The sequence below is a fragment of the Drosophila gunungcola genome, assembly GCF_025200985.1.
Source record: "Drosophila gunungcola strain Sukarami chromosome 3L unlocalized genomic scaffold, Dgunungcola_SK_2 000003F, whole genome shotgun sequence".
NCBI classification, from domain to species: Eukaryota; Metazoa; Arthropoda; class Insecta; order Diptera; family Drosophilidae; genus Drosophila; species Drosophila gunungcola.
In genome coordinates, this window is record NW_026453179.1 from 935,618 (window position 1) to 1,198,750 (window position 263,133).

Sequence of the window (263,133 nt, forward strand, 5' to 3'; positions counted from 1 at the left end):
TTCTTTGGGACTATCAAGTTATTAAGTTTATGTAATTGTTGTTCCATACCGAGCATTTGATTTGGAATGGCTTATGGCAGCTTACAGAGGCGTTATCTTCGGATAACTTGTCCCCAGGGCGTCTCGGCTGTCAAGTTTGCAGCTCCGATTTCTGTTTTTGTTTCTGCTTCCGCTTCCGACTCGGTTTCAAGTTTCCAGTTTAAAGTTTCAAGTTCAATGCGAGTGCCAAGTGTGGGTTCTAATCAGGCTCAGATGTGCAGTGCACTGCAAAATCAAGTGTCAATGTGTTGACTCTTTGTTATTTGTAATCCAGACGGCGTACTGCTGAAAATAGAGAGATGCGAGTGATGAACAGCAGTCATTTCTATTACGTATTCCTATTCGTATTCGTATTCTCCATCCTAGTCCCAGTCAGCAATTTGCTCACATTCCTTTGGCCTTTGTCGATGCGATGCGCCTTGTCGGCAGTTGATTAATGATGACAAAAGTGGGAGCCCCGTGAAAAGCAGAGCGGAACGGAGAAACTGGGCAAAAGCTTAATCAACAGATGCGACAGATGGGAAAAATGGGCAACGGATGGTGGGGGACGGTGTCGTCCCATGTCAACCCCAATTCCGGGCCTCACCTCATCAGCGTTTGTCGTTGTTTCGCAGCAGGAAAAATAGGCGCGGCGCTCGGTTACTTTGATGTGCCTCACGTAACCGAACCGCCTTGGCCACGCCCCCGTTACCACAGCTTGTTCCGGCCGTAAACATGAAAATACCGGAGAAACAAGCTTTAAATTGGAGGCGACATCGTAACCCACTTCAAGGGACAACGAAAACGAACGCTGGCTAATAAAAATTGGACCAGGCAATGGTCATTGTTTTTGAATCGATTACCGGAAAAGGGTTGACCATAAATCTTGGCTAGAGAAAGCCATGAATCATTTGGGTCGGCTGTAAAGGCCTCTTCGCTTGGCATAAATGTCAAAAAATTTGATAGAAATGCCTATCAATTTGAGCGAAAAAGCCAACGTTCGAAAATATCTCTTTCACATTTCGCGTATTTAATTTCGCTTTATGGCATTTTATGGGGGCATAAGTCAAAAGCGGCCATAAAGTAGCGTCTTGCCAGGCATGCGCTTGTATTACGCATACGCCGTGTTGAACACGCAATAAAAATACCAATTGCAGTGTGTACGCCCCACGCTTACGCCCACGCTCACGCCCATGTGCAGAAGGGGGATTCCCGTCGGCCATTGTTTCGTAATGTGGCTGCATGTAAAATTTATTGTTGATTTTATTTTCACCGTCGTCCTTTTTACACAACACATTTTCCGCTTCCTTTTTGTGCATTTTTATGGGCATAAATTTACAAGCAGCCACCGGGTTGGAATCGCTTGGGATGGGTTTGGTTTCGTTCTGGTCCGGTTTGAGGACGTTGGGTACTTGGGAGCTCGAAGGCAGTCGCCACTCTTGGCCAACCCCAGGTGCGTTATTGTGTCAGCCTTGACCGACAGTCGAAAGTCGACGGTCGAGAGGCGGGCAATCCGTAGCAGGCATAAATTCTACTGCAAAGCCACCAGCTGGCTCGGGACAGTTCCAAGTTGAAAAGTTAAATATACACAAGGCGTTTGTCAGAGCACTTGGAAAAATACAAATTAAAACTAAAGTTGTTATTGTGCTGCGGAAATGTTGAACAAATTGCTTGAAACGTGAAATGTACAATGATTGAAATGTACAACATTCTATCAAAATTTTAAAGATGCCTTTTATGCTTATTAAATTTTATATTTTAGAAATCTGTAAATTTTAAAATTTTCAGACTTTTATCTTTAAACGTTTATTTTCTCATTTAAACATTTTTTTTTTAATTTCTCACACGTTTTATATAAATAAAATCATGCAGTCTATTTTAATTAATTTTAACTATAATTTTTAACTTATTTAAGGAAATGTTCAATTATGTTAAATAAAAACAATGTTTTGGTAGCAGCTTATTTATTTATTGATTAAACAAAATAGTCCTTTTATATTCTTTTATTTTTATTTTTATTTGTTTATGTTTATTTCGAAATTTTGTTTGCCTAAATAGACTTTAAACCATATTTTTGCTAGCAATATATGTAGACTTTCAATATATTTTTTTTGGAATAATATTAACCTATTTTACAAAAGAAAATTTTAGATCAAACTATTTTGTTAGATTTTTTTTTGGGATATAATGATTACTTGATGCTTTCAATAAAAATGATTCGACTTTAAAAGAAGAATTACCAAGGTTTTGTTGTAGACTTTGAATTCCATAGATCTTTTTTTTAGGCTTGTATCAACCTGTTTTTTCTATAAAACAAAGTATATTTATCCAGTAAAAATATTGTTTTATTTAACTTGTTTACTTCATCTCTTTTCTAAAAATGTTGACTTTAAAATCTATGGGCCATATTTATAGAAAGTTGTTGTTTTTTCACAGTGCTTGTGCTTGATTACATGTATTTGTGCTTGGCTAATCCGACGAGTAAGGACCTCAAGATGCTTGTCTTTTGGCAGCAACTCCGACTCGACTTCGTTGCCGACTTGGCCCAGGGATTGGGTTTGGGCATGGTATAGGGCTTGCGTGCAGGACACCCATTAGACGAGGACAGCGGCAACGAGGACATCATGGCGGAGAGCTGCGATTCCCGGGCACGTGGCAACGAGTGTGCTCCATATCCTTGCCTGCCTTGAAACGAGCGTGAAAGTATTTTCAGCATTTTTGGCGTAACGCTGAAACGGCCAATTAATATTCCCCAACTCCCAAATGGTCCCCTTTTCTTCAATTTTTTTTACTTTGCTGGGAGGCCTATTGATTTTTTGTTACCTTTGCAAACTTGTTGAGGCGCACGGTCGTTTGGCATGTTTGAGTGGGAGGCGGCAAGGTGGGCGTGTGCCCAACAATTAAGCAATTTTCCTTGTGGGCGGCAAAATGGCAAGGTGTCTTTGGCGTTGGCTTTCGCTGTGTGTGTATGCGCGTTGTCCGACTGCAATTGATATCGCCCCATTGCATTCGGTTTCGTGTAATTGCAATGCATAATTCCGGCTTGGCGGTTCAGCGGTTTGTGAAGCGTTATAATGCGCTTATGTCCTGCCATGTAAAGGAAATCGGAGGCAGCCAACTAACATAATTAGGCAGATAGTGCTTTCGCGCAAATCAATTGCAATCAGTCGCCGGGCCATCTGCTTTGTCCACTGATTAATCGAAAAGATAAACATCTGCAAAGATGTTGTTAATTCGTCTTTATAAATGGTTATGGCCTGAAATTAAATTTCACATTTGTTAGTGGATAAATATAGAGTTGCTATAATTGAATGTACGCAAAAAATCAATAAAGAAATAACTGATTGCCATTTAATATGTTTATAAAATCCGCAATTCTTAAAAAACGGATTTATTTTAGAGTCTTTAATTTTGAAATTCATGGTAGATATTTTTGTATATTAAGTGAGACCTGCAATTCTCAAGCATCCAGACATCATAAGTGTCCAGGATAAAATCTAAGCCACTTGTTGAGTGCTTTTGGCCCTTGGCGACCATTAAGGCTCTGAAAGCCAGAAAGGCAGACCTACACACCCCTGTTGTAACCCAGTGTTGTCACAAAGTGTTCGCACAATTATTTTAAATGACTCGACACAAAAATTAAAAATGCAATTATTGCATAATGAAAGCGTGTGCCAACAAAGTCGAGTTTGGCCAGCAGCAGGATTCGGGCAAGTGGCCAAAACGGATGAGGCACGCCTCCGAAACTTGTGTGCATAATTCGGTCAACGCTCGACAACTAACGCCCGGCGGGAAGTCGAATCTATGGGTGGATAAAAGGTACGTAGGGATCCGAAGGAACAAACAACAGAAAAAGGTCTCAGAGAGCGGTTGGCTATGGGCGCGAACAAAGAGAGCAAATCCAAAGCGGCTTAAATGTGTGCTAAGTGCCGTTGAGCTTATAATGGAACACCGCACACACACACACTCGCAGTCGTCAATTTACACCTGCACCCCCGTATACACACTCTTACACACGCAAAAACAAACATCAGGATAAATAATTCTGATTAAGGTGTTTAAAATTACACCACACAACATTTTACAAACACTGAGTACTAAAAATTATATACAATACATTATTTAAAATGGAGCCAAAAATTATTTCGCTGTAGATTATACAATAGCTAAACGATTTTTTGCATAAGCATTAGCATCAAACTTATATATTTTTGATATATACAAGTTAATGAGTTTAGAACTTTGTTTTTCCCGGTGTACGTATATACAAACAGAAAGTTCGGGACGGGGATTGAGGGAAACGCTGTGGAGCGCAGTTCCCGCACAGCAGCCACACCCACTTCCGGTGTTTGTCCAGGTAAAGCTGGGGGCCAAAACGCAAACCGCAAAAACCGCCAACACATAAAGCACCAATACAGCAACAAACACACCCACACCAACACACACACAAACACACACACACACACCCACAAACAGACACTAGAAGCCCGAACAAAGCATTTAACTAGGCGCAGCCTCAACCGCAAAGAACCGCCTCGTTTTTTACGATTTATTTGCCGAACAGAATTTCCGTTGTCATCTCCTTGATTGATGGCCCCGAGGCCCCAAGAATGCTCGCCTGTCAGTCCTCCTATTCATTTGAGTGTGTTATTAAACTCATGCTTAATTAACGCAATTATTTCGGCCATTTGTTTGGCAGCAGCGAATTGTGTTTCGATTTAAGCCACCCACATTTGGCTGAAGTATACTTGGCTCGCCCTCCCATCACATCGCACAATTACTTGTCACATCAAAGTGATTTTCGACGCGGTTGCTTTTTTAATTTACTGCAAAAAAAACTTTAAAGTTTCAGTTTGTAATTTTTGAATACATTTTCTTTACACGCATAAGGTTAAACTATACATACAGAAATGTAACTATCACATATTTAATACATTTATGGTATTGTGATAGGCTTATATATTTATTTACTAGCTAAACTGGAATAAGCCTATTACAATTGAATAGTTATCTTTTTAAGGGCTGTACTTGTTCCGTGCTGTAATCTTTTTCCAACCAATAGCCCCATTTCCCCCGTGGCCATCAATGTCGACGTTCTTGATCACAAAAATTGAATTGAATATACAATTGAATTTTTGAAAAATGGCTGCACAGGCAGCCCAGCAGCAGCCATTGCATAGTTCCGCCACAGACAGCTTCAAGGGAGGGAAAGCTTCCGGCATAGAAAAGTCTCTCTCCCAGGGGTTGGGAAATGGGGAAAACTGCAACCTGCAGCCTGAGCTATGACAGTCGTCTAAGGTCACGCCGGCAACAGCTGTCGGTGATGGGTGGCCAAGTGAGCGCGGACAGTTTCCATGCATGGCAAATGACAGGCGATGTCGAGGTGTTCAAGGATTTGCCTCGACTCAAGTGCAATGATGCGGCAATAACAGTTGGCCAAGGATATGCCAGCGATCCGGGCTGAGAGGCTGCAAGTGCCTGGCAATTGATTGTAAATAGGAAAATGATTACACCGAAAATTGGGTTGTCCATGGCTGCAAATGATGCGTTGTACACTTAAGCCCCGGATAACATATTTCCACCTGAATCAAGGGACATTCCCATTACATTTCATAATTTTTGGTGTTCAAAAGAGAGTTAGCCAGAGCATTTGATAGAACTAAGATTCATATTGTTTGTTTTAGTACATGTAATTGCTTTTTTAATAGCAAAAAAAAAAATAAAAATCATTTTACTAAAAAGATAAATGATTTGTTCAATAATAAAATGAAATATAAATTCATAGAAAATACTGTTTAAGAGTAAATGTACACTTTCATTTAAAGAAACTTTATCTTTTACAAATAAAAGTTTTATTATAAGTCTTACTATCAAACAGAAATTGAATTAACAATTGTTATGCAAGCAATGCTAACAAGAAAAACACTGTTTTCTGTCCAAGTAGGTTTCTTTGAATGCCATTTTGGATTAAAAGAAGTGCTTGGACAAGGGAAAATCTACTGTGTCCTCACTGCCCGTCTAAATATTTAGACAATCAAACAAGATTTGCGGCAGGCAAGCTATTTATTTTGTGGTTAAGAAGCTTGCTTTCCAATCGATCCGAATGGACCCATTGCAATGGGCTGTTTCCTTTGCGGTGTTGGCCAATGCTGCAGTCATGGGAATTTCGTTTACGTTTCAGTTGCTGCCCGATTTTGCGGTACCGGTGGTTTTGATGGTTCCGGAGGGGGCACAAAATGCCCCAAATGCAAAGTCAAAGGCGGAATTCAAAAGCCAAAGCCAAGGGGATTTTTCATTAAACGCGCAAATGAGGTCAAAGGGTAAAAGCGTTTGAGATGTTCCTTGGAAGTTCTATTAATTAGACATTGCCCTTTAGCTTTGTAGTCTATCGAATAATTACAGCTCAAATTGGTATTGCATTTTTCAGGTGGAAAGTAAAAAACTAATAGCTACAAATTTGCTTGAAAAAGGACTTATTTATTATGTACTTTAAACTATAAACAAGTTAAAAGTTTAAAGTTTTTATTTTTAAATAGGTATATAAATAATAATATTAACAGAAAAGCGTTTCTTTCAATATTTAAATTAAGATTTTGTGACATTTTAACCAAAATAAAATATTTTTGTGCGCCGTTTTATTTTTTTTTTTTTTACACAAAAAATGTTAATGCTTTTATTGTTGTTCTATTTTTGTATTGGATTGTGGCAAATTTAAAATACATTACTGCTTAACTGAATGGTTTCGGGAAAACGATTTTAAATGTTATTGTAATTTTCGAGAAATAAATCAATTTTTATTGGAGACGAAGTGCAGTGCTGCCTCAACCCCAGCTTAATTTGCATAATCGAAAATGAGATCTGGGCTTGAGGGCCTTTAAAAACTTTTAATTGAAACACGCTTCGAGTCACGTACAAGGCGCCAACGACACTGTTAATTATAAATTTCGCTGGTTGTGTGCTTGTGTGGGTTTTTATTGCGCTGCATCGGCAATTAACAGACAAATATAACAACAAATAACTGCCAGTCAGGTTTGCAGATGCAGCGATTTTTATGTCCAACGCCGCTCGTTGAATTATTGGCGGTTGTTCATGCCGCAGCTGCCGGCATTAATCCAACACGCTCTCTTCCAGGACACACCCGTGGCACATCTAACCGATGCGCCTCGTAAAGCACAGCCCCCACAATTTCCAACAATACGCCATCCGGAGGCCCTATCCCGATACCATCGTCATCAGCCCTGGCCAATGGGCATTTTTGCAGTGATTTGCGTGCATCGGCATGTCCTGCGAGGATTTCGACCTCTCTGGCTGCGGGGCTTTTCTCGTTGGTTCGTTTTTATACGCCGAATATCGGAGAGTTTCTAAGGTATCTCTGTTGGTTGTTTCAATTGTGATGAAATAGGTCAACGTTTGATCAATACTGCAACTGCAATATATATTTTATTCAAATTTGTGTAATTATTTTGTGGTGCAAAAATAATTTTTTTTTTCTCAAACTTGGGTATTTTGTTTTTTTTAATATATTGTTTTTTGGGGCTTTTAAATTGAAAACATTGAGTTTAACATCCGAGAATAGTAATGATTTAAAAAATACACATTTTTATGAGTTACAAAATTACTGGGTAAAGCATCGTCGATCAGGTTGTCAGTATTGTTTTCAGGTATTTTTTAGTTTCACATCCCCGTCTGGCATTCAATTGAACCGAAACACGGATGGTCACTGGGGTAAACCGATGCGAGGTTGAGGGGTCGTGGGGGCACACATACGCACTCTCTGATTGCATCAAGTTGAAATAATGTAATTAGTTTTTGTGCAGCGGTGAAAACCAGGATGCAATTCGGTGGAGTAGGGATTGGGGTTTTGTTGGAGGCGTGGCAACGATCGGACATGTTTGCCTGTTCGATGTTTTGGGGCCTTGTTAGCAGTTTGCTTTGTGGAAGAGAGTTGCCAAAAAGGTGGCTTTGGGACTGTTTGTTTCGATTGGAAAGTGGTAATGATAAGTGCTTTGATTAGACCGCTAGTAATTTTGACACTTTTCAAATGGTGGCAACTATTTACATTTAGATAATTGGAGTACCACGACTTTATTTGAAAGTTTTAAAAACTGAGAGCTAAAAAATATGATCCGAATACAGGCTTAAGTTGACAAGGCTAAAGGGAAATTTTGTAACAATTTTTTTTGCTTATTTAGAAATGTACCCTGTACAGATAAAACAAACGAAAAAAAAAAAAGGTTTCCCATTTTGAACCATAATTACTATTTTCCTTCCATTTTTTGTTGGTACAAATTGTTATGTAAAATAAAAAGTTTCAAATTGTTTTTAATAGTTCTGCTATCACCCATTGTTCAAATTTTTTATATATTGCCACATTTCGTACTCATTTCGAGAAGTTCAAGATTTTTTTTGTCAAATTTTAAGCTCATTTATTCTCAAGTCTTACCATTATTTATCAACGTTTACCATATCCTAGCGCTCAATTAAACAGGCTAATTTCTTTCCATTTTAATTATGCCATTACTCATAATCCAACAGCCGGTGGACTTACTTAGCTCTCCTTGAATCGCTGGATTTCTCTTTTATTCCGCTTCATTTCCCTACTTTTGGCAGTCAGCTGTGCTCCATTTGCGGCCTACATATTTAAGTATCTTTTATATCAAGCTGCCAGCAAAAAGTATTTTTTGGCCGCATTCCATTGCGAGAATCAGAAAGCAGACCGGGCCAATTTAGTGGCGCCCATTACGCGCCATATCGAATGGCCAATTGTGCCCAAAAAATTATCGCACCATGGCATGCCATCGCCGCTCGACCGTCTGCCATTCGCTAGCCTGTCAAATAATTAATTAGAAAATAATTGCACGTAATAATTCATGGGCCCATCGGGCCGTTCAAATTGAGATAGATAGATAGGGAGAAGAAAGCGAATAGCCCATGGGCAGCCCGCCACAGATTTCGTCCTGCGATTGCCTGCCCTGTAGAGTGGGAGATGGCTTATTCCAACTGTTACTGCTGTTAATTTCGTATGCATTCGATTGGGTGCGCTGCGTGTGCTCCACACTCCCGAAACTGTCATGTCGCATACATCTAAAATTAATCATTGGCATGCAGCATAATTTATTATGTCACACAGCGGCCACATTGGCCACAAACCCAAAACTGCCAGCAGGACAAAATCAAACCAGAGGCGAAGAGGCGTTTACTTCCTGCGGTTGTCGGTTTGACATGGCACATTTAAAAACAGAGCCATGTCTATGTTTCTCTGTACCCAACAGCACTGGAAAGCATTATAGAAGCAACTCTTCCTATTAATCATCTATTTATAAATCGGTTTTATATGGAAAAAACCAAAAAAAACATTCTGACCATATCCTCAAGGTTTTGCTACATTTAGTTTACTAACTAAAAGACGCAAAAAATAAATAACTTTAAGACCATAGCTTAACTCACTTGAATGCTAAAATCGGTTTCTTGACTTTATTTGACTTGGCAGTGAAAAAGGCTAGTATTTAATAACATTTATATAATATAAAAAAAATAAAATTATTTTTAATTTCTATTCTTTCTTCCACCACTGTACCTATATGCTAGTGTGTTCCACCTCAGAAATGTCATGTTGGATGTCGGATGCCGGACTCTTCAATCAAATGCGAAAATTTGTATAATTACAGGCTGGCGAGCTCAAGTGGTGGAGCCATTTGATTTAATCACGTTAATAGCGTTTGCATGTCGCGGTGTTCTATATATATGTATAGTCGATGTATGTGTGTGGGACTTAGAGGTGTTAAATGTTTGCGGTTGCATTGTAATAAACTTGCATGCAAATGACCGCCCATCAACTTTAATTACGCCACGAGTGCCAAAGAGTTATGGAGTAATGAAGAAAAAGTGCCGGGCTCTAACGGAAGGCAAATTGATGATTGATGAAATTTTGTACGTGTACGTGTGCGTGTCAGCCAGGCTGAAATGTCTAAAGAGGGTTTTTCATAGAGGTGTGAGACGTCAAAAGGGTTTCCGGTAGATGGTGGATAAGAGGCCATAAGTTTTTGCTACCTCTATGATTGATTGTGTGCTGCTAAATGCTCCCTTACAAACTCTACCTCGTGCATCAAAAAAGGAGACACGAATCCGTAATTTATGGAGGTCTGTCAACAATGTTTGCCCTCCCACCCCCACTTAAATGAAAACACAATTGTTTGGATTATTTTGCATTTTTTAAAGTTATTTTTATTGCATTTCTCGCTCTTTCCCTCTGGCGTTCTTTTCAAATGTATTTTGTCTGAATCTCAAATGTTTCCACCTTCTTGCTATTTTATTTGCCATTCACAAACAATATTACAATTTTCCATGGATTTGTTTCATGTTTCACTTTTGTTTTCTATGTTTGTTTACAATTTGTCACAACCTTACAAATTGAAAATTGATATAAACCAATACGTTTCGGAATTTGTGTATGTTTGTTATTAAAATTTCACATTCAATAGCTTCCGGTATGTATTATGTCAAGAAACTTAAAATTGAGCTCGGTTTTATATTAACCTAACTTGTGTTTGCTGTTGGTTGGGCTTTGTTCTGCGATTGTTGCTAATATAATACTTGTTTATCGTCACTGCGGTTCTGTTATCAATTTTGTTTTGTAAGGTAGCGCCTGAGAGCGCTCGGCTTGGCCTTTTGTTTTTGGCAGCCTTGCCCGTTCCTATACACAATGCTAAATTTAAAAAATATTTTACCATTACCATCTAAATGTTTTAAAATCAAAATAGGCTTCTTGCATATTCCGTTTCGGTTTTTCGGGAGGAGGAAAACTGAATGCTATTTTCAATGTTTTATGTTTTAATTCATTATTTTATTTCAATTTGTGTTTTGCATTTGCTCATAAAAACAAATGGTACAACTTACAATTTGGCACATCATTAAAGATTAGAGTTTCCATATAATATATATTTATATACTTTATATTTATACTTTATATGACGCCTAGGCATCTGATCTATGTGAAAGTAAACAAAAGCTGGCGCTGGCTTATGGTTAAACTACACAGATTACAGTTTTTGGGGGTTCACAAAATGGATCGGGTTAAATGAAGATATTATCATATACATCATATATCGTATGTTATAATATAGCTGCAGTGTTTGATTGAGTTGCGTTTGCATTTATAATTTACTTGTAGGTTGACTTTCCTCAACGCATTGCTTAAGACAAAAATTGTGTTTTTCTTAGTTTTGTTTTTTGTTTGTTTTTAAAAGTTTGCGGTGGAAGTTGAGTTCATAATTTAAATGTATATACCGTACCGTAATATATTTAAGTTTGCTTTATAACTAGATGGTTTATCTCTTGCTTTTGCTCATCAAACCCAAAATTTCTGTGTGTTTTCTCTGGTGTGTGATCGGGGTGGGCCAAAAAGTATGCTAGGCTTTTTGGCAAACTATTTTTGCGCTAGTTGAAAAATTCATTAAATTTAATTACGTCTTTATTTTATAATTCAGTTGAAAGCTACGATTAATTTGGCAATTGTTGGGTTCGATTTGTTTTTCTTTATTGTTTTCCCTTTAGTTCGTAATCATTTACTTATCCTTTTGTGTCTGTCGTCAGCATATAAACTCTAATACCTAACTAAAAATCATTTAAAATATAAACTTTGGCTTTAAAAATGTCAACGTAAAAATAGTATATCAATGCATGATCATGAGAGAGAATCAAACAAGAAGTACCCTTTAATGAGGGTAACAATGTGAGTATGCCATAAATTGCTTCAATTTCCCAGGATCCTGGCCTGTGCGTGTGTTCTTTGTGTGTGCGTTGAGAGGAATAAGGAAAAATACCATATGTCAGCGTAAATATGTACAATCTGAGACAGTTGCTAAGTGATTAGATAAAAAAAAAACGTCAAAGTTGAAGCTCTTTGGAGTTGATGAATTTTTCATTCTTCTCTTCATCCCTTTTTTCAAGTAATTGGTAGTAGGTTTTTAAGGAAATTCGAAGAACACCTAAAGAATTGCACGATTACACACACACAATATTTAGTAGCTTGTTTTTGTTTAGCATAGTATGGTTGATAAACAACTAGTATAAATTTGATGACAGTAGCTGCCTAAGAATCAATATAGAGAACGACTTCCTTTTGTTTGGATGTTTTCCATTGAGCATTTAATCGTTAACATTTGAAAAATACACAACGTTAAAAGATTCTTTGTTTCATTTTTGTTTTGTGTGTGCATTAGATTCGAGTGTGTATAAAATAAATTCTTAGTTTGCTTAGGGAAGTTTCGCTTCGGTCTAGACCGAAAATGAACAACACCGAAACGACGTTTCTTTTTTTCCATTTTTGTTTGTTTTGTTTCTTTACACAACACACAAGGAAAGTGCTACGGAGTAAGAGCTAAAAATTGTAATTTTTAATGCTTATTATTCGATTTCCACATCATTCATCAATGGCTTTTTGTCACTGGAAGCTTGACTTTTTAAAACTAATGTTTTTTTTTTTAATTTTTTCGTTTTTTTTTTGTCGCTTTGCTGCTATGGCGGCATTTAAAGTAAATATTATTGTATATTCCAAGGATATGTCTACGTGTTGATCTTTTGCATTTACCTATGCGCTACAATTTTTTTGAGCAATTCGAATTGAGTCGTGAGTTTAGTGTGAGTGGTTTTAGCTTCCAAAATATAACATAATTAGGAACAACCAAGCAATGTATTAAAATTAAATTCGTTGACAATACAGTACAATACAGAAATGAGTATTCTTTGGGTAGTCAAATTAGAGATATCAATCTAAAGTATATACGAATAAATATTTTTGTTTGTGCTTTAGCGGTTTGCAAATAATATACAATTTGATTTGTTAAAGTGGCTGCATTGTTGCTTTCCCTTACTACATCCTACAACGCTAATGTTTTAGAATAATTTGTAAATCATAAAGACTAACTTAGTTCAACGAAGTTATTAAAATCAACAACCGAAGGTTTATATATATATATTTTTTTTGATGATGTTTCAGCATGAAAAGTACCTAAAAACATTGCTCTTTTTCCTGGTTTGCTTTGATATACAAATACAATGCCTATATAATAACTATATATCATGTCGGTTATATATATATATATATATATATATATAAGTATACATATATATATATATAAATTCTGATCTTCCGCACAAAGTTTCAGCTCTTGTTCTGGTAAAAATCTACGCATGAAGCACATTTTTCTTTTCTTTCTCTGCAAAACTATTTTGCACATTGAATTTATGTTTAAATATTTTTTTTTACTTTTTTTTTGGTTTACTTATATAAACTCCATAGAACTGCATTTAGCGGCGTATATTTTTCTTTTTTGGTGTAGCTTTTTGCTTTTACTGGACGACATTGATTTGTTTATGTTCTTTTTGTTTCTTTGTTGCTTAGCTTTGATTTTAAACTCTCCAAGGACTTTGAGCGTCTGTTGTTGGTGTTGCCGTGTCTGCTGCCGGGTGTGAGTATCCTGCATCTATCGGTTTAGTTGTAACTTCTACTTACTGCACGTAGGGAGGAGTATTTACGTCTAAGTTACTTATTTGCTTTGCTTTGTTCATCTATTGAGCATTTTCATCGAGAGTAGTTCAAGTGCATTATTTGGCTGACTGGCGTAGATTGTTCTTAATATGGCGTGAAACGATTGAATCCACCGCGATACATGGTAGCCTGTTAAAAAATGGAATGAAAAATAAAGAAATTTAAGAGGTTTAGTGAAATAGAATACAAAAATCGTTAGGCATTAGTCAGGGACATTTATGTTACATATTATTATAAATAGTTTACAAAAATTTATAAAAACTTACCCCGTATCCAGGAACTGGTCCAATGCCATGTCCTAGATAAGGATCTGCATATTCGCGCGCATATCTATAAAAATTTGTGTGACGTGTGTTCAGCTTATTAGTAATACTCATTGGCGATTTTCTCTTATTGTTAATGATATGGAATGGTTTATTGATGATTTCAGTCGGATATAGCCTAATTAAATGTTAATTTTAATTAAGCACCAGTTACTTCCTTGTTATGGTTTTTATTTTTTTTAATAAAAGTTATTAAGTTTTGATAGGGTCTTGCAAAAGTCTTCAATTGACAGTTGTAGCTCTTCAGTTTTCGGTGTTAGATTTCTAAACTTTACCCAATTACACACATTTAATGTCAAATTATACAAAAAGAAGAGGTAAAATTAAATTATTAGTCAAATTTCAAATAAAAAGGGAAAATAAATCCAAATATTAATATGATATTATAAATATTAAATACTGGAAAAAATATAAACAAAGTAAGGTGGTAAATTCTAAAGATTAGCTTTTAGATAAACCAATTTTACTTAATATATTAATAAACATAAAATTTGTAATGATAATAAGAAATAATACGAAAAATACAATACATAATTTCAAAATCATAAGCTTAACATTTAGTTATAGGATACATTTTTTAATAACATACATATACTGCTGTTATTTACGTAAAATCTAAAGAAGATATAAAGTTTTTAAAAAGGAGTACAAGGAAAATAAGGAGTTGCTTACATTTATATAAAATTAATGTATAAATGAGAAGATAATAACTAAATTTTAAAGTATTTAAATGTTTTAAATTGTCAATATTAAATTCATTAAATTAAAGAACAATTAAAAATATTAATGGTTAAATGCCTAGGCTTAAGGAAAAAAAAAGTTCCAACTGAAGTCGTCGTAAGGTAAATGGGACTTTTATGATTAAATTGTAAATGCTGGGTTTTGGTTGTGCTGACCAAGCGTTGCACTTCGAAAAAAAAAGGAATAAGGGAACACATTTCTTTAAACAAAATTGTAAACTTAAGATTTAAATTGATAAATTGTGACTTTGAATTACTGGCCATGTGTGCCGTTATTAAGTTCTTGATAAATTTTATATTTTATTTTCCCTGATTTTAATATTGTTTTCAAAGTGTGTGCTTAGGTAACCTCTTCTGCTGATGAGATCGGGGATATATAACTTACCCAGCTACGGTGGCGTAGCCGGCGAGTGCCGGCTGAGCGGCTGCTGCGGCAGCGGCCCCATAGGCGGCCCGAGCGGCTACCGCCGTGTAGGTGGTGGCCGCCGTGGCGTACGCCTGCTGCTGGGCCTGAGACAGCGGTGTCTTTAACAGCGGAGCAGTGGCCTGGAATAATGGTAAGCAAATGGGGCGTTAAACTGGGGCAACATGAGGGTGGCGACTCGAGGAACAGACGCAGTTACAGTTCGGGGGTTGGGATTTATTTTTGTACATTTTTTTTTTTTATATTTTTTTATAACTGTGGGGCGACAACGGCAAACGACAAGACTAGCGGAGGAGACGGTGAGAGCAAGTGTGGTGAGAAATTAGGAACCCAAACCGGTGGAGGCCAAAAGTATACACACATAATAATATAAGTATTGTAACCAAAAACCAAAAACGGGTGCAAACAAGTGGGTGGAGTAGTGTGGTTAAAAGTATTCTATATATACACTTAAAGTTCTAAGCCAGGTGATCGGTACCTTTTTGAATCGAGCTACGGAGAACCCAAGATGCCAGGCTATAAAACCGAAAAGCGTGGCACGAACCAGTAAATAACTTATTGTATCGAATTACTTGCTAGGGTTAACTTAAGACTTAAGGCATAGACATACAGTTTAAATGGTGCATACAAAGAGGCATTGAGCAAAACGCAAAAATGAGACAACAATCAAACGTAAGGTCGGGGTATCTAGGTGCATTGGGTATGGACTAGAACTAGATATGATTATTTTTACCAAAACATTCTGTGGAACCGGAATGCGGTTGATCGTATGTGGGTTACTGTTTAGCGTAGTCACAGTGCGGCGCTGTAATTTATGGTTTTTGTTTTTCAATCAGTTTTATATTTTTTTTTCAATTGTGTTGTTGTTGTTGTTGTTTAGTTGTAGTATGTTGTAACAGTCGTGAAAGATAACCAAAGAAGAATTTGTAGTAGTTACAAAATGTTTACAGCATTGAATAGTAATATTTATTGTATAAATAGTTTGTAGTTGTTATTATTTAGCGAAAGCAAAATTGTGAAACAAATTAAGAAAACTAGCAGAAGTACTTAAAATGTATATAGTTTAAAGTAGTCAAAGAGAGCGTATGCTTTGTAAAGCCACCTGTGATCACTAATTGAATTTTTGTTTAAAAAGAAAACCAAACAAAGGATGCAATTATATGGTAGAGGGCTTATACACAAGTGTTCTGTTATTCAGACATTGAGTTAAGTAAGCTTAGCTAAGCTTAAGTCAAGTAAATAAAGTGATTTACGACCAGTTACCAAGTTCGATCTCAACTGAAACGTGTTACACAGCAAGAAATCAGGACGCGTCGTTAGTTCAGGATGGACGTGGATAATGCAAAAGAAAACTTAAAGGAAGCGACTTAAAACAATATACGTATGAGTAGTAGATAAAAATGTTTCTTCCAAAAACCAAGTCAAATGTTTCAAAACTCAAACGGTGTCTTTCACAAGCTACCATAAAAATATACAAATTAAAACAGAATTGTTCTTAATTTTTTTGGTGGTTGTGGTTAGGATATTAGTTTGAAAAAGTTTTATTACATTTAATATGGCGGCTGGCTGAGCGGCTGGAACTTCAGTGACCGGTTTGGCTGCCTGTAAGATTTATATAATATTTTCATGTATTTTCGTGGCAAGTTAGGGGATCGATTAAGCTCTAACCTAGGCTTTATACTTATTCCTAAAGACGTAGAGTACACTTAAAACTATATATATAAACTAATATTTGGTTGTACGAAACTCACCTGGAAGCGTAGATTCGGATCAGCGGATGCAGCGGCTGCTAAGAAGGGATCATAGTATACACTGCGTTGGGAGCAAGATGGATAAGAGAAGACCATATATTAATAAAGTAGTCAAGGTAGGATCGTGTCTGGGTAGGTGAGTTAAATGAGAGGCAACCAGCCAGAGGAATATATAAAATACACCTCTGATTTCCTGCCTCTCACCCAATTTATGGCACTTAAAAGCAAAATTCAAAAATTTTCTTTTGGTTCATTTTTTTAACGCACTTGTGTGGTCTTTGATTTGGGCGCTATGAAAAACCAGACGGGATAAAGTTTCCTTGTTATTCAACAAAACAAAAAAGAACGAAATGCAAAATATTTCTCGCTGGCCAATAAAACTTTATCCACATCCGGTTTCTGTATTTTTTTTTTTTTTTTGGTTTGGTTTTTATTAAATGTTGTTGTTGTTTTTTGGTACCGGATGCTGTTTTTGTGGGTAAACGGCTGTAACTTAAGGGGCAACTGAAAAACAAAAGTTGGCACCTATAGTTGAACACCCCACCTACCTAGCTAATAGCCTGTGCTAAACTGACCTGATCTGACCTGATTCCCCACTTGATGACGAACTGATTGGAGGAAATGTTTGAGACAGAGGAAACGAAACAAAGGGAAAATTAAAAGGTTAAGACATTGTCGTTTATATAGAGTACTAGAGTACAAAGATAGCCAACCAACCAACCACATACATGGGTCATTCCATTCCCCAACACTACGAAAATTGTCTTGCTTGCTTCAATTTTGCATTTAATCTTTAGACAAAACAGACACTCATGCACCTAGTTAATTAGTTATGCTTTTTTTTTTTTGTTTTTGCTTCTTTGATTTGGCATGTCTTCAAGTGTGTGTTTATAGTATACAATATTTAATGGAGCATTCAGTCGTACGCTATGTTGTGAGATTGGATATATGGGTGAGTGTGTGTATAGAGAGCAGCCACAAAAAAATAAGTTAATCAAAGGTCTATGTAAAATATATAAATATATATAATGTCGGGGCAGAACATGCACGCAAGGCGCTGGCAGATAGCGACGCAGTCGCATTTAAACACTTTCAATTCAAATTCAAACTGAAATTCATCATACGCCTAGTGGTACACAATATACAACCGAGTAGGTCCCTTAACCAAAATAACGATAATTAGGTAGTCATACGATGCCAAAAACACACTTCTGTCGGTCAGAGTATGAGCAAGTATATGCGTGTGTGTTTAAATATATATTTATATTGAGTTTTAGATAGTTTACGTGGATGTGTGTGTTAGCGTGCGTTGCTGATTTTGCAATTTTGTATTCAGTTTGCGTTCGGTTCGTTATACTCTTCTATTGCTGGATTTATACAAAATAAGTCAAAGTCTAGGTTTCATTATATGCGATATTAAAACTTTACACACACAAGATAGCTAAAAAACATTTGTCACCAACAAGATAGAGACGTATAAGTATTAAAGTAACACAGAGAGATATGGAAAGAAAAACAATCTTTAAGCTATAAACAATTTAAGCTTTGGGTTAAAATCATGAAGGATGAGAGCGCTTTTTTGTGTGATTGCATTTAAGACAACCACAAAAACCAATTATGAGGTTGAGGAAGTAGTTTTACAAATAATGATTATAACTACATTTATACGCCAGCAATAATTTAACTTTATTGTAAGAAAATTTTAAAATTTGTTTAAAAAATTGCTTTGATTTGATAAAAAAAATCTTACCAATCTGTTATTAAAATCGAAAAAAATAATTTTAAATAAATATGTTTTTCAAAGATGTTAAGCTCTTTTAATTTTTCATTAGTCATTCAAGAATGAATAAATTTTAATATAATTTTTGTGAAGTAAGTTTTTGAAGACATTTGCTTTTTAATAAGTCATTCAATAAATATTTATTAACATTCTTTGAAAAGTATTTCATTATGGTTGTAATTATTTACTGTAGTTTGTTTTTTAAGTTTGGCTAATGAATGAATGACAACAAATTAAGGAAATGTGAACCGTATTGAATTTTGATTATAAAATTAAGAAGAAGCGTGCGTATAAACGTAGTATTTAACTATGAAACAGGTTATTGTAAATTGGGGTGCGCTATAACTACATTCGCAGCGGAACCAACAAAAGTACAAAGTTACAACTACAACGGACTAGCTACGGCGGGATCGCGGGTGTGACGGAGTGAAGTCCACGGCGGACTCTACTTACGGCGCGAATCCATGCAAAGCGGCCGCATTGTTGGCCGCATTGGCCGACGCGGCCATGGAAGCAGCAGCCGCAGCAGCAGCGGCCGATTGCGACGATTGTGTGGCGCCCGACGCCGCCGACAGGCGGGCGGCATAGGCGGCGTTTAGGGCAGCGTTCGGATTGCCGCTCGGGTTCTGGGCCAGGGCATTGGCCAGCGATTGCTGCAGTGCGGCGGCACTGTTAGCGGCCGACGGCACAGCGACCGCCTGGAGTTGCGCCAACTGGGGGCCAAGGGCGTGGGCGTGGGCGTGGGCATGGGCGGCATGCATGTGCGGATGCGAAGCGACAGCTGCGGCGGCTACGGCGGCATGTTGCTGTTGCTGCTGCTGTTGATGTTGCTGCTGCTGTTGTTGATGTTGCTGCTGCTGCTGCTGTTGCACCGCCTGTTGTTGTTGCTGCTGCTGTTGGTGCTGCTGCTGGGCGGCGGCCACAACTTGTTGCTGCTGCTGCTGGACAACAGCCTGCTGCTGCTGCTGTTGCGCGGCTGCTGCAGTGGCCACGGCGGCGGCGGCCAGTTGGCGTTGCTGCTGTTGTTGGGCGGCGGCGGCGGAAGCCGCCAGCAGCGCCGGATGATGATGCGGGTGATGGGGATGATGGTAGGGGGCGGCGCCGACCACGCCCATTTGTCCGCGCTGGATGGCCACTCCACGCATTGCGGCGGCAACGGCGGCTGCAGGAATCACCGAACCGATACGGAAATTCGTATATTTTTTGGGGATTTATATGAAGTTTTTTTTTTTTTTTTTTTGCAACCATTTGACACAACATTTTTGACCAGTGTATTTTGTTTATGTATTTATTTTTTATTATTATTTTTTTTTTTTTGATTTGGTTTTATGTGTGTGTTTTGTGTGCAAAAAGTAGAAAAAGGAAAAGAAAAGAACATAAAACGCATGCGGTTAGTTTTCTCTCTTGATATATAAGTAAATATTTATATATAGTATATAAAGTATATGGCAAATCTAGGCATTATGTATTAACGACTTTTGTTTTGGTATATATTCATAGCGCTGAGATGATGTTGATATATACATATAACAATACATAAGACATACGTGTAGCTCATACATATGTAAATGGGATTTATATCGGAACATACTTAAACATTAGAACACTGAATTACCAAGAAATGCTACGCAGTAGTTGCATTTTATATTGCATAATTGTATATATATAGAGATATTATCATCAACAATACGAAAAAACATTGGACCGATTTTTAGTACAGCAGTATATAGCATATGTACATACATCCATATGTGGACGTATGCGGCAAGACCTTTTTATTTCAACAACTCATTGCATTTAGCTGTGTATGTTTGTGAGGGAGTTAAAAGCAGTTAAGATAATAAAACACATTTAATTTATGTTTAATCCTTGCACCTTTCAAACACATTTAAAACTAGCAAGAACATTTATCAAGTGCTAAGTGGAATGATAGATCAAGTAGGCCGATTTAGAGAGGATAGAATTCATTTTTAAGAATTCAAATCTATTCCTAGGTTTTGGAAAGAAAAGGGTTTATTTGCATGCAGACAGAGTAAAAAATTAAGACAGGTAGATTTGAAAAAAAAATACAGACTGGTGATACAAATAACGATTTTTCAGAATATTTTTTAAGCCCGTTTTTATTTATATTTTTGGTCTTAATAATTCATTTTAAAAAACAGAATATGTGTCTGCAAGTGTTTTACAGTTTAAGCTTCAATTAATTTGCATTTAATTTGTGAACGGACCACATAAACCGCAGTTTTAATATTGTACTTTAAATAAATCCACGAGGTTTTTCACTCAATTTATTATAATGGTAAGCCTCATAATTAACAATTTCGCCAGAAAAGCCAAACGATAACCAGAAAGCCTGCTCATTATGATCGGCCACAGGTATGCCTAGCAATTTGTCATTTTTCGTGGAAATCAGAGCACCAATCATAATTGATATGTATGAAATTGTTTTGGGGCTACGAATGGGAGTGTGTGTGCACTCCGTTTGGCAACATTGCGCCACAAATTGAAAATTTGTTTGACCGACATGCAATTAAAAATTCGATTTGCAAATTATTGGACTAAAGCTTAGTCGTCTGTGTGTGGCAAAGAATTTCAGAGAAAATATTCAGCCAATATGAGATAAAATTTGTTTGCCAAAATTCTCTGCTAATTTCCGTGGCTATACAAATTAAATGTTTTGGTAACAAAATAATCAAAGAAATAAAATAACTTTCTGGAGTGGTTTAGGTGTCATGCGAAAATCAATTTTTAATATTCCATACGCTTTTTGCTTTTGGGGGTTTATTTGGAAAACTGAATGCATGTTCTTTTAAATTGTTCAAAGCCAAGTTAAATAGACAAACACAAAAAATTTGGAAATCGTGCAAATTCCAAGAGTTAAACCCATAACAAACAAGAAATAAAGGCGGGATAGTTGGATAGAGAACAAAAAGAGTACGAGAAGTATGGTTGCTAGAAAATGATGCTCTAAGAGAAAGGCCTTACGAAAAATGCTTGCTGCGGCAAAATGTTCGCTACCGATAAACATTACGATATTTTCGATTGTTACGATATAGAATTTAGACTATGGTTAAAGCTAAGACCTTGCCATTCTTAACAGCTAGTTACGGTTACAGTTTCAGGTGGTTGCCACTAGTTTTATTTATTTGAAATATATACTGCTTCGATCGAGTGTGTGTTGGTGTGAGTGTGTGTGCCTAGACGTTGGAACAATGCAATCTCAAGGACGCCAAAAATGTATGCAATATTTATGGAATATATCGATAGTCAAATAGTCATACCCAAATGCGTAAACCAAAGTAACAAGACAACAAACATTTATACTGTATTATGGTACAAAGATTCTCATAGCTAAAGAGTTGGTGATCTTGGTTCTGGTTCTAGTTGTTGTTGCAGTGTTTGATTAATACTTTTATCGGTTAATCGATTACTACGCTTAAAAGCACGCATCTATTGGCTTTTCATTTTCAGCACAAATTGGGATTGCGATTTAAATTATTAATAGGCTTAAAAAATGAACGAAACAATTGTAATGTATTTCGTAAAATTTGTAGAAATAGTTTTGAAAACAATTTTTTAGAAGTGATGTAATTAGAATTAGAGTTTGTATTGACCGATTCTTGAGCATCAGAGCTAAAAAAAAAGATTGTGTTTAAAAGTTTTAAAAATTTTATTTTAAGGATCTGTATTTTCCGAAACTTTAAGAAACAAGTTTGTAAAGTTATACAATTCACTTGAGCTTTTGAATGGCTTCTATGTTCAGAATTGTTTTAAGCGTTATTTATAAACATTGATGTTGTGCAAATTGGTCGCCTATAAACGTAGTAATCCATTTTAGTCTTATGCTTTTTGAATTCTGCTTTTAGGCGCACTTTTTCACCAAGGATCCCGTATCGAGAATCCTTTTTGGTACACTTTTGATCGTCGTACCTCCGCCGTGGCGCTGCTGCTGTGGGCGCTGCTGCTTGGACAGCGGTGTGCGGTGGGCGTGGCGCGAGCATTATGGGCGTGGCCGCCGCTGCAGCCGCTGCATGGGCGGCGGCGGCTGCTGCGGATGCGGGCGATGCCGCCGGACCGGTCGCGACCGCTGACGGCGCTTGCGCCATCTGCATGGAGACGGGCAGCTGAAGGTGGGTGAGGGTGGGGGCTCCGGCGCCAACGGGGGCGCCCAGGAACGGCCAAGCGGCAACCGGCAGGCGATAACCTTGGATTTGGCATACAGGTTTGAAATAAGTTGGGTTTTTTTTTCCTTTTTTCAATATGTTTTTGCTTTGCTGGTCACCATTAAAATGAACTTAGAATGCAAGTGTTATTGGTGTGTGCGTGGGGGATTTCTGTTTTTTTGTTTTTTTTTTTTTTGTTTTAATATAGTATATATACATATTCGAGGGATGCATGATGAGGTTGCTGTTGTTGTTGTTGCTTTTTGGCTTAGTACTAGTGCTAAGTTAGACTTTTGGTTGGATCTTGGCGCGCGACGAGAGTTACCAGTTACAGTTTACGAGTACGAGTACGAGTATAAATAGTTTACGCTAAGGAGCATTTCAGACATGTTCAGACCAAAGGAATACCAGACCAAACGTAAAACGTGTAATAACGATAATGTAAATCAGGACAACAAAGAAATACACAATAATCAAAGTCAAAAGTCATAATCATAATGGAAACGCACATACAACGGAACTGGTTAAGAAAAGGATATGTAGATAAAATAGTTGGCATATAAATTGATATATAAAGTATATATAGTAGGTAGTATGCATAAGACAACACAGCCGCAATATGCTAAACTCATAACCATCAGTATAATGATCTCAGTCATTGCCATCAGCATTATTCGTCATTATTGATTATTAATATAAAATCAGGACTAGAAAGAAAGTGGCGGACGGGCCGGCTTTAAAAACGGGATTTTCGAGCGGGTGTTAATGTGGCTTTTTATTATGATTTCAAATTCAATTTCGTTTGTTTTGGTAATTTTGGCTTGCTTGGTATTTTTTCACTTTGATTGAACTTTGGTTATATGCAGACAAAAAAGAATAAATGATAAAACAACAAAAAAAAAATTGTTTTACAAACGGGTATCAAATAAGTTGCAGCAATATATTCATATATAAATTGTATGCATAGTTTATATAGATTAACGCAATTTCCGTCGGGACCTACCAAAAATTAAATCATATTATATATCTCTATTAAAGGAAAGAAAATGTTCGTAAAAATATATATACTTTGTCCAAACATATTTGCAGATTGCAAAAAAAATTAAACTGAGAATAACGAACAAATGCAATCGCTATAATGGTTTCATTTTGGTGAACTCTGGACATTGTTATCCTCCCGGCGATGACCTACACATGGGTTTATATTGCGATGGCCATAAATTAATATTAATATTTGCGCCCTGCCTAAATATTTGTTTTTGCTTTTGGTTTTTCGGCTTAAGAGCTAAAAAATTCGTTGATAAAACTCTTATAAATACATGTAGTTTTATATGAATGTTTACAGAAACGAAAACTGGTCAATTATTGTACATTTATGATAACTTATTGCTTCTCTGTATGGGCGTGGTGTTAAATTGTGTGTATTATTATTTGAGAATTTACAACAAAAGTACGGCAGGCAATAAATACGTAATAATAGCAATAAAACATTTAAGAAAAAAATATGGACAAAACGCTTACCTTCGGGCCATTGTACACAGACTGTGTCCGTTAAAGGATTTATATGTTTTTGCAAATATATTTGTTTTTTTGTTTATCGTTGGCATGGAAAAGGTAAAAGAAAATATTTTCATTAGTTTCTCATTTAAATAGAGTTTTTGATTGCGTTTTTTTTTTTTTGGGTTGCCTACAATAAATATTGGTGGATACATGTCTTAGGCACATTAAAAACAGGCAGATCTATAACAGATACTAGATTGATTTCGTTTGTTAGTGCTTATGGTTATTGCTTAAATACTGTAGAGCTCTAATTGATTTGTGGCATTGTGTTTTCATTGTTTGCTGGTGCATGCAGCATCCTTGTGTTTTCTCTCATTTTGTATGGCGTATTTGCATACATATGTGAAGTCAAAAATTGGTTTCCAAATAGAGAAAAGTGTAAGGGCAAATGGTATTTCGTTGAATGGAAAATAGCTTGAGTTTAAAAGAAAAGGGTAGTTGAAACATTCCGTATTTCTCATTAATACTAATATTAATAGAAAAGAGAAATGTACAACTAATTTCACTAATTTTGTTTACAGACAATTTTTTTTGTCTCTGTACAATTGAACTTTGCATTCATTGCAAATGCAAAAGAAATGCTTAACAAAACGACAAATAAGCAAGCAATGATTGCTTCCTTCCAGCGATCAAATGGTTACACAATGAGCTTCTGTCTCTTTGTGCTATGGAAATTCACAGGAGTCTTCAATTGCCTTGGAAAATGGCAAAATAAATACCCAGAAATACCATCGAAAAATGCAGTAAGAGACATGTCAGGCAGACAGAAAGACACTAGCGTTAAAAAAAGGGAACAGAGCAAGGGGGCAGGGCGCATTAAGTTTAACATGTCAAAGGATCAACGCAAAACGAAAGAAAAAAAAAAACACACACACACCAAGAAAGTTAAAATGGCAGGAAGATGAGAAAGAAGATTTCAGAGGGGGAAATTGTGCGGGAAAATCAACCTATACGGAGTAAATTTTCTTCCAAATGCACAAAGTAAGCGTGTGGGGTGCACATTTGCATAAGACATAACAAAACAGAGGGCTTGGATAAAACGTTCTTGTGCCCCTCCGCCGCCTTCAGGATAACCAGAAAACTTTACATTTTTGCTATATTTATGTCTGTGGTGTCTGTGTGTGTGTTTGAGCGACTTGTTTTGCCATCAGGGGTAAGGCCACCACATGTTTGCAACTTTGTGGTTTATTTGCAATTATCCCGACTGCCGCTTGACTGACTGACTGACTGACTGGCTGACTGAGTGACTTCTCTGAAGCCTTGACTGCCGCCTAACGAGCAGGACAACGACGTGAGGCTTCCTCCGGTTGGGTAATAATGCAGCAGGCGATTTGCCATGCAAAAGATGCCAGTTCGAAACGTGATAAAGTGACTGCAAGGACCTGGAGAAACTAGAGCTCTGCGATGACCTTTCGATGCTTTCTTCTGTCTGCACTTAGGCAAAATGTTTGTAATATAGATGCCTTTTATATCTGATTTTTGAACAAATGATTGTATTTCTAAAGTATTTTCCTTAAAAAAAACAAAGTTATATAGGTACGTCTTTTTCTATCACTAAATTTATTTTGGTTTTTTAACAAAGTGTAGGTTCTATTGACTCCCTTTTGTACAGCAAATTGTGTCTTTTTTGTAGTGTACAACATACTGAGATGGACTGTGACAGCCGGTAAACTTCTTGGCTCCAACAGCATTTAGTGCAACGCAAATGAAGCGCATTAGGTGCACGTGCGCCGTTCCAAAGGCTGCAGGGAAGCTGCCGGGAAAAACGGCAAACATGCTCTTCTGCTCTCGGTCATATTGTCCTTTTTGTGTCCGAGTCTTAGTTTTGTTGGCAATACAAAAGCATTTTGCATCAGCAGAAGGATAACCGACCACCAGGGAACAGGAGCAGTAGCTGCAGCTGCAGACGGAGATGGAGTTGGGAGTTGGGAGTTGGAGCTGCAGCAAAGCTGCCAACGTCCTGAGCCGCTTTACCAAAAGGCTCCTCTGTTTCCCAACCTATCCTTTTCAATCTCATGCCTTGGGTTCGGTTCGGTTGGGTTTGGTTTGGTTTGGTTTGCTTTGCTCGGTTTGTAAGCGGCTTATCGTATTGAGCGTACCCAAAGTATAGATTTTGTGCTGTGAATACTTTTTAATGCCAAACAGAGAGAGAAGACGATTTAATCAGCAGTATTATTTATTATACATTGCATGGAAAAACTTTTCTCGGTTTCAACTTCTTTTGCTCTTCTCACATTACTTTTATAGTTCTTTCTTCAAAGGAGAAAAACAACCTCAAATGGAACTGCGCTACAAGAAATAACTAAGAATTTCTAGCTGAATGAACTGAAAAATGGACATTTTTGATTCTTGTATTTGCAACAAGATCAAGTCAGATAAGAGGAGGAAAATAGCTTAGCAATCATACAGAATAAATATGAATCAAGGTACTTAAAAGAAGTTAAGTTTTAGAAATGTTTTGAGAAAGGAAAGGTATTAAACTGAGTAGGAAAAGAAGACCGTTATTGACACCAAGGAAAATGCATTATCGACAACAATAAATACATCAATGGATTAAACATTATTGTATTGTCACCTTAGTTAAAATAGTCTAGACTTCTATATTCTATTAATTTAAAAACCCATTTTACTAAAGGTGCTCTAGAAATCTTATGTAATCCAAAACATTGCAAGTATTTAGGGTAATTGAATTTAGATCTCTTTATAGTAAACGCCACAGTATAAGTCGGTATAATTTTAAGAAAAGTTTTAGAAACCAAAAAAAATTATTCAAAATTACCCCATAATTTATTTCTTGAGCTTTTTAACATGCTGGGAACAGAATTAATCTTTATTTAAGATTTAAGCTTATTTAACTTCTGGAGTATATCGTTTAAAGCAAAGGTTTCAATTTTGATTTCATTCAGCCAATAAGGGGAGGGCGAGTACAATACACAGTTAGCAACAGTTAACGTGCAACATGCTAAGGCATCTCTGAGGATCTCTCAATAAAATCCAACGAACATTTAGCAGGGCGGATGGGATCGGAAGCTGCAAGCAGCGAGCATTCGTGTCATAATTTGGTTTACTTTTTTCTGGCAGGCACACAATTTACAAAAACTAAAAGATTACGAAATACGTTTATTATTTCATTTTGGTTTTTGTTTTATTGAGTGAAGGATTTTGGAGCTTTTTTTTTTTGTGGATTTGGCTCACCTAGAGCTGGGGCCGGCATACCACCATCTTTGGTCAGTACAACTGTGTGGGGTGTTTGAGAGAAAACAAAATGAAAATCATATAAATAACGCTGGTCAATCATAATCATCATCATCATCAATATCATAGTCAAAGGCACACGCATTAAACATAACTTAATCGAAACCACAAATACGCATTAACTTGATGTATTTTAAGTATTATTTGGGTGTGTCATGAATATGCGTTTAGTTAGGCAGCCACAAAACCCCAAGAAATTAAATTACAAAAATATACAAAAGGCAAGGTGGGCTGGTATATTGAAAATCGCTTCCCGCGAGTTAGTGGGCATTTTGAGTTAACAACTTTTTTGTTTTTTTTTTTTTTATTGCTTCAAGCCGGGTAACATGTTCTAGCGTGTGCTGCCAACGAAAAAGGCAGAACTTAAAAAATTTGTAACATTTTCATTAGGAAACACACATTCGCTGGCAACTCAATTTCTCAGTTTCAGTTAGTTTCAGTTTTTGGCCACGAAAGAAGTTGATGTGAAAAGTTCTAAAAACAAACAAACAAAACAACAACAAAGAACCAAAAACGAAAACTTGAGGAATGTTAAGAAACTAAACAATAGCAGCAAAAACAATGCACACTTAAATTGGGCAGACTTTTATTGCTATTTTCGTAGCTTCTGCTGCTGCTGTTGCATTTCATCGTAATTGCATTTCTTAGCCGAGCATTTGAACTTGTTTCATTATGTGGCTTAAACTTAGCTGTCATGTATGTGGGTATGTGTGTGAGATTATATGTGGGTGTAGTGTGTGTTAGGGTCACTTACCGTTGGGTACTGTTGTCACTTTTTTGGTTTGTACACGTGCAGTGGCGTTATTCACCTTCACAATTGGTTATTTTTATTTTATTTTTGATAGATCAGCGAGCGTGGTTGTTGTAGTTGTTGTTGTTGGTTTGGTGATGAGTTTTTTAAAGTTTTTTTTATATCATATACACACATATGAGCAGAGTATATATATTTATAAAGATCGCATGTATAGAGAATGTAGAAATAAATTATGTGTTAGTTAACAATTTACGAAAATCTTTGCAAATAGTGTTTAAAGTGTTTGTGGAAGTGTGTATGTTGAAAGGGTGTCTTAACTATTTGCAACAGCATTGTTTGTATTATTTTTATCATACAAGAAAATTTTTGTATTAAAAAAAAACTTTTTTCAGGGTTTTTTTTTTAATAAAAAAACGAAAACAAATATATTTTGAAGGTAGCTGTCCCAAAATATGAACTTAAATTAAAAAAATACAAACATCGTTAAAGCTTTCACAAAAAAAAAGACTAAATTTTCAGCCCGTTATCATTGGAAAGTTATCATATCAAAAGCTGAACTTTATTTAAATTGCAATTGTTTCGATTAAAAAAAAATGTAGAAAATTAATTTTGAAGGCTTTCAGCGAGCCGGCGGACACTCGTTTCCGTTTCCGGTTAAGCCATGCATATATATATGTATATATATATATATATATATAGCGGCCATTTGTGGACACAGGACTTAATTAGACTCGCGCGATTTCCGTTGCCATTTGGCAGGGAAATAACATTGCATTTCAGCCTTTTATGCGGCTCAGTTAATTTGTTTAACCAACCATCGGACGGGCGAACTTTTCCGTACTTTGCGCATTTTCAGCATATTTTAAATGCCAATTATTTGCGGCTTGGCCGACAGTGAGCATTAATCAGAAAGGAAGGCGAAAGGAAGAATGTGTAATTAATTTTTAATGAAAGGCAAATAAGAATCAATCACTGTACGCTAGTCCTTGGATTAAATGAAAACAAAAAAAGGGGTATGGAGTATTTTTAAAGCCATATCATTCTGACACGCAAGGATTAAAAGTTGAAAAGCAATTTCTTTTCGCTACTCCTGTGAGACGATTGCATATAGTTTAAAATAGTTTGTGTGTGAAATTAGTTGGGTGTGTGTGTGTGTGTGTTTGGTGTGTGTTGGTTGGTAAGTTGTATATGACATGGCATGCACCCACCTCGATTTTGCGTCCCTCAACCACGGTGCCGTGTAGACGTTCGCGTGCTCGTTCTGCATCGTTGCTGTTAGCGAATGTTACAAAACCGAATCCCTGCCATTCGCAATCAAACATGCAATTAAAGAAACATATAGAGTATATAGATTACGATTTTCAAAAATAACTAAAAAATAACGATTTGGTACAACAAAGTCATCTTCTTCGGGTTTCGTTGAAGTCGTATATTTTTTATTATTATTGTATATATATTAAAATAGATAAAGCTAAAGCTACAAATACATCAACAAGGCGGCCAAGGACATGCGTTCGGACAGGGGCCATTGGCACATCTCCTTTTTTACTCCTGGGTTTGTTTTAAGTGGGGTTTTTGGGTTGGGATTTTGGGTTTCATGTTTTTTGGGTTTTGGGTGGCGACTGCGACATGCACGTGCCCTACTTTGCACTACTCCTTGCTCCGCCTCCTCCCTTTTACCTGCCCACTAAACTCAAACCCTCGCTGTCCCATAAAAAAAAAAAAAATAAAACAAAAATTTTCAAGCATCTCAAGGTGTTGGGGCTTCGGTCCTGAATTATGCACAATTCCTGGTGCTATGGTAACTATGCAATTATTTTCACCAGGCTCCAGACCGTCCATAATAATGCCGTAAAAAGGACAGCTCAACAAGGTTGCCCTGGCGACGGACAAAGACATCTCATCTGGGAATACTTGAAGTGCATAATTTAAATGAATTGTGCGACAATTAGATGCAAAATGTCCTGCACAATTGGCGGCAGAGCGAGACAGCGACACTAGCGGAACAGAGAGGGCGCGAGAGAGCGAGCAGGCAGGTGGTATATTTGCAGAGGGAGACGGTGGTAAGCCCTACAAGAATTGAAAGTTTGGCGAAACTTACCTTGCTGCCGCGTTCGTTGAAGATGATTTCGACATCCAGAATGGTGCCAAATTGCTGGGGGACATAGAATAATAATAAATATTAATTTTTTGAAAGGTTTGAAGGGCTTAACTTTAGAAATAGTAAATTTATAAAAGAGTATTTCACTTGGGAAATCTAACTATACTATTATTATTGGTACTAAAAAGTTCTGTTTGCTTTATTGATTCGTAAAATTTTATAAAGAGCCATAGTTGAAAATATCATTTTTGACTACATTTTGTGAAGACAAATTCTGCAATTATACAATTTTAAGTAACATCGAAGCTTGTTAAAATTTAATAAATTGAATTCATTTCTTATATGATTGTTTTCTTAGCGGAAGACTTATTAAATATTTTAACAAACGGAAATAGAAGGGCTGCTGAATTAATTCATTTTAAATCTCATTTTTGTACTCACCCCAAACATGGCCCTTAGATCGGGATCCCGGAAGCGGAACGGTATGTTGGAGACGTGCAGCCGCTTTGGCTGGCTCTTGGCATCGAGGGAGGCGACCACCGACGGCACCGACTGGGCCGGGACTAGAGCGCTGCTGAGACTAGTGGCCACATTGGCCGTGGGCGACATGATGCCGCTGGCCGCTGCGGCTGCTGCATTCAGGTGGGCGATCACCTGCGAGGTGCTGGCCGGGACCACGGCACAGCCTGCTCCACCATTGGCAATGCTATCCAATCCGGTGGTGGGCAAAAGTCCAACGCCACTGCTGCTGGTTGCCGCCAATGTGCCGGATGCTATCGAGCTGCCCGTCACTGAAGTGCCCGCCGATTGCATCGATGTGGGACTGCTGCACAGGAGCGGTTGTTGCAGTTGCTGCTGTTGTTGTTGTTGCTGCTGTTGTTGTTGCTGCTGCTGCTGCTGCTGTTGTTGTTGGAGGGCGGGCGGCGTCTGCAGGAGCGGTTCGCCGCTGGCCACCGGCGAAGTGTCCCCGGACATGCTACCTTCGTTGGCACTGCCGTTGAGGGTCAGTCCGCATCCGCCTGCCTGCGATGCTGTTACGCTGGACGGGGAGTTGCTGAGCGGTGAACTGGGCGTGCCACCGCCTCCACCGCCGCCGCCTCCACCACCACCAGTACTGCCACCTCCAGAATTGGGCATGGCGGAGCTCTGTTGTGATTCTGCTGCCTCATTGGCGATCAATACTGTGGACTGCAAAAGAAAAACAAAAAAAGAAAATGCAAAAATTAGTACGAAGTTTATAAAATATAAATTCTATATTAAAGAAAATATAAATAGATTTTAAAAAGTGTCCTATTTAAAGTAGAAGCATATTTAATAATTTATTGTATTAAATTAAACAAAAATTCCAAAAATCTTTAGGAGTACTTTTATTTAAATACCTATTTTCCCTCGATGAATATTTATAAAACAAAGGCTAACAAATATAAATAACCTTTTACTTATAGTTTCCCAAAAAACGTTGTACATACTTGGATAAAAGATAATTTGTATTGTAGTTTTAGCTTTATTAACTATACTAATTTTTATTCCAAAACTTGATAAACTTTGATTAAGTCCTCTTAAAGAATAAGGAAACTTAAATGTTTTAAAAAAAATTTTTTAAATCATTTAATAAAATAACATGTGCAAATAACTTTTTCTATTTTGGCTTTAGATTTTAATTCAAAACTTCGTAGCTTATTTTGTTTACTTATCCTCCACAATACATTTGCAATCGAAAAGAACAAACTTGCATAAGCAAAATTCCTCGAAAAGTGAGAATAAAATTTTCCAATCTCATTTAGTGGAAATGTGATTTTTGTAAAACTTTCGAAAGCACTCCTAGAAGCTGTTTGCCGTTGCTGTTTGCAATTGGTATTTTTTGCAGTTGAATTTTTAGCGCTGCCTGGCAAATCGAATGCGAACAAGTGCCGCAATAAATAAACAATTGAAATGAAAATACAATTTTCAAGTGGTTTACATCCCGGGAGAGGGTGGAAAAGCAGGCCACACGCATATGTGTGTATGGGTTTGACCCAATAAAAAAAAAACAGCTTCCACACACACAGACAATTGGGACAGACAGGCAGACAGGAGAACAGGAGCTGGAAGCCCCATACACGTACGTACATATTTTGTGGCACAAACTTGTGTTGACTTATGCAATAAAACTGTCGCGCAAACTGTTGCAATATACCCAATCCACCACAGCGCAGAGCAGAAATCCCCCAACGAGCCCGCGGAAATGTTTGCATTTTGTATTTCTGCATTATTAAAACTGAAAATGCACTGCCATCGAAGGGTATTGTTTGTTATTTCAACCAACACCCCCGACTGCCGCTTCTCGCCCGCTTTGGAATAATATGAAAAATTCTCGATTTACGTAGGACCCGACAAAATTCGATGACAATGCAATAAAAACCAGAATGAGCCGTAGGCAAAAAAAAAAAAAATGTTACAGAATGAAAGATTGCGTTCGCCCCATAATGTAGGCAATAGAAATAACGCTTAACTTAATTTGCTGCGCATTGTTGACACATAAATCTAAACAAATTTTTGGTCCGCCCTGACAATACACATTTTTCCTCGCTTTGAATTTTTTCTCTTGTTTTTTTTTTTTTTTTTGGTTCGGTTCTCGGTTTGCATGTTTACCGAACATTTCGGGCCCAAAGTGAAATGGCGTGAAAAAATTTGGCCCCATAAATGGCCAACAGGCGGAGGTGGAGGGTTTATTGTTTTGGGTATCGGGTTACACGTAAATGACATTTAACGCTTTTTAGTTTATCGAAATGCTTTTGTGCGGCACGCGACATGGCTGAAAAAAGGTCGCCACTGGCACTGTTTTGATTCGGCATTAAAAGAATTTCTGCATAAATTTGAAAACTTTTCGCCCCGGCAAAAGGCAAGAAATTTGCACTAAATTGTTTCGATTTAAATATTTTACTGGGGTAAATTTCTTGAACTTTGAATACTTTCTGTGACCTTACTTGCGAACTTAAGATCGAATCAGATTGCTTTCAAAGCTGTATCTTAATTAATCATAATCTTAATTAATTGCCTTGAATTTAAAATAAATAAAAATAACCAAAAAGTGCTAGAAAGACGAAAATAACCTTAAATAAAGAATAATTTCAGTCAGAGAAGCACCAAATTATTTTGTAATAAAAAGTAAATCCTATAAGCACGTTTTGTGGTTACAATAATACCCCCACAGCTGGAATTTAATTCCCTTCACTCAATTAATTATAAAAATACTTGGCCAGCATCTGCTCTTGCAAGGCATAAAGAACAAAGTTTGCCTGATGATGGCAATGCATACAAAAATGTAGTTACAAAAGAGTTCAAGTTGAGGCAAAAAAGCAGCTTTACCCTGGCCAGTCGGTTGGTCGCCTAATGAAGATGAGCATGGTAAGCAAATAGGAGAACGAAATGGGAAAAGAAAACATGGTAAGACCAAGAATCTGGCACGTAAATTTCAATTGTCCGCCCGGTTCTTCTCTATATTTGTTTTCTTTTTCTATATGCATATATATATTTTTTTCTCCTCTGTTTATTTTATTATAATTTTTTGTTGGTGGCTGACTCACTACGCTGAGCACATTTTGTGGGGGCAGCGATGATTGCAGATGCTGCTGGTGTTCTGGTGGCTGCTGCACTTGGTCCATGGCATGTCCATTTGTCAGTGGAAGCGGAATGGGACCTGGGACTCTTGGTTCTGCGAGGCTGGTTCCATTGTACTCGTACTCGTACTCGTACTGTGTCTGTGTTTGTGTTGACAGATTTGTCTGTGATAAATTTTCAGATAACAACAAGGATTTGCGTTTTAGTTGCTGTTGCAGCCTGCGCTTATCAGTGTGTGTGTGTGTGTGTGTTTGTGAAGGACTTGGATTCAGAGATAGAGTGTGGATGTAGGCTAAAAAACCAGATATGCAGACAGGCAGGCGACCAACACCAACAAATATCTTAAATGGGTAGCTTAATTTTTTACTCTCCACCATTTTAGAGCTGCTTAATTGCTTGGAACATGCCTTGAATATATAAATGTTACAATAACCACATAGAGTTATATATATAAGAATATTTAATCATGATAATATGCAGAGTGGGTAACAAACTTAATGCTTGCCTACGATCATCCATTCCTAAACCAGTTAAATTTTCTATTTAATCTATTTTTCTATCTAATCAATTAAGATATAAAAAATAATATTTTTTTAAGCCATTGAAAGTTTTATAAATAAATATATATACAATTCTATTAAAAAGGGTTTTATTTTTGTCTCTTTCTTCTTTTGCCAAATAGTCCAAATATATTTATATAAAGCCATTAAATAACTTACAGAAAAACACTTTTGATTTTTATTGATATATACTTTATATACTTTACAGTTTCCTTTTTCTGCTCCATTTATGATTTATTTGCTAAGTTCTGACAGCCATTTCAGTTGTTGTTTTTTTTGGCCAATTAATATCGACAAATATATTGGTGAATAAAATTTTCAGAGTAATTGAAAGTGTAACCAAGTGAAAACAAATACATGTGTGAAGACCCGAATTTTGCACATTCAAGTGTCTTAAGCCATGGATACAATAAATAAATATGCTGTGGATTTTTCACCTCATTTACTTTAACTAACAACAAACTTCTGCTGTGAATAAATAAGCATATTAAATTCTCAAACCACGTTCAAGCATAAAATTAAATGGCATTTACGATGCGTTTTGCCGCAGCCCAAGCAAATAACCGTTTTAAAACCAGTGCACCTATTGAAAGTGTGGGATATTTATTGTTCACGTGGCGTATGCGCATTGTCTGCATAGAAGACCACTTAATTAACTGCGAGTAATGTGCAACATGAAACTAGTCAAAAAGAACAAAAGAAAAAACTATTAAAATTAGTTAAATATTGGCTAATTTATTACACCTGCAAGGTACGAACTCAAAGTGCATAAGTGCATAGTTAGACAATATTTTAAAACTACACCTGATGCTCTCATCTGTTAAATTATTCAAAAGCATGAATCAATTTTCAAAAGCAAATACTTCTTGGTCAATAGCCAAACAAGAACTTGTATTTATTCAACTGGATAGATCAAAATTTGCCGATTGCTCAGCTACTAACTTTCTCTGCTGAAAACATTTTTGTTTTTATTTCTTCTAAGTTGGTAAAAAATTTATTTATTTTGTTTGTGGGATGCAGCCGACTTTGGGGATATTCTAGAAAACCGCTTGAAACTTTTTGCGTTTGTGTGTGCTACAGTCAATTTTTAATTAGAAGCGTAGAAACAATAAACTACAAAGCATACAGAAACTCAGCTCCAGGGTCAAATGAGAAACGAGAGCGACCAGCTACAAAAAGTATGCTACATAAAACGCCCATCGCAAATAAATACAGGTTAGTAAATGTGTTTGTGTGTGTGTTTGTGGATGCCAAAGTGCGTGAGTGTTGCTTACTGTTGGCACTTTTCACTGCTGCAATTAAAAATGCAAAAGCAAAGCGCTCATACCAGCAACAAATCCAGACTAAACAAGTCCAGGTGCAACAGCGATAACAAGCATGGCCTCTATTTTTATGCCCTAGCTTACACAAAAAGCAAAAATTAGCTTAAAAAAAAAAAGAAATAAAAACATTTATAAATATACGTTGACAGCCAGAAAAACGTCTTTTATTATTGTAATAAACCAATTTATTTAACGTATGGTAAAAGGTATTACTTTAAAAATATGTTCGGTTACAAATTTATCTTTAATTTTTCAAACCCAACAACATTTAATTCAAGTTTTTCCTTTTTTTTAATTTTAATTAAATGGCTAAAAAAAACTTTTTGTTTGAAGACAAGACAACTAAAGTAAACATAAATAGTACAAAAACACACCGTTACCAATCCAAACTATAACTAGATACATTTATTTGATTAATGTATTTCAAGTAAGTAATATTTAAAAAATTAAAAAAAATTATTTAAATTATTTGTCCGTTCAAAGTATGTATGTATTTTTTCTTAAGTGTAGCGTTGCTATCTTTTCAATTTCTGTATGTGTGCTGGCATCTGTGTATATTGAGTGTGCGTAACCAAATCAAAGCGGAGCTAAAACCAAAGCAGACCAAACCAAACCAAACCGAAGCGAACCCAAAAGCCAAAAACCAAACACAGCTACAAATGCATATCAAACACACACACAAACACAAACAGAGTGAGATCAAGCGAATGGGTGGGTGTGTGTTTGAAAAGGGGGGTGAGTAGTGGGAGGAAATGGAAATGTGGTGGGGAAAAGGAAAGGTCAAACAATTAGCCAGGCAAACAAACTCACCTTCTGTTGCATGAACATCGAAACATGTACGTCGGAAACACTGGTGGCCACCACCGCCGAATTGGCCGCCGCTGCACCACCGCCCCCACAGCCAGTTGAATATTCTGTGGTCAATCCTCCGGCGGATCCTGGCGTTCCTGCCGCTCCAGCTGTGTTGTTGTTGTTGACAGCTCCTGCGGTCTCGCCTCCGCCTCCGCATCCGCCCGATTTTATTTGGGCCACTGGCTCAACAGCCTGTTTGGCCGCGGCCGCTGCCACCGCCATTGACAGACTTTCGGCAGCGGTGGGTGGTCCGCCGGCAACCTGTTGTTGTTGCTGTTGTTGTTGGGCCTGCTGCTGCTGCTGTTGTTGTTGCTGCTGCTGCTGCTGCTGTTGGGCGGCGGCCGCTGCTGCAACAGCCGCCGCTGCCGGATTCGGTGCGGCGGCATAGCCGCCCGGAGCGCCCGGGAAAGGCGCCACGCCCGCCTGCACCATGTGCTGCATTTCCAGAAACGAAAACGGAAAGAAAGAGAGAGAGAACGGGGGAAAAGAAGCATAGAGAGAGAGAGAGAGAGAGATGGGTTTATGGATTAGTAATGGTCGTAAAAGTGTAAGTATTCCCCATTGTACACTCAAAAAAAAAAAAAAAAAACAAATTCAACCTAAGATCCTTTTAAAAAAAAATGCACACAAATATTTAGATGTTCGAAATCACTTATACTTATATAAGGATCTAAAAAATATCATTCGGTATATTTTGCAATTATTTTGACACATTTTAAATGAAGTTTACTTGATTGTGTCCATATTTAATATTCAAAATATTACTCAGCTAGACTATAATTATATTTTTTGTTGAAGATTGTTTAGCTTTTTTCTGTTGAAATCCAGTTTATAACTCTTAGAATATATAACTTCAGTAGTAAAATTCAAAAATAAGTTCGTTTTCCGGAAAACAAGAAGATCAGGCTTTAGCTTTACCTTAATTTGAGAAATTACGTTTATTATAAGTTTAATATCTCCAAAATTTAGCACCCCTTTTTTAGTGCCGCACTATGAACAATATTTTCGAGTGCACATTTAAAATGAACATTATGAGTATTAGTTTTAGCCCGGAGACACTTTTCATACTACTTGGGCTTCCTATTTCCCTCTTGCTCCACGCCGACGCATTTCCCTATTTGTGTGTGTGTCTGTCTGGTTGCGCCGTAAAACTGCAAAATTAAATCCAGGTAGTTTATTTTGCAGGTGGTGGGTAACCCCATCGGGAGCTGGTCCAGAGCTTTCCGTATTAAGCTCTTGGTTAGACAAAGGACACACACAGACGGACGGACAGGTTGGAAGTGGGCCAGGATTTCGTTGGGTTTTTTTTGGGGGGGGATAACAAAAAGCGCTTTAAATTGTCAGTTTTATTTGTATAAATTTTTGCCATTATTTGGCTTGTCTCGCCCGGATTTTCAACCCAACCTCTGTCAGCAGCTATGAAATATGCAAAATTTGCAGCTTATTGTTGCTTCTTGGCTAAATTCATATACACATATAGGAGCAACAACAACAACAAAAGTGGTAAGGCAAAAGGAAACTTTTGTGGGTATATTTTTGCGGGTGCTAAAACGGCAAGAACGGGGCTTATCGTGTTGAGTGGCATTTTAATATGTTTTTAGCCAAGAACATTTAGGTGCCTCTGCCCCATATGCTTACATGAAATGGTTATTAATTTTGCAATTTAATGAAAATGTCAAAAAAACGTAGGTATTTGGATGATTTGAATGCTATATGCTGCAAAATATTTTTGTTTTTCAATTAAGAAACGTTTTGTGTTCGACATGACATTTGGTTGCGAAAACAGCTTAAATAATATGTTTGTGTTGTGGTTTAGCTCGTTTAATTAGTGCATTTTAAAAATACCAAAAACGATTTTAAATGCCTAGACGTTGAACTATTTCATCCGATGGACACAGTTCATCTATCTTGGCAAGCAGGCCATAAAGCAGCTATTTCAACGTGCCGCAAACACGTATACATCAGTGCCTCTATGGGTATCTGTTTAGTTTATTTTATTTATATTTTTGTTTGGCACAGGCCATCATATTGCAGTCGTAATATTTGTGTGTGTTCTGTTTTGGCTTCTCAGCGATTTGCGCTCTGAAAAATTAGCTTGTTAATTAAATGCAAGCCACATATGACAAGTCGTCGAGGTGCAAGTATCTCTGCCCTGGCATTTCCCCCATCTTGTGACATAATCCGCAGTGCAAATTGGTGCTCATGTTGCTCATCCGCCACGTTGGCCAACCTATGATATATGCGTACTCTCATACATACAAACATACATACATACATACCCCATATATTTATATAAGGGTACAACTAAACAGCGCGTGCAAAAAAAAAACTTGTCATGTTGAATTTACATAAAATTTGTATGAAAATTCATTCCGTTGTGCCAATGAAAATGTTTTCCCTTCACTTTTCCCCTGCTTTTCCGACAGCTGCTGACGTAGGGAATGTGCTGACTTGCACTTGAGAACCACCATATTCTTCTCTTAATGAGTCTGCGTGTGTGTGTGTGTGTGTGTGTCTGGATTGCTTTCTGCGTCTGGCTGAAGTTTTTCCTTTCAAAAAGTCGTCCCCTTTAAACAACTCTCCAATAAGTTTCATAATTTTCTGTCAACCATTTCGAAGGCGGGGTCACAGCACTTGAAGCAAATACTTCGCTGCATTCGCAAATATTTCTCATTTAATTGCTCTTGAACAGAGGACTGAACCAGGACCAAAGAATATTCTTTTATAAATTTTTGTTTTTCGAGGCCATATTTACATGGCAAATATTTCGTTCGGCACTGCGGCCCTGGCAATTTGCATTTGTAGTTACTCTGCAGGAAAAAAAAAAACAGGCAACAAAAATTGTCGGCAGCTGGCACTGTTTTATTGACTGGGGCCAGCGCCAACTGCCATCGCTTTTTGTTTACATTTCGCTACTGTTGTTTTTGGAGAATTTTCAACAAAACACTTTACGTTTCCATTTTGCAACAAACTCGCTTGCTGCGCTTTCAAGTGGCCGCTTTCAAGCGTTCTGTCTACCAGCGATTTTTCGGCAGTTCAATGCAGAAAAAATATAAGAGCAATTTTCCATTCTCATTAAATATATTGCGTTTTGACAGCACACGCTGCGTATGCGTTACGCTTAAGTGTGTCACACATTCCACGGCTGGTGATTGATGGGCGCCGCAAAAAAAAAATTTTAAATATACCTACAAAAACATAAATAATGAACGAAAAAATGCGTTCAAATTTTGTGGGGGAAGCCTGAAAAAATCACGCTGGGAAATGCATTTTAAAAACGAAACAAACTGGAGATGTGAGTGAAATATAATTACAAGCATAACAACTTTATCTTTTAAAAAATGAATTGCAATGCGGTGTTTTTGGATAAAAAGGGAAAATTGCAAAATTCTTATTGGTTTTTTTGTAAGAAAACATTTTTTTTTTATCCAATGCCAGCAATTTAATAATTATTGTTATTACATGCGGAAAATTTATTTTAATTTTTTACTTTTAAAGCACAAAAAAATGTTTGGATACAAAAACCAAAGTCACTTTGGTCTTTAATGCAGAAAACGCAATTTTTCAAATTAACACAAAATATTCACATATATTCTCGTTGTTGTTGAATAATGTTATCTTAAATTGAACCAAAATATTTGGACAGAAATTAAACAAACCCGAAAGGCTGCCACACTTGTCAGAAGTCAAACCAAATTATATATAAATTATGTGTGCGTTGTCAGTCGCATTACATCAACGGAATATTAATAAACCGTGACGTGAATGGCGAGTGAAATTTTTTCGTGTGCTTTGACTGCGTACTTTCCTTCAACCAAAAGTCTTTTGGCCAAGTCTGTCCGTTTCAATTAGCATTACCATTACCCATAACGTATTCCTATGCCGATTCCCAAGTTTGAACCTGACACAGTCAGAAGGCATTTGACCAATTGCTCAATCGCTGACGCAATTCAGCGACCGAAGCGCCAATTTTGGTCTTCGATGCAATGGCAAATTTGGGGCGACGCTTGTTAAAAATGCCGAGCCAACTCGGTTGCTTGGCTCATGCCGAGAATGCCAATTAAAAAAAAAAAAAAACTGCTAACACGATAAAAAAAAAAACGATGCCAATTGAAACTGAAAATTTGCCTAACACGCGCCAACCGATTGTTCGATTTAAAGTTGGGTCTCTCTCTCTGGTTTTATTTGACTTGTACCGATTTTTGGCGATTGCTCAATGGGCGGATAGCTGGCAAGTGGGTCGATGCAGGTCACGTCTGCCGGCCAGTTTGCATTTGGAAAGTATTATATCGATGTCAGGGAAATATGTCACTGCCTATTTTGGAGAGATCTGATCCGGTCAAGTTTTTCGACCTGGTCGAAGGTCACATCTCCATATTTGCCACGGAAAGCAATGCAGAACGTGCCAAATCAATTTACATGGCAATTGCAATCGACAGAGCCAGCCAAGGACATTAAACTAGATACCCAGTCCTTTTGCAAATTAGGACACTACACAGATACACCAGAGCGAAAGAGATTTTCTGCCTCTGACAGTTTACAGTTTTTGCCAACAGGAAATTACAGCGAAAGCGTGTTGAAGTGTAAGAGGAAGCTCAGGTGTGAAATGGGTGTGGTGTGTGTGTGTGTTTGTGTGCTGTGACATGTAATATGACTGCAGAAATTGCTATGGTTCTGAAATTGCAGAATGCGGGTGTCAACAACGAGCTACAAGATATATAAATACTATGAGTGTGTGTGTGTGTGTGTGTGTGCATGTTCGTGTGTTTCGCAAATCAACAAAACGGAAATTTATTTCAAAATACACAAAATACCATGTTCGCCACTCTGCATCCTTTTAATAAGACAAACACAACATCATCGAATCGCAACGACAGAGGGGGGTTGTAGGGTGGAAAATTAATGAAAAGCGCGTCACACTTCTCGTTACGTAATGAGCACTGTAATGCAATAAGCTCGTCGTCGCTGCTTGTCTATAATTAAGGCTCAGCTCCGAGCATGGAAACACGTTGCTAGTCAAGGATAAAATTACCATTTGAAATAACCATTATTTAAACATTTTCCTTTGCTAATTTTTGCATGCCCCATAACTACAGTTATTCATTCACTCAGCCGGATCAATTTTCACAGCTCTTTTATAGTTGTAACATATTTTAAATATTCGGTTTTGCTCTGAATTAAGAACCCTCTGCTTTTTGAAACGACAGCTTTTGACAGCTTTCAAAGTGCAATTTAATTAGCAAATTGCTGTATTAAAATAGTCACTAGTCGCTAGCTTTTAACAATAGCCTTTAAAAGAAATTTCCTAAAATTGCTTGGCCATTTTTGTCCATTAACCTTAAAGTTACGAAACGCTGGGGTAAGCCAACTTTATGAATGAAATTACGGCCTCGGCAAGCCAGAGCAGCGGGCAATAACTGACCAGGTTAGCAGTGGAAAACTGCCACTGCAAAACTGTAAACCTAAAACGTCAAATGCAGGTGCCTACAGCACAGCAATATCCACAACAACGGCAAAACGTTTGGCAACGGGAAACGGCAAAAAACCCAAACAGTACAAAAACAAAAAAAAAAAAAACAAAAACCAAGAAGAATAGATGGCCCTAGGCAAGCTTGGGTAAGCCATAAAACCGGTTGGTTGAAAAATCGGGATATAGAAGGGGAGATCAAGGGGACGACCTGCCTGCGCATCTGCAAAAACCAAAAGCGAAACTTGAAATGCAGCCCAGCATTTAAATGCGGTTTCTGTTACCTCGTGCAGACATTTTATTTTCTTTTTTTTTTTACTATAAAAAAAAGATTGTTTTTGCTGCTTTCTTAGGTGCCACTTTAGTGTGTCACTGGGATGCCCACATAGCAGTTTCCATAGTAGTTAATGGCCCAACCTGAAGAAGCTAAAGATGCATCACGGCAGTGAGTCGATGTTGGGTGATGATGATGATGCAGCGCTGAGGACTGGTTTGCCATTTAAATGGAATTTATGCTGCCTTACCCAACGTCGAAGCTCCAACTCCGAGTCTGTCATCAATTGCCTTGCAGCTTTGCCAAATGAAGCATGAAGCGAGTGAATGGGAAAAAGTGGCTCACACCCACACATACACTGAAAAAGAGTGCCATGAAATAGTGTCTACCGTAGCGGTAATAACATTTTACAACAAGGCATAAACCTATGCCGTTAATTTCTAAATCTAACACAAGTGGGATTTCGAGTTTACGCTGCATTTTCAGTCCATATATTATAAAGCGGATCACTATATTAAATTCCTTTGAGTGTATTTTGTCAGCCCTCTTTCAGCCCCCTTTAAATTGCGAAGGCGATCAACTAAACCTTAATGCCAATGGAAACGTGAGAATGTCGCCGCCTCCAAGTTGAAGATGCACTTTTGGTTCGCTTCTTATTCGGAGATTTTTATCGCTAAATTTCGTTGGGGTTTTCCTTTTGTCGCACTTAGCTTGAGGGGGCCAATGAAAAACTACGAGAAAAACTTACAAAACGTGAGCGGAAAATTAAATAATTGAAAAGCTACTGTGTGAGTGAGGGGGAAAGTGTGCGAAAGGTCGATAGATAAATGCATTGTGATTATTCACTGGCTTAGCAAATGAAAACGAAATTGGCCATTGACCACTCGCTGTCTACCATCGTACGTACATGTAGGTACTAAATCAGCACCGAAACTCTCTGCAGTAGCACTAAAATCAATAAAAATAAATGAAGACAAATACCCAAAGCACACAAAGAGTCGAACAAAAAATATAAAACATAAAACAAAAAGCGAAGAGATCTTCACGTTCCTCAACTTGTCAATAAACAAGGCAAAATGTGAGTGAAAAAACTCGCACAAATACCAGATAAATTTTTATTTAAGAGCAAATGTTTGGCTATGCAAACGGCGTGCCACCAACAGACAGAAAGACTTGAATTATGGCAACCGAACGATGCGTTGACAAGACCAAAGGAAATAAAAAACCAAAAATAAAGAGCAGCGAGAGGAAAAAAACTAAAGAAATTAAAGGCCCTGTCAATTGGCGCAACATCAAAAACATCACAGGAAAAAAAGAGAGATAAACTTTACTTTTATTTCGTCTAAGCATATATTTTGATGTGGCTTCTGTCATGGGCTAACAAGCATCATGAAAGCGTGTCCAAAGGGCTACAGCAGCGAATCGCATTTGAAATGATGCGAAACCCATGCTAAATACGTGGACCACTCAGAAGTATGGTAACTCAGCATATTTGATGTTCGACTGCACTTCCCAGGTTTTCTCTTTTAATTGGATTTGCGATTATCGAGTGGCCAGATTCCTTTTGGCATCGATAACGAAATGATGAAGTACAAAACTGAAAAAGCCAATTGAACCGAAAGCGCAATCAACCCGGAAATATCGCATTACAGTGACACATCCACTCCAAGGTTCATATATATTTTAGGGATTGCACTGAGGGAACGAGCAACGCAAGATCTATTTCATTTGGGAGTTCTAGTACACATAATGTAAAATTATTTTTATTTTTTCACCACGGTTTAGTGAAATGTTTTATATTTAACAGTTGATATTACACAATTTTCATTTAGTTTTATAAGGTTATTTTACTTTTATTAGTTTACAAATTTTGTACAAATGTATGTATTGTTTAGCTAATTTATTCACAGCCCGTACATATTAATTAAATGTTGCTTGGATTTTCCCAAACCCCCAGGAAATAAAATGACTTTTACATAATTGATATTGATAAGCTTTTTTCTCTGTGTGCGCAAAAGTCGAATTCACTTGTCTCTTTAGAATTACCCACCAAAAAGCTTGACGGCAATTGAACAGCATTTTAGCTGCGATTTCGCAAAAAAATAAACGACTCTCTTGATTGCAACGATTGCAGCGAAATCGAGACGCTGTCCGTTGTTGTTGCCGTTGATTGATTTGCGCTTAGACATTAAATGCAATCAAAGTAACAATATTTGTCCTCTAGCCACGCCATCCGACCCACGCCCAGCGAAGTAAACAATACATCAGGCAAGACTCCACCATCCAATCAATGTGGTACACCTCCTCAATTGAAACCTTTAAGGCCCTTTAGCTTTTTTAAGACGGCCGCCGAACAAAAACACGCAAAGCCCCAAGACGCTTATTAAATTGCCTCACAAAACAAGGCCCAAACAAACAAAACGATACAAAACAAAGCTCAACAGAACGGTACAGAATGTAGGCAAATAAACAAGCAGTCGAAGCGGAAGGAACTAACGGCTGAAAAACAAAAGCTTACTTCCGGCCACCCATTGCTCCCAACCCCTCCAACCTTTAAGTTTATGAAATATAAATGAGCTTTGTGAGCATTCAAACAGCAAGAAATCCAAAATTACACGCAATTTATGGATGTAGCAGGTGCAGGAAGTGGGCGTGGCCCGGTAACCATTAAGTTGGCTTTAAAGAGCACGCGACAAAATGACGCTACACATGGGAAAATAAATTGCATGTCACAGATTTTGATTTAATTTATTTACCTATCCTAAGGCTACAATCAAATCGTATAAAATTACTGTTACCAACAAATCGCGTAGTCATTATTCTCTTTTAATTTTGTTAACATTTTACCATATAAACATATTTTTTTATTTATTCAAACGAAATAAATAAAATAAATATTATAATAATGAAATTAATCGAATCATACGCATATATATTTAAAAAACATGACAGTCGTTTTAATCCAAATCCATTCTTTCTATTAAAGAAATTAAATATTTCCTAGATTTCAAAGCTACTTATGTATACATTTCTACTTAGGAATGAACTTGAACTTTTTTTAATTACAAAATTGATAACAATTCTATGATGAGTTTTTTTTTTAATCTAAAACATATGTTTTCAGTGTAATTAAAGGGTAATGGATGTGGGTGTTGTACGGCAATTACCGTTAAGCGGATTATAGCTTACACTCTCTGCATGCCTTTTACTCAGAAATAAGCTAGAACCGAATGCGCATTCATTCTTATGGTACGTTTTCATTTTCATTCCCATTCTCAGCCGGGCGTTATTGTTATGACCCACTGGCATTGCCACCTGTCTCGCTCTGCGCATTTTCACGCTTGTAAATCAATTAATTTTACAGCTAACATTGTTGTTGTTGTTGGACTGGCCACTGGTCACTTGGCTACTGAACTACCTACTACAGCTACTTTCACAGCTACTACCAATACCACCACCTGCTGGTTGGTCATTTAGCCTAAGCGCCGGCTAAGCTCAAAATGCTCGACTGGCCAAGGATTGTGAAGCCCCTGCAATGCCCAACTCAAAACCCAAAGTGTGTGTTGTGTTCTCGTGTGTGGGAACTTTTGTTTCCCCTTTTGTTGTTTCAAAAGCAAATTGTTGGCCGTAAATGTTGATTGTTGTAGTTGTTGGCGTTGGCCGGATTTTCTGATTTGCTTGAGCGGCGACCGTTGAAATGTAATTAATACATGGCCCACAACTTGGTCCCACACATTCGGGGTCAATTGTGTGTAAAGGAGCCTCCGCAATGCGGTGGCGGACAGGTGATTAGTATGGCTATATAGGCAAGCAAGGGTTAAGATCCCTGGGGGGATATTAGTTGGGAATTTAGGTAAAGAAAGGTTTTTGATTTCTGCTTATGGCTTAAGAGAAGCTAGTTCTAAGCATGGTCATAAAAATTAAATATAAATGAAATTTGTTTTTAATTTGCTTAATGTTTTATTCCTAACATATATTATAAATATTCTTTTTAATTAATTTATTTTCTTGCTGCCAATAAATATTTATTATAACTAGGCAGGCTCTTGACTCTGTGTATATTATTTTCGGTGAAACAAAATTTATTAGATTTCTCAAAATCTGTTTGTAAATACCAAGGTTTTTTTTTGTCCACCCGTAAACTTTGCCAAATTCAAGGTAAATTTGTAATTTGATTAGCTAATTAGTTTTCCAAAAGTTGACACACCGCAAAGTTTTTTATTGAAATGTCGGAAAAATGCTTGGAAGTCTCACCACATGGTACATTAACTTTCTGCAAAGCAAACAATAGTCAGGAAATCATAATAAGGAATGTGTCCAAAGTGTCGGTGACCTATAAGGTAATAAATATTATGAATTTGACAGACTTATTTGATTCAATTATTCCACCAGGTGCAAAGCACAGTGTACGGGAAGTTTTCTGTGCGACCCCGCTGGGGAGTCCTTGATCCCAACGACCACTCACATGTGCTGATAACCATGTGCAAGGATGCGGAGCTCTCGAAAAAGGGCCGCGACAAGATAGTGGTCGTCTGCATGGCGGCGCCCATCAATGCCGTGGACTTCGACATGACCTCCTCCTTCTGGCGCCGCAATATCTGTTACGATCCGAATATCGAGAAGCACCAGTTAACCTGCCATCAAATGGATGGGGCAGGCGAGGGCGGCAATAAGGACCCGGAGAAGGACGATCTAAGGACTCGCAGGGGAATGTTCTCCTCACTTTCCAGTGTTCGTACGCCGAGCAAGTACTGGCGGTAGTTTTCGTTTGGGCATTTTATCCCTGCTCCTGGAGTGTCAATTATCCCGCCCAACTGTTTTGCCCTTATGGCTGCAATGACTAAGTAATTGGTTAGCAGCCCTACCTCGCCTTAACGTGAGCCCCTATGGGCCAACATTGTTGATGATGAGCCTTCATTAAAAACTCAGAGTGTGTCTATCTGGTTGTATATGTGAATGTGTGTGAGTTTGTTGGTTGGGTATCGAGTGGCTCGAAGGATGCTCAAGCATCCTGGTTACATGAAGTGTGTAGGAGGCAAACCCTACACTACAAGCCGATAAAAAGGCGTAAATTGCTTGCATTTTAGCCGTGGGTTGGCTCCCTTCACTGGCAATTAAGCAAACGTTAACGAAGGCTTTTGAACCTCTGATACTCTCATCGATTGACATTCTAGTATGGGGCAACCAGGTTGCCCGGCAATTAACCAACCAATTTTGTAATTCGAAGCGTTAAGCAATTAAAGGGTCACGTAATGCAAAGTGACAAGGGAAACCACACAAGTTTGTTTTTTGACTCTCTTAATGTGGCCCAAAAATCGCTTAACAGGTTGGTTTTTACAGGGGTTTATTTATTGGAAAAAAAACTTAATTTAAATGTATTAATATATGACTTTAGGTAAATAAAGTTTAAGATTCTTTTATAACCTACATGTTTCTATTATGTTCAATTAAAAAATGTAATAATTTTAAGACGCATAGAACTGGTTTTAAAAAAAAACTTTTAAAAGTTATTTAATTTATCAAAGCACACCTTAAATTGAAGTTGCACAAATCAGGCTAGCGTTGTGTATTTTCCTCAGGGTTTATGGGCTAAAAGAGTGCTTTTGGAAAGGAAACGAGAGCAAACGAGATAAAGACATTTGGAAATGCTCCGCAAAAGGCCTGGCCAACAGCATAAAAGGCACTCAGCCAGTAAATTAGGTTCATGTCTCAACTATAGTTTTGACCCAAGTCCAAGGGGCCAAAACAAACATTTCGATGATGATGATTATGTGGACTTGGGTTTTGCAGGGGCGTTGCCAAAAACTGGGCACTTGTTCTGCTCGAGCTGTGTTGCTGTGCTTTGGGGTGGCCAACAGCCCTGAACAATGAAGTAAATCATAGCCATGAAATATGTGCCAAGCGAGGAGACGACTACACCTGGCTGTGGTAATAATAATGAAAATACAAAATAGCCCAACAGGGCGGGCGAATATTCATCGCTGGCTTGATGCTTCACCTTGTGCAATTGCAGTTTGTTTGCCCGAATTTACGAGCCGGCACAAAAAGCAAACGTGACCACCAGAAAAACATACAAATATTTTCCCTTTGGCCAAATAAAAAAACACAAAGGAAAGCACAAAAAAAATAAATAAATATAAAAATGTAATAAAATTGCAGCTCATGCGAGCGATAAAACGCAACTTTTCTCCCTTAACGGTTAAATCTCAGTCGTAAACTATACAATGACTTGGCACTGCTTAACCCTTTGGTGACCCTCTGGCGCCTTCCCCAGTTTTTCCTGCTTTCTGCATGATTTAATGCGTAATTTTCAGGAGTTTGCAAAATTTTTCGTATAATTTATCATTTTTAGAGTGGGGAATAAGTGGGAGGAAGCGAACTTTGCACTGGGATTTCTCAATTTTTTGTTTGGCCACAACGACACCTGCCTGAGGCAGTTCCACCTTTCCCCCCGTGGACCATTACAAATGGCTTTGGTAGCTAAAATTTGTGACCACAGCCCATTGACATTTGAGATTTAGTGGAGAGTGGACAGGCCATCGACCATCGCCCATCGCAGCCTTAATTAAAATTTCTCCATTGAAATGCGGCTGGAGAATAATAAGCTGCCGGTACAGCCTCCGTTGATAAATGTGCTGGGGATTTTACAGGACTTTCAGAGGTCTTGCGCACAGGCAGACTGCATATTATGGAAATTGTTTTTAGTTAAAGTGAAGGAGCTAAAATTTATTTGCTTGAAAACAGCTCCAGAGTGGGAAGTAAATTTTAGTGAAAATTACATAAAACTTTTTGGATTAGAACTAGCAGTAAGTTTTTTTTTTATTGCAAAAAACTCCTATTGAACTTTTGTTATGATAAAACGTGTAGTTTAGACAGCGATTTGGGTTACGGTCTAACTAAATAAATGAAGCATAAAGTTTCAGGCAAAAACTTTAGAGGAGATATATCAAATAAAAGAAATAGGAGAATAAAACAAAAACTGAACTAAAAGTGCAGTTTATTATTTTGTTCTCAACTAAGTATTATACCGTCCTATTTGGTTTAAATTCTGTACTCATCTAAAAAATGCTTCTTTTAATTATAAAATTAGCAAACTATGCATGCTTCGTCTGATCCAATCTAATTGGAAAGCAATATCCATCATCAGCATCCATTTACCCCACAGCAAACTATCTTCTCGAAAGCAATTAAAAATGTAATGCATATCCTGGCCTTTGAATTACATTTTCCCATCCCGGTCCAAACGAATTCTTGGTCTCTAACTTTTGCCTTGTGGCTTTTGATACCCTAATCCTCCACATACATTATGCGATGGCAAATATTTTGCCCATTTTTAATAAGAGAGCACTTGCAAAATATGCAGAAAGATATCGAGAAGGGTCGATATGGAGTAGATTTAAATTACCCAACAAATATTTGCATACGGGAAGAACTTGGACTCTGCTCTCCTTTAACCCTTTTGTAATCGAAGCCAATTCAGCATTGATTTATTAGATGCACATGAAATCGCACTCAACGAAATTATTAAATGTTGTTCTTTTAAAATTATTTTTTTTTCTTTTGAGCAAAACGATGTAAGAAATCGAAGTTTTCATTTTCATTACGAGAAAAAAAATTTCCTATTTTATTGAACGAAAAACCGACGTGTTTTAAGAATGATTGTTATTATGTTAGGTAATGGTGAATTTTATAAAACCCGTAACGTTTAGTAGAACTCATACAAACATATGTGAATAATCAAAGTTTTTTATTGAAAAGTTAAAAGCTAGCACTCATAAATCTAGACTTGCAATCTTAACTCGCATTATCAAGTTCCATTGTATACAGACTCCAATTAGTGGAAGTTAGCTTGTTTCGCTGCACTTGGATTAGATTGATTCGCAGGTGCAGACCTCCACAGTACAGTCTCCCCTCGACATCTTGCAATTTGTCGTCTCATCTGGCAGTGTTTCTTTGGCTCTGGGTTTTCCATTCCATTTACCCCCTACCCATAACTCATACACTTTGAAATGCAACACATGGCGAGTGCAGAGATTTTCCCTTTTGCCCGTGTTTTTCTCTTCTTGATTTTCTGTTCCGTTTTTCTTTTCGGTTCTTTGGCCCTCAGAGTTCCTCCACTTTGCTACAATATCCTTTCTGCTGTCTATTTTTATCCCCGAGCACCGAGTTTCTCTGAGTTCTCTGGGGTTCGTTCGCATTATCACCCAAGAGTTGGGGAATTCCAAGTGCCGAGCACCGAGAGAGCTGTGGATTTGTCGTAATTGTGTATGGAGTGTTCTCGTCCATTGCAGCTCCGGCTACCTCTGTAACAAATTTTCCTCAGCCTCTTTGTCCCTATTCCCTGTTTTATATCTGTTTATTATTTTTTTTTGTTCTGCCTTTCCGCCGCTCTTGAAGCAGAAAACCCCATGCTGCGTTTTTGACTGTGTACACTACACAGAGAGAAACAAAATTTTTTAGGAGGAAATTCAGAGCAACTCAAATCTAAATTAGTTGTTAGTTGAATTAACGTTTTTGGGTCAATAGAAAAATAAAAGAAATTTCTTTCTTATTTTTATAATATTCATATCTGAATCTGATGTCTCTTAAATATTTTGTATTGGCCTTTACTTTTATACAAAGTTCTGGAGAAACTAAGACTTTTGTTAACTATTTTAAAATCAACGTGTCATGCAAGTGATCATGAACGGACCTTAAAAATAAATATCAGTGTAATTATCTCAACCCCACAACCTTATGTTGAAACAGAAGCACAAACAACATCCTATTGCAGATCCCTTGGCAGCCTGAAGTCGGAGGCAAAAGGCATCTAAAATTAGACTCCAGACGATGTCGATATGACAGCAGTTTGCTCATTAAGCGACCAATGGCAATGGTATTGTACATGCGGTACATTATTTTAATTTGAAAAATTAAGGCGTAGTAAGTAAGTCAGTCAAGATTTTCAGTCTATACCTTTCTACCAGCTATTTCCGCATAAAATGCTTACTGAATTACAAAAAAAAAAAGAAGGCAAGGCAAGACTAATGGCATAGCGAAAAAGTTGAACGCACTACCACGATTTGTAGCACAGCTGTAAATCACTATTATTAAAATGTATTTAAGCCAGTCCATTACAAAGGCTCAATTTTTTTTTTACGTGTTTCCCAATATTTTCTGATGTTGGACATACCTGAAAGAAAAAAAAAAAAATTCTAATTAGATTTAAACACACAAATATTTGTTTAATATTTACCCAGCACAAGCTGAATAATTAATCTAACGCGCGGTAACATTTCATATAGCTATAGTCATATTTATATAATATTTTGATAGGGAATTAAATTACTATAGTTTAATATTAGCAAATATTTTCCATAAAATTTATTTTTAAAATAAGCACAAGCCTGAAGATCAAATAAAATAAAACATTACGCCCCAGAACATTCACATAAATCCGCTTATTTTCACATGAATTGAGTTCAAAAAGTCAAAAGCAAATATAATATTCACAACAAAAACATCTGCACTTTAGCGCAGATTTGTTGCGTGACAAAAATACAAAGCGAAAAAAATAAAAATTAAAAAAAACGAAGAGAATAAATTATATACAAATATATTGAAATATATATGTGGATTTTCCAATTTAAATGTGAGTACATTGTTTGGAATTCCCGTGCCGAAAACAGATTCTGCCGGGTTGTGTTTTTGGCATTGTCTGCAGTCTATAAACCCGAAAAACGAAAATGTATTTGAAATGTGTAAACAAATGGGGGTTATGGAAAATGTTTCAATTACAAAATTAAAAATAACGAAAAACAAAAACAGAGAGAGAAGCATTTCCACCAACGACACTCTGCGCATCCCGTGCCCATTTTAGTTCTCACTCATCTCGCAACGAATGAGAGTTCTGGGGGCTGAGCTCTCGGGTCTGGCCATTTAATCAGTTTAAATTGACACTGGGGGTCAAATTCATTAAGATAGAATTCCTTTTTGTTTTTGTTAAGCTGCTGGGCGTTGGCTCCATGCGACAACGAGGCAACGACAACGTCAAAACGTCGACGAAGAGACGACGGTGGAATTTTTAAAATCATAAATTTTCAACAAAATACGTAGATAGGCGGGGGGCACACTGCAGGCACTTTCCATTAGCATTCCGTTCCCCGCGGCAACTACGCAACACCTACACTTAAACCATGTAATTATTGCTTTCCCGGAAATCGCCTGAAGCGACTGAAAAAGTAAAGAACTTGTAAAAATCGTAAGAATTAAATTCGAGGCGAAATGTTTATAGATAACTTTAAAAATAGCAGCGAAATAACAACCGGAGTTGGGGGAAGCGCCTTTTGCAGGATATGCGTGACTGGCATTGAAATTAAACAAAATATTTTAGCGCTCAGTGTCAAACGAGGCGAGAGACAGTATTAAATGGGTGGAGATTGTGGAGGTGTTGTGCCGTATATGTATATACTGTCGACTTGGCAACCTACGGAAGAGGCTTCTACTCGAGCGAAAAAAAAATACAAATACATAAATAAACGTAATGGCTTTTTACAACAATAACAACAGTGATAAATCTTGCTTAATTGAGAGTTAGGCGTTCAAATTACCCCTTGAAACAAGCTAGCTCAAAATTTTGACGTGTTTTATTCTTTAGGTATTTTAAGATACTTTTTTTGAAGTCTAATTTTTTTTTCATGAGAATAACATACAGAAAAAAACCCATGAGAATAAATAAAGTAAATGCAGGATAATAAATAGCAAACCTTAAAATTTATAATTTACTGAGTTTATGATACTTTAAATATTTTCATTTTATAATAGATAACCTGTAAAATCAAGTTGGAATAAATAGTATTGTAAGATATATGTTTTATAATATTATTATTAACTACAAGCTTAGATTTTATATAGCCAATTATTTGATACGTTACAGGGTATTTCCGTAACAAGGATATTTCCATCACTAGTAGCTACCAATTTATTTTCCGGCTTAGCTGCCGTAGAGGGGCGTGGCTATGCCATGGCTTTGCATTACTTTGATTTCCAGAAAAAGCGTTAACTTAACAAAGATCTATGGAACAAATGTGTGCGTGCGTGGGCGTTGATTAAGTGCTTCTGTGTGCGAGTGTACACATGCGAGCACTTGCAGACATTAAGGTGGTGTGGAGACCAAGAATAAACAGTCCGCTTTCCTTCCTATTCTAACCAGCATATGCACATATTTCAATAAACTTGTCATAATTACATTAAAAATTCCACATCCCGGACCCGCAGCGTTTAAACGACGAACATATTTCCACAAACGATCAAATTTGAATTGCCCAAATTGCTCTTTATTAGTTTTTTCACACACACTAAAACGGGGAGAAATGAATGCCGGGCTGAAACAATAACAACGGCGATAACGCTAAGAAGTAGAATAAATGTTTTCCACGGTTGTAAGTAAGGGGCTGTAGCAACAACAACCAAAACAATGGTAACAACAAATTGGCTTGCGTGTTTCGGCCGCATAAAAAGGAAGTTTTGGTCAGGAGTAAAAAGGATGGAAAGAGACCTGGCCACTTTTAGTTTTTATTCACTGATTTTCTTTGTTGCGAACAACAGAAGAAAAAAGGAACTAAAAGCCCACAAAGAAAGAAACACATTGGGATACCCTTTGAATATTTAGATAGATGAAATTTATTGAAATTATAAATTAAATGATATTGTGGCTTTACAGTTCACAGTTTTCTAAACCATTTTTATTTAGTAATTAAAAATTGTTTTGTTGGAATTTTTAGTACTCAGAAATTAAATTCATTACTCTTCAACACATGTGTTCGACAGTAAATTTGTTCAGTACAATTGTTCAGTACAAGCAGCTATATTTGGAATGCATATTTTCAAGACAAATCAACACATACATTTTTAACGATCTTTCATATAAGCTGTGGTATATGAACCATTAATAAGAAGAGTAATCCAAAAAAACTATTATTTTTACTTATTTAACACTTTTAGTGTCAGAAAATTAAAATACACATACAAAAAAAAATTATTTCTCATTAAAAAATGCAATGATAAACTAAAAATATTTTATTTATAGACTTTTACAACGTTTTCGTTTTTATAGTGCCTTGCAATACTTTATGTTAAAGGTATGTGACTCAAACTTATAAGAAAAACTATATCACCCTATGCCAGTATAAAAAGGAAACAAAGGCGAAAACAAAAAATGTTGTTTACTCCAATTCTTAGCTGGCTCAATTTCTTATTTTGTTTTACTACACTTCTACACTACCAGCTACTGCCTGATATTACCCTCATTATTATTTCGCTTTCGTTTTATACACACATATACACACAATTAAGTGGCCATGGCCTAGGTGGATTGGATACTCGCATCCTGCTGCCAAAAGCAGCCCTCATCAAATCGTTATTGATTGTGTGGAGGAGCTGCTGCTGCTGTCGGTGGTATGGTGGTTCTGCCGATGCCTGGAGATTGGGAAATTAAGTGCCCTGTTTTGGGCTATCATTAAAGCCCGTATCCTGCGGGCGCGCCTCATAAATATCGCCAAAGCATATTGATGGCTATCTGGCACGCAACAAGACTCCAACGACCCGAAGGCAAGAAATTTACAATCTTATGTTTTTTGCTCGTACCAAGATAATTTGATAAGTGTTTGTCTGTCCCAAAGGATGTGGGCTACTGTATATTTCTCAGCTGAGATTGAAAATGGAAATTTACTCATCATTTTTTCTGTTATCAACTAAAATCGAATACTTTTTTTTTTCAAATTTGTAAGATATAGAAAAAGTTACTTTTGCTAAAGTGTAAGTATTTAATTTATTTTTTCTTTACATTCATGAACTGATTAAAAAAATTTAATTTCAAAATAAACATTTGAGGAGCATAGAATCCTTTTAATGTTTCAAAATTATCAAAATAGTTTTTAAAATATAAACAAAATTTTGTTTTAAGTTCGTAGTACTTAATTTTTGTATAGACAACAAAACAGGTATTTGAGTTGACCATCTAAAACCCGTCTCAACACATTTGACAATCGGTTATGTAGTGGCAAAAGCTTCGATGTCATTTGCATGCAGAGCAGCTCCAAAACAAATGTCAAAATCATAGATTCCACTGAGAAGGGAAGTGGGTGGTGTTGGGTTTAAATCGTCACAAGGCAGGATTTCAAGTGGGGTCGAGCACTTGTGTTTGTGTGTGTGTGTGTGTGTGTGGGGAGTGTGTTGGCAATGCCGTTTGCGCTTATTGAATACGCAAAACATGAACAGCACAATAAAGCACCAAGGCAGCAACAACCACAAATACAAAGAGCCATCACAGAACAACAGCTGCAGCAAAAACATCGAAGTCAAAGCCAGCCCCAAAAACAGAATCACAATCGAAGAGAATCACAGACAAAGCGTGCATAATTAACATGCAAAACATACACCGATTATTTGAATTTATGTGCCCAAGATAATAGAGAAAGGGGGGAATAAAACGATGGGGCCAGATGTGTAATGGCAAAGCGAAAAAAGAGACCCGTCGACAATGACTTGGTCAAGCTGATGTAAGCGTATGAATTAGCCAAAAATGGAAAACGTTAAAATTGATTTGATGTTTTGGATGTGACCGTTACTTTAAACACCCTGCATGAATACACTACGGCATGAATATAGTCTAAGTATTCTCTGTCTTTTATTTACTAAAATTGTGTTTTAAAAGTTTAAACTAGTTTGTTTTATTTTCGCCGTGAAAAAAAAAGTATTTAAAAAATGTGAAATATTGTTTTCAATTCCAACACAATATTGCACAATAAGATGTCTACCTATTTGAACAGCTACAAAAATTACAAGCCTTTTAAACTTTTACAACGTTGTATACTTTCTAAATTAAATATTTGCTTGAACAAAAATTGTGTTTCATTACCCCAATTGCAAATTTACATATTCTTTAACATTTAACAACCTCTGTTATTGTAACCTCAACTGGAAAAATATATATTTTTAAAAGCAACAAAAAGGCAAGAAGAAAAGGACTATACTTTGGGCAAGGGTGTAAAAAAGCGCCGAAAAACAAAAGCTGCACCATCTGAAAGGGGAAAGTGCAAGCGTCGAATGAGGTGCATTGTGGCATAGAATTGTGTGAGGGGTTAAGCGGTGAAAGGGGAAAGAAGTATGGGTATAGAAACAGGCAGCTGCTGGCTGTGTCTGCGAGAGCGAGACAGAGTAGCGCAGAAAAAGCCAATTTAACGCTTGAATACAGTTTTCAATTTAAAGTTTTCGCTTCTTTTTCCCGCTTACTTTTTTTTTTTTTGGGGGGCCCACACACAGCTTTCTTATTTCTGACTTGCTGCTGTGGTGTACCCCATTCAATTTTGCACCACCCGTGCCAACACAAATCCCTTTTATATGGCCAGGCAACTTGTTACTCCTGAAAAACGCACAATGTGTTGATGGGCTGCAGGCGGGCAAAGTGGTGGAGTGGAAGTATCAAAATCCATCAAGCAAAGTAACCAAAAAAAAAAAAAAAAAGAAGAAACCGCCTTAAAAATGGTGTATTGCCAAAGCCAAAGCGCATAAAAGTTTACTTTGATTAAAGTTCGATCTTAAGTCACAGTATACACAAAAACGCACAGATACAAAAATATTTTAAAACAGAGCCGTACACAAGTTTTTTAAAAGGGGGTTGTAGATGTCAAGTTTTTGGAAGTTTTTAGAAAACATTCGTATCAATTATTAAACGCATCAAAATAAGGTGGTTTAATAACCAAGTGACCAAACTAGTTTTTTTAAGGGTTTAAATACAAAGGCTTTGGCTACATGGCCAACAATTAAAATTTAAAACTATACAGACTTTAAGGGGGATATTTCCGACACTGCTTTTACACATCAAAAATCTAACGTAAGGAAAAAAGGGGGCGGTATGAGGTGGCAAACAGAAGCCAAAAGGCAAGTCAATGTAAGTGAAGCTATAAGTGAGCCAAAGCTGATTGAAATGATTGAGGCGAAATGGCGCGATATCGAGTGAGGAAAATAGGGAGTTGAGAGTGAAGGATAAAAGTCGAAGGAGTAAGAAGCCAAAATGCCAGAAAAACCTCGTCTTAGAGATTGCAGCTTAAGTACGCAATGCTGTTATGTGTCAACAAAGCAGACAGGATGCTGTTTATATTGCCAGCATCAACTGCGATGGAAAAGTAGGAAATTTTGTTCAAGAAAATGATTGAGATAAAAGATACTTGGCTATAATCGAAGCGGCGAAATAAGGAACATGGGATTCGCTGTTGACCAAGATTAACTTGGATAAAACATGCCAAACTCAAACAATAACAAAATATTCAAGAAAATCGAAACGGGAACAAAGAAACTGAAGAGAACCATGTAAATTTTGTATCACAATTTTGCTCAACATGAATTCATACGCCGTTAGCTAATTTAAATTTAAGAATGTTGAATATACAATATAAGAAAATAATCTCAGCCTTGAATTTGTTTTATTAAGTCCGTAACTTTATAATTTATTATTGCTTTTTTTAAGGTACTACGCCCAGATTTTTTTTTATGACTATAAACAACTTGTACTTAGCCCTGCATAAATATTTTTCAGTGAGATCCGAAAGACCAAACCCAAATCATAGACGTACCTGCAAATAGAAGAAGACAAATTATAATTAATGTTTGAATCTTGAACTCCTCGACTTAATCATCTATCAAAATACATAACAACATAACTATAATGTTTAATCAATTGTCAGAGCCGGTGCTCATAATATTTTGGCATTACTTGGCAGTTTCTTGCCCTCTCTATACATATGTGTATGACAAAACACGGGGCAAACAAATTAAATTTGTGTTTTTCATATTAACTCGGAACTCGTTAGGCGCCTAAACGTGGCTTAACTTTGCCCAATCTTTGCGATGACTTGTTGTTGGTTTTGAAGCGATTTTTTCTTTATTTTTTAATGAGCCACCTGGGGCAGCAGCACATTATGATCTCTTTGGCCACGCACAAGTTAACCAAGCCGAAAAAAAGGCCTTAGACGAGGGCATAATTAAAAGCAAAGTAACGAAAAAAAATTTTACCTTGCTGGCCTAAAAAACTAGTTGAATGGATAATGTTTTTTTTTTCTCTTCACAGAAGTGCGGAAAAGTAATAACTTACAAAGCACAAAAAATGTTTTTGAAATGAGGCAACCTGGACGGTCAAATGACTGAACTAAAGTATCAGTGGATCTGCCCCATTGACCAACTCGGACCCTGAATTTCAACCGTATAATTTTCATCGCCAAGTCTGGGTCACAGCCTCTATGGAAATTCTCATTTAATTTTTCTCTGGCGAAATGGGTTTTCAATGTTGTTTGTGTCATAGTTTGCTACGCACCCGAAATCAAACAGAAACAAGGGGGACACAAGCTGAACAATTCCATTTTTATCCTATTTCAGGGAAACTTTAGATTGTCTTGTTTTCTTCTCCTCAAGTATCAATCAATATGTGTATGAGGGAGCGGAGAAAGCGGAGATTTTGAGGTGAAGCATAGGCTTAAATTGATTTTCCTTTGGAATGCCAGCTAAAATGATAGGCAACAAACGAAGCTGCCAGTTGACTTCATTTCAGTTCCTTTGTTTTCAAGCACTCAATCTTGTTTTTCAGTTCTATTTCCCCTTGTGCATTTGCAACCTTTCTAGTCGATTTTTAATTAAATTTTTTTTTTCCCACTTGTTCTTCTTCAGCTTGTTGCTTAAAATTTGAATTAAACTCGTTCAGGTTTGTTTCACTCCCAGGCACGCACAGATGACTTTTGACAAAACAGAATCAGCACTGGGAAAATATGTCTGGTCTTGGGTGGAATCTTGTTCAAAAGTTATGGCAATCAAAAACAGTTTCCTATGTCCTTTTACTTTTTTAAGATAAGGAAATAATCAAGGAAATATATTAATTTATAATATTGTTAATATTCATTCGTACAATATTCAATCAATGTTTCAAAGTTTTTTCCAAAGTGTATGTATTTTTGGTTTTACTTTCCCAGCTTTCTCCCGCTGTCTCGGCTTTTTCCCTTCTCACCCCTTTGCATTGTTGCATCCTGCGTACAGTTCGCGACATTTTCATTTCAAATTTTATGCCCAAGGGGAGGGCCACAAAAAGTAAAACTACCGCAACCCCCTTTCTTTCACCAGCTCGTCTCCATCTACTTCTTCATCTGCATCTGCATCTGGATGCCCAGTCCCCAGGATACCTCCATCCATCCACACATCTTGTTTTCATTTCCGTGAGCTACAATTGACGCTGCTCAACTTAACCTCATTCGTCCTGCTGCCCGTCGCTGCTGTTTCTGCATTTTCATTTGCATATTCAAAAGGGAATTTTTCGCCGAGTTGTCGTTGGTTTTTCCAACAATTGCACAGGCCATAGCACACCTTTATATGGCCATAAGGGAGATGGCCCGAAAGGGTTAACACAACTTTGTTGTACTGCTTGTCAAGTACGAAAGGGGTTAACGATCTTTCATATTTTAGGGTGAGTTTACCTTGAAATAATTTTTTAATATTTGTGAGTCATAATTTAACATACTTCACTCTATTACCTAATTTTAAGCCCTGTTAAATACATCTCACAACATAATATTACAACATTTATGTTACCTTTTTCAAATGTATTTGAGATATACATATGTCTTACAATCTTTACAAACTGTATACTTGAATGTTCCCTTTAAAATATTTGCAAAGGGCATTTTTATCTCATGCATATTTTTGCACGTTTTGTTAACACTTTTTTCAGCTTGTTTTATTTATCTTATCACCTTTGGGCGGGTTACATGAAGCTAAAACCAAAAATGCAACAGAAAGTTCCCCCATCAACTTTTGGGGTGCCGTTTCTGGCCTGCTCTGCATCTTGCTCTGTTTTATTCCATTTCCACTTTGCTAACTGACATGATAAAGTGTTGCCCTGACTGCCTTGCGATGTTGCAGTGTCTTCTTGTGGCCCATCTCCATCTCCCAGACCACGTGGATGTCGCAGCATTGTCACGTTTCAGCGCCTCCAACCCTCATCTGGAAAAACCCCACTCGCGTTTCCCTTTCGCCCTGCAACTGGGGTAATGCACTTACCCATCCGAATAACCCACCAACGAACCAGGCCACTTGTTTCCCATCAAATGAACGTACATAAGCTTCGAGAGAAAGAACTTGACTTGCTATCGCACCAGCTTTGTCACTCATTCAAGCAGAAAAATAGCGATTTATGCAAATAATAGATTTGTATCCAATACATTAGACTAATTTAAAGACTCTTGTTATCTTGTTAACATTTAATAAATGCACCTTTTGCTAACTTAGTTTTATTATTAATAAATTCATTAGCCGTAATATAAAGTTTATCAAAACAGCTGTATGTATTTGATAATCAATTAATGATTTATCAATAAATACATTTATTTAAATCTGAAACTTTTCGAGATAATTCCATTTTGTACATTATTTTCTTCAGTGCTTTGCTTTCTAAATTCAACTTGGAAAATGGAAAATTTACAAACAATTTACCCTGGCCCTCGGCTGTTGCTAATTGCAAAAAAGTGAAGATACGAAATTCGAAAAGTGCTGTGGAGTTGTTCAGTTGCGGAGTATGAGTTACAAACGCAAACAACATGAGGCGACATCAGGAACATGGCCAAAGTCAGCTCGCCTGAGTGCAATGCAACAGCCGTCTGTTGTCCCTGTCTCTGTCTCCTTTCATGTCCTTGTCTCTGTCTAACTCTGGCCCTGTTGTATATTCCACGTGCAAAAATTTGTTGGAATTTTGTGTGCGCATAATTACGTGGCAAGCCAGGAGCAACGGCTGAAACACAAAAGTGTTGCCAACAGGCAGTCAACTCATCAGAGTTGGAGCCGCATCCTTGTCTGGCTTTGTGTCCTCTTGCCTCCTTTTTCTCCCAGTCTTTCCGGCTCTTCTCTACACTGAGAATTATTATTGGATAATATATTTTTGTGTTGAAAACCAGTCGTTCTTATATTGAATCAGTTATCTTGATAATAAAAATATTACAAATTAATTCAGGGCAGTTTAAATGCAATATTTCATTACAAAATAATATTCCCTACGAATAATTGTTGTTCACAATACGCATATTATACATTCTCATTTAAAATTTGTAATAAAACATTTTTGAACAAACTGCAAAATATTTTGCAATCCTACATTTCGAATGTCTCGCTTTTGTTCGATCTGTGTTTCTATGCCATTTATCTTGAATACGCATACGTCATGTTGTACGGAGGATTCGTGGCGCGAGTTTGGCTGACTCTGCAAAGTTGCTCCGGCTGCATATATTTCTTGTAATTAAAATCGCATTGAAGCATGCAGCGATGGCAGAAACAGTACACAGAACCGAGAACAGAGAACAGGGAACAGGAACAGAGAATCGGGGCAAAGGGTGCGGAAAAGCCAAGCCATGCCAAGCCAGACTTTGCCTTTGAGGCGGCGGCAACAACAAAACTTGTTAACGTGTGTGCCAGAGAGGGACTCCTCTGTTTCCGTCGCTCCCTTCGTGTGTTTGGTGTAATTAAACTAAATTAAGAACTCTCTTGGCATTAAAATGAGATTTACGCTTCAGCAGGATTGAACGGGAGAGTGGCAAGAGCTTAGTGAAATGACATTTTCAAAAGCAGATTTAACCAACCCCACGCCACCCGATTCGCTCCCCACTTAATTACAGACGGAAAAAATGGGAAGAAATGGAAATCAAGGCGAATGCTAAATTTCCTCACTTTTTCCAGGAAACTTTTATGACAGCTCATCTCCAGCCAACAAAAAAAAAAAATTGATCCATTTGCTTTGATTGCTTTCAGCCATTTCGTTAAGACCTGGCCGAAAAAGTTTTCCTGCCTGATTTCAATTAAATAAACTCACATCTCGCCTGGGGAAATTATTTTCTTGAGCTTGTTCTGCATCCTGTTACTCAATTAAAATGCAACAGAACAAATCGTTTTGGGGTTTTTGAAACTCTACAACTTTGGCAGTTTTTGCTGCGCCTGCTCGTATGCAATACAAAAATTTGCATGTATTTGCATTTGCATGAGAAACTGCCCAAAATAAAAAAAAGAAAATTAAAAGGACTTTAAAGATTTACAAAATGTTAAGGGAACCGCAGAATGGAAGTGGAAATGGGGAATCGAGCGATGAAACCAAATTGAACGAAAGACGGGCAATTATGCAAACGCGTGTAATTAGTTGGGGGAAAAGTGGAAAGTGGAAACGGCATCAAGCGCGGGAAATGTCTTTCTCCACTTCTTTCTCGTTTCAGTCTGTATGTTTTATTGCCTTTTTATGCCTTTATTTTCGGGATGGGAAACAATGCCAGAAGTTGGCGAAAAGCTGCGGCAGGCTGTCAGCACAAATGCGTATTTTATGCTTGCCGCAAAAGGTGGCAGAACGGAAAGAAAACTCCGATGTCGAGAGCGCGCAAAAAAAGGAAATATTTTTTTGCCATTTTTCCGCAGCTAGAATTATAACAAATGATGCTACGGCCCCTTTCCACCGAACAAAGAACTTCCCTAATAATAATAAAAAAAAAGTAATTGTTTAGCACAAAATGCGCATTTAATTCGTTGACGCAAATCGAGCAAAAGAAATAAAGTTGAATAAGCGGTAAGGGAAAAATGGGAAAGTCAGACAAGTGAAATCCGGAGTACGAAATGGAAATTCGGACATACCGAAAAATATTATTTTAATATGGTAAATAAAACCAACGGCTGAGAAATAAAATTTATGCATTTCAATTATGGCAAAAAAAAAGAGAAAGAGGGAGAGGGAGAGAGATCAGGACTTGCTATCCAGTGGAGAAACTTTTTCAGCTTCAAAAAATTTAACAAAGGCCCAAAATTAATTAAGAGCAACTGCGGCAAGCAAAATGCACTGAAACGCTCTCTTTGATTGCTGTTTTTACCTTTCACCTATGCACCAAAAAAAATGCAAAAAGCTGCAAAATCCAAACGAAAGCAAAGGTTAAAGGGGAGCCACAGCTGCCGCCAGGATATTGCCGATGCCAAACAAAAGTTTTGACTAGACTGCCACAGAGCAAATAACAAACAGGAAAAAAAAAAGAAAAATAGGTGAGGGAGAAAAACTTTGGCTCGAGTTTTCATTTCATTTGTTGGCTGATTGAATGGCTAGGGCAGGAAAAACCGCAAAAAACGAGAGGCTGTATTGCAAAAAAAAAGTGATTTAAAAATCAGAGTGGCATAGAACACCACATAAATAGCAGTTGCCAGTCCGTTTGCTGCCCCGTCATGTGGCGCCGAAGAATATGCAATAAAATTTATTTGCTCTCACTTGTGCAAACACAAGGATACGACTGTACACATATATATATATATATGTATATATATCTATATATATTTTTGTGAGAGACAAAACTCCGCACTGGCGCATATGTTGTGCAACATTTCCGTTTCCGTCGACAATTTTTCATACACCATGCATAAACTTTTCCCAAACCAACAAGGAAAATAGCGCGAAATAACAAAAACAAGGAAAAAATGAGCTGAGCGCACCAAGAATATGACAAAGTTTGCACTTTAACAAGAAAATAATCAAATAAATTATCATAAAATGTCTGGAAACCGAAAAAAAAAAAATAATGGCAACAAGAACCGTTTTGTTTTGGCCGGAAGTCACGTACTGTCTGCAAAAGGCTGAACTTATATGCACATGTGTGTGGGTGAGTGTCTGGTTTTTTGGTGAAAGGACAGAAAAAAACACTTTATTAACTTGCTAAAAAGTCGTAAAAACGAAATGTCAGAGAGCGCCAGCTTTAAATTACGGCCAAGTGGCTAAATTATGGCAATGTCGCGTAACCGTCTCCAAGAACCAAGCCGGCGAAGACAAATGGTTTGAATGTGTAAATTATAATTGGAAATGAAAGAGCTAGGGGTTGACTGCAATAGCGAAACTTTGCCCACTCATCGTTACCAAAGAAAAGAATGTGGATGTGCGCAAATGTCGTTAACCAGAATAACGTTTTAAAAGGCTTAAGGGATGTCATCATTCATGTCTTATTTTATATAAAAACCATATGATTCGAAACAGTGAGCCTTGCAAAAGAATATTAAGTAACTTTAAAATTGATTCTGACTGTTTGCGAATCAAAATGAAAAACTTTACCACACACTTTTTGTTTTTTCTTACATCAAATCCCACAAATTTAAAGGCGAACATTTTAAAGGGGGCCCCCAAAAGCTTAAAACTCGGACAACTCATTCACATGACAATCATAACAGGCCTCCAGGCTGTCATACCCCGGAAAAGTAGTAACCATTCTCTGCACTCATCATAGAATCCACTTCACACTGAGCCTGGAAAGTCAGACAATGTTATCGGGTTGTGGAGGCAAAAAGCGGCACATGACGTCCATGGCCTGATAAGGGTGACAAAAATATGTATTAAGTGCAGTGGAGAGTCGAAGAAAGAGAAGGAACGAGTGACGGAGATAGAGATAGGTAGACAGAAGGACAGCAGTCGACATTTGGCTAGCAAAGAGGTATAAAAGCGAACAAATAACACCCGACAGCAAAGAAAACAAAAAGCCTGAAAGAAATGAAATGAAATCCTTTCACACACACTGACCATATAGGAGGTATACCCACACACATAAACACATACATATATGTACATACATATGTGGATGTAAGCGAATTGGACAAAGGACATGGTGAATGGAAAAGGGGTATGGCTACAACAAGTTGACACTTTTATGAGGCACTTAAATGACACAACATACAAGCCAGAGCCGCCCTCTCTATAAGCATGAGATTGACATGCAAACAAAAGAGCCCAGATGGGATCAGACGGGCAAACGAGGTGGCGAGGTCAGAGCAACAATTGCGATTGTCCACCACTTTGCCAAGCTAATGTCGCAAAAATAAACCGAAAATAGGATAACAATTGCTTAACAATAGAAGGAAACAGTATTTGGGCTAGCTTGTATAACAAAAGCAACTAATTTTAGGTTCTAGAAGAGGCGCACAAAAATTCTAAATAAATAATTGAAACTGCCAACTTCCGCTTACGTCGTCAGCGTTCCATCAGCTATCCATCAGATCCAAAAAGTCCCCATTGAGTCAGCAAAACCCATCCCACCCTCACTTCATTTCCCTAGCTGCCGTAAATCAGTTGGTTGGCACATGGCCAAAAAAAAATAAACCAGAAAAATCCAACACATCAAAAAAAACAAGAAAAGAATTTATGAAAATTGAAAAGTGTAAAGCGGGGTGAAGGAAAATTGGGATATTTTCTGACACATTTTTATCGTTGGAATTGTCAAAGAGTTTAAGCATTTGCCGCTCGGGAGACAAGATTGAACTCACATGCCTACATTATTGACAGCTCATAGCATGGATGTATAGAAAGAAATATATATATATATATATATATATGCACCTTCGCCTGTGGCCTAAAATGAAATTTGAGAAGAGCCCAAGGATGTGGAAATTGCTTTGTCAATATATCTTCAGCATAATTTGTATCTGTCAGCAGTTTAAAAAAAGTATTGAAAGCATCAAAAGGGAAAATAAAAATCTAAAATAAAATATCTCACGGAAACACGAGCCAAAGCCAATCAAGCAAAAAGCATTAGGAGTTGTTAAAAAAACCTGAACCAAATAAACCCATTATTGCAAAGCTAAACTTAATTCTGTCAAACTAATAATTTCCTTCAAAATAAATGCGAAATTATTTATTTTCCCTGCTGACAAAACCAATTTTAAAATTATTGTGTCTATTCAAAAACGGAAAGAAAACGATTCTATAATTAAATGAAGAAAAAATGAATTCGACAATAAATTCATGTTAACATCAAATGCAATTTGACAACTAATTTAATTTTGCATGTTGTAAATTGGAAATTATATTGATTGCCTCCGCAACTTTTCGAACAAAATTTATTTTGTGCAAAACTCAATTTTAATTTCTAGTTACGACAGGGTTGTTAAGCCAAATAATTAGATCATAATTTGTTAGGTGAGTGCCAAAAGGGTTTTTGGCCAACTTTTGGACAGCTTTCCCATAGGAAAGGCCCACAACAATTATTGTAATTACTCAGATGCAAGCAGAAATAAAATAAAATAAATTTAAATGAAATAAATCAGAGCCTTTATATACCCATTCGTTTGAAGTTTAAAACTCATGGGAAACCCGCTCTACAATAATTTTAATTCATCGCCAGTCGTGGAGGCACAAATGTTTTTTTATCCAGGCTCTTTATCTGGTTTTTGTTTTTGTTTTGCGGATTTTTGTTGGAGCCAAAGAGTCAAAGGAAATAGCTCTTGGTCGCTTTTATTTTTACATGACTGTGCGAAAAATTAATTAAAATATTGCATATTAAAGCTTTTTGTCGAGTGCAGAGGGATAGGATTACCGAAGGTAGTTAAAGAATGGCTTAAGGATATAGTCAAAGCTAAAAATTTGTCATGCGATTAATTTATTAAAATATAATTTGTCTTCAGGCTTTATTGTTCAATTAATTATGAAAATTATTATCACCATTTAATTGATGTGCCAATAAAATCTTGTTTACTGTAATATTATGAAACCAAAATATTGCTTGTGGCTGAAATGTTTTCTGAACTGTAAAGTAACATTTATATATATTAAAATATTTATTTTTATATTAAGTTTTAATTTTAATAAAAGACTGTTTTCCTTTTATTGTTCTTTAACGCCAGCTCTTTGTTACAATAAAAAGATGTAATTACTTAATTAGTAAATTACCTCATAACAAAATTTATTTTTCACTTGCACAATAATTCGAACACAACTTCTATTAAACTTTGTATTTATAGAACAAGAAACTAGTCAGCTATTTCTTTACTCCTAAAAATAGCTATAATACTTCTCCAAGATAAAATCAAGTTTTGCTTGAATTAAAACTAATTACTTCATTATAACAAAGCATGGATTTTATACCCCTCCATTCATTCTAATAGAGACGTAAAAATTCAGCGTTAAATTTGTAAATTGTTTGTATTGGCCCATTAGCCAGCACAAATTTTGTGTGTGTAGCCAAAGCAACAGCAACAATTGACTGGCTTATTAGCGCTACCTCACTCCCCTTTAACCCCTCACAAAAACACAACCAAGGCGGCTGCCTTGGGCTGGTGTTAAAACTAAACTGGAAAATTGCTGGCTCGCGTGTCGGTTCGGTATTTTGTCCCGACTTCCACTTCTCCGCCTCAGTAATTTTCCCTTGCCTTGGCTGAGTTTTAGTTTTGCCTCGCGTTTAATCAATAAGTTTTATTTGGGAAAGGGAGAGTGGAGTTCAGGCGTTCCTAGATGGTTTCTGGCCTGCGGATAAGCTAAGCGAACGATAAGCATTTAATAGAGCTCTTTTTCTTCGCCCCCAAATGGCTTCGAAAAATTATGCTAAAGTGGATTTCGAAACATGGCCAAGGGCCTGACGAATTTTCCTTCCGTTTGGTGAAACAAGTGCAAAAGTTTTTACTGGATGGCGGGAAATTTAAGCCAATCTGTCAATTAATTGGGGAATGGAATTAAAAGGGGAAATGCGTTGAAATAGGCTTAAATAATGAAGTAATGTTTCGCCCCGAAAGGAAATCCCTTTAAAGGGTTTAAAATAAAGGTTTGACTGATAAAAATGCCTGAATGGTAAAATTTTAATATTTTTTTTTATTTATGTAAAAAGTGCATTTAAGTTCACAACTATTTGTCAGTACTTAGGTCTTATCTAAATAAAATTGCTTTATTTTGTACCACTGATCTTTCGCCATATAAAAGATCTCATTTAATGCAATTATTTAAACGAGCTTTTACTTTGTTTCATTTGCTTACATTGAACAATGACATGGCTAAAAGCCTTCCTATTTTTGAGAAAAGACAAACATCGATATATATTCAATGTCTATGTCTGGGAAACTGCAACTAAAACGCATTTATCAGACAAACGAGCTTTGCCAAAAATCTTCTTCAAGGTCAGGGTGTCTTAGCCGAAAAACCGTTTTGCATTGATCGATTGCCATTTGGGCTTTGGTAAAATATTTATCAAGGCAGTGGATTAAAAATAAATTGCATACAGTTTTATTTATAGATATTCGGAATAAAATTTGAATTTAATTGTGCGCGAAATTAGTTGTGGGAGTTTCAAAAGGAAATTGTGTACAACATTAGAAATTCAATTAGGTCTACAGATAATACAATATAATTGTATTGTTTGCATAAAAAATTAAACAATCAAAAATCCATTTCAAAACGTTTTTGGATATAAATATAAAATAAAGAAAATTTAAAATGCAGTATTTAATTGGTTTATAAGTGGATAGGGTTCCACAACAATTTGAAAAATTTTAGTTCTGTACAGCTCAATTAAGAATAAACTATGCATCTTTAAGTACTGTTTACCCCACAATCTATTCATCAAAGAGTAATAAGTGTTCAACCCATATTTACTTGTTCAATGGATTTTTATATTTATGTACAATACAAAAGAAACTCCTTTTGTCTTTTTCATCCCGTTCTACCCCACATTTCATTTGTCCAATTTCTATTCTCAATGCACAAATCGAAATCTTATCTACCCTAAATGGAACGAGCGATATCTTTTTCAAACTTATTGATTCATAAAAAGCAGGAGAAAAACCTCAATAACAACTAACGGGAATAATAATAACAGTATTTGTGCAATAATCATAAAAAACCATTTAATCTTCAATGTATACTCTCATATAAAAGAAAAACCATGTGCACCCACAATCATTTTTGAGCGAGTAAATATTTTGGTTAAGTTTACGCCATGTGTGTGCACTCGCTTTTTTCCTCTTTTCCCTGAAAATTTCCTTAATATCTCCGACTGTCGGAATTTCAGTATATTCGTGCGTGTGTTTGTGTCGATTGCTATTGCACGTTTTGTTTGACATTCAATAGTTTTCGTTTCTGCTGCAAAATAAAAATCGTAGAAAAAGGCAACGGGGAAAAACGACAGCAAAAACCACAACAGAAAGAGAACAATTTTCATTTATATTTTATGCACAGACAAAAACTGATACTGGTTATATAATTAAAATTTCAAAGATTTAGATATGTTTGTAGAAAACAATTTGTAAGCAAATCACGAGTACGAGTACTTTTCAACTAAAAAACACTTAGCAAACATAATGGGTTTTTTATTTCCCAAATGAAAACTACAGTATATTTAAGAAAACCATTCAATAGACTCACAACAGAAAACTCCTAAGACATATATTTTATTGTCTAGAATCCGCCTTACTTATGCATCTCCTAATTGCTTGCCTATTTGTCATTATATAAATGCTGTTGTTTATATGTAAACACTTGTACATTTTTAAAAGTTCCAGAATTTTTTTACGGTGTTGCACTTCCCAGTGCCCCAAATCTTCCAACCCTCGCACTCTTTTGCTCTATTTCCCCTCACTGTCTATCCTCTCTCCCCGGCTGCTCATTTGAAATAATTTTTATGTGTTGCCTTCTGGTTTTGTTGCTCCAATTGTTATTGTTGTTTCTGGTGGATTTCAGTTTTCTGCGGGTATTTTTATTGCATTTCATTTTTATGTAGTTACAATGACAATTTTTCTTTCTGCTTCAAGGGTTTTCAAAAGAGCCAAAAGATAAGCGTTGCATTTGCAGGGAGGAGCTCCATTTTTTATGCAGCAATTTACGCAACATGACGGGTTACGATCCTCATCATCATCATGAACAACGTGAATATTTTTTTTGTCGCATATGCATACATAGTTTGTCATTTGCATTATTTTTTACTACAATCGAGAACAGATTCCTACGTGTCAAATGATTTCCATACTCCATACCCCCGAACCCCGGGGGCATTAAATATTCATTCTTCGAAATGTTTTGCAGCACTTGAAATCGGTGCAAGTTGGAATGAATATAAAACTTTTCTGTGGCAGTCGTTCTGTTCGGGAAATGTTTTCGTGCTGTTTTGCTGCTTAAAAAGTTACAACTTGTACGACGTTCTAATCTCTGTTAAAAAACTGCCAAAACATGTCACATGGCTCCGCTGCTCCCTTCACACACTTTTCAGTCCCCTCGAGGATTCCCCGCTTGGCTTTTGAGTTGTTTGCTTTGCGAATAATTTACACAGAACAAACTTTTGACTTAAGAGAAGGAAAATGAAGAAAATGAATAAAGAACACGGAATAGGACCAAATTTATATATATAAAATACGAAATTCGTGTCTTGACCAAAAACCGCAAAGGGGCCTTGAGTTCCCAAGAGAGGCGGCATGGGGGGCGTGGCACTCAAAAAAGGTAAGAAAAGTTTGGGTATAAAAAAAAGTGTATAAAATAATCCGCAGAGATTTTGATCTTATTAAGCTTAAAACTGTCCATCTCTGTCTTTACCTTTCCCTACCTATCTCCCTCTCTCGCTCTATTTCTTTCTCGCTTCCTTTCTGTATTGTTTATCTTTTGAGAAAATCTTGAAGCATCTGTTCCAGGGGTCTTGACTTTTACTTGGGACTTGTACTTTTGATGCAGGTAACGAAATATTAAGCATAAAATTGCCAAGGCATTAAAAAGTTGTTGATGCTCCGTCTCACTCTCTTACTGGTCCTTCCGTCTGCTCCTATCTCTGTCTATCGCAGACTAGGCCTTTCATCTTAATTCAATTTACCGGGCTTTCGGCCATTGGAGCACCTGTTTGGTTGCTGTTGCTTTCGTGTTTTGCAAGATTTATGACCAAATCCCAGTCCGAAAATTCTTACGAAGGCGTGAAGATTTTTTCTTTTTTTTGTGGTTGTTACTAATTAAAGTTGCCCATGGGCTCCACACCTATGGGGTAACTTTCCTCTGGCGCAATTTTATGAGTTCTTCAAACTTACCTGTAATGAAAAAGTTGCAAAGAGAAGAAGGAATAAGTAATTAGCACAAATTAGCCGAAAAAATCTTAGACTATGGTTATGAGAAGTACACTTTGTAATGGTTTTCCTCATTTAGGATGATGCAAGATTTGAGTGCTCCTTATAGCAGCGGGTTTTAGTTGAGGGTAATACATAAATTTAAACTCTTCTTAAAGCTTTATAAAGGTAAAGGCGGTAAAATAAGATTAAAATACAATGGTGTTTTAAATACCACTGTTGTTTGGTTTTAAAGCATTAAGTACAAGTTATCTTATACCATTGAGCAAAATCAGTTATGTGCCAAAATTTGACAATTTTGTTCAATAACATAATTAACTTTTGTCTACAAAGCTTATTTTCAGAACCCTAATGCATGATGTGCACAATATGTACGAAGAATACCCTTTATGCAACATTCTTTCAACAGTTTCTTTGCTTTCTTAAACATACAACCCCTGGTTGTCTTTTTTGTTACCTGGTCGTGGTAAAGATGCCTAGCTGGGCCACCCATCAATATAATCAACGCCCAGAATGCGACCAAGACATGCCCTAGATGGGCATCAATCTCGCTTTGTCAGCGCCCAGTCAAGTTGCCTCATTGTAGTCGCTGCACAAAGACAACAACAAAAAGTCCAAAAAAGAAAAAATACAAAAAGCGCTAAAAAAAAAAAAGCAGTCGCCTTGATGACGTAGTCGACTGGGACTGCACTCCATTTCCACACCCACAACCAGAAAACCAGTTCGCCCTCATTCCTGGGCGAAAAACAGGATTTTGTCCCGGCCTGGCTTTGCTTTGTTTTGCTTCTGCCTTAAGGCTAAATTCATTGTCAAAGTCGCAGCGCCTACAACAAACTTTTGTCATCAGACAAAAGAGTTGCAAACTTTTAGCGTTGCTGCGAGTTGTTTTTTTTTTTTTTTTTGTTTTGTCTCCTTTTGCCACGCCCTCAGTAAAGACACGCCCAGGAGACACCAGTCAGGAGATTGCATTTGTCTTCCCGATTTGAGTTTTTTTTATGGCGAGGTCCCCTGAGTGACTGAATGACTCTTTGGTGGGTTGCCTCAGTTGCCTTTTTGCCAGCTTGATGGATGATTTCGAATTAGCGATGCGGCAAGCATAAAAACAGCACTGGAGATTCATCGATTTTAGTGGTTCTGTTGGTTTTTTTCTATTGCTAGTATGGGGGTAAAAGCCACCGAAAAAATGCCAGCACATAAGTTTTCTGACAACGGGGAGTGGATCCATGCCAGGCCATTTCCCCCACCATCTTGCTAATGATGTGAGCTTGTCAGTTCATTGAAGCTGGACATGAGTGGTTTACATGATAGAGGGAGTCCCTTCAACAGATTAAATGAAGTAGGAAAAAGAATTTGTCGAGGCTTTAAGGGATTATTTGGGAGATACCAATCTATGCGGAGATGAGGGAATTCTTCTTTAATCTCTTTCAGTTCTAAAATAAGATTTGTTTATTTTGGTAGAGCCCTGTTCTCTTTTTAAGCTGATTTAAAATACATTGCTATGACATTTATTCTGTTATATTTATTTTGCAACAATAATTCCACTTTTAACGCTTATTTTCTTTATGTGTATTCGCCCTGGTCTATTTGTGTCCATCTGTCATTACAAATTTGTTTCAATTTCACATAACCATGTATATATGTACCTTGGTTTGTATTTTTTCTTGTTTCTTTTGGCTTTAATATGGCCCATCAGGTGCCAAAAGCGAGGCGCAACAAATTGCAATTAGCCATGTGCACGATTTGTTGATGGCTGAGTCTAAAAAAAATTTGCATTTGCCAATTGGGTTGACGACAAACCAAAGAAAAAAAAATGATGAGGACTTTCAAAAAAAAAAGTTCAGCTTCAAAAATGCAAATATTTAGTAGTCTTTGAATATGGTAAGCACTATGCAATCTAAATAACTTTATATAAATAAAGAGAATTATATTTAACAGATGTTTATAAAATAACATTTTAAAAAACCTGTTGTTAAGTTTAATTTTCTGATATATTCAAAACGAGACAAATATTGTTCATGGATGTTTACTTGTCTGAATTTAAATGAAGTAAAATTTTAAAAATTACATTTACAAGTACATTATGCTTATCTGCACCCCATACATTCTCCTCTGGCTTTCAGGGTCTCGAATATTTTACGTTTTATCATAAAATACCTCGACGGTATCTGCGCACCACTTAGGGCCAGGTAGCCCATAGATATTCCTATTGTTGCCACACGGCCATCAATCCCACTCGACCCCATGTGCGCACACACATCCATATATTGTATCTTTTGCTTTTTGTATTTCATAACTGCGCATCAAGTGTTGCTTCCTGTTTCCTGCCCCTCCGCTTCCCGATGCCTTCTTGCCTCATGGCCCAGGCAACAATGCGTAAATTTTTATTAGCCCAGTAGTGCCAGGCCCAATCCGTGGCCATCGTAAAACGCTGTCTGCTGTGTGTCCGCCTCAAATGATGGCATCATTAGACAATTTAGGCTCTCCGCGTGCCAAGTGTCTGGGTATCTGGGTATCTGAGTTTCTGGGTATCCATGTATTCTTGTATTCTAGTATCTGTGAGTGCCCCTTATGAGTGCTCGTTTGGTGTTGGCTTTTGCGTTGATTGAATAAATTATTGCCACTCGCGCGTGCATTCAAAAAAAAAAAAATGAAATAAATAAGAAAAAATCGTTGTCACTTCGGCTTTTATTTCCCCCCATTTCGCTGCCCATCGCCCACTCCCTCTCTCTTTTTTTTCAGCCTCTGTATTTAGAGGTGTGCTTTGCCACCGGAAATGGCGAATTATGCGCGCATCGTCGCCATATATGTGATGCAACATTCAGTTGCGGTGTTGCAGAGGTGCAACTGCAGTTTCTGCGACCGTCATGTTATGCAGTAATAAATATTTATCTATTTACAAAATGTTTACAATGTTCATATATTATAATAAAATCCATTGCGAAATTTAAACAGCTTTATTTGATAATAAACTTAATTTAATATGTTTTAATTTACAGAAATCTTTTACAATGGGACATAAACTATTTTTTGTGATCCTTTTCCCATTTTTACACTTTTTATTTCATATAAACTTTGAAAATTATCGGAATTTTTCCTTTTTCATTTTTTTTATCTGTATAATGAATCATAAATTAGATACTTGATTGATAAAAATATATAAAAGACATTTCAAACAAATTAAAAAAGGTTTTTTAACAAGCTGTTATTTTTAATTTTTCAACGCATTGTATATATATTTACCTAAAATAAGTTTAAAAACATTACACCGACTGCTAATAAAAAATGATCAAAAAACTCAAATTCTCGTTTTACGGTCTCAACAAGATCTGCACAGATTTTTCCCCAACCTCTTAATTTACAACTGCCATTGGATAACATGTTTATTCGCCCTAGGAGTGAGCGTCACAATCCTTTCCATAAATTAAAATTGGTCATGCAACCGTGGACCAGTCGACAGGCCCAGTTAGCAACTGCGCCAACCACTTTCACTGTCACTAACCGAGTTTAATGCACTCGCAGCCGCAATTCGCTTTTCTGCCTACTGCTCTGGTGAGTTTTCGGTTTTTCTGTAGCCTGTAAAGCCTGTGGTTTTGTTGTTGATGATGTCGGCGCAGTTTTCCACTGGTTATTCCGGTTCCTCTAACGCAGAAGAAGCCGGGTTTTTCGAGAGGCATTGGCAGTGTCATAATCAGACCAGACAACCACCGCGAGAGCTGACCAGAGAAAAAACAGAATACAGAGGGAGCAAATGTTACTCCGAGGGCTTTGAGCTCAACTCAAACAGCCTCGACTCAAGGACAAATCGCTTCAAGCGTGCAAAAGTATCTCAAAGTCGAAACTCTATAAGAATACTTTCAGTGCGTTCTCTTTTAAATTATTGCACGGCAAACAAGCGTAAAAAAAAGAAACCGAAGTCTTGATTAATTATTTTTTGTGTGCGTTTCCGTTTTGCTGATTGAATTGTTCAAAAAATTGGGCGGGCAGGCACATAAATCAAAAGGCCCAAAACGCTTGTAACGCAATCTGTTTAAGAACAAATCTTTTTTAGGCTCTAATTGCTTATTTTTTGTGGTTTCGATTTTTTGGCTTAATGATGGGTTCGATGACAGCAAGAAACCCTCAGAAAATTGGATGTACTTTTAATTAACCTAATGAACTGACAAGCAACCAGAATTTCTGGCTTGGGGGTAACCATGGCAAATGGCTTAAATGGCTTAGCTTATGGGTATAAATAGACGGAAAAAGATGATGGAAATAAGCCTTAACTTATAATTATTGATTTATTATGCTTACGCACTGGCTGTGAGGTTAATTAATTTTCGCAGCAGCCGGATCACAGCACCCAACTTGGACCTATACATACATATATATTTATATATGTATTATAATATACATTGCATTAATGTACTCTTGCTCCGCTTGAATTGTGCAAACTTCTGAGTCTAAGAAACTGACACCTTCAGCACAAACAGCTTTGGCATCTCTATAAACTCAAGGATTTGCATTGGGCATGACATGGCAGCAATTCCAAGGCAGTGCAAGTGCGCAAACAGCAAAAGTTTATTTGCCGAGTTCTTCGTTGTCTTCAGACAAAAATTTATTACGACACTTCCCAGGGAACTCTGAAAATTGCACAGCCTGACATACACAGACCATATACGCTAATATGAGTAAATAAATTACTCCCCAAATGTTCGAGTGCCTAATTTTCTCCGCCAGCTGCAACTGCATGTCTATGTGTACGTATATACATCTGTCTGAGAACAGGATAAGCATCCTCATAGATTAGATTAGCTGTCAGCAGAAACAGATGCCAACTTGCTTGGCAGTGCATTAGAAAATTATGTGTGGCTGCCGTACGACAAACTTCATTAGGATGTGCTTCGAGAACACACTCCAAAATGTATCGCATTCAATAACAAAATTAAATCAAAATTTAATTGAAATATGTACAAGATTGTTGCCCATATAATAGTAAAATTTAACTCATGTTTATTTATATGAACTCAATATTGATTTCTGTCTTAATGTGGTTTAATAAACTGTTTGCAAAAATTTAATTCCTTTAAGGTAAACTACTAAATAAGCTATCCGAATGCAAAACAAAATACAGTGATATAAAAATATAATAGTATATATTTAAAAGCCAAAGCAACACCTTTGTTCTTTTAAATCAACAAAATTATATGTTACTTTGCGTTAAATAGCAAACTCACGAACTACATTTTTTTATTAGTAAAATGTTATAAAAGTCATGTTATTTAAAATTTTTTCTTCCATTAAATATAGAAAAAAATATATAAATAGTTGACATAAAAGAGAAACTGTCGTTTATAATTAAATGGCCATATCCGTTAAATATATTAAAAAATTCGATCACCCAAACTAACTGAAAAAACCATCCATAATAAAGAATGAGTCAGCCGCCTTCTTTTTTCGCTTCCTAGCTGTCAGCGCATTTTTTTCAAATTTTAAATTAATTTACTTTCGGCTGGGTACCACAAAAACAAGGAAAATTGACACATAAAATTTTTTTGGTCTTTTCATTATCAGTTGCCTGTGACATTTAATAAATTTCCATGGAAAGTTTTGACAACCCAAAACCTCCGTTTGCCCTCAACATCCAGCCGAAATCTGGTCAACGAGGCCACAACTTTTTTCCTCTGGGTGTGTGTGTGTGTGAGGATGTCCAAGCAAAGCCTTTAATTAATATTTTATTCATGGTAGAAAACCCATTTTTCCTGGCCACATTGCAACAACGTAATTAACAACAATTTTTGGGGTATTTAAAAAAGGAGAGAGGCACACAACATTTTGTGAGAGACGTAGATGAGCTGGCCACATATGACGCATGAATGAATATAGGGAGAAAAGGGGATATAAAATGTGAGGCCCCAAAGCAATCAAGCCAGGGGTTAATGTAATTTATGCTGGAAATTCTCAGAAAATTGAATTTTTATTTGGCTTGCGTCAGGCGATGGAATATACTTTTGAGATTCATGTGGAAGTTTGAAGACTTGCAAAGAGCACACAAATTAAGCTGTCAGACTGCATGTACGAGTATATGAAAGATATTCGTCGTACTTAAAACACTTTTCGGCCTGTCATGCCGCACCTCAACAATAAAATTCCTTTCACATTCAAAACCCTGATTGGCAGGCAAACTTATAGATACAAAACTTAAGCCCGCTTTGACAGTTTGCATGTATCTAGATAACAAACCAAGCAGCGCGAAACAACAAAAAGACTAATTTTGTGTGTGTGGCAAACTTTTTTGATTGAAGCGGCAACAAAATGGCATACGCACTCAAAGTCAAAGTTCGAATTCTGGGGCGTGTGTGTATGCGACAGCTGCCGCCATTTAATTTTGAGATAAAAAGGGGTTCCCCCAAACCGAAAAACCTAAAAACCAACCAACCAAAATTGGTTTAGGCAGCAGCTTTCTGGCGGCTTATCTTATCACCAGCCTAATTGTCATTGGCCCGCAAGACTGACAGTTAGTGTTAATGTTGCTCAATATATATATATATATATACATGTCTGAATACTGCTGGGATTTATCTAATGAGTCCCAAAACACACCCGGAAAAGTGTGACGAGCATTTAATGAACCTTTAGCCTTTCACCTGCTGCGGAACAATATTTGGCTATCAGCGAAAATGACAATGGTAATGCCGGGTTTCCCGACTATTGGAAAAACAGCGTTATTAAAGTGGCCCCAGGATATAAAAGAGCTCACCAGATGGTTTTGGGTATTATAGTTTTATTTATATGGTGAAAGTATGTTTAGTAATTTGACAATCGGATTACAACAAGGCCGTTTCAAATGATTTTTTATAACTACAAATGTGGCTATTTTCTTTGTTTACGAAACGCACTTTTTAACTGCGCTAATAAATATGGCCGGATGGAAAAATAAATAATAAAGGAAATTCAACATGTATCAGTTAATGTTATTGTATAATTATGTAAAAGTTTTGGCTATTATTTATATTTGTTTCGAAAGGATGCCAAAAATTAAGAAGTTGAATGGAGACGGATTACAATTTCGTTTGCTAGCTGTTTTAATTAATGGAAAACATGAAAAAAAAACAGAAATAGGAAACTCAATATAAAATAAGCTATTAAATTCTAACGCTTTAAACATCGATTTTCAAATAGGACGAAACCGAAATCATTTTCCCATTTTTGTTAATTTATTTCTGACAAGGTATGTAGTTGCCTATGTTCATTCTGCCAATAAATCCAATCGTAAAACGGCCATAAAATACCTTTCCAAATTTTCTTCCACTTTATAAATCAATTGAACTCGTCATCAGCATATTCGCCTTTTGTTTGCTGAATAATAAGTATTTAATTTGATATATATATTTCAGTGATTTATTCAGTCACTGGGTTGCGGGCCACCCACTGCGAAGAACTCGGACTCGAACGTTATTTATACCCAGGCAAAATGTCTGAAAATACACATTTTCGCATATTTCAGGCAAGTCTTTGACTTGTTTCTACTTAAATTTATCAAAAAAAATTATTTGATTTGTTATCAATTAAATTAAAATAAAATCCCAAATTTTTCCTGTTTTATTGATTCGATTATTGTGACTTTTAAGCTGTGCGAGAAACCACAAAAATAAAATCATTTTTAAACCATAGGCAAGTCGAGTTTCCAGGAATAATTTTATGGTCACGGTTGGTGGAGGTTTTCCATAAAATGGGTGTTTTAGAGAAAATGTATGCAAATTGCTAGAAATAATGTAACACGGAGACGGTATAATTAAATTTTCGGTCTCATTTTTGTGGTTGCAAAATTATGCAAATTTGTCCTAGAAATTTTGAGCAGGTTGGCGGTATGGGCAATTGTTGCTGTCTCCTTTGCAGCTATCTTTGTAGATTTTAGGCGTAAATAATAAATTAGAGCGATATGCTAGCCGAATAATATTAAAATCTATAAAGGTGAAGTAAATGTTTGGAAGTTTTTGTGGGGTTTTGAAAGGATCTGTTGTTGGACACTTAATTGTTTAAGTATGCTAAGTAAAAGACCAATGTAAGCATCTTACTTGGTATTCATTTGGAAAATACTCATATAAATCTATTCAGAGGATATGAGCATTTAAGCTAAGGGGAAAAAGCATATATAGAAAACTGTATATGAGCTTCTTTTATGGTTTCTCCCATTATTACCTTCTTTATAAAGCAATTACTATTTATGAGTAACCACACAGCTAATTTTAAATAGCTACATAACTAGACTTACTCTTTGCCATTTTGCTTACGGTGATCTTTCATTACATACATTTTAAACAAAACTCATTTAAAGTAATCTCATTTTAATATATTTCTTCGTGCCACCCCATCAGTCCTTATCTTTGTATATTCCTGATTGCTTTAATGCTTCCCATTGCCTCTCTGTGTCTCTTCTTTGAGTTTCCTGATAGGCTTCATTGCATAGTTTAAATATTGATTTTTAATTATTTTAAGCAGCACCAATACCACAAAGTATGCAATGCTCCAGAGGTGCCACACACCCATATATATGGTGTATATACATTTGTATATATAGATTTATACAGCATCACCCATGGAGCTCCTGAGGGGCCACACACTGAGCAAAGGACTCGACTCGCCTTGCCTCGCCTCGTCTCACACCTTGCACTGGTGGCCTTCCCCCGAGGGTTGCTCTGGGAATTGCGAATGTGGGTGGTCTTTTATGGGTGGTTGGGGGGTGGTGGTATGTGCGTGGGTTTTGTTTTTAGCCTTACTGCTACTGCTGCTGCCTCTCTTGAGCCTCTTAAATGTCACAATGGTGATGCCAAGTTGCTTTGGGGTTGGCGCTCGGGTCACCCCATCAACCATCCTTTGCTGCACCGCCCCCTTTTTTGCCACCCACCATGCCATTTATTCATTTTTTTTCCGTTTGCAGTTCGGTAAGAGAGGTACAAAATATAATATGTATGAGTTTCTTTGCCGCTGTTGTTCTTTCTTGGCCATTATTTTGCACTTGCCGGAGAACGAAAGGGCGACCCTGACCCCAGGTCCACTGTTAACACATGGTTTGTCCTACGTCTTCGTTTCGGTTCGTTACGTTTTTTTTTTTTCTTCACTTAGAAAAAAAAAAGATTATTATGGTTAAAAGATACAACTTTAATATAACTCTTTCAATTTAATAAAATAAATTTGTTTGTTTGCTTTTTCCACTTAAAAAGTAGGAAAATACAAATTAGGAAATATATTTTTTAGCAAAGAATGTGTTTTGTCTGATATTACACATCCAAGAAAGGTATTTCTCAATCCAGAACGCTATAAAAATCTCTCCCAACAAAACTGCAACAGATTGTTTATGGAAATTTGATTATTAATCTTTTGAAATTAAGTAAGTTTAAGTTTTAGTTTGACAATTTTTTCCAGTGTTTATGACAAAACGCATATGTTTGAAGGCGAAACGGACTCGCAATTTGATTTGTTTGAAGCGGCGTGCAGGAAAAGAGAACTGAATAGGGTGAAGGGTTTGTAGGGTACACAATTACAAAATGTTTTCGGTTTGGGGCCTTTTCAGCTATGTCAGCGCGACAGCGATGTTGCCAAACTTCAGCAATCCCAAGCGAAACGATTTAGTGGACCGCTGTTCACTCAGCACCGTTTCCAGCGAGCGAGACGCCATCATCAATCGATGATGCCGGGAGAACGAGTGGCCCACAAACTGGTAACAGATGCTGCACACGTGTCTCGGGTGCGGTTCGGTGTGTAATTGGATGATGTTCAAAGGACAGACGGGAAATCGGGGACTTGGGTCGGGGGCAGTGCTCGCAGAGCTAAAAACAAATAAATAGTCGAGCGGCGGCCATTTCAACGTCGTTCATTTCGCTGTGAGTGAAATACAAATAACATTTAATAAGAAAAGGAAATTGTCTATTTTGGCAGACAGGCTGAACGACAGGAAACTCGAGGATGGACTTTATCTACACAAAGAAAAATGAATGTCCTGCGATGATTTTTTATACCAAGTTAAATCCTTACAACAGCCTACAAAAATGTAGTTGTATGTTCTTGACTTAAGATTCTAAATGTTTTCAAATTATATAAATATAAAAGGTTTTTTAATTCATTTGTGAAGCCGATCTATACAAACTTTTCAACATAATTTAGCCAAATTTATGTGGTTGTCTTCAGTTAAATTTATCAAAGTTTTACCTACTGCAATATTTTGAGCAACCAACATTTTTAAGCATTAAATCAAAAATGGAGAAGTTCGTTCAATTTGTTTCTGTGTATACACAATCAATGAGAATTAGCAAAGGGCAAAAAAATCTTTCGGAAAGGCTAGGGATTGAGCTTCCATTTAGAAGTGTTCGAAATGAGATTTAGTCGAGTGTGTGTGTTAATCAGTGGGATAAATGGAAGGAAATAGATAGGAAGTAGAGATGTCTATTCTGAAATAAAAATACATTTCCATAGATACTTGTTACATTTCCTGAGCTCTTTCACTAAAAACGTACAAGCAACTACATATATTTATTTGCCCTCCTGATTGCAGCTGTGCATTAACCTTTTAATATCCCCCACCCATCTCACTTAGATGTTCATTATAATAGCCATGTTAATTGCAATTTAATATGCGCGCATATGGGTATAACATTTTTTTATATTTTTAATAAATTTAAATTGATGTCAAAATCGTGCTGAAGTTGAAGGCCGCCTTTGTACAGACTTTAACATCAACAAACATATATAGATATTAAAACTAAATAAATTAAGCAAACAAAACAGGCAGACGGTCATTAAAATCAGCATTAACCATTAAAAGTTAAATGAAAAGGAATCAATAAATTAATTGAGCTTTAATGTAGATGTAAACGACTGAATGTGAGTGGAACAAAACTCAAACACTACCGAGTAGTGCAAATACATGAAATAATATCCTTCGGGCAAAACGAACAGTGAAAAATATTTATTGAGATAGACGTGTGTCTAAGAATAGAGGCCTTCAGTATTTCTGGTAGCCAAATTAAAGGGAATGAAAAAAACAAAGTTTAACATAGAAAAATGTTTTTCATTATGATTCTGTAACTTAAATGGTTAAACACGTTTGCCGTTTAAGATTCTAGTAAATATATATAGATGGTAAAAATTGAGGAATCTTATTTGAAAAATTGCTGTTTGTTGTTTCTAAATTAATATAAAAAACCATGACCAATTAAATTCAAAATCGCTAATCTTAATACAATTAAGGCCTATAATCGAAATCAAGTTCGCTGATCTTTATTATCACCATAAGTTTGCTTTTTAAGCTTTATATTAACATTTTATTGATGCACCCAGTTCAGGTTCTGGGTCATTGCAATTGTAGGTTCGATTTGCCATGGCGAATAATTAAGAGGCCATAAAAAGGGAGGCGGAGGTGCTGGCTTCAAGGTCACTGGCTGTAAAGGTCACAAGTTGGCCAGGTTGCTAGCCGCTGATGATGTCAGCAACTCGTTTATGGTCAAGACAATCGAAACAATGGCGCCAGACGTAATTTATACCCCTCCCTTCCATTCAGATTTCAACCCGAAGCGCATCTTCCATTTATCTTTTGCATTGCAACCTGACTTGTTCACCTTGTTGTTGCCGGCGCTGTCGCTTTATGTTAATTGGCAACAGTTTATGGCAAAGTGAGCACAGTTTTCCACCAAACGGGTGGCAACGAGTAGCAGATTTGCACTTTTCAGCTAGCTAATAAATTAGATTCGTCGAAAATGCGAAAACCTCGAGACGCCATTAAAGAAATATGTAAAACTATATACACTCTACAAGGAACACAAAATAAAGCAATAAACGAAGGGGAAAAATGAAGAGTTACATTGTTGAATCGTTAAAGTGATTTGCGCGGGTTTCTGTCTAAACGCGCTTTTGGCATTTTTTCCAAACCCAGAATTTATTGCAAAAAATCGTGTAAGTATGCAGGCATTGTTGTAGTAATTACAAAAAAAAAATTGTGCAGTCAACAAAACTCCATTAATCGTTGATTAATTGCATTTGCATAAATTATGCAAAGTTTTTAATTATGCAAGATATTTACAAAGCTATTTTTTTGAGTTGAGGCAGCAATTCTATAAATAGTTACAGACTGCATGTCTCTAAATATATCCGGTTTTGGAATGATTCAGGTTAGACTTACCAATTAAATGGAATGCAATGGCTGGTACTCAAGAGAGCCGATGAATCAGAAAAAATAATTTGAACCTTGGGTTAATGAAGTTTCATTTACGATTTTATAAAAAATTTAAGTTCAATAAATTTCTTATGATTATTTTAAGGAGTATTCACTGTGTTTTCAAACTTGACCAACCCTCTTTCTGATATCAATTAAGTGGAGGTATGTCTATCCACTTCAAACTTTGACAAACTTGTAATACAACAATTATTTGTATAAATCTGTTCAAAAGCTGTTTGCCCACTTTTTATTTTTGGACCAACCCTAAAAATAAACTAAAAACCTTGCTCAATGCTAAATCAAGTGAGCATGTAAACACAGTGCGTAACGTAAGCATACGAGCTGCCATTTTATATTTAAACCAGTTTAATAATTTTTGGGTCGACAAAATATTTTATATTATGTTAAATCTTTAATAAATTACATTCTGATGTAATATGAAATTCAATTGCATTATTTTGCCGAAACGCACTGTTCTTTTTTTGACTTTGTAGACATTATTTTGATTACTCAATAGCAAAATATTTTGTCTAACAAAATAAAGTCAACAAAAATATTATATATGCACGAACGACGTGCCTACAATAAAATCTCGTTTATGACATGCAAATAAAATGTAAATTTAGTAACCCCAACAGTGAGCACAGCAGAATAGAATTGACCAAACGAAATAAAATTGTATAACAAATTTCAACGAATTGAGAGAGCGAAGAGCAGATGATAAATAAAAACAAAAGCCGGCCGCAATAAATAAAAAAAGCAAAACAAAGCCCGAGATCGACTCGAGGCGGCAATAAAAATTTGTCGACTGTGTCAGCGATCAAAAGCGTTCATAAGGCACGTGGGGGCGTAACAAATAGCCAGATAGAGACAGAATGAGACGGGAAGAGGGCCAGCGAAAGAGACGACAAGTGTGGTAAAGAAGCAGAACTGATGCACTGAGCGTTACACTTGCTGTTAATGAATGAAAACGAATGGCGGTTGAATGGAGCTGGGAAATGAAGTGAAAACAATTCACAATGTCGTAAAAAATCAAGTAAAAAGACCATAAATAAGTACCCATTTCACGCTATAAAGTAAAAAGTGCAGAAAAGTGCTTGCCAATTTTTCCTTAGAAATTCATTTTTAGTTTTAATTACGAAACAAAAAAGTTACCCATAACAAAGAAATACACATCGGATTTGATATTTTTCCCATTAAAGTTTACAAAATAAAAACTAAATTTAAAATAAAAATAGTTATCGAAAATAACACTGATTGCCTTACGGAAAATCAGATGTTAAAGACAAAAAAGTATTGATTGAATTGTTTGAAGTTTAACAATCCTCGATTTTTTAACATGGCAGCAATGGAAATTGATTATAGCGATTAGATACTTTTATTTATTGAACAAACGATTATCACAACATTTTCATTGCGAAAACGAAAATTTCTATATTTATTCCAGAACAGGGAATTTCCATTCAAATGGCTTTAAGCACTTGATTCCACATTGTTATAAAATTATTGTAATTAAATGCATGTCAAAAGAGCTGATCTTGAGTTGCCCACTCATGCAAAACGAATAGTATTATGAAAGCGCTCCAATAACTTAGATAATGCAATAGACCGCCTCGATCTGTCTGGCTGCTACAGATACCGTTACTTTGGCGACTGCACTACAATGACAACGCGAAAACCTGTTACACTTTTGACCAAGTTTTGTCCGCTTGCTGCTGACTCATACAAAAAAAAAAATTAAATAAAAAAACAACGGGCGTGCGACGATCTTGCTAATTGCTGGGGGCAGAAAAGCGAGGGGAGATACTTGGGACTCGTGTGACTGACACCTGCGATTAGCTTTTAGCCCCCGCTTTTTACCACCACACCGCAACCCCTTCAAGCTCCCTAATCGTTGAACCGAATAATTTGCATGAAACTTGGCTTAAACGTTTCACTCAGCGAAGAGAGAGAGAGAGAGAGAAAAAATTGAGTTTCGGTCATTCACATTGCCCCAGGTTTTGTTGGCGTTTGTTTATCTTTGGCTCTTTCATCTCGAGCTGTGAACTTGTCAGTTACAGCAAATTTGCATTGTGTTAATTTAAAATATTCAATTTACTCGTTTAGTAATTTTATTTGAGGCATTTTGAAATGTGCCAAACTGGTACATGCGTTTTTAAGAGCATTTTAACGATATTCGATCCGGATTTAATTTGCTTTCGGCAACACCTATGCGAATTAAACAAAAGTATAAAACACCTAAATTATATACAAAAAATCGCAAGTTAATTGCCAATTTATTTGCAATTTGCATTCCGAAGGAATTTCGCAAAAGGGATGTTATCTTATTTTTAAATTTTACGAGCTTAATTGTGTGCAATTTATCATCAAACACTTTGAAAGTGAGAGGTAAGCCTACATTTTATATAATTCCAGGGAGCACTCATTTGGATTGGCTAAGGAATTTAAATAATGTTTTCTATCGTCGGTTTTATAAAGGCGATGAGAAATAAAGAGGGATGGCAAGAAATGGAGACGGAAAGGCAAAATTGTAAATCAACTTTAATTGAAATAAATTGTCATATCATTTTGCCTGGAAATGGACTCAATTAGATGCGGGCCTTATGCCGCTCTACTCTACATTACTTTGCCTATTCTAAAATGTGGTATTTCTTACTCTCTATGGTCCATGGAAAATTATAAAGCACCATCAATCAAGGGGGGAAAATGAAAAATTGAAATATGACTAGAACCTATCCAATCAGTCAAGGGATTGATGACCACTCTGGGTAATGGAAAAAATGGAAAATCTACTTAAGACGTTGTCGGACACATGCCTACATAAATGTAAGACTAATTGAGTGAAAGTCATTTTGTACACGAAAATCATTTGAGATGCCAAACAGCGCTATAAACACAAAATAAACATAATTAATTGCAGACATAAAGTTTGAAAGAAATAGAGAAAGAGATATCTCCTATAATACAGTGCGTTGCATGATCTTAGGCCAAAAAATGTGTAATCCAAGGTTTATTTATTTTAACATTTTTTATTTATATGGTTATTTATATGATTTTCTAAGTTCAAAAATTATCAAGTTCTATATATGACTTATTCTGCAAAAAGTCCATCTTAAAGCTTTACAGTTTCAAAACCCACTGTGTAAATACTTTAATCTGTTTGGGTTGAAATACAAAATCTTGACCAAAACTTTGCGGTTAAGTGCGCACGCACAATGGACTTCCTCTGATCTCTCTGCCTCCCAAAATCTCTGCCTCCCCATAAAAACCACATCTGAAATACAATTTATGCCAGCTGCCGTCGACGTATAACCGTTTTATGCAATTTATGTGCAATTTTTCAATTGAAAAATCGCCGGACCAGGCCAGGAAGGTTTCACTTAATGCGACGCAATTTCAGTATTATTTTTTTACAAAATATTTTCCTCTCGCTCTGTTCGTTGGCGATTTATTTCGCATGTGCGAAACGTTTCAAATTTAAGTTACTACTGCTACTGCGATGACAGCTAGGCGAACTTTTAATTGCAATTAATTTGAGTGACATTTGCGAAATAAACTAAAACTAGAAATCGATTCGGGGCGGTGGCGACATTGAGCGATTGCAAAATTATTGAAAATATTATGGTTGTCGCCTAGAAAGTTGTGACTTTTTAGATTAGTTGCCGATAGCGCAAGTACGTAAAATAGAATTTAAAATATTTAAAGAAGAAGAAGAATACATTAATATGTTTCAAAAGAACTAGTTCCCAAATATATTAATTTTAATTTAAATTAACAGAGAAAAAATGTATAAACTATTTTTAAACACAAGCACTCTTTTAAAGCACTTTACCATTTATTACAGATTTGTAGCCCACTAAATCTTGTAAATTTAGGTTAATTTATAGATTTCTTACTAAGCCACTAACGTTCATGTGGGTATTCATAATTTATCGTACATACAAACTCCAAAAAAGTCTCGTTCTGGCTTAAACCACCAATTCAATGTCAAGTCGCCGGTCTGACATCATTAAAACCTCATCGTTAACCACAACAACAGCTTCTAGTGCCATTCATCAAAATCTGGTCTATGTTAAGGCCAGACCAACTTCCTTATCAATCATATGGCATTAATGAAGTTTTTACCCATTCAATTTGCATTTCAAACGTACCTGCAAAGAAAAGAGGAGAGAAGACAAATGAAATAAATTAATAAAAATTGAAATTTATTCGCAGACGTGGGAAAATATGCTGAAGATACAAGCCAGAAAAAGAAGTCGTTCTTGTTAACACATTGAGGGTATCAAATGAACAGGCAATTAACTGGGGCCAGATAATTATATTATGTCGGGGGCATTAAGAATATATTGTGTATTGTATATGTATCAGATTTTAACGACAGAAATAACCATAAACACGGCCAAAGTCAAGTGGAAGTCGAGAGCAGCGAAAATCCGAAATCCAAAAAGCCGCAAATTTGACCCGCATTTTTGGTTTGGCTATCAAATTACCTCCGTTTCTCCCCTTGCAAACAATTGTCCCGCATTAAAAAAAAGAAAACGAAGACAAAGTCAACATTTGGCCCTAAGAGGGGTATTTTTTCTCTTTTTTTTTGGGACACACGTGTGACTACAACATTTAACATTATTTGTTGTAGTATAAGCAAATAGGTAAACAAACAGAGACTGAAACAGCGGCTAGAAAGGGAGAGGTGTGTAAAACAGAGAGTTTGACTAATAAGGATTTAGCACGAGCTAAGATTCGCTTTAAATCGAGAGTAAAACACACAGAGACTGCGACTCCGGATGGAAGAAAAAGTAAATAGTGGCGACAAAGATACAGTGGCCGCTGTTTAAATATTTTACTGCTTAGGACAGTTTTCGTATCAGCTGTACGCTTTCTATATAAAAGGTAACTTTTTTTTTATTTTTAAGGGTTTTACTGTAATTAATTTACAATTTGCTAAAAGATAGTAGACAAATTTTAATAAATTTGCTGTTTTCGCGTAAATTAAAAAAAAAAAACTATTAAATCTTGCCGAGGTACCACTGTTCTAAGTAAATCGCCATTGAAAAGTGCACCTTCAGACGGCAAACAAAAAGTGTAATAGAGCCGAGTTTGCTTTTTATCGTTGCTTGCCTGTGATATTTACGACTCGCGATGTTTGGCAATGTTTGTTTTTACTGGGGATTGCTGGAGTTTTTTTTTTTGTCTTTGCTTACCGGATAATACATTCCTTGCGGAGGAAGAAAAAATGCCCCTGAGCCCCACAGTTTGACGGCTTTTTATGTTCACAGTGGCGTCGCAAATGATGTTACTCCTCTCTTGTTGTGCACTCAACGATTTCTCTGCGTGTATTTGCAGGGGGTTGGCCGACAACAAGGGTAGTTCACTATTTTTCTTTCACTTTATTCTCGGTTTTGCAATATATTCTCTTGTTTTATGATTTCTGTTTGATTTATTTTGATTTGAATATTTCCTTGGTTTTTGGCACAATTTTGTTTCTTCGTTTGTTTTTTTAAGATTCACTTTGACTATAAAATAAGTAAGTCAGAAATAAGAACAAGCTTTTGCACTTTAAAGGTTTTTATATTTTAGCACACGCAAAACTATTCTATTTTTCAATGTCGCACGTGCGAGTGAGCGAGACGGTGCGCGACTGAGCGATAGGGAGGGGACGACGAAAGGCGATATAAAGTACAAATTCTTGTTTGTTGTTTTTATAGGGGTGGCTTTTTGGGCTCCTGGGAAACTGAAAACTCCCTGGATGTTTTAATTTTTCGAAACGAAAACAGAACCGAATCAGCAAACCAAAGAGAAATGCGCAAAAAGACGGCGCAAACGCGAGACAAAAGAGATGATGCGAAAGAGGCGAACCAGAGGAAACGAAGAGGGGGGCGGCAACGTCAGACGGTTACAGTAGAAACTTTTAAAAATTCGGCTACTTTTATTTTATTTTAATTTTATTAGGTTTCTGATTGTTTTCTTTTATGTAAGGTTTTTGTTATGTATTAAAAGTTTTTGCTTTGTTTTTAAAATCCCTCACAAAAAGACAGTAGAAAGTTTTATTTTCAAAGAACTTGCATTTTATTTTCAACCACTAGGCTTTTGTAGGTGTTTTTTACTTAAAAGATGCTATTACTAAATGTCTTCTATATTCTTCTATATTTATTTGAACGGAAATTAAACCTCAATTTAAATTATGTTGATATTATAAGTACAATAAGAAGAGTTAAACAAAACATAATCTGGTCATCAATTCTTGATAAGAAAAATAATTTATTTAATTATGGTAATTATAGTGTCAAGCAAAAGAAGTCCATAAATCCAAAAGAGGTCAATAAATCCAAACAGTTTGAATAAAACTATTTAAAACAACACAAGTTATTTGCTGCACTAAGAATAGGTAATTTAGCATTCACATTCTTAATGTTAACTTCTTTAAAAGTCCACTTTATTTAGCGCGGACTGTATTTTTGTTGTCTGTTTTTCGATTTTTGATCACACACAAAGAGGTTTGATTGTCTGCGTTACTACGCATCCCTGAGATACTTTTTTCTTCGCGCGTCTGCACTTTTTCTTGCTATTCCGCTTTTATTTATAAAACGAACTTAATCATCTCTTTGGGTTTATTTCAGACTTTTATTACCGATTTATTTCAATTTTATATACCTTTGGCGTAATGCGGACAAACAAAGAAGCTGGCAGAGAGAGAGAGAGAGCGCGCCAGATGAGTGGGAAAAATCGAATCAGAATCTTTGGAGAGCGGCCAAAAAGGATGGCAGGATAAACGAGCAGGCGAAGAGGAGGCGGCAAAGGCAACAACACAGCAACGGCCACAAAAACATGTGCTGTGAATGAATTTTTTTGTTACTTTTGTGGGATGCTGCTGGTGCGAGTGAGAGGGGGCGAAAGAACGAACAGGCGAAATAAAGAAATCACGTCCCTTGCTGCTGCTTCTTCTTCTTCTTCCACCCAGCCGCATGGCATATATATTTATTTATAACTTTTCATTTCATTTATCTGCGCGGTTTCTCGCTTTTTTCGCTTAGCTTAGTTCGGCACTGCACTTTTCGTGTTTCGAAAATTAAAGGGGTTTTCTTTTTCATTTTCCCCTCCCGAATTCGCTGTTATTTTGGTTTTGATTTTCTTTAGTACCGTTTTGCTATCTCAAATTCATTCGTGCGTGTGCGTTTGTTTTCACTTTCAAGCGTGCCGAATTTCCACGGGGAGCACGAAATAACCGCTATCCGACACCCACGACTTGTTGCGATGAGAAAAATTTTGAAAATAAACCGTTTTCTTCTTCTCTAGAGATGGAGAAACTTCGATGCCAGCATCGATTGTTCACAATATCGGTCCTATCGATGTTTGGCAGGCATTATCGATGTTTTTCCATCCCTAACGAAGATTTCTTTCTCTTTCTGTTAGTTCGACATTTTGCTAACATTTCGCTGTTAGTTCGACGTTTGGCTAACATTTCGTGGTTAGTTCAACGTTTCGCTTACATTTCGTGGTTAGTTCGACGTTTCTCTTGCATTTCGTGGTTAGTTTCTTAACAGAAACCCTCTCCCACCGTCGTTTTCCCAACAGAAATCCTCTCTCATCTTCGCTTGCCTAACATAAATGTTAAGAGCAGAGAGAGAAGAACGACGTCCACTGTGTTTTTGCAACGCTCTCTCTGATAAAAACGGGTTAGCGCATTGCTCACAATTGCGGCTGCCAAGACCACTGTTAACAGTAACAGTAAACAGTCAACAGAAATGTTATGGCCAAACTGAGCATTTCAAATGAAATCGATAAGTGTACCGCACTGTTAAGGAATTTTGAAATATTTAAGCAGAGATGCAAGCAATAACTAAGAGTTGAAAACAAATCTTAATAACTTAAACAACTGTAAAAAGTCTGCCACTCTGACGTCTATATTCTTAAAAAATTATTTTTTAGAATAACATTATTTTTTAGTGCTCTTTAGTTACTGATTACTAGTTTATTTTTGCACGTTAAAATTAATTTATGGTTATAAATTTCGTTTAAAGATTTTCTGAGAAAAATTGTTTTATTTTTAAGTTGAGATATATTTCAAAGATCTGAAGCTTCTCAATTTTTATAAAATAAGTCTTGTATTGCCTCTCATATTGTAATTGAAAATTAAACTTTTTATTTCGGCAATCATCACATTCAAATTCAGTTTTAAATCCAAATCCAGCCAGATTTACTACGTCCCATGTTTTTATTGCTGCATTTTGAGTGCTCCGCCACCCTCTTGAAATCTTCAACCCGTTTTTGACCATCAAAAGCCCTCTGGCATTGTCTCAGTTCCGTCAGTTTTTCCCCTTCTCCCGCTTTCCACTTTCCCTTCTCATATGACCATCATATAGGCTGAACAAACAACGTTCGGGGTGGGGTCGGAAAACTGGGTGATAGTCGGGTGGTCCAGTAAAACCAAATCAAAAGTGTCAAGCCTCATTTTCGGTTGTCCAGGACAACGCTTGTCAAGATTGCATTAGCAGCATGTTGCTGGCCAAAAATGGGCAGAAAGGGAACTGATATAGTGCAAGTACACAAACTAAAAAAACCCTTAAATTTGTTTAAAAAAATTTTTTTAATTGTTGAATGCGTTTTTAAATAAAATAATAAAAAAATAATAAATATTGTGAATAAGAAATACATTTTTTTAGAGAATCAAAAGTGAACTACCTTTTAATAGAAAATTTAAGCTAAGATCAAATTTTAAACATATATCAATGAAATGGAAAATTATTGCATTTTAAGGCTCCTAAAATGTTTTAAAATAACATATAACGTCTGGTTTAATAAAACATTTTTCTGGAACAAGAATGGATTTATTTTCAGTGTAGAACATGCAGGACCAACAAATTGTAGGCGTGGTTTTTGGGGAGGCTTATTAACGGGACGGACAGCAGCAGGCGTCAGTTTGAAAGTGGAAAACAGGAGGGACAAGCGTGGAGCCGGGAGAAAATGCGAAAAAGGGGCAAACCAGGGGGTTTCTAGATTTACAATTCGAATGGATTTGCCACCAGTGTGAAAGAGAAAGGTGCGGGCAGACAGAAAGAGATGGTCACTCATAGAAAGTGAGAAAAGTTTCGCACTGCATCCGGATACAAAAGCCGCACACGATGCGGCGTCCCTTGATTTTTCCCCCTCCGCCTCGATTTTCCCCGCCACCCGCATAAATGCAAAAATCCCCACGGTGGCAACTTTTTAATCCCTTTTGGCCGGCAAATTGTCGCCAACACTCTGAAAAACGGTAGCTGGGCCAAAGTGAGCAACGTGCCAGGTTTTTCACCGCTTTCCACGCTTTTCCACCTTTTTTCGGCTAAGCTGCTTGAGGCAGCAAAGGTAAAGCAAAATTGAATGCAGGCGGGTTGAGATAAACGGAAAAAAGGTAAATTATGAACATCAGCCGATAAGTTATGAAAGTATATTAAATATTTTAAGGTAAATATGGGGGACAAAAAGGTGGTTATTTCAGGGGCAAATCACTTTTAATATGCTTGATGGAAATGCGATGAAAAATGATTTGATGAAAGAAAAATGTGAAATATGTGAATGAGTGACATGAAATAAATATTTGGAAATAATAATTGTTTTCTTTGTAGGTATTGATTTACAAAATCTACAAATTAACAAAGATACAAATACATTTAAATTAAATATTGTAACCCTAAAGCAAAAATAGTACTTTTTTAAAATAACAATAAATAGTAATGGCAGTATTTTTAAACAGCCATTTAATTATGTGACATTTGGCTTTTCTAAACATGTTTCCAAATGAGTTTTAAAAAACCTCTTTTATACAGAAATCTACTTTTATATCATATGCATTAAAATACCATATTGAAGCTTATTCCCTCATAAAGCCCAAAGTTTCCATAGCCCTTCAATCGTCGGCCAACCGCAACTTGGGGAAAACTAAAGGAAAATTCCTCACTTCTGCTTACCACGCCCCCCCCCAACCCCTCCTTCCCGTGGGAGCTGACCTGCCTCTGAGTTTGATATATGTAAAGAGGGAAGTAAGGGGAAATGCGGCCAACTAACCGCAAACAATAACAAACGATGGCCAAAAGCGAAACAGAAGCTGTTTCTGTTTCAGTCTACACCTACACACCTACACCCCTCGCCCCCACCCCTTAGGCAGGGGGCGTGGCAGCTGCTGGGGGATCTGTCGGGGTGCCATTTACAAGGAGCAAAGGATTTATGATGCCTGTTATCGCGCCCAGAACGCGAAGGACGCACAGCAGGCGAAAACGATGACAAAAGGGCGCCCATGGATGGTGGGTGTTAAAAATCAGCCAGGGAAAACTCAAAGGGGGTGGGAGATTTGACGGAGGAAGGGCTGGGAAAAATCAGCAATGGCGTGGAAGGCAGATAAAATCTCACACGCAACAAATAAAATATGTACGAAAAACACAAAGCATACTTTTTTGGCCATTAAAACGAAGGCATAAGTTTCATTGGGTCAAATGTGAAGAAAAATCGTGAAAACCTTAAATAAATTTGGAATATTTTCTAAGCCTATAATATTACTTCTCATTCTGGCTTTTGAAAAATATTAAATAAAAATTTTTAAAAACTTTTTCTAGCTTTCCTTAACTTATTTGCAGTAAAAATTAAAAACGAAAGAAAATTTAAAATCAAGAAATACATTTTTAACTTTATCTTAGCCACTTAAAAAATGTAAAAGTGACAGCACTATCCAAGTGAAATCTACAAGTGCCAAAACAGAAGATTTAATGACTTAAGAGGGGCGAGAAGAGGGCTAAAAGGGTTGTTTTCGTTTGTTTGTTTTTTGGGGGGAGGACAACCATAAACACATGTGTTCGTTGTAGCTTAAATTGGGTTGAGCTCTTCACCCGCTCCAATTAATCGGGATCTTATGGGGATATTTATTCCAGCCAACCCCCACCGGTGACCTTGAGTGTTGCCATAAAATCTGCATTAATTAAATTAAATTCCCATGCCAAACAGAAAGCCTAGCGTCTAATTAAAAAGCCAAAAAACCGTTTGCCCATTTGGCAGAGGCTAAAAGTATCTATTACTGAATTTTAGTGGGGCTCTTACCGCGCCAGCCTCCTAAATTAGTCAATAAATTAAGGCAGCCAGAAAGTTGCTGTTTCGCCGTTTCCGCTCGCTCCATCCTAACGAGCCAAAAACCATTGCATTAAAAAAACCATTCATTAAAATGGCGAAATGTGGCGCTTGAATTTATGGCTTAAATGGCAGGGAGACCTGTGCGTCTCAAGTGGCAAAAAAAACATAGAAAAATAAACTGAAACAGAATCAGAAACAGAAGCAGCTTCCTCATTCAGAACGGTTCAAGTCTTTAACCGGAGTTTCGCCTGGAATTCCCTCGACTCCTTCGCTTTTTACCGCACAAAAGTGGGGGAATATAACTAGCAGGTGGGCGTGGCAGCAAGTGGAGAACATTTGATATCCTGTTTTTACGATTTATCAACTCTTTATCTTTATATTGGCAAACATTGGCAAACATTTTTGTAACAAAATATAATGGAACAATATATAATTCAACTAAAAACTGTTGACTCTTTACCAAGCACAGTAAATAAAAAATAGTTAAATATTTATAAAATAAAACATATTTAATTTAAGATAGTAAACCCATGATATAAACTATATTCATGGACATATATCAAAAAACTAAAGAAAATTTGTAAACAGAAAGCAAAAACTTTAATTGTAATAAAGTTAAATACTTTTCAAAGATTTATTAATTTGTCGAATAATACTTTACTGTTTCATTTTCGGGAACATGCTCACGCTGAGTAATTTGTATGCAGTACACTGCTCAAATTTTATCCTGAATTTAGGCAGGAGGTCGAGGAGTGATGGTACCCACAGGCACCACAGTTCAATGCGCTCGCCATGCACTCAATTATAATTTGCGAGCGACTCTCAGACAGAAAGGCCGCCCATGGGACGACGATGACGCGTCATCAGGCCATTAGCAAAAAGCAACTCAGGCATATGTTGGGGCAGGGAAAACGGGGGAAATGGTAGAGCAGGAGGTACACTACAAAAATTATAATCAACTTTGTACATCAAGAAGCCAATCAGCCAATTTGCTGTCGTGGTATTAAATTAGCGTCTAGCTTCAATTAATAATATAGTAGCACACAGTTTTATAAAAATTAATTTTTTTTTAATTGAATACGTTTTCTTATATCAAATAGTTGCTTAAAAAATTGAGAGAAGTTTAGTTACAATACTGTTTCCTTAAATTTTAACTAAGACCAAAAAAAAACAATATTTTAGATTCATGGTAAAATTATTTATGGTATTATATACTAAATTAGTGCATGTTAAATTAAAATTTACAAAATTATGTTGCTTAAAACAAAACAAAGTTTTAAAAAGCTCCTTACATTTTTTATAATAAAATCAACAAATCTGCAGACTTGGCTAAAAACATACATATATATACAAATAACATATTTAACTTAAATGTGTTTTCTGTGAGTGTAAACATAGCCAAATTGTATGCAGCATTTGAAGAATGATAAAAGCATGTTTGTAGGTTCTAAGTATGGGTTTATTTATCCTTTTCTCCTTTTCTCCTGGACTCCCACATATTTCTCCCATTTTTCTGTCGTTTGGTTTACTTAATGTGTGTGTATTTAGCTTCGGTCTATTTTGGTTTTTCTTCGTTGCTGATTTGCGTAATATTTCTTGATTTTAGTTGGACAGATAAAGCAAACAAGGAACAATGGGAATGGTGTTTCTGAGAAAATACATAAAAAAGGAAATGCGGTTGCCGCAAACTATATCTGCCTTCCGTAGGTAAAACTATTAAACTAAATACCCAAACAATAAGCTTAATTCGATCGATGGGGGGGGGGGAAATAGGAGAAAGCCACCATTAAAGACCGCAAACCACTAAGAGGCCGGCTTTCCACTTTATTTGCTTTTTTTTTTTTTTTTTGGCACTCGCGCACATAAAAATCTATTTGAAAGAGTCGTATTATTTTTGACTAAATTCCAAGGAGATACAATAAAATTCAATTGCAAACTTCGCTTGCGGCAGCCGCAGAAAATGAAAACAAAATAATGAATATACTTTTCTTGGCCGGCAGAAGCTTAGAGACGCCGAAAAACTTGGCAGTTCTTAGCCACAGGGGCGAAATGTGCTGTCCTGCTGCTGCAGCAAACACATGTCAAATGCCCCTCCCCCTTCCGCCCGCCATTCTTCTATTTGGGCGAAAAAAAAACAAGTTTTTACTTCTAGGAAAGCTTTTCGAAAAACTTGCACGGACAAATGGCAAAACTGCTTATCTCAGCAAAAAGCCAAAAAGAAATGTTGAGTAAAGGGAATGAGAGGGGACGAAAGGGGGCGAAAGGCGTTGCCTTAAGGGGCGTGGCAGCTGCACTAATGGTGCCAAGCAACCGGAAATGCCGCCATGCATGTCTGCCTCCATTTCAGAGGCTGTGTATCGCTCTTCTCCCACTTTTCCACCCAATTTTACCCTCAATTTTTCCATCTTTTTTTTTTCTCTCAAGTAAATCTTGATTGCCTTTTGCTGCAAGCCAAAAAATAAACTATATGTTTCCTTACAATTCCCTCCTCGAACCCATCTTTCGTTACACATATCTACTTTTTGCTATGATAATTTCCGTAGTATTTTATAGAGAAACAAATGGTAGACTGTCAGTTTGATTTTGAAATCAGAAACAACACACACTGCTAAAAAAAATCAGGGGAACCAGTAAACAAAAAACGTGATGAGCGAATCGAATTTGACATTTTGGCCAGTGGCCAAAGAGGGCCAAAATGGAGTCAATTGGGAGGCCTTATGCAAGATGGCCCAAAACCACGTACGTCGCCAGAAAGTATCCTCTTTTTGCCACTCACAGCTTTTGTTCATTTTCTGAAGTACATTAAGAGGTCCTAAAATATTCAATTATTTATGTGTTCATGTACTAGATTCTAGAATGTTATGAATATTGCAAATAAAAACAAACAGAAAACATAAGTTTTAGATTAGCAACGTAAAATGACAGAGTGGTAAATGATAACATAATTGTATATTGGTATATTATTATTTATTAGAATACTTTAAAGTTATACTAGAACACACAAAACAAGAACATACAAGTCATGCGTTCTATTAACTATAACATAAATATAAAATTAAATATTTTAGCGATTTTAAAAATGCTTATAATAAAGGATTTCAAGTTTAGTTAAGCTTCTATTAATAATTTGGATTATTTTTATGAACAGCTCCAATACGAGCCAATTAAAACTAACGTCCATTACTTTATGATGGTCAACCAACAAAAATTGTTCAAAATTAAGCAACTTATGTCCGCATAAAAACTTTATCTGAAAAGCGTATAATCAATGCCATGCCACGCCCCCAGCCGCAGAGAAAACAGCAACAAAAAAGTGTGAAATGCAGCTAACGTTAATTGAATTTTCAGCACGGCCAAAAAAATGTTGGTTGTTGTGCTTTTAAAACCTATTTGTTGTTTTTGGCATGGCTGCTTATCCAATTAGACACGAAGTTCTTGCTTCTTCTTTTTTGGTTGTCGATGGTTTTGTTGTCTGTTTCAGTTCGCGGCATTAGCTCAAAAGTTGGCCCATTAATGGCGAACTAAATTCACTTTTGCAGCGACGAAAATTCCATTTCAAGAGTGAGTGCAAAAGAGCGAGTGTGGTTGCACTGAGAAAAACTACGTTATTTAAAAGAATAGGTTTAAAGTAAATTAATTTAGGTAAAAAATAAAAGCACCAGACTTAGGTAAAACCAAATTTGGTTTCTTTTCATTATTATATGCGTTAGATAAAAAATATACACACATTTTTTAAACTTTTAAAATCATATTATAAAGTTAATAATTTTGAAGTTTCTGAACTTTTTAAATCATTTGCGGACTACAGAAATGTATTTCTTGCTTCCGATTTTTAAATTTTTATATATTTCTTACAAACACATTTTCAGCATCAATAAAATGTTTTAAAAAATATGTCTCAATAGATTTTAATAAACCCAAAGTAAAAAATTATTTTCTTAAAATCTTGAAAAATGTAATAGCTTTTAGATTTTTTATTTATTTTTAATTTCAAGGTATTGAAACTTAACATTTTTTTGAGAACAAATGAATTTGTTATAAAGTTAGTTGACCATTTTTCTCAGTGCGGATGTGTGATTTTAGTGGTTCTCGCTGTTGTTGTTGCTTTCGGTGGTAGCGGTGGCTGATGTTGATTTTCGATGTTTGCTTTTGGCCAGCCGCTGTCTACTACTCCTTTTTGCCCCGCCCTTTTCTGTTTGTGATTGTATTAGCCATCCAGAGGAGTTGGCCAAAAGGGGCGCGGTGTGGCAAGGGGTCGAGGGGTCGAGGGGCGGGGCAAAAGGTCCTGTGAGCCGACAGAAGTTTGCACTTTGCGATGGCTGCGAATTGCGGCGGAAGTCAATAAAAGTTGGCCTAGTCCGTGTGGAACGGCGAAAAGGACGACTGTCTGAGTGAATTGCCAACATCCACTAACCAAATTAGTAGGGATCGAGATTTAGCTTTGGCCCAGAAGAAATTTAGGAGGTAAAAGTGCCCTTAAATTTAACACTTTAACTATTTCTTAAAAAACTTTCCTATAAGAATAGTAAAATCGATTGATTTTTCGTTTAGTGTAAGCAAAATTTGATAAAATAAACTTTTACTTTTTTTTCTTTGTAAACTTTTACAAATTTACAATTTCAAAAAAACTAAGACAAACGAAATCCACAAAAAGTATGCAGTTAAAGTTAATTTTAAAAAATTGTAGTATATATTTAAAACTTCTTATTTTCAGCATACTTTTTTAAAGCCATATTGTTCCTATTATTAAATTTTATTATTTTTATATTCGTTCCCATTTTTTAAATAATCGGTGTTTGTTGTTTATTTAATTTATAATTATTGTGTACATTGTGAGCAAGATATTTAACTAAATGTATAACATTTAAAGTCAAGCCATTTGTTTGAAATGTAATAATAAGATAATACACGAACCCTAACCTAGTATAAGACCAAAGTTAGGACACAGAACGTAGAAGACATCGATGACAAAAAGTGTCACTTAGCCAAGACAACGACCGCTACAAAAAGCTTAATTTTTCCAATTTACGAACCCCTGCACAAAAAGCCCATTGCAAACTTTAACAAAAGTGGAGAAATGGGGCGTTCTGTCAGCTAAACATTTTTCCATATACCCATTTTTTTGGTTTGCGTCCTGACTAGAATTTGATGTAGGATAGGTAAAAATATAAGAGTTGGACAATGCGTGGTCTCGAGAGAAAGCTTTTGAGGAGGGGTGCGAGGTTGGAAAATTGATCTGGCATCACTTTTGGACATATTACAACACAAATTATATTTATATAAAGTATATTAAAACGCACCCAAATATCCTCGTTCAGATGGCTCCACTCATCGTTAAGTTCACCGTTTAACTGACAGCAGCGATAGAAAATGCCCCAATTTCCCGTTATCGAAATTCCACAAACACCTCCACATTGAGTTATAATTTCCAATGGCCAATCTTGATCCATTTTTATGATTTTCTAGTGCTTTTCTTCAACTGCTTATTGAATTTCACTGATTTCCACACAAAATATTTTAACATCCAAAAAAAATCACATTAAATTATATATATCCAAGGGCACGCTAGCAATATGCGAGTAAAATCAACTGTTTGCGACGCGACGAAGTTTTAAAAGGAGTTTTAAAAAGGAAAACTGAGAAAAGGAAAATGTAAAAAGAAAAATGGTGTGCAGAAGAACAGCCGAAGAGCGGCAGAGGAGCGGCAGAACAGCAACAGAGGATCAAGATCAAATCCCGATAATAACCAATTAAAAGCAAGCGAGGAAGAGATAGATGATCAAGCTCTCGACGCCGACGCAACAACAAAAGTTTGCACCGTGCGTCGCATATGGCAGTTCTCGAATGCAAACAAAATGGCTATAGCTGACTTTTCATGAGCGTCACGTTCTGGATTTATAAAATCTCGACAAATCACATTGCAATTATAAATATAAAGACCGACTTGATTTAGCCTTATTTTTTGTAAAAGTATGTCTTTTCTGTGTAAATAATATTATCAGCAAGGTATAGTTACTTATCGCATGGCTTGCATTCCGTGTTTAAAACTTTATTAACTATTTTTTTACCTTGACTTAATCTTTAAAAACTATTAAAAAAAAACACAACAGAAGAACAGTGTTAAATTGGCAAGAAACAATCTCTTGTAATATACGTAAATATTTAAATAAATGAAAACAACCTTCAAAATTCAGTTTGAAACAAAATATATTCCGATTTGGCTAGAAAAACGAAAATTGGTCGGCACTGTCAACGTTACCGACGCAGAACAAGCGCAAAGAAGTCTTAGCAGAAGGCAGGTATGTGCGCAAGCGCGAGCGAGACAGAGCTAAAACCTAACGGTATTTATCTTAATGCAGTTGTTGTTGTTGTTGTTGAAGGAAGAGACTAAGCCAGAATGAAAAAGATTTCAGTTAAAAAGCTCTTTTTACCGTGCGAGTGAGATCACTATACAAGCTAATGTTAATTGAATAAGGCTCACAAACAAGCGTTCGCTTTATTGATTCGGTTTGGTTTGGCACTTTATCAGATTTATTATCACGTAAATAATAATAAAAAGAATCGTTAATATTACAAAATTCAGTTTGTTTGCCTTTTTCTGCAAGTGTTTCGGTGAGCAGTGCAATTAAAATCTTACAACAATTAAGTGAGACAAATTTGGGCAAAATATGTGATTCTAAGTGAAAGACGAAAAAAAAAATTAAACAACATATGTATATGTATACATTTTAAGGTAAGTTTAAGATCAATTATATTAATAAATAAATTATAAAAAATGTAGTCCGCTTCAATTTTAAGAAAATCTTACCTCTCTTATGTGAAATTCCACTGGCGGGACATTTCCATTAACTTCAACTGCCGACGCAGACATTTGTTCGAATTTCTGTTCTGTTTCAAAAGTTTATTATTTCACTGGAGTTTTTGTTTGTTTTTAATTTATATCACGTAGATATCAATACACAATCAACGTTTTATTGTATTATACAGTGACTTGACATCTGTTCGGGTTTTTTTTAAAAGGCATTCGCCTAGTTTAGCACCTAATTGAATTCACGTCGGGATTTTCGAGGTTTTTCGTAAGGAAGCTCAGTTATTTTTGTGGTTTTTCTTGTGGCTTTTCTCGCTGTTTCTGTTGTTGCCAATGGAACGTGTCGCCACTGCAAAATGCCGATGTGATTTTTCCAACAGTAAGTCCAAAGTGGGCGGTAGTGGAGTGTGCGAGAGTGAGCTCTGGATTCTAGCAGTTTATTAAGGGATTTTGATTTGGCTTCATCTCTTGATTATGTTTGGACACCTGCAACAAAGAAGAAAAAAATAATTTTTCATCATTTTTTTTTTATTTTACTTAAGGTTATTTGTAGGTTATATGTATATGCGTAAAAATACTTTGCACAGTATCCTACATATTGTTTGTGTCTGTAATGGACCTAAATACATGTTTGAAGAACTTGTCGAGAATTGGCAATTTGTGAAAAAATCAATTGACTGTTTGACATTTTAAAACCTTTCCTGTTGACAAATGCAATGAAAAACTGTTGGACAAAAAGAAGTAAAATAGGTTACGGACACAAACAAACCTCAAAAGGCCAACAAGAACCAAAATATGAAAAGCAGAAATAAAAGTGCACAAATTGGTTTATCCAGAAGAGCACGCAGTAAAAAAATGCACTCCGACATTAAAACTTGTGTAGGGCTCTTTTAATTTACGTTACTGTCGTTGAATTTCAGAACCATAAAAATTAGCCACAAAATAGAAACATGTTTCGATTCTCCCCTTTGGGCATGGTCTTCTGGCTAATTTCCTGCATATTAGTTTAATTTATTTCAATTTATGCTTCCGTTGTTCCCACTTTGTTGTGAACATGGCTTTTTCAGTCCTTTGCGTTCGCATTTCCATTAAAATGAATAACACTGACATAAAAATTCATTTGTTGCAACGAGCAGAAAGGGAAATTCCAGAAAAAAAAATACTATAAAATGGGGTAAAGGAAGGGGTGGGACATTCCATGAAGCTGCAAATTAAACAATTCAGACGGTGTGAGATTTTTTGTTGCCTCCTACCATTTTTTTCAAAAGGGTATATTATTTCACTCTAAGCTTAGGTGGTCTTTTCTTATTAACAGCAATTAAAAATCTAGTTTAAATAAAATGCTAAGTCCCAAAAATAAACAACTAAACAATTGAACAATCAAACCCATAATATTACTTATGCTAGTTGCAAAGGCAAATAAATATATAATATTTTTTAAGGTCGTAAACTCAGTTGTTAACTTTAGATATCATATTAAATAGATTATAACTATGTTTTTTGAAAATCTTGTAGTATTTAGCTAATTTCCTTAAGACTAGGGAAAAATCTTTTGCAATTGGCTTTGTGTGACCAGTATTTTCCATTCTAGCCAACTAAAACTTACAAAATCAGCAAATTGGTAATACAACAATATTATCTTCAGTATATGAAATTGGCAACTAAGAGCCACCACTGCTGACACATTAAGCACGTGGTGCACTCCCCCACTTTTTCCACGTTCACAGCACAGAGGGGTTAGCATTTTCCCCCACCGAACATGCTACATTGCTAATGTGTCCCATTTGCAGTGGCGGACCACTGAAGCTTAACGCGTTGTCTACGCAGACAAGTCGCCCTGCAGCCACGCCCCTTTGAGCCTCCATCCGCCCACACAAGCGAAGAAGAAGCAGAGGCATTGTTGCCTGCAATGTGTGCTATAGTTTTTGCCTATCAATGTGTGTACAGTACAGTAAACGTTCAATTTAAAAAAAAAAAACGTTAACTTTTCTGTTTTAATCAATTATCAATAAAGTTTTTGTTTGGGGTAGAATAAACTTATACCTGGTAAAAGATTAAAAGATTTTTAAGTTTTGTGTTTTAACCCATAAAATCCATGCCATAGCAGACTGTTTTTAAAAATTCGATACTTATTTTTTGGAATAATTTAATAAAGCCATAGTTTTTAATTGTAGTATCATGTACATTTTTCTTGAGTTAATTGGAAGGCAAATTTACACATATTGTGTGACCACTGTATGCGTCTGCTGGCACACATTTGCAATTCTGAAAGTGTGCTAGTGTGTAAAGCTATTCAAACTTGCATCTGACTTGGACCCCAGGGGAAAGAAGGAAGGCAATGCAATCCCAGTGGTAATTGTCTCGTTACTCGCTGCTTGTCGGCAAACATTCCCTTCACAGGCACATAGACACGAGCTTCACTGTACCGAAGCACAAGCGGAAGTAGCTGCCAGCACCCTCCCATTATCACCCGCCTTTTCAGAACAGGACTCCATCGAAACACCAGTTGGCTAATAATTTATTTACAGTTAACATTTTATAAGCCCAGGACGTCCACACACAGCCATTGAATGCGATTGGGACCCCGGGCTGCCATTTGATTTCACAAATATTTGCACCCAGCTTTTGCACTTTCATTTTTCCACATTTTCTTATAGGGTACATGGATATTTTAGCCAGTTTCGAAAAAATGTAAATGTGTATAAAGCGTTTGGATTATTACATATAAAACATTATTTTTTTTTTAAAGTTTATTAAACAATGAATTTAATCTCAGATTAAATCATCTGGGATTAAATTCTTTTTAAAAACAACTTTAACGTAAATATTTTATTTTAAGGTTTCAATAATCTTGTGTGTTGATTCCTGTTAAAATCTTTTAAATATAAAAGTAAGACATTAAATCTTTTAAGTGACTTTAACACTCTTAAGATTGTATGATCAACTTTTAAGTGACTTTTATTGAATAGTTTAATAAGATGACTGGACTTCAAACAAATCGGCAACCGATAATAAGATAATGGGTGCTTATAAATACCCTTCTATAAGAAAGACCATTCAATTCATTTGTATGCCCTTGATACATGTATTGTAAGGGTATAAGATCTTCGATTTAGTTGATTTTCATCCTCTAACTTGTTTCTTTGAATTCCTGCAGACACCTGATTTTACCCACTTTCCTCATGATTTACCCCGCTTTTCCGTCAACAACCGCTGACAACTCTAGTGCGCCATTTGCCATTTCAGCGCTGATGTTAAGTGAAATATGCACAATTTCCGTTTACCATTTTATCCGAAGAGCGAGGGAGTGGGAAAGAAAGTTCGAGAAGGATATGAGGTAGAAATGTTGTTAGCAAATGTAGAATGCAGTTAACACGGATGTGTCGATGTGTCTGTGTGCCACACATAAATGAATGAAAAGGGCATTCGGTTAACAGGATGTGAAGGAAAATCGGTGAAAAAAAGAAGGCCACCCAAGAAGCAAGGCAACGCAACAGTAAAAGTTTCCATCAGTCGCTTTCAATAGCCATTAAGGTGGCTTTTCCCCACCCATTTTCACTCTTTTCCGACCCGTGAATGGAAATGCACTTCTAGTGGCCATTCAAAGCAGACAAAGTTATGCTCGGTGCAGTTGTTATATATACCACCAGTAGACGACTCCTTTTCTGGCTTTTCCTTTATTTTCCTGTTCAACAAGCTCCACGTGAGTGTGGGAAAGTGAATGTGATTTGCATGGGTTTAACAAATTGAAGTTGTTGCGGATGGTGTTTAACAGTCACGGTTTGCTTATCGCACTGGAGTCCAACTGAAATTGTTGGCAAGGGAATTCGAAAGTAAATTTTTCCAAAGCTGCCAAGTTGTATTCTTACTTGTGTAGGTAAAATGTGAAATCCTTGCATTTTGCATTTACTTTAACTTTTGTTTTGTTTGGTTTGCTTTCTTCTACCAATTTAAAAAAACTGATTCAATTAAATTGGAAAAATATTGTGTATATATTATTGTCATAAAAAATTAAATTTCAAATAAATGTCAAATAAAATGAACCCTAAGTGAATAAAATAAATCTCTATCTGTATTATAAATATAAATTAATGTTATGAAATTAACGCATTGGAATCTTACGTCAATGTTTTTAATCTTGTTTGAAAGCAAAAAACTCTCTAAAATTATTTAAGATCTCAAAATGGATCGGTCCTCAAAATATTTTGTGTGGCTTACAAAAAACTTTCTCCCTTCTATTTTATCCCTTAAACACTTCTTAGTTGTCGCCTTTTTGTCAATTTCAAATTGGTTTTGGCTTAACGCAGTCAACTTTAATGGTCGAAGCCTTAAGTGGCACAGAAATTTCATTTCATTTCATTGGTTTGCTGCAAGCGAAACGTGGAAACTTTGAAGGATTTCGCCTTTGGTGGCAAAGTTGCAAGTACATTTTTGCTTTTCTGATGAACTTTTGACTTGGTGCCTTCGTCTGGGACGCTTTATTTGTTTATTTGTTTGTTTCGTTGCGTTTCTTTTCGTAATTTTTATTTTTTTTTACTTTATGCGCATAAGGAAAAACTTTGGTTGTTTGCATTGTGCTGTTTGTTTGTTTGTTTTGTTTGTTCAGCACTGTTCCTTTTCGCTTTTCTCTGTTGGTTCTGCTGAGAAAGTCTCGAGCGAATAACCCAAGGCAACGCATCGAGCAACGGAAAGCTTCGCTGTCACGCGTAAAATATTTCCATAAATTTCGCCCACTCATTGCATGCAACGTGACTTTAAGGAGAAGAAAAACACCCTCTTGCATGTGGATTTTAACTGAATTTATAAATCATCTGCCTGCCAAAACAAATATAATATAAAAATTGATATTTGTAAATTCTGTTAAACAAAAACGTACTTTAACTTAATTCGCTGTAATAATTGTTTGCATTTTAAATTGGCTAACAAACACGAACAAATTACGAGTATTACATAAATCAACATGTTATGAATAGATCTAGCATTTGTCTCATGCATATTTATTATAATTTGTAGCTCATTAATGTGGCAAATTTTAATGAGGTGCTAAGAGTAATCATTATTTTTTATTGTGATTGCATTTAGCAGCAGCTCTTAAAGGAAATGGTAGGCACTCATTTTGAAATTTAAATTTGAAGCCTTTAAACATAAGAAACATTACAAATTTGAATTTAAGCTATTCCGTTTCTTTTTGTAGCTTTTGAACTTTGCATACTTAAACAACTTTTATTTGCTTTACAGGTTTTTCAATAGTTGCGAGGTTTAAATAAATTCTAACAATCCTGAATTTTAAAATGTATTAGCATGTGGTAGCTCAACCACTGTACTTCAACACTTCACAAAATCGTTTTTTGGCAACAAGTTTATGCTTTGTTTTTCTTTTTCTCTGGGGTTTTGTTGTTTGTTTTATGCTTTTTAATATGGCGACTGCGGTGCTCGTAAATTTACGCAGCAAAGTTGTTTGCAAACCATGGAGAACGGGAAAAACTCGGGGTGAGTTGGCTAGCACTCGTGCTTAGGGTGAACCCGCTGTGCCATTTGACAAGAAACCGAGTCACCCCAATGGAGCCAACTGCCTGCCAGCAGCTTCACTCACTTTATGACAATTTTTGCCCTCTGAAGCTGAGAAATTTTTGCACGCCTTACGTTGTTTAATGTTTGCTTAACCTTTGGCATTGAAGTGAAAAATGGTAGCTCGCTTTTTGGGGCCACATACGGAGTTATATGAGTGATTTAATACGGAAAATTGTGCGAAAATGGGATGTGTGAAATTGAACAGGGAAAAAGGGAAATTTAATATGGAAATTGGAGGAATCGCTAGACATTTTATGACAACAATAATGGCACAAGAGTTGCTCAGCGACCTTTATTTAAATCGTAAAACTTGACATTGCGATTCAAAAAAATACAAGTAATATATAAAATGGAAAGCGATTATATTTATTTTGTATTTATCAATTAATCACTGTGTCAAAGAATATTTTGATCAATACACTTTAATTTATCTTATACACAACTGAAAAGGATACACACCGATATGGCGGTCGTATGAGACACTTTTTTTTATCCCAATTTAAATGTAGAACTTTTGTAACATTTTACTAAAATCAAAGTTACAATATATTCCTACCTTTTTTTTTATATTCCCAATGAAACTAGTGACAGTTTTTTTTTTTGTTTGTCTCAGAATTTGGCTGTAAACGAAATGAATCTTTTATTTTAACGCAGCTGATGCTGCAGGTTTTGTTTGCTTCTTCATTGCTTCTGGCTTGATTTTTCCGTTTCTTGATTAGGGGGAGGTATTAACCCATGGGAATTTCAGCTGATTGGTTTTGTGCGAGGTTTGTTTTTCGGATTTTTTTTCGGTTGTTTATCTCTGGCACAAAACGAGTAAATCGAAAATCAAACCAGCAACGGATAATAAAAAAAATTAAATTATCCTGGAGGGGGTATTTTAATTTGGAACTGTAGAGCAAAAAGAAAATAGACAAACTTAAGCAATTTTAATGGAAAATGCTTGGCACCTGGCCGGGGAATTTTTCGCTAATTAGCCGCAAATATTTACGCAGAGAAGAACCGCGTGTTTTTTCTTTTTGTTGGTGTTCTCAAACTTTGGCCATTAAAAACATTTGTTTGCGCATCAAATTAAACGCGTTGGTAAGCCAAGAATCATTTCGGCTTGTCTTACCATTATAATTGAGAGAGTGGCGGTATTTTTGCGAATGAATGGGTGGGTGTTTTCCGCTTGCACTTACTCACACTGACGATGTCTGCGGGCAAACTAAATTGAGGGAAAGCGGTTTTCCTCTGAGCCTGAGAGAGCGTATAACAGTTTTTAGGTTCGCTTTAAGCCCCGGAAAACTCTCTCCACTGCTCTCTGCCTTGCTCTATCGTTGGCTTTGTTTACATTTACAAATTGCTGCGCAGGATTGAAACATTAAAATTTGGACAAATTTCAATTCATTTTAAAATACTCTCACAAACTAGTTTTATTTTTTTCTGCAAATTAATATATTTTAAAAATAAATTTAAATATTTACTATTTTAAAAGAAAATTAAAAACAACAGAAAATTTGTACACGAAAATTATTCTGATCCCTTTCCTTGTCTTACAAATAACACTATTCATTTGAATTTATGAATATAGGAACTTACTTTATTTTTTAATGTTTTTTTTTACTCTTAAAAAAGAAAACAATGCTAAAGATCATACAATAAAAAATACCAAATTTTATGTAAACAATTAATTTTGTTTACACTAATTGTTTTGTTTCGTAATGTCAACTTTGTTTTCTATCTCAACTGGAAAAGAAAATCCGTTTTTAGTTATTTTAAAGAGAAGTACTTCTCCCTTAAAAGGGTATGAAAACCTTTTCTTAATTTTTTTTTGCTTCCATTTTCCCAGCTTGTTTGTTGTAGTTGGTCGCACAGGTTCGCCGGCGTTTTTGTTGCTTCTGTTGGTTTTTGAGGTTTATCGCTTGGCGCATAAATCGTTTGTTGCCTGCAGCCAGTTGTTTTCTGGTGTTGTTTTTCATGTCAATTGCTTGACCTTCAATTAATTGCTCTGCTCTGCTGCCTGACATTGAAACAATTAACGGTCTCTTCCGTTTTCCCAGCTCTTTTTTTCTTTTGGTGGCATTGATTGAGATGGAAAACTGCATTCAAAGGTCGATGGAGGGGGGTGTTACTGTGGTAGTGCAAGCAATTAGTCTTTGTTCAGTGGATTGTTGCACTGACACCATTCGGTTCGTGATTTATATTGTGCAGGATGTCAAAGGACTGACAAAAACTGTGAATGATTGGTGTAGCATACTTTTTAGCGCTAGTTTTGGTTTACAAAAAAATGAAAATGAATAATGCACGTAAAAGTTGTGAATGTTTTTATGATTTAAACTAATAAATAATCCCTTTTTCAGCACTTATATATTCGAATAGGATATAATAATTTTAATGGATTTTTACGCTTCTATTCTCGTTTCTATAATAGTTCGACCTCAATATATACTTTTCCTTTAATTAACAATCATTTAAAAAATAAAAAACTTCACTTAAACTGATTAATTTGCTGAAAAGTCAAGAATTCCTTTTAATCATTGAATTGATTTGTACGCTGCTTTCTTTGAGGTTCTGACTTTTTTTTACTTATTTATTTGATTACTTTCGATAAAAGGGAGGTCTTTAAAAGCCTATTTAATTAAGATTTTCCCATTTCCACATTTCAACAATTAAATCGCTGATGTGTTAGAAAAAGACTAGCTAAATGTAATAATTATTATTATATTATTATTAGGGCTATGTCAGTCATTTTATTCGTCCAATTTAAATAGCCTTTTAAAATCAGAAATGTTAACATTAAACCCATATATCCTAACATTTTGAATTTTATTTTATGGAAGCTCTCATAACTTAAATACATATATCTGCATATTTTACTAGAAACCTTTTCAGCCATCGCATTGCAAACAACATGCGGTTGGTCAAACATGCCAAAAAAGGTGGACAGCCGACGGCAACAACAAAAATGGGGGCAACAAAAATTTTAAACGACAACCAAGAATAGAAATTTTAGGGGATGGAAAGTGGAGTGACCAGAGGACGAACACATGTCACAATTTTGTGTAAAAAGCGCCTTAAAAATGTCCAAGCTGCGCTCTGTGACAAATTTTTTGTGTAACGCAACACATATATTTACTCGTAAGCTCGAGGATTTTCGTAACTGTGTGCGTGTTTTCAAGTTGAGAATCCTTGAAAATATGCAAATATCCATTTACATGAAATACTAAAAGAGGGACATAAGTGATGACAATTTGGCAAACATGAGTGGGAATAACAAGCAACTTTAAATTTACATAACGTTGCATAAGTTGAAATATGATTAAGCTGAAAAAAATGTTTTTATATTTTTTGCGGTAAATGGCAAAGTCAACAAACTCTTGAAAGCAATCGATTGGTACAGAAACGCGAGACCGCAACGAATAATTATAGGAAAATCCACTCGAAATTCCTTTTTAATTGAGTTGGCTGCAGCTGCGGCAGTTCATCATTAGAGAAAGGAATAACGAGAAAACGTAAGGAGTGGAGGAAAACTGATGAAGAAATTTTTTAGCTGGATTAAGTGGATATGCTATGAATATTTCGTTTTTCCTTCGCTCAAGAGGAAAATGGTGGAGCACAGACTGAGTCTTAAAATGGAGAGCAAAATTTTGCAGAAAATATGTCTTTACATTACAAAAACTTTTGCCTTTCATTCCAGATTTAATTCAATTAATTTCCTTATAATTGAAAATGCTGGAAATTTTACAGGTTAATTGAAAGACTTGTTGGTAAAAAAGGGTTCAAAAACGGATTTAAAATATTAAGTAAATTAAAAATACGTACGTAAATACCTACTTTTAATTTTATTTTAGTAGCTAGCTTCAGGGTTTATAAATATAATATATTTATATAATATTTGTTGCCACATAAATTTTTTGTATTAAACCAAACCAAAAGAAATAAGAAAATATTGTAAATCAAATCCTACTTAATTGGTTTCATTTTGCATCCTCAGTTAAGCAATTGCTTCTGCCTAAATGCTTGTCTTAAATAAATTCCAAGAAAACCCATTTTTGGTCTACCCATCGTATAATTTTTGTTTCTCTAGCTTTCAAATAAATATTTGCATATCTGTGAAAGGGGAGGCAACAGAAAACAAGCAAGATACGAAATCAAATTATTGTTTTCTGTGGCAGAGATTTGGTTTCATATTACTGCCGGCTACAAGAGAGACAATATTTGGCAACAAATTTTGGACAATGTCAGATGGCCGACGGCGTAAAATTTTAATTGGATCATCTGGAACAAAGAAACGAGCTGGTATACCGGGTGTCTATTGCATAGTATAAATATTTTTTGCCTCTGCCACATAATGAGGCACATCAAGCTAATGACTTTTCCTCTGGCCGACAATAGATAACCAGAGGTGGTGGAAAAATTTTGGGTGGGTGAAAAGGCGCCACTTTGAAGTGTCATAAATGGCACAGCAGCAACGGCGAGAAAAACAACGACCTCAGTATAGTCAACATCACGAAAATCTCCCTCGGGGTAACTCACGTTTCTCTTTACACTGAAATGCGGCTAATTTCAACAGCAACAACAACATCAGCAATGCGGCGGTAAAATGTAATGGAAGAGATGAACAAAAGTTCTGTCTACGCCAACCTCGCCAAAACGAAGCCAGTGGAAAACTGAGGGGAAAATGTGAAAAATAAACCAGCAAGACGAAAAGAAAGCTTTGCCCATTTGAAAATAAATATGGTGCGTATATAATAGGATTTATTACATTACCATTTTTCATGTAAGCCTAATAATTTCACAGTTTGTAAACTCCATTAATCTAATTTAATAGTTACATCTAAATTGCTTAAACTTTTAATATAATTTAAGTTTGTCCTTATTATCGAAACTTTTAATTGTTGCATAGTAAATTCAACTTTTATTGTAAACTTAAGGTTTATTAAAAGACTTCTAGATATAGCTCCCTATCTTAAGGTTTTTAGAATCAAAATTTGTGGAAGCGAAAACATTTCAAACATAAAAAATTTTTTAACGGAAAATCGTAAGTTTTAAGAATTCTTTTCTTTTTTAAACCGAAATTTTTATTTTAATTTTTAATTTTTTTTATAGGCACATAAATTTATTATGTCTTGGTCGGTAATTTACATTCGTTATTTTAACTACGCCAAAAAAAAACAATTTTATTTTGTGTTTTTTGACTACTTTCTTCAAGTTGAATTAATTTTTGTCTGTAGACTAAAGTTCTAAACTTTTGTAAAATGAAAACTTCTATTCAAATGGATTTGAGAAAATAGATAACAACAAAAATATAAGAAAATTATTTAAACCAAGAGAGCTTCTTCGGATTAAGCTTTCTGCAGCCTCAGACCCTAACTAGTCAAATTTATGGTGCATTGTTGGTCTACGCTCGTGAAGTGAATGGCCAAAGAAGGTGGCAAGTTTTCCCTGTCAAATTTAGCTTGCCGGGATGACTGGAAACTTTTTGTGCGACGGCTTCCTGTCTGGTCCTTGGACCGAGGAAAAGTCCGCCCGGGAGCAGAGCTGCATCCGGCGGACACGAATGCGACATCAATTATGCAAGAAGATTGGCCAGGGGTCCCACTAAGAAACGGTCATTTTCTTGGCTAAATTTACATTTAATTTTCATTATTAATTATGCAATTATTCAAGGGGACATCGCAAAAGTTGATTCTAGGCCAGATGTTTGCTCATCACGCGCGGAATGGGCAACCTGTTCTATTTTATTATTTTGCAGAGGCCATTATGCCAATAAGCCAAATTGTTTATGGACTCCCTTTTGGGTCGAAGGACGGAGCACTCTAAACAATGGGGGGATTTTCCTAGGAATCATTAATCACACGCCCCGAGCCTGTCCTATATATCTACCATAAAGTACTTAAACAACAGCTCCCAGCCGAATATTAAGTTGCAGGCAAATTTCCGCAAAGATTTCACTCAGCTTATCACCCAAAAGCAAAAGAAAATTTTCTTTCCACTTCGACGATAAATTCAAAAGCCATAAACCTACGAATTGATAAGCCAATGGACTCCCAATCCCCTAACAATAGCCGATGAGCACGTGCCCAACTATTTCCCCAATGCCTTTCAGGCATATGGCGCCGAAATCAGTTAGGGAACTGGCCTGTTATTAATACGCCAATCAGCATAAGCAGCTGATGCGTTGATAATTTCCAGGGGCAGAAAGACGGGAGAAAACACAGAGCCGAGGAACTAATTCGCAGACCTCTGAATCGTCAGTAGTCATAAATTTTTGCCCGGGGCCAAAGAAAGTTAAGGAAAAAATTGCACAAGAGTAGGACCCAACATTGCTTGAAATACACAGGGAAAAACGATTGAGTAAACAAATTTAAATTGTATAAATGAGCATAAATATGTGATAGCTTTATAGCCTACGAGAAAGTATAACTTATAAATTTAGATACAATATAATTGTTTTTTTTTTGAGTTATTTAAAAATTATCCAATATTTATAAAAATATTGTAAGATTTAGTTTATGTTTATGGCTTAAGCGCTTGTTAGTTTTATTTTATATGGGAAAAGTGTTTAATTTTCAGCTAATTACTAAATGTTTTTTCCAAGTTCAATAATTTATTTAATTTAATTTTTATTCTTGTGTAGAAAGAAAAGACTGGTAGGACATGGGTAAAAAAAAAAACTTTTTGGCCCGCCCCGCTTATCGCTAAAAGAAAATCAGCAAGCAAAACTACTGGCCCTAGTGGAAGGACAAGAGGAAAAAGCTGATGGAAACAGGCGGAAGTGCTCGAAAATATATGTAAAGCCAAAAGAATGTCACTCTCTCTCTTCACAAAACACCCACAAACTCACAAAAGGTCTGAGAGGAAGTGAAAGAAGGCAGAAGGACAAGCTTGCGTTGTGGGTTTCCATAGAGAAAAGGACACGGGGAGAGTAAGGATACACGGCACAGTATGATAAATAACAGATGAGCAAAGGGTGTCAGCTTTGTTGCTCCCCGTCAGCTCAAGGGAAAAACGGGGACTGAGTGAAAGGAGCGGCTAAATTGGGTTCGTTGCTTATTGAATGTGCAACATTGGAGCAAACACTAGAAGGACATCTAAAACATGATGCAGACACAGGCGACACAAAAACTGGGACCATAATTAACCATTTAAAAAAATGTTTTCAGAAATCGTAAAAACAAATACTTTTTCAGACAGAAAATTTTGATAAACTTCCATGACTAATATCTACAAACCATCTTAAAGTGGAAAAAAAAAAATTAAATTGTTTTTTATATTAAATTAAATTTAAAATAATTACTTAAGTCTTAAAGTTTTTAAAATATGGTAGTTATGTAAAAAACCTAGGTATAAGACACTTTAATATTCGTAGCATTCCTAATTATTTTAAATTACAATAATTTATAATATTCAATATCTACTTACATTTCTAAATATTTCAATAATGTTTAAGAAAAGATCTTCAACTTTTCTTTGTCGCCTGGCAACAAAAAAAACATAAAACGAAAGTGAATAAAAAAGTACTCGTGTCGAATTGTCCGCAGGATATTCTTGAGCTCCGCCGACAGTTGCAACTCTTGGTGAAATTTTGCCAAATACATTGACTGTGAGAACGTCATGAATATTAAATTGCGATTATTGCCACTGGCAATGTGAAGTCGTCTGACTTGGCAACGTTTGATGGTACTTGGGTTTGAGTTTTCCGGCATGTTTGGGCAGATGTTTCCATTAGTAAGGCAAAACCAAGGCCCCTCCAAGGCATCCTGATTTGGATGGACAATCGTTGAGCTTAATTAAGTGCACTTTAATTAAGTCGGTTTATAACCGAAACCTTTAAACTCTGTCAAATGCATATGTGGTTTTGAAATCCATCCATACCTTTCGTTTTTCTCCAAATATGTTAGCGTGTGTTGGCTTCTCTCTATCTCTCTTTTTGATTGATTAATGCCCATTAGATGGACGGGATTTTTGGGGCGAATAAGTGGGCGTGACACTGGGAAGTGGAAAAGTAAAAATTGACTCGATGCTTTCAGCTTGATGTGATTGAGAATTTGATTTATTGGCAGCAAACTAAGTTTGGCCAACGTCAAAAGCAGTCAACCGGATGGAAGTTGATACTTTGCTTTTCGACATGCAAAAATACACTGAAAAATATATGTAGAATTAATTGGAGCACCAATTTAATGACATAACATTCCATTATTATATTATTTTGTTTTTACAAAATATTGAAAAAATATAGAAATTATAGACTTAAATTGAGCATTTACTCTTAAGCCATTCTTTAAATTTTAGAATATTGTTTTTTGCCATCAAGAGCATCAGACTAGCGTGGAAATTTCAAGCTGAAAGTTCGATTTAGATGTCAGGCCCGTAAGCCCCACATTTCACTTCATATTCGTTTTAAGAATATAGTACAACCGAGCACCAAAATCCAGAATTTGAATTTATTTTTCGGTAGGAATTTTTTTTGTAATTAAAATGTATCGAAATCTTTTGTACATTTTTCCGCTAATGGCAAGTCGGTTGCACCATACCGCCGTAAAACAAATGGCTGTTCGAAAGGATCCCAGACAGGACCTCTTAAGCTTGTATCGGCCAGCAGATGTAGCTGGGAAAAACATCAACAACAGTTCCTGGGCGTTTCGTATTAATCAGTTTGGAATGCGCAAGCCCGAAGACCTTTTGAAAAACTGATCAAGCAATCGAAACAATTCGGAAAAAAGGCAATTTCTACTTTCGTTACGACTTTCTAACATTCACAAGGACATACTTAATAGACTTTTGTACTTCTTGATGTTGTTCCTAAGAAATGGGGACTATAGTCCTTGGTAATCTCAAAAAATTGATAGTAACATCTAATAATTAAAAATGATCATTAAATAATATGGCTCTGTCACAAATTAAATAGCTTGTTTTGTTCTTACAGCAACTGGATAATTGTATTTTTTCTTCAGTTTGAACAACATTTAATGAACATGCTTAAATTTATTGCAATCAATCTGCTAGTGAAGTGAAACGAACTTGAAAACTTTGATCAAGTTATCTGAGTGCAGATATGAATTTTTCAAGATGTGAAAAACTTTTTCCTCTTCGTAATTAAATGGAGAAAAGTAAGAAATAAAAATCTGTGAGAAATTGTGAGCAAGAGCAAATCAAATTAAAAAGTAACATGCTACACACACACACACTCAGTCGCTCCTTCGACATAACCCACTTTTGCAGCATTATGACCCTGGCTAGACTACCTCTTTTTTTTTCCACTCGTTTTGCCACATTTTTCCTAGCCACTCACATATGATGGGGAAATATCCTAAGCCCATTGTGTTCGTTTGGCTTTTGTGGCTCAAGTTCGAAGGAGGCTTTGTCGTCGGAAGACCGTAATTGAATTTGGCCTTTTGTTGACAAACAAATTATTCTTGACTTAACCAGTGAGGACGTAAAAGAGTAAAGTAAATTATGTTAATTTTTCGTTGTACTCTTGGCACTTTTTCAGCATAAATGTGAATTTAATTCGGTTTACGTACGATCCAATATATTTATTGGCAGCCAATACGCCCGCACATGGAAAACGAAATAAATTGAAAACGTTGTGGCCAGGACGTGTAGCCATAGCAAAGGACCAAGGACACTGGACCAAGGACCAAGGATTCTCGCATAAGCGGATATCTATAGATAAATGTCCGATGGTCACGCGTGTAGCAGTAACTGCTGCCCACTGGATAATGACGAAAATGGTTAATATCCGTTCACATGGAAAAATGCGATCTTACATAAAAAAGAGTATACATAAAAGACCATCTCGAGCAGTGTCGTTCGTTTATTGCTCGCAAGAATGCTTGTGTAAACGGAAAAGTAATTTAATGAAATTTTAAATGCCAATCAATGGAAAATCGGTATAAGCCGACAGAAAGGATGCCGAAACGTCCGCATTGCTTTAATTTTATTCTTCGACGAGTACAAATACTTTAATTGGCATTTCGAATCGCACATTAACCGATTGCCGCATTCCATTATCCAGCAAAAAAAGTAAAAAGCATTCAATTACAATCGTGCCTTGCGAAGTACAAAACCCGATTAGTTGTTGAAAATTTGGTTCTTTATTGCCTATCATAAATCTACACCCAAAAAAATATTGTTTTAAAAATCAGTTACATAAAATTAAAACCAGATATCCTGCATTAAATGGCATGCAGTTTTTTTTTTTTGACTTTTGTTTATTTTAGTTATTTGTCTCATAATATAAGTGTAGAAAATTACTATATGTTTAAGTGGATAATATTTTAAAAACCAATTTAAAATATGTCTTTATTGTGGCATAATTTTATAACAAGAAAAGGGCCAGCTTTAATATCCAGCCCTAGTGTGTGTTGAAAGTACCACCTGGTCCTTTTTCCTACCGCAGGATACACATGGACTGGCACACATATCGTTGTTGCCGTTGCCATTACCCTGCTCGGTTATTTATGATAATTCAAAGTAATATCCTGGAGCAATTTCATCAACAAAGACACGGGCAAGGTGGCGTGCTTATGTGGAAATGCAAATATCCTTTTGCCAGCCAAGGATGCGCTCGACCCTCAGACCTTCATTCCACTCATAGCAATGTGTCGAAGGAGGCCTTTCGAAATGGCTGAAACGTGTCAAATGTGTGGAAATTGGGAAAATTTGTTGGTCTAATTGGGGGAAAACGTGTGCTAGGATTTTGGGTCTTTAATTTAACCAAAAGGGCAGGTGTGCCTTTCCATCTTTAATCAAAAGGGAATTTGATTTTATTAAAAATGTTCTTTGTTCTATTGATAAAATATGGAAAAACTAGAAATTTGTTTCGACCTTGGATTAAAATAAATATTTATTAGCTTCCTATATATACAGGGAAATAAATGTCAGTCTCTCACATTAAACTAGAAAGTGTATTGGATTATTGTGTTATTTATTTTATAACAAAAAAAAAAAAAATAAAACTCCACTCCCAACATAAAATTTTGTACAACTTCGGACATTTCACAGAAATCGCTGAAAATACGCCACTCTACAAGGACTCGTTTGATACATATATCCAGTAAAATTGTCTGCAGTGCGTTCAATTGCACTGCATTTTGATTCGATTCAATTCCGGTCGGTTTCTGCCGACTGCATCCTAAATTCGACTTCACTTTTGGTTGGCGGGACAGGCCATTTGGTAGAGGAACTGTACCAGGGTGCGAGTGGGCCGACCCGTCATGTATTTACTGGTCAGATATGGTATCAGGCCGTACTTTGTCAGCATGCCAGTGCCCCGGGTGTCCAGATGAGCCCAATCCACGCAGGGAACCAGTTCGTGGAGAACGGCAGCCGCCAAACAGGAACTCGCCAATCCTCGGCCATCGTTGCTGATGTCGTAGCCCTTTTCATCGGTGATCTGTTTCTTATAATAGTTCCATAGTGGCATACGCCACACCCGATCGCCAGTTAGGGCGCCCGCGGATTGGAACTGCTTCCAGATGTAGTGGGAATTGGAGAATATTCCAGTGGCACCGCCGCCAAAAGCCTTCTTCACGCCCTCACCCAAGGTGGCCACATCCACCACCAGGCGGGGCTTGTACGTGGACTGTCCGTAGAGCATAGGATCCGCCATTACCACCACACCAGCCTTGTCCAGATCTCTGACAGCCAGGGATTTGTGATTCATTAGGGTGACCACATCGCCCGGCTTGCAGGCCATTCCCGAGGGCATATTCTCGCACAACGGGATGATGCAACAGACATTGATGGGCAAGGATAGCGCCGCACAGCATCGCATCATGGCCACACAAGATGCTGCTCCCGACATGCACGCCCGGTACTCATCCATTCCCTTGCATTCCCTCAGATTTATGGCGCCCGAATTGAAGGTAATGCCCTTGCCCAGGAACAAAATCGGCTTGTCCTCCGGATTGGTGCCGCAGTAGGTGATCTCCATCAGGACTGGCGGCTCACAGCTGCCCTTGGCGATCATCAGGAATGAGTGCAATCGCTGCTGTTCAATCCACTCCATGGTGCGGATCTCCACGGTGATGCCACAAGGACACAGAGCGTCCACGGTGGCCTGGGCGAACAGAGTGGGCGTCATACAGCACGCAGGTGTATCGCACATCCGGCGGGCCAAATTCTGGGCCTCCGCCTTGAAGACTCCCCGGGTCCAACTATCGTAGTCGGGGGATTCGAACAGCTCCAGCTTGGGAATGTGAGGGGGTTTCCTCTTGGAGTTCGGGTCGCAATACCGCCAAATGGCCAGCACGGCACCCTCGGCCGCCTGTTCGGCATAGTCCATGCCATCGACGAAGACCTCCGAACAGCCGATCTCCTGCAGAGATCGAGCCCCGATTCCGGCGGCCACGCGCACATTCTCCATACCCTCGTCGAGCATTTCCAGTTCGTTGAAGCCGATGCCCTCGAGGCCGGCGCCAACCACGGCCAGACTGCGAAACTCCGGATCAATGTTGTTGAACACCTTGCCCCTGCCCAAGCGACCCGTGATCTTGGTCTCACAAATCAGCTCCGTTAACTTTCCTTGCAGACGATCGTTGACCTTTTCGCCAGCTGGCGTTAGCTTGGGATCCCTGTCGCCCTCCTTCTGATACAATCCAATCACCAGACCCTTCGACACCTTCTGTTCCCCGCCGCAGGCATTTCGGACTTGGATCACATGCGGCAGGCGACTCTGCACAACGGTCTTCACAACATTTCGCAGCTTGTTCATATTACTTTGTTATCTATCTGCCTGCTCCGACCAATTTAGTTACGACTGCAAATTTTGCGTGCACAAAATGAAAATATTTGTTTTTTTGTCTTTCGTTATTGGTGTATTCGGAATCGATTGTTTAAAACAGCTATATGACAATTCACGAACATGAAACACGGGACACGAAAAACAACAAATAATTTTGATGAAAAAAATTATGTTTTTTTCTATGTTTTCCAAAACCGGACTAGGCACACAACACATTCAGAGTAATGCTTAAACTGAGGTTTCGTTGGGGTCCCATTAGGGTAAACAATTTAATCAGTTGGAAGTTCGTTTCAAGGGCTGCTTCATCCTTTGTTTATTGATTTGCTATGGTCCTCTTATTCGAGAATCGTCGGAATTTGAAAAAGAATGTATGTTGTTTTCTTTTTATGATAGTAGCTGCCAACCTTGATTAACTAAATATGAATATCAACCCCACTGCAAACCACCAGCAGATTATTTAATACATATTCGACCCAACTCTTAATTATTAATTATTAATTATTATATACAAAAAAATTTTTTTACCCCTTTTCTTGCTTAAGAAAACTAACACTTTAACCTTTATCTGTTTAAAAAGATTTACTTCCTTCGCTGAATATTCATTTATCCCCATTATGTTAATAGTCTACTTGTAATTCAAGTGAAGAGATTGAATCCAAATGACCGCTGTTTCCTGAATAATGCTCGACCACATTGCATAATTTAAGGTACAACTAATGGAGTCCAAATGATTTAAGCGGCTAATTAAACGCGAAACTTATCCCATCTGTTAATTTATGCAAATGGTCTGCTTTGATTATCTGGTTGATTAACAGCTTTAAATTGCATTCTATTCGATTTTCGTTAGCGCAACAGCTGCCAAATTAATAAGCTGCATAACCACAAATAAGTCAAAAGTTGAAGTAAATACTTTGGTTATTTTAATTAGAATAAATGACTATTTAAATATGTTAGAAATCTACAATAAATCTAAATATAAAATATGCTAAAATCGTGTTCTAACTTGCTTGGGACACCATATATAGATCGACAACAACGTATTAAATAACAAATCCTCGTGTGAACTTTTAAAGGCCCATAAATTTACTAGTTTAACGAAGTCAGTAGCAAATCCCACGAAAACTTTTCGAATAATCGAATAGAAGACCCCTTTTTCAAAGCACTTTTGACGCTTCCGTGGAATCTTAAGCGATTCGCATAACTGTAACCCAAAACAAGAAGATACAACAATCTCTAAGCTCAACACAGTTTTCCCTTAAAGTTGCCCTTATATTTGTTGGGGTTTTGAGAAACTTTTCGGCTTTTGGTGAATCTGCAGGATGCCGCTCCGCCGGAACCATGTCATAAAATGGTGTTGATGGTATCTGTATGAGTGTGGGTTCGTATGTGAAACCCGTATGTGTCTATATACGAGGGTATTTCTGTATTAGTGCTGACAACATTTGCTGCCAACAATTTCATTACCGCCACATTTAAAGTTTTGCCAAGCGCACATTGAAAATGAGACAACAGAAGATACATGTCTGCCTAGATAGTGACACTTAGAAAAATAAATATAATAACAAGGGCAACATTACTAAAAAAAATCGGTAAACTAATTGTCTTTTAAATGGATATAAAAGTTACAAAAAAAAAAAACAACCTCGATTATATTGTAATAACATTTATATGGTTTATTAGGATAATGGATTATATTTGATTAAATAAATAAAATTCATCAATTCAGAGATTCAGTCGTTTTGGGAATACCCAAAGTGTTACAGCAGACAAATAAGTTTAAACATTATGGTTAATATTTATTTAATTAGTCTTTCTTCCATAAAATCAGGGAAGTTTATAAACATGAGATTGGTGATATTTTATACATGGTGACATTTTACGATATCTCCAAGATAAACTATCCATTGTTTTTCGAAATTGAATTTATTTTCCCACGGTGCACCTGTATGTTTGTCCTAGCTAAAACTCGCGTTCAACTCTCGCTTATGACTTAGCCGCGGCAGTCGGTGCTGTTTCTATTTGTACAGCAGTCAGGCCATCCATATCCAGCCCGGGACCCCGACCCCGACCCCTGAACTCTGCCCTCTGAAAACCACTGGAGAGCCTGAGCTCGTTATAAATGGAAAACTTTGGCTGCTTTCTCAAGTGGTTTTTCTCTACGGTATTTTTGTTTTTGGCTGTTGCTTTCAGCTTTGCAGCTCACATTTGATTCGGAAAAGTTTTTTGCGCTTGTTTATTTTACTTTTTAATGAGAGAGACATGTCGGGAAATCGAGATCGCATGTCCCTCGTATTTGACGATTAGCCATGTGAAATGGTTGGTCAAGTTCCGTATTTCCGTGGAAGGAACAACTTTTCGGCCCCTATATATAGTCGGGTGATTTTCATGCCGGACCAAGTTCCTGGAAAAGTTTCACGATGGATGGTGGTGAACGGAGTGTGGAAATTTGTCAAGTGGCAATTTCAACCGGTGGTATGTGTCTGTGCAACAGTTGAACTCACATTCCTCTCATCCCAACGAGAGGTAGTAGGATGTGATATCTACTTGTCTGCCAGTCTGCATAATATTGATTTCCCCAGCTGGGGCTTTCTATTTTGAATGACTCCCGGCAGGACGACTTATCCACTTATCCTTGGTCCGATTCTAGTCCTTTGGCAATCTTCAATCTCACTCTCTAGTGACTGACGACTGGATAACACACAGTTTCGAGTGTTTTTAATTTCTACTTTCCTTTGCCGAGTGGGATAGCCGGGGGTTTCGAAAGTCAGTGAAGGACCATCATCTGGCATTTGAACACTAGGCTTCTCTTGTTTCTCTGCTGCCCTTCTGACCATTTACATTCATTTGTTTGCTATTGAATGTGGAGCAACTCTTGTTTGCCTTTTTATTGAAAGTTGCAATCAAATGATTGCAGTATATGTCAGTGCCATCGACCCGCATTTTATTTTTTTCTTGTATATCCCAATTTTGCGGCTTTTTCTCATCTGCATTTATTGGTTAGATATTTTTGTTGACGGCAACAACTGACAGAAACAGATCACAGATTTTTTTTCATTTGAAAATAGTTAGCCTTCATTTAGGTTATCTAAAAATGTATGTTTTATAATGCCATTTATATATTAGATATTCATGTTTATTTTAAAATCTTTTTAAAGTTAATCGAAAAAGGTTGTCGAATTTATAACTAGTTGGGCTATATTAAAATAATAATAAATTTTAAAACCCCATACTTTTGAAGAATTATAAAAAAGTTTTAGATGCTAAAATTTAAATGACATATATATATTTTTTAAGGGTTTTAAATTTTGTTTTTCACAACAACACTACTTTGCTTGCAGTCAAACCAAAGTTCACTGGTCCATTTTCCTAATAGGACTACAAATATGCAGTCTCATTCATTTCCTCTCAATTCCCTTCTAATTGCCTAATAAATCGGTTAGGCAAACTTTCTGCTGAGCTGCTTAGTCCGAATTTCCAAACATATTTCTCTTTTTATCTCGCTCGACTAAAGTTTGGCAAATTCCAAGTAAATATATAAATAATTGAGTTATTTGAGGAAGGGCGGGTAAGGAAATTGGCAGACACGAAATGTGCTCATCACTTAAATTGAAGGCAAATATGTAGTTCGATTTCCCCCTTCTGATTTTCCATCAGAGTCAAATTGAAAAGTTGCAGCTCTCGAACGAATTTGCCAGAGGTTCTCAATAAAAAAAAGGACGAGAAAATGGCATCAGCAGCCAAGGCAAAATCCTGGCTAACACATGAGTGTGTGCCAAAGTGTGGGTGTGTTAGTCACAGTAATCTGCAGCTTAGTGGGCCAAAGGGAATGATTTCCCCCTTTGGAAGGCAATCAAAAAGTCATCCAGCCTTGTGTGCATGCCTTTGATTTTTTAATTGAAGATTAAAGTTAATTGAAATTCATCATTAGTCTGATTGTTTCAGACAACGGCCGTGTAATATTTTCCTTTCATTTCCCTAGCATTTATCAATTTTCACTGTTCTGGCATAAGCCGATTATGGCCAAGGCCAAAACGAAAGCAACCAATATGCCTGAGGAATTTCGTTTGGTCACGATAGCCCCAAGAAAAATGGGCCATGGCGAAAATCTACTTGTCAGCAACTTTTCAAACAGAGAATCTGCGAACGAGTCGGCAACCCCCAAGATTGAGAGAGACTAAAAATGAGACTAATTAATTTAAGAAGCTCTGACAATCAACATCTGTTTGTCTCTGGGTGGCACTTGGGGAAAATCTGTCGTCTAGTATTGAAAACTCTATGAAATAATATTTAGATGTTTAAAGTTAAGCTTAAAATAAATAAATCCATTGCCACCAAAATGGAGGTCACGAAAAAATAAATAAATATAAATATAGTTATTAAATAATTAATAAAAAGTAGTTAAAATAAAATGATTGGCATAAAAAGTCTTAAAATCTACAATATTTTAAAAATTTTCAAGTGTTCCATTTGTTCTAACTTTAATAACTTTTTAACAACTTTTTGTTTATCAAAATTTTCAAAAATTTGCGTATATTCTAGCATTTTTTAACCCTCATTTATTATGTCCCTTACTGGATGTCTGCCTAATGAAAACTCAAAAGAATGCAATATGTAAAACTTAGTGGCGGTAGGTGGAGAGTCTGTCTTTTTGGCAGTGCAGCGGAAATTGCGCTGACATTTATTAATGCTCACGCATCAAGAACAATCGCTCCGCCCAATTGAAAGGGCGTGGCAGTAGCTGAACAAGTGGAATTAAATACGCATTTGCCCTGTCAGCTTCACAGTGAGCAAAAGTGACTTTGAAGAGTGCGTCATAAAAGTTTGTGAAAGTCTCGGATGGGTGGATGAGGTTGGATGAAGAGATCTACCCTGATGCCACCCTGCAGATAAAAAAAATGTTAAGGTGCCGCGACGCATTATGAAAATGACATTAAAACGGACAAACGAATCGCCCAAGTTAGAAAATATAAAAAAAAACGCTAGAGAGATTCTCGAGTTATTTAAGTGGATTGAAGAGGCAATCGCTGGTATTTACTTACCTCTCTTAAATCTCTCTGCAAGGGCTCAATCACGACAGATAAGGGCAATAATTTCAAAGTTTGTAGCTGCCGAACTAAATCGATTTGCTTGTTAAGCAGTACTCAGCATAACTAAATGATAGAAATTTTTGAATGTCAAATAACGAGGGTTGAAAGATCTTAAGGGTGGTAAAAGAATAAAACAGAAGAGAATGAAATGAAATAAGGTATGCTTTAAACTATTTCGTCTTAAGAGAGCAAAACATTTTCCTTTACGAACTTTGTAAAACCAAGTTCAAGGCTTATACTTCAAGCACATATATATTTCATAAGAAAAAATTTCTAGCATGGAATGAAACTCTCACCTTAGCCTTCATTGCTATATTTCTTTGAAGGGTTATAAAAATGAGAACTAAATTATATAATTAAGACCTACTGAACAAATGCAAAGTGATTTTAAGTATTTAAAAGTGATTACGAAACAGGTTGTACAACTTTTTTTTTAAGTTTTATGGACTTTTTCCAAGTTACTACTTTTTATGAAACTTTTGAAAAAGTTTGTGAACAACTTTTGCGTTATTTTGATCCCACATTTCGCTTCATTTACTTTGACGTTTCCCTTACAAGGCTCAACAATATTTCAACCTGTTCGTTAGTCTTTCGCTCCTTGTTTTTTCCACAAAAAATGATAAAAAGTGCAACTGTGCATCCCGGGCTACCTAATCCCATGCATGTTGATCCTGCTAACATAACTCATCATTTTATTTGTAGTTTTTGCGCTGCGTTTTTTCATTTGGCGCCAGTGGCAATTTGACGCGCAAAAATAAAAAGTTTTTAAAAGGTTTATTTTTTTTTTGTCCTGTGGCCACACAACTTGTGGAAATAAAATAAAAGAACAGAAATGCAGAAAATCAGAGCAGCAGCGCCCAAAAGTCTGCAATTGTTAAACTGTTATATGGCCAACAAATGTCCAAGACGACAGCATCATGAAAGTGTGCTACGAGAAAGGTTAAAGGGCGCATGATCAGGGAGAGCGAAAGAGATGTAGGATGAAAGGGCGGATGCAGTGGGCAGCAATAACAGTTAAACTATATGCGAAGCAACAAAAACAACAGCAAAAGGCCATGGGCTTAGGCCCAAAAACGTAACAACAGCCTGACCTTCACCATTACCGCATTTTTCTTTTTTTTTTAAGCATCAGAAAAAATGTTGTATGTGTATGTGTGTATTACTAAGTGGGGGTGTGTGTTTGGTATCTGATTTTGTTGGCTTAAATATTTGTACGCTAAATGGAGCAGCAGAAGCAGCAAGAGCGTCATTGTGACGGCATTGATACGGGGAAATGGTACCACACGGCGCGTACTTAATGGGTTCGTGCATACACACTCAACCAAATGTTGTACACTAAATGTAATTTAAAAAAAAAAACCAGCTTTAATATAAAACCTATTAAAGTTTGGAGCATAAATTTCTATTCACAAATATTTCTATTCAAAATTTTTTAATCCAAGAAATCTCCTGAAAAAACTTAAACATATCTTAAGTAAACAAAAAATTGTTATAATAAGTTTAAAAGGCTGTTTATTGTTAATATAGATGAACGGAAAACATTTACAACTTCCTAATCATAAAAAAAGAAAAATGCGTTTAAAGTTCCATTTGTATTTAATAAATATTTATTTTTCTTTAAGCAACTTTGAGATTTTTCATTAAAAATGTTATATAATAACTACATCTTTAACATTATACATTCTTTAATTTAACTATTTCTTTCATTTTAACCATTACCTTTTTTGAGTGTTTTTGTGCTCTTGTATCGCAGCTTTCATAATGATGCCAAAGATCTAATGAGTTTGTTAACCTAAAAGCTCGATATGGCAAGCAATTTATCTCGCGCACACAAATCGTACTCAACCAATGATTGAAATTTTGAGGAATTTTCAAATCGATTTGATGATTCTGCGATTTGAATGCTACATTTACTATGTGTTGGTTCAACAATTTTCGATGTCATTCGTTTTGGCATCGCTGGAAATATGCTAGGCATGATTGATGACATGTCTGATTGAATCGAGGTTTCTTCAAAGTGCCTAAAAGATAGATGGTTCACAATGTCAAGAGCCAGAAGGACTTGCAGCAGGTGGCGGTTGCCAGGACGTAAGTATCCTTCGCTAAGCGGATTTCAGCCAGTACCGCCAACATCTACAAAAGGAGTTGATTTTTTTTGTTCTTTTTTTGTTGGTTTTTTCATGTGGTCTGCGTGTGCGGAAAGTTTACTGTTTTTGAGTGGAAAAGAACTTAAGTAGGATTTTTCCATTCTCCGTTTTGCATGGTAATGCGATGGGGAAAGTGGAAAGGAGAAGCATTTAATCAAGTTTATGTGGAATACATTATATTTATACGCTTTTCCTTGAAATAATGGCTTCGAAAATGCCATTAGGCTTATTAGAAAAGGGAAAAAGAGATGAAAATGAGAAGAAAAACTATTCAAAGAAGTCAAAGCGATTAAGATGGATTATGCGCGAAACTAAAGAGCCACTAAAGTGGGCGTAAAAAAAATCTAAAATGGGTTAAAATACTTTTTCACTTAATAAATATAAATATTTTAAAACATGTCGTCTACATTAAGTGATTAAATTTTTCCGGTTGCTATAAATAAAATACAATAATAAAAATTCATTTTTAAATTATTAAATCTTCGAATAATACAGATCCACATTTTTGTACAAATATATTGTGACAAAATAACCACAAATTGCTTGACCATAAAATCACAGAAGTACATTTTGAACATAAATTCCTATCGTATTTTATTGAAATTCTGTGAAAAACTTATGCACAAGTTCCTTTTGGGGGGGAAACGAGCTTGTTGAATGAAAAATATCATTTTGCATACTGTCCAAAGTAAATTGTACAAGTTTTGTGCAAAAATGTGCTGTTGGAAGTATAAAGAAAATAAGAAACCATATGCCACCCAACATCCATCCGCCACCCAGAAAAATGTGTGTTTTCTCATGTAAATAACTGCAAATGGAGCTATTGAGAAATAGTTGACAATAAAGTTTATCATTGGTTGGCTAAGCATGTCAAGGTTCGGAGTTTTTAAAGTAATTGCTGTTTATACCAAATTATTGTGCAAGTTTTTCTTTTGTTAGTCCATATATGTGACGGTGTCACGTTTTCGCCCCTTGATTTATGACCCACAATTTTCGAGGCTCGTTGTGAAAAAATGAAAAACTTTTTGGTGGGTCAATATGAAAAGAAGTCAAACAAAAATAAGCAAACGAAACTTTTATTTTGTGTGCCACTTGTTCATTGTTCCCATTTGTTGTTCACTTTTCAGCTTTTCTTATTTCTTTTCACAGTTTTGGATCGAACTCAGGTGGACCTTTTAATTGTTGCTCTTTATTTTGCAGTTTTCTTGTCATTTTTCTTGCAAAGAGTTTCACATGTCCATTACTACATTTTGTTTTTTCTGTTTAAAAATTTGACAGTTTTTAAAATTGGTATAAGAAATAAAAATTGTTAGCTATGTACAAATAAACATTTAGAACACGATTAAGATCTTAGTTATGATTTAAAAAGTTTGGTCATGAATGTAATAAGATTGTAGAAGTTATTTGTTTTATAACATTCAGGAGTTAATTCTTAATTTTAAGTTAAATAATTTGTAACCCCATAATATCATATTCATTTAACAAATATAGCTGCGTGCAAGCCCATCGTTTTTGTTTTATTGTATTTTTTTTTCAAGGAACTAAATTGTTGGGAGTCTCATCTTTCGCTTTCACATTTTTCCCTTAGCTTTTATCCCGCTGATGACGGAAGTCTCAAAGTGACAGACAATTTTAGCATTAACAAGAATAACAGCAGCCGCAGACTGCAGTGATGGAAACTTTAGCCACATGTGCAAAAATTTGTTCCTGTTTCTGGCTTCTTTTCGCCCCCATTGCCTCAGTCAGCATAATAATGAATCCTGGTTCCTGGAATCCTGCAATCCTTGCCATTATCAACATCAGGCAACTACCTATGGAATTGCTCTGAGCTCTCGCTTAGCTTCCTCGCCACGCTTTGTTGGCTGTAGCAATTTTACAATTGACTGTTTCCACAGTTTCGAAATGGGGAAACTCCCCATTTTCGCTGTGAAAACGTTCTGTTTAAAGGAGAAAGGGGTGGTGAAATGGGTGGGTTAGTAAAACGCATGACTTGTTTTACGCATTATTTACTTAGTTGGGATGCTGCCTCGTGCCACCCATGTACAAGTGCACGTGTTTGTGTACCTACACTTATGAAAAATTGTCTTCAAAATTTAAAAGTTTGATTATAAAAGGATTTTTTTTATTTGAAATTATTGTGAAATATTAAAAAACCGTAATATCTCATTTCTTCTTTTTATTCATTACGTCGTATACTTGCCAAGTTGCAAATTTTAAGTTTATAGTGGAGTAATAGGGTCCTAAGCATAAATATATATATAATATTTATAATGTTTTTATAGAAAAAACATATTTTTCTCGGTGTTCATGTCCGGTTGTACCCAAGTAATTGTGTGAGTGTATCTATTCCGTGGGGGATAGGGGCGTGGCAAATGAACTAACATAAAAGTAAGTTTGCGGCAAGCAGCAAAACGTTTGGTTACAATTAATTTCGTACTCTGTGCCGGGCAATAAGAGGAGATATCTACATAAAGATGCAGGGGATGCGGGTGTTATAAAGGGGGATGAGATGCCAGAGGGTTATCCCTAATGTGAGCAATTGAAATGAAAACCGGACCCGGATGTCCTGTAGCTGTTAAAGTATTTTGTGGCCATTCCTACCATTATTTCCATCTCAAACGCTGGTAAGAAATGAAGGGTAAAGACGAATCGAAATTCCCTGGCAGGCCATCAACAAACGGAATCCGACCAAATAACAAACGACGAAATTACCCAAATAACAAATTAAAATTATCTACCTGGCGGGAGATTTTTTAATGCCGGACGTAAAGCAAAAATGGGCAATAAAAATTTTTAAAATGCGTTTGGGAAACGTAAAAATTCTTACGATATCTTAGCGGAAGTATGGTCTAATAAAATATGTTAACAGAGGCTAAAATGGGTAAGGTGATTTGTTTATTTCTTTGACATTTAATATCTGCAACTTACTTGATCAGCTTGTTGGCGAATTGTGGAAAGAGAATCCGATTTTGTCTGTTCGAGTTACTTATGGTAAAAGCAGCACACACTCCTTTTATTTTTTGTTGGCACAAGATGCTAATGACAGGCGGCTTATGTAACATTTATTTGATATTGTATTAAATATTTAACGCACGACACGATAAAACACTTTTGCCTCATTAATCTAACGCACACAAGACCAGCGGAAGAAAGAGGAAAAGCTGCTAATTAAAGCCGGCACAACTAAACACAGCTCACACACAAAAAGCACACATTCACAGGGAGGACCAAAGCCTTTAGTCGATGATTGATACGGTTGGCCCAAGGAATTTTGGTTTTCCCTAGGATTGGGGGAATTCTGAGGTTTTCCTCTTCCACGAGAATTTTACGCGACTTTCCAATGCGAGGCGAGAAGTGATGAGCAAAAGTTTTTCCGTCCACACGAGAACACTTGCAAAGGGAGACTGAAATTTTGCGCAAAAGAACCTGTAAGTATGCAGCAGCCTTGCCGTATAACACTACAGCCAGTATAACAGTTTTGTGCGTGAGAGCGAAATATTGAGGGAAATGGAAAAGTGGCTGAGATCTTTGATACCACCTGCTAAAAGGTAACATAAAATTTGGTTTAATGCACAAGCGACCTTCAGCATCATCAGCATAAACTTAGCCAACTATTTAACCACCAACAACAAAAAATACTAGTACAAACATATGTGTGCAAGCCAGGGAAACATTTCCGCCAAATTGCCCAAGCAAGTCGCACAATTTATTTTTATTGGACACAGAGAACTTTATGGTTTCTCCTTCCACGTAACACTGACGATTATGATTATTTACTCAGCCTATTTATGTGTGGGCGTTTGGTTACATAATGAGGCCATTAAATATAAGTGGCTGTGTCTCTGATTTCTCTCCTCCAGCATCACAAATCGATCAGGATGGCAAACAAATTCCATTTGACAAAGAGCGGCAATTTTAAATGGAAAACAGAAGGCCATAAAGAAACGTATTTTCAACAAAAACTTTTCTTCGGCGGAAAACGTAATTGAATTTTTATTGACATTCTAGCGGAAGCGGAGGTGAGGACATCTGTCACTTGTGCGACAGAGTTGGCTGGAAATAAAGCGCAACTATTTTGCAGAAAATGACCAAGACTGTAAAATGAAAGGAGGAAAAGTCAGAAAATAAGAGACAGACCAAAAAGGCGACCAAACAAAGCGTAAACATGAGGAAATCCAAGAAAAAAAATTCTTTAAATTAATTCAGTTTTTAAGACCCCTTTAAAATGGAAATGGAGCCATGAATGGCTTATAATGGGCCAAGAATAACCTAATTAGGGTTCAGTTCAAAAACCCAAGCAGCACTTTTGCAGATTAAGGAAAAAGGTTCTTAAAATAGCAACTACAGAAAATAAGGAAAAAGGGGGAAAAAGAAACTTTCTGCATAAATATAAAGCATTTGGTAAATAAATGTGGGTATAAATGAATTATTTGAATATATTCAAATAAGATTATAACTTAAACTCAAAGATAAAAATATTTAAGTATAATAGCAGATTTGCCTAAGCTTACACATTACTTTAACATTCACATTTAATTTAATTTAAGTTAAATTGTTTGTATCAAAATGGTTGTCAATTCGATATTTCTCATTTATATTGCAGCTAACATTGATATATTGGTTTTATTTTCTCTGTAAATAGATAGCCCGGTGATTAGGAACATTAATTCATATTTATCCATGAACTTGAATTTCTGAATACATTTTTATATATAAAAGTTTGTGCTCATGCTGATTTAACAGGCATCCGATGAACAATTAAAGTGCGGCCAGGGGATTTGTCACGGCTATATGCACCATAATATGCCACTATTATCATTAAGAGTCTTCCGCTTTAGTGGCCCCAATCGTTTTGCTCATTACCAGGAGACGTCGTCATTAAATTATTTTATATGGCCCATTAAATGCGAGGATAAACACACACACGCTCACTGTCCATTCACTCTTCTCTGTATATATATATATATAGTAAGTGAACTGCATTTGCAGTAGGGGTCATAAGCCAAAGGCTTCTGGGGAAAGCGGGGGCTGTCCATCTGCGGCAGGTCCTATTTGCTATTATTATCATAGTCGGAGTGCTTGGGCGGTTATTATTGTAACGAGTGTGTGCTCGGCTTCTAAGCAATTATTTAAAGCACACCAAGGACGGTAGAAATGCAGGGACAACTCTCCCTTTTTCCGTCCGCGGGGAAAGTCCAGCGCTGGCTGCTGAGATTTCAATTTAAAAACGAGGCCAAACTGCTGGGCGAAAGGGAAAAGGGGGCTCCACACACATGTGACCACAAGTTTTTATGCCAGCACAGCAGGTTCTCTCTCAAGCACTACAGAAAATATCGACTAGCAATTTAAAACATTGAAAGTTGATGGATATTCTAAATACCTGAAAAATCTATTGAAAATATTATTATTATTATTAAAATATTATTTAACAAAAATGGTTTTTTTTTTTTGTAAACAAAAAAATCAAATATTTTAAGCCCTTATTAAAGACATTTTATTTGATTAAATAAAATTCTTTAGTAAATCGATATAGTTTAAGCTAAATTCTTATTCATAATATAAATTATTTAAGAATTTATTCTAAAAGATATGAATTTTGTAGACATACAATTTTCTTACTGCTTAAACGTGTAAATTCAGTTTTCTTCTTCGAGATTCGTCAACCATCCTGTAAAAAACAAAAATTATAATTAAACCAAATACATTTGGGAAAAAAGAATTTTGAGGCATAAATTGGTTTGGAAATACAGTTGATTTGGTTTCTATACAGAAAATGAAGAAAACTAAGTAAACTTTAAGCTCTAAATCAAATATCATTTAGCAGGAGGCTTAAAAAATAAATCATTTTGTATTCCAATTTTTTATAGAAGGGCAATAATATATCATATTTTTTAAATGGTGTTTTTTTTTTTGTCAGTGCATCAGCCGTCACCTCTGTGATAGAGCTGCGTTTCAGGCTTGTTGATTGCGTGCCATTGTGCGGCGAGATGCTTACATATTTATTTACAATTTAAATGCAGAAGCCTTACCCTTAGGCCACATTTCGCACCTGTCACCGCTTTTGTGCCTTTTTAATTGTCGCAATCAATTGAGCCAACAAAGGCTAAAAGCTTAATTTATTACCTGTGTTTCGAATAGCTTTTGCCAGCAGACAGCGGATCTCATCCAAAATGGGTGAGGGATCAGTTCCCAGTTGAATTTCTGAAATGTCATCAGCCTCAATATAGTCGTCAATTCTAGGCTTAATAGGTTCCGACTTCCAGGGCCAAGCAAAGAGAGTAGTATCCTGATCGTTTAATACATTATGCCATTCAAGTTTTCGGCGGATGGCTTGGATAATTTGTCGTTTCGCTTGGCAGTCCATATTCGAAATATCACTACGCAGGTCCAAAATATCATCTATGTTTTTAAAAGGCGATGGTTTATATTTCTGGTCATCCGCGATAATTTTATCCATCTTCTGCTGAACTTGATTTATTTTTATTATGACATCCTCAAGGGTCTCATATAAATTGTAGTGTACCATAAGGCACTCGAAAGTAACTTCAAGATTTGAATTGCCATTTCTAAACAACTCCTCACATTGTACGAAAGGTTCTTTGGTCTTTGATATCTCCCCCTTTTCGCGACAAGAAGTAAAACTTATAACTTGAAACACCACAAGAACTAACAACATTTTCGATCTGAGGTCACAACCAAACTGATATCAACTCGATGTCGAGCTTGTGGCTTCAATTCTTGTTAATTGATTTTGTACAGTCAGGGAAATTAAATGTATATGACCTGAAACATTGGCAAAGCTCTGCCAACTTCCAAACACAGCCATAAATTACAGTTGGCACTTGTGAGGCTGCAAACTTTCGGAAAACTTGCAGCTCATCCGGATTGGCGCGCGGACTAGAGTTTTCCCAGCTACACTTCCTTTGTGGCCTCATTTGGTGCCGGCAGCCAAAACGGCAGAGCGACCACCATAAATAGTCCACACAAATTAATGCAACCGTAGACGTTCGGCTCTCCAAAACTGAAACCGAAATAGGTGAAGTTTCAACAAAAGCACGAAATTGTAGAACAGTTCAATCGACACCAGTTCGCTGAGTGGCAAAAAATCAAGAAAAAAAAAGAGCTGCTAAAATATATATATTGCGGTATAAAAAATAGCGCTTAAGCTCTTTCCAACCCTACAGACCATTTTGCGTTCCGTTTCGCCATCAGGCCGCAGCTTCTTTGGTAAGCAAAATTTATTGTTTGCGGAAGTTGTCTTTAATGGCGCCCGAGCAGCCACACAGCCACACCCTCAAGGACCTTCCACTCCACTCCAACAAATTTTTCCTCGATTCCCCCGCCACTTATTCAGTCTGCATTAAGTTGACCTTCAGCTGCAAATAATTTCAACTCATTGAGTTTAATGTCCTGCGCCTTATGGGCGTTTTCCAGTCATTTATAAGGCCCCGTTGCCACGTGGATACAGTGAGTTTCAAAACTTAGTATTAGAAAAGGAAAAAGGTTTGGGCTAGAAAAATTACTTATCATTAGGGTTATCGATGTCCAAATACTTTTTACAACATATAAGTACTCCATTTTCCCACAACAAAAATAGCTAAAAGACTTTAAGAATTTGTTTTCAAACGTTATAATAATGTTAATTAAATTATTTTAATATCTAAAGTTTCTCAACATTAAGTTTGCCTTATAGTTTTGAAGCACAGCGTATATTAGCTCTATCTGACCACGGGTTTTCGCCCAATAATCGCATGATTTATGGCTTGCAATGGTCAGGGAAGTCCTTTCCTTCTTGGCTCATAAATATTTTGCTAGCCTGAATTCGCTTCCTTTTCCTTTTTTATAGATTCTTGTTTTCAAAACCGTTTGTCGTTAAGCTTGAAAACTGAATTTTTATATGAGAACCAAGACACACGCAAAAATATACAATATTTTTCGCTTTTCAAGATGTTGAATGGATGCTAATGCGTTTATAAAGTGTTAACATGACGTATGCGTAATATTTAATAGCAGCTGTGCAGATGGCTACCCTTATTCCACCACCCTTAGTGTATGTATACTATTTGATTTATGCTTATGAAAAAGTGTGTGCCACGCCCTATTTTATGGATTCGTTATGGGCTGGGCTTTGGTGATAGAAATGGGGTAATAAAAATTTCAAGCCAACTTGAGCGTTTTGTTGAGTTCCTGCAATGTCGGTCGTTAATTTAATTGCTAAGATTATTGCCGGAAATTAGCGCAGATCACAGATAACCGTCCTGCTTAAGTCAACTAACAGATTAATGGTGTGAACAGCATCAACTGAATTTATAGACTTAAGATTATATAACTTGTTGTTCGTAATATTAAAAAAAAAGGTTCTACATTATCTTTGTAAATGTTATGCAGAATTTGTGAGCCATCTTTTATATTATTTAGCTAAAGTAAATTTAATATCTCATAATTTATTCAAAATCATTAATACAATTTCACTAAAATCAACATTAGTATAACTGCCTTTTAACTTCCTTTTGTTAGCAATATTAAATTTTCATTTAGGCAAAATATTTAAGCCTTAAAAGCAATTTCAGTTTCCCAACGGCAAGGCCAATAATTTATGCTAATTCAGTTGACTGCCATGCAGAAGCCAGCAGGCCACAAAAAATGACAATGACTTCCGGCCAACGAGATTTTCGCACATACAAATAAAAGTATATTAGGCTGGCAAAAATTAAATCGAGCCGCTTGTAATTTAGCCAATTGCAGCAAAGTGGTCGACTAATTGCCTGGGAACCAAGTACAGGAAATGAATTTGCATTTCGGTTAACGCACTTGAATGTGCAATTCAAATGTGTGTCACATGCAGGAGAATAGTGCTTAAGCGTAAGCCAACTCGTTAACATGATAAAGTTAAATAAAGCCCGTAGTCAGGCAGAATTTATTTAAAACAAACAGTCGGCTGGCAAAAAGTAAAAGTTGGACGAGGATAAACTGAGGAAATACAAACAGAATCACAGCGGGCTTTCATACATGTGCTTTCCTAACAACAGTGGAGGATAATCGAATAGGATTACGGCTAGGTCTAAAAAATTTAATTGTAAAAAAAAAAAAATTTTTAAATAAATATTCATTGTATATTTAATTCCCATATAAATATTTTAACAGATAATGTCAAGTATAAAATGTTAAACAAAGAAATAGAAATTAAGATTTTAAAATATATACAGATAATAAAAATGTCATGTTTATTTATTTCATTTATTAATGGCAAATAAACGTTTAAAATATAAATATTTTTAATCCAATTACTTACTTTTTAATGACTTTTAATATAAATTGACAATTAATTTTAAATTGTAAGTTGTTGATAAGTACTTTTATTTGTAGCAGATAAAGATAAATGATTATTTTTTCAACTTGAGCTGTTAGTGCGTCTGTTTTCCATTTGCTTTTCTCATTATTATGCTTAACACTTAGTTGGCAATATTTTTTGCTGCACGACGTCATCACGCCCACGACCTTCACACAGTGGCAAAGGCAAACAAGAAATGGGCGGCGCTTTTCCCTTCTTGAATTTTCCGGAGGATTGAGTAGACTAAGCGTTTTGCCTACTTTTGCCCGGCATCCGTTTCTGTTACCCGTTTTATCTGTTGTTCATTTTATTTTTTTTTTCACTTTTCTCCATTTTTTTTTTGGTTCATAGTCACTTAAGGATTCATGCAGCAGCTGAAGCCGCAAGCAAACGGGCAGCACCTTGTTCATGTAGTCAGTCAGTGGGTGAGTGGGTGGTTTGGTGGGTGTTTGACTTGGTGGGCTTTTTTTGGGATGGTTGAGTGGGTCTGTCAGACGCCTGCGGACATGCCCTGAATTTTAAAAACGTCGCCAACAGAATTCAGCCTTGAGACAAAGCAATGCCTGCGGTTTTCAGCCATCCATCATGGGCCTATTTATTCGCTCTGATTTTATTTTAATTTCATTAAAATGATGTGACAGAACTTAATTGGTTTCCATTGTGAACGAGACAGCGGAGGCAGGCGATTAAATCGCTTTAAATTATGAGGACAATATACTGTTGAGAAAGATAGCGACAAACTGTTTGGGTCCGATATTACCATTCATTCTCGCTTAAAGTTTTAACCTGAGATAAATTTCATTTAGCATACGCTTTTCATTTGACAGAAGTTTATGAAAATAATTTATGGATTCAACTGGATTTCAAATTTCGATTATGTTCTGTCAACATAACGAGTCGCAGTCCGAGTAAACAAAATGCATTTTCCAATAGCATATTTAGTTTTTCAATTATGCATATTCCCCCCGCTTTTTGCCCACTTAATTAACATAGACTCTCGGTGCCAGTGCTTTATAAACAGGTAACCCGTAATCTAGGATATGGCATACTGGAGGATTTGCCACCCTTTTTGGCCAAGGTCTTGCCACTCGACGTGCACCATTCAAATTGAGTTGCATAACTTGCACTGTGGTGAGTAAAGTGATTCAAATGCAAATTCCATTTGCACCCATACCAGCATACTGGCAATCGTAACTAAGGACACTGGGAAATGTCAACCAAAGTCGTCATCATCAGATTCGTAAGAGGGCGTAACCCTGCAAATTATGTGTTTCCGCCTCGGATTCCATTGTACTGCCTTATAATTAACAATAGTGCAGTCAATGCGTGGAATGACACCTGATTATAAATTTGAGCCAGGAAGCCCCAAATCTGTTTGTGGAATTATGTATATATACAAATGCCGAACTTTGTCAGTTTCAAAATGTGGCGACACTAGTGAAGTATTTTAGAATATTGAGGAACTTAATAGAATGTGAAGCTGTAAGAGGCCTTTGTTTGGATTGAAAGACGATTTAAATGAATAACAGTTAATTTATAAAATATTAGCTATATTCAAATATGTAACAGTTTGCTTACAAATACTAAAAGGAAAGTAAAATTTTATTTTGAGCTTTTTTCCATAACTTAAGAATCAAAAGATTATAGAAATTATAAGAATATTTAAATCTTTTCGAACTTTAGGAAATAATATTTATTTATCCATTTGGCTATTATGAGCTCTTAACCATAAATTTAAAAATTTCTGCTAAACATTTGGTATTATATAAGTTGACTTATATAAAGAAATATGACAGCTGCCTTCTGTTGTTCATTTAATGACCAAAAATGTTCGCACTCTGTACTATGTCAAATATTTTCCAGACCTTTTTGTTTTTGACCCTTTTGCTTTGGAATAAATTGTGACCGCAGATAGCTGCCAAAGGAAACTGAACATTAGAGAAACCATCGGCATTCAACTATCATCCTCCTCACCGCAACACACAGTCATGTGTGTTTAAAGAGCAACCGCTCCAACGCCCATCATTCCATTTAGATGTAAATTACCGAGTTGAAAACGCGAACTAAAAACAGGAAATAAAAGGAAATAAGCAACAAGCAAACAATTAGAGCTTGGTTCTTCCTTTTTCCCATTGTTTGGCTGGGGGTCCTTTGGACATTTGCTTAGGACACAGATAGGACACTTTAACCCATATTAGCTCAACAGTGAAACCGAAAAAGTTTGTATACATTAGGCCAAATGTTTTGTCCGAGCTTTGAGCTAGCGAAAATTTAATTTCAAGCATCGCAATCTGAGGCCAAAGAGGCAGATACAAATACAACTCCTGGGGGTATGTGCAAGTGGTTACCAAGATAATGAGCCTGCAATCAGCATTTGCCACAAATGCTGCGCATTTATACACTGCGAAAAGATGAAATATGCGATAAAAAAATTAACTATCTGGGAAAAAAAAAAATTTTACAATTAAAATGTGAATTTGGCAGTTGAAATTAAAAAAAATATATGGAAAAGTATAAATACATACCGTTTAATAAAATTAAAATAATTTATATTGTTTAAATATCTTCTTTTGAAACAGTTTTTAGTAAATTATAAGAAATTTAACTTACGGCATAATTTAATTATTTTATTTACAATTTATAGAAACGACAGGCTCACAACTACATTTAGTGTTTTGAGTCTTTAAAATCTGCCAAACGTTCGAAAATATCTTAACTATGTTCAAAATGTGTTTACAAGCTTAACTTAAAGCTTATTGTACTGTAAAACTAAACGTATTAAAAATTCAGGATTAAACTAGGATAATCTTTGTGTAAAAATTTGTTTTACGGAGCAGTAAAAAATTGTGTTTATTTTCATTAATTGTGGCTGTTTAGCGTGGAGTGAATCCCACAAAAAAAAAAATGAAAATGTACATCAAAGTCAGGTCTTTCTTTTTAAAAATAAGAAACTTTTCTTTATACAGCAATGAAAGCCGTGAAAGAACGCCTACGTAAAAAACAAATGGTGGCAAAATCTATAAAAAAAAAGAACAGAATGCATCAATAATGGCAATCCCTTGTTTTTCAGTGTCCTTTAATAAGCCACATTGTCCTTGCCCCATCCGTTGCTTCCGGTTCCGTTTGGTTTTGCATCTTGCAGTGTGTTCGTCTGAGCTTTCTGCCTGTCTGCCTGACTTTTGGCCGCAGATCCAGCGGAGGCACCGCAGCTCCACAGAGATCGTTCTATTCGGTACGTGCTGTGCATCGCAGTGTAATGCCATTGCCATGCCATTTCGTACATAAATTAATGCAGTCGTGATACAATGCCCACAGAAACACACACTCACTCACGAAAAGGAAAGGCAAGGAAAGGAGAAACCCAGACGGGGATACTCACATCCTTCTCGACACCGAAATGCTGCAGTGTAATTTCTCTTTTGGCGTTATTAAATAGAAATTTCTGTTCCATGACTCCTTGTGTGAGCAAGTGTCTCTGCCAAAATTTCCTTTCATTCTTCCTTTATTATTTCTGTCTTTTCTCTTTGTTTTTTTTTTTTTTGTCAAATGTATGCACTGCAGATTTTTGGCTTATCTTGCGGGACTTTGTCAGTCTTAAAGTTGATGTCGAACTTCGCCAAAACTTATTCAAATGAAAAGTTGGTGAGCAAATTTCGCCAATGATTGTTGTTTATGTGTAGAGATAAAGGCTAAATGTTTTGGCTAAACAAAAGAATCTTAAGGCTGCAAAATAGAGAAGAAACAACGAATCTTTTAACATTGACTTTTTAGTTTTAAGCTTTATCAAATAAGCATTAAAGTCAAGCTCAAACCGACAATGCTGTCCACTCAACCGTGTAAAATCAATTTTAATTTTTCTTTGGCGTTCCATTGCACAACGAAAATAAAAACCAAAACATTCTTTTGGCAAGTCACTCGGCTGGTTCGTAAAAGCCCAAAAATGGCCATAAAACTTTACGCAAGTAACACCGAAAAAGGTGGCTGCCTATAATGGTCCAAATGTGTTCAATCCGTATAACAGTTTGCCAAAAGAGTAAAATCGGTGAGAGGGAAAAAGGCTAGGAAAAGTTGGAATGAAAGTTGTAGATTTCAATTCATTTGGATTGAAAATTCATTAGGCAGGCACTGTATGGCTTCGCCTAATTAAATTGATTTATTGATAAAGTTAAGGCAGGCAAATATTGAATATTTAACGATAATACTGAGGCGAAAATAAGTTTGCAGAAAAAAGGATAAAACATGGCTCTTACCTGGCTCAATTGGCTGACAGCCTTCGGACCGGCTCGCAATACTTGGCAACTTAATTCAATTGGATTGGCAAAGGACTTTGAGCAGAGGATATTTTGATAGCCTATGTGTGCGCTTAGCTGGTTTTCCTTTTTTTCCTCCATTTTCTTTTGGGGGATATTTTTCCTCTGGTAAATGGGATCAAGTTGTCGGTGCTTTTGATTTGGGTTTTCCGGCGGATAAGAAACCGGCTTATCAACGTGTTAAGCCTTGTGTTGTTTCTTACACCCAAAAATTTTCAAGCGTGAATATTTATTTTTGTTTAGCCACAGTGGAAATGGCATTGCTACAGAGAGCCTCATTTATAAGCATTATCAAATCCAATTATGTCACAGGCTGACCAATTTCTGTTTTTCTTTTATTTACCATGTCAAAATATCAATTTGCATGCAAAAAATAATAATAAAACAACGTATTTTCCAAATGAGCCGGACACAAAAACTGGCGTCCATGAAACCAAATGAGATTTTGCGGGTGCCACGTCAAATAAATCAAATAAAAATAGAAAACAAAAGGAAATTGCTGCACACCATTAAAATTAAATACTACATGCAATCAGAGTTTGGCATAGAATTACATAATCCATTGCGCATAATTGAAACTATAATTTCACCAAACCAAAAGCTAGGTTTCCATTCATATTCAATAGGCAGAAAGTGTTTTGTATTGCGATATTGCCGAGATATTGTGGCGAAATATTTATGCGTTAAATTTGAACTTATTTTTTTTTATATGGGAAAACCAATAAATAGCGGCAGAATATTTAAATGAATTTGTGTGTGTCAAAAGCTCGTTAGCAATATATAAATTACAATGCTCAGGAATCATATGTCATTCATAATTATGTTTCCTATAGATTAATTGGATTTTTGGTATTCGATTTGCTTAACAATTTTTCTACATATTTGAAAAAGCGCTTTTGCATGTATTTAATAACACCTGATTGGTAAGAGATATCATAATGATTTTTCGCTTATCAATACTCAACTCTGTCTTAACTATTGTATTGATGCGCATGTGAGTTTTATATTAAAAGTTAAATACTTTAAAATGTTTAATTTAGTTAATGTTTTCAATAAACATTAAGTTGAAAGAAACCATTTTAATAAAAAGTCAGTGTATTTATCCTAACTTTAACATTGTTTATTTTCTTTGTTTTTAAATGTACTTTTAAATTCTTCCCTTGCCTCGTTTTACCCTTGGCCCAAATGCATTTGAGCCGGCTTTTCATTGCGCTTTGATTACCAAGAATTGTTGTTGCCTTGACTTTTGGCCACCGTCGCCGTCGTTCTGTTTTTCGCTTACGTCTGTGAATTGAATCAAGTTTGCCTCGTTTCCGGGGAACGCGAATCATTCTTTCTTTATTTTTTGCTTTTCGTTTTTTCGAGTTTTTTTTTACCATGGATGCAGCCAAGTTTTTCCTCCGGAAAACACAACATCCGCTTTTTATAAATTCTCAATTGTGCGCGAAAATTCAGCACAAAAGCAGTAGCATCAACAAAAAAAATCAAGGAGTGGCCGAAAAAGAAGAACTAAAAAAAAGGGAAGTGACAATTGCGTTCTAGCGCAACCATTTTCACGATTGTTGCTCCATTTTAACGGTTTTCTCGGATATCTGGTAGTGCCTTTTTACCCACGAGGCTCGAACAGGTGACACTTTGACAGTTGGTAGTCATTTTAAGTGGATTTTCAGTGACAGCTAACCGTGTGCGTTTGCTGTCAATTTTTTGTAGTGTAAGTCCCCGCAGAAAAGTATGCTTTAAATAGTAACACGATTAAGGTTGACGGAGTGTGATTATGCTAAGTCTTGTTATTCTACGATGGGTAAATTTTTTTACTGTTGCTCTAAAAAGAAAACAAATTTGATTTTTATTAACTATTCAACCTGATAAATATTTCTCGGACCAAGTGGTTTCTGTGTTTATTTTAATTAAATTGATTGTTATTTGTTATAGAAAGTAATTAAATACAAACAACTCGATCAAGAGCAATTTAAATAAAAGGGCATTTGCCAAACATTTGTAGTTAGTAAAACCACCATTTTCAAGGACTGATATAAGCGAATTGCATTAAATGTAATAGCCTGCTCATAAATGGCCGCTAAAACGGCATACCGAAGTTGAATAGAAAGTGGGGGAAAATTTAATTTAGAACCGCCCACTGCAAGCATAGGGATGGCTCCCTTTTTTAGCGGGCAAATACAAAATTATGCACCCAAAACATAGTATGGCATTAATTAAAAGCGACTTCATTCCACCGCTCTGCCATTCTGCGGTCTTGTAGGTAAAAATGGATGTCAGAGGGGAGAGTGCTACACTGACCACAACATTTATGGACCTGTTTTAGATTTGGCACTGAATGTGCCACAGCACCAGCCACGAAATTGCGCTTAAAACTGGCCAAAATTGTTTTGGGGATTTTAAGTTGCTCTCAATTGCACTTGAATTGCGTTCTCAGGAACTATGGCTGCTGCAATTGAGTTAAAATTAGTGAAACAAAAATTTGTAACATCTAAATAATTTGTATAAACCAGTATCGTAAAAATAATCGCAGAAACTTTTATTTTTAAAGGATTTGTAAGAAAAGAAAAGAAAATATTTTCAATTTGCCCTATTGTTATGGAGCTTGTGAGCAAGAGTAAATAATATATAAAATACTCTTAATATATAAAATATTATAATATGTTAAAATACCAATACAAATGCCATACAAAAATCTTAAACTGATGGTTCATGGATTACTTCAACAACGCTATTTGACTTTCCATTTACGTAAAACGTATCACACCAATCCCCTCATTTTTATTGGCCTTCAGCCTTGGAACCTTATCGACAGCATCGCATGGAAGTTCGCCAGCTGACCTTACTGACAGTCACCTATCCAAACAGGCCAACTGCATCCATCAAATTGTGGGTGGTCCTCCGATTGGATGGGCGTGTGTTGGGGTTTTCAGTGGGTGGACTGGAAACATGGACGAAACGATTTGTCTGCCGGCCAACTCGTCCAACCAAATGGCATTGCATGCCAATGCATCGGGGTCACATGGATATCCTCCGCCGACTGTGACACGTTGACGTCTGAGCACGCATATCCGTTTCCTGCCAATGGCCGTCATAAATAACAATGCACAATAGCAGTCGAATGGGCGAAATTAAGATGGCTAAGAGATGGAGATAGCCAGCAGATCTTATCACAGTGACGGCAAAAGGCAACTTACCGTAATATTGACCTTTGCCCTGCATTATATCAGGATGAAAATCATCCAGATGAAAAGACAACAAGAAACGTAGAAAAAAGGCTCTACAATATTTATAACAAAGTTATAAAATTAAAGAACATAATCTTTTAGATTATAACAAAAACTGGGGAAAGTCGAGACTATTTAAAACGTTTTGCATTTAAAATATATATTTAAGAGGTGCATAGAGATAAAAGAAATTGTAAAATATTAAGAATTAATCGTTATCAAGGCAATTTACACATTCGTGGACATTTATAAGCCATATTACTTTAATGATGTTTATCAAAAAAAAAACTTGTTCCAAAATATGCATTACAATGGGTTTATAAGCCAAAAATCAAGAGAGTTGGTTTAAGTTATAACACAAAGTCGATTCACCTTTGTGAACACAAAGATTTTGTTTCGTTATATCTGTATAAAACAAGACATAACATACAAAACTAGCAGAATAATAAGCTCGCAATTGTTTATATGACATATTAAATCTAGAGAGACTGCAACTTTTGAAAAACAAAAGTTTGAAATTTTGAGACGCTTTGAACAGATTACATTAAAGTGACAACCCGACCTTTTGACTTAATTACATGAGCCCCGACAATTAATCCGACCAAATGTGCGGCAACTATTTAAACCGCGTGACACTTTAATAGTTTCCAGCCCGGAAAAGTGGAAGCTCAGTTGGCAGGCAACCAACTTGCTGACAACACTGCCAAAAAATGAAGGAGAGCAGTGCAGAATTAAGCCATAAAAGTTTTTACACCTCTCACACAGAACAGGTTGTTGGCCCTGCCTCCCACTTTTCCTCATATTTGGGCCCCCCCTCTTTTTGGGGCACTTTGCTGTCAGCAGTTTTCCACGATTTCCATACAAGATTGGGGGGTAGAAGTGGGTTCAGGCTTATAATGAAACACTTTATCATTACCAAAGTTGACAGGGCGGGGAATGAGATACACTGCCGGCGAACAAGCTCCTGGAATAATTATTCATAGCGCTGATTTTGTGCAAGGACCGTTTAAAAGTTCTTAGCCTTATTTTAAAATATTAAATTACTTCCAGCCACTACTTAAAATTTTCTTATGACAAGGATTTAATAACACAGGAAATAATTTCATTTATAATATTCAGGAACCATTATTTAATTCTAATAAAATTTGTATAGATGTGTCACCTGACTTAAATATTGTAAATTTCCCAACAAGGCTTTTGCAATTTTTATGAGCATAGTTACCATAAACAATTTCTTCACCCATTGTACATTAATATATTTTCAGTGCATGGCCACAAATTTTCGCTGGTCCGTGAAAAATGTTTTCCAAATATTTTTAAGGCCAAACATGGGGCATACATAATATTGACATTGACAGATTAGCTGCCTCGCATACTCACATAATAACCAGCCAAATCAATTAGCACTTTATCAAAAAAAAAAAAAAAAAAACCGAATTGAAAACCTCAATTGAAACTACGAATAATGACAAATGATGTGGTGTCTACAGCAGGCAAGTTTGTGAGAAATGGTTTTAAAATGCATTCGAGTCTAGCTTTTTGGCTTTTTTTTGGCAACTCATTTTGCTCGAGCATTTATCCCAAGCGGTTTTACGTTGGCCAATTGAATTAGTCGACAAATAGAGTGCAACGGAGGGAGCTCTTCAATTGTCCCAAAGTTTGGAAGTTTGAAATTAAGCCAAGCTGAGGCGGACATCAATAACGTGCTAAAAACTTTGCCATAAACTCTTGGATATCATGTCACTTGTTCTTCAGACAACTCCATCCTCCATCCTCCGCTCCATTCATTCGCCTCATTGATATGCCAAAAGTCGAATTAGTTTGCACAGAGGGTGGGACTCTGGCGAGTGTTTGTCCTTCGGTTCTTTGTGTTTTTGCCTGACTTTGGACTGCAATTCGTGGGTATATTTTTCAACCGAATTGAATAAAATTGGTCGATGTTAAAGCCAAGGATTAAAGCTTTAAAAATAGGCAACAAAATAAATGGAAGCTGCTAAATTCTGCAGTCAATGTTAACAAAAATTAATCTTTATATAGTTATAAACTAATCGACTTTTAGCGAAATATGCTAAAAACAAAGATTTTCTTATATATGGATTTGGATTCCGATTATGATTGTTATTTTATTAGTTATTTTAATTTCTAATATCGTTATTGTTTGATTATTAATCTGAATTCTGCTAAGTTAAGTATTTTAAAAGATCAGTAACTTACCTTTAAAGATTGCCATACAAACTTCAATTTAGAAAAACCAATTAAATTCTTTTAAAGGACCCTAAAATTTATTACATCTAATTGTGAGCCGAAATAGGTGATGATTGGGTAATACAATGATTTATCTGTGTTAATTTGGAAATTTTTGGACTCGAAGACACTCTCTGCCAGCCAACTCAGCCCCGGGATGCGGCCGAGTCATTAACATCAAAATACAAACATTGAACGAGTTCTGGTCCCTGGTACTGGGACTTCAGTCAAGCGAGTTAAAACGTTGGGCGATGAATACATCATCTCTCATCAATACACACTTAAAGCCAAACATCCAATGCCCGGGGTTTTAGGGAGTCGCCTGTCAAAGAACCAACCAAAACGTAATCATAGTCGTCAACCCATTCGTCATCGAAAATAGATGGAACAGAACTATTTGGGCTGTTCGGGGCAGGCGATTTGGTAGAGGAACTGCACCAGTGTCCTTGTTGGCCTGCCGGTCATCCTGCCAGCCGTGAGATACGGTATAAGTCCATAGGTGCTCAGCAGTCCAGTGCCATAGGTGTCCAGGTGAGCCCAGTCGCTGCAGGGCACGAGTTCGTGGAGAACAGCAGCCGCCAGACAAGATGAGGCATAGCCCTCGCCATCGTTCAGGAGATCAAAGCTCAGGTGGTCCGCCACACGATCCTTGTAGTAGCGCCACAGGGGGAAACGCCACAGACGATCGCCGGTCAGGGATCCAGCCCGCTGGAATTGTTTCCATATGTAATGCGAATTCGACCAGATACCAGTGGCTCCGCCGCCCACCGCCTTCTTCACGCCCTTGCACATGGAACCCACATCGACGACGAGTCTTGGCTTATACGTAATCTGGCCATAGAGCATGGGATCTGAGATGACCACCACACCCGTTCTGCTGATGTTCCTAACCGCCAGGGACTTGGAGTTGAGCAGGGTAACCACATCGCCCGGCTTGCAGGACATGCCAGACGGAAGATTCTCACAGAGCGGAATCACAGCGGTGATGTTGATGGGCAGCGACAAAGCGGCAGCTGCTCGCATGGCGGCCAAAATGGAGGCGGCACCGGTGAGATCTCCCCGGAACTCGTCCATTCCCTTGCAAGGACGCAGGTTGATTCCGCCGGAATTGAACGTAATGCCCTGGCCCACCAGCAATATGGGCTTGTCCTCGGGGGCGGTGCCGCAATAGGCCACCTCCAGGAGAACGGGTGGCTCGCAGCTGCCCTTGGCAATCATCAGAAACGAGTTGAGATGCTGCTGCTCAATCCACTCCATGGTGCGTACCTCCACGGTGATGCCGCAGGGGCACAATGCATCCACGGCAGCCTGGGCCACCATGGTGGGCGTCATACAATTGGCGGGGGCATCACACAGTCTCCTGGCCAAATTCTGGGCCTCCGCCTTGAAGAGACCCCTTGTCCAAGACTCCAAATCCGGCGAGCCATGGAGCTCCAACTTTGGTATGGTGCTGCGATACTTCTTGGCCAGGTTCTCCTCAAACCGCCAAATGGCCAATGCGGCACCCTCGGCAGCCTGCTCGGCATAATCCATATTGTCCACATGCACCTCGGAGCAGCCGATGCTCTGCAGCGATCGGGCCCCAATGCCGGCGGCTATTCGCACATTCTCCATGCCCTCGTCCAGCATCTCCAGTTCATTGAAGGCTATGCCTTCGAGGCCAACGCCCACCACGCAAATCGAACGGAAATCGGTGTCTACATTGTTGAAGACCTTGCCGCGACCCAGACGACCGGTGAGTTTCGTTTCGCACACCAACTCGGACAACTTGCCCTGGACACGATCGTCGAACTTCTCGCCGGCGGGCGTGAGGCGGGGACCCTTGCCCGATTCCTTCTCGTAGAGGCCCAGGACGATGCCCTTGCCGCCCTTAACGGCATCGCCCGCTCCACAGCCGGCGGTCACATGGCGAACCGACCCAATCCGCGGCAGGACACTCACTGGCACTCGGCTCAAGCTCCTTGCCAATGCCGGTCCCTTTAGCAGCAGCTTGTCCACGCATATTGCTCGAAATAGTACTATATAACGCCGTATGTTCACGTGATATTTATCTTTATCTACACAATTTTGACAACGGTTTTCTTGTAGTATAGCTCGTTTGTGTGTGTTTGTTGGTTCTTACAACTGGTTCAATCAATTTTGAGTTGCCACATTCAGAGGTTTATCTCAGGTGTCCAAAAAGGTTCGAAAATGTTTCATGTGATAACGTAAAATGTGTATTCCAATAATAATAAAACAAAATAAAATTCGGAGTCTGCTTTCTTTGTACAAAACCGAAAGACTAAATCAACCCGAACAATTTGTTATTAACTGAAAGGAGCCAGATTACTAGATCGGTCTAAAAAGGGGTTGTCAAAACTGTTTGGTGTTTGAGATCGAGGAAGCAACCAGGTGAATTCTGGAAACTTGCAAATATAACACTTTGCACACGTATATTAATTTCACCATTGAATATATAAATAATATTAATTTTGAGCAACGATCACAAAAAAATATTTACTTTTTAATACCCAAGTTCATTGCTTGCTAAGGGCTAAGCGTATATTACTGTAACAAAACCTATCTGCTAAAACAATTACGTATATAATTCTCACTGCAAGTTAGATCATTCTTTTACAAACCGAACCGACATAAATCATTTTTTCACCTTTTTAAATTCGGCTTAAAATAAAGAAGTCTATATCTCGATTCTAATGACTGGATTCCTTTTCTTTTTGTATGCAATTAAATTTAAAAATTGTGTACATACCACATAATTATAACATTTTCCTACACATTCCTTTGTATTTCAAAACAGTTATTTTAAAATTTTTACTGTTATAATTTTAGTCAAAAGTTAGCAAAGAAGAGGAGACATTGCAAATCCTATATAAAATATATGTTTATGTAGTTCATTTAGGAACAATCGAAAAACAAATGAAAAAAATGTAACTTTGTTATATACGAATATATGGCTTACTATTTAAAAATTAAGAATTTAATTTTATACAAATCGGACTACAATGTCATATAGCTGCTATAACAACTTTAAGCTTTAAAAAAATATATATGCTTTAAAACAAATGCTCATAAAAATACTCTTTTTATTGAATATTGAATAGATGCAAGGGTATACAATTATGGACTTGTCGGACTTGTCGACTTAAGCTTCCTTTCTTGTTTAAATACAACCTCTTTTTTCTCTCTAAAAACCATTGCTCGGCAAGCTCCTTTAAAAATGCTTCTTATCAAAACAACAATACTCTCTCCTCTAAAACCATTCAAAATTGGCTTCATAAATAAAAATAAATCTGGTTGCTTCCCCCAGCACTTTGTTTTAAATTCGAGAACTTACCAGCAAGTCGAATCAGTTGACCGAAAGGGGGAGTCTGAAACCGCTTTCGAATCCTGTGCTTTGCCAATGGAAAACTTAAGAAACAATCCTTGGGACTACACAGCTCTTGCTGATTCTGCTATGACACAGTTCGGTATTTTGAGTGTCCAAAACGCGATGTACGTTCGGCACAAAAGCGATTTATTAAAAATGTTTATTTGGGTAAAATTTAGAAATATGCTCGGAGAATTCTCGTTTTTAAGTGAACTTTGATCGGTTGACTGTCCTGTCAGTGATGTCGGGATTTTCTTAACAAGTTGTTAATTATTCAATGGGTCATATTTTTGCAAAGACAAACATATCTGAAAGCAGTGGTGTTATACTTGTTATTCGATGAGTAAAATAGTGTATCGTATTTATTCTTGATCCTAAAATTATAGGCATTAATATATATTTCCAAGCAATTGTAATTCTTTAAGAATAAGTCTAGTCTAGTTTAAATCATTTGGCTAAGGGAATAATTTTGTTTTTTTGTTGATTTTTACCTCTTTATGGTTATATAAATGGCCTTTTCAATGGTAAAACTTTTTAATTAAATGTGCAACTGGTTGGTTGCACTTGCTTATTTATGTATTTATTTGTTTCACAGTCATTCAAGCTGAGTAAAAGTGAGCAAGAAATACTAAATGCTGCACATTTGCGACGTGATGAAAAAGTTTTTTCCAACAATAAACTTCCAAACGGTGCAGAAAAGTACATAGAAAAGTTTACTCTTCAGTTGATGGAAAATCTCGTTTATTGTCGTAGACGAAACCACTGAAGAATGAACAATAAAAATATATTTGATAAATTAAAAACAACAAGCGTGTAAATATAGTAGGGAGAACAACTGTTTATTAATTGCTTAAAACGAATTCTTTATTGAGGTATTTTCTTGTGGCATATCCTGTTTTTTTTTACAATATTTAATAAAAAGTACTTTTATATAAAGGTTTTTAATTATTTTAAGCCCTAGAATAAATAACCATAAATTCTATTATTTATTTTTCCAACTATACAAAATGTAAGCCAAAGTGTCATGCTCAGTCCAACAGATGGGTTTCGAAATTTATAAAATTCCTCGGCAGGCTAGATGCTCCTCCTCCTCCTGTTATTTGTAACCAGGCCACTGCCAAAAATCGATGCAAAAAGAGCACCTGCAATTCTCCGTATAGCTGAATGGCCCTCCAGTTGGAAATGCAGAAATGCTGAATCACCATATAGAAGCGAAGATAGTTAATCAATCCGCTGGCCACGAAAGTCAATAACCAGGGCATTGCGAACAGAAGGAAGTTCTTCACCGGAAATGGTCCCAATTCAGTTTCGGAACTCTGAGTATTTCGACTGAGCCACACCTTTTTCACCTCATTGGCTGTTTTGGGTTCAGGAGCCTTTGGGATGTCCCTTTTTTCCTCCGATGCCTGCCCAACATTAGTTTGCAATTGCCTACTATACCAAAGACCGATCATTACCAGCAGCGAATACATCATCGCCTTGACCAGAATCCAGGGATTATAGGTGTAGCTTAATTGGAGCATTAGATTACGATCCACTGAAGGGTAAACCGATTTGAAATTGGCATGGGCCTCGATCACAGGTTGAAGAACTGAGCACACATGCATCCATGTCAGCAGCACAAAAAATCCGATGTCCCAGAACTTGGCCTTAATCATGGTTTTAGAATTTGGAGTTGGAAAAAACAAATGTTTTTTAACAAAAATTAAAATTTTTACGCTATTATTGAATGAGATAAAAGTGCCATTGTAGGTTTGGGAAGGAAAAAAGTCAGATTGCTTTTAAAAATGCTACTTGGGTAGAATAAATGCCAGCAATTCACCAGATAAGGATAAGGAGATATGGATGACCATTCCCGCAGTGCCACCATCAGCCTTCCACCATCCACCGTCCATCAAAAATCACAGTGGCGGATGAAAAATTTTTTGAAGGGTGTCTTTCACTCTACCAAACTCATTTAGAAGTACTTTTTCCGGCTCTTATTTATCTTAATGCTATGGATTAGTTGTTAAATGGATATCTGAACTTTTAAACAATAGCTTATATCTACTCTGTATTCAAATTGCTGCCTCCCAAGCCCTTCTTCTCTTTCGACTAAGCCACACGTTCACAGAAAAAATGGATGTCAGACATGTCAATTTAAAATTCTTTCGCGCCAAGACCGTAGAGTTGCACCGAAAAAACATCGGCTAAATATCGGTTAAAAAAGTGCGGTTAGGAACGTTAATTCCACCGTTAGAGAATAACCGGGAAACTTTTGGCACGGCAAAACCTTACGGACCATCTTTGAAAGAGATGGTAAACGGTGAATGGTGCTCTGTAAGACTAGGCCATAGCTAGCAATTGCCACTTTTTTGGCGGGAAAATTCAAATTCTATTTCTCTTCTTCTTGTTTTTCGATTTGCTTATTTTTTGTAGGCCTCATAGCTATTTTTTCAACAGCGTGTGCCTAAGTAAACGGGTCGAACCACTTTTCAGCAACCACTTTTAAGCGGCTGTGGAAACATCTCTTTATGTGAATTTGAAGTCTCAGTGTGAAATGGGCATAGAGTCTGACCCAGTGGTATGCATGGTATATTTTGGTATTTTTTATAGCAATTCGTTAGGGCAGATTCGGCCGGTTCGGCTGCGGTCACACTAGCAATAAAAACCTTGCGAAGCGTATGAATTTTGAAATTGCAAGCAAACAACAGGAAAATCGTGCAGGATGCAGCGCGAAATAGCGCACAATTTGTACAGCGGGGAGCAGCGCAGCAGTGATGTGGCACCTGGACAGGTGAAAACATTCGGGGAACTGCATCTAAGCCGCGAAATGATGCGCGGACTGAAGCGCCACAATTTTGTGACGCCAACGAAGATTCAGGCGGCTGCCATTCCCATGGCACTGAGTAACATTGGTAAATATATCGCTAAATATACGCTATTCAGATTGGTTTTCATCTATAGCACATTGCATGTTGACAGATCTGCTGGTTCAGTCCAAAAGTGGAACCGGCAAGACCCTTATTTATGTGATTGCCGCCATGCAGGGCTTCCATCGCACCATGACACGACCACATGCCCTGATTGTGGTGCCCACTCGTGAATTGGCCATCCAGGTGGAGGACACATTCCGCTTCCTGTGCGAATATTATCAGGACTTTAAGCCAACGTCCTTTATAGGTGGCACCGAAGTGGCCTAAAGACCGCAGGCGCATAATGAAGAGTCAGGTTATTATTGGAACACCAGGTCGGCTATTGCATCTCTATGAAAATCGCGTGCTGGATGTCTCAAAACTCGGACTTCTTGTGCTCGACGAGGCCGATCAGCTATATCAAACTAAGGGCCTTCAAGGAGCGGTCAATCAACTCATACAGGTCCTGCCCAAAACTCGTCAAACAATCGCCTGCAGTGCCACTTACGATCAGGATTTAGATGTGCGTCTGGCCAAGATTATGAATCAGCCCATGCTTATATCGAATAGCGAAAGGGCCACAGTGCTCCTGGGCATTCGTCAGTTTGTGTACGAGTTGCCTCCACAAAGAAACAGCGCGGAGGAGATGCGTCTAAAACTGAAGATTTTAGCCGAGATCTTTAGCCAGTTGCCTTACGAACAGGCCGTGCTCTTTGCCAGCTCCCAAATGCGAGCGGATTCGTACAAAAACTACCTGACAGCCAGCGGTGTCGAGTGTCATTTGATCTCGGGAGCCATGGCACAATCGGAGCGTTTGAATGTCTTCGAGGGCTATAGAAACTTCACCATGCGCACATTGGTGGCCACTGATTTAATGGCCCGCGGTGTGGACTCGCCGCATGCCAATCTGGTCATAAATCTCGATCCGCCACAGGATCATGTGACCTACTTGCATCGCATTGGACGTGCTGGGAGATTTGGATCGAAAGGCATAGCCATTACTTTTGTTGCCTCCCAGAAGCAGAGTCAGAAATTCAAGCAAATGTCCCACAAAATCGCTACTGCTTGGTCTGTTCTAGAGTTCCCCAAGGAACCAGTGGGCAAGAACTTCAATTTTTGGGATTTCGATAAGTACAATTTTGATTATTTTATAAAAGAGACAAATCCACAAGAAGAAATGCCTCTGAAGCATACACAACCGGATGTAAAAGGAAAGGATGCCCCAAACAAGGAGAAAAATCTGGACAATTCGGAAGATTCAACCACAAAACAAGCTGAGGCCTTAAAAAATTCTGAAAAGGGGAACGAATGTATTAAGAAGCCTAACAACTTGGAGAATGTTTCAGATACATCACTTGTTGTTTCCAAAACTATACCAGAGGCATTAGAAAACGTTGTTATTTCCTGTGATCAATTGCATGAAGCAGTTAAAGATAATAAGCAGAAAATGTCCAATGCTCAAATTAAACAAAATAAACTAGACTTGGATATCGCACCAGGTACTTCACAAAAAAATATGAATCGTAACATGAAAGAACTAAAAGAAGGAGAAACCTTAAACCACAAAGACTCTGCAATGAAAAAGCAAGAAAAAGCCAAGCAGTCTATTACCAAAAGCAAACTTTTTGTAGATGCTGTATCACAGATTGAAAAGCAAACATCTAATACAGAAAATCACGAAATGCAACCAACACCAGTGATCACAGTGAATGAGTATTACATAGACAACTACATTGATGAAAGCATGGAACCAACAGACGACAAGGAAAATAAACCTAATAATGGAGCAGGCATTGAACTTCAGACAAAGAATACCTTAAACGCGGAAGAATTGATTTCCCCCGAACTGACAGCAACCCTAACACCACTTGACTTAACTCAGGAGCCATCGCCATCCACTGTGACGCCACCTGCACCACCAGTCAACTCGATTAACAACAAGACCTACTGTCTGGCTGCTCCCACTCAGACCAGTTCGATGACCATACAGAACATGGTTATATCAAACACGGTGGACGATGCCAGTAGCATTAGTTCGGATAGCATGGGATGTGGCTATCAAAGTGACAAATCCTACGACACCATCTATACAACCAGTGATGAGGATTTAATCTGGGAGAGATTGCAGACTAAAAAGAAGCGTTGTTCAAAGAAAGGAAAGGGCAAACGCCGTATGTTTATCTGCAAACCACCACAGCTTAAATCGAATTTATATCTGAAAGATACAGATAATCGTTATTTGAAACAAAAGGTGCGTTTAATACGGTTAATACTAATCACAACTCGTTACTTAAATCTTTTCTTTCCCCCCAAGCAGATTTCCCCCGCAGATAAAAATCTATCACTTTTGCCAGGTATTAACCAAAATTATATGCTCAAGAAAATGAAAAATCGTGAGAGCATCTTAAAACGCATTTACAACTACAGCAAGGAACATAAGATGGACAACGCTGAAGTTGCCATCTTGATGGATAGTCTCTATGACGCCATGATCGAACTGTACTACAGTAGAAATGAGGACAAAAAGCTAATATCTGAGTCGCTGAATGAGGAATTAGTTTCCCTTGTAAATAGCCCGAGTCAGGAGTCCATAATATTGGAGAAGCCAACAGCGCAGAACAAGCTAGTGTTCATGTGACCCATCAGATGGACATTCCACCTCTGCCACAAGCCAATGATGAAGTGGCCCCTGGAAGTGGATCCGAATCGGAGGCCTCCACGGAGACCATCTTCATCGAAGATGATGAGGACGATGAGAGTGATCAACCCAATTCATCGAGTGGTTTTGTGGAGAGCAACGAGAGTGCTTCGTCCGGGATTGATACATCAGTTTACGATACTAGTTCCACTGGCTCCTCGCTTGAGGAATATGAATATGAATCGGATGAGGAGAACTATAGCGTTAATAATTCCTCAGAGGAAGAATACGATCATGAGGGAGAAGATTACGACTTGGAGTCCATCGGAGAAGAACAGGACGACGAGGCTGTGAGTAACGTCAGCTTGGCTGGAACAAGCTCTGAGGGATCTGCGGGAGAAAGCAGCAGCAGTGAATCGGATAAGTCGGATGACGGTTCAGATACCCTGACTGATGGTAATCCATTGCACAACGTAACACACGATGCCCAATCTCAGTGGGTGCAGACTTTCAATGCGCAGTACCAATTCATTGCCTCTTATGTGGCCAGCCACATTAAAAACTATAACTAAATTGCTATGGAAGCAAAACTAGTCGAAGCTCAGGCATTATAATTAATTACTCATTCGCAAACGAAACGGATCAGTTCCAAGAGGCTGTATCAGTCTCTCTCTTTCTCTCTTTACATCCTTATATCTTAGCCTGTTAACACTTTTTCTTTCATTTAAATACTCTATATCAATATAGTTGATACCATGTTATGGATTTTGGAATACAATCGAGGAATGTTTTAAATGCAAACAATAAATGGCAGTCTTTGTTACCAAAAAGAAATGAATTAATATACAAATTTTTCATTAATATTGGTTTATTTTTTTTATCTTAAATAACATTTGTTGTATTCCCATGTTTTTTTATTCTCTAATCGCATCGAACAAATTAATCCGCATTGTGAAAGTTAAAACCCTTTGATCGCAGGTAATAATTTATCTTTGAGATGGAAAAACAAACATTTTCCTTTGGTTTAGGCCAGGCGGATGAGGGTAAGGAAGCGGCGCCAACTGAGTGCCGGGACATAAATCATAAAGCCAGTGGGATCGGTCGACAACGACCGACCATCAGCTGTGTGGCAGCAGCAGGCAACATTGTTGCACGGCCGCCGCTCACTTTGCATTGATTGCAACTATCTTAAAAGGCGTTAACCCATTATTTAGCACTTGTCGGAAATTGCCCACTGAATGTGGAATGTTTTTTTCTTACATCACTGAAATAAATTACATGAAAATTCTTGTTTAATATTATTTAAAAAACATAATGCAAAACGACATAGCGATACTGTTTAATCGGTAAATGATAAACAGCAAATTTGGGAACTAAATTTAAGAAAATCATAAATTTTTTTTTATAAAAACCCAGAAGTGGACAACTTTTTAATTTACTTACAATTTAAAGATGTTGTTATTGTGTTTTTTTTTGTAATTAATTTATTATAAAATTAATAATTAAATATGAGATTATTTGGAATAACATTTGCTACCAAAATATGTTCAGGTTATAAATTTTATTTTAAATTTTAATTTTGTAATTGAATGCCACAAAAATTAGTTTGACTTATGAAACTATGTTAAATTACAATTAAATGTAAGTTAGGAAGGTTACGAGATTCGGTAATACTAATTCATGTTTTTAATGGGTTAAGCCAAAGAGACGGTCCACAGGCGGCAAGCCGCGTCACGTCGGTGGCACAGTCAAAACATTCGCCCTGCGGTCGAGCACGCAAAATTGCCGGCATCTGGATGGGACTGTTCAGTGGTCCCCGATCCCCGGTGCCCCAAACCACCCTCCAGATTCACCCGATCCCCCTTGCGTTCCAAATCCAATAAGGAGCGTGAGAAAACGAGAGGCCGGCCGCAAATGCAAAGCGAGTTGGAAGCGACAACATTTTATAGATCCTAGAGACATGGTGCCAGTGGCAGCAAACTCAATTCGATTAGCGATAAATGCGAGATGCGAAAAATGCTCGGCCAGCTGTTGCAGGTGTTAAAGTCTTATAATGATGTTAACATTTTTATGGCCCACAACAAAATAAACTAAAAATTTGTTCGGCGCAATAATATTTCTGCGGTCCAGCCGTCCATATATGGGGGCACAGCCAATTGCCGCCGCTTTTTTTTTATATCTGGGGGCTAAGTGAAACGCTCCAGGGGCAAATTGCAGATACAGATACAGATATACTCGGCCGCTCAAAACTAATTAAAATAGCTGAACGTCGTAAAGACAATTATAGCCAAATTACTGAAAAATTAAGTTAAATATAACGTGGGGGGGTGGATAGTAACAAAAATATGTTTACAAGATACTTAACAAAGGCTATCATTGCTCGAATACTTAAGAACCTGTAAAGGTCACTCAAAGTTGTTAAAATGTAAATATAAAAAAAAATTTGTTTTCTTAAGTTTTAGAATATGTGTAAGAACTATTTTGCCTTTATTAAAAATGAATTAAATGAAGAAGCACAGGCAGGAAAACTCATTAATTTCCCAACTCCTAATTAGAATTTATTGCTTATGAAATTATGATAAATGAAAGAAAGATCTCAATTAAGATGAGGACCGGATTAATCAATTTAATTTAATCCTAGCCCTTGGCTAACCAAAGATTTCAAAACCGCCCTCCGCCTTTCGCCCCCCTATCACCACTTGGTAGGAGTGGCAGAGTGCCGATTTATGCGACCGAATGCCCGACGCCTGGCCACGCATTCATAAATAAAAGTCATCATTAATTAAATTTAGTATAAACAACATGGCATGCCTGCAATTATTCACTCACTCATTCACTCGCTTGTTGCTCTTTCGGCCCAAAACGCGGCGACATGCCAAAACAAAAAATAAAAGAAGTAAAACGTAAGAAACCACAAAAAAATATAAATAAATAAGAAAAAAAAAGAAACGATAGGAAAACACACGCAATGTGGACAGCGCGCGCATTTAAATATGCGCCGAGCAAACAAAGCTGCAAACATCGTTGACAAAAATGATCTGTGGGCAATTATAATGAATTATTTTGACACTTAGGGCCTGAGCAAATGCATAACTAAAATGCATAAACGTAATTTATGAAGTGCCCCACCAAAATGCTGTTTTATTGCATTTTAAATGTGATAAATAAACTTTGGGTTATGTGTTTTGGGCCACATAAATAGAGTCCTACGCCTAAAATAATTTACCTGGCATTTTTCACTTAACTTGTGGTCGCACATTGCATGGAAAATTGTTCAGAATCCGTTTTTAATTGGTGAAAAATAGCTAAGATTTTCTACGCTTTCGGTGTCGGTGCTTTTTTTGCCCCCAAAGGGATTGCCAAGTAGCCACCTTTCCTTGCTTTTTTGACCATGGCTAAGTTGGACTTGGTTTTTTTCTCTTTGCCAGCGGCTCGAGTGCGATTAACATCGCCCCAAAGATTCGCAATGCCAATAAATTGTGAACATTATGGAGAGGTGGGTCGCCGGCCAAGTAAAAGGGATCAGGGGCCAAAACTCCCATGCGATGCATACTTTTACGCGGCACTGTTTGAGAGGCTGCGGTGGTAAAACTCATGTTCATTTGATCGCTAAAATCCAAAGCAATACAAAGAACAACTGGAGATTTACAGGCTTATCGAACTAATATGTATCTTAATATAAATATAATATGAAATTTAAATTTGTTAAGCTGTCCAAGTGATCAAATATTTATATAATTCTTTTATAAATCTTTTTTAAAAGGTGAAAACTTTTAAAAGTCCGGAGATAGTAAAAAAAAACGTTTTAAAACCATTAAAAATTATTTTAAAAAGAGTATACTTGAAAGTTTAAAATATCAATTGCAGATAGCAGTTTATTATAATATTACATTTTTATTAGAATTTAAATAAATTATACCAACTACTTACTTTCGTTTAAACCATACTTCAAAATAGGAAAACAAAAAAAAAAATGTATTTTATATTTTTTTTACATATAAAAACTAAAGTTTATATATATGTTTGTGTATAGTAAAATTAATATAGATTTTTTTCCGGCCCTCTTATAATCCTAGAGTTCAGTTTACCTTGGTTCCCCTTTCAAAGCCCAATCATAAACCTCTTTTAGAACGTCTGTAAGGCCGCTGAAGTGGGCAAACTTCCAGTGGCGGCGATGCCTTTGCGGTGGTGCCCAATTGGCAGCGAGACTTTTTGGCTTTTGTGGTTCCCAGGCGACTTGGAGCGAAACATGCGAACTGCGGCTTTAATTGTTGCCGCTGCCGCCAAGTGGATTTTCTAATGCAATTTTCCAAAAGAGCTTACGCAATGACCGGCAACAGTCACCACATTAGCAGCAGCAGCAGCAATAGCAGCAGCAGCAACTGCAGTAGTAACTGCAGTAGTAACTGCAGCAGCCACCGCAGCAACAATGGCAACATGTTGCAATGGGCTGCCGCCTTGAACGTGTTGCGCGCATAATTACTAAACGCAGTCGGTCGGTGAGTAACTGCGGCTTTTTAATCCCCCCCTTTGGCCCCTTTATACCCGCCGCTGCCCCCCGAAGTTCCGACGCCTTTGCTGTGTGCCGATCTGAGCCATAGTCCCAGATCCAGTACCAGATTCAGAGTCTCAAGCTCCGGCAGTAATCATTCCGCACATACGCGCATATTTAGCATTTTTAAATTGTTGCATTTCGCGCATTTTTTATGACAAGAGCAAGACTTTGATGCTGACGGTTGGCCATCACACGGAGAATAATTTTCATACTTTAAAACCCTATATGAATCATCATAAAATTAATAATTCTTGCCTATAGTTTTACCAAATTATTTGTTATATTGGTTTTCAATAGAAAATAAATTACAGTATTTACAAAGTGAAAGATGTTTTTCCTATTAAAGTCTGTTTTACTTAAATTCATTGAAAGTTAACTAATTTTTACAACAAATTTGTTTTAAGCCCATCCCATAAAATTCCTAATAATCCACTGGATGGATATACACTTTGACAATGCCAAATATATTTAATACTACAATTATTTAGTGCTCAAAAATCGAAACTTCGTCATAAGTAAATACCGAAACTTACCAGTCAATTTGTAAGTTAATATATAAATATAAAATTGGTATTAAGTGTGATATAATAAAACGCTTAGATAATGGAAAATAAAGCACTGACCCATTTGTTTTTTTTTAGTGCATTACTCAGCCACAGTGAAACCACCATAACCAACTGCAGCCTCTCGTCCAGCTGGACTCCACATCATCCGAGTTTCTCCAGCCAGCTGCTGTCTTCTGATTCATTTTGCTGCACACATGTGGCCCATAATTAAAATACATATTGCAAATCACACTAAATAGTTGCTGTTGCTCAGGTATTTCGGCAGTGATTGTTGTGGGGACTCACAGGGGGGACTTGAATGTACTGGAAAGTGAACACCCAGGAATCTTAATGGGTTCGTCTGGAATTCATTGGGGATAAACATAAGCTGCCAAAGAGTGCAACTTTTGAGATGTAAAGACGAAAAGGAAAATATGCCAAAATAAATAATAATTTATTAATATTTAGATACACCTCTCTGCTATAGTTTTCATGCTTGTACTTATTCGCATTACATTTATATTTAAATGTTTTTTAAAAACAGTTTTTATGGTATGAGCAATTAAAAATAAACATATATTTACATATCATATAATTAATTGCTCGCAATAGCTCGGTATTCTTAGCCAATTAAATAAATGTTTTGAAGCATAACATTTGCTTCAACCCAGCTTTTTATATCTCTTATTCTCAATCAGGGGATGAACTTGGGCAAATGAAAAAATTACTGCTTGAGCTAATAAAAGCTTGCTATTTCTTTGCCTTTCTGTAAGAAATTATAAATCTAGGGTCCCATAAAAATAATATTTGTTTAACTTAAGTGTTGAAGCAAACACTAAATAAAGCAATTATTAAGCTCGCTCCAGAAAGACAGACATCCAAGACACAATCTGCCCAGGGTAGAGGCTACAGCAGCAATTAAAGTATTTGAAATAAAAAGTGTTAAAACCACTTTAAGGTGCCTGAAGCGAAACGCATCGAAAATTACTCAAGTACCATAGATTTCCTGTATAACTGGTGATCAGCGATGACGGCAACAGGAAATGCATAATAATTGAGTTTTGAATTTGAATATGAAGTTGATTTTGAGCGGAAATTATAAATGATGTGCCGTATATTATTGTTATGATAAAATGCGAACGTTTTGCAATTTGCTGTCGAGCTTTTCATTTATTTATTTATTATTTTGCTTGCCAATCTCCAGCCAGTCGAAAAGCTCTCTTGGCGGCAGCTTTCAAGGTTGCCTTTCCAATAAGAACGCCGGCTTTGAGCCAAATGCCCAATGATTGATTTATATTGTCAGCCGAACGAAAGAGGGGGGTTTCGAGAGGTTCGAGAGGAGGGGTTCGGTCACATGTGTGAGCATAAATGTGCAATTTGCTAATTGTAACACATAACGGTCGGCCTCCCTCTCGGTATCTTTCCTACCTCTTCTGTAACTGCCCACAATTGCGGATAAAATAATATTTTTATTACTTCTACAAAAAGAAGTGATAGGACAGGATTCTTTTTTGACCTTTTTTAGTAGTTTACAGTATAAACTTTCAAGCAAATGGATTACAAAAGACATTCGCCTTCAAAAGTATTTTGCTTTTAAACCAATTAATTTAGCTTATTAACATTCAAAACTGGGTAATGGGAAATTTCTATTAAATAGTCTATTTTATATAAATGTATTTACAGTTTGTCGATATCAAGTTGTCTTGAGAGGCAACTCTCTTAAATATATTATGCAAAATGTCCTTTGAAATTTTAACAAACAATTAAACTATCTAAAATTTGTAATTCATGACATATGACATATCGTCTCGGGTTGTTTCACATATTCTGGCATTTGAAAATTATCGAATTTTTATGGTTTATTAAATATATATCTCAAGTTGGCCAAAAAATCTATAACGACACCATTATTCTTTTGACCCCGGCTGTGCGGTATTCTGTATTCAGGCACTCGTGGCCTGGCCTTTTGATGCCCGCTCCAATCGTTAAGCGTTTTGTCATTGTTGTTGGCCCGCTGGTGTTTGGCCTTGTTGGTGTTGGCGATGCTGGTTGTTGCTGTTCTGCTATTGCTGTTGGTGTTGTTACTATTGCTGTTAGCTGTTCTTTCGCTCGTTTTTCACATTGATGTTTCAAGGTTGCCCAATTAAAAGTGACATTTTGCAACATAATGCGACTGCACTTAACATGTTTTCTTGTTCTTACACAATCCAGTTGTTGCCTCATGTTGTTGTTGTCGTTGCTCGTTCAATTCCCCGATCACTCTATTGCAGCCGCTGCTAATTCACGCTTAAATTATATAATTGAAGTGTATTTTCCTACACAAAAGTTGCTCATTAAGTTGCAATTTACAATTCCATCCAAAATACCAGAAATGTTCGACCCTGATTTCGGAAATATCACGATTTAAATAGCTAAAGAACTTCGAAAAACCGTGGTCTCTTGTTAACTTAATTAGTCGTAGAATGGTATCTTTTTTAAGCTTGACATTTAAAACGAAAATTACTGAGTTAAAACGTAAATTATTTGTAAGTGTTCCACTCATTAAATCAGAATTGGTCATAAATTTGTTTAACGCCGACTAAAAAATAGGGATATAAAAATATACAATCCACTTAAAATTTATTTGATGTGGACCAATTATCTGGCTAATAGTAAAGATAAATTTAAAAAAATGTTTATGAGCGATGTTTTTTCCGAGATTATATTAACATGTTTATTTATTTTTTTTTTTCTAAAGCTCAAAGTATTTATTTAATTAACATTAAATTGGTCTGAGTAACTTGCTGAGATCATATTTTTTATTGCTTTAATACTTTATGGTATATATTTATTATAATTGAAATATTGAATGTATCGTGTTTTTGTATTGCTCCAATAGGACTTTTATGTGTATATTAACCACTGTATCGACCATGATTTACGTTTTGCTCAGTCTTGGGAAAATCACAATTTATTTCTGATACAATTTAGCTGGCGGCCAGAATTTGTCATTGGCAATTTTCCAATGCCCATCTCTGGCAGCGATAAACTGCCAGCGAATGACAACCCAGCATTTTGCAATACTATTGGCCATTTTCTGGGTCCGCTTTTGGTCCGAAGTGTTGAATTCCAAATTACCCGGGCCGAAGCATCGAAGCTCTATAATCTGGTTACATATATCAATGCGAACCGTTGCGGCGGTGGCTACGTTGATTAAAAACGAATTAAAAATGCAAGCAAAAAGCCCCCGGAGGGCTTTCAACGCTCTACGCTCGCTGACCACCCATAAACTAAGCGAATTACTGGGGGCGCGTTAAATGGAAATCGAAGTGGAGCCTTCGCTCCCTGCTTCATGCTCCCTGCCCCCTTTGCAATTACCCCCCCTCGGGGGGTCCACCGCCCCCCTTCTCGACACATTAAATACGCATTTGTTATGTGTCGCAAGTTGGAATGGATAACTTAACCGAGAGCTAAAATCGTACTGAGAGCAGGCGTAGCCTTGTCCATTATTCAATTGAGTAATTTTTTATTTAGTCGGTCTGGTTTGCTTTTTAGTTTCGGTACACTCACGAAAATGAACTTTTTAAATTTAAATGTTCTGTAAAAAGAAAACGAGCATTAAGAAAAACAAAAGACTTAGGCAACGAACTTAGCTGATTAGTCGGTTACTCTACTAAGACTTCCTTGTAATAAATTTAAGCACTGTTTAATAAAGGCATTTATAATTTTTTTTAAGGCAATTAACTATTAATTTAATAAGGAAATTAAACTGAACCCAGTTATAAATAAAATTATTAATCAAAAATAATTATTTAAAGTTTTAATTATTGGCATTTTAAAATGATTCTGTTTAAGAGGTTCTTATTGAATCTCAAGAAATTTGCTTTTCAAAATTATAGAAAATTAAAATAAGCGTAAACAAAGCCAGAGCTCATGATTTGTCCCCTATTTATAGAACGTCTACTTCCCAGTGTATAATTTCTTTTTGCCCTAAGGCAATTGAGCCGAAAATTCGTAATTGTAATTGCTAGGCATTGCAAAATGTTGCTTTTTAAATGGTTCGCCGGTTGTGGTCCAAGTCGATGCCAGGCGCTTGGCTCTTGGCTACCGTTGTGGCCCAATCTTGGCACGACCGATGTCCGAGATCTCTCTCTTGGAGTGACGCACACGACATGACCGACTGACAAACCACCAACGCCCCCTCAACCATCCCCCGGAACCTCAAAATTTTCATTCTATTTGGCGCACGTGCCACACGAAGCAAATTGATTTTGCCAGTAGGTGGAAAATAAAATTAACTTTGCGGTTAGATATACTTTTTGGTTTTTTTTTTTTTTGTTGTCCCACTTGGGGCCAGTTAAATGACTTTTGGAAATTAGCTAGATTTTGAATTTGTATTTGATTTGCTAAGGCCTGGCGTGGGCCAACATCGATCCGTCTGTCCGTCTGTCCGACTGTCCCTGTCCATTTCGGCTGGTCAAGATCTCGGTTCGTACGGCTGTCAGTCAATGTGACTGTGACTGCAAAAAAGAGTCGGTGACTGGGACTCGCTTACAAGGCGCCTGCGGTCATTTCTACCGCTTGATTTATGGCAAGAGATTGGCCGGCAAACGGCAACTAGCCTCGGAACTGTAGATACATTTTTCAAATGCATTTTCCCTCCAATAAATGTGCATTTCGTAAATATACTTTCTGGCTGTTTTTAATGAAAAATGTTTGGGGATTTTTGTTTGATTTCCATTGCTGTTGGCTAATTCAATTTGCATTTGTAATTGGTTTTTTTTTGTAGTAGGATTTTTAATGCTTGGTCAAGACACTTAATCATCATCGGTTGCTTAATAAAAATTTTATGACTTTTATAATTGTAAACAATTTATTTTGTTTTTAATTAACTCAACAATTTCCTTTTCATTGATTTTGACAATTTTAATTTAAGTTTAAAATTATTATCAAAAGGCTAGTTCTTTAAATTGATCTATATGCTTTTACCTATTTCTAGGGTTAAGCTAAAGAAAATTCTCTTATAAAAGAAAGATTCAAAAATTTTATTTTAAATTGAACAACACTTTATTGCACAGCTTTCAAATTTATAGTATCAATCATAAAAAAAAGGTTAAAAAATATGAACAAAATTTTCGAAATCAATTTATAAATAACAAACGAAAGACTGCTGACACGAACTTGTCTGAGAACCCAGAAATGTCTTTCATCAGCTTCCCGTAATTGGTCGTTTGTCCGTTGCATCGTTTTCGTGTCTCTGCACAATTATCAATTACTCCAATCACTTTTATGTCACATGCAAATGCCACCGCCTGAAATAATAATAATAGTTCATAATAAATACCGTGCATAAAAGTTAACGTTGCGCCCACATTTGGTGCCGTTGTTTTGGAGTGTTTAAGTGTTTGTGTTCGCTATCGGCCAATTGGCATTAATTAGCCAGCAATTTTCTGTTGGCGGCTTTTAATTTTGCCAAACGAAACTGCCAACTAACAACTAACAACCAACCACCAATCCAACAATCCACAGCCAGGCTGCCACCCACTAGAAGTTCGAGAGGGAGGTGTTGAAAACAGAAACAAACAAATGCCACACCACCGATTTATGTCTCATATTCCAGCGCGATTTAAGTGCTTAGTTGTTCTGCACGGGATTGTGTATGATTAATGTTCAAAAGATTTATGTTGTTCTTGAGAAATTACGTGATATAAAAAAGCGCAAATAAATTTACTGACACATTTTCTTTTATAAGAGAATTTTCTTTAGCTTAACCCTAGAAATAGGTAAAAGCATATAGATCAATTTAAAGAATTTTAAACTTAAATTAAAATTGTCAAAATCAATGAAAAGGAAATTGTTGAGTTAATTAAAAACAAAATAAATTGTTTACAATTATAAAAGTCATAAAATTTTTATGTTATTTTAAGACCAAAATTTAAGTACAAATATATTTGTTAAAGCTTGTTACAAATCAAGCCTAAAAGTACTATATGTTTAAGTTCACTTATATATTTTTTTAGAAAAAATGTTGGTTCAACAAATAATTCTAACCAATTAAACTATTTAAAGTAAACAATTGAACTACTTTAGAGTATAGACACAGACAGAATTTGTAATAACTGGCCCTTTTAAACCTTAATCATTGATTATTAATATATAAAAGTATTAGTAACTGAATCAAGGCAAAAAATCAACATAAATCAGTTTACTATTTTAAACGGTGTAAAATGGTTATTAGATTAAGAATTGTTGTTTTTTAAATGAAAAAATCATGTAAAGTTAATAAAAATGCAGTCAATTTTTAACGCACTTGCCCAGAATACATAAAACGAAATTATAATCACCTCTGCAAGATAATCAAAAAATAACTAAGGATCATTTACTGAGGTCGTGTGTGTGCATGGTCGAAAAGAAATTATTTTCCACTGGGGCTTGGCTAGGGTCGGTTCTCAGTTTTTCCCTTGGTCTCCCTTCAAAGGGGTCTAGTAGTTTTTGAATTATTCATTTTGTAAGGTTTTCTTTTTTGTGTTGTGTTTGCACTTCTTTGTATTTCACTGGTCTGACAATACATAAATTTGTCTTTGAAGTGGGCCCGACAAAAACTGATTGTTGTGCCAAGTGTTGCAGTTGGCAATGCAATTGTGTATTTGGCTGTTTTTTTTTTTTTTTTTAGCCTTGTGTCACCGTCACCGCTTGATTAGTTTTTAATTGTATGATTTATGGCATTGCACAAAAGTATTTGGCGTTATGTTAATGTTGATTGACAAATTAACATTTTATATATTTGCCCGCTCCTCGATCGCCAAGACAACTTGTCAGATCGCTAATGCTCATCAATCGTTTGGGCATTTGATAATTCGCTGATTTATTAGCCAGCCGCAGCACGAAGCGACATTTTGCATTAAGCCAATATTAGCATAAGACGGAATTTATTTCTTATCTCTAGCTGGTCCGGGCCCCCTTTGGCGATTTGTTGCAGCATTTTTTGGCATTTGGCGCGCAAAGATTTTCTCACAACGCCCACCGCCAGCAGATTTGAGTTGGAACTCATAAGCCCGATCCGTTTTGCCGTCGAGTGCCGCTGCAAAAAGGCCACAAAATGCTCAGCCGGCCTCTGACTTTCGGTAATTTGAAAATTAATAAAGTCGTTTGTTATGCAAAGTGGTAAGCGGGTGGCGGATGGTGGATGGCGGATGTGGGCGGAGGTGCGGGCTTGGCCGCCTTGCCAGCTGTTTTGTTTTCTGTTTCTGGTTGCTTGTTTGTTGTCTTTTGCTTGCGGTGTGAATTGGCCCAGCTAAATGTGGGCCACGGCATCTACAAAGTTGCGGCACTCACGCATGGCCCGCTGATTTCCGATTTAGTAAATCAAAATCAAAAATATCGAGAAGGGAACTGCAACGTTGAAGGCTGTGACTTTGTGGGGGCTCGGTTGCGGGCATACATATTGTGCTGTAAGGTGAATATAGGTATTAGGTTTTACTATTAACATTTATTACAACAATTTTAAAGCCTTGGATCTAGCTTTTAAAGTCTCGTAACAAATAAAAGGGTAAATTAAACATCTTGTGTTAACAATTAGCTGATAAGCTTCATAAAGAACTGAAAATACTTTTCGCTCTGCAAATTTTGCCATAGCTTGGCAAGAAATTAATGAAGAAAGTCTATACAATTCAATTCATTCAAAAACAAAAATATATATAATTTTGACAAAATATATTGTGTTAATTATCAAGGTTATAATATCAACCAATTTATGTTTACATTTAATTTAACGAATATTTCAGGGCTGTGATCTAATAGCTATTAAATAATGAAAATTCCTATAAACAATCCATTAATCTCTTCTAAAAGTCAATCAAAATCAAACCTCAAAATAAATATTTGCTTCACAAACTTATGGGCATATTTCCCCAAATATGTTATATTCATTATATTAGTGAGTTCCCTTCCATCCCCCATCAGCGCACACTGATCTTAATAAGCCAGCTCCGAAATGCCATAGCAAACAAAAGGTGTCTCTGTCAGTGTTTCTTTTTGTTAGGTTGGCCCCGGGCTTCGAGCTACTGCTACTACTACTCAACTACCGAAACTTCGGCATCAACTACGGCATCTGAAAAAATGAAAAAAGGCAGCCACAATGGCAGTGGCGGTTACTAGCCAGCTTGTTTGGCTACACCTTTCCCCATTAGCCCGCTTAGGGAGCCAACTGGGTCAAAGTGGCACAAACCCCACCGCCATCATTAGGCGAGCAGTGGAAAATACAAAAATACAAAAATAAAATACAAAATAAAAAATAAAAAAAAAAAAAAAACGAAAACGAAAAAATGTTAGAAACCATGACAATCTTCAGCCCACAGGCCAAAACGTTGACAACCAAGTGCAGGCAAATGTATCATAAATTTTCATATAATTTTCCAGCCGTGTCTTGCGAGCAGGAGAAACCGCAGCATAGTTGGGGCTTGAGGTTTTTTGTGGACTTTTGAGAGACTTTTCAGTCTGTGGCAATTCAAGTGCCGGCAAACACTTGCAGCTGCAAACAAAAGCAAAAGCAACAATGATCACTTGTAGTTAATTTTTCACAAGTGACTGCAAGTTTTGTGCAATATTGCGAAGCGGGTTTTCTGCTGTTTGATTTTTCTTTTTACGATTTTCGGGGGGTTTTCATAGCCTGACCTGTCGCGACCGTTGCCAGGTGCAAGCTGGAAAAATGCCTTGAGTCTTTGACTTTTCTCGCTGTTTAATGTTTGTTTTTTTTTTTGTTTTTGTGTGCTTTTTGGGGCTTTCGGCAGTCACTTAAGTTTCTGCAGCTGAGACGATAATTAATTCGGATCACACTCATATATATGTATACGTATATAGAAAACCGATCCGGTTCAATTATGTCTCGACCGGCCAAGGAATTTTGTTGTGGCGGTCTGAGATTTTTTGGCAAATTGGAGCAGTTCCATTTCCATGAAGGCAGCTGTGCTGGTCAAAAACAAAAAACAAAACCGATCATAACACAAAACTAGATCCGACACTGACATGCCAATGCCGCACAAAAATTCTCAGGCTTGTTAATTGCCGTTGTCAGCTTGCGGGCTATTTATAAATTTTACAACAAAATAAATGCTGCCAATGGAAATGGTGTTGCATATTTGTGGTTAACATTTGGATTAATGCAGTACAAAAAAGGAACAAGAAATTTGTAACTGAAGAACAGCTGCGGTCAAAATGGGGTATTTGAGGTCTGAATTTAAAACGAAATTGAGCCTTTTCTTAAATGTTTTTTCTATCTTACAAAAATGTATTTACAAAAATATATAAACAATATTTTATAAACCATTTTAATCACAAAACATTTTATTACTGAAAAATAAAGACAATATTTTCAGAAATGAAATTTGGTATAGTTGAAGAAATTTCCTTGAAATTTAAAAGCTAAATTTAAACAAATGTAATAACAACCAATAGCTCCAGTGAAGCAAGCAAAAAACTTTGATTTATTTTCTTTAAGCTCTCATTACTTTAACTCCAAGTGTATTAACTTATCAATGGATAACTCTTCCTGGGCAACCGTACTCAATGGCATTATGCAAGAAAACACTTTACAATCGGAAAATGTCACCATTTAATTACGCACACAAAACAGTTTAAAGTTGCAACTTGCAGCAGCCGTCAACTGACAGTGACAACGGCAACGGCAAAAGCAACAGCAACTGCATTGCACAAATCTCGTCAGAAATTAACATAAATCCAATCACAAAAGCCCGCGCAAGTTGCCAGTCTTTTGGAAGCCGTAGGACGGCGATCGTTTAGGCCAGCTAGCCAGGAGGAAAACTTGGGATCGCCTTGGATTACTTTGGTTTTCAGTTTTCAGTTTTTTTTTGTTTTGTTTTGTGGATCGAAACGGAACGGAATGAAGCGGATCGGATCGGATCTGTCTGCCTGTCCGCCTTGGTCTCCGAATCTCGAACGGCATATGTCGCTGTGTGTTGGCCGTCATGTTGCGCCTGCGCCTGCAACTGCATCTGCATCTGAATGCGAGTCCCAAACTCAGTCTCTCAGTCTGAATCTGAAGCGGAATCTGAATCCGAATCGGGGGCTTTATAGCCGCCCGACTCCCAGTCTGCCCACGCGACTAATCGCGCAACTGTGCAACGCCAACTGCTGTTACGTCTGTTGCGTTGTCTTGTCGCTCGGCTGCCGTTTTTTTCGCCGTGTTTTGATTGCTTTTCTATGCGAAGTGATGACCAGGGTAGCGTTTGGGGTATGCGAAATGCGTTACAAGTCTTTATTGTTGAGTTTTATATATTTTTTTCTAAATTTTATAATATAAAAACATCAATCTGTTTTATATTTCTAACAATATTATCTTAAAATCACAGACACACTCTTTCAAAATATTAGAATTTTTAAGTTTCCAACAATATTAGCAGAATTAATCTTTTTTTGAAAGTTCTTGGTGGTTTTGTTAAAAAATTTAAAAATGGCTAAAGATTGTTTTTCTATTAAGTAGAAAACAAATAGCTAAATGTATTTTAATTTAGTTTAAAGTTAACAAACTGTCATTGAATGGGTAAAAAATATTTTCAATTTTTTGAATATTTTGATTTATATATTTCCACAACAAGCTAATTAATTAGATGCTTTAACTTGAAACATGATAATTACCTAAATGTGTGTAGTATATGTTTTAGTACGAAATGATCATGACTAGTGAATATTTATTATTAACTAATAAATCCTAATAAAAACTAAGGTATCCCAAAGTCAAGAAACTATCCTCCCAATCTGTCCTACTCCTTTTCTTGATCTGCCTACGGCGCCCTCACATGCCATCCAGCTGCCCGGTTTTTGCTTTTAAATATTTGGCATCTCTCTGGATGTGCTTTGCATGTTGGCTAACTGCCTGCCCCGCATTACCCACTCAAGACCCCTCACGCCGCCCCAACCTTTCGGATCTGGGGGAAACTTTTCGTTCCTTTTATTTTTATTGCAGATTGTTGGAAATTGTCATTTTTGGGCTGCACGGGTGCGGGATTGGCCACTCATGCCACATAAATGTTGCATTCAAGCCAACTGAAAAACAATTCAATTATCAGAAAATGCAAATGCCAAATGGTGTCTCGAAGGAATGTCCCGCAACCTGCTGAGAAAAAAAGGAAGGGGCAGTATGGTGCACATGGAAAATAAACAAAAACAAAATCGCTTAATTCTGGGTCTTTAGTTAAATTAGGAAAGATAAGCAAAATCCTATCATCTTATATAATTAATTTTACACATTTAATATTCTTAAGTTATTTTAATATGTTCTTATATTCAGAGCAATTTTATTACGTCACTTAATAAGCAAAGCTTATTGCATTAATGTTTTCATCTTTTGTGATGAATCTGAAATTTTTTTTGGGTAATTAATTATATCTCACTACAGTAAAAATGTAATTTATAAAATTGTAATCCGAATAAAATATTATTTTTATGTGAGTATTGCCAAACACTTTTGTTTTGATAAGAAATTATTTTTAAACGCAGTATTGCTTTTCACAAAAACCAAAGATTTAATTGTACATTTTTTTTCGAATTGATTTTTATACAGCTTTTAATATATTATTCTGTTAAAGATGGTCTACATTAGGAAAAACAATACTTTTTTGCTATTTTTTCTTTCTGTGTGCTAGAGAATTGCACTCGTGACATATTCGGCCGTGTATCTTGATTTCATTTTTCAATTTCCACAACAAGCTGAAAAGCTGAAGGAGGAGCAGAAGCTGCAAACGCAAATTATATGGGGAGCTAGTGAGCTTGCAACATGTTGACAAGGCGCGCCAGAATGAAAAACAAAAACAAAAAGCAAAAGCAACAGCCACGCTGCCAGTATTTCCGTTTCACAATTAACGTTCTACGTGACAAGTGACACCAATTTTACCACCTTTAGTTGTGCAGTGCAGCCCGGCTTTTTGTTTTTTCTATCTGTTTCTGTTATGTTCCATGTTGTTTTTATGGGGACCACCATCAGGGCCGAAGTTAGAGCGTGCTGCAGATGCACGTTCAGCGATTGTGTGCGCAGTTTTGTTTTGGGTTAATGGAGATGATTTGTTGCCCTATTCTAATGCCGCCACCCTCCCAGCTCCCCAGCTTTCCACCATCGCATCCAGCCCACTGCCATATTGCAGTGGTAATATAAGTGTTGAAGGGGCTATGCAGGCTAAGGCAGTCTCTGGTTAAGAAAAAAAAGAATAAAAAATATAGAATAATTGAAAGGGATAACGACAATTAAAAATGTTATGTATGAAATTTAATAATAAATAAAAGTGTATTAGTCTTTCATTTTTAAATATCACTCAAACGGTTTTAGACTTTATTAGATTTTAGACATAACATTCATAACATCCAAATTCGTGCCGTATGGAGTAATTTTCTAAAGTAATAAAAACCAGTTTATTACTGGTTATTAGTTCATAAAATTAAGGAACAATGGTTAAAACATATGTACAAAGAATATTTTCAAGAAACCTATATGTTACTTTATATGTCACATTTGACTTTTGATGGATTGATTTTTAAATCATGAAATCCTTTTTGTTGAACAAATTAATGAAAAGCCTAAAATAAGTAAAAATTCTGAAATAATCTATAAAATTCTGGTTTGAGCATAATTTGCCTGCAAATCTGCATACCAATAGAACCAAACACTCCTGTTTTCTTCATGTGCGACTGTGAGTTATGGAATTGACAAATTGCCGCAGCAGCCGCTTGCCCTTTTGTCTGCTGCATGCTGCATGTTGCACGCCGGCTGCTGCATGTTGCAAGTTTAATGCTGCAAGTTGCTGACCCTGACGCCGCCTAACCAAGTCGGTTTCACTTCTCTTCTCCATGTCGTCTTTTTTACTAGCTTTTTGTGGGGTCAGTGTGTGGGTCGTGGGGCTGACAATGAGCTGAGTTATGGCCGTGCAGATGGAAATTGTTTTTCCAGCGTGGCGAGGAGTCAGGTTGCACATGTGGGCCATAATCTTAACCACCATAACCATAACCGCCATAACCACCATGACCACCGAATGTGGCAAGCCATTTTCTGCGGAAAAGGAGTTCACAAAGTTCACTTACCGAGGAGATGACTGGTGGCAAGGTGAGAGAATGTTTCAATTAGTTATTGTCCAATGTGCTATATATGGACTTCTTATGGGTAGTCTAAGTCCATAATATTTTCAGACTTCTTCTCACAATTTTCTTGCACCTGTTTGCAGTTTTATCTTTACATTTAATAAACATTTGTGTAAATCAGTCAACAACATCGACCCACAATCATTTATCGAAAAAAATCTCTTGACGCAAATCGCAAAATGCGGTGTGAAAAATTAAGTTGAGTAAATGAGGCGTTGAAATTCGATAGCTATAAATGAGCAAATTCACACGTTAGGCAGGGGAATCTGATTTTGCAACACACCGAATTTAAATAAAAAAAATAAATAAAATTAGTTTTAAACATTTAATATATCAAAAATAACATCGAAAAAAACTTTTATTTAAAAGAAAGCAAGAGATTTTTAACTATGTGAAAACGTTTAAAACTGGATAAGAAAATTAACAAAAATTGTAGCCACAGCAATTAATAAACTTATTTCTAAAAAATTAACAAAAATATTGTAATTTAAATGAACTTGAATTTGTTATAATAATAATCTGAAAACTGAGCGTCATAAAAATCAGCATTAAAGTAAACAGAAGCCGCGGCAACAACATGGGCAGCCACGCCGGCAACTCAGAAATTAATTGCGACACCATCAACACTGTACCAGATCAGTGTCAAATCAAAACAATTTTCACCGATCCGATCGCTGTAGAGGTGTTTTCCCTCTTATTTTTTTGTCGTTTTCAAACACGAATATCAGCTGGGACATCAGCAACACATCAGAAACACATCGACAGCATCAGCGATTTTAGATGCTTAATTTATGCTGTGACTATGCCAAAGCATTTGCATAGCGTTGATTACAAAATGCCAATCGACCGCCCATCCCCGGTTTTTCTTTTGAACTGGGTGGCAAACATGTCGCCTCTCGAATTGGCCATATTCAAGTGTGGAGAAAAACGCTTTTTGACAGGCGGAAATCGTTGCCAATCGCCGCTGTTGTTGCCGTTGTTGTTGTTGTTGTTGTTGTTGTTGTTGTTGTTGTTTGTTATGGCAAATTCAATCAGCCAAGAGTGCAAGGCAGGGGTCAAATGCCACTAATGAGTTGCCCCACACGCAGACAACCGGCTACAGATGAGGCAGAAACGATGCGACCAAAGCCGAGCCTATTCTACACTTGGGGAAAAATATTAGAAAGTATTGGGTAATGAACTACATCGAGAAAAATTTTTATGATTATGATATTAAAACAAAATGTATTCTTGCGACAACTAAAAAAAGGCATAATGGGCTTACTACAATATAATATGTTTACATAGAACATATTGCAAATTTTGTATTGTATTTAAAAAATTATCGTATTATTATATAAATATTTCTGTAGCTGAAATTTAATTTAATTTTCATAAACTGTTATTAATAAGTATTGAAAATACCTAATTATTTTATCATTTTAGTATTATTGAGCTTATCTAATAAGTAAAAATTTTTTTTTTCAGATTTTTTAAACATGGAGTTTTGAATTCACTTCCAATGCATATTTTTTTCGGGCAGTGCAGATGCATCAACACTCGAGGCTATTTTATCAATGCGTTGATGTTGTTGCTGTTTGCGGTAATTGCAGCATCATCTTGAAACTTATTACATGCCAAGTCAGCGGCAGCAACAACAATGATAAAGCCGTTGCTGATGACAATCGCATAGACCTGGAGACATGGACATGGCCTGGGATTCAACTTGGTCTTTTTACTTGGCCGCGCCGATGAGTTAAAAGTGCAGCAGCAACAGGCCAACTAGCAAAATCAGCAGCAGCAACATCAACAGCATCGGCATCAGCAACAGCAGCAACACCAACTGGCACAGCAGCAACTTAGTGCAGCTGCTTAGATTTATTGGTCTTAAGTAGCAGCAAAATGCGTCTTTTGTTGTAGTTAAAGTTTATTGGCCACATTACCCCCTTGCAACAATCTGACAATCCCCCATGAAAACCCCTCGTTTATTCTGATATTTCTGCTGAGTTGTGCCGCCGATAAGCATCGTTCATTTGAGTACGAGCTGAGCTTATTTATGCCAGCAACAACAGCAGAGATGACGACAACATAAGCGTTTATTGCAGTGCATTAAAATTTCAGATAATCAGAAATAATTGCATATCGAATCACACAAGGATCTTTCAGCAGATGAGCGAATCAGGTGCAGTAATAAAGACGATTTATGATATTTGCTTGTTGCAAAGAAGGCACACTAAACTAAACAAAACAATGTAGCTCTAATATACTTAAATATAATCTATCAAATTGTATAAAATGCATAGTAGCTTTAATATTAAAAGAATCAATTGATCACATTTATTGATCAACACTTATACTTAAATTTAGCAAAAAGTTTTACTTTAACGACTTTTTAAGCTATGGTGCCAAAGCCGACGCAAATAATTTAATAAATAAGTAAAGGTTAAACTATTCAAAACCACATGTGTTATTTATGTTCAATCAAACCCAGATTTGGTTAACCTTATTCACTAACTAAATGTCAATAGAAATATCATCTTTAAAACTTAATCATATGCTGCTCATGCTTCATGCCCAAACAAATTGCCAAAGCTAAATACGAAAAGTTGCAATTTCAATTTGGGTCGTTAGTTTTCGTGACGCCAACAACATTGCTCCAAATTTTCCGAAATTAAAAAAAAAAAAAATATATATATAATACAATCAGAAAATGTTTTCGTTTTGTAGTTGACCTTTAGCGGCAAATGCATTTAAATAAATATGCCATAATTTATGCATAGGGTTGGGGGGGAAAAAAACTCTAATATTTGGTATAGTCAAATAAGCTAGAAAAGCTATCGAGCTACCGATGGCTGGAGGCTGTTAGCTGCTGTTGTTGTCATAAGCTATGAAAATAAACTACATTTACCACAGAAGCCGAACGAATGACAAGCCACCTAACCCCTCGAAACTTCGGCAGCCTCGACTCAATCGTCAACTCATTGAGATATTGATCTGCCACCCCACTCCCCTCTCCCCTCTCCCACCTTACTCCTCGGATCAGCGGACTTTATTTTTTGGCCAAGACAGACTTGGAGTCTGATCTTCCAGCCGCCGGGGCCGATACTGAACTATTGTTATTTCACGAACTGTGACACGTTGCCTTTTTTTGATGTTTGCCATAAGTTTTTGCTTGGTTTATTTTCTTCGTGTTTGCTTTTTTTTGTTCCCCCCCTACTTTTGTTATTTTTGTTTTTTTTTTTTGCTATTATTTATTTCTTGATTGTACAATGAGTAAATAAATTCAGTGCTACTGTACCCACCCTCGACCTTTTGTGGCAGTAGCTCTGGCTAAATGTTTGTGCTGCGATTTATCATTATCGTGACTTGTGATCTCCGTTCCGTTTAAACCTTTTTTGGCTGGCCATTGTTGTCTTGGGGGTATTTAAAGTTGTGTTTCGGTGTTTCGTTTTTTTTTTTTTGTTTTGTTTTTTTGTTTAGTTTTTTGTCTTTATTTTGCGAGTTAAATTAACATGTTTTTTGCTTTGAGTGACATTTGTAGGTGTACAATGTGGCACAAATGAAGTGAAGTGTGCAACAAATATGGCCGGGTCGATTGTCTCCGATTGGATCAGTTGTCGGTGGGTCAAAAGGTGACGTGAGCGGTATGGGAAAGTCCTCGTTTCTTTGTGACGGAAAAGGAGGGCTTCGTTCCGTTGTCAATCCGTTACCTACGCCCACACAATTCGTCACCCAATTCAAGCCAACTCGCCATGACCATAACATTAAAATAACAATCGTCTACCACTTACTTATCCCTCCACTTCGGGGAACGCCTCTTACAATCTCCATCCAACGATCTGTTTAAAGTCTAAGTATGCCCCCTAGCGACACTTGAGTTATTCGCCCCTCTCAAGTCTACTCGAAAATCCGTAAAATCAATTTGCCAAAACATCTACAACTTTATCAGAGAGGGGCGAAAGGGGTGGCTGTTTTAGGGATGCACTCGTGAGGGAATTTTTCTTCTCTGACACGAAAGAAATCACAACTTTTCATTACATTATTTGTGCTAAAATTATATAGTCTATATAAAAGCCAATACTATCGTTTCACCTGAGTTTTTACATTAAAGATAAATGATTTTTTCGCATCTCTACTGCCCACCATTTGAACCCGCATCTTGGCCCAGACAACTCCATCTGCTTGCCATCAATCTTGGAGTTCACTTCATAGCCTTAAGAAATCAGAAACAAAAAAAAAATCCACCAAAAAACACTCAAATTTATGTTATCGCCTAGGCCATATCAATTGACTTTTCGGGCCAAACATAAATTACAATCCTCGATGAAAACAGAGTGCCAAATATAATAATTCAGTTTCGGGCGAGCGGAGAACTGCAATTTTCGCATCAAACGCTTTCAACTAATGTCAGAGATTAGGCAAATGGGTGGGCCAAAAAAGCGAAATAGCTGGAAAAGTTGGAAAGCAAGGCGATATAGTTGCGATTGCACTTGTTATGTGTACTTGTGGGTCAGTGGTCATTCCGCAAATGGTTTCATTGCCGTGGCGGGGTTAATCAAAAATTACTGACCCCGGAGAAGTAGCTGTAGTATCTATAAATCAGCCACGCATGCCTCCACCTTAATTGGCCATCATAAGAGTTGCCGAAAATCCAACTTATTGCCAGAGAAAATTGCTTAATCAAGGCGTTGGCTGTGCCGATCCAAAGTTAATGGGCCATAAACACAACCGAAGTCAAGCGATTGCCTGCCTAATTTGTCTCTTGGCAGGCCAATCAGGCGCAACATGTTGCTGGGAACAAGTGCAACATACTCAGGCCACTTAAAGAAAAAATTATCTGAAAACTCTAAAACTTATCTTACTCTATGGCAGTAAAAAAAAAACTAGAAACATTAAAAAGCTATGTTTTCTTTAAAAAATATACAAGTTTTTATTATACATTTAATTTACTTATGGTTGATTAAAAAAACATTTTATTTTGAAATGATTTAGATTTGGACTTTGAAGTTATGCGTCGTATGTTTTTTCATTTTTATTTTGGAAATATTAAAAAACTATTTTTCGTTTTACAGGAATTGTGGGAAATTTTAGCGTTTATTTGAAGTAAATGTGTTAATAGCATTACACGTTTTTGAATTGAAATTAAAATATTTTAAAAATTCCGTATTTTTGGAAAATTTTTGTAATTTTCAGGTATTTTGAAAGAATAATGTTGCAAAACAATTGTTTGGATTGGTTGGATTGGATTTTATAGCCTAGAAAAGTAATACATTATCATTATTTTTATTTTTAATTGATATGACCCAATATTTTCCAAGTGCAGTTGCTTGTGTTTTTTACCGTCAAATGCTGACATTTGCAACGGTCGCTCCAATATGTTTGACATTCATTTGGCGATTCCAGCCGCTTGTTGTCCAGGTGCCTGACATTTTGCGTTTGCATAACACGGCCGAAACATTGGCAACTGCAACGGGCAGCGAAAATCAAATTCAGTACATCACCTGATTGCACTTGTTGCCAATCGATGGAGGCGACAAGAGCGCAACGAGTTTGCAAACGGCATGCAAATGTCGCTGGTAACATGATGCGGCAACATGTTGCGACTGTCAAATGGGGGCAAAAGCAACATGCAACAGGTTACGGTAGAGCTTCCATAACCTACACAACCATCTGCCGTTAAAATAAATTAGAGCTATGGGGATTTCTAGTTGTATAATTGATTTTACCTCTATTTAAACGCTCTGCAGTCAAATAAAACTAATTTGAATTAATGCAACAACAACTGAGGTAAGTTCAAGTTACGGAAGTTTAACTGTACATGGACCATGCGAAAGTTATTTACTTAAAGGGGTTTCTTTGCCTTGCGAGAAGGAGTAAAACTCCAAGTCAAAAACTTGTCCGGGCTGCTTTTTTCCTTTTTTTTTTGTAGTTTATGGCGGGGAAATGCGTTTGCAATAAAAAATCAGCCACATAAACGGGCACTTAACAACAATAGTTGATTGATTGTCGACAATTGGCAGCCTGACTTTGTATTTGTTGCTTTTTTGACAGCCGTATGTGCCAGGCTGCAGGTGTTGCCTGCTTATTGATTTGTTTTTTTTCCTGTCCATGTTTTTTTCATTCATTTATTTTTGTGTCTGCATACCTTTTGGTCGTTCCAGTCTCAGGTCACAATCGGGCTTACAGGTCTGCGGCCCAGGGCTTAGGAACAACTTACCCGGGCTTAGGACCACACACAAGGAATTTCAGTTATACGATATGTTTCCCAATTGAAATCGCGTCTGTGAAATGATAATCTTGTGTTTTTTATTATTCGGATAAAATTTCGGGGTTTCAAATAGCTTGAAGATTACAGATTTTTGATTTACAATGGCTGTCGACTCAATTTTTATGTTTCTTTGTAGCGGTTAAAAATAAAGTTAAAATAAGCTAGGTGACTTTTCACAATTAATTATATTTGACTTTGGTTTTAATTGGTCTAACACCTTAAGGCCGATTTCCACATTCTTTAACAATTTTTGTAAAATTATTAATTTATTTCCTTTTAGAAAATTCATACTGCCCAGATCCACATTATTGAAATCATTTGTCAATACTGTTAGCATTTTTATATACATATATGTATACGAATTGTTAAATAAATTATATAACATTTATAAAATTAATAAAGGGTTAGATTACTGTTACCTTGGGGCAATTTAATAACTGTTCTCCGACACCCACATTTCATTTTATTTACGATTTCCACATAGGTTTGTCATAAAACTTCGATTTGGTTTTCCCATTAAAAAGCGTGCCAAACAATTTCCAAAGGTTTGTGGAATTTCATGTCTATTATTAAAAGTTTCATAAATTCCCCACATAAAAATGCGGTCTTATCTTGAGCGCTTTCGTGTTGTCTTGACTTTTAGCACGTAATTATCTTGAAGTTTGCGCCCACACCGACAACAACGAGAACAACTAACACCAAACAGCGAGCTAACACATGAGGGCCAAAAAAGACGGCTCGCGGCTTTAATAACCATAAAAATGGCAGTCAATGCAGCTTAAAGCCAAAATGCTAGGCTTGCGAGGAGGAAAACCAAAAACCGAAATGATTGTTGGGCGCACAAAGTAAGCCATAAAAAATATTTAACACACCCTCGGACAAAGCTGTTAACAGCATTGGAAATGCGTAGGATAAGACCATAAAAAAAAACACCATATTGAGTGTGTATGTTGCATTTGCTGCGACAACTGGCGACGAGTTGTTGGCAATTTTTCTCTCCATTTTTTTTCGCTTTTTCTGTTGGTCTGCGGCGGCGACAAACGACAATTAAAATGCAAACAAATTGAATTTGTGTGCGAAAGGTTTGGCTCTGAAGTATGGCTCTTTTGGCTAAGTGTTTTGCGCCATAAACTCACGGCAAACGGGCAACAAACAACCAAACAACAACCGTGTTTGTCCGTTGTTGTTTTGTTGTCGCACGCACGCTCTCAACATTTTTGCTGCTGCGAACGATTTGCGGCGAAAGTTGGCGTGCCGTTATTTTAATTGCAACATGTTGCCCGGTAATTTGTCTGGCACTCGTAAATGTTGCGACGCTAATTGCCGTCCAACAAAAAAATAATAAAAAAAAAAAAACAACCCACAACAATGGTAACAACGACGGCAACAACAATGTTGCCAACACGTGTGGGTCGCCAGTTTTCCGCACTTTTTTATGGCCCCTAAAAACAGATTTGGTTAGTTGAGCGTTAACGCCCCAAACCCGCAAAATCCCACACCCAAAAAAACACCTCCTCCTTTGGCCCTTTTGGCCATGGACATTAACCTGTCAACGCGGCCAAGTTTGCAACACATTGAGTTGCCGGCCTAAAGGCGCAAGTTCAAACTTAAGTACTTAATGCACTCACCGAAAAATCCGCAAATAAAAATGGTTTTTATAATTTCAAGATTACAATAAAATGTGTATATATAATACAAAAGTTTCAAAAAGTCGTTTCAAGGATGAAATAACTTTGAAACGTTCGAGTTAAAAAAAAAATTTCTAAAATGTTATTGACTATCATATTTTCTTGTTAAATTTAAATGCAAACACTCTTTTTTAATAAAAAAAAAACATAATTTAAAATTCTTACTACACTTTGATACAGCAAAATGCATTGACACAAACACACATTTAAACTTTTCAAACAATTTTTTAAAACTGAGACGTGTGGAAATATTTTAGCCAGTATTAAAATTAACTACAAGGAAAGTATAATTCCATTAAGTAACAAAATGGGTGTCAAATTTTATGACACAGTACAATTATTTATTAAAACCAAACCCTTATGCCCATTTGTAAAGTAAGAGATTTATTATTTTGTGCTACAACGATGAAATTAAACATTTTACATACTTATTTTTTTACTTTATTTAAATAATTTGATTTATTATTTGGAATCTGCTTAAATTGGACTGCATTAAGTTAAGATTTTAAGGGCACAATCCAATGTTGCAGTGTATCGTAACGCGCAGCCACTCCATCGCCGTTCCGTCCGCCGATCTAATCTATAAGCAGTAATCAAATTTGAGCTCGCAGCTACCAACTTGCAGCGTACGTGGCCGCCACAGCCCGTAATTATGCAACACATGTTCAATGCAACAATTGGCCATAATTTAGTCAAAGGTAATTGAGTAAGCCCCGTCTCAGAGCCCGGCTAACGCCAGGCCCCAGGTCCGCTCTATCATTATGCGGTCTCCAAACTGCGCGACCGGGCAAGAGACAGACAAAGCCGGTCCCGGTCCCTGTCCCTCCCATCGAGTACGCACAGTAGTCCGTAGTTCGGCTTAAAGTACAGGCCAACCTTGATTGACGACCACAATGGGGATTGAGTGATGGAGCTTCGCGATGCGGTGGTGCAGTGGCAGTTGAGCGGTGGTGCGGTGGTGCGGCAAGTAATGCATCCGAGGTGGTGGTTGCCACCGGGCGCCTGCCTGCCTTGTTTATTTATTTCTAGTTAGTCGCATTATCTAGCTGGACTGTTATTTAATTGTATGGCTCGATTGGATGAGCATCAAGCAGCCACCTGATTTAATATGCACTGAAGTAAAATTATTGCGGGTTTCCTTTAAAACATTTAAAGAAAATCATTGCTTTTAAAACTTACCAGTAGCAATATACATTCTAAATATTAAATAATCAATTATTTAAATATAGCCTAGGTTCACAAATTGGTGTTGTTTTAATGATGTTATATGTCTTAATAAACATTTTAATCCTTTGGAAATTTAAATTTGGTTCTTAATGAAATTCATAATATATATTTTATTATCATGGTCTTATTTATTTATTTTATTTTTGAACTTAATTTAATTTTTAATGGATTTATATCCTTTAATAGTTCAATTTTAATTTTTTTATCGTAATATAAATAATATATATATTTAACAAATATTTTTATATTCAGTTTTGATATCAATATAAATTTAAATATATACTTAAGTAAATAGCCGTTTAATAATTTAATATTATTATAATTTATGTCTTTATATTAATAAAAGCTCTACCTCTTACTTCTATTTTGATTTTATGCCTAATCGAGTTCGAGCTTAGAAAAAAAATAATCTATGATATAAATTACTAAATCCTAAGCTAAAGATATTTATTTTTACTCGACAATCCATAAGCATTCTACGTTTATAAAATATTTGAAGACTATATAACAATAAACTTTAAAAGGCTTTCAGTATTTTTTTACGTGCATCCTTATACCACTGTAAAAATGTGTGGAAATTCTTGGTGCTGCGTCGTATCCTTCGCTCCATAATAGCTTTGGTTAATGATTGTGGCCAATGTGAGCTAAGCGGTTTGCTATCTGGTATCAAGGAAGATAGAAATTGTTCTTTAATTTGCGGAAATTGTTGGCAAAGTGCCGGCACAAAAATATCTGAGCAAAAGAGAAGGTTAAGGTGGAGAAATATGTGGCATATTTAGTCCAATAATTTTGCATTTCCGCCGACAATTGGAATTTATTCCACAAATCGCAACCCAGCAAAAAACAAAAAAATTTCAACCACCCACACATAAACGCCTTGGGCCGGCCCACAGAACCGCCTTCCTACAGCTCGTATCTGGAATCTAGTATCTATAACCTTGCGCCGATTTCTCAAACAAACAACACACACTCTCAGAACATTGCTCAGCAATTTGGATTGAAATGCGGTACAAAAATTATAAATTAAGTACTAATTACATGGACAACTACAACAACCTTAAACAGCCAACGAGAAATCTGAGGAAAATCAAACGATTTGCCGCTTTTAATGTTCGCTTCGGCCACGCCCACTTAATGCTCAATGTGTGGGCGGTGCACTAATGAACACAGAAATCGAGAAAAAATGGAAATATCGAAACATTTTGTAACAAATGAAAAAAGAGACAAGCACAGTAGAGCTCATGAAATAAAAGCTTTTTTTTATTGAAATATAAAATCAGAAGCTAATGCAATATTCGTTTAAAATGTCTTAAAGGTAACAGATAAATAATGAGAGATTTAAATTAATTGTAAATTATCAATTAGTTGTTAATAGTATATAAAAATTGTTAATAAACTTTTCCTGCATTTGTATATTTAAATATAATGGCTTGTAATTTACATCAAAGAACTATTGAATAATATATTAAAATACCCCATTAAAACACATTTCTTCTTTAGTTTAGTGGATGCAGGTCTTGAGCATTAATTTAATATTTTTTTTTATCACAACTTCTTAAAATTATATTTATAATAGGAAATAACCATATTAATATTTATTAGGTAGTCATCCAAAGATCAGGTTCTTTACTGTATTGAAATGCTTGGATGCCACATTTGATTGGTCGTTGTTGCCGTTCGTTGTTGCTGTCTTGAATGGGTGATAAATTATTTCCCGCCATTTACATAAATGCTTTGAATGCATTAATTAAAGTCCAAATTCCCTGACTCCCTCCTGCTCTAGCCAACCCAAGTCCCACCCATCGGCAACGCCCCCTCTCAAAATATCCAAGACTGCAGTTGTCGATCTAATCAATTGTTTTTTATTATTGGGCCAGGCCCATAGAGAAGCCATCATACCATTACGATTAGCGAATCGGCCTTATATGTGCGAGTATCTGTATCTTTTGTTCGCTCGTCGTCGCCGGAGCTGTGTATCTGCATCTGGGGGATACATATAGTGCATATATGCATAAGTTTGTTGGCCATTTTAAGTGGCTGCCGCCTAATTGTTCATAAAAGTCAACAGTCAATAGCTCTTTATGTTTGCGCTTGAAATTTATATTTATTTATTGTTATTTCTGTTCGCCAGTTTGGCGTTTCTTTAGCTTCATAATTTTTGCCCGGTTTGGCTGTGCTTCGCATTCTGCAGTAGCCATTGGAAATGAGTTTTGTCTCTTTGAATTCCAAGGTCTGCCATTCTTTACAATTAGCAACTGAATTTATGAGCGATTTCAATTTCAATGCGATTCGTTTGTTGCTTTTGCCCAGCTTGGCTGATCTCTCTTGTGGGCTAACGAGTTTCTGGCCAAAAGCTACTATAACAACAAATTCAAGAACAACAATGACAGCCGTCTTAAATAACAAAGTCAAAGTCACTGACAGCATTTGCAACTAATCAGAGCAAAGGGACACTCTACAGTGAGTTTCGGATTTATAAATAAGCTCTGTCAAATTAAAAAAGAATTAAAAAAAGCTTACAGAGTTACTTTATACATTTTTTAACCATATATAGAAACAAAAATTTTTTAATTATATGTTGATTTGACTATGTAAACAAAATCAAAAATACATTTTGAAAAGAAAGTATTAACATTTTGAACCACACTTTCAAAGACTTTTTTTTTAATCAGTGGATTGTAATACATTATTTAAAAAAAAAAAAAAGAGAATTGTCTGGTTCTAGTGATCATCTTGCCCCATGAACCAACTGCACTTATCAGCATTTAGATTCCACTTGGAATCACTCATTGGCACATACCATCTGGCTGACATAATTTTTCTTAGATCACCGCCCAGTTTAGCGCCCATTTATGCAATCATGTAATTTTATTAACAATATCTTTGACATTTAGCAATTGTTTGGTCACGTTAGAACTGCCGAAGCCAGACCGCAAACAATTACGTTTACGTGGTCGTGGTCAAAGGGGCAATTTGGTAGATGCTGCGATAAGCAACACACTGAAAGAAAACTATTTTCCATGACTATGTTAAGATAGGGAACAATATATTTTAAATTAAAGTTGCGTTAATGATTTTATCATTATTTTTTTTTTAACCAGCTATATTGCTTTGAGGCACAAGGAACACATTATTATCAAAAACGAATTAGATAATGTAATGTAAAAATCTAAAAAAAAACAAAATAATAACAAAACAAAAACTATTTAAAATGCAGAATTTGCAAGACCACTTGTCTAATTTTTTTCAAATATTGATTTGATGCTGCTTTTTTCACAGTGCACTCACCCGCGCACGACTTACTCTTGGACTTCGACTTCAACATCGCCTCTGACTTCCACTTCAACTTTAACTTATTGACAATGCAATGTAATTGTTTACGATAGAGATCTTGGCCAGGCCTTAAAACCGAAAAGGCTTTGTATCGAGGGTCTCAGTGTCCTTTTCTCTGGCTGAACTGCATCATGTGTCGCTTGCTGATTTTCATACTGATGGTCCTGTCCCTTGGCAGTTCCAAAAGTTGGTCAGCCACAGAAGTTATACATCAGCTTAACAAAGATCTGCAACTTCAGCTTAATATTTACATGGATTGCCAAGATATGGAGATACAATTCAATCAGGAAGTGCCCAATTTAATACTGAATTTTTTAAGGGAACACAAGAAATTATTGGGTAGGTTCAGTGAGCGTTCTTTAATCATCGCCTGTTTGAAAGAATCTACAGAAAACGAAACTTTAATCAAAGTGGAGAAACTACTCTGGGGATTACAGCACTTACCTATGATTTATATCATAAATTCGAGTATGGATTTTTATTTCGAGCAAGCTTTAAGCAAGGGCTTTATTCATGTGCTGGCCTTGAATAATGGATCGCTGTACACTTACAAACCCTATCCCAAAATTAAAATCCACCAAATAAAGGCTATGCAAGAATTCTATGGCTTGACAAAATTGAAAAATTTGCAAGGACAGGCGGTTTACACCTCCGTGGAGACGATGACACCTCGCTGTTTTCACTACACAAATCGTCAAGGCAAAGTAGTCTATGCTGGTTACATGTACAAGCTGGTAAAAGGGTTTATTGAAACCTACAATGGGACTGAGGAGCATGTTTTTGGTGATGTGGATACCATACCATATAAAATTGGTTTAAATGCATTGGCAAATGGTGAGATCGACATGATGCCCCGTATAATACACGCCTTGGGATGGAAATATTTCTACCGCAGTCATATTGTATACAACATTAAGGCATTTATTATGGTACCTTGGGCTGAACCTTTGCCAAAAAGTTTGTACTTTATCCAACCTTTTGGTTGGCAGGTTTGGATTACGTTCATGGTGAGCTTTATCTATGCCTCTATTGCGATTTGGTGGATACGATATAGACAGCACGAGGGATCTTCTCTATCTCGCACTTTTCTGGATGTGTTGCAGCTGTTATTTCAACTTCCTGTGAGCAAAATTTGGCATTTTAGTCTGGGAATGCATCAGGTGCTCAGCTTTATCGTGCTTTTCACCGTTGGATTTATTTTGACCAATCTCTACACCGCTCAGTTATCAAGTTCATTAACAACTGGTTTATTTAAGAGGCAACTGAACAGCTTTGATGATCTATTTCGTGAAAAACGGATATTCCTTGTGGAAAGTTTCGACGCGGAAGTGCTTCGTAATATGATTAAAGAAAATATAATTCAACAAGAGTTTCAAACTATTACTTTAGTAACATCGATAAAGGAGGTTTTTAAACAGCGAAAGAGTCTAAATACTAGTTACGTCTATGAGGCCTATGAAGATCGCATTGCATTTGAGCTATTACAGCAAAAGTATTTGCGAGTGCCGATTTTCAAGACATTGAACGAGGTCTACGACCAAAGGCCGGTTTTTGTCGCACTCCGTCATGGATTGCCATATATAGAACTATTTAACGATTACCTTCAGAGAACCTGGGAGTCGGGTATTTGGTTAAAGTTACAGAGAGACGCAAACTTTGAGGGAATTTCCAGTGGTGAAATTAGCTTTCGGAAATCGAAATCCCGGGAGATCCAGGTCATCAACAAAGAATTTTATTTTTTTGCCTATATTTTACTGGTACTGGGATGGTTTGTTGGCACAGTCGTTTTTTTACTGGAGAAGTGTAGATTTTATTGCCAGTCATAATTGGTTTGAAAAAAGTTTGGAACTTATCATAAATAGCCCCTACATTTTAATATATGTAATGAGTGTAAGCATTCTAATGATAAGAAATAAATAAACACGTCTGAAAATTTCAATAAATTTATCCCTTACTTCCCCTTTTGACAGCTGATGACTTGGAAATTTCTTGCCTTTTTTGTATAAAGAGTATTCGTGACTACCCATTAGATATATAAAAATTGTCGTGTCCTTTGTGCATTAAATCAGGCCCAGAAATGATTTAATGATACCATTTGAACGGCTGAGTAATATTGCCTATAAAAGAAGACCGTAGCAGATTATTTCACAGTATTTGTAATGGATTTGCTTTACTTCAGCACACTTCAGGGCCTTTCGCTGTTTGGAGCAAATCGCTTGGGTCAAACGGTTCAGGAGTTAAATAAGTTTTATCAAACAGAACTTAATGTGTTTTTTGAGTTTGGTAATGGAACAGATATTTTACAAGCAGCTCGGCAGCCCTTTATGCCCACCATTTGGATAACAAACACCGAAAATCAAATAGTTCTGGAAGGAAACTTCAGTAGTAGCACCCTAACTGTCTTGTATCTTGACGATAAGTATCTCAGTCGTGGTCTTTTTTATCTGACAGCATGGCTGTGGAAATATCAACATCTTCGAGTGTTAATACTTTACAACGGAGGAACCTATGAAAAATTGTCATATATTTTTAACCATTGCTTTAAAGAAGGTTTTGTTCAAATACTTATAATGTTACCAGACTTGGAAGGATTCTATAGCTTTATGCCATATCAAAATATGAAGGATCTTGCAATTAAATAGTGTAAAAGAGTATTATGATAACTCTCGCATAAATTGGGATTTTAATGGATTTAATATCACAAGTGGTCTTGTAACAGCAGGAGCACCTCGTTGGTTTTCCTTTAGAGATAGTCATAACAAATTGATTTTATCTGGATATATGCTCCGAATGATTGTGGATTTTACAAATCATTTTAATGGATCAATTCGATTAATTAATGTGGTAACTGTAAACGATGGCATTGAACTTTTGGCCAATCGTACGATAGACTTTTTTCCATTTCTAATCAGACCGCTTGAAAAGTTCTCAATGACCAATATTCTTTATCTGGAAAATTGTGGCCTTATGGTGCCCTCCTCCAGACATTTACCCAACTCAGTTTATTTGATCAGGACGTATACTTCTAGCACCTGGATTACCTGGATAATAATGATAATATATAGCTCTCTGGCTTTGAGAATTTTATCAAGAGGACAAACAAACATAAGTTTAGCATTTTTACAAATTCTACGATTGGTTTTATTTCTCTCAGGAGGCAGAAATATGGGTGCTCGACCATCTCACCATCGCTTCGTACTCTTTATAATATTAACCACTTCAGGATTTATATTTACCAATCTGTATCTGGCTCAACTTTCCAGTAATTTGGCTGCAGGACTTTACGAAAAGCAAATAAATACATGGGAAGATTTAGACGAAACCAATGGCATTTGGCCCTTGATCGATGTCGACGTAAACACCATGGAAAAACTAATTCCAGATCGTAATAAACTATTGCAACGCATAATACCTACATCAGAAGCAAATGTAGATATATATCGCAGAAACTTAAACACAAGCTGTATTCACTCGGGATTTTATGATCGCATTGAGTTTGCCCTTTACCAGCAAAAATTTCTCAGACTTCCAATTTTCCGCAAGTTTCCACATATTCTATACCAGCAACCCCTTCAAATCTCAACTGCATTTGGACGTCCCTACATGCAGTTGTTTAATTGGTTTGTAAGAAAAATATTTGAGAGTGGAATTTATCTGAAAATGAAGGACGATGCCTATCGACATGGCATTCAGAGTGGCTTACTGAATTTCGGATTTCGTGATCGGCATTTGGAAGTGAAATCGAATGATTTGCAATATTATTATCTAATTGCGGGATTGTGGCTGGGTGGCTTGACTTTGGCTACCGTTTCCTTTTTCGTTGAGTTACTTATTGGAAATACTAATATCAAAGTAACTTTAGACTTTAAAACGATCAATTGATTATTTTGAGGCGACAATGTTATTTTCTAAAAATCAACAATTGGTTTAATAATAGTGTAACTGTATTTTCTAGCAAATAACTACTGTACGCAAAACAAGTTACATAGTTTCTAAACTTAGTAAATAAATATCAAACCACCACACCAACTTTATAATTAACATTTAAAAAATAATTATTGAATACCCAATTTGGTGAGCGTAATTTCTGGTGTCATATTTTTTTTCTCAGCGGGGCTTCAAAATAAACTTTGGTCGCAACCGTTTTCTTCCCATAACTCTCCACCCAACTGTAATTACTACGAAAATACGCTAAAATATTTTGCCGGCAAGGTGACGCCTCCCTGCGGCCTCATTTGCATGCCCGCTGGCTGCACTTGTTGCGCCTCAAAATCCACTGGCCAAATGGCAAAATGGCAACCTGCAACTGGCAATTGGCAATTGGCAACTGGCAACCGGCCAAAGCTGCAACTGCCTCCGAAGGTGTCTTCGATTATTGCCAAACATTAATTATTTGCGCGCGATTTGGCGCCCGCCTCCTTTTTTGTGAAAGGCCTGGGCTAGTAGTTCAAATGTTTATTTTTCTGCTCTCCCTGGTGTATCTTTGATTGCTGGCTACACGGCGAAAAAATGGTTGTTGGTTAAAGAAAGAATTTAAAACAAAGCAAATTTTTTTTTGTTATCAGTTTTATTTTGTAATTATTTTTCACTCACAAAAAAATTTTAAATTTTAATTGTTTAAATATATTTGATATATTTTAAACCATACGAAATTTCCTTTGAAATAATCCTGGAAATTTTAGAAATTCAACACGATATTGACATTTTGCCCATTGACTTATTAGAAAAACGTCATTTAACATTTATTGAACTCAAATATATTTTGTGTAAAAATGTGGTTTTACATTAAATTTTTCGTTTTTGTTTGTGTAATATCGTCAAGACACAGGCAGTAGTTTTTGCGCAACGAATGTGAGACGAGGGACGGTCAGGTCGGATCTCTGTCCTCCAGCCTGGCTTATTTATTTTTGGCCAAAATTGCACATTTTCCCATGCCGCTGTTGCCGGTTGTTGCTGTTGTTGTTGCTAGCCAATGTTGTCTGGCGATGTTGTTGTTGTCGCGTCTAATCAAGGAGCGGAGTTAAGAGTTAAGAGTCGCTGCCTTGGTCGCCCCATTGCCGTTTAGCCCGAAGCGGCCGCCGCAGCCAAAACGATGAATATTGATTTAATTGAAAGTCATTGAAGCACACGTACTTCATAGACACGAGTTTGTGGTACCCTTTAAGTGGGCATGATGTGATTGGGGAAAGGACTCAATCAAATGCCAACTTAATACATCAATTCTTCTGTGCTGGTCGCTTTTTTGGAATGAAAAATTTATAAGTACCCAGTTTAACTTTAATAGATTATTCTTACTTGAAGTAGTTCCCGGAATGGGATCCTGTTCAGATATGGTTTTCTATTATAATGATTAAACATAAAAACATTAAAAAAAATGAAAAAATTATGTTTTATTTAAAGCACATTTTTTTTAAATATATATTACTTTTAAATTTAATTAAAATTTAATTTCTTGGTGGTAACCAATTGTAATATAATTATTGTGATAGAGGTATCTAAAACTTCGATTCTTGGGCATATTTTAGCTGCGGCAACTTTCCATTTGGCGTGGCGGCGTACCGACCGCCGATCACAGCTTGTGCCCTCCCACATGCCAACATCTTCACACAACAACACACTACACACTCACACACCCAAATGTGAAGAACCGACGCGCCGGCAAAAGTTTTCCTTGTATTTGCTGTTGTTGCTGGCATATTGACACAGTTTTCCATGGCAGATGTGCCCAAGCCCTGTTCCCCACTGCCCGCCCTCCTCCTTCCTACTTGCCCCTTGATTTTCCCTCCCTCAGTTCTATCTCCCCATATCGGAATTTTGTCGACTTGTTTTTCTTTTCTCCACTTCGGCAACGTCGTCGTTGGCGATGCTGCCAAATGTCAAAAGGTTAATACGTGAATTAACAGCAAATTTCTTTGACTTGTGTGTGACTGCAAGCAGCTAGTTGTTGCTGATGATACACGGAAAATAATTTAAATTTAATTAAACATCAGTCAGCTTAATTAAAAAATGCATACTATTACAGGGAAAAAATGTATTTATGATATTAATCTTATTTAAACTGTCCTGAATTTTAAATATTTGAAACTAAGAAAATATAAATAATACAGTTAAAATTTGATGAAAAGTTCTAAAAATTTCAAGCTTACTTACATTCTTTTCTTCTTTTAAAATATTTAATTTTCGTAAATACTAATTATTTGGTATTTTAGGTTTCAAGTGTTTATCGACGTATTACAATAAGATAATTGTTCAACACATTTTCTATCATATTTAATGAACTCCAAAAGAATCCAAACTTTTCCAGTGTAGTTGCTGTTACTAGTCGCTGTTTTTCATGCAGCTGCTGCTGCTGGCGCTTTCCTTGGAATGCGGGCGTTGCTGTGTTTGTTTATTTTCTTTTAGGCGGCTCCGCTTTTCTCGTGGTCTCCCTAATGCATTTGGGACACCAGCATGTGGTCGGTATGGGTGATTTTCGTGTGGTGGCTTTACAACATATTACATTAAAAATGCTTCTTTTTGTGTCCATTCTTTTAAAGCTTTTTGCCTTCAATGCTAATAAATCAATAGGAGTTTCAGTCGGTCAAATTCCGATCATTTTCCCAGGGTAAACTTAAGTGCGGGATTACTAATGAAAATCTTGAACATTTTTTGAAGTTTCCCACATGAGTAAGGAAATAACTTTAAGTGGAAATGCTTCTCGGGAATTAAGAGCTTATTTTTATAAAGAGGGATTACATTCCTTTCAACAAAATACTGTTCGAATTTGTATGCATGTTAGAGGCTAACCAAATTTATTTTACTGGTAGAATATAAAGTGAAAAATTATGTATTTGAATTATAATACATTTTTATTACACATTTTTTTACTTAAAAAAAGTTCAGGGCAAAAAATGTCCTTTACAAATTATTTTCCCACCACTAAAGCTCACTGTTATAACTGTTATCCTAACAGTCAGCAGAGACACAAACCAGTATCCTTAAGGACACTTCGCACTAGTCCACCTCTTCAGTTTGGCGCCAGCACATGCTTTCCCTCCGAACAGCATTTCAATTATACAAATTTTTCAATTACTTACAAAAATTCCATTTGGCACGCTCGATTGCCTTTGCCAGATGCCATGACTCTAACCCACATAGATGGCGATTAAACGGACAGAGCAAAAGATATGCGAGGCGAACCGAAATAGAGTCGTATGTCTATGCAAATTTTTTGCGCAGTGGCAAGTGCATAATTTTTATTATTATATTTCTCAGGCGCTATGGTATCTATGGCGCTACGCTAAAAGTGCCAATCTAGAGTAGATCAAAAAGCGCAAAGCCTACGGAGCAACGAGTGCCGGCCCACTTGGCGACTGCCCACTTGCGTTTTCCAGCTCAATTCAATTCATTAACCGAGCTCTGGGCAGCGATTAAATCGCTCAGCATATATATATATATATATATATATATATATCTCTTTAATATTTGCACACACATATATTTATTTATTTTTATTTAGTTTTTAATGGAGCCGGCCACATAATCTCCTGAGAATTTATTGCCATTTTCATGTGAATTATACTATTTCAATAAATATACATTTTTCTCTAACTGCCGCAATTTACGAAGAGTGCGCCAGTGACTTTATCTAATATCTGGTGTGAAAAGTGGTTTAATCGCGATAACTACCGACTGCAATATTTTTTTTTGCGTTTTAATTGATTCCTAATGGAAAAACTTTTCTTATCGCGATGGTAAATTTATGAAATGTTAATTACACAATACATGATCAACGTAATTTGAGTCAATGTATATTGGTTGGATTTTGTTTTATTGTTGCGATATGTTGCGAAAGCTGTCAAAGATTTTGTAGAATTCCATATATGATTTGATATTAACGGTTCGATAAATGAAAATAATCACAGCAGGGTACGCAAAATTGCAAGAACTGCTATTAAAATCGGAGATCGTAAACAGAAACCAATTTCAAGTGGGGAGAATTGCTTTTGAGTTATTGCTAAATTTGCATAGCCTTAGACATGGTCTATTGATTTAGATTATTTGTACAGCACATGTTGGCCAACTTTTAACAGGCCAAGAAATTTCCTCATCACAGTGCTTTAATAACTGAAGCAATTTACAAACTATTTAAAACATTATTTATTGGTTATTAAATTTGATTAGCAACTCTAGACTGTTATTAAGAGCCCAAACTTCAAGTCCCATCTTAAATGGTTAATAAAGATTTTATGGTCTACAAAAAAGTTTAAAATTCTCCACATTCTTACATATATTCTTTTCCACAATTTGAAAGCAACTTTATGAGCGTTTTTTCAAAAACAATTTTTCAGCCTTAATTAATTTTAGTATCGAAAACGGCCACCGATGCTAAATGGTTTTTTTTATCTCTTATTTATCTTTTACTTCTACTGAAACGAATACTTGCAACATTTTCTTTGCTTTCTTTTTATTTTTCGTTATATTCCAAACTACCGTTTAAGCACCGATAAAGTTTGTACTCTCCGTTAATTTTTTTAAAACAGTAGAAGAAAGAAAAGTTATTGATCATTTTTCAACCGCTCACTGAACTGATTTCGATGAGGATGTTTTCTATTTTACGATCACTCATTTGTATTTATTAGTTTCCATTTCGAGCTGGCATCTGGCTTTCATTTTAAACTATTCCGCCTCCACTTGACTTAAATTTAATATCATATTTTGAATATATAACATTTTAATGCACTTTGGTCCTCTTATTTCATGGCTATTGCTTTATTTCCGAAAGCTGTCCCATATGGGCGACCATTTAAATTCCCAGCTGTGTTCTCGCTGGCAGTTTTCCGTTGGTGTCCGTGCATATTTCCCGCTGCCTTGTCGCCATTGTTGCATGCAACGCGTCGGCGGCAGTCGGCAAAATGAAATTTCAAATTTTCTTATTGCACAACAAACAGAAAAAAATTACAAACATTTTTTCATAATTTTTATACACTTAAAAAACTTTTCTTTAGCGGAATTATATTTATTGGTTTTATTAGAAATGTTATGCATATCCTTAACAACTATCATTTTGTACGAAAGAACTGAAAAGTTTAAATAACACAATAAAAAAAAAGTTCTAGAATATAAATCGTTATTATAATATTTATTAGTATTTATTCTCAATGAAATAAAACCTATTTTTTGTGCTTCACACCAAAAAATACATTTTTCGAAAGGTACAAATTTTCTGATTTTAAACAGAACTTTTAATAAGATCTAGAAAACAGAATAATATTAAATTGGCTGTGACTACAGAAAAAAAAGTATATTATTTTATATAACTATTTTTATAGCCAAATAAAACAAGCACAATATTTTTAATAGTGATTGACTCTCTGTAGGACTCTAGCGAACTGAGACTTCATTTAATGTACTAACCAGTGATAGCCCACTCCACCCACTTATTTTCTCAGCCCCCCGAAGGCGTAGACAGTCGCATTTAGCAATTGCAGACCAAACTGAGCCATGGTCAAAAGCAAATGTCGTCGTCGCATCCTTTTTTGGTAGCCTGTGAAGCGAAGAAAAAAAATCCTTTTTGTCTGCGCCGCGTCGCCTTCCATTTGGCGGGGCGTTCATATTAAAATGCATGTAAAAATGCAGTAGTCCTTTGGGGCTGGGCACTTCGCTAAAAAATGCTTCCATCGGGGACGCCAAAGCTCATATGTGAAAATTAAGAAAACGAGTGAGATTGTTTGCCATAAGAAATTATGATACGTTTAATTACCAAGTGGAGCAAGTGGAGCATTCCTTCGGCACTTGCCTCGTTCATTAACAGCTGTCAGCACATTTGGCACTCGGATTCCCCAAGCTCCTTTCACAATTTGCACCTTTTTAATTAACGTGATTGCAGTTGGCACCTTACCTCCCTTTTTTTTTTTTGCCGTGTTTCATGTATGCAAACGCGCTGATCTATGTTCTACGTGCTGAATGCATCGTTCGGCACCTGACTGCCACACCCCTTAACTTACACCTCCCATGGGGTATTCGTCACTCATCGTCGTCATCATCGCCAGCCTGCTGTCTCAAGTGTGCACTTGCAAGTGACGAAAAAAAAAACACACACAAGATAAAAAATTCTACAAAAAAATTTGAATAAATCCAAAAAAAAAAAACGTAAACTTGGAAGGCGTCTGGCTTTGTCTTTCTCCATAACTCCATAAAGCGAAAGTTCTGGTTGTCGTTTCGGTTTTCGGAGTTTTCCAGCTCAATGATGTCACACAATGTCACGCTGCTTTTCTGATTTTCTAGCTGCTGCGACAGGTTCATGTGAGCTATGGAAATTTCCAAGCTCTCACCGGGATACTCAGCATTTATGCACTTCAGCGCGCACTCAGTGGGCGGTGGGTTGTGGGTGGTTTTGGGCGGTGGGTGGAGACGATTGGGTGGCACGAGTGACAAAGAACCTTGCCGGATTGGTTGAACTTTAAGGAAATGCCAAATTATGAATGGTACAGGAAGCTGATATCAGGGATTGAAAGCAGGGCAGACGCAGAATTTTCGGAGGATTGATTTGTAATAAGCCCATTAATGTGATTGAAACCATTAGCAATATTACTTTGGATATTCCCAAGTAATGATGTTTATGACCTTAACATCATCAAGTATGATAATATAATGTTAATAAATAAATATATTATATTTGTATTTATTCTTTTCGATAAACTAACTGATACAAAATGTAAATTATGTTTTAGCTTGGTTTTAATAAAGTTTTGTATTCAACTAAAAGGTAAACAAAGAAGAAATTTTTTTATTTTATATATATAGTTATTTTAAGTATGATTTCAATTTTGATTATAATACATGTTAAACATATAATATTTTGTAATTTTAAATTTATTAACCTAGCACGGAGAGGTTAAAAAAACATGCTAGTCACAACAGGTGATTCATTATTAATATTAATCATACTTACTAGTACATCATGATTAAATGATTGATTTAGTTATTTAAAACATTCTTAATTAATAAAAAAGATTCAGAGTAATAAGTGAAAATTATTATTAATGTTATTATTATAATTTGTACTTATTTCCTATTATGTTTTTTTTTAATTTTTGCTTATTCATATAGTAAGACAAAATAAAAACAAATAAAGGTTTGATTGACATTCTTAATTCGTTTTTAAATATCTACTGAATTAATGGTAGTCTCCTCACTTGTGTTAATGTAGAGGCACACTTCTCTTCTCGTCATTTTGCCTTATCAGCCACCCTACCCCTGTGGAAATAAATTGTATTTTCTGTTTCGAACTTTCGGTGATATTTCGTGTGAACCCTTCGGTGAACCCTTTCACACTTTCGGCACAAATTAAACGACGATCAGCAGGCGATGTCCGGGTACAGTCTCTTCTTGTTTTGTTTTTTGTGTTTTTGTTTTTTTTGTCGACTCGCGTGGGGCTAGCACTCAAAACAATTTATAATTTCAACGCCTTGAGATAACAAATAGCCCCAGTGGTGTGCACGATTCGACAATTAATCAAATGCCGCGGCGCGTCGCGTCGTTGCTCGTGTTACTTTTTCGGCATAATTACGTTAAAATGTGGCACGGAAAATAGTTGCAGGCCAGGCTAAGAGCCGAGTCTTACCACGGCTCCGAGACACTGAGATAGACAGTTAAAAATGACAGCAGGCCAACAAACGAACCGAAGCCAAATGACAAAACCCGCCGTCACAAAAACAAAAAAAAAAACATTAAAAAAATAGTACACAACACCAAAGCCTCGTTGCATAGCCAAAATGCAGCCGAAAAAAAAAGAAAGAAAACCAGGCCCGATGATCGATTAGCCAATGCAGTCGCTCAGTCTCTCGTTTTTTGAGACTTTTCAGCCGCAGTCGAGTCATGCCAAACAATTGCGGCCACAAATATTGGAACAGCACCGAATATTGGCCATGGCTATTCCCATTTCTACGGCCGATTCCATTTGTATTTCCTAGGTTTGGCATAATTTGGCAATTGAATTGATTCGGCCAAGCCCTCTGGCAAAATTTGGTTACGCTCACGTTCGCGGCTGCAGGAAATCCAGCTGAGGGAAAATCGAAACCCAAACCGAAACCGAAACCGATACCCAAATCCCAACTCCCAATCGAAAAGTTTTCGGGCTCGGGAAAAAGGGTTTGGCTGCGGCTGTGATATTTCATGTTCGCCGCCAACGCTAAAGTTCTAAGTATTGATTGATCGAATCTGGGGGCGAAGAATTGGTGGGCTTTGGGCTTGGAAACGGGTTTAAACTATATTTTCATTTATACCACTAAAAGCTGTAAACTTCATTCTTAACAGTTTTGACTGACACTTAAAACTCATTTGACTAAAATTACCAAAACTAAAGAATTAATATTACTAGGTACTATACAAAAATTCTAAATTATTTTCTTTGAAACCTTTACTTGGTTTTGTCCCCATCAATTTATTAATATTATTACAAATTCATTCCGCATTTCTTAAGAATGCTTAGATCATAAATTCTCAATTTTTAATCCATCGATCATAGATTTTATCAAGAAGACATGTTCAAAAAGAATTTTATTGGGATTTCATAAACGTAGTGCATTTATGTATTTTTATACAACAGTTATTTCTTTGGATTCAGCATTATTTTCCTTGAGACCTTTTCTCTTTTATATGCCTACGAAACACATTTGCATCCCCGATAGCTATCGATTGATAATTCGGAAACAAAAAATAAAGACCGAAAAATCTGCAAAAATCTTTCGCTGTCGGCACACAACTTAAAGCAGCGAAAACATTGAATTGTTCCGCGTTATTGTTAAGCAGTTGAGCTTGATATTTTTTTTTTGTGGGTTTTTTTCATCCTGTGTTCCGTGTTCCATGTGCAATTTTTGCATACTTCAGCAAACGCGTCATATTTTCGAGTGGTTTCGCTAACATGGAAAGGACACTTGAGAGCCCAGGCACACAAGTGGATCCTTAAAGAGCATTTCTTCAGCTCCTGCCATCATCGCAGATGCCTTTATCCGGGCAGGGGCTTGAGAGTTTAGCTACATTCTGAATGGGCCTGATGAGAAGGCTGAGGGCTGGGGTCCTGCAATGATGATGAAGATGGATCTGAATGCTGAAACAGCAAATACTAGTGTATATGGGCAGTAGGCAAAAGTTTTTGCCCAACATCGTAACACTCTTAAAGTATTTATCGGCTCATCAGCCTTTAAATTTGCCATTTGGCAAACAGAAACAGCAATCTCAGTGGCTGAATAAACAACAAATATGCAATATGCAGATGCAGTTGCAGATGGCTCCCAATGGAACTGCATACAAAGCTTGTTGCCATTTCCGTTTCCTGTTTAACCATCACACACACACACACACACACACACACACACATGGGCAATCGGAGTGGACAGCAACATATCCTGTGCATAATGTGAATATCATTTACCGTGTCAATCACAGCGCACACATCCAGGCCATAGCCATTCAACCAGTCAACCAGTCATTCATTCGGGCCGCAACAAAAAAATCAACCGCATTCGACGTTCAAACAGGGGCAGGAAGCCCTGGGATAAAGCCAATATCCCGAGTGGATTTCCCAGATCCTAGGCCCCAGTCGAGTGTAAAATGTTTTGCGGTCATTTTAATATTAAATAATTAATTTCTGCGTAAATATTTATAACAGCAAAAATGTGCCGCATAATTGATATGTTTGCCCAAAAGGCACACACAGCAAAATAAATTTAAGAAACACATTTGCAGCAGGATCATAAATTAATAGTAGGCTTAGAGTTTTAATTTATATTAACTGTATTATCAATGTGAACATAAATTTCCATTTTAGTAGAATTTTGCAACCTTGATATTATTATTATTATTTGAGGAAAATAATCTTTATAAGAATTAGCAATTATTTAATTTACGCTTTAAAATATATTTTTAAAAAAGCTAGAAAACGGATATTAAATTACCTTCTGGCAACATTTTATTAGTAATAAAGTAAAACAATATAAATTTAATTTAAAAAATTTCATATGCATTCGGAAATCTTTATAAAGCTTTCTGTTTTAATAATTGCTTTCATTATTTGAACGGGTTTTTAAGATATTCGTTTATTTGCCAAACAATTTTTTAAAAACTAGAAATATATTGAAAAACTTTTTTTATTAGCCTCCTTTTAATAGCATCTCTTAATTAAAAAATATCCCTAAAAAATTTCCTGTGTAGCAACAGGAACCAGGAGCCCGGATTTTCCAGGACGAGGCCAAAAAGCCTCATATCTGTTTGATTTGTCCAATTGTCCATTGTTATTGGCAGTCAACATTCGAGCCGCTGCAATTCAATCATTACGAAATGAAATAAGCATAATGAAATGCAATATAAATGCATTAAACGCATCTGCTGTCGAGCCAAATCAATTTCATTCCAGCAATTTCTCCATGCGAAATTATTGAAATTATTGATGCCCATATGGATACACATATATTGAAGGAAATGTGAGCCTCGGGTTTTCGGTGCGGCTCACTGTTTTGGGAATTGTGGTCATTTTTCGCAATTAAAAGCTTTACACATTTCGCAATCAATATATGAAATAATTAAATAAAATGTCGCTTAATTAAATTGGCGAGGCCTTTTTCGATGCGGCTTTTGCCGAGGAATGATGATGATGATGATGATTCAAGTGATAAGCAGAAAAACAGAGGCCACGGCAGCTGGAGCTTGAGGAATGCGTTTAATTTGTGAGATGAGTTAAGTTAAAATACCCTACATTAATGGGGATAAATGGTATGAGGTGTGATATGTGCATAATTGACTGAGAGATCCAAAAGATATAGAAGTACTTGGTTTTTATTTAAAGTTCATTTAATTGCATGTGCATTCTTTTTAAGCGAATAACTTATTGTCTTATTTTTCTAAAATCATACATACATGTTACTTTGACTCAAAAATAAAATAATTAATATTTCAATTAACTAACAACTGAAAAAAATCTTAATATTAGTTTATGAAGTTTTTTACTTTAGGCGCTTTAAAACTGTTAATTGTACTTTAAAGCTTACAATAACATTTTAATAATTATTACATCAAAACTATTTATTGAAAGAAGATAAAGAAATGCGATTTCACAAAGTAAAGCTTATATAATTTTATTTGTTGATGGAATTTAATATATGCTTTTACTTTTAAATATGATAATTTTTACTTTGTTTAGTAAGCTTACTTCTTATTATCTGTCTTAATATTTATGTTAGTAAATAATGCATTACACATTTTGCCATTAACAATTTTGATATTTTTGTAAAAAAGAGTATTTGCTAGTTTCCTTATTCCCAAGTTCACATAAACGCCGTTTATTTACGCATCTGAGTTCCAATTCTCGCGCATCACAGAAATGTGACAGCTAGTTAGTGTCGAAAAGAGCAGCGTCTGCCCCTCACAGTTGGCCAATTAAATTCAATTGAAGTTTTCTTTTTGTTTCTGGGGACTGCTGGTTGCTGGCTGTTCTGGCTTATGTTCTGTTTATTTGTTTACTCTTTAACGCCTGCGCGCGTGCCTCAATTTAGTGGTCCGAAGTCGGAACATTTCCAATGCACTTTACCAGGCGATAGGCAAATGAGTCTGCGCATTAGACGGGGGCATAACGCAGGGGGGTTTTTCTCGCCGTGTAGCCGCTGTGTGCCGCCTGTCAGCATATCAACGCAATTTGTGCACTCGCCAATAGACGCAACCGAGAAGCCAAGACGGCGGCAAATTATGGCCAACGATGCTCGGCGACTGCGCAAAGTGCCTCATAAATTCACGTCGCTGATGAAGTGATAGTGCGCCGAGGAGTTCGAGGAGTTCGACCAAAATGCGGACAAGGAGTCGCCTGGCAGCCTCAGATTCAGATCCAGCTATATGGCTATATAGTGTCCGCCGCAGATTGTTTATTGCAGCGCTACGACTCGGCTGCAAAAATCAGCACGAAAAGATCCAACACAACAACATTGTAGCTCAATGGCCCAACTAATGTGCCGCAGATAGGAAATAAAGGGGAAGCCATTAGAAAGTGCACAAACAAATTGGCTGCAATCGCGAATTACATAACACGTCTTTCACTAGCGACAAGTGCTTATAATTTAGAAAAAATACTTATAGTTTCGTTTAACTCAATACTAGAGACGAAGTATTATTTTTAACAATTTTGTACTTGAAAAAAACCATGCGCAAATAGATTTGTAGGGCAACATTTTTAAAAACGTTTAACATTTAAAATAGGTTAAAAAGAAGAAATTGAAGTAAATTTTGAATGATCAAGACAAGAAATATATAATCTTGTTATAAATTGTTCTATTTAACATAATTAATAAACCTGTTTGATTGATCTGATAACAAAAATGGGTTTATCCAAATTGAATTGTGATTAAAAATACATTTTCACGAATATCATCTGTGAATATTTCATTTAATTGTGCTTTCTTTTTTTGAAGCAAAAACAGAGGTCAACAACAACCATTGAACCACTTCCTCATCCATTTGATTGATTTACGGCAGCCATTGACACAGTTTCTACGCTAATCTCAACTGGCTTACAACACTTTCTGACCCTGGTCCATTGTCAGCCGACCTGTCTATTAGCCGACCTTCAATAAAGGCCAAGGACAATGGCAGGACGAGGGCGCGTAATTGAAAGTACGCGACCAAGTTGTAAAGCAGATGTAAGGACATCAAGTGTCTGCCGCTTCAAGTCGATGGAAAAAATTAAGTAGAGAAAAAAGTAACTGAAGAAGAATTTACCATAATAAAAATAGCTAACGCCCGGCCCAAGATACGAGATTCAGTGAGATGCCATAAGCACAAAGGCAAACTGTAGATAAAAATTCAATAAGCCAGGCCAAGAGCCCAGGAGCAGGACACGAACCGAGACCGAAACCGAGACCGAGACCGAGACCTTTAAGCCTGAAGAAGGGGCCGGGTCTGCGGTTGTGATTTTGTGGCCAATAAATAAAATTAATACGAACGCACTTGAGCACAACTTGACCAGGGAGCTGGTCCCCGACGGAAGGACTCGGTTTTTCTGAGGTTTTTTTTCCCCCCAACCTCCCTCTGCCCATCATTTTTCTGCATTCTCTTCTGTGTGTTTTGTTTGTTGACTTGTTGAATGAGCCGAAGACCAAGGGCCAGGAACAGGCAAACTGTTGACTGGCACTTGCAGCCTTATGGCCAAGCCGATATTGTAGGTAAATAGAAACGAGGCGAAAAGCTTAAAGCTGGGCCGAGAAAAATTTTTAAGTGGTTAAGGTAAATTCAGAGCAATTTAGAGCCCTTTAAAGACATTTTTAATTTAAAAGAAAATGATAGTAAATGTAATAATTTTACTAAAACCATACCGTTAAATTGGCAGTGAGAAAAATTGAAACCTTTAAGTAAAGGATTTAAGCATTAAAAACTCACAAACAAAAAATTCAGTTTGTAAAAATGGTTAATAAATTAAGTTACCAAACTTAGCTTAAATTCAGAACACAGATTGGGAAAAATCTATAGTCTAAATTAATATATGAAAATGTTTTAATAAGGAATTGTTCAAGGAAAAGTACAATTTTAAATTTATAAAGATGTTTTTTTAACAAAACCTTTGTTTAATGTCAACACATGAAATTGCTATGTTCATTTAATATTTATTTATAAAAATCGAACGTCTGTAAAACAATTTTGGTTTTTTTAATTTGATTAATATTTAGTATGTGTTTAATATTTTGTTAGCTATAAAGCTGAGATTCTTATATGTTAAGCTTCATTATTAGTTATAAGAAATTCTTCCGTACCTAAGTCAATTATTTTAACAGGCTTAACTTTCACCTCGTTTGGGAATATTGACTGCCACTTGCAGATTGTAGTTCCCGTATCCTAAAATTCTCAAGGCGTTCCCACAATGCATTCATAAATAAGTGAACTCCAGGGTGCAACTGCGCGGTATCCGCACTGGTGCAATTCGAATGCTGACACGTTGATGACCCGGCAATTGAACTGCCATAAGAAATCACTCTGCGACAGAGGGGATTATTTGAAGGGGGAGATGGGAGGTGGGTGGATGGGTGAATGGGTGGCTGGGTGGATGGGGGCTAGCACTGCACCGCCCACTTTCAACACTTGCCACAACAATGGTGCGCAAATATTTACCAGCCAGCCGCAGCAATTGGCAAAGGCATCGGATCAGCGGCTTGAGTCTCAGCCTCAATTTGAAATCCAATAAAATTTAATTGGAAACTTCATCACGGGTGCGAAAATTCACACTCTAAGCCAAGGCAGGCACGACTTGGCTGCCGTTTGCCGTAAATCTATTGGCCAAGGCTTTTTCAGTTCCCAGTTTTCCACTAACCCCACAGAAAACTCCCCCCTCGACATCCACAATCCACACGTTTCGTTTTGCACCTGGCGGCGTTTCTCTTGGGGAGGCATCGCGATAAGGAAATATTTTTCATACGGTCGGTGGGGTGTTCAATCCGTTCCAATCCGTTATTGGCCATGGCAATATATGGCTTATTTATGATTTTCCTCTTGCCATGCCATATCTCTCTGGTCCATTGTCGACATTAATCGCTTTGCTTCGCTGAAAAGTATAACATGAAATTGGGATTGATTTATGTTATAATTACAAAAGCCAGACGCATATTAGGGGCACTCAAAACAGCGCAAACAGTGGGGCTGGCACTAGATACAGATCTATACTTTGCAAAAAATTCAGCACTAGTCTGAAAACCACTGTGATATTTAAAAGTAATAACCATCCTAGGATATAAGTACTCGGTTCAGCACAAATGTTTAAAAAGAGACAATACTAAATACAACAAGCGGTTCAAATTTAAACGCAAAATTTGTATTCTCCGTTTTATTTTTGCTTTTTTTTGGGGGGCGGGGGATAAATAATTATTAATTTAAAATAAAACGATTTTGACTCCATTCATAAGTCAGCAAAGTATACACATATTAATTATTGTTTACTTTTTGTAAGATGTAAACCCCACTTACCAATAAACCAATATATTGGTATTGGTAGATAATCGTAAGATGTTTTATTTTCAGAGGTAATAAGTTACCAATTTCCAAAACCAAAATTTTTTCAAGTCAGCCAAATATTAATTGAAGCTATAAGAACTACAAATGTTGGAACTACGTTTACAACTACGTTTCTAGCACATTAAATACTGTAACTTTTTTTTAAATTGCAAATATTTAATTTTAAATATAAATTCCACAATCCTATATAAATACAAAAATGATTTATATATTTCTTGTTTAATGATTTATTTCATTTTACTTCCTATTACTGTATAATAACTGAAGAATTTTGGGGACTCGTGGTCGAATTGACCAAAATCAATTCAATCAGAGAGAGGAATCCGAAATAGATCATGTACTGTGCGTGTTTATTGAAAGTCTTCAGTGGAATATACGGATTGCTTTCTATTTCTATGTGTTGCCAGAATGCCAGAATATAGAATGGATATTTAATTGGGGATTATGTAGTGGTTTCCTCAATGAACTCCCACCAATCCTTTTCGTAGCCCTCTCTTACGTGGCACAGAAGGACATGTCGTCGTTTCTGGCAGTAGTGTGAAAGGTCAAGGACCTTGTGTTTGATTTCGTAGAGATTTGCCACAGTGATCTCTCGCTCCAAGCACTCGGAGATCTTCTCGGTGGCCATTTCCATGTCCCTCTGATTGTCCTCGAATATGATCTTCTGATTGTTGTTGATTAGGTAAAAAGCAAACACATAGCTGTACATCAGCGTGGATCGACACTGGCACAAAACGTCGACGGCATCGCGAAGAAACTGAACCTCAATCCAGCTAATCTCCTCCTGCATGTCATCCATTTTGGCCTGAACACTGGCATACAACTTGTTCTCCATTCGCATGCTCTGCATGTGGTTCATATACCGGTTGTAGTAGTGCAGATATCGGGCCATCGACGAGCGATATCTTTGCTGGGCCAGTCTCGCCTCCTTGGCCTCCTCGTCGTCGAAGCGATTGCAACTGTACCAGGACGAACCGTGCGGCTCCCAGGATCCCAGACATACCCAGCAGAAGTCATGTCGGCAGGAAGGATTTTTGCAGACAACATGATTGCATCCGCCATCCTTTTCGATGGTCACATTGCACTTGGGACACTCCTTCGTGTTCTGGGCAATCCAGTTGGAGGTCTCCGAGTCATCGAGACACTTCTTGAGCCACTTTTTGAGCGAACTGCAGCTGGCGGGCTCATGCCAGTTTTCGCCACAGCCAAAGCAGAACTGATGGCCACACTTGCAGTGAACAGCTCGAGCCTCCGTACAATTGGCTTTGATGGCATGGGTGCAATTGGGGGCGGGGCACCATCGCATCAGCATGTTGCACTCCACAAAGGTGTTGGTTATGAGCTGCTGATACCGCTCTATGACCTCCGGGCTATCGGCCAGTTTCAGGAAGGACACATAGTCCACCAGGATGTCGCAATTGGCAGCGGGACAGGTTATCGTATGGGCCAGGCCTTCGCTGCACGTTTTATTGGCCAAATATTGTTTCCAGCAGGCGGCGCAAAAGCTGTGACCACAGCCCAAGCCCTTCAGCTCATGCTCGTCACAGGGAGAATAGCAAATGCCACAGGACTCCTGCGAGAAACATGATTTGCGCACCGATTCCGATGAGCTTGCCCTCAAATCCAGTTCACTTCTCTGTTCGAACGGATTCACCACATGGGCGCGCTGGAAAAACTCCTGTGGACTGCTCTCGAAATAGTTCTCGAACAACCGCTCCTTATCCCACTTGAAATGATTGAGGATAATCCGCGTGACCTGCGGCGATAGATTCAGGACATTGTTCACCCCATCGATGATATTGCGCTGGTGCTGAACGATCTGATCCACCGAAAGGACCTTGTACACAAAGTCATCCGCTTCGGGGCTGCCAATGGGACTGTCCGGCAAAAGGATTTCCGTGCAGGTATCCTCGTCGCTGTCACAGGTCCCGCAACTCATCAAGGACGAGGTATTGTGACTGTGGAGCGAGCGATGTGAGTCACCGTGATCCTCATCGGAGTATTCCGAATCGGAATTCATAGCACCAGCATGTGGGTTATATCGGAACAGGAATTATTTCACCGACTCTCACACATTTGATGGTTTTACTTTTTCTTATAAGTTTTTTTGTTGGACGGATGGGACTATGAACTCCTGACAACAGCAACAACAAAGGTAACTACAACTTTTATCAGAGCACGATTCGGTTTGAATATAAAACACATTCGAAGTGATGAAATGTTGTATTTTCTTTGTATTTCTATTGAAGACTGAACCTACTTGGATGACATTTGACCAGTTTTTCTTTTCACAACCTCAATGACATTGCCCCGCTTTTAAAATATATTTTAGATTTCAAAAGTCAGGTGGAATTTTTGAAATTTATTTGTTTTTGTTTTAGTTTACAAAAGTGCTCTACACAATAATCTAATGATTGTTAAAACTGTTTATTTAAAGGTTTTAAAAATATGCAAAAAAGTAATACATTTATAACTATTTCAAAATCTAAAAAAAAACATTATATTCAGTATTTTTAAAAATATATTTTAAATCGCTCTAAAACGGCCCCTGCTAAAAATTTTTAAAATACAGTTCTAAATGAAAAATGATTTAATAAACAAGTGTTGTGCGTGTTAAATCATTTTAAAACCAGTTTTAAAAGCCGTGTTTTTTTATTTTAGTTTACTTTTGCCTACAACCATGTTAGTTGCCATGCGGTATTCCGAATCATGCGTTTTTAGTTGTGAGTTGAGAGACCATCCAAATGCATTTGGCCTGCGCTTTCAACGCGTTCTCACATGCACACTAAAAGCTTTTCGGGATATTTTTTTTCATAACCCCTTCGTGGCATAAAACAGAACAAAGCAATGTCTCAAGTGGCAAGGGTAAGGCACGTAAATAAAAAACAGAAATAAAATCCAGGAAAAAAGTACACATACATGCGATATGTGAAATGAAAGTGAACGAGTGCACAAGGATAATGGGGACCAGAAAGGGAAGGAAAGCGAAAGAGAGAGACCGAGATATGGAGTGAGGGTAATGAGTGTGCATAATGCAGATGCAGATGCAGGATCCCGGTCCAGGCTCCCAGGACCAGCCCAATCCAGCCCATCTCCATTGAACAAACGGGCTCAATCTGGCATGCCGAGATGCACTTGGGGTATGGGTACACTCGGAGAAAGAATTCACAATTTAATTTCAGAAATATTAGCAAATAAAGGAATATTGAGTCAAAAGTTAAAAGTATCTTATAATTAGATCCTTAAACACATTTTTAAAATCCTATGGCAAGGGAAAGTTTTTTAAAAAATTCCGTCTAATTTATTTTGCGTGTTTTCAACTTTTTCAAATATATTTTCATTTTGTTATAGTAAACATTAATATAAAATATTTTAGTAAATAAATAATAGTGTTGTAAATACTTACCTAAGTAACACACAAATTTATATTATTATGTAAGTTAAATTTACATACGTTCTTAAAAGCAAATCGAGTATTTACTTATTTTTAGCCTATCAAAGAAGGTACATTTTTGGAAAAAATGTTTATGTTTTTACGTGAAAAAGTATACAAAATAATTAATTTCCTTATGCACACAAATTTTTTTTTATAGTGTCTCTGATATTATGTACGCGGCATATGCATTTATAGAGGAGAAACACACATTGTGGTTATGAAGCTGCCTCTGCATCGCCTTTATTTCGTTCCCTCCCTGTTTCTTTTTATTATTTTTTTTATTTAAAACAAAAGCTGCACAACAACCCGCCAAAAACAGTAGCCCGTTCCAGTATGAAAAAGTAAAGCGAAAAGAGCTTGGCAAAAATCATTACAAAATAAAAACGCAAAGTCGCCAAAACAGCAAAGGCAGTCACAAAATCCCTTTCATCAGTTGACAGGGGCGGAGATCCACATTCTCGCCCCCTTTTCACTTCATCCAGCATCTTTTCAAGTCACAGCCAAATTACAAGAAATCCTTTCGTGCGCGTGAATGCTTTGGTGGAAAATGCGGAAAAGGAAATAATTTGACCATTTGCTGCAGCGCAGGCACATAAAATAAGAAGGAGCGGATGGAGGGCGGTAAGGCTACGACTGGGCGTGGCCTGTGTCATATGGGGAAAATTTCAAGAATTTCCCCCAACCCATGCAAATGCAATGCCAACAAAGATGCGCCACTTGTTGGCCACGACGCTTTATCATTGCCAATCGCGTCGAACAAGGCCGAGAGAAATGGCCAGCTCCGATGATGGTCAACAGAGATGGCCCTGTGACGTGACCACGCCACGACCAAAAGACTGCCCGATGATGATGCCAAATAGCTGATAGGCCAAGCCAACAATCCCGGCCAGGCCAACGCGCATTTCTCTGCGCCCACTTAAAGTTTAGCACTACAAAAAATTTAAGTTAATGTAGTGATACCCAAAAATTATAGTTCATAATAAATGATTTAAAATTTATTTATTAATTATAGCCAATCCCAATTATAGATTATAGTTTATCGCCTGGTTAACCCCAAAAATTATAATTCAGTAGCAATAATTTGAAATAAAAAATAAAGGCATAGACAAATGACAAATAAAATAGAGGTACTTTAATTTGTTCTTTTGCTCCTGTACAAACGTACAGGCCATAATATAAATATATTAAATATAAAATTAAAAGAGATAATATGTAAATTTCACTCATAAACAATAAATTGGGAAATCATTTCAGTAAGCGGTTGATATTTTTACCCGTGTATTTAATGTTCCTGCAACTATGTATTCGCAGAAAAATATTCCTGGGAACAATTTCTCCAGCTCCCCAAAACGGTTTCTGGCCAAAAGGATGTTCGCTTGGAAATTCATGTAAATTAGCTAGGTAATTACAAGCTTTATATCAGCGGCAAACGGATGTGTGCTGATCGCGGCGATAAATGCGTTCGCCCGTTTCTCGCATTATAATTACTCTCTTGTCTGGTATTGTGTAGTCGATTTGAAAAGCAAAAATTAGCTGGAAACCAACGAGCATGAAGCGCCAAGCCGAGCCGGCACTGTGGAAGAAAATCAGCGCTCGGAACTAATTTGATTTTGATGCGACGGGGGCCCAGAGAAATGATATAGAGGAATGCGCGTATATATTTATGTTTAAAGCCGAGCTCTCGGCTCATAATCAAGTTGCGGCCAGGCATGAGTTATTACATTAACGGTTGGCATGGACAGCTGAATTTATGTTTTCTCTGCGCCATTGATTGACCTTGACTAGCGGTTTAACAGTAGCCGACCAGCGATGAATTCGTATATAATTAAAACGAAAATTAATTTCAAGTTTCGAGTGTGTCAGAGATTTATGTGAATTTCGTTTTGGTCTAGAGTCTAGACATTAAAATCGTTTTAAATGCGATCCGGGTGATCATTCATAAAGTGGATGGTAGAAAAATGGGTTAGGGGAACAGCTCATAGATCATAAAATTCGGGTGATGATGGATTAGTAAAGCTAACTTAATGGGAAAGGCAAACCTGCGTGACACGATCGCATTTCCAGCTTAAAATTGGTTGAGAATTTCTTTATTTTTTTATAATTCCCCTAACCCTTTATTTTCGTGTCACTTGCCTTTTGGAATTGTCATTGCACAGCTCTTTCATCTCTTCGTCAAAGAGAAATCATTGCCAAAAATTTGCTTTGAAACGATTGTACTCCAGTGCAACCCCAGGGCATATCCTTATCATAATCCCACCCTCTCAATTTTTGGCAAATACTTCCAATCAAAAAGGGTCTCCATAAAAGCGTGATGGAGAAAAATATCCCTGTGACAGGCGAACAAAAACTTGGGTGCGAAGAAAAGTGAAAGTGCTCCCCCTTAGATATTCAACCCCCCAACAAAAAAACAAGAAAATTCAGCAGAGGAAAAACTTTTCCACCACATGTGTGGCCTCGTACGTGCAGCTATCTCTTTTCACCGTTTGGCGGCTTTTCGCCTTTGAAATTGAAGCATTTCCGCCATCTTTTCTGGATGGTATGGTCGCCGTTAAGGTTTTGGAAAAACGCTGCCAACGAAGAAAGTGCGTTAAGAGGGAAAACTACGCCACTTCAAAGTGGCAGTTCAGTCAGTAAGTTGGTCCGCAAGAAGGCAAATCAGTGGGCTCAGACTTCAAAGCGGGTTTTGCATTTCGTCCGCCAATATTCTCGCGCTTTTGTGGCTTCTTTTCGTTGGAAAAGCCCCAACTCTTTACCACCACACACTATTGTTACATGGAGAACGTTGACTTTGGTTTTGAACACACTTTTTCGAGGGCCTGGGAATATATGATTCAGAGCAACACAACAGGACTCTGGCCAGTGAAAGTCCTGCTGCGGAATTTCGCGTGTTCAGTTGACATTTAGTGGACTTGACGGGTTCACACTCGTCTAAGTGAGGGGCGGTACTGGTTTTTATGCCTTTCTAATGGGTACTCAGGGGTGGATTGGTTGTAATTAGAGTCGATTACACAGGGTTGCATTTAAGTTATTGAGCTATTGAAGCATAATATGTATTTCTTTAATAAAATTATAAGCCCCTTTAATCTATTTTATGTTAGGCCTTTCAAATACATTTTGTTTAATTTATGTTTACCTTAACGCTTTAATCGTTGACTTACATCAACTGCGTTAATTCCTCTTTTGTAGTTTTTTACAAAGACTTTGTTTTAAGTATGTAATAATTAAGTATACGTTTTTTAAAACTATGATATAGATTATAGATAGTTTTGTGAAATTTAATTATTAAACTTTTAAAATTGTAAGTTTAGTTTTTTAGAAATTAATTTTCCAAAAGTAATACAATATTCCAATTTTCAAAATTTTTTTTGTTACGTTAATTTAATTGTTAGATTAATTACTTGATATTCTAATTGTATACTTTTCACTACAATTCGTTTTTATGCAGTGGAATTTTTCGTGGGCAACATCGTCTCATGCATTCCTCATATGTTTAGATTATCTGGTCGGCCTTTAATTGTTTGTTTCATTTCTTTCGCATTTTCTTTGTTTTTTCTCAGGGTTTTGTGCTGTTGCTTGGACCGCGACTGTCTGGCACGTCTTGGTGATATCTTGGTGTGTGTGTGACTGTGTTTTCTAATGCACGTCACGTGACAAAATTGTATAATTTCCAAAACGGGCAGCGGGCCGCACGTCGCCCATTGCCATTGTGACATTTCCGGTTAATTTGGCGCCAGCTCAGCCGGGTTCCAGTCTCGTTCCCCTTTCCTTTCCTTTCCTTTCCGTTACGTATCGTTCCGTTCCTTATTTTTTTTTTTTGTTTGTTATCCCCCTTTTTGACCCTCCATCGAGCCACGGGAACTGGGACTGCCACATTTTTGACACTTGGCCAAGCAAAAATCACAGCGCAGGAAACATTTCCTTTCCCTTTTTGGCCAAATCGCAATTACCTTTCCCTCTGGTTAACGTTAACGTTAACGTTGCTAACGTAATCGTAACTTACTTTTCCTTTCATTTTGTGGCCGCCAGCGGACGGACAATGCAAAGATCAATGCCAGTCGCAGTCGGAAATTAGTAAGTGCAACTAAGGCGAACTAAAACGAGGGCGCCCACTCCATTCCCCCCTCACCATCGCCATCGCCATCACCATCACCATCGCCGTCACCATCGCACTCAGTCTTTGGAGCAGCAGCCATGCCATGAGTAACTGACATTAATTCAAATTGTTAATTCATGCCTGTCACGCTTTGGTACAGCGGTGTCCCCACAATATTTCCTAGCCCGGCTCTATTGCACTGTGAAAATCTTAGGGCCACTTCTTGGCTAGTTCTCAAAGCAAATTTTGTTTCAAAATGTGTGAGTAAAATCTAAATATCGATTTCACCTTCAGCCTTTTATAATTGTCTTGCTAAATTAAACCATTTAATATTTTCCTGTAATAATAAATTATTTTAGATCAAGAACTATTAGTATTTCGATAAGTCTATAAGGATATCAAATCTTGACTTAGACTGTATATTAACATTCCAATATACATAATCCTATTTTAATACGCCATTTAGTTAACGGGTATTTTAAGCATTAAAATAGTCCAAATACAGGAATGACATTAATAATCAACACTGATCTCAAGCTAATTATATCACTTCTTTGAGGTCTAAGTTACATTTTCTTAAAATATTTGGCTAAAAAAATATATCTCAATTAAATAATTGGTTTAAAAACTCAGTCGTTTAAGTGGAACTTGACTTTATTGCCTTGTAAATGGATTTCATTACATTAAATCAAACAGAAAATTAATAATCATATCCAACCTTAAAACTTGTTTTTTTAGGGTTTTAAAATCAGTTACTGCTTTACAAAAACCTAAACATATCTAGTGCCCATTGTCTTTTGTATTCTAATTGCCGTTCCTTCGCCCAGTGCAACATTCGAGTCTCTGTGTGGTGATTGTGTTGACGTCTACTTGGCCGGCTGTTGTTATTGCTGCTAATCCAGATCAGTGACCAGTTCCACTTAGTAAATACAATGCAACAGTGGGTGCTTTTGCGTATGCTCCACCGGCAGTACAAAATACCTCCAAAGCCACCAGAACCACTGGTGGTTCTAGCACCACCCTTTTCCCATTCGACAGCCAAGACGTTAATTAATTATGCGACTTCGGCTTAATTACAGACGCAGTACTCCCAATCACACCCTTTTGCCCCCTTGGCACATTTCATTCTCAATGGGAAATTAAGTTGAATCATTTGAAGTTTTTGTCTGGCTGTCCAGCTTTTTTACTTCAATTTCATTTGTTTTGTGTTATTTTTTTTCATTTTATTTGCAATACTTTAGCGCAGCGTTCTCGAGTACAAAATGAAAGTTGTTTTTAGAAGTTGTTTCTGGTTTATGGTTCTGATTTAGCCGAGATCTCTGTGGCTGGCACCACTTGGCTCTTGGCTTGGTATTTTGGCCAACTGACGTCATAGCCAGTCCACCACTTATTGGTATACAATTTTGAATTTTTGTTCACTTATTTATTTCTATATGCAGGCCATGCAATTTATATGCATGGCCTGACTTCTCTCTCTATGCGTTGTACATTTTTTTTCTCCAGCATTTTTTAATAACATTTTCAAATGCCATGGCATTTATTACCATACTTTGCCTTTTTTTTGCGCTTACTCTTTTATAACTCTATAAAGCGCAATCAGAAATATTTATATAGCAGGCGGCAGCTGGCAAAAAAACACGTTAACTATGCCATTGCTTAGATACTTAGATACAGGCACTTATAAAGTCGTAACAATGGCAACAACTCAATTGTGAATGAAACTGATACAGTTGTAATGGCTGTGACAAAGGTGTGGAACTCAGTTGCTAAATCAGTGGTATTGGTTCCGGAGTATTGTGAGGATATTTTGGGACATGTGATAAGATGAATTATACTAGGTAAAGAGAATTTAAGTCCTAGCTAAATTAAAAGTATTTAGTTGTTGTCCATGTTTATAGCTTATATTATATTATATTATAGAATAAAATGCATTCTTTTTTGCTTTTTCAACTACAATCACTATTTTTCAACAATTTAAACAGATTTTGTAAACCAATTTTCATTTTATTATTATTTGCTTGCAATTAATTTCAGATGTGCGACGTTAATCTTTATTGCATTTTATTCACGGATTTCCAGTCGCCACTTGAGCATAATTATTATGCAATATTCCACAGAAGTCCTTTGTTTCAACCCCTTTCGCTAATTAGCAACGAACATCATCCGCACGAACAAAAAATGCAATCAATGAAGAAAATGCATGAACACTTGAGTGAGAAAGCAGGGAGCCAGAAGCCAGCAGTCAGGACGAAAAAAGGAAAAAAGTGAAGAAAAAACCCTTGAACAAATAAATGCAAGCGAGGTCTCTATACAGACGGGGCTAAATGAAGTGTAGGCTCAAGTAAAATGAAAATAAAAATTGCAGCAATGGAAAAAAAGGAGATGAGAGATGGAAAGCCAACAAAAAGGATAACTCGTGATGGGGCTCGGCTGGATTCTGAGGTGCACTTGAAAGTGGAATTTATGCTTCATGCATGATACATCATCATCGTCATCACTCCACTGGCATTTTGGTAATGGAATCGTACGCACAGCTTCCAGAACTCTAGAACACCAGAGCTCCGTCCTCATTGTGCTCGTCATTGTCGTTTGCCGTTGTCCTCGTACTCGTCCTCGTCCTTCTGATGATTGTCGTGATATAACCCATCCAGGATGGCTGACTGAGGGGCCATAAGTGTTGCTACGTGCTCAAAAGCGTTTCATATTAATACGAAAACGAATACGTATACGTATTCGTATACCACCAGCATGCCATATTCCACATCCCATGTTCTATGGCGGCTGTGTAAGCAATCAAGTCATGTGATCCCTCTATTTGAGCGAGAGGGTAGAAAGTGACTTCACTACACATGCTCCCCATTCCCCATGGTTCAAATTCATATTCACATCCACAATCCTGTCAACGGCAGGACATCATCTTGGCCAGGCTGGCATTCATTGCATATTCATATGCTCGCCAAGTTTGTTGACTTTTCATTTTGCCTGGCGCTGAATTGTTTACTTTTAGCGCTTGGCGTGCTCAAAACAAAACGCCATTCGTCGGCATCCACGGCGTATGAATAATTTAGTGAGTCATTAAAACTCAGCTGCAAACGTCATCGCATCTCAGTCGCAGTCTCAGTCACAGCAGCAGTCCCATCATTCTTCGCCTTGTTATGACACTTTTCACTTTTCGCCAGCTTTGCAATAATATATGGCTAACATCTGACTTGCCTTTCCCCTTTTTTTTCTGGCCGAAACACACTCAACTATTTTCCCTAATTGCATATAAGGTGTCTGCCCATAAATAAATTAAATTTTGATTTTAAAACTAATGAGCTAAATTAAAAATTAAATCATACAAAAACAGTTAATTGCCAATAATATTTGGTAACATAAGAAAGTGAATTATTATTTTATACTTATCAAATACTAACCCAATTCCTGTTTTTTTAAGCTTATAATATACATAATACATTGTGAATTTAATCTTATTACTTTTAACTTTTTACTTTTAAAAAGTTTTTAAATAAATTATTCAACAAAATTTGAATATGTTTAATTTGGTCATTTAGAAATGATAAATTTTGCAAAATCCTAAAAAAATTTGCTTGGAAATTTTGGTTTTATTTTGATTAAAATGGATTTCTTGTGTTAGCGATTTAAATCAGATATCTGAATACAGAAGAAGTATGTTCTTCTTCACAGCCTTCTGGACTAGAACAAATCCATAAATCCGCTCCTTGTTGAGCTCTCAATATTGCAAATCTTCGTGCGAGTATTTAAAATTCCCTTGCAGACCTGGCTATCAAAATCCAACCTGTCTACCGCCTCATACTCTTTTTTATTACCCACACCCCATGGAGGTTACCTAAGTCAGCACAAATTGCTGCTATAGCCAGACGATGACTACGACTACGACTACGTGATGATGATGATGAGGACAAGGCAAGGTGTTGCTTTTGTTAGAAAATTTCATTATTTTGGCTTAAGCCGACACACTCACATACACACTCCTCTGGGATATTTATGTGCCAGGTATTCGTATATATGCACACATGCCATTTATAGCCAGGGATTAAAAGTCAAATCCTTTTGTTTAAGTGCCAAAATTAATTTTCATTTGACATGCAATGGGCCACAGAAAACATGTTTTCCGTCTGGGCTTGGCCAAGTCATGTGGCCTCGGCCTCCCATCTTTTATCCTCATCTTGGGTGGAGTTTTTCGGCAGACGATGGCGTATCTTCACTTTAAAAATATAAATTCAACTGCAGCCGGAGCTCCGCCAATGTAATTGGCAATAAATGCTGGTTGAATGCAAAAATCTCACCAATCCATTGATTGCGCTTAATTGAGTTGGCCATAAACGGTCGTCCAAATATAATCAAATACCAATTTAAATTAACTCAACAGCAATTTAAGCCGGCAAAAAATTTCAACTAACCGACAGCATCAACAACGGCTAAACGCGAAAAAATTAAATTAGTGCAAAAATGTAAACATGTTGTCGAAGGCAGGGGAGGATTGGGAGGCTGGAGGCTGGAGAGGCACGCGGACATGTAAATGACGCCCGGCACCAGCCTCAAACATGTTAACCGCATGTAAACTGGGTCCAAACCCCGTAAACTGGGTCCAAACTTCGGAACCGGGGAGTGACCGGTGCGGATTGAGGGGTCCAATTGAGCGTAGGCATTTTAACGATCGGCGGCCAACTGAATCTGAATCCGAATCCGGCCAATTTGCCAGTGTCTTTGAACGGATTATTGGGGAGAAGCTCGATTGGCGGCGGCAGGAAAAAACAACTTGGACACTTTAAGTGGTCCAGCGACAGAGGAAACATTCTATTATTTTGTGTCGTGAATATCATAAGCTTTTCTTTCTCTTTAAGTGGTTTCATGTAAAGTACCGGCCAATCAATTACGGACAAAAAGTCTGTACTAAAAAACTATGTAAATCAATATGATATATAAATATAAAAATGTATCTAATTCTAAGATTAATTTCTTGATTTCTTGATTTCTTTCTTAATTAAAGCTCTTATATTAATACAACTGTTACCCTATATAAAAAAAACATAAAATTTAATCAACTATAAGAATCTAATTGAAATCAAACTTAAAAATGAAAAATGTGGCAGTCCCCATTCGGCTTATGTATAAATCTGTCCAGTTGATTTAAGAAATTTGTTTTTTTTTTTTTTTGTTTTTTTGCAGATCTATAACTTTACTGTAACCATTTTATTTTTCTTGATCCTTGTTATTAAAGCTAAGACCCATCAAATTCCTTTCCTTTAGGCAATCCCAAGCCCGTATTTAATTTTTTGTTTATACCCTAAGCTTACACACTCGATCGATTACCACATTTGAGATGAGATGAGCTGAGTTGAGTGGAGGAGCTCTGAGGAAATTGAGGTTGAGGCCATGTCAGAATTTTGCGGTTGGGCCCCAATAGGCCCCCATATCCCCGCCACCCCTTTTCCCGGGAACCTGGAAAAGTATCGCATTTCAATGGAACATTGTTGATGGCAAATGCATGTTAGTTCCATGGAATTATGATATTTTCTGGGAAATTCGAAACGATTTTAATTGGCGCCTACTCTCCAGCCGCCCACTCTATAAACTTCAGAACATGCACGTAATTTGATGCTAAATTGAATTTGAAATTTTATACATAAATGTGTTGTTGTCCGGCCCCTCAATGAAAAAGCAGTTAATTTTTGTTTCTCTTTTAACGTAAAAATTTATTTTCCCCATACAGTGGACAATGGAAAAGGGCAACAATGTTGACAATATTGAGTGTTGACATATTTAAAAAAAATACCTTTTATATTAACATTGTGATAACTACTTTGTTAAAATGGCAGGAGTTTTTAGTGACAACCATGATTGTTAATTTAGGTTATAATTTAACAAGCCATTTCTTTACTTTTTCTCTTAGCAATGTTAGCAATCTTTCCGTTTTTTGCGTGTTCACTGTTTCGATATAAATATTTTTTTTTGGGTTACCGCTAGACGATGCCTCCTAAAAATTGTGAGAAAGAGAGGAAAGTCGTGCCTAAAAACTTGGCAGACAGGAAGCCAAAGTTTTTTGTTACCTGACTGACTTCTGATACGCCAGGCGGCGACTAACGGCAAAACATATTTTTGTTTACCCTTCGAACTGGCGGGATTAGCCTCGGCGACCCACCAAAAACCTGGATCCACTGGGGGCCATCACCGCACTCTTATCGCCTCAAATTAATCAGCTTAATCCGTCGAAAACTTGGCTAGTTGAATGGAGTCGAACCCCTCACCCACGGAAAGATTTTGGCTAACCAGAGATAAGCGGTTCTTGTATGTGCAACATGCAACGTTAACATGTTACCTGCCCCCAAAGTACAAGTAATCATTGTTGCAGGTGGGTTAGGTTTGGTTTGGTTTGGTTTGCGTTGGTTTGAGAAGTACTCTGTTTTCGTGTGTTTCCAGTGCCTGGATTAATGCTCACTGCCAGAGGGTGTAATGCATATAATCTAATAAGCAGGTGAACTCTAGCCAAAAGGGTTGATGGCTGCCAATCTGATGGTGTGGGGAAAGGCAGCTGTACTAACGGTAAAGTTGCATTAGAACACTGCATAAATAACCAGTCAAAGAACACAGACTAATTTAGTGGAAACTGGCAGAGTGGGATCTCAAATTAACTTGGCTAAAATCAACAGAACTAATGTATCTTAATGGTGCTTCGGGGGTAATCAAATGAAATAAAACTGGGGTTGAAATACGCTGAGTTTATTATATTATATAAAATTATAAAATGCATTTTTACACTTTATGTTTAGCTTATAACCTAATGAGAGTAAACTTGGCTTAAAATCTTATGGGTTAACAATATGTTTTTAATTACAAATTCCATTTTACGTATGACCAAAATATAGAAATTGCATAGCAATGAAGGTACAAATATTTAGTATTTAAAACAGCAATAAAGTACGGTTTTTATAATTACCAGTATACAAACTGTAACTTTATTATCAAATATCAATTTATTTTTTAAATATTATATAAACACTCTGCGTGATATGCTTCAAACCATTGTCTGTCTCCATTTATTGTGAAAATCAAATTAGAGGCCGACAAAGTTTCGTTCAAACATTTTCCACAAAATGCATTTTACGTTTTCCGTCCAAACCAATTCAACGAAATGGGAGGCAGTCGTCGTCTGTGGCTCGTCCATTCAATTGTTGCCACATTCAGAGGCAGATCCACTGTCACTCCACTTTGAAAAAGGCAAAACCCAACCACCCAGTGTCCCAATGCCCAGTGTCCAACTGACCATTAGGCTAACCAATCGGGCGGACAAACACTCACATATCGGATTGAATCGGCTGTGAAACTACTCAGCATAATGGGCCATGGAGTGCCATTCAGACGCACCCGGGCCGTTGGACAATAAACAAAACATTAAACTAATAGCGGAAGAGTGAGCGGACGAACACTGGGACAGTTGGCCATTATTATGTTCTCCAACTTTTTGTATTATTTTAAACAAGTAACGGCAGTCATTGAACGATTCCCCTCAGAATCTCTGTGTGTGTGTGTTTGTGGGACAGGGGCAACCACAGGGGCAGCCACAGAATACTCCTGAACCTCCGATTCAAAGGACTGGCCAAAACAGTGCTGGCCAAGCCGTCAACAGCCGACAGCCGCCTCATCAATAGAGGCAAAATAAATAATGCAAACGGCAATTTGAGCCTGCTATCTGCTCTCTGCTCCCTAGCCACAGACAGTGGGCACTAGACTACGGCCAACGGACATCGGACATCGGACATCAGACACCGGACGAGGACGATGATGTTGATGAGGAAGATCACAATCCCAATCCTGCTGTTGGTTGGCGGACACAGCAGCAGTTATATCGTACAGTGAGGAAAAAGAATGATAGCAAGTACATCATAAAATATTGTGAATAAAAACACGTTACTCGTTAACCAATTACGAAATAATAATAATAATAATAATAATAATAATATTAATAATAAGCCCTCTGAAAATATTCGTACTTTGGGTGGCGCCATCTGCCGGAATATTTGCAACCATGCTCATAACTTATAAAATAACGATCCCATGACAGACTTTGTGGGTGTGGCCCTATTTTGAAAAAAAACTACATACTGCGTAAATAGAATATGAAATCTCAATTTTTCTCTTAAAAGTCTTGGTTACAGGAAAGTCATAAAATCTTTAAAAAGTGATAGTATGCTGAAAAAAATAACAAAAACCATTTTATATGAATTCTTCATAAAACAACTTTTTCTAACATCATACTTAAATATTGAAATCCCAATAAAACAAGAAATAAGTTTAATAGGAATTTTATTAAGGGCATTTCCAATGGTAATTTAAATTATGGCATTTCCATTACAACTTTATAAAAGTATTCTACAACCAAATCCTGTTACGCTCAGTTAGGCGTACCGTTTCAAAAAATTATTTTTAAATAAAAAAATACTATGTGGTACAAATACTAGACGTTTTCCTTTTTTTTTGAGTGCAGTCAGCCATATTTGCCTGCATCTTTTGAGTCAAAAGGAATGTGTTTCATGAATTTAAAATTGCATACGAAATTGCAAAAAGATTGATATCCAATCTCACGCAAGCCCCATGCAGCAGGTGGGCGGGGATGGGTCTGGGTGGTTCCAGGGGGCGTGAGTCTGCAGGTGGGCAGAAGGACAAGTGGACAGGTGAACTAGTGGACAGGTGAACTGGTGGTGGTGGTGGGGTGCCTGGCAGATGGACTTCTGGACGATGCGACATCGCGACTGGACCAGACGACATTGCATTGACTGGTGCCGTTGGTTGGCCGGCAATCGCCGCGGGCTATTTACTAGCCGGATTGGGTCCGGAATGGCCAATGGTCCCCTGTCCAGCAAAAATAATAGGGAATTGAAAATAAAACAGCAGATGCAGGAGATGCAGGAGCCACTGCAGCACACACAAGCTTATGGCGAATTTAAAATGTATGCCTTCCGTTTGCTCATTTCAAGCATCGGGAAATTGTGATTTGTGACTTAATGTATTTATATAAGTCAATGGCAGTTGGACAGGCTCATCGAGATGGAGAGAGATGGAAAAGAAGCAGCCCGGACAACTTGTACAAACTAATTTTATATGTAAGTGGTGTAAATATCATTTTCTACCCCGCCATCAGGTGCTTGAATGATGCTGCCATTGGCATTAATTTGTAAAGATTTCTTGCCATTTTTCTTGGCTGGCTCTGGCTCCTCTCTTTTTTTGTACATTTCAAATGGACAAATGCCAATATGTTGGCGTTGATGTTGATGCTTGGCGTGTTTGAATGTGATGATTGTGGGAAAATTGCCTGGGCTGGGATGGTTTATAGATGGGTGCAACGGATGCTTGGGTGTGGATTCAAGTTGATTGAAGGTTGTTCTTGGGTGGGGAGAAGAATAAAAGAGGTAAATGGCAGGGATTTACATTGTGGGTTGGTTATTGTAAAGGTTAATTGAATTTAAATGATCTAAAGTGGTTTTCTTTTTTGTTAGTCTAAATATTTAGTAGTATACAAATTAATCTTGAGCTTACAAATTGAATGTTTAACAGATTTATGTCAACTTACAAAAATGCTTTGATCAGAAGGTTCTTTGAAATGTTTTGAGCTTCTAAAATTTCTGTATTCAATAGGATATCGTAACTTATCGTGATATTTAACCGATATTTTCCACTTTGTCTTCATCAATCTGCTAATGTACATTTGCCATCTCACTGCAATCAATTTGGGACCCGTTATAAAACATTTTTCGTGATTTATTCGGCAAAAGCCATCGCCAAGCGCATCCCCGAGACCATCGCGTTTTCAGACTAAGGCTCATCTGCATAATTGTGGCTGGCAGGCATTTCTAATTGATGTCCATACTTGACCACGTCCAGAGTGCAAACAAAACGCAAATCAATCAGCTAACAAGCCAAACCAGAGGCAGTTGTCGACCGGGCCAAGCAAGTAACCTCAAGCCAAAAGCAAACACTATCGCTAAAATTAATCTCACCGCCCGCCCCGCTTTTTCCCCGAAGCATGTGTGTGAGTTTGGCCTACCATATTAATTATGTTTATAATTTGCACAACGGTTAACACGCTCTATTAATTTTCCGTTTGCAGTTCGAGCGACACTGGAAAAAAATAGCTTACTAACACAGCAACATACTTGAAAACATCTCAACAGTCAAGAAGTTTATTCACATATTATCGTATCGGATTCAGAAAAAATATAAATATTTATATAAGTATTGATATATTTTATTTTATAACAATAAACACAAATTAAGAGAATTATTTGACCATGTCAAACAAATTATTTGTTTAAAAACTACACTTAATTAGTTTTCTGTAGCTGAAAAAAAAGTTTCGTTGTTAATAATATTTTAGTTAATCATAATACATATAAACCAAAACAAAAACACATATCAACTATTTTTTGTTAAAGCAAATGCATTTTCTTAAATTTTTCCAATTTTCTTAAAATTTCCTATTAAATGTTGGGAAAATAAATAAGTTATTTATTTGTAATGGACCTAATAATGTAAACCAAAAAAACCCCACTAGACAGAAACTCATATAATATTTCCTCCCAGTGCACGAGTGAAGTTTGCTGCATTTTGATAGCTTTTTTTGTGTTCGCTTGGCAGCATTCTGGCCTCGTGTCCCGGCGATAAGCCTCAGCCGCAATTTACACACTTTATTAACGTATTAACGCATCGATTGCAATAACAATGGCAGGTTTTCCAGCGGAAGTTTGGGGGAAAGTTTTCACCTCCTGTGCGGAGCACGCTTAGCTGCACTTCCTTTTGGCCGATTGTACAGTAATTGCATTGTAATTGCAGAGCTAACGGTGCAAACATGCCACCCCCTCAGCGATCGCTGCTGATGGATGGATCTTAACTATATATATATATATATAAAATATATATATATATATATATTTTTTTTTTGTAATATACACATTTGTTTAATAATATATTGTAATCGCGATTAGGTATGCATTGCCTGCTAGATCTGCCGCGCCATAAATCGCACCCAAATCGGAATATCCAACCTCCCACTGCCGCTTCGTTTCGTTTCGTTTTGTATCTGAACATGCATAATTCATGGCAGATCAAGTTGTTGCTATATCTGCAGCTTTGGCCACACAAAATGCTTGGCAAATATGTGGCGGCCTTCGGGCCAAAAGCTGGCTACCGACAACAACAATTGGCTACTCGCACTCTTTTGTGGCAAGATCAAACCGCATAAACCGATGAACGGAAAAACGGAAAAACGTGGCAAGAACTATGCAAAAAATTATGGCTCGGCTCGGCTCGGCTCATAGAGCACTTTGAATATTGGCCAGAGGATGAACACCATTTCCCATTTTCCCCATCCCTGAGCAGCTCTTGGCCCTGCCATTTAGCCACACTAAAGAGGTTTCAATTACGAACACGGCTACTGCAAACGCCCCGAACGGAACGAGAAAAAAAATAATGGGGGGTGGGGAGGTGCGGAGGTTTGAAATACCAGAAAAAGCTGAGGCCCAAAGCCAAAGAGTTGGCCAGGGAGCTGGTCTAGCTGCACTGAAATTACAGTAATTCCCATCACTTAGAGCGCATATTAATGGCCATCGAACGGCGGATGGCGGAGTAAAGCATTCAATCAGTTTTCCCCCACAAACCCCGTTTTTTTTTGCATATGGCCCCCTGTGGCTGATTCGACTTAAAGTTCATCAACGCTGGGCAGCTAAAGTGCACTGCCCGAAAGCCATCTAATGCCAGGTAAGTCCATTTGGTAAAGACTCCAAAGTACGCTGTACAAGCCCAAATGATTTAACATTAAGAAATATTCAATCAACAGAATATAAAGAACGAGTTTATAGCGAAAATATCCTATCTAATATAATATTTCGATATTTTTGAGAATCACTTTAAGTAAAGAAATTTACTTTTCTTTAAATTATTTAAAACAAAGTCTTGTCATTCATGTTTCTTATCAAACACCATATATTTTTATTTTTTATCAAAGCTCTATCAGTCAAATGATAATTTATTGTATATATAAATTGGTTATTATTAGATCGTAATCTAATCAATCAAAATTCGAAAGAAAGAATAAGATATAAATTCATATGTTAAAATGTTTCTTTCTTTCTTTTTTTTTTTAATTAATTTGGTGGAGCAGCAAAAACTCAATATATGCAAATTTTTTATAAATTTTAAAAGACTTAAAACTTTTATTAAAGTATCTTTTCATACCCAAAGCTAGGATAAAACTTATATCCCTGAATTTTCCATTTTAAAGCTGAATAGATTATTTTTAATGAAAGACAATACATTTATTTATTTTTCTCAGTGCTCGGCTCCTTTCCAGAGTCTGACAAATGAGGAAGGGAATCTGTATAGGGGATATCTATTGATCTCTAATTATGCCAGGGAACGCAATCGAATAAGAAGCACTGGCCGCAGTAAAAAGAAGCAATTTTAATCAATGCCTCTAGCTGCATGGCCAGCATTTTAGCATTTTAGCATGTTGACATGCCACGGCTGTCAACAGCTGACAGTTGCGGCCCGGCCACGAAGCCGCACTCATTATGGCCCGATGACCAACTTGGGCACACGGAATGAGCCCCAATCCGCAACTGCAACTCCAGTCTCTCTCTCCACTGCCAATTGCGATTCGACGGCGCTGTAAATTCCTAGAAAATGTGCGCATTTCATCATCATTTTGAGACATGTGCTCCATTTCGCGTTGCCTTAACTGACTGACATAACTAAGTGAAGATGAATGCGCGAGTCAGCTACACAGAGAAAACATGTACATGAAATGTTATTCTATTTGATGATGTGTGTTTGTAAGGCAAACTAAATTTTCAAAATTGTGTAAGCAAAGTTTATGAAAATATCAATTTGTTTTTGGTTATTTCACAATTACATAGTATTGTATAGTGCACCCACCTACTACTGTTTAAAAAAACGAATACATCAAAAAAACTATATTATTTACACATCGAAAAGTTGAAATTATTGTATATTTATTTTTAGCCTGCGAGTGCCAAATTTTAAATTGAACTTTTTTTCTGTGTATCCAACAGCAGCAACTAGCAACATCCCAGCAGCAACCTGCAACAACATCCAACTGACGAACGGCAGCAACATCCACAGATATCAATCATATTTGAGATGCAACTGGCGAGCGGAGACCAGGATGGAATCGGAACTCCGGCCATGGCCGTGCCTTACTGTCTGGCCCGGTCCGCTCCATAATTATATTATGTGGCATGAATTATTAGACCATATTGGAGCGGCTCTAATGCGTTTCTCGGAAACGTACGAGCCAGGCCCATACAACCATACGAGCAGCCTGAAAATGATATTGCCTTAATGATGGTAATGACTGGCACTCTCCTTTGCCCCCAAATCCCGCGTAACTTCACCATCTGGCCAAAACCGTTTTGGTTTGCGCCGTGTTGCGCCCAAAATTGGTCAATGTAACGTTAATTAAATCAAAGTCTGCTGGCCCGGCCAAAGCCAAAACGCAGCCTGACAAATAGATACAAATGGTTATTGGCACGTACGTGTCGTTTGCCATTAGACACTCACTCTTTCGATCCCAAAAAATAAAAAAAATAAAGCCTAGTAAAACTTCTGCTTGGTAGGACAGTGGGCGTGGCACACGTTTCTAAAGTTATCGATAGGGCATGTATTTTACTTATCTTATCCAGCAATATCTTACTTAAACTTAAAATACTAATGCTGTTAAAATATTCTTGATCCTGAAACAATTTATTCTATTTTGATTTTTTACCTTTACTTTTATTGAATTAATTAATTTATGGTATTTAATTTGAAGATTTTCTAAGTGCTTCACATTTTCAAAAATTAAGTTTTAACACATTTTATCACTTTAGTAAATCTTTTTTTTAAACAAAGTTGAGTTGTAGTAGTAAATATGAATTTCAATGTAATAACTTTGACTTCTCCCCCAATTTTAGCTTTAAATTTTCAGTTGGTCGTGGGCTGTTACCCCTTTCCGTGCCACGCCTCTGCATAATTAGACGCGTGCTGTAATTATGCATTTACATACGGCTGAGAGTGCGTGAGTGTGGGCTTTTTTGTGGGCGTGGCCCGATGGTGTTGCGTATTTAGCCCTCGACTGTTGACGATGCAAGGCGATAGAGCAGCAATAGCCGCAACCGAAGGCAAAGCCAAAGCAATCAAAGACGCATGAGCGATGAGCGGTGCAAACAGTTGCAACACTGCACGCCAAATGGCATTATAATTATAGTGAGGGGGCTACGGGGAGTCCTATAATTATGGCCAGCGGTGTGAAGACGGCAGCCAGAGGTGCAAGAGTCGTGTGGCAAATGGGAAAATAACAGCTCAGGTTGCATCCTCGTTAGTATCGAGGAGGATAAGCCTGCAGCCGAATAAGTGGTAAATACAGCTAGCCAGGTGAAATAGGGAACTAGAAAACATTGTTTTGATGCAGAAGGCTTTAAATATGAAATCATGTATTTTATTTATTTTTTTCAAGTTTTTAATTAAATAGACAAAGCGATTGAAACATAGTTTTGGTGTTGTTAAGATTCTGTGTAGTATATTCCACGCATAAATCTGTTGACACTTTACAAATATTTTGTGAAAAACAAGTAATCATTAAAACTACAGTAAAGTATCAGAAATTTATGATACAATTATTCATACATTTAAAAATGTATATTAAAATTAAAAGTATATAGCTTAATCTAAGCTAAAGCCTAAGGATGTCAATGAAAATTATGGAAATAAACATCAAAATACTTTATATTTTAAAGCCAACACAAATTGCGAACAGGATTCATTTATATACTTTCATTTACTTGGTACAATTACTATTTTACTTTCAGCTTTAAAATAATAAATATTTTAATTGCCTCTCTACCCCAGCAAGTTTTCAATAAATCCAGGGAAATGTTTGCCAAGTTGCCGACATAAATCATGCTCAGCCTTCGTTTTCACCTGTCCATCTGTCTGCCCGCCTATCTTGTTCCCTCTTTAAATCTCTGGCCAAGGCAAATATTTATAAAATCCAACAATGCATTATCAAGCGGAAGTGCAATTATTCAACGTGCAACATTTTGCGGCAACTGCTAGCTTGCAGCGCTGCGGCAATGTAGTTGCTGCTGCTGCTGTTGCTACTGCGTACCAAACCAGCAATTTCTAGCAGTAGCAACAGCAACATGAGGCAAAGGCTCTAATTAGTTTTTGCAATTTCCACGCGTTCCACCGCCTGTCGCTACTTAGTGTCAGAGCAACAGTTGACCCCTCTGCAACCCCAACCCCCCCCCCCCCTTTTTACCCCTTTTACCCCTTTTTACCCCTTTTTGGTCATCGACTCTAGACAAATATGCAATTAGCAGTAACTCAGCAGCCTTTGTTTTCGCCTCGCTTTTCCCCACTTTTTTGTATCGATGGAAATGATAGAAAAGCAGCAGCAGTAGCTGCAGCCACGAGAATCCAGCATACTTGCCGCAATCAGGCTGCCACTTTGCCACTTTACTGATTTGGTATTTGGCATTCGAGCGAGCCACTCTTTGATTGCCGGTTACCAAAAGTGCCGGGCAAATATTTAGCCATATAATTTGTGGGGCGTACACTGAACTCCCCGTCAAGTCAACGAACGGACGGAGCGCTCCTGCACTAAGAGGAAATAATTTTTATGAATTTTAATTTCGCCATTGTCTTGTTTGCGAAAAAATTATTGCCATATTTTCAGAACTTGAAATAATTGGTTGTTAATAAAATATGATATTTTTTTTTATAAAAGGTTATGTACACTTTCAAAACCACTCTTTAAGCTAAGCAAAATTCTTATGATTATGAATTTTTAAAATTTGTATTTTTAATAGTTATTAATAGTTAATATATATATTTTTTTGGTAATAAAAGATTCAAAATCGTATTAGTTATAAATAAATGATATATAAGTTAATTTATAAAATTATTTCTAATAAAAAACAAGCCTTAGGTACAAAACTGAAAGTGCATGTTTATATTTCAAAATGATTTTAATAAAAATAATTGAGATAATAAATATGGTAGTATGCCGAAAACCTTACATTTTCTTTTTGAATCATATGCAATAAATATTATTATTTAGAGTGTGTTACTTATTAAATATTCTTCAAAGAAGAAAATAATTCCTGTTACTTACAAAGGTGTTCTGAAGTATTTTTATAGTGAATTCTCCTGGCAAACTACTCGAATGTAACTCACAACAATAGGAGTTCGACTGAGGCAGTCACTGCGGCGAAGGTGCGTTTGCATTTCTAATGAACATGCTACGCACTTCCGCTCGCCACAATGAATGATGGGAAGCCCAGCCCCATTTCCATTCCCATTCCCGTTTCCAATCCAAGCCTCGCCCTTACTACATCATATTTTGCAATGCCATAATTTCTGTGCCGAGCTCAACCGCCCCTCCACGAAATTGCATTTGGTTATGCGTGGTTAAGCACATATATCTACCCTATATTCCGGCGGTAACCACCCATTCTACATCCCCATCTTTCGAGCCACATTTCCCAAGGCATACATCTTGCCTTAATATTTCACAATCATTTTCGAAGCTCCCAATACGATAAATCATCGGCATAATTGAAGCAACAGCTACCAATGAAATTCGGGTCCACCCTCATACACAAATTAATAAGTCTTAATGGCTTGGAAGTCGAGCATGTTTGCGATTACAGCTGCAATTTACAAATTAGTGCCACATGGGGCAATAGTTTTTCTGGAGGGGTGAGGGGCCAGCAATTAGGCTCCCTCTCAACTGCTTGTCGTTGACCTTCCCACCCCCCTCGCCCACCGACGATGTGACCCCTTTCAGCGCCCCCCATCAAATGGGTTAGGGTATCTCCAGGGATCGGATCTGTTAAGACACTCAAATGGCCCGATAATAAACCGGGTAAAATAGTCATTTCAAGTCATTTGGATGCACTAAGAAAATAAGTAGCGACTTTTGATTTATAAATTTTAGTTCATAAATTTAATATGGTAATTTTACATTTAAACATAATTTGCATTTTAACTACTTAGTAGTCACCAATAAACAGGATAAATCCAAATTGGTATTTAAAAGCTTAATATATTATTTCTTAGATTTGTATCGATCTTTAACACATTTATATTTAAATGTAAATTACACACATAATGGTTACTTCGGAAATATTGAAAAATGTATTTTTAATTAATACTTTTTAAGTATGCTCGGTAAACTAATGATGTTTTATTTCTCACGATCAAAACTGAAATTTGGAGTACTTATCATTTTCAAATGTGACTCCTGAATCACTATAATCCAGATGACATCACAGTGCATATGTAAAGTATCTGATAAAGAGTATTTTGCTGTTTGTTTTGGGCAAACACGAAATGTTCTCAGTCGTAAAAACGGAGTCGAGCTCACTCAAAAAACACATTCGAGTTGCCAACAGATAACAGGCAAGCTCAGCCGACACATGAGAGGGGCTGCTGTAAAATGCTTTCAACACTTTCATAAAATATTTTTACACATTGTCATTGGCCGTGGAAGCCGGGCGAACATTACAATAATTTTTTAATAGCTCATAAAATGCTACAGTTTAAAATAGACAACGTCAGAGCGGCAGAAAAAAAAAGCAATTTGTACTAGTAATTCATTTGCCTGCTGGGATTCGACCCGCGTTTTTTTTTTTCCGAAGGCTTACAACTTTCTTGAACAGCTTCTTGTGGGTGTTTGTGCGCGATAATGCTGCTGCTGTTTTAATTGCAGGTTCAGTAACCTTTTAGCGACCTAAGGTCGCTGGTCGGTCAGTTGGCATTGTAGTGGTTATGGCCCAAGTAGAAGCCAACCCCCATCAGGCCAAGCGAAACATGCGAAATCCCAAACGAAAGTCAGGGAGTAATGTAGGGAGCAATGTTGCTGGTGTGCCGTTGGTGTTGCTGCTGGTATTGCTGTGCTGTGCTGCTGTTGCTGTTGCTGGCGTTGCTGTTGCCGCTGACCAACGGGCCGCGTCTAATGCGGAATGTCAAATGTCAAAATATATGGTGAAAATGTGTCAACTTTCTTATCTGATTTGGTCACGCTGCTACTTTATAACGCCAAATGTATAGAGTTGTTGCTGTGCGTGCTTCAGCGCACATTTTGGGGTGGGGCGTTGGCGGTCGAGACCTGTTTAGAATTCAATTTTCATACAAACGAACCCCTGTCCCATTCCCATTCCCATTTCCACTCCCATACCTTTTAACTATATACATATATTGCAGGTAGCCAGTCTTTTCGACACAAACGCGCATTGGGTTAATAACAAAAAAATACAGAAAAAAACGAAAAAGAACCTAAATGGAAAAATGGAAAAGCTAAAGGTTTTTCCTACCGACATTATCGGCTATCTGCAAACTAGAATATTTCTTGTTAATTTTTGCTGCCGGAGTGAAGGAACTGCAATTATACGGAGCGAATTAACCCATTAAGAAACTTAAAAGCCGAGTAATTATTTAATGATCTGCCGAAGGCTTTTACCCAAAAAGCATTCGCCAAATTATGTGGTACCCGAGCTGCAACTGCAACCTCGTAGATAAAGTATCTGGGGCCACAGTTCAAGTCACTTGGCCATGCGCAACACGCGTCGCAGCCAAGTCTTTAAAACCGAAACGGGAGGCACGTCAAAAGGCGACCTAAATGAACTTTGCTTTGACCCCAAAAACGTTTGACAAACTCTGCAGCAGCAGCAGCAGCAGCAGCAGTTGCAGTAAATGCGACAGCAGTAGCAGCAGCAACTGCAACAGCCTCTGCAGCGAAAAAATCCAGCCGAGATCGCCTGCATCTGCAGCTGACAAGAAGTCGCCGAGCTGCGAGCTACTTTGGCTGAAATGATGTGAACCAGTTAAAGTGGATCTGCTCAAAGAAATAGAAACAGGAAGAAAAAGGTTGGAAAAAACAGAAACTACAAACTGAACCGCTAAATGCACTGAGATGAAACCGCTGCAAGAAAATAATATCAACTCTTGCTCTAGATGTTTTGGAATTAAGATAAGCAAAAGTATTTTTATAATTTAAACAGTTATGCACTGAGATAGAAATGCTGCCATTAAATAAACAAAAATTATTTATAAAAGTTTAATAATTCGTAACAAAATTAAAATGGTGGCTTTTGATAAAAATATATTTACAAACAAATAATCAATTAATTTAAATGTAGAAGAAAAAGATTAAAGTAATTTGTATTGGAATTAAAACTGGAAATATTGTAATAGCTATGCATTAGTTTTAGTACAGCAATATTAATACTTATTGTTTGTATATTTGTAGTTTTCTGTCTTGTCAATATTCTTACTATTTTCAGTTAGTAGTGAGTAAAAATAGAGTTTAAGATTTATAATGAGTCACATTAAAGTTTTAACTGTGAAAAAAATAGCATATGCTTACTCTTTATACTCTCTATATTTTTGTTACTATTTTTCTTTCCTGGTGTTTATTTTTCGTAGTGCATTTAGCTAGACGGACAAGAGTCGAAACGACCATTTAAAGTATATTTTATCATTCATTCAGCTGCATCTGACTCGGACCAGCTCATTATCATACAATGACATTTTCCTCTGGCAAACTGTAAACTTCAGACTGCCATTTGTTGCTGCTGTTTGCGGCAGCAACTAAATTCCTTTTCGACTCGTTTCCTAGTTGGTTTCGTTTTGACTGCTTTTAAGTATCTCTCCCGGCAGAGCAACTAAAATTTTGTATGCATCTGATGGACAGCAAACACAACATCGGTAACGTAACAAACGGGGCCAAGCAAAAGATCAGCGGTTCGCTACTTATAAAATGGGCATAGATATCCATATGTGTGTCGCTGGATTGGGAGCCTATCGAGGGGCCTTCTTGAACCCTTTGCATTGGCACGTAAGTAGCCGCAACAATCGCATACAGATCGGGCCACAAATCGATTGTCATGTTGCAAATGCAGTTGCAGGCGGCGAACCTCCATTAAAATTGCAGCGGCCAATGAGAGTAGCTTTTCTTGCGAAAATTTGTGCCCTACATAATAATAATAATTAAAATATTTGTTGTATTAACAACAAATTTTTACTTCTTCTCTTTATTGAATAGACAAATTTAAAATTAAAAAATGAATCAGAAAATTTGAAAAGCAAAGAAGTTTAAAAATTTCAATTTCAAGTATTTATCTGATTGATTATGAGAAGAGTTACTATTTTTTATTTTTACTTAATCAAAAATGTTCAAAAATTATAAAAAATAATGACATAACATAAAGATCCATTTTTTTATATTTTAAAAATGCTATTAGATGGTCCATTTTATGTATAGATAGTTTTTGATGCATAAACTATGTATTTTTGGATAAACGTAGCAACGAATATTATTTGAATAAACTGTTTATTTTAATTTTTCAGGCCATAGACCAATTAATTTTCCCTCATTTTTTAATTTAAGGGTATTTTCTGTTCTTGAAATTCCCGTAAACTGTCCCATTGCGCTTAACAAATGATCAACACAGTTACCGAACTAAGCAAAACTGAGCTGCTCAGCCCGGTGGCTGCTTCAGCCTTACAAGCGACAACTGTTGCTACTGCAACAAATGCTGCACAACAGCAAATGCAATAGCAATCGCAGTACGTGTGCAATATGCCCGTTACTGCAGTTTGTAGTGGCTGCCGTTGCCGTTGCAGTTGCAGTTGCAATCGCTTTCCCAGCGTCGCATTGTCGCTTCTTTTTTATTTTTGCCTTCGCCTTCGCTTAAGTAGTTCGTGAGTGGAATAACTTTCAATTGAATTGTTAAGTAAACATTGTGTGTCTCGGACACACCCCATCATCGCAGCCGTGGCCTTTTGTCTTCGACTTCATAGACCCGGGGAACTTAAGAAACCTGCGAGATGCCACCGCATCGTGCTGGGGCAAACATTTTAAGGATTGTCCCTGCGCTCCTCAGCCGGCAATCGTTTAATTGTCATGCATTTGGTGCATTTTTCTCCGATTGAGTTCTGGATTGGATTGGGATTGAGACTGCGATTGGGACTCGCATTGGCCCGCATGAAAGTTGTGCGTGAAACTTAATACGGACTCGGACAATTTTGATAAGCATAAAATGCAAAACCTGCTGCATAAATATCGAATTTCACAGCCGCCGTACCGACAGAAAAATCCCCCCATCGAACGCCATCCAAAGATTGTCAATTGAACGCAGCCAGTTGCATAAACATGGCAAAGAAATTGTCATGATCAAAATGTGATATTAAACGTGGCGGCTTGCCACAGAGCCAAAGCCAAAGTGGCGGTCTTTACACTTAAATAAATCTAAATTTAGACCCTAAAAGAGCAGTTATCCTACTTAATAAACCTTAATTTTAACAGAAACAAATTTTTAAGTTATGAATAAATATTAAACTTCACAAAAAAAAGCACCTGGGCTAAAAATTCATTTTTAAACTATACTTTAAAACTGCTTAATAAATAAATAAAATAGATTACTGAGGTTTTAATTCATTTAGAATAGATTGAAAAAGAAATATAAGTGCAGAACTTTGTTTTATAAAAACTTAAAACAAAAACCTAAAAAAAAAAGAATACAAAGTTAAAGTAAATTGAAATGCAAAGTATAATTACCAATTAAGTTTACAATTTCTTAATATTCTTTTCAAAGTGCATTTTCTGTTATGTTTGGATTTTCTATTTGATTTTATTTCCCTAGAAACGATCGTAGACGGACTTGCACTGGGAATTGCTGCTGTCGCTGTCAATGTTGCTGTTGCTGTTGCTATTGCCGATGCTGTTGTGATTGTCCACTGGCTCGGGCTCGTCGCATAAATAGCAATTTTCTGGCATTTCATTTGACATTTAATTGAGATCGTAAAATTTTGTAAAGCTTTTCCCCGGACATTAAGTGTGGCCGGCTAATGTGAGATCTTTTGCTGCTTATCAGCGAGCGACAATAACAAATTTGACTGGTTTGCTCGGGGTAACTGGTAACCGGTACTGGGAGCTCTGTCTTATTTTTTCGCCTTTTAGCTGGCATGCCAATCCAATCTTTTCGCCCCATTAGGGCGCCTCCCGGTCAACGTTTTCAATATTAAACGGCTGTCAGACGATCGGCTGGATGCAGCAAACTAAGTGGCCCACAGTAGCGACCACGCAGCGGCAATATTAGCGGCAGCAGCAACAGCAAAAGCAACAGCAACATCAGCAACAGCAATCGATGTTGCTGCCGTGCTCGTTCTTGACTGGCCGCTGACTTTGCCCACACATTCGTGCCAAAAGGCAGGGGCATAAACGTTTTGTTGTTTTTAATAGAGCCAAGCGATTACAGGCAGCAAAAGCAACAGCAACAGCAGCAGCAACAACAATTGCTGCTCGAACGACGCGACGAGCGACGAACGCGTAATCAATAAATCTAAAAATAATTCCACCAATACATGTCAAAGCCGTAATAGGGAAACCATAAATTTTTTTTGTTCTGTCCAGCAAAATGTCTAAGGCACGGTAGCAACTCTTGTTGCATGTTGCTGCCATGCGGCAATGGACGACGGCTGCAAGCCATTAGCAATTGTTGTTGCTACGTATTGGCAATAAGTAACGCTGATTTGGCAGTTAAATGCCGCGCAATTGTTGTGGGCAGCCGGATATGCAACGGCAGCAACAGCAACCGCTACAGCAGCAGCAGCAGCAGCAACAGCAGCAACATGTTGCCCGCAGCCGAATCTGTTGCATGTGACACTAATATCCGGGCTATGGCAGCGAGGCCAGTCATAATGAGCAGCAGTTGTTGGTGTCTATCTATCTATAATAAGTTCGTTCCCAACTACAGATCCGATCACTTCCTCTGCGATTGCTGGTAACCATTATTACTATTACAGCAGCAGCATGTGCAACATGTGCTCTGTGTTTATTTATCATGGTGCGGAGCAACACGAATCTAGTTGCAACCCTCGCTGCAACGAACATTGCAATGATTCACTTATCAGTCCGAGGTTGGCAGCAATATCTGGCCCTTCCCGGCAGCAACATCAGCGCCACCAACAACAACATGTGTCCCCTAGCAGCATAAGCTTTAACTAGCCCCTAGCTCAGCTTAGTTCTTAACTCCCTCAGAAATCTCTGAGTACGCTGGGGAAAAAATGAAGTGTTAATACAAATTAAAGGAAATACAAATTTAGAAGAATTTGTAGAATTAAAAGAAATACAATTTTTTTAAACAAATATTATCATATTGTAAAAAATAAAAAATGATTGTATTACTCCATTCGGTATTCGCAAATAAATTCAGTTTTTTCAATACTAAGCTTCTTACTCACTTATAGTTAAGATCTACTTACTTAGAGTAGATTTGAATTTCTTTAAGTGTATGCTCCGGCACATGTGGCTGCCGCTGCAACGGCAGCAACAATCATTTGTCCCTTTGTTTGTCCTTTAACAACTGCTCCACATAGTCCACCCAGGGCATCGCTTGGCTGTCTTCTGGCATGGCAGTTGCAGCACAATGACATTATTGGCAACTCCTATAGCAGTCCTACCAACCAGCCAGCATTCTCCGATCCCGAAGTTGGACAGTGGTCAGTGCACTGACAAAAACGAATGGGAGACAAAACATATAGACTAAATATATGCCCAATAACTTTTTACTTCTCAATTGCAAATGTTAACGTGTTATGTAAGGAATCAAATTTATAATATATTTTACAATACAATGTTTCTTACAGTTTTATTTAGAATTTTATCATAACCAGTCTTTTCTTTTGAATTAGCTTTTGAAGTGACAGTTAATATTATACATTATACACATATGTTATAATTGGTTTAATTTTTTAACAAACTAATACATGAATGATTTTCATAACCCTTTTAATTTGTATGGTTTCTTAAGAAATTGACATTAAAAAAACAAGTAGTCAATACTACTAGTTCCTATAATTTTTTTCTTGTGTGGTCAGCAGTCGCATGCAAAAGCGCCGCACGGCGCTTGGCCACAACAGCAGCAACATGCAGCAACATACAAGCGGCAACATGCAGCACATGCAACATCCAAGACCGGGTCTTCGTCGTTGCCCCGATCTTGATACTGTGCCATGATTTATTTTTAATAGTTTGCGCTTAATATGCGCCAGCATCCGCCAGGGTAAAAACTCAGAGTCTAGCTTCAGAGGCTGTCTAGTTGTAAACAACAACTGGCGCAGCAGCAACATGCTGTTGTTGCCGTTGTTGCCGTTGCTGGAGTTGGTCTTTTGGTTTCTTTTACTTCTTTTTTTGTAAGTTTTTTTTTGTTTTGTCTTCATCTGCGAGGGAGCAGCCAGCCGTGTGCAAAGTAATTGTTGGTAACACCTGCTTCTTCGCGTCGGCGTTGGTGGCAAAGTATCTCTCTCTGAGGCTGGCTTTTTCAGCCGACTTGCAGAGTTGCAGAGCGGCAAATGCGGCAACCTTGGCACAGACAGGATGCATGTTTAATGTGCCGTCTGTTTTATTTTTTGTCTTTTTTTTTGCCGTGTCTCTCCTTCCTTTTGGCCAAGTTGGAGTCGAGTTAAAGTCGATTGGAGTGGATTGCCGATTGGATTGTAGTGGAGTAGAGTAGAGTAGAGTGGAGTGGAGTCTTAACTTAGCCTGGTAGTTACATTGATTCGATGTCAGCATTGGCATTGTTTTTATGAAAGGTTTTGCTCGGCTTTCGGTTGCTGTTGTGTGTAATTCGTTGCAATCATTTTGAAAACGTCAAAGACCAGCAACGTGTCGGCCAAGTCAGCAATCAGCGTCATCAATACTCGTACACTGAGCCAAACCAAAATAGTCCTAAGTCAACACGATAGCTTTCTAGCGTAAACAAAGTTGTAAATGTCAGCTTGCAGCTTATAGCGAAAAACGAATACTTTTATTGCCAAGTAATTTAACACTTTATATTTATAATCCCCAATAAAAAGATTTACATTTTATATTGTTTATTTCAAAACTTCATAAAATTCTGTCGTTTTTAGAATTATGAAAAGAGAAGACCGATTAAAATTAATAAAGCAAAAATAGTGTTACGCCAAGCAGCAATCATCTTTACAGAGCTTGTTAATTCGTTTCTACTCTGCGTTTAAACCAATGTAAAACTTTCACGTTGGCAGTAAAGTCAATTTCATTATTAATATTTTTGTCAAGTGATTCAGTTGCCACTGATCGCTGGTCCGGTGTAGTCGGAAAGATATAGTGAAGCTATGCCATTATTTTGCCATTATATTGACATCAATTTCAGTTTGCTGTTGTTGCTGCAGCATTTCGTTAATTGTTTCATAGACGTTAAGTTATGTTTAGTAGCTAAAGAACTGACGGTGCTGCTGCTGCTATTGTTGCTTTTGCTGCTGCTGCTGCTGGTAATTTCAATAATAAAACTACAAAACGAAAAGCAGCAACATCAACGACAATTGCCTTGCATGGAGTGAAAGGCTTCAATCAAAGCGAGCAACACAATCAAAAAGAGACGTAGACGGAGCGATTGTTGTTGCTCGTGTTGCTGTTGCTGTTGCTGTTGTTGCTGCTGCTGATGTTGTTTGTGTTGCTGCTGGACGAAGCTGTGCCAGCTCTTTTTTTTATACATTTATTTTCCTCCTTTTTTTCTGCTGGAGTTTGCTGCTTTTTCGGCAGACAATGGCAATCAGCAATAGCAACTAGAACGGGCAAAGACAGCAAACGGCAATTGCAAATAATAATGCCCAAGCGGGCAACAAGCAACAACAACCACTGGCACAACAACAACCATCGCGTCATGTCATAGTCACGTCAATTTTGTTTGTTGTTGGCCAAAGCTGAGGCTGCGGCAAAGATTTTCGCTTATATATATATATATATTTTTTTTTTTTTGCAGGAAATCACAGCATGATTCATACGCTAAGGCTCAGCTGAGGAAAAAACAAAACTCTGAGTAAATATACAAATGCACAGGGAGAAAAGGAGTCAGATTTGGTTATCAAATACATTTATAGAGATCATCCTTTAAATGAAGTGTCCACCAATATTTATATTTGTAATTCAGTTTAAAGAGATGACTAACTATTTATTTTGTAATTATTATATTGTATTTAAGATAACCCCTATGAAGAATTTTATTTTATTATTTGAAATGATGACAGTGAAAAGATTATTAAAAATGTAATGTATAGCATTAAAATTTATTAAGCACAATGAAATGGATTGTGTCAAACTTAACAAAGATTTTGTCGATGGCCTTGACAGCTATTAATATATGTTCCAAAAAGATTTACTTGTTTTGTAAACCTAATTTTTTTTCTGTGCACGAATATATATAAAATATAAAATCCAAAATAATCACACGATGCGAGTGAGTTGTGTGTGCCCGAAACGCAAACTGTGCTAAGCTCTGTGCTGACTGAAAGTCTGTGAGGATAAGGAGGGAACTGGGTTTATAGAGAGGCAACTTTGGAGTAATATAGGGGCTGGCAGGCGGGGGGCGGGGCAGCTGCGGTTTGGTTGCCTTCATTTGGGATTTGTGTTATTTTTTATTTTTCCTATTTCGGTTTTATTTTTTGTGGCGGCGCGCGCAGAGTCAAAAGTCAGGCGCATGTCACGCGTATCTAAATCAATTTTTTACTACAATTTTTAGTTATTTTCATTTGAGTGGCTGTTCTGGATTTGAGACTTTCTTTGGTTTCTTATTATGCATTTTTTATATATATTGAATAATATTAAATCTTATTTAGATAGTAGAGATAATGAAGCTGACTGATAGTAAAAAGCTTGCCAAAATGTATTTTAACGATCAAATTTTTAAAAATGGCACCACCATACTAAACAATTTTAGCGACATTTAGCTAAAGGTATACAAATTAGCTTTTCCTCATTAGGTAGCAATTTGTTAGACAAAAAAATAAATATACAAGATCCAATCAACAAACTTTTTCAATACAAACGGTAAAATTATTTATAATTAAAAGCTGATACTCTTTTTTAATTATTTTGAAAATATAATCGCATGTCCAAGCAATGAAGACAAAGTATGAATATATGATTGAACTTTGTACAACACTAAAAAAGTAATATAAATGTATACCATATAAATTTTGGAAAGAGTATTTTAAATGTTTATTCATCTTAAATAGTTTCCCCTTTCTTGTATTTAACCTTTTCACGTTTCCTTGTTATTTTTTTAAGACCGTTTTGTGGGCGTTTTTGTTGCATTAATCAACATAATGTGTGTAGTAGTTGTTTTTATTTTTTGTCTCCGACTTGATCGATAGCAAAAGCAACAACGCACCAAACTCTTTGTCCCAAAAGCGATTCGTTGCCTTTTTTGTACACTAAAACGGGTGCTGGTGTTGTTTTGCAAAATTAAAACAGCAATTAAATGGCCAAAAGCCAAACCAAGCTCCCCTTCTTCCCCCCCTTCAGACTGTGCATGGCAAATGAGTTGCAACTGAAATTCAATTAGCTAACAAAATTCCATTTCGTACCGCAGCCACAACAACAGCAACAAGCAGGCAGTCAAATAGCCAAAAACTTATAAACACTGTGTGGGCGGGATTTTCGGGATGTGGGAGGTGGGAAATGAGGTTTTCCGGGGGGTTTGAGGGATGATCAACCCTTCAACGCAGTTGGGTCAACAGAATTTTCGGGTTTTGAAAATTGAATTAGATGCAGTAGACCGTGTGTTTGCCAGGGAAAACAGAGAGAGAGAGAGAGAGAGAGAGGGAGACAACCTGACAGTGCATCCCTTTCCAGTGCTGCTGTCAATATTAACTGCATTATTGAGCATTGCGGCATGCCACAAACATGTAATTGAATTTCACCCTTCACTCCCCATCTTCAACCATCACTGTCCATTGCAGGCAGACCGCACTGTCCTGTGTTTTCCCTCAACTCCTCTTAGGCTCATCATCAGTCATCGACTGGTCCTGTTTTCCTTGTTTTCCTTGTTTTCCCTGTTTCCCCACGGCTACTGATGTTGCACTTGTGGCTGAAAATGGATCCACCTTCATTTGCGGCCTTAATTCAGGGAGTCAGGGTGTTGGGCTGTGGGTTTTATAAATATCAGTCCTCGGCAACACGCAGAATTTAATTGCTCATTGCAAATTTGTGCGGTTTTAACGCTAAATTTAGAGCATTTTCTAAGCGGCCAGAGAGAAGAGTGGTGGGATGGTCGGCTTAACTAGGAAAATAAATGGGAAAAGGTAAGAGTTGGCTGCGGTGATGATTAGTATATTAGAAAAGTATTGACAATAGCTATTTTAAACAAGCAAAATACATTTCAACCATTTCATAATTATAAAGATCAAAATTTAATTCTCATATTTATTTGACGGCCTAATTTTTCAATCTGAAAAATCAACACAAATATTACTTATTATCTTTAGCCACATATTTACGTACAATATTTTGCCACATTTCACATAAATTGCGTTTTTGCTCTGGCAGAACCATCGATTAAATAATTAAAATATTCCCAATAAAACAACATTGCCGCACATTGTGCCCACAAAATATTCATCGTTGATTTATTGTTTTGCTCGCTAGTTTTGAGCTGGCTCAATTATGGAAAACGCTTATCAGCGGCTATTTTTGAGGAGGGGAAGCAGAACCAGAACCCCATTGTTGACTTTGTCATAATGATTGCAATTGCAGTTGTGACAACAATAAAAGCGCTTGAGCCTTTTGCCATTAAGTCATCAATTAAAATAAATAGGAAATTATAATGAATAAATATTGTAAATTGTTAATTCTCGTTGTGGCTACCATTTTTTTTAAATTGTGTTCTCTATTATTTTTTGCAAAATGTGTCATTGCCTGGGGACCAAGCGAAATTGATAAGCACGTGTTTCGAGTTCAAATTGCGGGGTCAATGAGGAAGTCAGCTGGCCAATTCTATTGTTTCATCTAACGATGCAGCAGCTGCAAATGCAAATGCAACGCAATATTATTGATAAGCCATGAGTCAATGAGCTACATGATTTTTTACTTAATTAAAATTGATTGCGGCTTAATGTTTTGCATATTTTAAACAATTGCCTTTGAATTTTAAGGGAAGCTGTACTTTTAACGAATGATAATTGTAAATACTAAATTGTAAGTTGACCAGCCTCACGGTCACTCGACTCTTTGTAAGTAAAACCGATACGATAGCAGCCCAACCCATCCACTTTCAAAGTTAATTAACACATTCCATTCCCCCTTGGATGGTGATGCATCCTCTCCATTTTCTTTACTCTGCTTGTCCATTTGACAGACTTAATGACTTAATTTTAATTTGCAGTGGCAAATAATCAATTTGAAACTGTTTGTGCAAAGTCTGACGCTTGATGACATGACATGATGTAGACTGGACATCCAGTAATCCACATGTGTTCACATATCAACGCAGAGGCCAACTCCCGACTTTTTCCGACTATTTGCAGACAGCTGAAAGCAAAAAAAGACAAGAAATGGAGGCTTGGCTGGGGAATCGAAGTTTTGGGTACCCTAAAGAATGTTTTTTTTTTAATATCCACACAGATTTCACAAATCTAATGTATATTTTTGTATAAAGGTAATTAAAGGGGTAAGGGGTTATGAGGTATACTGTTCTTAAAATCTGTTTTCAATTAACTTTGGTGTCTATTATCGAAAGTGAAATTATTTTAATACGTGTTTTTTTTTAAGTAAACATAATCATTTTATTTATCTTTTACTTTCTATAACCTAATGATATTTTAGGCAATTTATTTAACAGGCTAGCAACCTTTTCGCATAATTAAAAACATGCCCAGCCAGGGTATGAAAAGAAGCTGCTGTTGAAATGAAAACAAAAGAGGCGAGCAGCAGTAGCAGCAGTAATAGCAGTAACAAATGTTACTCAAGTAAAATGTTTGCTTTTCCCCGTTCTAAGTGCAATCAGGGGGGTTGGGCATTGCATGGGTGGCGCATTTCAGAGGAGGGGGTGCAGTAGAACGGAGGGGGCACCACGCCCCGGGGGCCAGTGGCGCAACTGTACCCTGAAAGCTGATAGCAGGCGTAGGCCTCATCGATAACAACTGAGGCCATTGGACCGGCCACTGACAAAGCCCACTATGATGATATCAATGCACAAAAAGAAATTATGACCAACAGTAGTTCTTGAATTAAAAATATACTTTTTGAATATTTAACAGTATTCAAATAACTGAAACAAAAAATGTAGGAAACATCGGAGTTTTTCATCGAATAAAAACCATCATGTCTTCGACATAAATTTGTATTTTTCCTTCTTATCTGCATTTAAATTATTTGTGTTCTCTATATGAAATCATTATAACAGAAGAATCTAGAAGGATCGACGTTCTCTCTTTGATTTAAGGTAAACAATTATAAATCATGAACGGGGAAAGGGTGTCCCGTGTAAAAACTAAAATAAAGCAATTCAAATATTTAACTATCTGTAAACCGAATTTTCAACAGTTAAACAAAAAAAACATATATAATATCAAATCACAAGCAACTTAAAATGTAATCTACAAAGAGCTTTAACTTTTCCTTCGCTTTCAGTTATAAAACTAGAACATTTTTTTTTCTGTGGAATGATGATGATGTCGTAGCCTGGACTGATAACATTTGGCAAATGCAACGGGCAAGCCAAACGCAAGCGCGTATTAAAAATGCCCAAAGAGCATTGGCGAAGGCAAATGCCAATGCCCGATGTCCGATGTGCGATGCTCCGATGTTGGTTCACCATTTGCCGGGTGCAATGGCCGATCTCAGCTGTCTGCTGTCCGCGGGGCACAGTGTCCACTGTACGGGTGTCCACTGGCCATTCATTTGGCCGGCAAACATTTGCATTGGCCGTTCTCGGTCAATATAGACAGATTTCCATGCAAATTTAATACGCAAACATTTCGGGCCGAGCCCTAGCCAAATTGAAAATCTCATCTGGGCAAAGTGGCTCGAATAGGAGTGTTGGGGGGGGTGGGTGGCATTGGGGGGTATTGGAACGTATTGGGTGGCAGGTGGGCACAGGTAACGGTTGCTTTTGGCCCGTTTCACCGGCTGTTGCTTGCGCATTTTGAGCTGTCGCTGACGCTGCAGCCAAACGGTTAGGCAATCAATTATTGCCCAACACTGATGAAAAAAAATTCGTATTTACTCGAAAATTTGTTTATGAAAAAACATTACTTTTTGCCCTCTAACATCACAGCTCTGCTAAACCAAAGCTCATCTACATCGAAAGAAAGCTAAATCCATTTGACTAGTGTAACCATTAGTTTCTCCGGTAAAATAAAGTTCCAAGTTCGATTCAGGCTCCTGCATAATGTTTTCTTCATGTCTATTGCTTTTATTGACAAACCATAACTGTTATAATAATTCAATTGTTGGTAAAGGTACATATAATAAAATATAAATTATAAATATTATTAATTTGGTAAATACAGATTTTGTAATTTTCATATTATAATACATATAAATATTTCTCAGTGCACTTCTGCACCCACCCAACCCCCCTCTTGCCCCCTCTAACCGTGCATCTCGCTAACGGATGTGCAAAAGCGCGTTGCCAATTTAAAATACAAACAACTTCAGCTACAGCTATGGCTCTGACTCCTCGAATGCATCCGCTTCCGCTGGAAAACCGCTGGGATGAGGGAGAAGGAAAATTGAGGGGATGTCGGAAAATTCAGGGGGCCACAAGTGATTGGCAATGCCCTTGGGCCATTGCTGCGTTAAATAGGCCTACGGCATTGACGCTGGCTTACTGCAAATTTGCCAAACGCTTTTGTGGGCAGAGGAAATGAGCAGAAACTCAGGGTTATGAGGTGGGAAATGGAAGATAAATGGGTTGTCTAAATGGGGAGATAACTGTGTGTACATGGGCACTGATAGAGATTAATGGCAGATAGGTAATCGAAGTGATTACGTCTCAGGTGTAGGCAATGCAATAAGTCTAGTAACATTAACATAATAAAAATGGCTATTTAAGAATAAAAATAACTTAAATTAAAATAACAAAAAAAATTGTTAACTGTTAAGCCGTAGTGATGATTGATGTCATCAAATAAACAGTGATAATATAAGTCTTAATTAAGTCCGTGATGACTGATGTCATCAAATGTACAGTGATTATATAAGTCCAACTTAAGTCATTGGTAAAACACTAAAGAATTTACTTTTTAAATGGATTTAGTAATTGATAGTTAGAAGCATCCACATCCGGGTTGAATATATTAAAATAAACAATTGATAAAATACTTTAAAATACTTTAAAATACTTTATCGATATTTATTTCAAATATATAAGCTTAAAATAAAATCAAATATTATCTATTCCTAACGCTCCTCCTATTTTGTCATTTCTCTTCCATATTTAATCCATCCCCACCTGCTACAACCAATCAGGCATAACTTCGGGCCACATCCCGACCAGTTAGACCAACTGTTAGCCACTTAAATGACTATTAGCCAACTGTTTCCCAAAGAACCCTTTTCCACTATCGACGCCGAGCAAAGCGACAAAACATAACGACATAAAAATCAATTAACGCATTTCATTTGGCTCGCATCCTTAGCGCGAGTCCTTCAAAGTCCTTGCTGCCAACGCTGAAGCGGTCTCTTGGCGGGCATTTAAATAATGTTTCGTGTGAAAACCGAAAAACAGAAAGGAGCTGAAGGGAACAGCCCCTACTTGACACCAGACGATTGCAACGATCCCCGTTTTGCCCAAACTTCCGGAGTCCTCCTCCTCGTCCTCGTCCTCGTCCTCGTACTCGTCCTTGTGCTTGTCCCTGTCCACGGCATACTCCGCAAATTAAATGCAATGACAAATGCACTCCGTCAAATTGAAAAGGGATTTCTCTTATTAATTATGACGCCGCCGCAGCCGCAGAGCAGCGAAAGGGTTGATGACAACATGTCAGGGAATGGAAGTGGAAGTGGAAATAAAAGTGGTAAGGTTTATGGAATGGGTTTTCGGAAGGGGGACGGCCAACTGTCGATTTTTACTGCAATGCACATTTAAATAATAACTCTGCGGTTGGCCGCAACATGGCCGCCTTTTGTTTTCCACATCTCCTTGTTTTTTTTTCCGCCTTATTATGCATTTTATTTTAATTTTTTTAAGCTACTACAATAAATGTCATCGGCTCAGCTAAAAGCGCCTGCGCAAATTGCTTACCCCGAGTCAACTCTTTTGTGGCTAAGCCTCCTCTCTCCTTTTTTCACTTAATTCAAATGAATTGTCCAGGGAGGTAGGGATTGCATTGTGCACTCTACGGTTTTAAGCAGCTAAACGATTTTTCAGAACTAAATAATGGCGTTATATAAATCCATTTTGTGAGAATGCAAAATTTGTTTAATGATTTGAACACCTGGAACTATTTGTTTTTAAAAGTTACTTTTTTTAAGACTTGCTTTACTTCTTTAGCTAAAGTATTAGATTTTATTTAATATATATATTTACCAAATAACCATAGACTTCACATTTCTGTGTTAGCTTTCACTATTTCTATATAATTATATGAAAAAAACTAGAAAATTTCACCATTTATTATTCTGAAAGCTTAAAGAAAATTTGTTGGGTAAAAAGTTGTTGTTTTAATTGTTCCAATCGCTGCTGCTTTAATGCCACTTGATCTTGTATACACACACGGCCACGCAGACAGATACCATAGCATTTTATTCGCCACTCCGTCAACATGTCATGTCAAATGTAATTAAGCGATTATAAATTCGAATTTATTTTCGTTTTTCCTCTACTTAGCTGGACCTTGGAAGCCTCTTCGGGTCTTTTCTGGTCTGGTCTGGTCTGGTGAAAGATGAAAGTCTTTTTTAAGCCACTTTGACAGTATAATTAAACTCGCCGTCTCCTTCTCGCTCTCCCCATATCTTCGAATCGTTTATTCGTATTTGTCGAGGAAAATGGCTTTTGAATAACCAATTTTTGAATATTTCGTTTACACTCAAATTATGCAGATGAGTAAAAGTTGTTTTTCATAATGAATAACTGGGACTAAATGGTTGATAGCGTGGTAATAGACTTCGATTCTGACTGCATTCTACACAGAGAGTAACGATTGATTGTGAAAATCATTAATTCAAATCAAATTGTGTACCATTATGAGGAACACGTTTAAGCCGAGAAGTCTGAATTCAAGAACAATAACAATATTTAAAATTCAACTCATTTTACTTTGTATAAATATACTAAATAGAATTACTAAATAGAAATTAAGGAAATGCTCTTTATTCAATGAATAATTATAAACTGTTTTTTTTTTTCCAGTAATGTAAAATGTAATACCAAAGTCATTGTTATTTGTGGGTTAGATTGAAAAGAAAAGGTTTTCTCTAAGCATATTTTAGGGTGATGACTTCAATCACGTTACCTCAAATCTAAACCAATTAGAATTACTAAAAAATATGTAATTTGCTTTATGACATTTTTTGTTCAGTGCCAAATTGCTATATTAGCGGGGTTCTCCAATTCGGCCCCCTTTTTCAGCGTCATTTGCTCAGGGCACCCAGCTGCATTTGGCCAAATCCCCACACCCTTCCGCTTGGGTTGTTAGCCAAAAGAACATTTTGTTGCCGTGTTTTGGCCACCGTTTCGTGATAGCTCCTTTGGCCAGTTGCAATGTTTGGGTGTCAAATTGATAATCGCGTGAGTTGTTATCACAATGCGGGGTGGGGAAGGTAAAAAGACATTAGCTACCCGTCGGCACTTCGGTGAAAGTCCCTGGCCAAGGGATAAAAGTGCCGGACAACTCCTTTTCGGGGTTGCTGACCAGGCTTGTAACCCAAATTTAATTGTAAGCGAGTGCATTTACCGTTTGTTCGCATAATTTGCTATCGGCCGATGTAAATCGCCATTGAAGCGCACCCTGAAAATGCATTTTGCATTCTGCAATACATTCTGAACTTTTCAGTATCAACTTAAAGGCGCAAACGAGCCGGGGGTTGTACTCAGAAAATATATCGGGCACTTGTACTATATATATACAAAAATACAAAATACAAAATATATTTTCGGCTTGTGTGCGCAATTCAGTTGTTTGCACAGGGATGGAAAGGTGCAGATAAAGTGCAATTACATGCGATTATCATGAAATATGTTGCGAAAATTATGAAATGTATAATTTACAGTTAGCCATCGAACAACCAACTCTGTTTGCCCGTTGTTCGTTGTTTGTTTGCCATCGTCGTCTTGGGGTGTGTGCCAAACCATAAAAATGTTGTTAAACACACGATGCACCGAACTTAACTCAACGGAACTGAACTAAACTTAAGTGAACCCAACTGGCGATCGGGGGAAAATGAGGAAGGGGCTCCTAAAGTGGAAAGTGGCCGTGCGTGTTTGTCGCTTCAGTGTTCGCTGCATAAAAAGTAAACAAAATTGATTTGAAAATTGCACGAGACAGGGCACACACTCAGTACCCACTCCCCTGGGCTCTAAACACGACAGCACTCATAGAAATTTTCTCCAAAAAGTGCAGATAATCGTTCGCAATCGTTTTTTAAGAATCCATTTTTATATTCAGAAATTTAGCTGTTTATTAATGTGAAATAAATAAAATATATTCAAAAATAATACGTAAAAAAATCAAAGAAAAATTTAATATGTATTTTAATTTATAAGAAGGAAGATCAATCGATTTTGAGAATTCAAGGAATAATTTTTAAGAACTTACTTTTTACTTTAAAAATGTATTCTCTCAGTGTTTAGTAGAGCACACATAATGACAACGACAGGCGACAACAGCAACAAACAACTTTTGGCAGAGCAACCACCTAAAACTATGAAACATGCGCGAAAATCACTAGTTGCAATTACCCCAGCCGCCTCCCCTCTCCGCCCCTTGATGCCCCGCCCACTTGCCAACTGCATCCCTGTGCGAATTCACCAGTCCCCTTCCCCCCACTTCCCCCCTCTCAAAACTATACACCCCGCCCCTGTACTGCCTTGCATTTGCTTTTCCTTCAGCTTGGCGCTGCGTTTTCTTTGCTGTTTTATGACTCTGTCGTCGCTGGCATGTTGATTTTGGCTTAAATGTTTTGGCCGTTGTTAATATGTAAAGTAAAGTGCAAATAACGGTGCCCTCAGCCAGCAGCAATCTATCATGAGCTAATAAGTGGGTACGCTTTATAAAACTCTGGCCCTTTAACCAATTGCTGTATGTTCTATGGGAAGCAGGAATTTGGTAACTTATTTCAAATGACAATTCTCTTAATGTAAGAACTAAATTTTAGAATCAAATTTCGATTCTTACAATAAGTAATTAGAGAGCTTACTTAAAAATTCTTTGATCCGTTCAACATTTAATGTTTAAAAGTGTAATCAAAAAATATATAATTAATTTAAATATTAAAATAACAATATTAAACTGTTATTTTTAATTAGCCTTCGTGTAGTCATTAAAAAAATAAACACAATATATAAGCGTAATAAAATTACTCGGCTATCTTACACCTGTTTTTGTAAGGCTTAAGTTGCTCATCATTTTTATCTCGTTATATTGGGAAATTGATAAAATTCTCGGTAATGTTGGACAACTAACTAAGTAACTAAATAAACTTTAACTGATAGTAAAAACAAGCAGATGATCTCAATCGTAATAAAATTACACTTTGTTAATGTCTTATCGTAAACCTAATAAAATTCCCTGAAAATGGCTCATCATTTCCACCTGTGATTGCCTTAAAGCCACTAAAAAAGTCAGCAAAAGTGAAGTTTTCAGACACTTGAGCTCCTACCTCGCGACCGCTTTCGTTCCGTTAATCTGTAAGCGATTTCCAACAATGTTGCACTTTATAGAATGCATCTAAATATAGAAACCAAGTCGCAGGTCCAGCTCAAAAAAAAAAAAAAGAGAAAAGGGAATGGGGTCCTCTCCTCTGTTCGTATTCCACTCATTTTATTGATATTTGATAACATTGTCATGTCAGGGGAAGTGAAGCCTAGGCCTCGGTTGTCATCCGACTTGACTTGGAATTCGATGCGCTAATCGGCTTAAGGGGCAGCCTTGCTTTTCCCTTCAAGTCCCCGAGCCTCCGACTGCTAAATGGATTTGAGTGTTTTAATTAGCATGGAAAATGTTGCAAATTGCCGGGGAATTCGCCAAGCTGCGAATGTTGCGAATGTTCGACGACAGTTTAATGGTCGCCAGTTTCAAGTTTCCAGTTTAGCTGGAAAAACTCATTTGAGACATTTTTTGGCAGCCAAGTTCCCCATCTCTCCCCTCACCGATTTTTTAATGCATTCTTCTTTTTGGCATTGGCCTGGCAAATAAATCAAGTTTATGCTCTGGCAAAAAAATAAACTATTCCAAAATACGAGAAAAATGTTTGGAAGTAAGGCAGCAGCATTTATGGGCGGCAGACAGCAATGACCTCTGCCAAATAAATCATGTTGATTATTATAAATTCGTTTAAAAAAAATAAATAAAATATTTAGTCGAGCTATGTTTGCGTTCGTTATCAACAGCTGCAAGTGGCACGTTTCATATTCACATTTGTTATTTAGTTTTTGCTTAATATTTTTTTATTCGAAATTTGCGCAATATTGTATATGCATCATCAAGAATTGAATATGTATTCTATATACGTGACATTCACCAGAAAAGTAAGCGGTAACAGCTGCAGTCGATGGCAAGAAATTCGTTTTTGAAACTATTTAAATACAATGAAGAAGGTTAGTGGATTTTAAATATAAAAAAAAAAGTTTTTTACTTTTTTAAATGGATAAAATGGGTTTTATAATCGAAAAAATGTCTAGTTAAATGCTATTGGACTTGATAACAATACGAATTAAAATTATTTTTATTTTATAATTTTGTTTTAGCACTCAATTTTCACTTAGCTAAACTAATATTACGTATAATTACTCATCTGCCGTCCTAATTTTCTGTCTTCAAATTCAAGTATTTCCATTATTTCGTCGTATTTTGTGTGTCAAATAATTTGAACCTGACCTTGATGATTTCAGCGACTCATTTGTAGTTAGCTTGTAAAATGGTCTATTAAATACACATTATGAACTCATACCAGCATGTTGAGCTGATATGTTTGTGCGGGGGTTGACTGAAAAGTTTGCCAAAAGTAGCAAAGGCAAATGCCTTGAACTCGCCAAACCAACCAAAAGAAGCCCGACAAAAAAATAGTGACCAATTTTTGGTCTAATGATTGATGGCAGTTGCTCTCCACTTTTTTTCTCGTTTTATCTCTGTTGATTAAGCTGAAAAAAAAAAGATAATAAGCAAACTTTTTTGAGATATTTTCAACGTTTTTATTAGTTACGCAGAAATCTAGTCCGTGTATATCTTTTTGCGATTCTGTGCGATCATGTCAAGGTATCTCATCCTCATTATACACACACACCGCCATAAATCATAATTGTTTGAATCTTAAATAGTTGTCAGTCAGCTGGCAGCGTCATAATTTATAATCAATTTGCCTTTAAAAAAAACAAATCCAGCAACAGCAGCAAATATATATCTCCCTTGTCGCCGCTGCAAACGTGTGAGTAAATATATGTATTTAAAAATTTCGTTTTATTTTATTTCATACAGGTCGCGAATATGTGTTTTCTGCTGTCGTTATAGACATTCAATGAATAATGTTTTCGTTTGTTGGCGAATTTATTTCGCTGTTTTTTCTTGTTGCCATTTTGTTTGTTGTTTTCCATAGCTATATTTCTTGCCAGCTAAATTTTGTTGAACTGCTCATTTCGTTGACATGTTGTTTCCAAGCGCCTTGGCGAAGTGATTTAGTGAGTTCGTTTGCCAAATCTTCCGGTTATATGTCGAGAGGTAGAACGGTGGAACGACAAAGAAAAGGAGGTTAGAAACCCAATAGGAGAACTGCTTAGAGAGCTATAAAGTCCGAATTTCTTTCAAATTAATGGGGAGTAATGTAGTTTTATGGTTTTGTCAACCTTTTTTTTCGTTAATCTTTGCGAAGAAATAGGGAGGGGAGTTCACATATTTAGGCTAATTTTTATTCGTTTCCTATTGTGCTAAACTTAATTTGTAGAGGCAGATTTTTATTATTTTTTTTGCTTCATTTATATATTTAGAAATAAAATTTAAAAATAATAACTATAAACAAATTTAGAAACGATATTTTTTTATTGGACTTTTATTAAAGTTAAAGCCAAAACTACATTTAAGTACCTTACAAATTTTAACATGGGCTTACTATATTTTATAAAAGCCAGGGTTTTTAACCTGCACACAGTATTACTCTTATAATCGGAGATCATTAAACACATATGAGTTCCCCTCAGCCTTCTCAACATTTTTTCTTTTTTGGGCAGCTGTTACTATGGAGCTGACGACACAGTGCCTGCCTAAATTAGCTAACGCCAGCCATAAATTAGCCAAATGAATACGGGAAAAAAATGGTTTGTTGCCACAAACCACAAATTAATGAAGCTCCAGAAACAACAATAAAAACTTTTGTATATTTTATTCATTTCTTTACGTGAAATATCTTTTTTACTAGGGAAATGAAATGTCTTTATATCAATAGTGGAGTGTTATCTGATTGAACAATTAATTAGTATGGATTTTTCGTGTGTGCTTATTCAGCGCCTCCTGAGTCACATTTATGGCTTGCGTTGTTTTTATTTCGTTTTTGTTTTTGCCAGACATTTTAGCATAGATAAGGATCTGCCAGCACAAAATAAAGAAACTCAAAATTAATTCAACGTTTAAAATAAAATCGTGAACATTTTTTATGACAATTCGTTTTCGGTGTGGATTGATGTGCCACAGCCGGCACTATGTCATCGACAGAACTTTCCCAGATACGTGTGTTTGGCAAATCAGCAAACTAACCAAAAACCGAAGTTCGAAATTCGAAAACTCAAAACTGGAAACATTAAAGCATTGAATTATCTGTGTATAACCGTTTCCTCTATTCCGCTAAGTGGTCCGGCAACTTGTCAGCGTGATAACAAATTCAATGAAATCGAATTAAAAACTCAACAAAAATGCTAATCACCGCCAGAGCTTCCCCCGCCTCCTTTATTTAAAAAGGAGAAATTGTAGAGCTGGTATAGGTGTTTTTCCTCTCCTCCTTAGAGTGGTAAAAATATGGTAAACAAAAAAAATATGGAGGAATAAACAACAAAATTGGTAGTAGGCGCAAAATAAAACGAACAAAAAATACCAAAATTTAGTTAGGTGTGGCAATTCAAATGGTTCGACGCCTCTCAAAGTGACGCGGCCCCAGGTTGTTCTTCTTGTTTTTTATTTTTTTTTTATTTTTTTTTTTGTTTTTGTTGTAGTTGTCGATTTTGTTGCTGCTTGGCTGATTTCCCCCTAAGGTCTCCGTCGCAGACTCAGACTTCAACTTAAGGAAAGACTTGGATTATGAACGACTGAAATATGCAAATTTATCTACAAAATCTCCACACATGAACTTCCACACACATCTACTTTTATATATATTTGTATAAATTTATACAGCATTTTGTTGCTGCTATATTTTTCACTCATATATTTTTCTTGAATTTGCATAAAAAGGGTTTGAGTAGCTGAAGATTAACAGGCAAAAGTAACAACAAATATAATGTGTGAGATTGGGATGACGATGCCAATGACCAAGCCTCTGTCATGGGGTCACCATTAATTTATCTGTATATAAAAAATATACAGAGAATAAAATAATCTAACGAAAGTATTAATAACTAATGGAAAAATTAATTATACAGCAAACCAAAAGAGATAAGAACTGCATATGCTTAAAGTGTAATTAGCGTTTCAGTTGGGAGTAAGTAATACTAAAATATTTCTGTATCATAAATACAACTAATTATAGATTTAAAGGAGTGCTGTTATTGGTATGATAATTTTAAGTGATCTCGTTTATGTTTATTTTAATCTTAGGCATTCAATTAAGTTATTTAAAGTTTAGTTATCTGCGGAATTTACTAAGACCTAAAATTAAACTAAAAATTACGGTTAAGCACTTATTTTTCTAATTATTATTGTTTTTACTAAAAGACTATTTAATCTTTATAATGACACTATTTTTAACTGAAAGGCATAGCAATAAACCCATTTTCTTCTTTTTTATACCCTAAGCTTAATTAAAACAACGGTTTAAGGTGATTTACTTTTACGTTCTCCATATCTTTGCTTTTTGTCTACCCTACCATGGAATTATCTAATTTATGCAAGTGTTACTATGGATATTACCTTATAGATTGCAGATTACCGCGATCGTTTACCTATATAAATGCCATTTGACAACTGCTGACGCAGTTACCATGCATACAATATTATAATATCTCGATGGTAATGGGAAATCTTGCGGGAAAAGGGAGCTAAAATCTACACCTGTTGCCAGTGCGTTTGATGTAGGAAGCAGAACTTTACTTCCTGGTTGCTCTTCGTTCTTCTGGGTTCATTGGCATTTGAGCATTTGAGTCACATGTGGCTCACGTCCTGTGTCCTGTGCATCCGCACCTCACTCCGGTTTCTTCGGTTCCTCGATTAAGCCTGTCATCTGGGCTCTTTATTTCGCTTTTTTTTAGCCTTAGCCGAAGCCAAAGACAAAAGACGTTTGAGGTTGATGACACCCAGTGGCGGCTAAAAAATAAAATACAGCGAAGCCCATAGAGGTTGGCTTTTACAGTTGCTTGAACTAGTTCTGCCTCCCTCTTGCGTCGCTCTCTCTCACTTCCTCGCGTTGCGTTAAAGGCACGTGGCCAGAACCAACAGAAGTTTGAAAAAGGGGCGCAACTTTTTCGGCTAACTGGCTGGGTTGCATAATATCCACTGGACCCTCTACACTGGGGGAAAATTTTGCAATAGTTCTATAGAAATATTGCTAAAAAGCCTGAATAAGCTATACGTTTTTGGTAGAGTTAATTAATTGTTTAGTTTAATATTTATTACTTTCTGACACACTTTATAAAAACGTGTTGTTCTATTTAAATAATAAAATTCGGTTTCAGGATTTTAAAATTAAAATATTTTAAAGAATTTTTTGCTGGCAAAGAAGAAAATTTTCAGATTTCTCACTTTAGTTTTTAAAAAGTCTTATGTGATACAGCGCTTCTGGGCAAATAAATTTTATATTCGGTGTAGCTATATTTTTTAATTTTTAAAAAGTGTAAAAAAGTGTTGAAATTCCTTTTTTTTTTTAAGTTACGTGTGTTCTCTATAAATTGGCCATTTTAATCTCTGTTAGTTTTAGTGTAAGCTGGCAGCTGGCCAGGTTTACTCTGTTGTCGGCCGTTTTGTTGGCAAATCATAAAAATATTTATGTAAATTAATCATTTAAACGCAAGTGGATGGACCCGGCTGGCTGCTGCTTGGGCATGCTCCACACGCGCTCACTTTGCTAAAATTCACGGGCTACACTGCCCAACAAAATACAAATTATGGACGGCGGGATTAGCATAAATTGTGTGTTCGTTCGTTCATTTCCAGTCCGATCGAGCCGATGCCCATAAGCATACGCGAATCGTCGTGGCTTTTGGACACGGCCGTGTTTTTATTTTCTGGCCTGTCGTCGTCAGTTTGGCTGCCAATCCAATCCAATCCAATCCAATCCAATCCGACCGTCGATCGATCGGCAGATCGGGTAGATCGCTTATATGGTCTCTATATGGCCGACTGATAAGCCCTGCTTTTGGCATGCCAAACATGGCCGCGCTCGCACGAAATTCCGACTCATATTTATGTCAAAATCCATCAAAGCTTATGTCGCCGCACAATCCGTTAGGGGCAATGCCAATCCACCGTATCTAGTTGGAAATCGGCTTGTGGCTTTTCGTTTTTAGTTTTCAGTTTTCGAGTTTTCGAGCTTTGGTGCCCGAACAATGCTACGCAAATCCGACAGTGAAATAATGTGGGGACACCGGCGATAACTCAAATAAATATGAGTCGAAAAAAGCAGAAAAGGTACAGATACAAAAGCCACACTTTGTATCTGTAAGCCGCACACAATGTTGGCTGCTCGTTGCTGAATGTTGAATTCAAAATTAATACATTTCAATGAATAACAAATGATCTAAATGATTTGTTTAGATCGTTCTACCGCTTACAGATCGGTCGTCAGTATAATACGGGTAGTATGTGGGTTGACCAAGCCAACAAAACAAGTTTCGTACCAAGCTTAAATCGTGGAATTCTACTTTTTTCAACCCCTTTACACTGCATATAAAAAAGCTCTACAAAATGCGAAAAACGACAATAAGATTATTTCCTTTAAAAATGAAAAAAATATTTGTATAACAAAATAACATCGATTTTAAAAAGCTTTTAAAAAAAAGCATATTTATATAACGAAATTATAGTCTTGGAACAATACATATTTGATATTGCTACACTAACTCTACAAGTTGCAATAATACTTTCTCGACTCTGCACTGCACAAATTCTACAAATATTTTATTAAAAATATATGAATTCATTTTAAAATAGAATACTACAAAATAATTTACTATCATCTATCATTATTTAATTTCTTTTCCATATGCTAGAAATTTGTTTATATAAAAATCTTATCTTGTTAACATTTCTGTAAACTCAAATTTTATCAGAGGAAAAAAAAGTCATGTTAATATTTTTAAAACTTTTTTGTGCTTACAGTTATCTTGTAGTTTCTTTAAAAAACGTTCCTCAAATTGTTTAGTTATATTTATTTTACTGCCGATTGCACCGGCAAACTTTAGCTGAGTCAACTTCCGACGTGACAACAGTCAGTCAGGCTCGAATGTCGAGCTGCCCCCGAGCGATCTCGAAGCTGTGGGGCCGCAACTAAACTTAATCGATTGAAAATTGATTCTTGTAAATAATTTCGTTGACGTCAGCGTTAATTACATGAGCGCAAAATAAAAACACAAATCTTTAGCACGACTCTCTCGAGCTGAATCACTCGAATGCACGTGGCTGATTTATTACATATACATGTGGGTATATATGCATATAGCCATATGGCCACCTCCACAGATTTGAATCAGCATCGTGGGGGGGGGGGGGAGCTAGAAGTAAGTTTGAACCTTTTTGCCCATTAGCCCAGCCTTGACCGCCGGCGATGTCGAGTGGCTCAACTGGTTGACAGACTGACTAGAGATAGTCGTATTTATCCGCGGCAGCACAGTGTTCGCCCCCAGATAATTAGCATATTTTGCGCCGATATGGGTCAGCCTTAGCTGTGCCTTACTGTGCTCGCTCCGAAATCTGGGTTGGGCCGCCAAACAAAGCTCTTTTCAAAGCGGAAAAAAACTAAAACTGAACGATAAATTCGCTTACAGAGGAGTACATTAAATGGTTGATATTTATGCGGAATGAATACAAACTACATAATATTGCACTTTAATTTCGAATTTTTTATCACACCTCTTACAAGCTTAGAAACCACTAAATCAAATACAAAAAGCTTGAGCAATGTCCTCAAGTTCTACAAATAAAAATATATGAAATATTTACCCCACATTTATTATTCTCTAAAATAAATTTTTCAATCTTTTGTATGCCTATAATTTCTTAAAAAAAAAACTTATAAAACAAAGACCTCAAACAAATGTTTCCAAATGATAAACGATTTACTGATAAGCACTTAATTTCTCTGTCCGTTGGTTGGTTTTGATTCTTTGATTTTATCAGCAAACTTTACCGCTTTTCTTTCTATTGAAAAAAATGAAGCTTTAGCTCAAAAGATTTATGAACATTTTCATTTTACAATTTGTAAGCTATTAAGAGTCCGTTGGATAATATATTGATAAACTTTTTTTTTGTTATTTTCTTATTATGTTCTGAAAATGAATTCGTTTTTGCCCCTAAATAAATTCTAAAAATTTTAATTAAATGCTGATAGTTAAAAGCATTATTTCAAGGTATCTATACTCCGATCAGTTCACTAGCCATTTTTTAATAGATGTTCGCCGCTGTCCATCGAATTACTGGAGTAGATATATAAGTATATATACGTGTTTTCTGCCCCGACTTAGTCAGCAGTTTAGTCGTGTCAATGCGATTGGCATTTAACGAGCTTCATTGCTTATAGGGCTAACATTTTGGCATAAGTACACACCCATTTTCTATTTTTTCTCTATGCATTTTACTACGTTTTTTTAGTATTTCTGCCAGCACATGTATCTGTGTCGCCCATCTCTGCTCTGGGCCCAACTATCCAACTATCCCCGACTATCTATCTAACTATTGTGAGTACTTGTCATTTAGTTTACTATTTACTGTCACGCTTTTGAGTGCCCCTCGAATGGAAATGAAAATGGGAATGGGAATGAGAATGGGTCTGCGGCTTACGGGGCTTGGTTAACTGGGAAGGGCCGACCGAGAAATATAGAGGAGTGTATGAAGTTTGAGAGGGCAGCGACTGACCTGCGATAAAGTCAGTAGATTGATTAGTGAATCAGAGATCACAATTATAGGGTATCTCATTGTTGGGGTAAATTAATAAAAGCCACATTTTTTGCTTTAGTCAGTATTTTTAATTTATTTATTTATTTCCTTTTCGGCAGTTTGATATTACACAAATAATACAAAAATTCATTTATTTATTAATTTAAAAAACGTTTTCGTTATATGGCCGCATTATTAGAAAGACTTTAACATAACCAACTACCAGAGTACTAAAACATCTTATTATTTTACAATAGCCAAGATTTTTATTTTACAGTATACATATACATATTAATTTTTAAATAATTGGTCCTTTAACATTGTTAAAAAAAAGTGTTGTTTTATGTAAAAAAAAAATACTTTAAAATTTTTGTTTTTAACCTCTGGTTAGCTGATACTATTACGTTATAATGTTTTCTTTGGTAGCTAGAAAATTGCGTTATTACTATTCCCCTGCTAATTGCGTTTCCCTCCTCCCGATGTTTGTCAAACATCAGGCGGCTGTGAAGTGGACTTGGCAAGCTCTCATCAATTTTTGTTGCCCAACTCCTGGTCCTCCTCCCGATCCTCCTGCTACTATCCCATACGTCCGTTCCAGTTGTCCAGTGTCCCATGTCCAATGTCCAGCGATGTCGGTTGTCTGGCGACAAAAACAGCGCGTCAAAAGCAAACATTTTGCGCGGCACAGTTTTGATTTATGAGCTGAAATTAAATTAACTGCTGCAACAGCAGTGCAGAAGTGAAGGAATTTAAAGCGTTGAAATCAACAGGGGCAGGCGGCAAAATATTGCAATGCTGTTTTGCTTGGTCGCCATCCTTTTGGCCAAACTGACAGTGGCGAATATGCTGCGAAAATTGCGAAAACCACAAGGAAACCGTTTGCTCGTTTCATTCCCACTTCGCCCGATAAAGTAAATATATATAAATATTTTTGCTCTCTCTGCTCCATTTTTTCAGTTGATAAAATTATCATTGTGGCCTTTGGTGTGTCACTGCAAATTGTGTGTGTTGGCGTTATTATTTTTTTTTTTCGCTGCTTATCGGGCATAGCACAAACAAAATGAAATAAAAATGGCATGCATTTTTCCTATCAGTTTGGTTCAGTTTGGACTCCATATCTTTCTTTTTTTTTTTTGCCATTTTCAGACAGTTATATCGTGGTAAATGATTTTTTAAATGCCTTCAATTTAATTTTTATTTTATTCTTATTTCTGATGTTGATTCTCGGAAATTCTTGAGTGCCAGAAGAAAATATGAAAGTAAATTACATTTGTATGAAAATAATAAAAAACAATTTAGTATCCTCTTTCACAGGTCTTGCTATATTTTTCTATAGCCTACTAAGGTTGCGACAATATTATTCTTGATTCTCATCTCAAATTACAATTAAGCAATTCTCCCAGTACGAACCAATCAAAAGCAAACAATTTCCATTAGCCGAGAGACAACCTTAGCAATCCAAAGTGGAAGCCATTTAGCCGGAAAAAGAGAGGGATATACTTATGTAGACAGAGACAGAGCACCCACAATCCATCGTAATCTGTACTTGGCAATTAATTGAAATTGATATTTAGTTAGATTAAAAATAATGTTTGTTAATTTATGACAAGTAGTTTCAAGTGACTCGGATCAGCCGCACCCTCGATCACACGTTACTTTAAATTTGTTTTTTTAGAATAGCCCTTCCATATCTTATCGTTAGCTGTTATTCAGTATCTTAAAGTTTCTCAAATGTTTTCGTTTTCTGATGTTTAATTTTCAAATGTTTTTTTGTGGAAAATTTGTAGTATAATTTGGTTATATTTTTAATTTAAATGATATTGTTCTTTTGTTGATTCTTGCAGATGATTTTTATGCAAGCAATAAAATTTAACATATAAGTCGGCGTTTTAAAACGCACTCGTCCGTGGTTAGTACTTCATTTTTTATAAGATTATAATTTAAATTAAATAAACAATCAAGATAACTTCAACGTTTGCAAAATGCGTTTTACCGATGAATATAAATTATAAAAAAAAATTATCATAAATTCATGTTAAAAAATGTCTAAAAATACGTTTTTAATATATTTTTCAAAAGCATCAACACTTTTTTGTGGTTTCTTACCAAACAAAGCCGCTAACTACTTTAGCTCGTTTCTCTAGCTTTTTAAGTCTCACTTTTATGGACTACTTTAGATTAAGGTTTGCTTTTAATTACTATAATCAATTTCGGTAAACATCACTACTGAATTTCGGTTAACAATTTAATAGTAACTCTTACTTTCCCAACATTTCCAACTTCCCTTTTCGTTTTCTCAGCGTTTTCTCATCGTTTTAAAACGCACTTTTTGTTTGTTTTCGTCTTGCTTTTTGGGATTTTTGCATTTACTTCGTTGTTTTTTGATCTTCCAAGAGCACGGTATGAAGTTCCTACGAGTTTATAATGAACGTAGGAACTCTATACCTCGCTGATGGCAAAAACCAGGTAAAAAATATCTTGGCAGCGTTTCCCTTTTTCTTTTTCACAAAACTCGAACCGTAAAGAGGCGAACGAACAACAGCTCGCATACCAGCTTACAAAAATTCCAACTCTTTTTTTCTGTAGTATTTCAGTTGTTGTTATTCTGCTGATGGGATTCTCTTCATGGGATTTGTGCTGGGGGAATTTCTAGCTTGATGATGATGACGACGACGGTTTGGTTTATATGGTTTTATATGGTCCTCAGCCGTTTCTCGCTTGGCAGCTTTTTTCAGCGTTGTTTTTTTAGGGTTTGGCGTTTTTTGCGGGTCCAACTTTTCGTTTGATTGAATTTAAATAATTTTCAAATCAAATTATTAATAATCTGGAAATGGTTGTGTGGTGGCATTACTATTATAAGTTTTAAATATAAAAGCTTTTTTATGGAAGGTACGATTTTAGAGGGAAGTTTTTTTAAGGAAGTGTATTTCTTGGAAATGTGTGCAAAATGATTTCTGTGTAAAGTTTTTAAGGAAGTCTTTCAGTTTGTTTATTTCTGGAGAATTCGTTAGGTTATAATTTATTTATTTGTTTATTTTTTAACAGTTTTCAAGAGGGAGTAAGGCCGTTTTCTGCTTAAACAGGATATAGACGAAATTTAGGAGTCATTTGTTTATTTTCTGCAGATATTTCTAAGAATATAGTTGAAGTTTTTTTGGTTACTTTTTAAGATGTTTGGTTTAAGAATTTCAATAAATATATTTTTGTTAAGGAGTTTCTAATTTTTTTTTTTTGGTTTAAAAATGTATTTAAAATAGTTCACCGTTTTATAATCGTGTTCACGTTACCAGCGATTATTATTGCAGGTTCTTGAGTTGCAAATATTCATTTTTGAATTAAGCTTTTTACAGGTACATTTACATTTTATTAAACTCTTAATGTTTGTTTAAAAACAAGCTTTTTAGAATTTATGTGCAATTTAATTTACTTTTATACTTTATTTAGTTTGTATTATTCCAATGGTTTTTATTGGTTTTTATTTCGATTGCAATTTATTAGGTTGCCTACGCTCATTTAGTCCGTTATTTTCATAGATTTCTTCAGCACTTGTAAATTGTTTTCGAATTTTTACGAATTTGTTGTCAAGTCACGCGAACGCGAAAGCACGGAGCGACTTGCGAGCGTTTGATGCGCGACATTGGAGCTCCGAAACCTATCTGAAAAAAACGCAGCGAAGTCGCGCAGAAAATAACTCGAAGTGCGGCGATGTTCGACGCCGGCGTCGGCAGAGGCAGCGACTGCAGCAGAGACGACGGGCAGCGACGGCGACTGCGGCAGAGCGTGGGTTTTTGATCGCGCGACTTTAAACGCGCGAAGTAACTGCAAGTAAAGTCGCGCGCAGCTATGGAGTACTTTTTTTTTACAGTGTATGAGTTTTTTAGAGTGTTTGAATTTTTTTTGATATGGGTTTGGTGGCTTGGTATGTGTGTTGCAGTCGCTGACTTCGTTGACGTCGACTTTATCGCTATCAATCGATAATCGCCAGATTAGAAAACGCGTCGACGTTCACTTGTGCACGTAAGCAGCGCTACAAGTGCAGCACACACACACACACACTTGTAAACCTTTATATCTGACCGATCAAGTAATTCCAGTTTTTTCTCTTTTATTAACAATGCTTTTTAGCGTTCGAAAAACACACTAAAGCCCGAATTTATTTATTTATATTTCTTCTAAGTCGAAGTTTTATGACGAGCTAATTTTCGAAAAATGTTTAAAATATGCTTTGTGTTTTTTTTCCAAATTTGTCCGCGTTTGCAACCGTCGTTTGAAAAAATCGTTCGGCGATTAAAACAGAAAACAGAAATCCGAAAACAGAAAAGCACGCGGTTTCGTGGTTGGTCGCTGTCGGCGTCGCTGCCGTGGTGGGTTTCTTCCTTGGTGGTGGTTTTCCAAAGTGGTGGTGGTGAATTGCCCACTTGTGGCCGCTGCACTGCACACATATACAGAGAAACGAAGTGCATATTTTGTCGCGCCGTCGCCCTTGTCGCTTTGTAGCCCAACATGACGCAAGCAGCGGTGAAAGCCGCTCGGCCGACGTCAACGTCGACTGCGCTGCTGGCTGCGTGGGCGCCGCACGCGTTTTCAACTCAATTAATATCACCAAAAAGCAAAAGGCAAGAAAAAAACCAAAGAAACTAAGCGAAAAAAGCGTCTTTTAATTAATGAAACAATTAAAAAGTTTTAAGCCAAAAAAAGGCATACACCGAATAAAATATATTTACAGAAGGCAATTCAAGGCCAACGGCAGCCAGCAAGCAACAACAACAAAAGCACCGGAGTTCGATGATCTGTTTACGATTGTTTTCGCCCGGCATAGTCATCGCTTGTTGTTGGTCGTTTTCGCTGGAAAAGGCAGCAAAAAAACAAAACAGCTAAGGGCAAGAAAATGAGAGCCTAAGAAGATTCTGTAAGCAAACGCTATAAAAAAAATTTAATTCACACAAATTCTATTGAAAAAAAATAATTAAATTCTAAACTTACACCTCAGGTGAAGTTTTTATAGTTTCGAAATTATTAATTTCTAACTTGTGAAATAAATATTTTTTACTTATTGATTAAATAAGGGGAGTCTGAAAATGTCCAAACCGAATATGACGTGATATCAATCTTAAAAACTGTTATTTTGTTAATATATTAAGAAGGTGTACTGTTTATTCTTTTAAAATTATAGTTTTCATGTCCGAACACATTTCCTTTAAATACTATGGTTTACATTTTCGAAATAGTAAATTAGATTACACTCTTTCTACATCAATATTCAAAACCAAATTCAATAAATATTATTGAAACCAAAAAAAACAGTGCGTTAAAAATCCTTTTAAAAGACAAGATAAATTTTTGAAAACTGTGCTATTATTATGGACCCTACTGTGCCTAGGTCTAGCGCAGTCGGCGTCGCTACCGGCGTCGCAGCCGCCGTGCGTATGTACAGTAGCTTGCCTCAAGTGTATTTTCACAGATATTTATCTAGATACGCGCGACGAGCGCGCGCTTTTTTGTAGTCCTCGTTGCCGATGTTGTTGTTGTTTTTGTATTTA

At 36.8% G+C, this 263,133-nt stretch overlaps 10 protein-coding genes across 41 annotated transcripts; 4 read left to right on the forward strand and 6 right to left on the reverse strand.

Moving 5' to 3' along the window:
• Nucleotides 1-10,216: 10,216 nt before the first annotated feature.
• On the reverse strand, nt 10,217-130,380 carry LOC128258650 (sex determination protein fox-1). Of its 32 annotated transcripts, none has more exons than XM_052990369.1 (17): nt 129,921-130,380; nt 101,455-101,940; nt 36,711-37,187; nt 33,985-34,182; nt 30,860-31,606; nt 30,419-30,472; nt 29,526-29,618; nt 28,318-28,372; nt 27,504-27,545; nt 24,270-24,290; nt 19,039-19,747; nt 16,806-16,866; nt 16,603-16,656; nt 15,788-15,859; nt 15,016-15,176; nt 13,834-13,897; nt 10,217-13,696 (listed from the first exon to the last, which is right to left on the reverse strand). In XM_052990369.1, exons 2-17 carry the CDS (start codon nt 101,515-101,517, stop codon nt 13,652-13,654), a joined length of 2,916 nt encoding a protein of 971 aa, XP_052846329.1. In that variant the 5' UTR covers nt 101,518-101,940; nt 129,921-130,380; the 3' UTR covers nt 10,217-13,651. The 32 variants fall into 32 exon arrangements, 26 of the variants coding, with proteins under 26 accessions (XP_052846329.1, XP_052846343.1, XP_052846331.1 ...); XM_052990383.1 differs by lacking the exon at nt 19,039-19,747 and adding an exon at nt 22,516-22,789; XM_052990371.1 differs by lacking the exon at nt 129,921-130,380 and adding an exon at nt 108,140-108,208.
• LOC128258656 (uncharacterized) lies at nt 46,534-47,442 on the forward strand. Its single transcript, XM_052990402.1, has 3 exons — nt 46,534-46,651; nt 46,708-46,833; nt 46,886-47,442. The coding sequence occupies exons 2-3, from the start codon at nt 46,720-46,722 to the stop codon at nt 47,252-47,254; spliced, it is 483 nt and encodes a 160-aa protein (XP_052846362.1). The 5' UTR covers nt 46,534-46,651; nt 46,708-46,719; the 3' UTR covers nt 47,255-47,442.
• On the reverse strand, nt 117,959-120,009 carry LOC128258653 (cytosol aminopeptidase). Its single transcript, XM_052990399.1, has one exon. It carries the CDS (start codon nt 119,726-119,728, stop codon nt 118,160-118,162), a length of 1,569 nt encoding a protein of 522 aa, XP_052846359.1. The 5' UTR covers nt 119,729-120,009; the 3' UTR covers nt 117,959-118,159.
• A 2,233-nt stretch (nt 130,381-132,613) lies between the features above and the next one.
• On the reverse strand, nt 132,614-133,674 carry LOC128258655 (uncharacterized). The gene is made up of 2 exons (XM_052990401.1): nt 133,116-133,674; nt 132,614-132,660 (listed from the first exon to the last, which is right to left on the reverse strand). Exons 1-2 carry the CDS (start codon nt 133,666-133,668, stop codon nt 132,629-132,631), a joined length of 585 nt encoding a protein of 194 aa, XP_052846361.1. The 5' UTR covers nt 133,669-133,674; the 3' UTR covers nt 132,614-132,628.
• A 12,436-nt stretch (nt 133,675-146,110) lies between these two features.
• LOC128258347 (cytosol aminopeptidase) lies at nt 146,111-148,621 on the reverse strand. Its single transcript, XM_052989932.1, has 2 exons — nt 148,612-148,621; nt 146,111-148,218 (listed from the first exon to the last, which is right to left on the reverse strand). Exons 1-2 carry the CDS (start codon nt 148,619-148,621, stop codon nt 146,495-146,497), a joined length of 1,734 nt encoding a protein of 577 aa, XP_052845892.1. The 3' UTR covers nt 146,111-146,494.
• A 1,820-nt stretch (nt 148,622-150,441) lies between these two features.
• LOC128258654 (uncharacterized) lies at nt 150,442-151,254 on the reverse strand. The gene is made up of 2 exons (XM_052990400.1): nt 150,926-151,254; nt 150,442-150,874 (listed from the first exon to the last, which is right to left on the reverse strand). The coding sequence occupies exons 1-2, from the start codon at nt 151,124-151,126 to the stop codon at nt 150,497-150,499; spliced, it is 579 nt and encodes a 192-aa protein (XP_052846360.1). The 5' UTR covers nt 151,127-151,254; the 3' UTR covers nt 150,442-150,496.
• An 828-nt stretch (nt 151,255-152,082) lies between these two features.
• Nucleotides 152,083-155,838, forward strand: LOC128258649 (probable ATP-dependent RNA helicase DDX20). Its single transcript, XM_052990368.1, is given in 5 exon segments — nt 152,083-152,365; nt 152,433-152,647; nt 152,649-154,613; nt 154,680-154,983; nt 154,986-155,838. Coding segments are annotated over 5 exon segments (3,261 nt in total). The 5' UTR covers nt 152,083-152,175; the 3' UTR covers nt 155,573-155,838.
• A 30,004-nt stretch (nt 155,839-185,842) lies between these two features.
• LOC128258348 (uncharacterized) lies at nt 185,843-187,543 on the forward strand. Its single transcript, XM_052989933.1, has one exon. It carries the CDS (start codon nt 185,849-185,851, stop codon nt 187,541-187,543), a length of 1,695 nt encoding a protein of 564 aa, XP_052845893.1. The 5' UTR covers nt 185,843-185,848.
• Nucleotides 187,544-187,876: 333 nt separating this feature from the next.
• LOC128258350 (uncharacterized) lies at nt 187,877-189,599 on the forward strand. The gene is given in 2 exon segments (XM_052989934.1): nt 187,877-188,341; nt 188,343-189,599. Coding segments are annotated over 2 exon segments (1,722 nt in total).
• Nucleotides 189,600-204,987: 15,388 nt separating this feature from the next.
• On the reverse strand, nt 204,988-206,990 carry LOC128258652 (E3 ubiquitin-protein ligase ariadne-1). Its single transcript, XM_052990398.1, has one exon. The coding sequence runs from the start codon at nt 206,758-206,760 to the stop codon at nt 205,183-205,185; it is 1,578 nt and encodes a 525-aa protein (XP_052846358.1). The 5' UTR covers nt 206,761-206,990; the 3' UTR covers nt 204,988-205,182.
• Between the last annotated feature and the right edge of the window lie 56,143 nt (nt 206,991-263,133).

Coding starts and splice junctions, on each gene's coding strand:
- LOC128258656 (XM_052990402.1), top strand. CDS start 46,720: ATGTCGGAAAAATGCTTGGAAGTCTCACCACATGGTACATTAACTTTC. Junction 46,834..46,885: donor AAGTGTCGGTGACCTATAAG/GTAATAAATATT, acceptor TTATTCCACCAG/GTGCAAAGCACAGTGTACGG.
- LOC128258650 (XM_052990369.1), bottom strand. CDS start 101,517: ATGTCTGCGTCGGCAGTTGAAGTTAATGGAAATGTCCCGCCAGTGGAA. Junction 24,291..27,503: donor TATGCCGGCCCCAGCTCTAG/GTGAGCCAAATC, acceptor TAACGGACACAG/TCTGTGTACAATGGCCCGAA. Junction 16,657..16,805: donor ATCCGAATCTACGCTTCCAG/GTGAGTTTCGTA, acceptor TAAATCTTACAG/GCAGCCAAACCGGTCACTGA.
- LOC128258653 (XM_052990399.1), bottom strand. CDS start 119,728: ATGAACAAGCTGCGAAATGTTGTGAAGACCGTTGTGCAGAGTCGCCTG.
- LOC128258655 (XM_052990401.1), bottom strand. CDS start 133,668: ATGTTGTTAGTTCTTGTGGTGTTTCAAGTTATAAGTTTTACTTCTTGT. Junction 132,661..133,115: donor AAAAGCTATTCGAAACACAG/GTAATAAATTAA, acceptor TGTTTTTTACAG/GATGGTTGACGAATCTCGAA.
- LOC128258654 (XM_052990400.1), bottom strand. CDS start 151,126: ATGATTAAGGCCAAGTTCTGGGACATCGGATTTTTTGTGCTGCTGACA. Junction 150,875..150,925: donor CGATGATGTATTCGCTGCTG/GTAATGATCGGT, acceptor AATGTTGGGCAG/GCATCGGAGGAAAAAAGGGA.
- LOC128258348 (XM_052989933.1), top strand. CDS start 185,849: ATGTGTCGCTTGCTGATTTTCATACTGATGGTCCTGTCCCTTGGCAGT.
- LOC128258652 (XM_052990398.1), bottom strand. CDS start 206,760: ATGAATTCCGATTCGGAATACTCCGATGAGGATCACGGTGACTCACAT.